The 243,793-nt window shown below is 35.2% G+C and overlaps 2 protein-coding genes across 6 annotated transcripts; one reads left to right on the forward strand and one right to left on the reverse strand.

Moving 5' to 3' along the window:
- Positions 1–9,791: 9,791 nt before the first annotated feature.
- On the reverse strand, positions 9,792–28,815 carry MED19A (mediator of RNA polymerase II transcription subunit 19a-like protein). The gene is made up of 6 exons (XM_089830220.1): positions 27,841–28,815; positions 11,368–11,654; positions 11,012–11,239; positions 10,857–10,916; positions 10,531–10,669; positions 9,792–10,240 (listed from the first exon to the last, which is right to left on the reverse strand). Exons 1-5 carry the CDS (start codon positions 27,905–27,907, stop codon positions 10,619–10,621), a joined length of 693 nt encoding a protein of 230 aa, XP_089686346.1. The 5' UTR covers positions 27,908–28,815; the 3' UTR covers positions 9,792–10,240; positions 10,531–10,618.
- A 92,769-nt stretch (positions 28,816–121,584) lies between these two features.
- LOC149556080 (uncharacterized) lies at positions 121,585–237,578 on the forward strand. Of its 5 annotated transcripts, XM_089830224.1 has the most exons (7): positions 121,586–121,771; positions 121,896–121,983; positions 153,214–153,304; positions 156,149–156,233; positions 156,325–156,481; positions 180,868–180,905; positions 181,074–181,344. In XM_089830224.1, exons 1-6 carry the CDS (start codon positions 121,721–121,723, stop codon positions 180,882–180,884), a joined length of 489 nt encoding a protein of 162 aa, XP_089686350.1. In that variant the 5' UTR covers positions 121,586–121,720; the 3' UTR covers positions 180,885–180,905; positions 181,074–181,344. The 5 variants fall into 5 exon arrangements, with proteins under 5 accessions (XP_089686349.1, XP_089686350.1, XP_089686351.1 ...); XM_089830223.1 differs by lacking the exons at positions 180,868–180,905; positions 181,074–181,344 and adding an exon at positions 237,389–237,578 and having other exon boundaries at positions 121,585–121,771; XM_089830225.1 differs by lacking the exons at positions 180,868–180,905; positions 181,074–181,344 and adding an exon at positions 229,323–229,629.
- Positions 237,579–243,793: the final 6,215 nt, after the last annotated feature.

Below are 243,793 nucleotides of genomic sequence, written 5' to 3' on the forward strand. Positions count from 1 at the left end.
TGTGTTTGAATCCAAGTGAAACCCAAAAGGAACCAAGACTTGAAATTCTACCAGTTTGAAGGGCCAAGGGGAGAACTAGGTAAAAATGATTCTAACACCTATAATAAATAATATCATTCTTAAGTCTAAATTGTTCATCATTCAATTCTTATTTTCCTCAATGATTATTCAAAAGATATAAGTTTATTATCACGTGCAAGTTTTGGACTCCAAATTTATCCTATCAATGTGTGCACAATATATCATCAATCATGCGATGACTAATTTTAATGTCATAATAATAAATAATACTAGTAATATTTTAAACCTTAACATGGTAATCTTTCCTATAAGATTGCCCCACCTTAAAAGCACATGATTAGATCTCCTTAAGCAAGGAATCATGACCATAAATGTAAAGCTCCTTTCAAGTTTTGCAGTAATCTATAATAAATAATTAGTATTTAAAATCAATAATTATGAAGAAAAAACTATATCAAAATATTCCAGTTGCTCTTTTATAATAGATTATAATTGTTTGCATGTATTGTATTACTTATCAAAAATCACTTAAAATAATAATATAAGAAAATAAAATGAAATTTCCGATTACTGTTGGAATACTTCTACTCGTATGTCCATCAAACTATTCAATAGCACATATACATGTACTAAATATTTCTTTCATTTAAAAAAGGGCATTGTTATGATCAGTAAAGCACAATTAAAAATCTAAATAACTTAAAATTAAAATGCCTGAAATAGTTTTGAATTTATTAGTTAACTCTTAATCAAAACTCTTACCTTTGAAGTCCTCCCTAATTTTGATTATTTTAAGAGAACCTTTAAATTCTATTCTAAATGAGATCAATTTCCACAACACTAAACATAGCCTTAAAGACAGATCAGTCTTTCAGGCCTTTCATTCGATATGTCATCTGGTAAAAATCCACCTTACACACATTAAGTCCAAAAATAAATATATTTTTCTTTCATTTCATTTATATTTAGCATTCCATTTGAAATATGAAAGATTTTCCAGCTTCGTAATGTGTAATAATCCATTGTGTTGAAATGGGGTGCCCCAAACACCTGCATCTCGTATAGATATATATCTTTAAAAACTTAAAACAGCATTGTCCCAGTTGCAATCATCCTCTCTGTCCAGTACTCTTAGTTTGCTTCTATCTATGATTGCTTACTTTTCTTCTAAGTCGATCAGATTTTAAAGATGACGTAAGTAGAAATTTTGCTGAAAATATAAATGGAAACGAACGCCCATATAAAGGCATTACAAATCATCCACTAATGATTATCAGATGTATTTAAACAAAAAACGCTACTACTTTCGATACCTTGAATAGGCAATATTGCACGGAGTATTCACTTCATGATGTGGTACGATCATCCATTATGACAGCACAGAAGACTTCAGAATTCAATTCTTGCTAAAAGAGTGTTTTTATGAAACAAATCGATTTTACTCGTCGATTTAGGAGCAATATAATGAGTATTATTATTTATTTTGTTTGTCACATGATAATCACTATATGGAAATCATCTAATAATAAATTTACAGGTAAAATTTTGGAAATTCATTCGATTCCTTTATAGTCCACAAAAATTATCTCACACTAGAATATATGTGAAACCGACTAAATACAAAGTACTGTTGCTATTTTATCGCCTATTCCTCTATGGTATTTCTAAACTGGGGCCCAATATACAAATAACCAATCTCAAACTCGTGCCCGGTATATCAAGCCAAAATATTCACATATATATCACGAATATAATGGCAGTGTCATCAGAATACAAGAGTTTTCAATGGACGTGACAAAAGATGCCTCACAACAGTGTAAATACAAATATTTCAAATAATGGTTGCTTGCTGTTCAAGTGTAATAAACCTCCCACGGTTTGGACATAGCTTGCTACGATTCAAATTACAATGACTGGCGACAGTCACAATTAATAGTAATACGTAGACCATCCACATAAAGAATAATGAAAAAAATCTCTTTTGCGGCAAGAAATTAATTGCAACCTTTTTCTGAGCAACAATAATCTACATTGAATATTGGAAAAACACTTGGGTGTCATTACAAAATGTCCAGTATTGCAAACAAAAATTGAAATAATGGGTACTTATAATGCCAAAATATGACACTTTATGTGTACTACTGATTTGTAAGCATAACAGAGATTTCAAGGATAGGAAGCATAAAATCGTGCATATGATCATACGTGAAGCTAAAGTGAGTTTTCATAGCAGTTTCAGTGAGGATGCTGGTTTTTCACATCCACACTGAATAGATCAAAAGCTTTTAAAAAATCTGAAGATTCACGCAATCAATAAATCCAATTCTCTTGCTCCTGCTGCTCTTCATAAACCTGCCATACATCCAACCTGATACTATACACTAGCCCATTAGCTAGTTCTTAATTACACAGAAGTATGAACCTCATATACGCAACTAATCAAAACACAATCAAATATAGGTCTATATATTTTAATATATAATTAAAGATAAATTTCATCTTTTTTATTTCATTCCTTCTTGCAAATTACATCCATTTTCCCTCGGCTATTAGTTAGCAGGGGACTTGCATCAAATACGTTCCAAAAACGAATGAATGACATTAAAAATCAGAGATCCTAGCTTGAACTTTCAACTTTCGGTATTGATCCTATATTCATCTAAGGAGAATGTTGCTTGCTAATAATGCAATGAAGGAGGATGATCATGGAGTGCGAAGCCCATTTTCATTTCAGGATATTGACTTCTAAACTAATCCTCAAAATTTCTGTCATTCCTAATTAGACTGAGAGGGAAGCAGTTAACTGCTGTTGATCTTGCCATATAATGATCAAAACTTTACTCCCAAATATTAATTGTAGTGTAATTGAAGTGTAAAATCTGTTAATAAAATGGCGGTTTCCATAAGGCCCTACAGGTCACCTACCTGTAACTGATAAAGATGTAAATGCCAAATGAAAATTTGAATATCCCACCAAAAAATATTAAATTGACAAATTTGAACTACATAAATGTAAGGAACGTATAATCTATTCTTGAAGATTAATATTATATTTTAAATTAGTTCAGAGAGCAAATAATGGCAAGAAAACAAAAGGTGAGAGTAGTAAAAAAGATAGGATTCCCCAATGCCAACCTACCCATTCCTTGCCTAGTGGAATTCCACCTCACTTTTCACGTAAGGAACTCATTAAGAGGTCGCGGAGATTAAAAATTAGGGGACACAGATACTTAATTCTTACAAAATCCTGGGCTATTTCTAATTAATATATTAATATTCCAAGACCTGTGATGTACATCAATCGAACAATATTCAAAGCAGAGAAATATATTTATGCTCCACAGGAACAAATCCCTGAAAGTTTTTAACCCAGCACCCTGGTATTTTCCTGTACCCCATGTGTTTATAACTTTATCCTTTGCATGAGAAAACCTTTCAGAAATGGCAACAGTAACATCATGTTCACATGCGGCTGCTTAAGTGCAATTTCTGTTTAAATTTAAGCAGCTGACTTGTTCCCATAGAAATTTGTAATATCAAGAAAAGGAAAAATTAGAATCCTTTCATACATTAGTGGAGCAGCTATTGTTTAGGAATTAAAAATAAGTTATAGAAGAAAAAAGGAGGGCTTAAAATAAGCATCAACTACTTATTAAAAAAAGCTAAACGTCTTCATCAAAAAAAATTACCTCCTTTTTAATTAAAATTTTGCAATTTTTTTTTTTATTTATAACAAATAATATTAAGTTTTTATTCCAAAAATATATTTGAGAGTAAACTTAAAAATAAGCTGCAATTTTTAACTTCATTGGGCCATCAGCTCCACAAATTACTCCTAAAAATATTGAGTAATGCCAAGACAATCCTAGCAGCTGCATGAGAACATGCTCTAATTCATTATTATATTTACGAGAGACCCTAATATATAATAATTTTATCTTATTCTTGGATTCGAATCTACCTTCGCTTAACATATAATAATAATTAATTCCAACAAATAATAATAATAAATCTAGGCTTCGGCCGGTAACCAATCAAAAAAAAAGTACCATAATGTTCCTACCGAAATATTAATTGTTAATTAATATCATTTAATAATTGTTACTAGTTGATTAAAACAATTATAATTTATATTGTATTTATATAAATGATAGTAATATAATTAATAACTTAATAAATTGTTGTAAATATTAAATATACTATGTATATCATTATATATATAATAATTAAAATGTCTATGAGGAATGCTTTACAAATGTTGAGATATGTGTATTTAAAATTTCTCTATAATTTTAAAAATTCCCCTATTTGTTAACAGTCATCCCCAACGATCCCCTAAAAATGGTCCAAAAGAACCCCCCATACCAGAAACACATCCTCCCATCCCCATCACTGAAACTCTGTGGAGCGCATTTGTTTCCTTATCTTTCTCATCAGAACTTGAAAGCATAATGCTTTAACCGCCGTGTCTTTCAGCATCCATGTTGAAAACCGTGCCCAACAACCTTCCATTTTCTACACCCAGATACCATATTACAAACAAGGCTTTCACTGTCCATAAGAGTTTCTGCAAAGAATGTTTTGTTTGCATCAGCATTTCAAATCACACACAGATCTATCATTAGGATGACAAAGCCAACTTTTAGATTAGACTCTTCAAAGAAACTAAACCCAATTTTACTACACATTCTACAGCCAGCATATACTAGTAAATACCAAAAACAGGAAATTAAAATTACTGGAGCATAGCAGGCCAAACATCCCATAGTCACCCGTATGATCACACATCAAACTGATCCAATCTTCAAGGACCCATAATTTCTTACTCCGTGTTAATAAAATTTGAGGGCTTCATATCTTTTATTGACATTAGAGTTATGCTCTGGTCCAAACCCAATATGCCTTCAGAGTGATAAGCATCAAATTTATCTATGGAAAGAGCTGTTTAATATTGCCCCGTGGTGAAAGACCATCATCTCTAAGAGTTTTGTGTCTGCCATCCCTGCCATGGAAACAACATTCTCACCTCATTGTATACAACACAAATTACCTATGCTCCACGGGGACGCGTCCCCTGCCTCTGTACCCTAGTACCCGTACCGGGTACGAAACGGGGACGCGGGTACGGATTTTGGCCGTACCCTGCGACGTCCCTTTTTTGAAAAATTCAGAAACATCCCCGAAACGGCCAATTTTTTTGGGCAGGAAACTTGGGGACGGCCAGCAGTATCGGGGACAGTTTTGCCGTCCCCTATCCGTCCCCGAAACTGCTGGCCGTCCCCTTTTTTCCAGTCAATCTGGAAAAGGCAAACCATCCCCAAAAAAACATTTTTTTCCTATTTTTTGTTGTTCGTGTGGCCCCTAGTCATCTTAAAGACATAATAACAATATGCAACCTATATTTGGTCCATTAAAACACTAACTCTTCTACTCATTTTTCGATTTAACATACTTGCTAAGAGGAAGGAAAAAAACATAAGAGCAATAGCAGCAATGAGCAAAGATTGTGTTTAGTGAGGCAAGACTGCTTTCGGTATTTACTATTTACTAACAATTTTAGTTGGACTTCTCTTTATTTCATTTTGATTTCAGCATGATACTTGAAGCCTTTAGGCATTTTAATTTTTGCTATATATGTATGTGATATTGTTATAATGGAAGCACTTAGTATTTGCCATTTGATAATATTCCATGTATTTATCTTCTAAAATGTCTATGGTGAATGGTTTATCAATGTTATGATATACATATTTGAATTTTGTCTCTATATTAAAAAAAATCCCTTATGTTTTTAATCGCCGTCCCCTGATGTCCCATCCCCTAAATTTTGGCTTCGACCCGTACCCGTACCGGAAACACGTCCCCGTCCCCTAAAACGTTCCCGTCCCGGAAACTCCGTGGAACATAGCAAATTACAGAATGTACACTTTCATGCAGCCAAAATCCCCAACTAATAAATTCACCACCATTTGCATTTCAAATTTAGCAAGGTTTCAGAAAAGATCATTCTGGGAGGGGAAATGGGCAGCAGGGAGAGGGGGTGAGGGCATGAGACGTAGCAATTACAAGCCATTCATAGGGGAATGTCCTGTCATACAAGAAATGTTTTAATAACTTGATCCTTGTTCAAGTATGATAATCATCCAATCACCTTCAACATTTATCTCCGGTTCCAGTTCCTTGCTCTGGTGTCTATGTCAATCCATCTACAAGTGCAATGGCCTAAACCATGTTATCTGAAGGTTTGGTAGAAATGGAAACACACATTTCACATTTCATCTTCAGAAGGCTATTTTTCCTATCTCTTTATCCACGTGACGGGTGAAAACAACTAACAACCAGTTTGCCAGGATTGACTGATTTACAACCCACATTCCTAATCAAAAAATTCATTCTCATCTGCCAGTTCCACACATTGCAATGGATCATTAAAAACAACTAACAACCAGTTTGCCAGGATTGCCTGATTTACAACCCACATTCCTAATCAAAAAATTCATTCTCATCTGCCAGTTCCACACATTGCAATGGATCATTAAAGATCATTTGGGTGCATGACTAGTAGTAGTTTATAGCCGTAGGTTGTGGCATTGTCCAATCAAACTAGAAACACAATCATCAAGAATGGTGCCTCTATGTCAATTAGAAATCAATGAGTTATGCTTCATCTATATATTGTTAACAATGAATTAGAAATCCACTTACCCAACCATGTATATCCCCAACTAATGCTTGTAGGAATTTATCATCCCAAACATTATCTCATCCAATAATATCACACATTCGTTATCAGTAGCTCTTTGACATGTTTGTAAGATACAGGTAAGTTTATGCTCGTCATCCAGAACCCATAGAACTTAACTCTTCTGATGTTTGTGGCTTGGAGTAACATAGTCCATCCACCACCTAACTGAAAAAGTTGTATTCCTTCCCTCATCTCTAAGAAGACCATATTACAATTTCTTGCACATGTTTAGCTTTTTATGCTTCTGAATCAAGATTCCAAGTAGTAGACACAGTTGATTGTGCCTGGTTTACAATAAAAAGCAAGCCCATTTGTCACCTCAGTCCTCATTTTCAACAACATTTACCTGATTTGAACCCTTTGTCGTGACAAGCTAGTCCTTCTCACAAAGTTTTTCTGGTATGCACAAACTGATTAGAGTAAAAAATTAAAAATATCACTTTCAAATTGTAAGATGCATTACCTTTTTCAAATCGACAATTTCATTGCTGTCAGTGTTTCATTTGCCCCTCATTGATCTTTGCACTAATGCAACCTCTTGTATCATCTTTGCTCATGGCTCCTTTTGTAGAACAAAGTTATAGCTTCCCAAAGTCAGTGCTTTGGGTTTGCATGATCAAATTCTAGGGCTCCACAAATGATTTGTAGCAGTAAACTTCATTAAATAAAGCTACCAAATCATCAGCATCCACTAGTTTTTTAATGGCAGGCAGCTGATATCTAAGATCCTCAAAACCAAATAAAATATCGAAGGAAAATATATGCTTCTGCAACTTACTAAAAAACCAAAAAAAAATAGATACACTGCCCATCCACCTTCTGTCAGACACTTGTTTAGATTCTCCAAAGTGTAGCCACCGGTTAATATTTCACACTTCATGTATTAATTCATCAGCAACTGACAGCCTTAAAGGAATTAAATTTTTCTTTATGTCTTCTGTAGAATTTGTAAAGTTGTCAACAAAATTCTTTTGTTCAGCATAATTTGGTTGAAATCACGGTACTCATTAATTGTAAATAATTTGCCACTCCACATGCTGTAGTTTTACTTGAACAATTTTTTTAGATTTGCATAAAATTATTGACCATATTAGGCATTGTTAAATGGAAGATTTTTGCCCACATTCTCGAAAACTCCAAACAATCCATTTTAATTTTAGAACTAAAAAGCAAAGCTCCAATCTCTTTATCAGTCGAATAAATTTGATTGAAAATTTCTAAATTTCAATTATCCAAAAATGCCTTGGGCTTCCCAAAAAATTATATCAATCCTATTCACAGATTTCAAATAAGACTTGTTGAATATACTTTATCTGGTGATAATAAAAAGAAATACTTATTTAAAAGAATAAGATTGTGATCTTTACTGGAGCAAGAGCTGGACTTGTCAAGTGTCACCACCTATTTTTCATAGTGTTGATTAGAGGCTACTCTCTGCAGACTATTTTTTCTCACACTGCCCAATGATAACTAGGCATTGAAATCAATCACAAAACATTCCAAAGGAGAGTAGAAGAATACTTCCGTCAAACCATCAGTTCTATATGATAATCGCAATGTTAATTCGATCTCAATTTGTCAAACTTCAATATTGTTGTATATATATTATATTCATTGTTCGATATTCAGATAATTGAATCAGTAATCAGCATTATATGGATCTTCGTCACAACAAACATCATCATCATAATTGATGTTAGATGCCCTTAATCGATTACAAGAAGTGCAAGCAGGCCTCCACTGCAACTCACAGTAAAAGCATGCTGGCTATAAGTCACCTCAAAAAATGAAATGGCTATAAAATCAGAGGAAATAGATGGTGTTGCTTTCTCTAGTGACTGTGAATCTTATCGTAGAACTGCTTATTTATCAAATAAAACAGAGTTCGTCTTTTCCTGTTACTCATCAAACGAATATGCAAGTGAAAATTACTAAATTTAGGGTTTAGGGGGCATCTTTGAACATCAAAAGTCAAATGAAAATCATTGAAATTGTCATCCCCAGATGCATTACCTTTTTCAAATCGACAATTTCATTGCCGTCAGTGTTTCATTTGCCCCTCATTAATCTTTGCACTAATGCACCCTTCTGGATCATCTTTGGTGCCTTTTCCATCTAATCCTCTCATAGGTCCTTTTGTAGAACAAAGTTAATAGTTTCCCAAAGTCAGTGCTTTGGGTTTGCATGATCAAATTCTAGGGCTCCACAAATGATTTGTAGCAGTAAACTTCATTAAATAGAGCTACCACATCAGCATCCACTAGTTTTTTAATGGCAGGCAGCTGATCTCTAAGATCCTCAAAACCAAGGAGCAATTTTGAACATCAAAAATCAAATGAAATTCATTGAAATTGTCATCCCCTGCTAGAATCACCTGGGTATGTTCATGAACAATCTCAGGTATAGATAAGTTTTTGGACATTCCAATAACATAGATTTTAAATTTATAAACAAATATAGGCTCAAAAGATCATAAGTTGTGACTGTAAATTATCCCCACATTCTCTCAAACGTAAAATGAGGTTTAAAAACATATAAAACATATATCAAACAGAAGTGACCTTTAATTACCTAAAGACATTTACATAATTCGCAATATCTCTTGCAATGCAAAGAGAACCATTGGTATAACTGTGAAAAATCGAGCTCCCAAACAATTGGATCTCCCTACTCAAGACCCAACAAAGGAACTACAAATTCACATAAGACTGAAGAAAGCAGCCAAGTCCTTTAAGTGACAGGTTTCCACATGAATAAAATAGCACCCAGAAACTGATACTAGAGATAAGTAACGGCAGCGTTTATTGTTAAAAGTGGTAATCTGAGAGTAAAACAGACTAAACAAGCCCAGAAACAAATTTAACAGGCTGACTCTAGCATCACACAAATCCCATCCTGCAGCCCAAAACTAGGGTTTAGAAAAAAAACAACTGAATAAGGCTTTTTAAATTTATTAAGCACTTTGAGATAGTACATGGCAAAACATCAGTTCTAGGATTTCTTAATAATGGTTAAAGCCATAGAGTTACTGAAATGGCAACTTGAATTTATCAAAATTGAATTTTAGTACATTACAAATGATTAAAAGGAATCACATTATACCTGGAGTAAAGTAAACATATGAATCGCTGACGGCAGGTATAGCAGCTTCCCTTACAGCATCACTAGCAAAGAATCATATCACTTAAACACCACTTCAGTAGAACTCGTAGAAACCACAGCAGAAAGTTCCAGGGAAAGAGAAACCAGATGATCATATGGCATTATAAATTTTAGATTAATTCAGGGTTAAAAAGAATAATGTTTTCCCAATGTCAACAGAAAAATTGGCTTGTAACTTGACAAGGGTAAACAGTTAATAAAAAGCATGACAGGATTTGGCTTCCTTCCTTTAAAATACAAGTGTCTGAGCAAGTATGGTCTCCTGAAGAAGCTGCAACGTGCTCAATTCCTTTTCTCATTTTGCAGGAGAACCTACAGGTTTAATCATTTAAAAACTTTAATAGAAAAATACAGCTTTCTGAAAATTTACCAAAGCGAAAGAACAGATAATGACATATTTAGACATAAAGCTATACCAAATATATCTTTTTCTAAGAAAACTATAATTGGAATGGACCAAGATATTATCCTTCTACAAACATGATTGCTCGGTCTTATAATTGTGATACACTGAAATATGCAAATAGCAGGCAAATAGAAAGCAACAAAAGCTTATTAAACAGGTACTAGATGAGAGTTCTTTTAATGTTAAAGAACCATACCTAGAAGGCTCTTTGTCCAATGTGTTGAGAATGTCTAATCCTCCATCAAAACTATTGACACATACTCAAAGATATTTATATTTACTGATCAATTCCCATTTTTTGTAAGGCCTGCATCTTCGCCCTTGGAGTTCTTATGCTGCAAAATTACACAAACAAAGAAATACACCCCATAAGCACCAGTCCAGAACAGACGAGAGATATTTATAAATAATAGCTTACTTGTATGTCAAGCAGATTTAACAAAGTCAACTTTGAAAAATGAAATTTGTTTTGTGTTTTTGCAAAACCACCGCATAAACATTCAGCGTCTCTTATATCTTTACCTTTCTTTTCTTATGCTTGTGAGGATCACCTTCCTCTTCATTGCCATCATGTTTTCTTTTCTGTTTGCCACAAAAAGAAGGTAATATTAATTTGTTGAACTATTAAAGTCTGGAACCATTAGCTTACTAAAATTTTAAAAATGCAAAAGATATGCCTTTTTGTGATGCTTTTTTGACTTGTCATCTCCATTTTCATGACTGCCACTTTTGTCCTTCTTTTTGTCCTTGTCTTTTTCTTTATCCTTATCCTTATTCCGGTGCTTGTGCTTCTTGTGCTCTCTATCTTTGTCCTTTTCCTTGTCCTTATGCTTCTTATGCTTCTTTTCCTTATCCTTGTGCTCAATCTTGACCTTCCCACTAATTGTCGGTACCCCTCTGTCTGCCTGAATTAAATTAAAACAGAAGTATTGCAAATTTTAATTTAAAATCAGTGGATTCATATTCAAAGTCTTAAATCACAAAATCCAAATGGCAAGACTTCCCATAAGGTTAATTATTTCACAAAACTCACCTCTGACAGTTGGATGGGTCCATTCTCTCTCAACTCCAAAGCTTGCCTTAGTGTTTCTAAATCAAAAGGCTGGATACGAAAACCAATATCCATGACTGGAGGCTCCTGAATGAGTTGTTCTAATTCCATGCCTTCCCCTTTTCTAATTTCAGTATCACCAACCACATTATTTAAATATGATGTTTCAGCAATTGAAGCTGGTAAGGGCTTCTTGCAATATGCCTCATGGTGTGCCCGTAATCCAAACTGATTTATCAAATCTATGGCACCTGTCAATTCTTTTGGCCCTGAGCAAGCAAAATTCAATATCTTTATTGGAATATGAATGCTTAAATATGCAACATATTGCGTTCAGTTCTACAAAAATCAATATAAAATTAGATTTCAATATTTGACAAGTTAAATAACGTAAATCATATCAGTAACAAAAAGTAACTGTTCAGCCAGAACAGCACATATCATCCCAAAACTTCTTGTTATCCACCTCATAATCTGATTTCCATATCAGCCAATCTCTATTTCTTGTTATGAATGTACAGCATAAGCAAGATAAGCAATTGTAAAAACAGACACACAGATCCTTACTTGACCCATTAATCAAGATGGCCAGCCAGAACTAAATGAAAAAATGATATTGCTTCAAACCCAAAATGGTACAATGCAAAAATTGCAAGTGGACCTATTCTTGTGCAGAAGATATACACAACGAAGTTAAGCATAAATCCATTACCAAAACTATTCTGTTCATATGGAACTTTCCTACCACAGAAACCTTGTACAGTATCAACACATGTGCATGGAAAGAGATAATAAAAGCAATGGTGCAACTATGAGATGAAGTCCCTGAGTAGCAATCATTTGCAATCCATCCACTCTCTCAACTGATTCTTAATCACGTAGACAAAGTAATTTCCTACCACAGAAACCATGGATGATAAAAATGAATGTTCATAGAAAGGAATAATAGAAGTGGTGGTGGAACTATAAGATGAAGTCCCTGAATTGCAATTATTTGCAATTCAACCACCCTCACAAGTAACTAATTCTCCTCTTGCAATGGAAAATGTTGCCTAGATAGTAGATAGTGACAGACAATGCATCTTCATATTTGGTAATTGGTAGACTTCTATGTCTGAGACACCAATAAGGATTGAAGAATGAAAAAGACTTTGATCTGCTTTCATGGCACTTTGCAGTAGAAACCCAAGGTAGAACAAGGATCTTTTGGCAAAATGGGACCAAATTAGAGGATGAAATAGTTCAGGTAAATGGCCTCGATGATTTAACCCCAATTCTATTGCCTGAGCCAGATGCAAAGCTAGAGAAAAATGAGCGTCAAGAGAGCATCCTAGCTGAAGAATAAGTGATCAACAACAAATCTACTACAACAAATGGCTCTGAATTCGGTGATGCTTTATATGCAAGATAAACAAATGCGAAAACAGACACAGATCCTCACTTGAACAAGTAATCAAGATGGCCAATCATAAATAATTGATAAGTGGAAAAAGGCTCCTGCTTTAAATCCAAAATGGTACAACACAAAAACACAAAAGACAAGCCCTTCCTATAATTAATCATTGTTTTATCTATGCAACTAATTGTCATTTTCCTTACCCATATCCTTAATTCTTTATGAATTTTTTATGTAAATTATTATACACCAAAATAAGAAAGTACATAGATAAGAACTACAAAATAAAGATTTAAGCTCACTTAAAGGAAAAAAAAAACCAAAGCCAATATCTCTCAAAACACCTACTTCAGTCTATTCATCATAACTCAAAAAGTTGCTTTATTTTTGAGCTCGAGATGAATATTTTAGGATTTTTTTAAGAAAATAATCGATGTGAATCAAAATATCTCAACAGGCTGTGGCCAGGAATGTTTCAACTCGCCATTTATTTCTGGAAGACATAAAACAACTCTTCCTGTAAACGCTGGGACAAAATAGAACAAAGAAACACCAGGCCTAGATCGGATTAAAATCAAATGTACCATGTAGCTTTAACAAAGGAAGGAACTGTTGCAATCCAAAATTTTAAAAAATTGATGCCCCTCCACTAATTCTGCACATATTATGTTGTGCTGTCAATGATGCCATGAGAAAATTGGGCAGAGTTTGAAGAGAAAAAATTACAAAAACCATACAAGAAACTTTAAAAGATGACACTAAAAAACCAGACTCCCTACAGCAGCTGCTTCAATCTGATCTTCTCCAAAACCAAGTCTTAAGTGGAGGCAGCAGCCAGAATTTGCCAGCACAGGAGCTATTCCCGCATGAATTAGGTGTTTCTGCTTTGCAGGGCTATGGCCTTTGTCATGGTGTCACATCCAGTTTTACTCTTTTTGCTGATGTTATTGCTGGGGGGATGGCTTTTCCTTTACTTCTTCTACAACCAGCACCTGACACTGTATAACAGACACTTCAGCGACAAAGATTTTGGCGATATTGACTGTCAGGAGTTTTGTTGTTGTCTTCTTCACTAATGTGTTGTTTGTAGTGATTTTCACAACTATGGTTGAATAGTCTATTTTTGATGCGAATGGGGTTCAGGTTGCCTGAGTATCTCTTCCTGCCTGAACACATTATTGGCAAATTGGCAAGATGCGTGCCTTTTGCTCCTAATGTCGCATCATACGTTTCAATGTGTGATTTCTGAAAAATGTTTCATTCCTTGGAGTGTGTGCAGGCTTGCTTGGTCAGTTTGGTGGCTTTGTGTCCTCTGTGTGAGCTGTGTTTCCTCGAGTCTGCATGCATGTCTTTTTTTTTGTACTTTATTTAATGCTTGGGAATTTGGTGTTTATACTTTCTCTATTTTTATTTTTGTGGTCTCCATGTGTTTAACCTTAAAGGACAGTTTCTACCCCAGCCTGGCTCACACGTGTGAGCCAGTGTTATGGAAGCCATAATGATGACAGTATTATTGCACAGAGTGCAAATGAAAACAATAAGAAGGATAAGGATATCGCTGGTAATGGCAATAATAGTTCGGCATGTCCAGTGAACAATACTGAAAAGCCTTCATATAAATCTGTAGTGGTGGAGAACTTGGTACCTGTGTGCCCTCCATGAGCAAGTTTCAATGGAACATTTGGTAGAAAAGAGCCTGCAGGAGATATAGGAGAATAGGAAGGGCTGCAGCCAATGGAGGTGGACAAGGAAATGGAGGAAATGCCACAGCTGGAGGAGGCAACGCTAGGTCTTCTTCTCCCGGTTTTTGAACTCTTTCCTTGTCATTATTAAAGCAGTTAGGGCAGAGCAAAATCATTTGAGAAGCATTGTTTTTTTTTTGTTTCCCTTGACCATGATTCTTTGCCTTCCCGAAAATTCTTTGATGAACGGTTATTTACTGTTTGGGGAAAGAAATTTGACATTCAAGTCAGTTTCTGCAAAATGATACAAAAAGGGCTACTTGAAATAATTTTTAAATGTCATTGTAGACAAGAAAGAGTGCTTAAAAGGGACTTTTCAAATGTTGGGCATTTGTTCTTTCGTGCATTTGCATGGTCCCCAAAAGTAAATAGGTCTACTCCACATTGGATAGAAATTAAAAACCTCCGAGTGGAATTTTGGCCATTTATCACTCAAATTTTAAGGTCATTTGGGTTTGTGCTACAAATTGACGAATCTAGGGCTACCTTGCCACGTATGAATGCAAGGGTTCTCATTGCCCTCTCACCTGAAATTGATTTTCCAGAAATTATCACCCTTAAAATCGACAACGAAAACTTTTCTTGGGAGCTTGACCTATTAGGTAAGTTGAATGTGTGTTTCAAGTTGTAAGAATTTGGTATAGTTCTAATACCATGTAAGAATTTGCCTTAGGGCACAATCACCCAAGATCAAGGAACTCAAGCACAAAATAGACCAATAGAGTATGATCAGAATAACAATATGAAATTCAATTGATGTATTGATTGATGTACAAGTACACTAGGAGTGCCTGAATATAAAGGCCTCTAAAATGCTTCTAGAATGTCTAGGAGTTAGCAATGTGATAAGCCTCACAACTAAGCAAATGTCCACCAAGAGTCGATTATCCTCCATTAAGCACAGAAGTTAGTGCAATGATGAGAGGATAAGCCTACAAAGGTGTGTCACGTAAAATTATGTCATAGACACCATGTGCTTAATTAAGAGTGCGAACAACAGTGTTGTCTACATGACAACTCAGTAAGTTATGCAAACTCTAGTGTTGTAGACACCATGTGCTAAAATAGAGTTGCTAACTCTTGTGTTGTCAACATGACAACTCATATGAGTACACAAACTCCTAGGTGTCTAACCTAATAAATAATAAAATAATGCATTTATCCTAAGTAAATAATAACCATTTACACTAACACCCCCCCTTAAGTGCAACTTAGGGGAATGCACTTAAGATCACAAAAGCTATGATGAAATGCATGACGGGCCCCAACTACTAGGCCATGTTAGGTACCCATGTACAAATGCAATGAAATGCAACATCTATGAAAACGGGGAAAGAGGGAAAACCTCGTGGGAAAAAACCTCCCGAAAAAGAGAGATAAGTACAGGAAAGAAGATGCATGTATGGATGGAGTAATCAAGACCCCCCCCCCCCCCCCATTATGACATACATCATGCATATACAATAGAGAATCCCTCCATGAAATCTCCCCCTTAGTGAAGGATCTCGTATTGGTGAGTGCTTGAAGACAAAAGAAAATCCAATGCCTACAAACAACATTTCTCCCTTTGGGAAGAAGATACACCAAGTATAGGTACAAGTATGCTTCCCACTATGGATAGGAATATGGAAGAGGGCTCTAGATGTAGTATGTTGTGGATGTTGCCTCTGAAGTCTGCTCATATGCTGACAAATCCTTAATGAATATAGATGCCACGAATGGTGGCAAACAAGGTAACATGTCCATGTATGAAATTGAATCAACCTCCAAAGACAATGAAGCATCATGATAGGAAGATGTAGAGAGAGAACCAATGAAGCCTCCCCTCAATGATAAATACACACCCATGATAGAAGCTCCTTGATGACAGAAGAAGTTGCACCATGAAAGTTGAATGATGTTCCTCCTTGTAGAAAGAAATGGTGCCATAGGTATAGTAGAGAATGCTCCTCAACTAATAGGAAGAATCCTCAGAAGATATGATGTCTGAGGAAACTGGAATACAATCTCCAAAGAATTGTATGAATCTCCCAAGACTAGTATGTCTCCTCTGAAGTGAAAGAGTTCTCCTCCAACTGCTGTAAAGAAATGTCCACAATCATATCAGTCTCAAAAGAAGGATCAAGTGGTTGAGAGTTAGAGTATTCTCTCGCAACAAGTGAAGAAGAAGTCTCCTTAACAAAGAGAAGACGGATGTCATCAATGATGTCTCCAACATCTTCAATGTGAGACTCCACAAACAACACTACAATGTTTGGAAGGAAGTTATTCCTTGAAGCTAAAGTAGGAAGACATTGTGTTTCCTGTTGCACTGAATCAGGAGCATCTGTGGCTAGAACTGGATCACTAGAAGCAACAGAAGCATCAGGAGGTAGGATCTCATCTAGAATTGAAGGTACCATAACTAAAGTGACTAGAGGTAGAATGTCCTTAGGGAATGGAGGGACTCGCAGATCTCCATATGCTTCCCAAAGACACATCCAAACATCATGAGGAAGACTTGCCATACTAAGACAAGCAAAAGATTCCTTACTCATACTGTTATACATAAAGCGAAGAAGATTAGAAAGATGTTCCCAATTAGGATTAGGTGGCAATATCTTCCAATAGAGATAAGGAAACACTTCCTTATGTTCTCTTAGATGATCAATGATTAAAGCACTCCATTTGTGATAATTCCTCGTTGTCAACCTCGGTCTTAAACCAAACTGACATTTGTGACAAGATTCCATGAGATCAAAGAATGTATGCAACCCCCAAAATGCAAAAAAAATCAATGAATCCCCCAAATGAATGATTTGGCACTTTATACTTAGTGTGATTACAATAGGCCACTTGCCAATTTAGGCCTTAGTGGACTTCTGATTTTGCTGTTTACAACCTCTTCTTCAAGTTCGAATCTGGAACTAAGCAATGTACAACAATTTTGAAGCAATACAATGCAAAGAAGTGACCTATTTCTACAAGTGATATTTTTGTCCACACAAACCGATAATCTGATTGCAGATCTAGAAAGTAGACGAAAAATTAAGCACTTTCAAAAAAAGCGGAACTTGAAAATGTGTCTAGATGAGCCCATATAGAGCATTTGAAGTTGCAAAATGTAGGATTGGATAGGTGCAGTCACCAAAGACTGCAGCAATTTTTGACAAATCCATGCACCAAAACTAGAAAATAACAGCACCACTGAAAAGTTCAAGAAATTCTAGCCAAAATCAAAAAAATTGCACCTGATTTGGAATCCGAATGACTGAGATATGACCTCCCAAACTTGGACTGTCAAATCAAAACTAAATGTGGAGAGGGGTTTGAGCAACAAAATATTATGTTAAATTTAGCGTCCAAACGATCATCACAACAGTGCAATTTAGCCTGCTAATGACAGTGAAACGGCCGTAATTTAATGTCATAGTCAATTGACGTCAACAACCCCCTCCCAACCTAGTGACGTGACAGGTGACATCAGCGTACGAAAATGTGAGATCGGCAGTTGTACTGACGTGGTGTGGCATATGGACATGCTGCATGGCAAACATATGTCTGCTGACGTGTCACATGAATTGGCTAGGCCCTACGGCTTGCGGTCTTGCCACGTGGGTCTATGACATGGTCGGGTTTTGCGAACGTGGTAGTGTATGTGTCCTGTCACCTAGTAGCTAACTAGAGGCTGATGCAAGTGTGCATGTGGCTCTGCAGCACCGATGTGGGAAGAAGGGCTGGCAATTTCCAGTGGCCAGCTTGTATTGCCCACAAGAGATCTGGCTACAATCGCTAGCAGGAGATGAGACAACGGCGCTGGCATGTAAGTATGCGTCAACGGTGGGATTTGTTAATCCCACATGCGCAAGGCAACAAAGTTTGAATGTGTTGATAAACACAAGCCTGTCGAAGGTTTATCAAAGTGAAGTCGTCGAATGTTGGAGGCCGGTTGAGCGTTAAGCTCACTGGAATGTACTATGGTCGTCAATATCCGGTATATTGTTGTCGGCCATTAGTGGAATAAATGCAATCGGTGATGGAATATGATGGAATATTCTACGGTTGCGGGAGCCGAGATTTGACCATCTGGTTCTTGCAAAAAAAAAAATCTCTCCAGGCCTGCTAGGCTGAAAAAAATCGAACAAAATAATCTGAAAAATACAATAACTGCAAAGAAAATACAGATCTGAAAATGAATTATACAGATCTAAAAATGACCATACCAAATACTGCAAATCGGGCCTTCGAGTGCCAAGTTGCAAAAAAAATTTGCATCAAATTTGACTATGGCCTAAGGTAGGCAAATTTATAGTCAAAATTCACCAAATCGACACTTCAGACGCAATGGTAAGGTTTGCTTTGGGTCTAGATGCTCCCAATGACTGCAATACTCCAAATCTAAGTCGAGGTCCTCCAACAGGTGAAGCAAAAAAAATGGTCTCCAATCGCTATGTGAAGAGAAATTCCCTTGGCTCTAATACCATGTAAGAATTTGGTATAGCTCTGATACCATGTAAGAATTTGCCTTAAGTAAAAATCACCCAAGATCAAAGAACTCAAGCACAAGCACAAAATAGACCAATAGAGTATGATCAGAATAACAATATGAAATTCAATTGATGTATTGATTAATGTACAAGTACATCAAGAGTGCCTAAATATAAAGGCCTCTAGAATGATTTGAGAATGTCTAGGAGTTAGCAATATGATAAGCCTCACAACTAAGCACATATCCACCAAGAGTCGATTATCCTCCATTAAGCACAAAAGTTAGTGCGATGATGAGAGGATAAGCCTACAAAGGTGTGTCACGTAAAATTATGTTGTAAACACCATGTGCTTAATTAAGAGTGAAAACAAATGTGTTGTCTACATGACAACTCAGTTAATCATGCAAACTCCAGTGTTGTAGACACCATGCGCTAAAATATAGTTGCTAACTCTTGTGTTGTCAACATGACAACTCATATGAGTATGCAAACTCCTAGATGTCTAACCTAATAAATAATAAAATAATGCATTTATCCTAAGTAAACTTAAGTAAAGCGTAAATAATAATCATTCACACTAACACAAGTAAACACAACGGTCATTAAAAAAGGAATGCCCAGCCATTAGGAAACTCGGAAAAATAATGTTAAAGTTATAGTGGAATAAAATTAAGTTAATAAAGCTAATGATGTGCAAGAAAATGCACATTCTCGATGGTACAATTAACGGGTCCTCAAATCCAACCAAACCAGAATCCATTCCCGGTTCTGTACAGCCAATGCCACCGAGTGAAACTCCTACCTCAGAGACTTAGGCACAATTTTGTCACTCTCTCTAATCCATCATTTGATAAAGACTTTGATATTATTCAAGCGGCATCTAACACTCCCAAAGCAAACAATATCTCACCCCGCCCCTAGTCGAGGATAATCCAACAAATCATTATGATAACAATAATGGCCCAATCCCCACTAGACTGAACGCTCCGTAGTTGGCCATCAAATCAACTAATGAAAAAGTAGCCAGAATTAAGAGTGTTATACAGGCCCCTAAGGAGGTACGTTTTCCCTCACCTGAGATTCCAAAAGATATGAGTATTGACTCTGAAGAGCAGTTTACTGAACTCCCCCTAGTAATGGTAAGAATAAAAAAAACATTCCAAACTGTTTTAACAGATTGTACAAAAATCAGATACCCACTTCCAAATAATTTCTGATGATGAACATACATAGTTGGAATGTGAGAGGGCTTGAAATGCCAGACAGGAAATATGCAGTAAGAAGTTGATGTAACAAACTTAGAGAGAGTTATTATTTGCTTACAAGAAATTAAAGCTGTAGAGTTTCAAGCATTCTCCATGCTACAATTCCTTTACGATAAAGCTATTGGATACCATTCCAACCTATGTCACAAGATGCTGAATTTTGGGCTACAAATTTGAAATTCGGCGAATTTAAAAAAAACAAAAAAAATTGTTAAAATTCGTATGAAGTTCGTCGGATTCTGTTGAGAAGGATTTTTTACGGCTGCACCTAGTTGAAAAGGAAATGTCTACGGCTGCGGCTAGGGCATAAGAGATTTGCGGTGGTCTGAATGTGTCCACTTAATAATGAGATATTACAGTCATGACATGTTCGTAATAACGTGTCCACATAAATTTCTAGGGCATAAGAGAATTCTGGCCCTTACATCTGCTATTACGATCTGGACATCCCCTGTCTAGAGCATTTCAATTTGGACTGCCACAATGCAGACAACCAGCATATGAAGCTTGAAACTCGCATGCCATTTGTGATATCCGTGTTTGTTTAATCCGCTTTGGAGCATGCTGCATCATTTAAAGGCAACAGTGATTTTATATATTTATATTGCAAATAGTTAAGAATCACACATTGGTTTTTAAATAGCATAAAAATTAGTATTTTATTTATTTTTTGATGTTATAATAATATTTTTATTATGTTTTTTACTAATAATATTTTAGTGTTCTTATTTCCTGTGTTGTATTTTTTTAAATGAATTTGATACATTTTTATTTTTTATCATTTAAATTTTAAAATTCTATATTATTATTTTTCAAAATAAAATTTAGTGAGCATTTATTTCAATTCAAATTTATAATGTTTTCATTGTTTTGAAGTATTACACTATTTTAAATATTATTGAATATATTATTATATTTTCTAAAAACTAAATTTAGATTAGGTGAATTTAATGTCAAATTTTTTCACTGTTTTTACCATGCCAAACTCAAACTCAAATTCGAACCTTGTGACTTATAGATTCCAACCATGATCGTGGAAAGGGAGGTACTGCTATCCTTATCATTCCAAAGTGAGCTGACCTGATTGTTGAGCATGGGTGTTCTCCATGTCAAAGGGTGTTATGGGTTGTCTTTAAGCTTTAGGAAAAACCAGTTGGGGTATGCAACATTTATGATCCTAATGACAATAGGGAGCGTGCAAGACTGTGGGATTGGTGCTGATCAGGGATACCAAAGGCTTTTTGGATATTTGTGGGTGATTTTAATATGGTAGAATACAGTATGAGCAAACAAGATGGTTTGAAACATGCATGGAAAGGCAATGAACGGTATTGTTCGCATAAGTTTAAAAGGAAATTCATATTAGCTGATCCTGTTGAGTAGAAAGGGAATGAAATTCATGGCATTTGGTTCACATGGTGCAACAATCAAAGTGGGAAGAATAGAGTGTGAAGGTGAACCCTGCCACCATTTCAGACCACTCCCCTGATTTCTAGCCTCATTTATTTTGATTCTGGTTCAGCCCCTGCCCCCAGGCCTTCTAGCAACAAAATTTTCCAGTTGAGTTCTTCCATTCTAAAGGACTCTGATACTGGAGGAGTGAATAGGATGGTGACTTGTCTTTCTAAAATGTGCTCACAGTCCCATAGACCTTGAGAGCAATGGAATTCTCTTAGTTGATACATGGAAAAACGTGTATCACATTGTTGGCAAGAAACTAGCATTTGATAGGCTCAGTGGGGAATCCTTTCTTCAAAATAAACTAAATGGTATTGAATAGGAGATGCAATGCAAAAGAGAGGATACTAACCTTAAGCAGCAGCTGATCTCAATCAAGCATCCACTATAGAACTCAATGTCAAACGATAAGAAAGGCAGGATGAACTGGCTGAAAGGTGACACTGACTATAGATACTTCTTTAATATTATCAGGGCTAAGCAAAAAAAGAGAATTTATTGAAGAAAAAGAGATTTTTTTATTTATTTTTTGGGAGGTTGGGGGATGGGGTCGGTGTTGTGGGGGAACAAAGTTACTTTACTAATAAGAGAAAAATATTTTAAATTTTACTCGAGTTATTTTCCTCTGAGCATGGTGCTGAAAATTAGGAAGCTATGAATAAATGTCTGATACCAATACCTAAGAAATTAACTGCACATGAGATTAATAGACTTGGTAGAAATACACACTAGATGAAATAAATAGTGTCATTGGCTCTATGTCTAATGGAAAATCACCTGGATTAGATGGTCTTCCAGCAGAATATTATAAAGCAAATATAGAATGGATTGTTAGTGAGCTCTTGGCCCTATATAATGATTCATATGAGCAAAGATCTTTATGGACAAATGTGAATAATGGAATCTTTAAACTTCTTCCTAAGACTAAGGAGAAATCTCTAGTTAAAAATTAAAGACCAATCACTCTCCTGAACCTGTCATATAACATTATTCCAAAGGTAAGAATTGCAGGAATTATTAAGAATTTTGTATCAGTTACTCAGGTTTTATCAAGGGCAGGTAGATTTTGGAGAACCTAATCACCAGTTGGGAGGCTTTGAACTGGGTGAAGGCTGATGGGCAAAATGTGGCTATGATACTGTTGGATTTTGAGAAAGCATATGATAGACTGGAATGGCAATTTATTATTGGCATGCTCAAGGCTTTTGGTTTTTCAAAGTACTTTTTGTAACTGGATTGAAATTCTCTTCTAGGACGTCTCCACTGTTTTGGATGTGAATGGGAATATTTCTGTGCTCATCCCTCTGCAGAGATCTATTAGGCAAGGGTTCCCCATTCCTAGAATGACTAAAAAGAATTTAAGTGTGCGGTCAATGGGGAAGGTTGCAGATGGAACAAGGTGACAAAAGATTTTTTTATTTATAAAAATCCAATTAAAGACCAGACAAAAATGTAATTAAAACTGCTCTATGAACATCTCCATAAAATATTAGGTATATAACTATAAATCTCAGAATAAATCTTTTGAATATATTAAACATAATATTATAAAACTATATAGATGGACCATATATATATATATATAAGTAGATTGTCAATATTTGTGGCGGCTACAACTTTGTACAGCTGCAAACTCCCCTAATTGTACTTCTCTGATTGGCAATGGTGGTATTAGACTAGTACTACAACTCCCTAGGCTTGCATCACTGTAATCCTACTTGGAATGTGAACTTATTGTTCTTAATGTTTCATAAGGGCATGTTCTCAGTGTTGATGATTGCTAGTTTTCCTGCACACCACTCTTCTCCTTCTTAATGTTGCGTCCTTCGTCTTTAGCATTGTATTGGCATCCAAAAGCTTGCTCTCGTAGGGGGTCATTTCTATTGTTACATCTAAAGTTTATATGCCTCCAACTTCATCTTCCAATCTCATTCATAATTGGCAATCATTCCTTAGTCAAACAATCAAGGCTTTTCCCAACAGTTGATACAATGCCCCATGGCCAAGGTGGAGGAAGAACTTCATAAAAGAAACTCTAGTGTGTCATTTTCATTATTTTTTGTCAAATTTCATAACTTTGAAAACATGTGTATCCAAAAATTGACTGCCAATAATAGACTTTGAACTTAAATTGACTCCTATGCTAAGCATTTCTTTTATGTCACATGTCACAACCCATAGGAAAGACCTATTCTACTTCACAAAAGGGTCTATAGTGTTGGAGCAACTCCATCCTGGGAATGAAAACATGGAAGCAGCAACTCAATCACTTCAAATAGACCTTCTCTACTTCCCCAATTCTGGTGCCACTACAAAACCTGCCATTACATTTTTAGGCTGCTTCATGTTTGTGCACCATAGGTCATTCCACTCGTAAGAAAGATCCTGGCCCAAAATCTTCAAAAGACCATTCAACAATTACTATTAGTTCTTTGTATACATTTACGCATTCTTATGGAAATGGACCTCTCCCAGCTACTCCTAGCTGAGGTTAAAATCAAATCTAGCTCAAAGATATAGAGCTAATGTTCGACTATAAGAGTATTGCTTTCAAATGCAGCGTTGCTATGACACTTGACACAATATAGAGAAATGCTCAAAATCTCCTTCTCCTGCAATAATTCCTATTTCAAAGAAATGGCCCACATGGTGGAAAGAGGTTAAACGCAGCAATCGGCATATTATTCCCCTTACACTATTTTGGTAAATCAATGTTGTTGTAGTTGTGTTATTAAAAAGAGATCATAAATGATCTAAATATACAACAGTACACAAGAATGTTTCTATAACAAACAAAGAGAAAGAAACTAAGATATTCTGAAGAGAGAAATAGAAAGTTTCCACATTGAATAGAATCTGGAAACGTAGAAAAAGAGTGACCATCAAAAAGATTTACGAGAGAGAGAGAGAGAGAGAGAGAGAGAGAGAGATTCAACTCTAATACCCTCCCTTAATGGTCAATCATCTAACTGATGTATTTTGGTCACAATTTCTTCAAAACATTTTGTTGCTGCTTAGACCCTCCATGGATCTGCAAAATGTAAATGACCAAGAAGCCAAAATTCACCCATAAAAGAACAGAGAAGGGTGCACTAATGTATTTTGGTCACAATTTCTTCAAAACATTTTGTTGCTACTTAGACCCTCCATGGATCTGCAAAATGTAAATGACCAAGAAGCCAAAATTCACCCATAAAAGAATAGAGAAGGGTGTCCCCTTCAGAATGCTATGCAACAAGAGACAAGAGTCTTCCACTCACTCTGCCATTGACATGAGTTTGCAACTAACACTCCTGGAATCAACAAAACATTTGACTGGAAATCGTCATAAAATATCCAACCTAGTGTTGGATAACAACCTGACTATTCCTTGGAGACAGAGACAAACACTAAGAATAGCTAGCACAATGTTGAGGAAAATTTGACAAACCCTCCAAACTTCGTAGATGAGCACAATGCCCAAAAATAGACTACAAAAAGCCATGAATTTTTAGGAGAAAAACATAAAAACCAAGCATGATTTTTTAGGTGAAGAATCGGTCAAAACCAACATGATTTTAGAGGTAAAAAATCAATCAAAACCAAACAACAAAATCCAAGAAATGGATCAAAGAATACAAAGCTTTGATTTTTTAGGAAAAACGGTAAAACCCAATAGAAACCAACAAACGAATCCCACACAACTTTATGAATTACAAAATCAGAAGTTTTACTTTTTTAAGGGAAAAAATTATAAAAACCCATAAGAAATTTTGTAAGGGAAAAAATTATGAAAACCCATCAAAAAATTTTAAGGATGTCAATACACAAGTCTTTGCATGGCAAACCAATACATACAAGTGCATGCAACAAACATGCAACCCTCAAAAGCCTGAGCCTTTTGCTTTAACCAAGAAATTGCAAGATCAAAACCCTTAACTAGGCTTGCAATTTCCAGAAAAAAAAACCCTTGAAGATGAACCACAAAAGTTTCATAAAATACCTCTAGTCATTTTTATTTCTAAAAATCAAAAAGCAAATTTCTAAAAAAAACTCCAGATCAAAACAGGCTCTAATTTTTCTTAGATGATACCATGTTATGGTAGATCAATGTTGTTGTAGTTGTGTTATTAAATAAAGATCATAAATAATCTATATATACAAATATACACAAGAATGTTTCTATAACGAACTAAGTGAGAGAAATAGAAACATTCTGAAGAGAGAAATAGAAATCTTCCATATTGAACAAAGAGAGAACGTGGAAACATAGAAGAAGGATAACCATTAGAAATAGAAGAATATACACAAAAAGATTCCAAATCTGGTTTCACTGCCTAAAATAGTGGATCATCTAGATAAAATGTAGACATTGTAAATATCTAAAGTCATGCACCCACTTCCTTAAAGTGGTAGGGTAAGATTGGAAAATTATAATATAAATAATAAATTCAAAAATATCACAATCTAGAAGGTGATCTAGGGATGTGGGTCCGATGGAGATAGCTAACAAAGAAGTTTTCTCGTGACAATGGTCCCTTTAAATTCTTGAAATAATAATAAATAAATAAAATGAATCTCCCTCACTACACATGTAAGCTATTATTTTCAACATTCAGCGTACAAGTTTGCAGCACCCAATAAGACTTGTTCTTCAAACTAAGAACATTTGTAGTGTAAATTTTGACTGGAAAGGTTAATCATAACAGTAACTCTTACATATTGTATGAAAACCTACTGAGTTGAAAAAAATGTAAGGTTACAAAGCATACTTTCCTACAAATTACATCACACCCCTCACTGCGCGTAAGCTATTATTTTCAACATGCAGCGTAGAAGTTTGCAGCACCCAATAAGACTTGTTCTTCAGAACTAAGAACATTTGTAGTGTAAATTTTGACTGGAAAGGTTAATCGTAACAGTAACTCTTACATATTGTATGAAAACCTAGTGAGTAGAAAAAAATGCAAGGTTACAAAGCATGCTTTCCTACAAATTACGTCACATGCATCTCAGTGTCACCTGCTGGGTGTTGACTGTAAATTGGATAGAAGTAATAACTTGAACAACATTGATCAATGTTTTACAATCATAATCGTTTAAAGAGACTGATATGCTACTACTGATGGACTAAAGCTTACAAGTCCGATAGTTATTGTTTTTTTTAAGTCTGGCAATTTTGTTTTAGAGCTGCTGTAGGTTTGAACTCATTGGATTCCTGTATTCAGCTTCGTATTCTTCTAAGATTTAATACCAATTTGTAGTTCACAAACACTGCCTCAAGTAATGTTACTTTACACTGCTGTGTCAATATATAGGTTACCTTAAAGAAGAAGTTTAACTTGCATTTAAACATTGAATACTTAATACAACCTTACATTTACTGGTACTGATTATTTGCATTTTTGTGAGCTACTTGCAGAAGTCCTTAGAATAATCACTAGATATATGAATTACATCTCTGAAACAAAAAACCGACAATTTTTCATCCCTTATTTAAGGTAACTAAATTTGTCATCATGTCTAAGCAGCTAAAATATCTGTACAACAATAACTCGTTAAAAAGTTCATTCTAGTATGTTCTGAATTTTCAACCCTAACAAGCCTTTATGTTGTATTCAACAAGCTTATGCATAATCACTTGAGATTCTTTCCTGACACTCCGCAATAAAGACACAGTAAGCATTTTTTCCTAAAACTATAAATAGACACCAGAATGATAGCATGTTTCTTGAACCCTGAAACATCATGAGATTCTGTCTAACAATCTAACCTACATTCATTGAAACTTTTTTCTTAAGATTTTTAATCTTAATCGAAAAGAAAACTAGAATTCTTAAAATAAAAGCATTTCCCTGAGCACTAATTGTAATAAGAGAATCTGCTTAACTAGCAGCTGCAAAATCTGTAAAATTCCACTAACCCTGAAAAAAATTAACAAAAACTAATTCGATATTTTGAAAACTAACAATCCCGCCAAAAAGAAGAGTATCCCTCTTCATATATAAATGTCCTACGGTTTTACTTCTAACAGTTATCTGCAAAATCAATTAAATTTATTTCGCCCTAAAGGCTTGCAACAGAAATAGAAAACATTATAACTTCTGAATACACAATACGCAAAGAGATCGAAGACGGGCACTAACTTGGTGCAGCAGTAATAAGCCGAAACTTGGATTCCACCTCCTCTAATCGATTACCGGAGGCAGCCATCGATACATGCAGGAAAAAAGCTTCAATAATAAATTCGCAGAGCTTCAAAAAACCTCACCAGCCCCTCTTTTTCTGTCATTTATACGTTCACGTAACCCTAAACACCCTATTCTAATCACCTGCTCTGCGACGCTCCAATCATTTCCCTGTAACCTTCTGTGTATTACCTAAATGAAGAAAAATTGCCCTCGAAACTAAAACCCTAGTATAAAACTTGCAACTTTTAATGCACAATACAGTTTTCTTTAGGTGCTGCAAATCTTCCTTTTCAATCTTGACGTATTAAAATTAGGCATGAGAATCAAAACCCTCCATTGCCATAAAATCCACGGTCCGCGGCATTTAGAACGTTGGAAATGCCTCCCGAAATTGATCAAAGCTGCTCTCAGATTTCTGTCCGATTTTGAATTACCAAAATCTACACCCACACTCCATAAAAAACCCTAATTATCTTTCACTGTGGCCACAATATCAAAAAAAATCCCAACTCACTGCTGCACAGCGAAAATATAGACATAACAGCAAACAGAACGAAGATACAATTACGCGCTCCCAATTCAAATATTGCTGACCACATTTTCAAGTTATTTTTCAGGATGATTGCATTGCATGTTGGGGCACCATTTTAAGTCGTCACCGGCAGATTTGAATTTCAAAACCCTAAAAGAAAGATACCCACAATATATTTTCCTGTGCTTTAACCGAGTCTGGTATTTTTTTTATTCTGCGTAAAGCCGATTTGTGAAGGATTTGGCGCATATCACTGCAGACGGATCAAGCCGCAAAAGAGGACCCAAGAACGAAGACCTTGTTGGGTTGATTGTAAATATAATAAATAGCAGAGGAAGAGGAAATAATGAGTTTTCGTTGTTACTTGTGCGGCCGTATTTGGATTGAACGTATGAAATAATACATCCAATTCTTCCAACCTTTGGTTATATATACAATGTGTATATTATATTTTGTTTTGTGTGCGTTTCTTTTTCCAACTAAAATGGGATTGGACAAGTGATTTTTGCTAGTGCGTGAAGGGAATTTGGAGCATGTGATGCAGGCCCCACTTTCCCATAAACGTTATGAAGATAATAAATATTTACTTTGAAATCTTACCTTTTTATTTTTAGTTCCTGCCAAAGCTAATGGAATCACCAAAGTTCCATATTAGTTCAAATAAACTAAAAATTCCATGTATATACTAATGTTTGCAAAAGGTTTATGAATTTGCATAAATTTTTTGAAATTGAAAAATACATTTTTTCCCAATTTCTATTGGTTCATGATGAAAAAGACAATGAATAAATTCAATGTTTTACAAGAAAAATACAACTATTTTTCCCATCACCTCTATTAATGCATGCATTAATTGCAACTTTTTCTTTTCCACATTTTGACAAGTGGATAAACTTTTCAAAAAAAAATTCATTTTTCTTACATCTATTAATGAATGCATTAATTTCAATTTTATCTTTTTCACATTTGTCATGGCTTATGTCATCTTTAATACAAATCTTAATATTTTTCAATATAGTTTTATTTGATTTTTAATATTTTATATTATTATGTTCAATTTTCTATTTTACTTTTTCAATTATTATTGTCAAGTACAATATTTATATAGATATTTAATTACAATAATTTAATATAAATATATTAGATTTTATGTTATTCATAATTATTTATTTATTAAAGTTTATTTAAAAACATTATAAAAAAAACTTAAAACCGAAATCAAATATGATATCTATATATAAATAAAATATCAAGAGAGTTTTTTAGACAAATCTTAATATTTTTCAATATAGTTTTATTTGATTTTTAATATTTTATATTATTATGTTCAATTTTCTATTTTACTTTTTCAATTATTCATTGTCAAGTAGAATATTTATATAAATATTTAATCACAATAATTTAATATAAATATATTATATTTTATTTTATTCATAATTATTTATTTATTAAAGTTTATTTAAGAACATTATAAAAACTTTAGGAATTAAGCTATTACATTCTAATATCTTTTATTTTATATAATTTACAACTAAGTTTTATTCTATATTATAATATTATAGATTACATTACATTACATATATTATATTTTTTATTTTTTATTTCTCGAAATGATTACTGATCCTTATAGTTTTGCATGGCTTCTCAACCTAGCTAGTTTTCTAGCATAAACAAAAGATAGCAAGATGAAGCTCAAAAAATATGTTATCTCATCTTCTTCACGATGTCATCTGATTTTAATTTAGCATGATACTATAATGTTCTCTTGTCCTGATGATGGATCATGTAGTATGATCCGAAACGTTGATGCTAAAAAAACTCACACAATCTAATCCAGAAACATTGCTCACATACTAATGGATTGTGGAAATCTGATTATGTTAATTGATACTATAATGTTTATTTATATATTATTTTACTGCTTTAATTAATATATATCATTGCAGTTATATCATTTAATAATATACTAACTATACTCTGTAATTTAATTGAGTTTAGTACTATAATATTATATTTCTCATTACTATTTATTTGTTATATTTATTAAATTAAATACATTATATTTTAACCAAAACCTACTTCAATCAACCCTAAAATCATGAAGGCAGGAACTTTGGTGCAAGCGCCCCTTGTTAGGGTTGTTTTCCAATATTTCTAATTTATGCGAGCAATATCAAAATCAAAAGTGGCATTCATAATCTATAAAACTAGGCATTCAAATTCTCACTCGCTTTCATGCTGAGACCCAAAAAAATCCCCATCAACAACACGAGAGTATAAATGAGTGAAAGGTTGAAAAGTTCATGTCTAGTACCTTATTTTTCAAGTCTCTCATTTACTTCATCACTTGCTCTTAATAATTGTAATATGGACTATTTTGATTCAATTACACGTGAATCTTTCAAATCATTTAAATATGTTCTATATATTTTAAAGTTAATATTCCTTTTTAAGTCTTAGACTCATTTGGGATATTGTTGGTGCGCCATGTTTCCTTTCTAATGGGAGTATACATGTTTACACTTTGTTTATTTAAATTTCTTTTATTTTATGTCTCACACTTTTCAATTGAGAGGAAAATCCAAAATGAGCTCTCACAACTCTTAAAGGAATTAACTTTTAAATGGAAATTGAGTAAGGTCTTTATTATTATATTTTTATTATTGTTAGATGACAATGAATCATATGTTTGTTATTTTAATCAAAGGTTTTACAATGCAAGACAAATTATATAATATTTGAGAGTTAAACTTGCACATAAATAGTAAGTTTTCAAATTATCAGTTCTGCCTATTTATAGACGGAAATTAAAGTTTTTGCCTCCTTCTTTCCAATTAATCTATGCTTAGGAAGTTGTGCCAAAAAAATTTAAACTATGGTACTCTCAAATAATTTTATTAAAACACAGTTTTCTATTTTTATTGCTATTTTATGATTGCTTCCACTTAATTATGTCTACAGTCTATGTAATTTTTTAGTTTAAAATGGGGGGAAAATAAGGAAAGTCCACCTATCTAAGGAGCATGGACAAATGGGATCATAGCAATAATTCACATGGTTGCATGCATGTTGTTATGTGACCTAATATAGGTGTCTTACAACATATTGGTGGAGCTTGGAATTTTCATGCCATTAACAACTTTGTATCTTTGCAATATGTATCACTCATCTAATGCAGCCATATGATGCAAAGTTTTGTAGTGAGAGAATATCAAGACACAAAAAACCTAAATTGGCTGAGTGGATTTATCGTGTACAGAACAGAGTGGGGTTGTGATGTTTTGTTTCTCTAACAAGCTCTCCCTTTCCATGGCTGAAGTTGTTATGTTTTTGTTATTTTCTTTCAAAAAAAAAAGGCTACCTCTCTCTACCATCTAGATTCTAGTAGGAATAGGAAAAGTGGGTTTTTAGAAAATATTGTTATCTCGCGCTACAAATTTTCACAAAATTACATATGTTGGATCTCAATAGTTGTGCACTTTCAGGTAATATTTTTTAATTCGTAATCTTTTCCTCAACTTGATTTTTTTTTCCCAACAATCTAAGGAAGGATGTTTCTTTTTTTAAAAATTGTAATCTATCATTTTTCACTTGCATGTGTCTTGTACATCTTACAGTCTCTTATAAATATGGCACCTCCATTGATTGAAAACATGAATAATTTTTCTCTCCATATTTGTTGAGCTACAAAAAAATATGCATTTTTAGGGTTGCAATAATTGTTCTTTCTTTGTCTTTTTGTTTACCTAGTGATATAGATTTCATGTTGTTGTCTGAGAAATGAATAATAAATGATGATTAATATCGTTCATTTTGTTGTTACATTTCCTCTTGGCTACTACTCTTCATCATATAGATCTTCCTTTCTTTCATTTCCACAAATGAACAACAAGAATAAGATCATTGTGGTTCGTCACAGCTAGTTTGGTAGGCAGTTTGGCTAAGACGAATTGGCAATCTTCATCTCTCCAAAAATGCACAAAAAGCATCGCTATTAACAATGGCTTTTTAAGTATTGATGCCTTGATTGTACAAGGAGATATAATCATCATTATAAAAAGCTATTCAATTCAAATTAAATTACACTGACATATTATCTTCAAAATCTCTGCAATATACTTGTCGCCCTTTTAGATTTGACTTTGAAAACAACTGAACAAAAGGGGGTATCAAAGAGCTTAATATCAACCAACAGACTTTAACAATGCAAAAGTATGGTTTCTAAATCTTCAGTCATTACAAACATCCAATTTCTAGCTCAATAGTTTTAAGTTCTGCTATATGAGATTTTATAGCACATAAACTCGTTGATGGAATCATGCATCTGTTGAATTTTTTGTTACAATTGCTTGTGTGTGCTTGAATAATTATGGGAGTGACATTTCCAATGTTGGTTCTATGTAGACATGCTATGATAATGGAGATTAAATATGAATAAGATGTGGGTGAAAACAAAACCATAATCCAAGGCCTACTGGAAAAAATAAATTGGATAACATTGACGAAGGATAAAATCCCTCTACCTAAAATAGGAAAACCAGTAGCCAGTCCTTGTTATGATAACATATGCCAAAATTGCAAAATAATATATAAAATATTAAATGAGGACAATAATCCATGTCTTACAATTGCTATGCCATAATTGCAAAGCAATAAATTGAATAATTTATTGGAGGACAATAATCTCTTTCTTATTGTGTTACAATTGCATATTTTGAATATAAGGAGGATAATAATAAAAAAATTATAATATCTCTTCTAAAATTTCATAGCATTATATCTATCCTTTTCAACTAACATTATATCTACAATTTTTAACTAATGAATATGAAATATACCTCATACCTTTTCTTCTAAAATGTACCATTTATTTACAAAAAAAGAAATCTATTGATTCACATTTAAGTTCTTTTAAGCATTCATCTTAAACCTATTAACTAGCAAGGTATAATAGTTTTATAAACTTAGTTTTCATTCATGTATCCATTCTTCCTTATTTTTCTAGGTTATAAAATAAATAATGATTGATTTCCTATCCTATTCTTATTAGTGGTTTTCTTTATTTATTTATTTTTTTGGTTTTTTTTTTTTTAATTCAAAATTCTTTCATCTAGCCAATAAAAAATGAGCACATGAAAAATATTTCTATGAATTTCTAATGTTTTTTATTTTGTTAAATTTCACTTGTTTATGTGTGAACTCTTTATTAGACTTAGTATTCAAAAATACTTAGTATTAGACTTAGTATTATATTTAATTAATATATGTGTGATTTATTTTATCAATATTTTATTGTGTAAAATATAGTTAAAATTAAGTTAGAATTACAATTAAAATTAAAATAGATACTTATTTATTTTATAACTATTTAACTGAAATATTTAATATATAAAAACTAATTTTACAAAATTGTCTATTTTGAAAAAAATAAAAATATTTTCTACCTATTTTTTCCAACCTTACCTTTCCATTTTCTGTCCTCTTTACTTATTTGGAAATTTCTCAATCTTCACCTCTACCTATCTCTTTATCTTCATGTGTTTATTGGTATAGAATAATACACCAAATTAAATATTTGTATTGAACAAACTTGCATGTTGTTGTTGCAATGCTAGAGAACACAAGATATAGGAAATATGATGCTTTTGTTTTAGAATATCAAGCTTAAATTGTAGCTATTGTTACTTGATTAAGAACGAAGAAGAAATATTGCCATAAATTATATGTCATACATATGTTTTTTAACTCTCATTTATCATATTTTAAAAATAATGGATCATTTTATCTCCAATTACATTTAGTCCATTCCATCCAATTCTTCCAACCTTTGGTTATATATACAATGTGTATGTTATATTTTATTTTTTGTGTGTGTGTTTTTTTTTCCAACTAAAATGGGATTGGACAAGTGATTTTTGCTAGTGCGTGAAGGGGATTTAGAGCATGTGATGCAGGCCCCACTTTCCCATAAACATTATGAAGATAATAAATATCTACTTTGAAATATTACCTTTTTTATTTTAGGGTTGTTTTCCAATATTTCTAATTTATGCGAGCAATATCAAAACCAAAAGTGGCATTTATAATCTATAAAACTAGGCATTCAAAAGCTCACCCGCTTTCATGCTTAGACAAAAAAATACCCCCTCAACAACACAAGACAATATAAATGAGTGAAAGGTTGAAAAGTTCATGTCTAGTACCTTCTTCTTCAAGTCTCGCATTTACTTTGTCACTTGCTCTTAATAATTGTAATTTGGACTATTTTGATTCAATTACACAAGAATCTTTTCAAATCATTTAAATATGTTCTATATATTTTAAAGTTAATATTCCTTTTTAAGTCTTAGATTCATTTGGGATATTATTAGTGTACCATGTTTTCTTTCTAATGAGAGTATACATGTTTACATTTTGTTTATTTAAATTTCTTTTATTTTATGTGTGTATAGTTGTTGTTTTGACATACTTTTCAATTGGGAGGAAAATCTAAAATGAGCTCTTACAACTCTTAAAGGAATTAATTCTCAAATGGAAACTAATTGTTTCAAGGTCTTTATTATTATATTTTTATTGTTGTTAGATGACAATGACTCATATGTTTGTTATTTTAATCAAAGGTTCTACAATGCAAGACAAACTATATAATATTTGAGAGTTGAACTTGCTCATAAATAGTAAATTTTCAAATTATTAGTTCTTCCTATTTTGTAAGAATTTGGTATAGCTTTGATACCATGTAAGAATTTTCCTAAGGCCAAAATTCACCCAGGAACTAAGAACTCAAACACAAGCACAACTATAGAGCACAAATGGATATAATCAATTAATCAAAGTATGTCCTAATACATTGCTCTGTTCAATATATGATTTGCAAACACACTAGGAGAGTCAGTATATAAAGGCCTCTCAGGAAGCACCTAGAATGTCTTTAGAAAGATCTAGGAGATAAGATAAGCATCACGACAACTAAGCACATGCCTTATCCATCATTCTAGGTGAGTGGATAAGAATGAGAAGGTTGTAGACACCATGTGCTTAATTAGTGTGCTAACTCCTGTGTTGTAAACACCATGTGCATAAAAGAGGTGCAAACTCCTATGTTGTCAACATGACAACTCACAAGAGTATGCATACTCCTAGTTGGCTAATAAATAAATAATAATAAATATGCATTAACTTAAGTAAACTTAATTAAGTGTAAATAGTTAATACATATTTACACCAACACCCACCCTTAAGTGCAACTCAGGGGAATGCCCTTAAGCTTACAAAAACTAGGATGCAATGCATGATGGGTCTCAACTACTAGGCCATGTTAGGTACCCATGTACATAATGAAATGCAATCTCTCATAAAGTGGGGAAAAAGGGAAAACCTCACAGGAAAAACCCTCCCCAAAAAGAGAGATGAAAAGGGATGCATGGATGGATGGAGTAATCAAGACTCCTCCCCCCCCCCATTATGACATACATCCAGTATATACAAGAGAAAAATGGAGAAGGACAAAACCCCCTAAGAGGAAAAAGTCCCCCCCAAAAAGGAGAACAAGGAGATGAGGTAGTCCCCCCCCCCCCGCCCCCCAAAGTAGTGTGTTGACCAGTGAGAAATGCTCCAATGAAGAAGCTGATCCATGACCTTTTAATGATGTTCCTCCCCTTTGGAAGAAACAAATGTAAGGGTACAAAGGAAATGTGTCCCCTATATGGAGAAGGAATATCTAAGATGAACAGTGTCTTTGAAACCTGTTCAAGTGTCCCCGTGTCAATGTTGATGATGGCTTCCTCCAAAACTACTGAGAAGAAGGGCAGATCGAACAAGGAGTGATGTAGAACCTATTTCAAAAAATCAACAATCTTCTCTAATGACAAAGAGACCTCCTGTAAATGTTGTACATAAGTATCCACAATCAAATCAGCCTGCAAAGACTGATCATGTAGAGAATGGAGATGAGGGTTAGAGTGAGCCCTCGCAATAACTATAGAAGGGTTGTCCTCAGCAAAGAGAAGCAGTAGATCATCAAAGAAGTCTTCCAAATCGGCTATGTGTGACTCTACAAACAAAGTTGAAATGTTAGTCAGGAAGTCATCACCTGAGGCTAGAAGACCATGTGTACCCTACTGTGTTGAAGTACATGAATCTGTCACTGTGGCAATGAATGAATTATTTGCCTCAAAGAGAAGATGAATATCATCAATAATGTCTCCCACATCTTCAATGTGAGACTCCATGAACAAGCCTGCAAGGGTGGAAAGAAAGTTGTAGCATGAAGGTAGAGTAGGAAGACATAAATGGTCCTGCTACACTAAATCTAAAGCATTTGTGACTAGAACAAGATCAGTAGGAGCAACAAGAGCTGGAGGTGTGATCTCGTCTAAAAAGGAGTCAGTTGCAACTGGAGGCAGGAGATCTTCTGGGAATGGAGGAATGGTTGGATCTCCATAGTGCTCCCAAAGATACATCCAAAAAACATATGGATCAAATGACTTAATGTTGGACATTATATCCAGAATGTCATCAACCATAAAGAGAAAGAGACTATGCCAAATGATGAGACTCTTGTTAGGATGATACTCAAGATCTGTCACATAGGGCAGTGCATTGTGCTGACTGAGATATCTAACAACAAGTTGACTCCATTCCTGATAGTTTTATGGGGTCAAGTAAATGAAATCTGCCTCTTCCATGATGGACCAATCAATGTAACCTCCAAAGAATCAAGATAAAGCAAAGAACCCCCCTTAATGAATGATTTAGGCACTTGGTAGCCACTTGCCAATTTAGGGCCTATTTCTGAAAGTAGTATTTCTATTTACAGAACCTATAATATGATTACAAATCTAGAAAGTAGATAGAAAAAATATGCACTATAAAAAAAAATGAAACCTAATTTGGAGTCCAGATGAGCGTGGCAAAAATCAAGATTTTGTGAGTTGCAAAAAAATTCAAAAGCAAATATCTCAAACCACCTACACCAATGTGTAGATTACGAAATTCTACCCCAAAACAAACAAAAAATTGCTCACAAAAAGGAGTCAGTATGAGGGAGATATCGCTATTTGAAAATCATTGCTACTGTTATTTTTTTCGAATTACTGCTGCTCCTCCAAAAATTGAATGACTCTAGATTTTGCCTCAGATGTCCGATTTGGATGAAACAATATCCGATCTAGGGGTTTTTTGACCTTATGAATATGATGCAAATATCTGATTTGCACCAATAAACTCCAATCTTCACCTGCAAAAAATCTCTCCTATGGCCCTATGGCCAAAAAAATTCTGAAAAATAATGCAAATCCGAAAAAATAGCAGAGATGTAGATGAAAAAAAATGTAGATCTAAAAATTAAATGTACAAATCTAAAATGATCACACCAATGCTGCAAATTGGTCCTTCGAGTGCCAATTTGCAAAAAAAAAATTACCTCACAATCGAATTTGGCCTAGGGTAGCCAACTTTATAGCTGATTTTCACCAAATCAATGTTCCAGTTGCAATGGCGAGGTCAGATCTGGCTCTAGATGCTCCCAATTTTTGTAGTACTCTAGATTTAGGCTGAGGTGCTAAAGCAACAAGTGATCTCGAACATCTATGTGATGAGAAAATCTCAAAGCTCTAATACCATGTAAGAATTTGGTATAGCTCTGATACCATGTAAGAATTTGCCTAAGGGCAAAATTCACCCAGGAACTAAGAACTCAAACACAAGCACAACTATAGACCAAAAATGGATATAATCAAATAATCAGAGTATGTCCTAATACATTGCTCTTTTCAGTATATGATGTGCAAACACGCTAGGAGAGCCAATATATAAAGGCCTCTCAGGAAGCACCTAGAATGTCTCTAGAAAGAACTAGGAGATAAGAAAAGCATCATGACAACTAAGTACATGCCTTATGCATCATTCTAGATGAGTGGATAAGAATGAGAAGGTTGTAGACACCATGTGCTTAATTAGTGTGCTAACTCCTATGTTGTAGACACCATGTGCATAAAAGAGGTGTGAACTCCTGTGTTGTCAACATGACAACTCACAAGAGTATGCATACTCCTAGGTGGCTAATAAATAAATAATAAAAAATATGCATTAACCTAAGTAAACATAAGTAAGTGTAAATAGTGAATGCATATTTACACCAACATATTTATAGGCGGAGACTAAAGTTTTCGCCTCCTTTCCAATTAATCTATGCTCTGGAAGTTGTGCCAAAAAAATTTAAACTATGGTACTCTCAAATAATTTTATTAAAACACAATTTTCACAATTTTCTATTTTTATTGCTATTTTATGATTGGTTTTGCTTAATTATGCTAACAGTCTATGTAATTTTTTAGTTTAAAATAGGGGGAAAATAAGGAAAGTCTACCTATCCGAGGAGCACAAACAAATGGGATCATAGCAATAGTTCACATGGTTGCATGCATGTTGTTGTTATGTGACCTAATACAGGTGTCTTACAACATATTGGTGGAGCTTGAAATTTTTATGCCATTAACAACTTTGTATCTTTGCAATATGTATCACTCATCTAATGCAGAGCCATATGATGTAGAGTTTTGTAGTGAGAGAATATCGAGGCACAAAAAACCTAAATTAACTGAGTGGATTTATCTTGTACAAAAAATAGTGGGCTATGATGTTTTATTTCTCTAACAAGCTCTCCCTTTCCATGGCTGAAAGTGCTATGTTTTTGTTCTTTCCTTTAAAAAAAAATGGCTACCTCTCTCTACCATCTAGATTCTAGAAGGAATAGGAAAAGGGGGTTTTTAGAAAATATAGCTATCTCGCACTACAAATTTTCACAAAATTGCATATGTTGGATCTCAACAATTGTGCACTTTCAGATAATATTTTTTAATTCGTAATCTTTTGCTCAACTTGATTTTTTTTCCCAACAATCTAAGGGAGGATGTTTCTTTTTCAAAAAAATTATAATCAGTCATTTTTCTCTTGCATGTGTCTTGCATATCTTGCAGTCTCTTATAAATGTGGCACCTCCATTAATTGAAAACATGAATACTTTTTCTCTCCATATTTGTTGAGCTACAAAAAAAAATGCATTTTAGGGTTAAAACAATTGTTCTTTCTTTGTCTTTTTGTTTACTTGGCGCTATAGATTTCATGTTGTTGTCTGAGAAATGAATAATAAATGATGATTAATATCGTTCATTTTGTTGTTACATTTCTTCTTGGCTACTACTCTCCATCATACAGATCTTCCTTTCCTTTATTTCCACAAATGAACAACAAGAATAAGATCACTGCAATTCGTCACAACTAGTTTGGTGGGCAATTTGGCTAAGATGAATTGCCAATCTTCATCTCTCCAAAAATGCACAAAAAGCATCGCTATTAATGATGGCTTTTAAGTATTGATGCCTTGATTATGCAAGGAGATATAATCATCATTATAAAAAGCTATTAAATTCAAATTAAATAACACTAACATATTACCTTCAAAATCTCTGCAATATACTTGTCCCCCTTTTAGATTTGACTTTGAAAACAACTAAACAAAAGGGGGTATCAAAGAGCTTAATATCAACCAATAGACTTCAACAATGCAAAAGTATGGTTTCTAAATCTTCAGTCATTGCAAACATCCAATTTCTAGCTCAATAGTTTTAAGTTTTGCTAGATGAGATTCTATAGCACATAAACTCGTTGATGGAATCATGGGTCTGTTGAATTTTTTGTTACAATTGCTTGTGCAATGTTGAATAATAATGGGAGTGAAATTTCCAATTCTAGTTCTATGTAGACATGCTATGATAATGGAGATTAAATGTGAATAAATTATGGGTAAAAACAAAACCGTAATCCAAGCCCTATTGGAAAAATAAATTTGATAACATTGATGAAGGAAAAAATCCCTCTACCTAAAATAGGAAAACTAGTAGCCAAACCTCTGTTATGATAACATATGCCAAAATTGCAAAATAATATATAAAATATTATATGAGGACAATATTCTTTGTCTTACAATTGCTATGACATAATTGCAAAGCAATAAATTGAATAATTTATTGGAGGACAATAATCTCTTTCTTATTGTGTTACAATTGCATATTTTGAATATAAGAAGGATAATAATAAAAATTTGTAATATCTCTTCTAAAATTTCATAGCATTATATCTATCATTTTCAACTAACATTATATCTACCATTTTCAACTAATGAATATGAAATATACCTTATACCTTTTCTTCTAAAATGTGTCATTTATTTACACAAAAAAATAAAAAATAAAAAATTCTATTGATTCACATTTAAGTTCTTTTAGGCATTCATCTTAAAACCTATTAACTAGCAAGGTATAATAGTTTTATAAAATTAGTTTTCATTTATGTATTAATTCTTCCTTATTTTTCTAGATTCTAAAATAAATGATGGTTGATTTCCTATCCTATTCTTATTAGTGATTTTCTTTAGTTTTTTTTTTGGTTTTTTTTTTTTTTTTTTTAAATTAAAAATTTCTTTCATCTAGCCAATAAAAAATGAGCAAACGAAAAATATTTCTATGAATTTCTAATGTTTTTTTATTTTGTTAAATTTCACTTGTTTATTTGTGAACTCTTTATTAGACTTAGTATTAGACTTAGTATTATATTTAATTAACATACATGTGATTTATTTTATCAATATTTTATTGTGTAAAATATAATTAAAATTAAGTTAGAATTACAACTAAAATTAAAATAGATACTTATTTATTTTATAACTATTTAACTAAAATATTTAATATATAAAAACTAATTTTACAAAATTGTTTATTTTCAAAAAAAAAAAATATATTCTCTACCTATTTTTTCCAACCTTACCTTTCCATTTTCTTTCCTCTTTACTTATTTGGACATTTCTCAATCTTCACCTCTACCTATCTCTTTATCTTCATGTGTTTATTGGTGTAGAATGATACACCAAATTAAATATTTGTATTAAACAAACCTACATGTTGTTGTTGCAATGGTAGAGAACACAAGATATAGGAAAATAATTTAACACAATATGATGCTTTTGTTTTAGACAAGCTTAAATTGTAGCCATCGTTACTTGATTAAGAATGAATAAGAAATATTACTATAAATTATATGTCATACATATGTTCTTTAACTCTCATTTATCATATTTTTAAAATAATGGATCATTTTATCTCCAATTACATTTAGTCCATTCCATATAGAGTTTAAATCCCAAAGCATGTAGTTGTATGTTTAGGATATTATTAGTCTCCTCCACAAAACTAAAATGTTTAGTAGAAAAACTATACATATATATAAGTTGATATTTCAACCATGCATTGAAATTAAGATAAAAATTATTTCTTTGTTAATCTTGCTTTTTTTAAAGCATTAAGTGGGACTCTAGCACTAAAGAGCTCTTGTTATAGATAGTAGAGACTTTTGGATCTCTTTCCACATAGAGGAACTTGGATTCCTCTTCCTCAAAATACTTTTCTCTCATGATATGCACCCATTATATGTTTTCCTTTATGAAAATGTATTAGATTTTGGCCACTAATGGGTGCGTGCACCAAGATAATGAACAAAAATGGGAGTATAAGTGGCTATTTTTTCCCAAAATTAGTTATACCTAATGTTAGACAAGCAATTTCAGGCTCATGCACTTCAATTTGAAGATACCAAAGAACAAGAATTGCACTACTCTAAATCTATTTTCTAAACTACTACAATTTTCAAAAGAGGGTAAAATTAAGGGGATCAAATCCAACCCACAACAAAAAAAACCAAAAAATCACATGTAGTATGGCATGTAGATAAAAATAGATATAACTTCATTTAGTATTTTGAGAAACCCTTTGGTAGAAAGATTGTTAACTAGAGTCAGTAGTAGAAGAAATGTGTATTTTTTATTTTTTGTTGGAAGTTTTTTTAGTGGATGTGTCTAAAAAATCATATGTTTATTTGTGCAAATCAAATAACTTGCACCAAACTAGTAAAATTTTCATTTATTAAAAAAATGGTAAAGAATGAAGCATAGAACAATAATATATAATTTATTTCAAATTTAAACAAGTAGGTTGAAAGTGAGAAATTTAGAGTCATTGGTAAAAGGAACTAAAATTTAATGTTAGAGTAATAAGATTTTTCTAAAAAAACTACATAAATGGTTTGTTTTTTAAACTTGTGTTTCCTTCCTAAAGTGCATGCTTTGAAGGATCAAAACATGGGCCCCATGCTTATGTTAGTAGGTGTGCAGAAAAGTACTAACGTATTGCAAGCCCGTCGCAGGCGCCAATATCAACAATTTTGGAGTTGAAATTTGATGACCATTTAACCATAATTTCTTTGATTTGTTTTGTCCTAAAGAACTATTGATGGCTTTTTTGTTGTATCTTGGGCATACAAAGGTATTTTTTGACAAATCTTAAATTGTCATAAATCTCTTTCTAAGCTTGTCATTATGGTGTAGGTTATTTGGACTTTTGATTCTATTTGATTTTCTATTTTGCTATCTAGTAGACATATCTTGAGCATCTAATCTCCAATTTGAGATTTTTTTATATAATTGGAAAGGTCTTTTAGAGCTTTTTCCAGTGATGTTGGTTATTTTCCCATATTCTGCTCCAAGCACATTCTATTCACTTTTTATACATTTTTGCATTTTGGTAGATATCTTGGTTGTTTTAAGTCCAGGGATCAATTTTGTTTCTTCAGATGATTAGTCGTGGGTTGTACTATCCACTAGTACATTTTGGAAAATATGTGACTATAACTTTTAGTTACACCACTAAAAAATTTAGTCACTTGACTAACATTGATCACATTCCACTATTTTTTTACAATTTGAATGTATATGTGACTAAATAGGTGACTAATTTGGTCACCAAGTAAAATCACAAGATCAATCAAATAGAAATGACTAAATAGACTACCAAATAGATGACTAAATAAGTGATTAGATAATTAATCACTTAAACACAATTGACTGATTAAAACACCAAGTAAATGACTAAATAAGTGATTGGATAATTAGTCATACACTCTTTTATGCACAAAATACAAGAGATTGTAGAACTATCTAGATTGATAAAAGACAAATATAATCCATACAAGACATTTAAAAGATATCTTTGCAACCTTGGAAGTGATCTAGTTATAATAGATTATAGTGACTCATTCATAAGTGCATAATCTTGATTTTAGAGACATCCATAATCTTACAAAGATACAAATGTAGAAGCTCTCTTCCATCAAATTATAAAATAAAGTTACAAAATAACATAAGATTTCAAGCTTGAATCATTCAAAAATTGTCTCGATTGAGATACATTATAAAGCCCACTAGATTTGGAATAATTGCTTCTTGAACCTAACTTATGATCAAAACTTATTCTTTTTTGCAATAGATGATAATTAAAACTATTTTAATTATATTAATAAATTAAAAAGAAAGAGAAAATAAATATAATGTCACTATCTATATAATGTGCAACACCTAAATTATATCATTTATTATAATATTTTCTAACCCACTAAAAATTAAATCAATTAATTATTAAAAAAAATTAATTAACCAAAAGTTATAGTATATTAAACCTCAATAATTTGATTAATTAAAAACAATCATACAAACTATGGTCAATGAACAAAAATCATCAAGGGCATGTTTTACACAATTTGTAATGGAAAAAAATAGCATTTTCACTTCCCACACAAAAGGAAGAAATGGGTTTCCTGATTGAGTTTAATGTTGTTCAAAAGAGCTCTCTTCTTTCTTCAATCGATCACCCCTAAGAAGAAAATATATTGTAACTCGTGAATCATAACCAATAAATCCCCTTGCGCACGTAAAGCGGGTGGAATTATGTAGAAGTGAGCAAGAAATATAGCTTTATTTTGATGATACAATATTTTTTGTTTCATTTGTTGGGGGCAAGAAGGATAGCTTCGATTTGCAAAAAAATATAATTATTTGCATGCATTTGAATCATCTCCATTCTTCTTGGATTCAATCTTCAAGCAAGTATTTTTCTCTTTTCTTTCTCAACCACTCATCTTTTGTTTTATGATACTCACTATCATGTTTAGAATGAGATTATGTCTTTTACCTCTCTTATTTATCATTGTATCATGATGGGACAATGGTGCTATTCAATAGTGGATTCAATTTCAAAGTAGACTAGGGTTCAAAATAATATGGCTAAGTGCAACATGTAAAGGGGTCACATCCAATGTAAGAAGGTCAGAAAGCAATCCTTGCTCATTAAATTTCTAGTTTTTGTAGACTTTAGATGACATTTCTGATAAGCAATAGTATCTACTAGACATGAAGCATTGTTCAATAATACATGATATATTTATCAATCTCTAATGGGCACAACTTCTTCTGATATAATACATCATGCAGCTCCCAAAACTCAATATCAGATACATATTTTGTTTCATTACAAATAACAATGTGCAATTACATAATTAATTACTAGGTAAAGTTGAAATGATAGATAAGCATGGATGGTGAAGAACTAGGAATATTAAGGTTTTTTTTCTTACTTTAACATTATCTAGCTATGTGAATTTCCTTTCATTAGGACATTAATTGAACAGTCGATAAAAATCTATGAACTTTAATTTTCTCCTAACTATTACTTTGTTAATTTCAGGGTATGAGTATCAATAGCCTTTGCATTATTTAGTATAATGTTTGTTTCTTTGTGTCGAAGTCATCATGATTTATTTTATCTACATTAATAATTTATATAGTAACTTTCATTTAGCCTTTTCAATTATTTTCTATAATGTAAAAGATCTGAATTCAGTATTATTTAGATGTTTATTTTATAAACTTCATCATTAAATCAAGTATCTTTCGTTAATGACATCACATGTATTACAGAAGTACATTAGACTAAATTTCTTTAGCAATATTTAATCTTTTAAAGCAACAATCAATCATTCTTCATCTTGTAAGCAGATGTGATCTTCTATATGCTCTGCCCACAACCACTATACTCACAGTTTTCGAGGAAACAAAGCTAAGGTAAATGGATTTCATCTCATTTACTATTTAGACTTTGAATTTAACAATAGATGCTAATTATTTTTCTTATTTTCAAGGGATTATAAGTTGGGGAAGACAAAATGCTCATACGATATTATTGCAATCTTGTACTTTTATGTGGCTCATATTGTATTCAGGCAATACAATTTTAATAGGTTTTTGGTGATTCTATTTGTTGTTTTGCAAAATTTTTTATCCATAACACAACAGTTGTAGTTTTTTAATCAATACAAATCCAAACTAACATGCACGGTAATTTTTCTATCAATAACAATCCAAACTAAGTAGAGTGGGATAGCAAAATGCTTCATCTACAATGTCCCAAGCTCTATACATCCTCAATTTCGGTGCTAGTGATTTTGTATATAACTATTGCATTAGTCCACTTCTTGTCAAGAATCCCATTGTTTCACAGTTCATAAACACTCTTATACTACCAATGGTCTCAAGATCTACTCAGGAAAGTCTTCTTTTTTCTTCCAAATTTCCATTTAATCTTCCCACATTTTCTAAATGTTCACTTTCCATAGTTCTTATCCATCAACATCACACAGTCATATATCTTTGATCACAAAATAGGGCATCACCCTTTCATACTTATACATATTTAAGCACAATACAAATTCATTATCTTTGATCAACAAATAGCTTTCTATATTTTTATTGTTCACATTGTTGTTATTCACAAAACTAACCATCTTCTATGATCCATTCATTACATATTACTAGTTTTCTTCCTGTCATAATTCCAACTTTGTTAACATCATTTATATTATTGTGTATCAACCCTTTAAGATTTTCCTACTACCCATGCTTTGGACTATCAACATATTTACTTTATGGATTAGACCAAGGATTATACACAATTATGCACCTAAAACACAACAACATTGAGCAGGCATAAGCAAATACAAACTAATGCAAAAATCCAATGAAGACCAGTGCATTCCATTAGCCCATCATGGCTGGATAGAATAAGGAAGAATCGGTTACAAAGGGGCAAAATTGAAAGAATTTTGTTTACTATGAGAAGCAGTGGCAAGCCAAAAGGTGAACATAATATGGAGATAATAACTTTCAATTAAGAGAACATGTTGATGTCATCCACGCCCTTACCCCTAGTTGTATGACATACATTCGGGTTAACAATACTATTGAGTCTTGAATAAAATTGGCATGCATGTAGAGTTGCCTTAGTAACAAAAGCCCTACCATTCTATAGGTATCTAACCCATGAGTGACATGAAGCCATATAGCAAGAACTACCACTATACTATAGAGCTATATATAACCCAATACGATGCTTAATTTGGGCACACAAATCATAGATTCCTATGAAAACTACACTTCTTAGTCAAAACTTAAACTGCTAGCTTCTTATACTCATGAATAGTTATGGGACATTCCTTGAGACATGGAAGAAGAATTACTATAAGGGGACACGAGAGGAAGGAAAGACATGAATAAAGTGCCCAAAAGAATGCTTACTCATTCTAAATAAAGAATTTTTGGATTTGCATGTCTTTGATATTCATATTCACCGACCATGATACAGATAGATGCTTGATGCACAATTTGTTTCTTGGGAAGCCTTTGCAATTGTAGATGTTGCCCTACCTTTCTAATGGGTTGAGAATAAATCTCATAGATATTTTTTATTGTTTTTTAGGTGGCCAATGGTACTGCACAAGGGGCACTTTTATGTAGAAGTAATGAATATTACTTACACCTAATGGCCATGTTGCTCTCACCTAAGGATCTAATTGGCCTTTGTATTAGCCAGATGGCAACAATATGCTCTTTGACATATGGGACTTGGATTTCCATGAATTTGCTCTAGCAACAACCGCCACATCCTCAGTTGCTTGAGTATGTTCCTCACTCGCTCATATGTTTCCCTCTTTATTGAATGGATAGGTGAATCCATATCAAATTAGTCTAGCTAATAACCTCTTAATCCCTCAAGACTCATTCTATGTATGTGGCTATCCCTTTGATTCTTTGATGCCTTTATCCAATAGACTTAAGCTAGGATTTCAATCAGTTATTCCTAGCTTCTTCTTTGTAAGTTCAATCAGGCCTTAACTAATGGGGACTACCTACCCTACAATTCTATGGGCTATGATTCCCATTTGCAAATTGTTTGGCTAAAGCATAAGGGTAGTCTAGCTGATATACCTGTTGTTGCAACTCTTTGTTTACATCATCACTTAATTGTTATCACTCAACATTCCACATATTCACAACAAGATACCTAGAATAGTCATCCTTTTATGCCCTTTGCATACATAAAGCATCTTCTAGCAATAATAGTAATCGGCCCCACTTCTTTTTAAATCCCCAAATACTAGCCACCATCCATCTTGCTTTGCCTTGGGATATCTTCGTACATCGACTAGATGTAACTCCTATCTACCTTTGAGATCTCTTTCTAGAGTAACCTCCATTGTTACATTTTCTCCATCCCTCACATCATCATTATCAACTATATCATATGTCAGATCAATGTTGGGGAAGAAGTTAGCAAAATGAGCAATGTCTAATAGTTATGAATCAATAATCTATAACAATTCATGACTTTCATCATCCTCCATCTCGACTAGATTGGAAATAGTTGCAATGCTTTTACCTAGATTTTTATGGCACTTCTTAGAAATTTCCTTGGTGAAATCTGGAAGCTATAACAATACAAAATCAGAGTCGCCGAGACATTATGTATCCATTTATCCTAGTTGCAGTTCTCACTGATCTATGGCTAGGTTGCCAACTATGGCATGCCTTGAGAAGTGATCTTGCAACAATGCATTTGTCTTTATATGTGGATCTGTATATTTTGGTTTGTCAATAGATTTTTTTTTAATGATTATCAAATTTCTTATTGTTTCTTCTTCATCTGGTCATTTGAGAAGCTACAAACACTCTAAGGTAGAAGAAATAATTTCAAGAAGGTATTTTAGCTTTGTGCTTGCAGTCAAGGATGAGCTGAATAGTTTGATGGTGGTATAGCTAATATTGATAAGATGTTATCATCCCTAGGCTTAAAGGAGAAATATGCATATCGTCTTCTATGACAACAGATTTGCTTGATGCCAAATCACTCAATGTGCTATCTACAAGCTCATAAAGGTGATCTAACAAATGCCCGTGAGTGAAACCATGAAGATTACAGTAATTTAGAATCTATGTGAATCTTTGATAGAAGAATGTCCAAGTAAGATAGTCTACAATATCATGCTTACTTTCAATAGTGCCCCAAAAACTTCAGTGTTGATATCCTCATGGAGAAAGTGATCAAGAGTACTCTCTATAGGAAATAACTTGTATAATAATTATTTTTAATATTCTTTACGAGGTGCACGTGATATAAAAATTTCACATTTTCTAGCATTACCAAGTAGAGGTCTGTTGAGACGCCCCTTCATTTGGAGAAGATCAATAATATCATATTCTATGCAAACTTTTTCTTGTCTATCATAATATTGTGTACTCATGACAACAACCAAATTCCCTAACAAAGACTACCCCCAACTCATTGAACTGCTTGCAACACACACTTGAATTGCCCCCTACATGAACTAATGGGCTACAAGTTCTCATTCTACAAAAGTGAGACCTTCATGTCAGTACTCAATTATATTAGACAATAAATGGGTCAAAGTAGGTTCTTTCACTTTGGCAATGAACAATTTCAAATCTTCTTTAGTAAATTGAAGAAATCGGGATATCTCCCCACCATTTACATTTGAATAAGTAAATAAATCAAGGGCAACAAGGTAGGAATGTTTGTTGTTGTCACAAATACTAGAGATATTTTCCTCCCTTTGCATGTTGAATCATTTATGTGTAAGTTGGCTTGGTTATTGCCTACACTTGAGCTTCAAGTTGTCTATAAAAACACCTTGAATATGAATCTCTAATGGTACAGGACAAAGACCAAGAGGAGAATTAAAAATCTCATGAATCCAAGATAATAGAAACTATGGCTTACATAAATTTGAAAATGCACGGATATCAAAAAAAATTTAAAACAAGCAAAATTCAACATTGTCTAGACTTGGATGTCCCTTGGATAGCTAACAGATACCTCAGATGTCTTTGGCTATCCATGGTATGGTAAATATTTGAGACATATTTCCTCATGTTTCATACCATTTTGAGGACATTCTTATGCTCTAGACAAAATTGGAGATTGTCAATTGATGTCCTCTGCCATCCCACCACTCAGAAAAAACTACTAGAGATGAAGACACTAATTCAAGGCTGGAGATGCATCCCCATTGTGCACAGACACAACATTATCTCGCTTTAAGCTCAAAAGCCTCTTTTACTAAATAATTAAACTCTAAAAGCCCTTGATTATGTGGATTTATCATTTAGCCAATGGATTATTCAGATTCTGGCTTGCTGCATATCGATATTCATTGTTAATAGGATTAAAATATCTTCTGACAGTTCTTTAAGGTCTTGGAATTTCTCAAGACTGATTTTAATAGTTACAACTACAACAACTTAATGGTATGTCTACATTTAATATCATCAACCAAGTTTGAATAATGCACATAAAATTTAGATTTATTTAGGCACAAAATGAGTGAACACTGCCATGGTTGACAATATTGGCTCTACTCTTGCCAATAAATCTGCAAGTGGACCAAGTGAATCCATGGCCTCGTTTGTGATCCATTGAACCATATTATCATTAAAAAAAACCTTTAAAATTCCTCAAAGCATTCTCAAGAACTTCATATTAGTTCCTTGAACCTCAATCCCATAAGGGAACATTTTGATTATAAATTTTGTTAAAAAGCTAGGTGTCTTCTGTGTGTTTCCCTATTTTGTAAGCCTGCATACTAAGAGAAAATATGAGACTGGATTAATCAGGTTAAAAATGTTTGTTGCATTTAATGGAATGGTATTGATACATCTAGATGATTCTTACACGTGGTATATGGTGGAATAGTGTCAATATATTGTAAGGAATCACATGATATTGCTACTCTTGCTTTAATATCAATTCAAGATTCATTACTTGAACGATGACTCAAAGTAATTTCAAGTTTGGTGAGAAGAAATTCTAAAGGATATTCTGAGCCAATGAAACAAGGAAAATTATTATTTTCTCCATAATTTCTTCCTATGATGCTAGAAAATTAACTTTAGAGATCAATCAAAACAGACTGAAGTGATCTAGTCATGTTTTTATGAGGAACTTAACATTAGGCATGCCTAAATGTTGCATTTAAAAAAACCAGTGAAAACTAGCCTCATGGAAACATTTAACTTGTCTCTACTTCTATACCCATTAATTTAATAATTTGTATCTATAAAAAAATTGGCTGTAGACTTGGAATCATTTTGTATTAATATCTAAAATTTTCTCTTCCACTACGACATGGCTTCAGTAAGAAGCACTTTGCTTCCAAATATGGGAGGGAGTTAAGAGATGAACTACTAAATAAATAAGGGCATACTAGACTAAAAGAAAATTTAGGGCCTGGAACTCCATTGGCAAACCTTGGTCCAGGAAATTCTCAGTTGACTATTTTTGTCCAAAGATAAATTTTGTATTCATGTCTAAAAGATGTGCTCTTTTTACATTAGTGTGGACAATCCTTTATCCTCCAGGGCAATAAATGAATGGTTTCCTCTAATGTCATATGGAAGCATTTTTGTTGTACTTTGTGGTCTATAGTTCTCGTCAATATTGAGTTTATATGTTCTATGTAATTAAGAACTGAATTTCCAAATTGGATCTACTGGTACTTAGGGCTCAAGTGCAAACCAAGCTCATCTAATTTGGGACCATCCTCTCCACCAATTTAATGATGTTTAACCACACTAAATAAGATAACTTGTTGCACCTGCTTACATTGTTTCCATTTGTAAGATAGGGCATCCCATTTCTCATGTGTTTTCAGAGGAAGATAAGGGACTTGATAGCTAGAGGACTTGAGCCAATATGTTGTATGTTCTTATGAATTGGTTTAGACATCATCCTAGTGTTTAAAAGGTAAGCTTCCAACATAAATTTTCCAATATTATTAATTAAAGAAGACTAAGAGTTTATGTCAGATGTAGTTGATGAACCACACTTTCCTCCTTGTTGAATTCTTTGCACAACACTTAGATGATTTTATGGTGAAGATTCAACTAGATAATTCTATTTTGGTAAATACCAAGATAATGGCATTCCCTTGTTGAACTAAAATACATCACCTACTAGAGATGGAAATCCTGACTACAAGCACTCTGCTTTGAAACTCAAAATCTTAAAATGCATGAGGATTAGATGTAGATTGTGAAATTAAATCTAAAACTTCTACTATCTTATTCTCTAGAGATTATCTCTTGTTGTCTAAAAGGCTCAAGTTTACCATGCCTCATTACATTGTATTTTGGACTCACTATTCTATTTCTGCTCATTGACTTATTAACATTTATCGTATGTATTATTGTTTCCCACTTACATAAAATACTTTGTTCATATTCACATCACCCAACATATTATGTTTGACAATGCCTATATGTCAATCTTTTTTTAATCACTCCTTCAGGTGCATAATTCATCATCACAATTGCAACATAGTATACACGCACAAAGTGCCCTATCTGCATGTAAGGATTTTCTTTATTCACTAACACAATATCATTCATACTTCCAAATCAATGATCTTTTCTAGATGCCATAGTGATTATAATCTCCTTGTATAATTTTCCAAGGCTCATCTCGTATCCCTATTCTAATGCGCTTCAAAATATGCATTCAAGATTTGTACTTTTATATCTTTGCACTTAATCTACCTTGAACTGTAATGAATTGATATCAATGACCCTTTCCATCATGAATCTTTTATATTACGACTCAATTGGAGGCCCTAGATTTTGAAAAAATTGGGGCTCCATTAGAAGTGAAGTTCATAAGAAAGAGCAAAGTGATGTTAGCAAAAAAAGCTTCTCGAGGAGCTAGGATGCTTGTGAAAGTGCCATGTACTAGTAGTCAAGCCTCCATACGAGCTAGTAGAAGTGCATAGTTCTAAGAAGCCAAAAGAAGTTGTGTTGCCCAATAATCCCACACAAGTGATTGGCAAGGAAATGTTGGATGGATTGCTACCAATGGACAACATATCATATTGCATGTATATGTTTCAAGGTCCAACTTGCCAAAAAAATCTTCATAATGTTTTTTTTCATAACTTTTAAAACATAGGTAATGCCTCCTATAGAGGGTTACATACCTACATTGCAAAGTTGTCCTAGGAGTAGCTCCCTATACAAGTGGTCCTTGAAAAGATAGTAGTGGGGTATTTCATCCCTATCCCACCACCCCTCATATAGTGCCCCTTTGGATTCTATCCTTTTCACATCAGGGATGCATCGCTTGGGTAAATTAAAAATAACACTCTTTACAATACAAGTTATTGTGACATTTTTGTATTTTCTCTCTTGATTTAGATCCTACCAACCATAATTTAAGGGAAAAAGTAAATATAGAAATGTCAGATAATTTGTAATACATAGATTATCCCAAATACCAAATAAAATTCCCCTAATTTCTAACAATCTATTAGCAATTTTTAAGATTTTCCCTTACTACTATTAATTGGCAAATGCATCTGAGTGCAAAAATAAAAAATGTTAAGAACTAATGGATTTTCAACAACTTATTCTTGCTATGCATCTTGGTTTTGAGATTTATAGAAAATACAATGTTAACATTATTCTGTTGCTTTAAAAATTTTGAAGCATTTATTTCCAAATAAGATTTTCATATATATAAAAAAATGTTTTATGAATCACAACATACTTTTCATTTTGACATGTAGTTGTGATTCCTATTGGAATATGAACAATGCAGACAACACTATCTATTGTGTTAACATACTAACAACCTGGGAATCCAAATCATAACATTTCAATACAAAGGTCAGAGTTGTTGATTTGGAACCTAGAAGAAGCATCTCTTAGGATAGGAATCATAGCTACAACAACAAATGAACAAGCAACAAGAGGACTCATGTTGTGGGTGTTGTCCAATCTGCAAACAAATGAGATCATTTTTTATCAAATTTATAAATATACCATTTCTATCATCTAAGCTTTCCAACCTCTACCATACTAATATATGTCAAAGTACCAATTAAAAAATTCATCCTAAAGAGTCACTTTAATTAGCTGCAAGATGGAGATTATCTTCAATGTTACTTGAAAGTCATATTCACATGTAGTTTGAGTTTCATAAAGCCAAGTAGCTTCTCTATAATTTACTAATGTTATGTAAAGCCTTCACACCTAGCCTTAGAACCCTTATTCAATCTCACTAAATGGTAATGGTCACAAGACTATAGAAGTCTTCAATGTTCCCAAAATGTGTATGCCCAAGCCTAACTCAAGGCTAAAAATGATCCTATTTGCGTCCAAATGCTCACTGTGATATACTAGGTAAGGCTAGTATTGGCTTCTTGATGCTGGAAAAGGTGAATTGGGAAAAAGATTGGACAAATGTAGATGATAGGTATAATGTCATATCCAACTTTCTTTTTCCCAAAATCCTTATGCCTATACCAATCTAGAATCTATAGACTATATATGGACACCCACAAAAGCATACTCTCCATGTGTTTTAAGAGGGAGGTTGTAGAATGGATATTGGTATATGCTAAGGCACATACATAACTGTGTTTTTTATAGTCTGATTACATCTGTCTAAAGACTTTTATCCAACTTCTAAACAAAGTTGGAGCTTTGGATATGAATAAGGTGTGATGATTTTATGTTGTTTTTGAATTGTTACCATTTCAAGAAGTTTATAAATATTTGTATTGTTTTGCATACCTTGTTTAATGAAATGCAATTTAATATTCTCAATCTCAGGTGTACCATGCAAAGTTCTTAGAGATTTGTAGAGAGAAGAAGGTTGTACATGAGGCTTTTCTATTTGTTAAACTGATTGAAAATCCAACGCTTAGTACTTTCAATGTCCTTCTCGTAGTATGTGTCGATACAAAAGATGTAGAAGGTAACTCTAAAATTTATTTTATACATTAATTTCCTCTATATGGCTATCATGTGCCTCTATGAACTGACTACTTTTCCAAAAATTTCTTTATCATGATGATATTTAGGTGCATTTCAAGTGTTACCCCTCATTAAGAAAATGGATTTGAAAGTTGACTGCAAGCTATACACTGCACTAATATCAAGTTGTGCCAAAGGCGACAAAGTTGACATCATGTTCAAGGTAAGCATAGATCCCCTTATCAATTGTCTACCTTGTAGTCAACTAGTTACATGCATTAAACTATTCAAGTGTTCTGTATTTGGTTATGAATCATTCTAATACTCAGGTATTACAAGATATTTTGTTTAGTTTGAATCTGCAATCTAAGTATTCTATCTAATTGTGTTTGGTGTAGTCCTTTGCTATCCAACTAAAAATCTTGCATAAGCCTAACATTATTTTCAATTCATAACAAAGTTTTATCCTTGAATAAATTTATGACATATAATAGTCTATTATGGGTCAATAGTAGTCCTACTCTCCTTTCAGGAACACTATTTTGTTGTGTGATGGAAGTGGTGCATTCTCTTTGAATCACATGTTGTCTGCAAAAAATCTATAAAAATTGATTATATTCCCTTTCACCTAATCTTTTGACTTCAGTATAGTGACAGCTTTGGTTTTCAACTTCTCAAAATTCAACAAATTTATCAAAAACTAATAATTTTCAATCTCACAATATATTCAAGTTTCACATGAAAAATCATCAATGACAGCAAGAAAACACTTGGATTTGTTTAGAAAAAGTGTTATCACAAGATCCCACAAATTATTATGAATGGGTTATCAAATCCATTGATAGGATGGATAAAGGCTTTAGGGATTAAAAAGCATAGAGACATGGAATTTTCAACAACAAAAAGTAAATTCCAATCAAAAGGATTCTCACCTAAGAAAGATAAGGATATGAAGATTTCCCATAGCTGTGGCCAAAAAGAATAAACTGGATGATGAGGCTCAAAATGAGTTGCATATTAAAATGTAAGGCTTTGGTTGCAAGGAGCCTTGGGAATTATGGTGCAAAGGAAAGGATTGATTCAACACACACACTTAATGAAATCACTTAAGACCAAAAGCATTAAACTCTTAAGACAAAGGGATAAATTTTCCAATTATTTTTAGGCTTGCAACCTTCCTTACAGAGTTGTGCAACATGTTTCTTTTGGGCTATTCACAGGAAAATTGTTTGAAAGAGAAACCCATGGTAAAAATGTTATATCTTACTCAAATTTTATATGTTATCATGTGCAGGTCTGTGCCAGACCATACAAATCCAAAGAAGTCATGTTTTGAAACTGCAAAGCTTGTAAAATAGTGGAAAAAAATCCTTTTCAATGTAAGGAACAAATTTTCTTCACTCCAAACTCTAAAAAACTCTTTTTTTTTAATGTTTACATCCTTTTTATATCCAACACAATGTGGTTTCATCACATAATTGATTCTTGGTCAAGATCTACACAGTTGTAACATTGTTGCACTTTTTGCAACTTTTTACTTAACTACAAAATAGTTCTAATTAAGCAACTTTTGATACTTATATTGACACCTATGAATTTACTCTTTTACCTAGAAATCTTGCATAAGCCTAACATTATTTTCAATTCATAACAAAGTTTTATCCTTGAATAAATTTATGACATATAACAGTCTATTATGGGTCAATAGTAGCCCTATTCTCCTTTCAGGAACACTATTTTGTTGTGTGATGGAAGTGGTGCATTCTCTTTGAATCACATGTTGTCTGCAAAAAATCTATAAAAATTGATTATATTCCCTTTCACCTAATCTTTTGACTTCAGTATAGTGACAACTTTGGTTTTCAACTTCTCAAAATTCAACAAATTTATCAAAAACTAATAATTTTCAATCTCACAATATATTCAAGTTTCACATGAAAAATCATCAATGAAAGCGAGAAAACACTTGGATTTGTTTAGAAAAAGTGTTATCACAAGATCCCACAAATTATTATGAATGGGTTATCAAATCCATTGATAGGATGGATAAAGGCTTTAGGGATTAAAAAGCATAGAGACATGGAATTTTCAACAACAAAAAGTAAATTCCAATCAAAAGGATTCTCACCTAAGAAAGATAAGGATATGAAGATTTCCCATATGTGTGGCCAAAAAGAATAAACTGGATGATGAGGCTCAAAATGAGTTGCACATAAAAATGTAAGGCTTTGGTTGCAAGGAGCCTTGGGAATTATGGTGCAGAGGAAAGGATTGATTCAACACACACACTTAATGAAATCACTTAAGACCAAAAGCATTAAACATTTAAGACACAAGGATAAATTTTCCAATTATTTTTAGGCTTGCAACCTTCCTTACAGAGTTGTGCAACATGTTTCTTTTGGGCTGTTCATAGGAAAATTGTTTAAAAGAGCAACCCATGGTAAAAATGTTATATCTTACTAAAAATTTTATAAAATTGAATGAAACCAATTATTTGTAAGGTTAGAGCCATATTCATCTTTTCCAATCATGTGTAGGTCTGTGCCAAACCATACAAATCCAAAGAAGTCATGTTTTGAAACTGCAGAGCTTCAAAAATAGTGGAAAAAAATCCTTTTCAATGTAAGGAACAAATTTTATTCACTCCAAACTCTAAAAAACTCTTTTTTTGAATGTTTACATCCTTTTTATATCCAACACAATGTGGTTTCATCACATAACTGATTCTTGGTCAAGATCTACACAGTTGTAACATTGTTGCACTTTTTGCAACTTTTTACTTAACTACAAAATAGTTCTAATTAAGCAACTTTTGATACTTATATTGACACCTATGCATTTACTCTTTTACCTAGAAATCTTGCATAAGCCTGACATTATTTTCAATTCATAACAAAGTTTTATCCTTGAATAAATTTATGACATAAAAGTCTATTATGGGTCAATAGTAGCCCTATTCTCCTTTCAGAAACACTATTTTGTTGTGTGATGGAAGTGGTGCATTCTCTTTGAATCACATGTTGTCCCAAAAAAATCTATAAAAATTGATTATATTCCCTTTCACCTAATCTTTTGACTTCGGTATAGTGATAGCTTTGGTTTTCAACTTCTCAAAATTCAACAAATTTATCAAAAACTAATAATTTTCAATCTCACAATATATTCAAGTTTCACATGAAAAATCATCAATGAAAGCGAGAAAACACTTGGATTTGTTTAGAAAAAGTGTTATCACAAGATCCCACAAATTATTATGAATGGGTTATCAAATCCATTGATAGGATGGATAAAGGCTTTAGGGATTAAAAAGCATAGAGACATGGAATTTTCAACAACAAAAAGTAAATTCCAATCAAAAGGATTCTCACCTAAGAAAGATAAGGATATGAAGATTTCCCATAGGTGTGGCAAAAAAGAATAAATTGGATGATGAGACTCAAAATGAGTTGCACATAAAAATGTAAGGCTTTGGTTGCAAGGAGCCTTGGGAATTATGGTGCAGAGGAAAGGATTGATTCAACACACACACTTAATGAAATAACTTAAGACCAAAAGCATTAAACTCTTAAGACACAGGGATAAATTTTCCAATTATTTTTAGGCTTGCAACCTTCCTTACAGAGTTGTGCAACATGTTTCTTTTGGGTTGTTTATAGGAAAATTGTTTAAAAGAGCAACCCATGGTAAAAATGTTATATCTTACTAAAAACTTGATAAAATTGAATGAAACCAATTATTTGTAAGGTTAGAGCCATATTCATCTTTTCCAATCATGTGCAGGTCTGTGCCAGACCATACAAATCCAAAGAAGTCATGTTTTGAAACTGCAAAGCTTGTAAAATAGTGGAAAAAAATCCTTTTCAATGTAAGGAACATATTTTCTTCACTCCAAAGTCTAAAAAACTCTTTTTTTTTAATGTTTACATCCTTTTTATATCCAACACAATGTGGTTTCATCACATAACTGATTCTTGGTCAAGATCTACACAGTTGTAACATTGTTGCACTTTTTGCAACTTTTTACTTAACTACAAAATAGTTCTAATTAAGCAACTTTTGATACTTATATTGACACCTATGCATTTACTCTTTTACCTAGGTGTAGTAGAAATCTATGTAGTCAGTTAGTAACTATTATATTGTATGGCATCAAACATAAGATACCAAATTCAGTTTAACACCTATGCATTTACTCTTTTACACATTCTTATATGGTTTGTTGTAAATGATCTCCAATTTTCAAATTATGGAACTCTATACCCTTGAATTGCACTGCTACAAGTGATACTTGTAAAAATACTATACTCTGTGAGAAGGTTTTGTGGAGCATATTTTGAACTGGATATGTTTGCTAAACATTCTATGTCAAAACCTCCATTTTGTTGGTATGACTTTCATTACCCTTTAATGGAAACCTTCATGTAATACTTGTTGTATTTCTTGACTCTCAATATATGATACCACTACCTAATAACTGTCATTCCCTTTAGCAATTGGTAGAACTTCAAGAATTTGTGAGAGTTCTTGTAGAAATTGGTAATTGCAACAAGAGACTTTTTGTTGTTACTCCACTTGGAGGGTTTCATAGTAGCTATGTGGACCTTAAAGATATTTATGAAACCTAGAGAAAGGATATCTAATGAGTGGGATAATTATGTCTAGTATGATTAGTTGTGGAGAAGGAATCACATCTGCAATACTGTAATTAATGCATTAAAAAAAATTCAAATACCAACCATCATCTTTACTAACTTGGATATCAGGGTAAGGCATGGAGTGTCAACAAGCTTTCTCATGTTGCCCGCAAGAAAGGACTTTTTGATGTCTATGTAGTTGTGCTTGACAATATGAATGGCTATGCAACCATAGGAGTTCAAGCAAGTTCTAAATGCCATATATATTATTTGTTTATCATGTTTCAAAGTGTTTTAGAGTTTTTTTCTAATCAATTTTCTAGTTCCAATATCTCCAAGATCACAGGCTTTCAAATACATTTGTAGGAAGCATTTGTGAAGCTAAGGGAGCAAGAAAAAGCCTATTGGAAATAAGAGGTGAACTAGTGAATGGTATCAACTTGATTTGCAATACCAATCTACAATATTTCCTATTCAATGTAAGGTAGAGGAATTTTGTTTTAAGGGAAATGTTTTGCAGAAATTGGGTGAGGGGAAGTGCCAATCTTGCCTATTCCAATGCAATCACTCTCTTATAGAATTTACCAATTAAATGATGGGTAAGCTGGGGCAATTATTGTCATAAGGTATGCCATTTTCCCCCTTATCCATGATCCCATTTTTAATATGACACAGAGTTTGTGAGGCTTCCTATAAAGGTATCTCAAGTGAAGTGATGTTTTGACTATGATTTTAGGTTATGCAAGAGACAAATTAAGATATCTAGCTATACTATGTAGAAATTTATTTCTTGAGGGAATTAAGCATGGTGTTTCAAGCACTATAAGTCATTTGGCTCGTGTTTTATATTTATTGCACTTTGACACATTTAATGAGCCCATGGGAAAAGCATTTGACAAGTACTTGGACCACATACCTCACTGGATTTAGCCTTCATGGATGCCCCAATTGCTCCTTTCTTTGTAGAGACTTCAGGGAGCTCATTGCAAGATTTTTTCCTAGAGAGTAGCTACAATATATCTCTATCTCTATGTGTAAATTTGGGTTTGAAGTTTTTATGCTTTGTTTTTGTAAGTGCTCTATGATAGTTTCAAAATCTATAGGACGTAATATATGTGACAACAAATATTTAGTTCATAATTATTTTAAGGATTCTCATTGCATAGAATTCTCGTATAAAGAGTGGTGAGTAGAAATAAAAAAAGATGAATTGCTAATTTTCATCTTTTTCCAATTCTTTCTATTTTCCATAGTGATCATTTACTCTTTTTATAAAATTATGAAAGAGATTGATGCTATATCTCTAGTTCAGTATTGTTATGTCTATTTAAGTCACTAAATTGATATATTTCTTTTAGTCTTTAAAAATATTGGTGCACTATTATATGCTTGAATTATAGCACCTAAATTATAATTATACAATCCTAAATTAATATGTGCCTAATTTTTAATTATACTATCCTAGTGTGACATTTTAAATAAGTTCCCAACCATTAGAACCTTTGAAGACTATAGAATCAACGCCAACTATGTTTATTGATCTGTTTTCAATCATTTCATCATGTCCAACATTGTTTACAATCATTAGATAAAAAACAAGTATTATCAAACATTGCCAAAACTTTCAAAACAAGGGTTTATTGCCAATTCTTACATTTCTTAATGGCTCTAACATACTTTATGGCTAGTTGCCAAAATAATCTTAAAAGAAAACTAATTCATCATTTTTCAAGTCCAAGTTAGTTTTAGAGATATTATTCTATTATTTTATGATGACGGGCCACACCACCCGTACCAACTCACAACCAAAAATGCAACAATATGGAGATAGAGAGATGAAAAAATTGCTTCATAAAGCATCCATTAATACTTGAAATTCATTAAAAGAGATTACATTTGAAGAGCTTACAATTTAAGAACTTCTATTTCTCCAACTTCCATTCGAAGAGCTTCCATTTCTTGAGCTTCATTACAAATGATAATAGGCCTTTCTTAAATAGGCACTTACCACCCAAGGCATGATTTATCCACAACATTCTAGAATCTCCACAACCTTCTACAATATCTACAACCTTCTAGAATTTCCACCTAAATACAACTAAGCACCACTATGTGGCCCAATTAGAAAATTACATTTCTTTTGTGGATCACAACAAATATTAAATGCATGATGCCACCTACACACCTCAATTAATGGAATAACAGCTATTTTATTATTTTTCTATGCATGATGCCACCTACACACCTCAATTAATGGAATAACAGCTATTTTTATTATATTTCTATGCATGATGCCACCTACACACCTCAATTAATAGAATAACAACTATTTTTATTATTTTTCTATTTATGCCACCCATGCACCTTGAAAATAGAGATTCCTCTTTTCTCCACTTTTCCTATTTTCTATTTTTAATTATTTTCCTTCCATTTTCGTCACTTTCTCTCTCCTCCACAAATTTTATTTTATTTATTTATTTTTTTTTTTCTCTTTTTTTTTTTTTTTTTTTTCTAATAATTTAATTTTCCCATGCAAGATGCTCTTGCATCAGACTCCCTTGGTAGATAGAAAAGTGTGTCCCACACTTTGATGTCAAAAGAGAGATATAGAACCATCTTCATCTTCACCACAAGCTTCCACCTCAATAGGGGCAAGAAAACCAACATGCAAATCTTCCACATTTTTTTTTTTTTTTTGCTGATGCATGATGCTCCTGCATCCGACTCCCATGGTAGGTAAAATTTTGTAAGTATGGAGTCACAAAATGAAGTAGCCATTGTTGACATAATTTTTTTCTCTTCCTCCAACACATAGCTGGAACAAGTATCCGATGCTGAAATTTCTCCTTTGCAATGAACTCTATCCAAGCATAAATCTCATCCTTATTCAATCTTGTTGAATTGATCACACCTGTAAGAAACCCAAGAACACCATACCAATCTTTCTTTGCATACCATACATGACTAACAAGATTCTCATGCAAACCAATATCTTTCAAAATCATCTTAAATTCAGCATCATATAATTCATAAGAATTTACCTCTTTGACATAGTCATCTTTGCTTGCCTCTTTTATGTCATCAACAATGCACATAACTACTCCACTTGCTTGATCTCCAACTAAGGCACTATACTTCTCCTCCATTGTTGCAATCTTCAAATCATCTTGATCTACTTCAGGTTCGTAAGTCTTGTCATCTTTATGCTCTTCCTCTTCTCGTTCATCTTCTTCAACTTTAGGTTCGCAAATGATTTCCTCTTCATCTGCTTGCTCTTCCACTGGATCATCTTTCTTTTCCACATCCAAAGAATTATCAACATCTCTTTTCTGGTGACATGCTCTTTGTTTCCGCAACTCAGCTTCTAATTCATTCACTTGCTTCTGCAAATCAACTAGCAATGATTGTTGATTTCTTGCTCTAAATTTCTCAAGTCGAGGAATCCTTAGAATCCATCCAATCACAAAAGTCATCTTCTTCTTTCTCTTCTCCATAATCAAGTCTTTAGAAGACAAATCTCATGCAACACAAGAACCTTATGCAAACTGCCTCACAGTCGGTGATCTATCTACACAATCAAGAACTTCTTGACAAACTTCAACCAACTCAAGGTCCTGGTGCAAACTACCTCACATTCGGAGATCTATCCGCACGCTCAGGAACTCCTGCTCTGATACCACTGATGACGGGCCACACCACCCGTACCAACTCACAACCAAAAATGCAACAATATGGAGATAGAGAGATGAAAAAATTGCTTCATAAAGCATCCATTAATACTTGAAATTCATTAAAAGAGATTACATTTGAAGAGCTTACAATTTAAGAACTTCTATTTCTCCAACTTCCATTCGAAGAGCTTCCATTTCTTGAGCTTCATTACAAATGATAATAGGCCTTTCTTAAATAGGCACTTACCACCTAAGGCATGATTTATCCACAACATTCTAGAATCTCCACAACCTTCTACAATATCTACAACCTTCTAGAATTTCCACCTAAATACAACTAAGCACCACTATGTGGCCCAATTAGAAAATTACATTTCTTTTGTGGATCACAACAAATATTAAATGCATGATGCCACCTACACACCTCAATTAATGGAATAACAACTATTTTATTATTTTTCTATGCATGATGCCACCTACACACCTCAATTAATGGAATAATAGCTATTTTTATTATATTTCTATGCATGATGCCACCTACACACCTCAATTAATAGAATAACAACTATTTTTATTATTTTTCTATTTATGCCACCCATGCACCTTGAAAATAGAGATTCCTCTTTTCTCCACTTTTCCTATTTTCTATTTTTAATTATTTTCCTTCCATTTTCGTCACTTTCTCTCTCCTCCACAATTTTTTTTTTTTCTCTTTTTTTTTTTTTCTAATAATTTAATTTTCCCATGCAAGATGCTCCTGCATCAGACTCCCTTGGTAGATAGAAAAGTGTGTCCCACACTTTGATGTCAAAAGAGAGATATAGAACCATCTTCATCTTCACCACAAGCTTCCACCTCAATAGGGGCAAGAAAACCAACATGCAAATCTTCCACATTTTTTTTTCGGATGCAGGAGCATCATGCATCATTTTATGATCACACATTGTATGATTATTCTTCAAAGGGTATTAGCTCAATGGAAGAGCATCTACTTTTAAAGTAGAAGGATGGTGGTTCGATTCCATCATGCCCTATTATAACTAAATATGCTACTAAATATGCTGCTAAATATCCTAATAATGTGACCAAATAGATCACTACATGTAACACTAAATATATGACTAAATATGTGATTAAATATACTACTAATTATATGACTAAATGTGTGACTAAATCAATGATCAAAATTAGTGACTAAAACCAGTCAAGTGACTAATAATAGTTAATATCCAATCATTTATAACACTACTAAATGTACTAATAAGCAATTTTAGTCATTGATTTTGATTTGTACTAAAATATTAACTACTATTAGTCACTTGACTAATTTTTAGTAGTATATTTTAGTCACAGGTCAAAATCAGTGACTAAACTTGCTTAGTAGTATATTTAGTAGTGTTGTAAATGAATGGACATTAACTACTACTAGTCACTTGATTGATTTTAGTCACATATATACAATTTTTAGTGGTTTTTTTAGTCACATATTATTGTTTTTGTACTAGTGATCTATTGTACGAACTTTATGTCTCTTCTAGTCTTTGTAGACATCATTTGTATGCATTCTTACAAACACATTGAGATAAAGTGTCATATTGCATCTGTATTTTCATTTCAATTATTTTGCCTTATTTTGCCTTCTAATTCAAGTAGTGACATCTGAGTACACTCGTGCAGATTATTGTATTCTTGGGATTCATTGTATCTTGTGCCTTATTGTATATGCACTACTCTGATTAAAGTGTCATTGGGGGTTATTGTTTTGCCATTGTTTGTCATCTTCCTTTGTCCACTAAGTGTTCCTTCTGTGATATTAGCCTCATGATGTGTTTAAGATTGATCACCTTAGTACACACTTATGTATTCTTTTGTGCATCTTGATTGTGGTTCCTTTACATGCAGTTATTTTGGTTCACTTTTTTAGTTTCATGTCACCTCACTCTTGTCTGCATGGTGGGGGGGGATTGGTTCTTCTATTATTTCTCATGCTCCTTGGTTCATTGGAGTGAGTTATGTATTCAGTATTTGTTCGTATGTACTGGTTGGATGCAGTGGCTGGGTACCTATGCATTTTAGTGAGATGGATTATTTACCATATAGATACTCTTCTTTTTGTTCCTACTTTGGTTACAACCTTTCATGTTTGATTAATCAACTCTTCGGGATTTGGTGTTTTCTACCATCTATATCTTTGAGTTCAGTTGTTTACCTTTGTGTGCCTCTTGATTCGATTAGTATCTTCTAAGAGCACTCATGCATATTATACTCTTCCCTACCTAGTCACATTCTATTTCAATGGAGGTTCTTCATATCAAAAATTACTTTTGATAGAGCTTTGCAACTTCTACATGCTTCAGTGGTGTTCTACATAATCATATTTTGTTCCTATCTTATAGGAGATTCTCTAATTTAGAGGCTTCTTCAGTCCTTCACTAGTTCCTTCAAAATTCTTTCCATCTCTTCTTGGAGTAGGGTTTTTCCTATGTGGTTATTTCTCCTCTTTATAGAGATTTGGTTGTGCTTGGGCACCTCATCAGGCTTGTTTGTTGGGACCCAAATCTACTTTTAGTATTAGTATCGAGGTTTTTAGCTACTCTCTTATCTTAAGGGCAGGTGTTGGAGTAATACGATATTTTCTTATTATCTTTGTTTTACTTAAGCTAAAATTTAAGCATATAATAATTAATTATTTTGTTAATTTTCATCATTCAACCTACATTTTAACTTTTAGGGTTATGATCTCCTTTATAAGGATGATCTCTCTTTGTAGTTATATGCTCATTCACCTTTGATTATAGCAATTTATCTTTTTGCTCATCAAGGATGTCTCCTCTATGGATCTAGGAATTCTAGCCTCCATAGTGTTTGCTTCTCTTTTTTTGTGATAGGTCTTTGCATGTAGGTGATTCTTGGGAGCCTTGGGGTTGATCTTTCATCAACTTCAACAACTAATATGTTAATGGTGTTCAAATCTAAAATATCCTATTGTTAGAAACCTTAAAAGTGGTGTAAAATTATTGTGGTAATTTTACCAATACTCAATTGATAACATGTAAACCTAATGACAATGAAGTTCAAAAACCAAATTGGAAGAAGAAAATATGTTAAAGGAGTAAAATGAAGCTCTCAAGCCTTGACCTTCTCCTCTAAACCTAGTTACAAACCCTAATGCATAAACAAAAAACTCCAGTATAATTTGAATTAAAAAATAATTTTTGAATTTTTATACTTAAAAAATACAATCAAGCTTTAAATTGTACACATTTATTTGACATATAGACTTGTTTATGTCTATGTCTATGTCTATGTCTATGTCTACGTCTATGTGTATGTGTACATGTGTATGTGTGTGTGTGTGCATGCACGCGTAAATTTATGTGTAAATGTATGTGTAACTATATTTGTATCTATAGTTGTATATTTATGTGTATATATTGTATACGTATATGTATAAGTATACGAGAGGAATAGGTACTAGTAAAACTCATTTCTACTAGAAAATAGGGGAAAAGTGTACAAATGACATACATGTTTTCAATTTGGTGATAGGAAATGAAATCCTTGAATGATTTTAAGTGTTCTTTAATGGTTTTGGAACCATTGTATTTATAGTTTGGGAAATTTTTCTCAAGGTTTGACAAAAGGTTGTGAATCATACTTGTGACTACTCCCATGGGAGAAAGATTATGGTCAAATTAAGATATCTTAGCATGCATGGGGATGGACTAATTTTGTAACATGGTTATTCTTTCCCTTTACCAGGATGAGGTATTACCTTGGAGAGTAGGTTTTAGACCAGAGCTTGAAGCTTGGCATTTCCTAGAAGTTCTCTTGGCTCAAACAAGAGGTCCTAGCTCTACAAAATCTCCTCTTAAGGTGTACTTAAATATTATCTTAAATTTAAGTGAAGAAAATCTACTCACATAGAATCTTATGTATGACAAAACCTTCTCAAAACCAACAACCCCCTTGAATAAATAGGCATATATCCAACTTAGCCAGTTTAACACCATCATAACTTGATAACTAGGTTCTTGAGAGAAAAGTATAATCAACTACCCTACCCTCTTCTAGGTGAAGTTGGTTGGTCAACCCATACATCTAACTCATCTCAAAAAAATTGACAACCTTGTATAAGAATTTCCTCAATAGAAGATGACGCTAGAAAGAGGGACTCAAGGCCCTGACTTACCGCACACATCTCAAACAATATTGACAATGATGTATAAGAGTTTTCTTAATAGAAGATGGTGTTATAAGGAGGAACTTAAGGCCCTATCACCCATTGACTCTTCTTATGGACAACCATAATAGCCAATAATTCAAGTCAAGGCCTTGATTCCCTCCTTTTTTGAGGCAAGTCTTGTATAGGGTTGGCAATATTGTCTAAGACACATCAGATTTGTGGGTTCACCAACCAAGTCCACCTAAAAGAGGGTAAGGTAGTTAGCAAGCACCTATTTATTAGGTCATAATGGTGTTGGATCAGCTAAGTTGGACATACGACTAATTATTCAAGTGGCCTTTTAGTTTTCAGAAGGTTCTAACATACATAAGAATTTTTGTGAGTAGATTTGAGGACAAGCTTAAAAAGAAACTTTGAAAGATAGACTGGAGTTAAAGAAGAATGAATCTACATATAATCACTTTACTATTAAATCATCACTTTTACTCAAGATAAACAATTAACTACTAACATACATGATCATCAATCAACATATGCAAGAATCGATAGATTAATTTCTGGTAAAATATGTATTGTACATTTAACATCAAAACTAACCAACATTTTTTTAGTAAAGGACAAAATAATAAAAAATAATGCATTGTTTACAGACAACCAAGGAGTGCTCAACATACTTAAGAAGTAGTTGATCTTCCTTTGAGTATCAATAATAAAGTTCACTTATCACTAATTTATTCATAAAAGGATTAATGGGAGCATGAAACTAAAATCTAAATGTTAAGAGTATGAGAGAAAAGAAAACTATCTAACCTTTATTGTTATGGTGCCTCAAAATTATTAATTATGTGAACCCTGTAAATAGTCCAAAACTAAACATTTATAGTGATTAATTCACCTTGTATAAACTATCGACTATTATTTTACAATATTTACATGTACATATAATATGTCTAATCATTTACAATTCCAAAAAGGGAGAGAAAGAAGAAGAACACGAGAGAAGAGAGAAAAGACGGGGAATATAGAACTCTAGTTCCTAAGGGATTGTCCATTGACAAGCAAGTATCTTAGTATGCTTTGTCTAAATTTGGCTCTTGCCTCATTAATAAATAACTAATAGATTATCAGATCTTTTGTATCCTACACTCTGTGATATTTGGAATAGTGGTGCCATGTGCATATAAGAGTTACCACCTATACAATATCAATCTCAGGCATCATACCTTTGCACCCTTGTCTTTGACACTGCAGATTATAGAATTTATTGCATAACTAAGTGTCTTTCATCTCTAAGTGTGTAGGCTCTAAAATAGACATCTAAAAATAATGAAATAATAAACAATAAATAATATTAAAACTATAAAATACTTAGGGCTTGGGGATCCCAGATTCCTTTAAATTTGAATAAATAAAAAAGTGAAATAATAGGGGTACGTGGGGTCTACCAGCCTAGGTCGACTATTCTTAATACTTCTCAAACATACAATCATTAATAATCTCTTTATTGAACCCCTTGTACCACTATATCCTCTTTGTTACCCTCTTTCAAGTGGAGTTGGTCAGTAAACCCATACATTTGGCTCAACTAAAACATTTTTGATTACCTTTAACAAGAATTTCCTTAGTGGTTACCTCATAGGTAGTATATCCATATTACTATCATTTAGTTCCATTTTTTCTACATTCCCATATTGTTGAACCACTTTCTTCATTTGGTTTGACTTCTTCTATGATAACCTCATCCTCATTTTGAGCATCCTCTTCCTATGTATCATTTTCACCCTCCAATTCCTTCTCATCTTATTCTTAATATTCTTCTTCACCTTGAGTCTCATCCCTAATATTATCCTCTTGGTCTTCATCTTCATCTTATTCTTCTTGTTGACATGGCACCCCAGACATCCCATATATTATTTCTTCAACTTGTGCCCCCTAGTACATTGATTATTGATTTTTATCCACCAAATCAAAATAATTATGATCACCTTTTGGTTAAAAAGGTATATCTCTCATAGATTAAACTCATTTCTTTGTCTTTTTACTTAGAGTATTCTTCAACTATCGAGAGCTCCTGATCATTTTCTTGGCAATTCTTCACTGTAAAGAAAATTGCAAGAAAAAATATAATCATTTCCACATAACCCATAACAGATCTGAAATATATACGAAATTAAAATCCACAAGAAAGATAATAGACAACATACCCACAAACATTGTAACACAAGATATACCCTAGGAAACCCTCATTGAGGGAAAAAAAACTAGCCTCCAAAAGCATCCATCACCATGTATTATTCAAAAAAACACCATTGCAATACAACTATGGAAGCCTTCAAATCCATAGCCACCACAGAGCAATCTATGTGAACAAGCATGAATCCACACATCCCATGCCATGCTTCCAACCTTCACAAATGCTCCCTTGGCTAACCTGTCAAGTGTTGTCCCACTTGACTCTTTCCCTTTTTCTTTCTCACACTAACAACTACCCTTGTGGTTGCTTATATAGTAGTAAGTCCCACAAAACCACCAAGTGGTCTTACATAAATCATGTGCTAAAACCATGTGCTACCTAACCCATTGACCCCACATTTAATATTAAAAATATAATTCTTTTCTCCAATATTAAATAATTACATGAAATATTATCACAATGTTACAATACAACCTATCAAGTATATCCCATGGAAAATTTTACATGTTGCACATCCATCTAGGTGTAACATTACATAATAAAATAAAATAATACAATATAACAATATTATGCAATGTGTGCAACACCCATTATCTCAACAATCTCCCACTTGTTGTGTACATTGCATAGGGTCAATTTGTAGGCATATAAATGAACAAGGGAACAATCCCTCCCAACACATCTACCATCATGGATCAAAGTACACGAAGTGCTCCATCTTGGTACATGCAACAAAATCAAAGTATCCAGCATCTCAAACATGAATGATCTCACCTCCTATTATGTTACTACCACCGAACATACACAAAATCCATCCAAAGAGAAAGCCACCCAAACTGTCACATTAGAAGATCATAAAATCCTATACCAACTGAAATGCCAAGCATAAAAAACCTGATCTAAAGGTAATCACATGTATTTGTAGTTGTCAAAATATCCATAGCTAAAATAGCACCCACAACAAGTGCCAAACCCATCCAATTATCCATACCTCCAAAGGTATACCAAGTGAATCTCACAAAATCAACATATCCAATCTGTAACCTGCAATCACTCCTCAAGAGCAATACCTACCACATATTTACCAAGAAGCTCCCACTGCAAAAGATAATGTCAAATCTATAACCAATCCACTCACAACATCTTAAAGAAGTGAATCCATGTAGTCTCAAAGAGATCCACAACACATATACCAATAACTTGTAAGAACAACTCTCATAACAATTCTCCAATTCTCTCCCATGTTCTTCGTGACCAACAAAGGAAAGAGATAAAGGAATAACCATGTCATCTCTTACATGACATACATGAGCACAAACCAGTAATCACAATCTCTAACCAATCTCAAATCCAATGTAAGTGAAACCAAACATCCAGGAAGATAACTAAGACCAAAGAGAAACCATGCAAATCATAACCTGTACCATGTCCTTCTACACACACTTCTAGATGTAAACCATGCAAGTATGATATCCTCCATAAAACCCCAACTAAGAAGCCTCAACAACATCCAAACTATACCATTTAACTAATCATAGATGTAAGTCTCTCACAAGAAGATCAAACTCATAAGCCATTCCTAATCCAAGGAATATGCCCAATATAAAACCATCTCTCAAATGAACCCCCTAGAACTAACTCATATACCATAGGTCAAGATTCATATCCATAAAAGATAAGCATAAATATAATGCACCTGAGAGAAACAATGGGCTATACCTCTCAAGTAGCAAAACCACTAAGTAGACCAAGAGTAGGGAATGTGAATGCTCATCAAGATATCCAAGTATTCAACCAAGACTCCTCTAAGAACAATTTCCTCTCAAGTCCATATAAGGTGAATGCCCCTTGGACTTCCTGCTGAAACCATCAACCGTTCCAACAAACACATCTCCAATCCAAGAGAAATCAACATCACCACTGCCTCTAAGTATCCATGAGGACCTGTAACCAATCAATCCATGCCAAATCCAAATGAAACATAGCAATATCATGAAGTATCCAACTTATGATCAATGTACTCAATACCAAGAAACTAAACCAAGATCAATGTCAAAGTTCCAACCATGGGCTTAAGAATATAAACATGACAACACGATCTTACCATCTCAACCAAAGAGATAGCATGCTCCATATGAACATACTTTAACATGTCAAAATGCTAAATGTGTATCAAGAGTATACCATGACATAAAAATGAAACCATTCTCACACTAAGGATAACATGCCAAATGAAAGCATAAATCACACTTTTATCAAGAACCCCATTAGTCCTCAAGATGCAACCATCTCCATACACCATGAAGAAAAAAAAAAACCCATCTCCACATACCACAAATAACCATCTCCACATACCACAAATAATCATCTCCACATAACATGAAGAATCATCTCCAAACACCATGAAGATAACCAAGAATCTCGAGCCCTTGAGATCTAACCATATTCACACACCATGAAGATAACAAGTGCACCATGCAAATATCAAAGATGATTCTCCAATAACAGGATCTAAGACAAAGCTCCAACATCTACAAACACTCAATAAATATCTCAATGCCTACAAGTCCCACTCAACCATGGTACCAAGGCATCATAAGTTCCATCTCCTACATGAAGATCCTCTAGGTCTACACTCACACAACCAAAGTATCAATACCAAGTGAAACCAACATCTTCAAACCCAAGAAGATACAAACCAAACTAGGAAATAACCCTTCATTGTCATCCCATCATTGTCACAAGCTCCCACTAAACCATGTATCCAAGCTATCCATAACATCATGATGAAAAAAACCATCCTCTAACCATGAGAATCAACCGAGGCATCTAACCATCAAAGAACTCAAAGTGCACATCATGAGCTCCTCAAAAAAAATCAAATAACCATGATTCACAACCAAGAAGGTATACCACCATAACCAAATCAAGAATCCAAACTAATGAACATCAAAGAGATACTTGTATATTCAATCATGTCATGCCAAAATTCATAGCACCATGATCACATCCATGAACCAAGCATCTAACTTTCAATATGTCCAACTTGTCAGCATAAAATAGTCAACCACAATCCTCCACCATGATTGTACCTAGTTAAAATATCTCATCCCTTCTAAATGAAGAAAAAATTAAAAAATCATGTGACTTAGGGCATAGACAACCCAAATCCAAGCTACCAATCTAAACATGCATCAATAATGAAAGATCAATGGGAAAAAACAACCCATAACCAAGCCATAAATGCAACTTGTAAGTATAGACCACTTACAACATTGCACAACTTGTAGACCCAACAAGTCATCATACATATCCAAACCAAACATTGATAAACATATCATCATTAGACCAATCTAAAATATTAACTGAGTATACAATGACATCAAGTCCAAATCTCCAAACATACAATGTCATAAACTCATAATGTTACTATAGTCAATATATACCATAAACTATTCAGATTAATATATCATCGAATAAAACATGCCAAACCTTTACCAAATCTAAACCAATGTGTAGAGCTCTCCAAGAGCTTTTTGTTGACTACTTGAAGTCCAAAATCTGACTCTATATGCCCAAGTTATGCCCTAATTTGTGCTTACAATTAACAATATCTTACTTTCAGGCTCTTAAAACTTGAAAAAATGTCAAAATCACGAAACTAAACCTATACCAAGTTGTAGTGCTCTGAATTAGCTTTCTAATGCCTATAAGAAGTCTAAAATCCGATATTTCGAGAGAAAGTTATGGCCATTTTACTGAGATAGTCTTTTTACCATTTTCACTACGATTTAAAAAAAAAATTGGCAGGATTAAATTTGACAGCCATCACGAGCTGAAACTAAAAAACTCTTTCATTTCCTCTAAACATGGCCAAACTAGGGCATATTATATATCAAAATTTATGGAAACATCATCCCAGATCCAATAGTGAGGTAATTTTTGCCTAGGAGGTCATTTTTGCAAGCTCACTCTAAAACCCTCATTTAAATGAAACATTTGAAAACCCTTTTGTCCAACAATTTCACATGCCCAAAATATACCAATATCCCATCATAACAACAAACCCAAAACCATCAGATCTATAATAAACAACTCATATATATCTTGCCCTCTCTTTTATCCTCTCATGCATTCCCATGGATTCAATCTAGGGATACAAAAATAAAACTATAGCTCTGATACAACTTGTAAGGAAATGTGTAATAAAAAATATAACCATTTCCACATAACTCATAACATATCTGAAATATATACGGAACTAAAATCCACATGCAAGTGAATAGACAACATACTCACAAAAATTGTGACACAAGATATACCTTGGGAAACCCTCATTGAGGGAAAAAAAAAAGCCCAGCCTCCAAAAGCATCCATCACCATGTATTATTCAACAAAACACTATTGCAATACAACTATGGAAGTCTTTAAAGCCATAGCCACCACCGAGCAATCTATGTGAACAAGCATGAATCCACACATCCCATGCCATGCTTCCAACCTTCACAAATGCTCCCTTGGCTAACCTGTCAAGTCTTGTCCCGCTCAACTCTTTCCCTTTTTTCTTTCTCACACCAACAACTACCCTTGTGGCTAATTATATAGTAGCAAGTCCCACAAAACCAACAAATGGTATTACATAAACCATGTGCTAAAACCATGTGTCACCTAGCCCATTGACCCCACATTTAATATTGAAAATTTAATTCTTTTCCTCAATATTAAATAATTACATGAAATATTATCACAATGTTACAATACAACTCATCAAGCATATCCCATGGGAATCTTTACATGTTTCATGTCCGTCTAGGTGCAAAAGTACATAATAAAATCAAATAATGCAATATAACAATATTATGCAATGTGTGCAATACCCATTATCTCAACATTCACAATTATGATCCCTCCTTGTAATTAGTAGTGGGTGGAATTCCTAGTTTACATAATATATGGGAGATTGATATTGGTTTTTGTACTAGATAGGTGTGGAAGTGCAATATTTAGTAGCCTTTGTGATGTCTCCTTGATGGTTATAGAAGCAGTTGGCTTTTTTTATGTAGGAGTTAGCAATAAAATTACAACATTTCTCTTTTTCCCAGTTGCAAGAGAGGTTTCTAATATATCTCACACTCTTGTTTTCTTAGGTTCCTTATTCTCTCTATGAGATATTGCTTTCACATTTTTATTATAAAGAATGAGGTATTATGCATCCTTTAGACCTTTTTCCTTGTGAGAACCTCTATTTTTATTTTCATTGGATAAGGGAGTATAAATTTCTTTAACAGGTTACTTCTTAGTATAGACATCTAAAAATGTCCCTCGATACCCTTATTAATTTAATTTAATTAATACCCCCTTTGGTGTTATATTTTATTTTATTTTATTTATTATATTGTCCCATGCATCTATATATTATCACTGCAATGATCCCTTCTGGTCATTCCTTTATTCCCCCCCCCTCTTTTTATTCGTATGCTTTTTGCAATATTTTTCTCTGATATATTTTCCCAATGCGTTGATATATTATATATATGAGTATATTCATAGATTCATGTCGTTTCATATTAATATTAATTATATTAATAAGGTATTTTATTAATTATATATTATTTTTAATGATTATATTATTATATTAACTATATAAATTATGTAAAGACTATTAGAATATTATATTATTAATTTTTAATAATATTATGTAATCTTAAATTATTATTTTTTGATCGGTAAATGACCAAGGCCTTGATTATTTTTATTAAATCAAATAAATAAGTTATAACAACTTTCTCCGTTCAAACGGGCATTGGTAGGAAAGAATAGAGAAGAAAACCTCTAGTCTCGCTTGGGATAAATGTCCTTTATTATTACAGCTTAAAAGGGGCATACCCCAGTCAAATCACATCACATTTAATTACATCTTATTTAATAACATCATAGAGGGGGCATACCCAGTCAAATTACAACATATTTGATTACATCTTATCAATACACTTGTCAGGAGCTAATATGCCTGCTTAGAATAGAGTCAAGTGTCGCCTTTGCACTGGCATTCCTCCCTAATCTGAGTAAAGCACTCATCCCTCCTTAGCTTATCAATCAACATGGTTAGTAAAAATTCTAAACAACTGAACAAATTAATGACGGCCTCGCAAAGTTATCAAAAGATTTTGTACTTCATATATTTGATAAATTATATCTACCAATATTATAAATATCATAATACTTCCACTAACTGATTAAAATGCCATATATTAATTGGATATCCCTTAAACATAATCTGCACCCAAGAACTGGAAAAATACTCTTGTCAAAAAATATGCCAATGGTCACCCGATGAGCTAATCAATATGATCATAATTATACTAGAAAATAATATTCTACAAGGAGACAGAGATCTCCATCACATAAATTACAATAGTCAAGTCTTATACTATACTAACTATCAAATCACAATTCAATTATGAATATATAAGGAGAGACCCTAGAATGTGCATACAAATTAGAATAAGCAAGAAGAGTCATACTTTGTTAGGAGACAAAGAGCTCCATTACATGCTCTCCACCAAATCAACATGTATAATTAAAATTTTAAAATTGTTACTTGATATCAAATCATTTCTTCTAAACTCAATACCACAGGCCAGTGGGCTTCTACCTTTGTTATCGGGCTAACAGAGTATATAAGTTCAAACCTAGCCCATCCTACTGGGGGCCTGAAAATAGAGTGCTTACTACAAAGTAGCTATCACTGGCGCAAGAGATATTGAGTTCAAAGAATAATAGATAAATGTTCATATCTAGTAAACTGGATACTTATATTGCAAACCTCTTTGACTAACTTAAACAGAATGATTAGCCATGGATTACTAAAGAATAAAACAATGATGCAGAATCAAACACCGATCAAGACTCACAAAAAATAATCTAACAAATGTTAGGTCAATTCCATATTCTCCTTGCTACTTTATCAAAGAAGTTCACCTTAACATCTTATATGAAGTGGTCCTTAAAATCCATATCAAATTGATATTACTCTTTCCCATATGCTGACAATACTAAAAGCATATTTGGTCAGACATCAAATCTAAAAGAGGACCTACTTATCTATATCCAGCCCATCTGAGCTCTATATCACATACAAAATTAATCCATCAAACCCTACCTTAAATGCATACAATCTCAAATCCAGCTGATCACAATTCAAGATAGCTATGAAAAAGTAAGCTAGAAGTAGAAAACAACATCATATATCCACAGCCAAACAATGCATAACAAGATACCAGTAATGATATGTCTTTAACTATATTAACTGATATACATGAAGAGATTTACAAAAGTCTATCATTATCCATAGTAAAATGCCACCTTATCTTAATAAATCTAGACCAAATATTCAAGACAACAAAAGCCTAAACCATAATGCAATATAGATTATCTTGACATACTAGATTATGAAACAATACAATATAGTCTCTAAAGAAAAAATAACCCTATCTCTAAAAACCTAGAAATAAAAAAAACTACCTAAATACAAGGACCACTGCTAAGAAAAAGAACAAAATAGAACTAACCCCATTACTCTGATAATGCATGGACTAATTGTCAAAAAGCCAACTGAAGCAAAATCCCATCCTCTCCGTGCCAACCCTTACTTCTTCCAATAAATCATAATGACCTCGACCATATCACTAGGATTTTCAGCCCTGAAGAAAGGAGGAAACTCAAAAGTAGATTTCTCTCTACTAGTTTTCTCAATGTTAGGAGTGCAAAAATCCATTTTTTCAATGTTATCCACCCATGACCCACCACACGAGCAATCTTTCTCCAGCCCATAAGAAAATGTAAACAAGATTCCATCTTGGGCCATTCCATGTTAAAAGAAACTCTATCCTTGATAATTAGGGCTGGGCATCTAGGGATATTGGCTATGATAAGACTCCCCGGGGAATGCTCCATGTACATCTTAGGAAGAGGTATACATAAATTTTCATCTAAACCCATATTGCTTCCTTAATGCCTCTACACTAGGTGGATTGAAAGATGTTTAGGCATAATCAAATCATGGCCCATTTTTTGAAACCAACTTTCACCATGCACCCTATGAAAATGCCTATAAAATCACTATTCATCCTCCATGAATGATCATACTTAAACACACCTTCACCAATCGCTCTACTAACTACAATTCTTGTCATGTCGTCCACTGCCTAAGAATATTATTCCACCTTTTTGATTTAACGTTCCCAAGGAACGCCATAGTTCACTCTTTGAAAGTGTGAAAGACATTGATGTTAGTGTCCATTTCCAAGTTCTATAAACCCCACCAAACAATGATGATGAATTGATATAAAGGACAACAAACCAATTTTGAATGATCTCGAAGATCCGAGAAGCCTAATCTGACTGATGATCTGCCCATCACCAGGTCATAATTAATGGATAGACTGTCAACACATTACTAATATTATAGTCACTTATCCCCTAGCAAGTGGTCTAGCACTAATTCATGGGGCATAGTCCACCATGAAAATTAATGATAGTGTGTCAAACCCCATGTTCAAATATATAACTATAGCGAGCCACTAATGAAACCCTAAATAATCGCCAGACTCATTTCTAATTCAAAGCACATGATAATTAGTAAGTGTTAATAACCCTACGACTAACTGACCAAATAACTAAACTAATTTCATAACTAATACGTACCTATTCCATAATACCAATAACAATAACTAAAAATAAGTGTTTTATAAAAATAAAATAAAAATAACAATGCAATTAAATCCTTTGACCTAATTTTAGAAAACTTAGCACCATATGCCCCTACATTTGCTAATGAGTCTGCCTTGGTATTACCTTCTTTATAAATATGGCATATCCTTGTATCCTCAAACTTATCAAGCAAATGGATGACTTCTTCTAATTTCAAATTAAGAATCCACTTAGGAGTTTATCTATTCCTAATTGCATTTAAAACAATTTGAGAATCACCCTCAATTATAGGTTTAGAAATACCTAATTAATGACATATTCTTAGACCTTCTTCCAAAGTTGTGAACTTAGCCAGATTGTTGGAAGTAGGATTGATGGATATAGCTTTTTTGGCTAACCACTTGCTTGAGTCATTATTGACAATACATCTGATACCTGCTACCCCTGTATTGCCTCTAGCCGCTTTGTCGAAATTAAGCTTTGCCTAGCCCTTTAAAGGGGGAGACCATTTACAATTTCTCCTTGCCTCCTTATCTTTCTTAGTATAAACAAGAGTAGGATTGATCAACTTGCTCCAAATATTTTTTATTAGACCATCCCATAATGAAAAGGATCCTTCTTCCATACAAGATTTCCTAAGATAGGAATTAACATTTTCCACTATACTTGCCTCAATTTTCAAAATCAACTCTTTAGCTTTCATCTCTCTATCACAAAAAATCCTCCTGTTTCTTTCTTTCCAAATCTCCCACATGAGAATAAAAGGACCAATATTCTAGAGTTTACTATAGATGCCCTTACAAAGGTGAGTTGGCCATCCAATGAGAAAATCCTTAAGACTTTTGGAAAACGGAGAATGCCAACCAAATTTATGAATGAGCCATTCCCAACACTTTCGAGTGTAAGGATAATTATAGAGGAGATGGTCAACGTCTTCACAATCATTCTTATAGAGAACACATCTTGATGGTCCTACCAAACCAATTTTACTAAGCCTATCCGCCATCAAAATTCTATTTTAAAAAGCTAGCCATAAGAAAAAGTCAGCTTTCGATAGACAAACAAGATCCTGACACAGATTAAGAGGGATTTCCACTTCGTCCCATCTTTTGGAGTTTATCAAAGCTTTATATCCATTTTTAACACTATATTTGTCATCATTTGAAGCTGCCCAGATCAATTTGTCCTTCCTCTCTGTCTGTTTGACTTTCATGGAAGAAATGATCTTTTTACGAGCCATAATCTCCTCAGGATCCAAATCCACTTCTTCCAAGGATTTCTAGATCCATAATGATTGATTATTCATATTGGATTTAATTTTATAGTCACTAACTTTCCTCCCCCAAAAAACGATAAGTTTTTCTTTGAGACTGACAGGGACAAGATTGTTATCTATTGGTGGATGTCCATCCCATGAGTCTTCCTAGAAAAGAGCATCTTCTCCCTTACCAACATCCCAAGTAAGAAACTTACAAGATGACAACACTTAACTATAAAATTCTAGCTTTCTAATCCCTTTGGAAGAGTCCTCATTCTGAAAATCAAACTGGGGTCTTCTACGATGAGATACTTAATGTACAAAATCCTAGCCCATTTTTGCTCTCTTTTTGAATATAGGTGCCAAATCAGTTTAGCCCCTAATGCTCTATTCTGCCATAAGAGATTCTTGATGCCTAACCCACCGAACTCCTTAGGTTTACAAATATTATCCCATTTAATGGGAACCAATTTTTTGGATTCCTCACAATCATTCCATAGGAAGTTTCTTAGCTTGACTTCAAACTTGTGGAGGAGATGTCTAGGGAGAGGAAGATAAGAGAGTGGGTAAGTTGGGATGGTAGATAAGACCGATCTTATCTTAATGCTCTTACCTACTTTCGTGAGCCATTTATCTTTCCAACTACCAATCCTAGCTTCCATTTTTTCCAAAGCGCTACTCCATACCTTACCTGATTTAGTACTCTTTTCTAACTCTATACTGAGATACTTGCACAGGAAGACACCTTTTTTATATCCCATAATTTGACAGATTTGATTTTCCACCTTTGTTTTCATGTTGATAAAAAATATTTCTAATTTGGCTTCATTTACTTTTTGCCTATAAGCTTTCATGTATCTCTTAATGATTAACTTTAAATTTACTGCCTCCTTCTAAGAACTCTCTCCTGGCAAGATCGTGTCATCTACATATTGTTGATGAGTGATATTAGGGATATTCTTGGTAACAATTACTCCTTTAATTTCTTTATTGTTATATGCTCTCGTTAGAGGTCTCCCAAAAGCTTCTGCCATGATGATGTATAAAAATGGGGATAAAGGATCCCCTTGTCTTATTCCCCTTGATATCTCAAAAAAACCTTCAAGCGACCCATTGATTAGGACAAAAAAAATAGTACTAGAAATATACTAAAAAATAAGATTAATCCATTGATGAGAGAAACCAAATGCTTCTAAGGTTTTGCAAAGAAAACACCAATTTACCATATCGTATGCTTTTTGAATGTCTAATTTCATAAACATACAAGCCTCTTTATTCTTAAGGGCCAAATGAATAGCTTCCTGAATGATTATGATGCCATCCAAAATGGATCTACCTAGCACAAAACCAATTTGTTCCTCATAAATAATTTTGGGTAGAATCAATTTAATTCTGTTAGCTAAAATTTTAGAAAAGATTTTATAAATGGTATTACATAAAGCGCTAGGGCCTAAAATCATATGGATTCTCAAGCTCTAGCTTTTTGGGAATTAAGGTAAGAAATGAATGATTAATTTTTTACAATAATGAGCCACCCCTCCTTGAGGCTTCGATCACCTCCCAAAGATATTTACCAATTATATCCCAACATTTTAATTTTAAAAAGGCCTAAAATCCATCTAGACCTGGAAATTTCTTTGGATTCATGTTAAATACTACTTTCCTTACTTCTTCTAGCGAGATCAGTTTGTTTAGAACTTTATTATCTTCTGGAGAAACCAATTTAGGTATAACTTCAAGTAGTTCATCTTGCTCTATTCTATTTGACCCTTATAAATTATTTAATATTTTTTGGAAGTGGTCCACAAAAATCTCTACAATTTTGATAGGTTTATCTGTCACTATTCCCTCATCATTTCTGATCCCAATTATAGTACTTTTAGCTCTATTGCAGAGAGTCAAATTATGAAAACATTTAGCATTTCGGTCTCCCTCCTCTAGCCATCTTTCTCAAGATTTTTGTCTCCAAAAAATTTCTTCCTTGGTCAAGATGTCTTCTTGTTTAGCCAAAAAAAACTTTTTCTAACTTATAGCTGTCATTATTCATTCTGTATTTGATGACTTCTAAATTCAATTCTTTTAATCTATCTTCAATTTCTAATTTTTCTTTGAAAATATTATTGAAATGATATTTGTTCCACCTAAGAATATTTTCTTTGAGCATCTTAATTTTAGAAATGAATATAGACATTTTTGAACCTTCAAAATCACCTTGAGACCACCATTCTTTAATATTTTCTAAGAAACTAGAGTCCAAAAACCACATCTTTTCGCATTTAAACGAGTTTCTACTTGATTTGTGGGGTTCAATTAACTCCAATTTGACAAATAAATGACCTGAGCCCACAATTGGAAGAATCGAAGACTAAATATTTAGATTATTTACTTCTAAATCTCCTTTGATAAAAAAAACCTATCTAATTTCTCCGCAATATATGCAAAATCCTTGTTAGGATAAACCACGGACAGAAATTAAAAAAACTACATGCAAATATAACCAATAAAAAAAATAATAGAACACCCAGAAATGAACACAAGGCACCAAGATTTAACGTGGTTCACCCAATCCTTGGGCTACGTCCACCAAACAGCAAGTCCGATCTTATTACAATCCAGTGATTACAACATGATTACAATCCGTAATCCCTTACAGCTCAATACCGCCGCAAGAACCAATTTCATATCACCACATATAAAAATACCCAACCCTAAGCCCTTTTTATACAAGTATTAAACCGCTTTAGGGTTATAACATGTCGGCCATATGTCGGCCATAATATGTCGGCTACCATGTCGGCTACTTCCAAAAAAATTTATGAAGTATGTACAGTACTTTCTTGATCAGTCACCACAATCTAACAATCCTTATGTTTGTTATTCCATGTATGAATCCCATTACTACAAGGAATATCAACTAAATTATGACCTTCACACCATTCTTTGAAATCCTTCATGGATTGGGAGATCTGTTGAACTCCCCCGATTTTCTCATTCAAATTTAGTATTGTGTTGAAGTCTCCTCCTAAGATTATTGGAATGTTATGAAAATTTTCCATATATTGGCTGATTTCTTTCCAAACTGTTTATTTCTCTAAATTACTTACTAGCCCATAAATATTGAAAAGAATAAACTTGATATTAGATTTCACACTATTAACTAAACCACTAAGCCAATTATTCTTAGATGTTAATAAATCTAACAAAAAATTCCTATGATTCCATATGAACCCTAAACCCCAAGATGCACCTACAAATTCATGCATGCTACAACTCCAGTTACTTAGCTTTTTACCTAAATTAATTCCTTTTGACTTATTTAACTTGGTTTCTTGTAATAATATAATATCTGATTCAAACTTATTTAAATTTTGTTTTTAAATTATTTTCTTGTTAGGGGCATTAAGACCCCTAACGTTCCATGTAGTGATCTTCATGGTTCCATGGGAAGGCTCTTCCCCTTCCCTTTATTGAACAATTGACTATTTTTTGTTATTTTCGAGCTTTACCATCTGCTTCTCTGAGTTCTCTAAGTGATTTTCTACCTCTTTTTGCTGTTGTTTTGCCACAATTAGGAAATTTGACTCCTTCAAGATTCCTTTTTATACCCAGCTGATCCAAATTTTACTGTGCACTCTTAACAATTTCATCTTTATTACTCTCCTCATTCTCCTTTTCATCTATTTCCAACTCTTGAAGTAATTGCTCTGTTAAACCCTGATGTACCCCAATCATTTTGTCTGCTTCCTCATAGATTCTCTTATCTATTGGTGTATTCTTGGTTGACTTATCTTATTCTTTAAATTATGATAGATCCCTTCTGAGATCTATAAAAGTGTAATTATTTCCTCCTAGTTGTAGAACTTTCTGAAAAAGTTATTCTTTTTGAGCCATATTATCACTATCTTCATTGTTGAAATCAAATACTTGGCTTAGTTCATCTAAAAGATTCTCTATGTAGTTTATCTCCTCCTTTTTTAGCAAATTTGTTTCTAACACTTCTTTATTATCCACTTTTTGGTTCAAAAAATCTTGAAATTCTTGAATAGAAATATCTTTTGACTTGCATGCTTCTAACACATTTGTTCTGACCTTGATTTCTTGAGTAATTTCTTTTTGGAGAGGGAGTCTGCCAAAATTTGGTTAGCCACTTTGGAGACTCTTTATTTGGAATTAACTTTGCCTAAGATGGTTTTGCCTACTGTGGCTTAGTGTTTCTATCAACTGTATCACTACCATTCTTTGTTGATTCTTCAAATAAGAGTGCTTGTTCCATATCATCCATACTACTTAGCATATTAGCTAGAGTCTTCTTGCCCTCTGATTTGGGTATTGGTATTTGCTTTGGTTCACTTTCAGCCCTTCTAACTTCTTTCTTTCTCTTATCTTTCCTTTCATTCTTTCTCTATTTTCTGTTATCAACAATAATGCTATATAATTTCAGCTTGCTACTTGCTTTAGGAGACACTTCCTTGAAACAAAGGTTATTATCCTATCTAAGCACTTTCAATAGAGACAATTCTACCTTACAGCTTTTTGTTGAGTTAATCATGTTTGACTGATAACTCCAATTTTTACTCTTTGGAGTTATATTATTTTTGTCCTGTTGTCTCCCTTTCTTTTGGCATGAATAATTATTACCCTTTTTTGCTTCTATCTTTGAAGTATCTGATGAATCTATTATGTTATATTCCTCAAATTCATATTCTTCCTGCAACATATTGAGATGCCTCATTCTGATCATAGATAGAGAGCTGTTGAGATCTGAAGTTCTGGGTAACATATTGAAGGAAGACTTCTTCTCATCATCAAGCTTGATTATTTATGAGATCTTACCCTCATATTTCTGAAAGTTTAAGTTGTACGTTGATCTATTTGTGATTATTTTTATAGGTTTAAGATTTGTATTGTTAGCTTTACATCTGATAAGAAGTTTTACTTTATTACATCTTTCGAATGACGCATCCAAACTAATCAGCATACCTAATGATCTGCTGATTTTTTTAAAAATACCTATTTGATTTAGTTTTGGAGGTATTGAATTAATCACAAACCATGTTGGAATAGTTAAATCTAGATTATCCTCTCTACAATTAGGAATCCAATCAGAGAAATTTAGAGCATGACCCTTAAACATACATTCAGAAACCCTAAGAAATTCTTTTTTCACCAACTTATCACAGCAATGAATAAAGATTAATTTGTTAGAGTAATGTGAAATACTTACCTAGAAGCCACAAAATTCCTCCACCTAATCAATCATATTTTGCATCTTTGCTTTGGGGCCATTCCAAAAGGCGAATAAACCAACCTCTTGAAATTCTTGCCAACATTCTTCACTATCTTGATTGCTGATGATGAGAACTGTGTCTTCATGATTTGTTAATGGATGATGAATATTCTCAAGGAGCATAGGATCCAACTGATAAGTGATAAGCTCCTTGCGATGTGGAAGGATGTAGATGGAGGGAGAATGCAATGGAGGAGGAACCTACAAATGAGATGGAGAATCTGCATATGGGTGGAATGCGAAACCCTTTTTCCTCAGATAGATAGGATTTAGATTCCAGCTGGCATATTTTGTGGAATTAAAAACATATATTTTCTTGTCTAAGCTGGATGCAGAATGAAACCTTGACGATGCGATTCCCCAAAATTCAGCAGTATGACAAAATGGATCCCATAAAGGACATTGATTCAGAACATTGCCGCCCTTTCCATTCTGTAAATTTGCCAAAGGGGCAAAAAAGTTGGAAGTTTTAACCGCTGATTTGCCCACATATCTGGAATCCTCCACCCTTATCTTCACATTAGGGCTTCTCAGACCTTGGATGTTTTGCCTGATTGGATGCGAATGCCTATGTTTGGTTTGTTTTGACCGTCTATTTGGATGATGTCTGGCAAAATTTGCACAATTTTCCCATTTCACATTTTTCGATTTTTTGTATCTAGTCGATATTTTTTATTGATAAATTTTAATTATTACGTAATCTTAAATATTATGATGAATTATAGCTATATCATTATTAAACATACCCTAAGATCATTATATTAAATAATGATATATTATTATACATTTTTATATATATCACATATATTTAATATTATTTATCTTATTTATTATAAATAATATTTGCATCTTAAAATAGATAATAATTATTATTATATTATTTTAGTAATCTATTATTGGTAATTAATTCTTAATTCCTATTAAAACCCATTGGGGACATCACAGTCCTCCCCTCTTGAATTTGCTTGTCCTCAAGCAATTGATTTGATCCTCATTAATTCATAGTTTGGATTCATTCTCTTTCCTGCATATGTGTTAGGCACTTGTAAAGTAGACATGTTAGCATATAATAGCATGTACAAGAACATATGAAAGAAGACACAAAATAGACACATTAATGCATGAAGACGCGATGCAGACAAGAGGTAGACACATGAATGCATGAAGACACAAAGAAAACATGAAGCAGAGATATTAATTCATGAAGACACGATGTAGACACACAATATACATATTATAATCCTACTTACAATTGGAAATAAGAAAAAGGCAAGTAAATGTTTTACCACTTTGATCGTGGATGTCGTGCTCCTTTCCTCTGTCTTGAAATAAAAAGTTAGATTGAAGATGCATATTTTCTATAGATAGTACTATAATAGGGTGTATAATTCCATAGTGGATGGTAGATTTACTGCAACTCTAAGTTTGAACATGCTCAGCTTGGGGCTCCCTTAGACCTTAGTCCATATTGGGATTCACTTTGCCCTAATTTACTCCCCCCCTTGTGCACACTCCCTATGCACTAGGAACATTTTTAATTTTGATGTGGATGGTATATTTTTATAATTTTTGCCCTTGTAGTAGGTCCCATGATGAATGGAAGATTTACTGCAGCTCTAAGTTTGGACACGCTCAGCTTGGGGCTCCCTCAAACCTCAGTCCATACTGGGATTCATTTTGCCCCAACGCGACCGATTTATTCCTCCCATGTGCACACTCCCTATCCATCACATGACTAATACAAGAGTCATCTGATCTTAGTAATATTAAATTTATAATTGTACATTTTATTTTAATATTATTAAGGGTCCCTCAAACATAATATTTCATTATCAAATATTAATCTTTGATAAAAGATTTCCTTTTCAAATCGTAAGTAACTCATATTTAGTAATCTAAATCTTTACCAATATTTAATTTATATAAAATTGATTCTAACCAATTTCCAATCTAGTAATAAAGAGATGAGTAAATACTTACATTCACAATTCTCTTATTCCATTCCTTCAACACATACCCAGCCCCGGATCTTCCTGGGTTTCCTTTTGACGCTCTATTAAAAATCGCGTCTCAAATTACTTCTTTTCGCATCTCTTGCTTTGATTTTTTCTATATCAAAACTCCCTTGAGACAAATAAACATTTGTTTCCAATCTTTAAGTACTTGACTCTCTTGTGATGTGAAAGTGGATGATAACGTTTTATCACATTGTTTTTGTAAACCACCATGTAACAAATAGATAACTCATATGTTCAAATTCTCCATAATAAAAGTAATTATTTGTTTCAGGAGGATTGGCATAAACTATTATATTGCAACATACTTAGCCGAAGGCTTCCATAGCTCATCTAGCCTATATTTCAAGCATCATGAAGCACACATATGATAATGAAATTGGTAGTTTGTTTTAAAAAGTTCAATGGATATCGTTGGTATCCTTATTTAAAGCCAAAGTTGTAGAGATAATTGATTAGTGGAGAAGGAGTAAGTACAATAGGTGCAGAGAAGAGGACTTGTTTCTAATTCAATATACTTCTGGTGCAACAGAAAACCCTAAGCCAGTCTTGATAACAGAAGGATCTGTAGCACACAATGTAAGAGTAGCAAGAAAAACATATGATCTTGATCCATCGAGTGTCATAGTATCATGATTATGATTGTATAATCGTCTGCAACAAGGAAACTCGACACTCTCCATTTTCCTTTTCGAAAGCTTTAATCATTTTTCAAACACACTCATTGAACTTATCACAAGGATATTTACAGACCTATGCATTGTTATACTTACTTCTTCTAGTACCCATAGTCACTACATTGATATTCGAGAGCTTTAAATTCTGATAATAGTCTTTTATGATCATAGATCAGGCAATCTTATGTACTAGTCTGTTGGCAACTATTTGAGTAGTAATTGCTTTTATAAATGCAGTTTGCACATATGCAATACAATTACTAAGTAATGCAAATGCCAAACTCCATAATCTCTCCAAGGAACAGATCACCTAGTCAAACAAGTGCACAAGGCCCCTAATCATGACTACAAACATAAATTGAGGAGTCCACACAGTTAGAAATATGCACCATGATTTTTAGCAGTTAGACTTGTATCGTTGGACCATTTGGTGGCTTCACAACATTAGTAGGTAGGAGCATTTCTTCTCTAGTTTTTTTTTTTTTTTTTTTTTACTTCTATTTTATTTTGATGTTATGATAAGAGGATCCTGGTTGAAGGTAGTGTTAAGTTAGGTTTGGATCTATTTTATCCTCCACAGAGATGTGCCAGCCAAGAAACATTAAGCAATCACTGTGACGTCTTTGGAACTTCTTGGATAGGTGATTTTCTTGTAGCATTCCAATATTTTATAAAATATTCTCTTGCATTTTATATATTATAAATGTTTTATGCAAAATAGATGTCATATATTGTTCGATGCTTTGTTGTTGTTCTTGAGCCCTCACATACATTTCACTGCAGAATTTGATTATCTCCACATCCAATTATAATACTTTTTGTTGGTTGTCACGATGAACCCCATTCTTAAGTTTAGTTAAATTAGGAGAATAATTCAAATGATTTATGAATAATTTTATTATGTACTTTTCTAACCTTGTAGGATGATAGGATCATGCTCTGATACCATTTGTAATGACCCCTTCTGGTCATTCCTTTATTTCCCCCCTTTTTTTTGTATGCTTTTTGCAATATTTTTCTCTACTATATTTTTCCAATGTGTTGATATATTATATATATGAGTATATTCATAGAGTTGTGTGCTTTCATATTAATATTAATTATATTAATAAGGTATTTTATTATTTTATTAATTATATATTTTAATGATTATTTATTATATTATTATATTAACTATATAAAATATGTAAATTATGTAAAGACTATTATAATATTATATTATTAATTTTAAATAATATTATGTAATCTTAAATATTACGATGGATTATAACTATATCACTATTAAACATATCCTAAGATCATTATATTAAATAATAATATATTATTATACATATTTAGATATATCCAATATATATCACGTATATTTAATATTATTTATCTTATTTATTATAAATAATATTTGTATTTTAAAATAGATAATTATTATTATAATATTATTTTAGCAATCTAATATTGGTAATTAATTCTTAATTCCTATTAAAACCCATCGGAGACATCACAATCACTACTTGAGAGAGAAAGTTCAAGAAAAATAAACTAGATTCGAGTATGTGAGGTCCAAGGAGGATATTGTAGATATATTCACAAAGCCATTGCCTAAGAATGCTTTTGAGTATATAAAGGGTACGTTGGGGGTCCTTCCCCTATCCAAAATTCATAAGGATGCATGTTGCATCAATTAATGGATGGTCAGAATATCTTTATGGAGTTGATGTAGGAGTTCACTCTTTAGGAACAATCCTAGAGTTTTGAAAAATGTTTGAAATAAAGTAGATGAAATAAATACATGTAAGGTACAAGGTATAAATATAAGGTTTTATAATTTTCTTATTGAATCTTATAGTTACCTTTGGCATTGTTGGCAAAAGGGGAGAGAGTCAATGAAATAAGGAAGATGATAACCAAAGGATAATTATTGGATGAGAGATCATTTATATGGAGACGATGTATATGAAACAAGGATGATGAAACAAAGGGGGAGAATATGCAAGGAGATAAAGGAGTTGATGTTGAATGAATAATTGTGTACACCCAATGGGGGATAGACAAGTAAAAGGAGGGTGATGTTGAAGATTTTACTGAACAGAGAAGTATATCCAAAGGCAGAGCACATGGATCTGTAGACCAAGCAAAGAAGACCTAATGTAGAACAAACAACCTGATGAAGTTAGAGAGTTAAAGATGTGTTAGTATCTGATGGTTTTTTTTTTTTTTGGTCGATAATAATAATTTTTATTTATATTATAATAAAATATCATCATTACAAAAATACTTACAAGCTTCTCTCAAGCTATTCTTTTTCCGTACTTCTTCTTATTAAGGTCCCTATTTAACTTTTTCTTTGTTGCTTGGTCCTCTTTTCATGGCCTTGGTTTGCAGATGTTTTGTTCTTCATTCTCCATCCAAATTGAATTGCCATCAACTTTTTCTGTTTCACTTTGCTGGTCATCTTCATTTCCTCGCTTCCTTGCCCTTCACAAAATTTCAAAAACCTTTGCGTATAGCCACCTCTGTCGATTCATCATCCCAAAATTTGACAAAATTGCCATGCCCTCTCTTCTACTTCCTCAATCATCCACCCTCATTATGAATTTCTCCTTTATCATCCCCCTTATCCTCCTTGCACCAACACTCCTCTTCTTAGGGTGGTTTATAAAGAAACCTTTAACCCTTTGCCCACTTTCCTCCAAGAAGCTCTCAATTTTTGTCCTCAAATTTGCCCATGCCCATCTTGCTTGCTCTTTATAAAATTCGTTGTCCACTCCTATCGGCCACCATAGGAAACCCACTCTTCCTTTTCTTAAACCTTCCTCATAGTCCTCATAGCACTCACTATAATCAAATACTTTTCCTGGCCAAGCCCACTCTAAAAGGGACTCTATCCCCCCTAGTAAATCATTAGGGAATTTTTTTTGACCACCCACTCCACTTCTTCAATCAGACATGCAATTTCCAATCCCCATGCCATTACAATGGCTACAATATCCATGTTGATCTTCCAGTGATGCATGGATTTTTGAAGAAGTTCCCCCACTATCTCTTTCATAGCCGCTATAACTCCAAGCATTGGGCACTTCACCGGTCTAAAGAGAGCTTTTTGTTGTCACTGAGTTTGAAAGGTGAATGTTGCTTCCATCTTCTATCAAATCTGTCACTGTCATTGTTACAATTTACTATTTTAGATAGGTTTTTTCCTTCAAACACAAATTTATTAAGTTTTCTGACTGCCTTTCTCTTTAAGCCACTATCCCATCATTACTCCACACACTTCAAATTGACCAATTACCATCTATTCTCATTATGATAATTGTAACTAGCAATCTGTGTAATCTTTCCTCCACCTTCATTGATAGTCCTTTATATCCTACTAACATTAGCTTTCGCTCCTTTCTAAGTCATCGCCTTCCATCTTGTCATAAAGTGGTTTACATTAATACCCTACTAATTTCATCAACCTTCATAATATCTCAATGACTACAATTTTCATAAATTGGTCTTCCATCCTCGTTTAAACTTGTTGCCCACTTTGATAAAGAATTTTCCTCCCTATTTGCTTCCCTATAAACATGACAAACTTAAAAATCCTCAAATTCCTTTAATTCTTCCATTATAGATTCTAAAAAAAATCTAAGGTGCCATGCATGAATTTCATTTTTACTAACTGCTTGCACCACCACCATTGAGTCTCTTTCCAAGATAATTTTCCTCCCTCCACATCTTTTAGTACATTTCAGAGCTAACAAAGTAGCTTGAAACTTTGCCTCATTATTTGTTCCATCTTTCAATTTTAGTGCTCCATAAGCTACTATATTCCCTGCATTATCTTTTACAATACAACCTGCACCTGAACTCCGCAGATTACCTTTAGAGGCTCCATCAAAATTTACTTTTAACCAACCTAAATTGGGGCCTTTCCAAGTTGCCTCCACCTTCTCTTGGCTCTTGAATTAGCCTTTCCCATCTTAATTCTTGACCATCGCTTCTGAATTATCATATCTGCTTTTGTGAACACACAATTTGATAGGTTTTTCCTAAAGATTGTTGCATTCATCACTTCTTCAATGGAATGGTCAACTCGCTCTAAAATTTTCTTTAAATTCTTTGATCTATCTTGAAAAATCCTCCTATTGTGTTCTTTCCAAACCTCTCATATCACAATTGATGGGCCAATTCTCCATATACACTCTAAACAATTCCTTTTACCTCCCCTTGGCCATGAAATGAAGAAGGCCTTAAGAGAGGGACTCCATGGACCTTCCAAGCCAAGTTTTTTTCTGAATGTGCCTCCAACAATTTGCTGCAACCTCACAATTAAGCAATAAATGATTGACATTTTCCTAATCTTTTTCACATATAAAACATTTTGTAGGGCCCTGAAAACCAAATTTGCGTCTTCTCTCCTCTATTAAAATTATTCCTTGAATTGCTAGCCATGCAAATGTGCCTACCTTTGGGAGAATTTCATTACTCCAACATAAATCCTCTGCCTCAAAACACTCCTCCATCCTAGAATCCAAAATTTCATATCCTACCTTAACTGAGTATTTCGCCGAGGTTGTTGCACACCAACTAATCTTGTCCTCTTTATTTAATATTCTCACCTTTCTACTCTTAAATTTTTCCTTAAGGGTGTGTTTTTATCTTTCTAACAATCCCTCCACTCTCCAATTTTTTCATTGCCAACTTTTCCCCAAAACCCCATCATACTCTACTAAATAGTTACCAACATTCCTACCCCACCTTTCACACAATTTTTTTTTTCAAATCTTGATCACCATATTCTTCATCTAATGATTTGTTCCTATTCCATGAATCCTCCCAGAATTTTGCCTTATTGCCATTTCCTATGACCCAAGAAATGTGGTCAGTAATGACATGTCTACAAGAAAGAATAAAATTCCAAATTGTTGATCCCCTTATCGAATTTTGGATAGTTAAAATCCATAAATTCTTAGTTGTATCCAAATATTTAGCCTTTAGAATCCTCTTCTATAATTTCTCATCTTCATCCCTAAGGCTACATTCATTATATTCCAATCTCTAATTCCAACCCCACCAAACTGCTTAGGCCTACATATTTTCTCCCACTCTAGTAAAGGCCACTTTTTTCTCCACCTGCCCCACTCCAGAAAAAACTCTTCATTTGCCTTTCCATTGAATTTATCACCTTCTTAGGAATTTTTTAGTACATCATTAAAAAATTGGTACTGCTGAAACCACAGATTTTAACATCAGGATTTGACCAGCTGAAGTTAGCCACTTACCTTTCTAGCCTTCCATTCTTCTAAGGCATTTCTCCACTAAACCCTTCCAAACTTCTCCCTTGTTGTGTCCTTGGACTAAAGGGATTCCTAAATATTTACTAGGGATAGCTCCCTGCCTTATACCTAAATTTCTTCCTATAGCTCTTCTCTTTGAGAGGGGGGTATTAAAGAAAAAAAAATTGGACTTCATCCAACTTATTTTTTGTCCTAACACCTTCCCATAAATTTCAAGAGTTTTTTTCATAACTCTAGCTTCCCTTTCCAAAGCTTCTCCTCTAAGAAAATTATCATCTAAAAACTATAAATGTGATATAGGGTCTACACCCCTTGCTACTTTAACCCCTTTTCATTGGCCTTTATCCCTTCTTTTTGTAGTTAGTCTTCCCAAAAATTTAGCCAAAATTATAAATAGAAAAGGGGACGATGGATCACCTTGTCTTATTCCTTTCTCTAATTCGAAAAAACTTTGGAGGCTTCCATTTACCAAAACTGAGAACCTTACTAAATTTAGACAACCTTTAACCCATCTAATCTAGTCCTCATTAAACCCAATTTTTTTTAGAACTTTAAATAAAAAAACTCTATTTACCTCATCACAGGCCCACTTTATATCCATCTTAATCATCATTTTTCTTAGCTTATTTTTTCTAACCAAGTGAATCATTTCATGTGCTATTATCACCCCTTCATAAATTGATCTTCTAGGTGCAAATCCACTCCACTCTTTTGAAATTACATTGTTTAGCACTTCTTTAAGTCTGTTAGCCACCACCTTTGATATGATTTTATACATAATATTGCATAAAGATATTGGTAAAAAACTATCAAAGGAGTTGCACTCCTCCTTTTTAAGAACCAAAGCAATAAAGGTGTTATTTAAATCCTTAAGAACAAAACCCCCTCTTTGTGATTCCTCCACCATTTCCCAAATTTCATCTTCAATACATTCCCAGATAAGTCTGAAGAAACTCCCTGTGAAACCATTAGGTCCCGGGCTCTTATCTTTACCTAAGCCCCATAGTGCTCTTTTTACTTCTTCTTTTGAAACTATAACATTTAACTTTGCATTTTGCTCATCTGTAATACACTTCTGAATACTTTCCAACACCTCCTCATCTAAATCACCCCCCCCCCCCCCCCCCACCTCCATCTGACCTCTATCCTTGAACAACTTTACTAGCTTCCTTCTTTATCAAGGCTGGATAACTTATGATCTCACTAGCATTATTTTTTATTGAGAAGATTTTATTGTGAGCCCTTTTAATTTTAACTGAATTATGAAAAAAAATTGTATTTGTATCTCCCTCTTTCAACCACATTTCCCTATATTTTTGCCTCCAAAACAATTCTTCTCTTAACAATGTCTCATCGTATTCTTTTTTAAGCCTCTTTTCCTTTTTAAAATCTTCCTCATTCATTCCTCCTTGAATTATCTTATCATTTAAGATCTTAAAGTCTACTTCCAATTCTTCTTTCCTTTTAAAAATGTTTTGAAAAGATTCCCTATTCCATACCTTCAATTTTCATTTGATGAACTTTAAAAAAATAAAAATATAAAAGCCATATTACCTTCCCTCTTTAGAGCTTCCTTCCACCAATTTTCTACCATTTCCTTAAAACCATCTGCCTTCATCCACGTTGCTTCAAATTCAAAAGCATAATGGTCTGGAGTTAGCTCTTTCTGTAATCTCGCACTAATGGGAAAGTGGTCAAATCCATGAATAGGCAAGATCTCAACATCCATCGACCAATCCATTTTGGTCCAGTCCCCTCCTAACAAAAACCTAGCCAATATTTTAGCTATATTGACATAACATTGTTTCCTATTGTTCCATGTGAAGTCACCTTGTTTAAAAGGCAAATTAATTAGCCCATTATCCATAACAAAGGAGGAAAAGTCTTCTTGTGAAGTAGACCTCCATCCCTTCCCTCCTTTTTTTCCCCTTTGGGTGTAGGATTGCATTGAAGTCCCCCATTATAATAGTTATCTCCTCTTGTAAAATTTCTAGTAGATCTATAAGTGTTTTCCATAACTCTCTTTTTTCTCTACTCTGAGTTGGACCATAAACATTAATGACATTTAAGTCATATCTCAATTGTTTTGAGGAAATCTTTAACCACTGCCAATTTTTTCCTAACTGCATTTGAACTCCCTTTATTGTTTCTTTATTCCATAGGACACCTAAGCCCCCTAAAGCACCTTCAACTGCTTCCCATACACTCTCCCATTTGTATAACTTACGACTCAATCTTCCCTCATCTTCCAACTTTATTTTCATTTCTTGCAAGAACATTATATCAGGCTTTGCTTGGTCCAGGCCTCTCCTGACCAAGCGGATTTTGTCAAGGGCATTGCATCCCTTAACATTCCATGAGAGGATCTTCATCCCTTCTGTGAGGGTTTCTTACCCCTTCCAAATTTTAGTTTACTCTAACCTCTTGCACTTCCTACTATCTAGATCAAAGCATTTATTGTTCTTCTACCTCTCTTTTGACTCTCCCCAAACGAACCTTTATGCTTTTTGCTCTCTATTCTCTTGATGGTTCTTTTTTATTTCAGGATCAGGTTATCCTCCACTCCAAAAAAATCATCATCCTCTACATCCTCCCCATTTTCCTCCATCCCATTTAGACTCTCCTCGGAGCTTAATTCCCTTGATTTCCCTTTCAGATTTCTAATTGGGGAAATTCCAATATCCTTAAACATCTCCTCGGTCCCCTCTTCCATATTTCCTTCCTGCCTGGTTAAATACCCTTCATTTTCCTCCCATTCTCTAATTGCATCCCTAGATATTTTTGTCCTCAATTCACTTTGGCACTCCCTCTCCTAAAGTTCTCAATTAACTACCTCTTCTCTGTTACTCCCATTTACATTTCTGTCTACACCCCTTCTTGACCACCTCTCTTCTCCCCCTGACCTAGTCCAACATCCCTTTCCATGTCACCATTCACCCATCCTAACCCTCCTTGCCTTGCCTTCTCAACCACCTGTCTTCCTTATTCACCATTTTTGCTTCCTTCCAAGTTTTCCATCCCCACCTCTAAAACCTAAATATCTTTTAAAGTATAATTTTCCCTCCATCCATCTTTCTAACAATTATTTGCCCTTTTTTTTGCCATCATAACATTCTTTATGTCTGCAATATCCCTCTTCCATCTACTAACATTCCCATCCTTTTGCTCCCTTAAATTTCTTACTATCTTTATTGCCCTTCTTAGAAGCTTTTCCTCTTCCTTATCTTTCTTATGTCCCTCTTGTTTGCATTCTTCAAAGTTATGTTCTTCACAAAGATAGAATTCGCATACCTTGAATCCTTCCTCTATTGACACTGGCTGTCTCCATACATCCCCATCAATAAAGATCTCAATAAATTCTGGGATTGGATGGCAGTCCATCCACATTATGCACACCCTAGGAAACATTTTCAGAGTTACATTGTCAACCATTTCTACTACTTTTGTATATGTTCCCAGTTTATTAACTATCTCTCTATAACACTACCCCTGCCAATATTCCTGGGGCAGATTCCTTAACCCTATCCATATAGGGATCTCCTTTATTACTTCCTTTGTTGGCTCAAAAAAAATTGTCCACTTCTTTAAATAGAACCCATACCCCTCCATAAAAAAAGGGCCACTATTCAGAATCCAGTCTCTATCTTATGCTATGTCCACTGTTACCATGCAGAAACCATTCTATAAAGTTTTGAAATCCTTCACTTCCCCCCATTTTTTATCACACCATTCTTTCACCTTTTCTATTTTGAAAACTAGCCCTCCCCACTTTAGAAAAAAACATTTTGTTCTAGAAAAACACATCTCTCCTTTACCACACACTTTTCTATCACTACCTTCTCCACTGTGTAGCACATCCACTGCTGATCCTACCTCCTTGTTGCTCTTGAGTTACCAATACTTGTGGTTTTCTCATTTTTGTTACTATATTTTCAAAATCCACCTTCCCGCCCAGATTCGTCGATGTAAATCTTTACATCAGGTGTCTTCTTCCTCCATATTCATGTTGTTTAGCTCGATCATTTTGCCATTTATCGCCATTATTTTGGCCCACTTTCTTCCATTGAAAACTGATACTGAGAGTTCCATGCCCACTCTTCCATCTCCCATTCCTATTAACCCGATAAGACCTTCCCTCATGTTTCCTAAATGGTTCCCAACCCATATTAGCACATGCAAACCTGTCGATATTTCTCCTATTATCTAGAAACCCTCTCTGGTTTCTTCTCTGCCATTGCTCTGCCATTTTTGGATAAAATATTGAATCTAAAAATCTAGTATCTGATGGTATATTGTTTCATAATGTTATGTTATAATTTATTTCCATTAATGGCAAAGCGGGATGTTGTTAGCCCCAATGATAATGTTGTTAATGTATGTGAAAGAGTCATATTAGTTGTTATATTGTCATTAATGTCAATCCTTAATTGGTTAGACATTATGCTAATTCAATAGAGCACCGTATCATTTGATTAATGAAGAAGATTTGAAGAAAGTATAATGATGATGTATAGTTGATAGTGTATGGTATTCAATGACACTTGAATGAGTTAGACTCTTATAGTATAATGTTGGTTTGATTGTTTTACATGATTTGATTAAGTGTTGAGATCATGTATAAAAAGTATATTTTGGTCGGTGAATGGAGAACCCTAGTATAAACCAAGCTACTATAGTTGTCACTGAGCACCTGAAGATGAAGTGAAGGATGTGGAGTATTAACCATACAAGAACATTGTTAATCATTCCTAGTACAAACTAAGTAAATGTAGTGTTAAATGAGCAAAGGAAAAGAATAATAGTTTAGAATTTTTTTTTATTTGAGGCCAATATTTGATGAAAATTAAGATTTTTTGAGAAGTTTTGAAGATACGGATGGAATTAGTTATGAGATCTACAACTAGAGAAATTCAAAGAAGATCTAATGAAGGGGATTTGATAATTTGAATTGAAGCACAAAGTTCAAGGTAAAGGGATGACACTTGAATGTCTAGATTTAATGAATCTAAGCTTGATGAAGATCAGACAATTGTGATTAAGCAACAAAAAATGGAAGAATCTGGTGAAACGACAATTTTTTTTCTATTTAAGGAATGAACACATTGTTCATTTTTACTTATCAAGTTGAAAAAGAAGATTGATAGCCAGAGGATAATCAAGCATAACTGAATTGTGAAAATCAAGCAAGAGAAGTGCTAAGTTGATGTGTGAGTGAGTGGATCAACCAGAAGGAAGCAAAAGGAAGAAAGAGGATGAACAAAGGAAAGAGATAGAGTGAAAAAGATATTTGAAAAAGCAAAGGTAGTGTGATTCTAAATAGGCCATTTCACTATTACTCTCTAATCATTACAGCATAGAATCTCTTAACTGAGTAGACTTAACAAGTCTTATTTGTAAATCCATTGTATGGTGACATTTTGTTGAATGCTTTCTAATTCCTTTAGAGCAAACCACTCTATAGATATTTATAAGTGATAAGGTCTAGATGAGGTCTAGATGATCTTTGGTGAAATTCCTCTAACAAGGTCACAATAACAATGTGTATGTAAAATTTAACAAGTTTGGTTCCTAACAAAACTCACTTCAGAAGAGTGAAATTTTTGGGTTGCCAGTCCTAGGTGGTTTTTTCCCTTAACAAGGTTTCCATGTTAAATACTTGTGTCAAATTGTGTGGATTCTTATTGTGTTCCATATTATTTTCATGTTCACTATTTATTGCTGCAACTTGGTATACATAGAAAGTTTACTCTAATACTCAGTATATGAAGTTAACAATTCGTTGGAAGATTAAGTTGGATTTTTGGTATGTCTACTGAGCTAGTGATCTAAATGTTTAAAGTGTTCAAGTATGTGGAAAAGTGTTTAAAGGCTTGTAGGATAATTGGTTAACTAATTCACCCCCCTTTCAATTGTTTAACAAATTTTATTTGGTCTCAAACTAGGGCTCAGGAGATATGTGAATTGATTGACATTCAAAGATCTAGATGGATAGGTATGCGGTTAAAAAATTGATTGATAATATTTCGTCCACCAACATTTTTTTTTTTCTGAATAGGTTTTATGGTCAAACACTTATCAATTGGAGGAATATTGTTGCACAAGACAATGGATGTCATCCAGAGCAAGCCTACAATGAATATAACTTCAGGGCACTCTATTTATCAAGTTATGTGGAGGAGTAGAAAAGAAATTTTCCAAACCCATGATGAAGATATCATGGAAATTAGGAAGGGAAAAATGATGAACATTGAAAAATGCACTTTATTTTTGTTTAAAAGTTAACCCAAAGACATCTTTTAAATGCTAATTATGTATAAATTGGTAGCATAGATAGATACTTTTACTTAGATTGATGATATTTTGGTTAATTTTGGACATCTGAATTATTACTAGTATTTAGATAATATTATGCATGTTTTCTTCGATATATTATCAATGAATCTCATAAATATGAGTTATTGTTGTGCATTTTCAATGATTTTATCATTTATGAGTAACAAACATATTTTCAACTTGGCACTTGATGAATATCTCTATAAACTTGAGTTGACTTTATGAATTTTCATGAACTACAAGTGGCCATCTTGACCAACTGAATGACCATTAAAGACTCCCGGACACATTGACAAGTTGCCATGGATCGCTAATTGTTTTATTATGGATAACAGTTATCATTTCTCTTCCACATATTTAAATTTCTCTAATTTAAATGCCAAAACATTCAATTTTGTTCTTGTAGATGTTTATTCTTGATTAGCAAAGATTTTTAGTTTTTGAATTCAAAATAAAGGACTCTCTCTCTCTCTCTCTCTCTCTCTCTCTCTCTCTCTCTCTCTCTCTCTCTCTCTCTCTCTCTACATATATATGTATAAATGTATATGTATGTATATGTATATATATGTGTATATATATAGAAGAGAGAGAGGGGGAGTGAGAGATCACAAAGCATAAAACTAACTCTAATTCCCTACTACTTGAACTACTAATTGGCTATTTCCTACTACCAAACAACTACTAACTTAAAATAGGACTAACACTAAGATATATATACATATACATACATACATATGTATGTATATGTATACATGTATGTATATATGTATATATATCCACACACACACACACATATGTATATATGTGCATATGTATGTATATACATACATATATACAAACATATATATGTGTATGTATGTATGTATATGTATGTATATATATTTGCATATATATACATATACATACTTACACATACATATACAGCATACATACATATATATATATATATACACATATACATATATATATATATATATATATATACTTACACATACATACACATATATACATATACATATACATATACACATACATACATATACATACACATACACATACACATACATACACATATACATATACACATATATACATATACATACACATACATATACATATACATTACACATATACATACATATATACATACACATACATACATACATACATATATATATATACATATATACATACATATGTATATATATACATATATACATATACATATACATATACATACACATACACATACACATACACATACATACATACATATACATACATACATAAATATATATTTATGTATCAATATGTATGTGTGTGTGTGTGTGTATACATATATATGCATACATATATACATATGTATGTATATGTATGTATATGTATATATATGTATGTATATATATGTATATATATCCTAACATAAGTCTTATTTTAAGTTAGTAGTTGTTTGGTAGTAGAAAATAGCCAATTAGTAGTTCAAGTAGTAGGGATTTAGAGTTAGTTTTATGTTTTGTGATCTATACTTGATTTTGGACTTTATTCTAAAGTCTTGGGTAATACAAAGCTGCTAGTTTATCTTCATTTTTGTGTCATGGAATTTGTCGGGAGAAATTGCAACATTTGTTTGATTAGAAAAGGTAGTTTTTATGGCTATTATTTATGAAGTTACCCATTTTCAAATGAACATTGTTAGTATCATTCGTGTATTTGTTAAGAACAAATGGGTTAAAGTAAGGATTATTATCGTTCATAGTGTTTTTCAATTTGACCAATAGTTATTCTTTATGCTAAGAATTAAACTTGAAATTGAAAAATGAGTTATTTTAATTTGGAACATAAGTAATATAGACTCATATAGATTAACAATAATTAGATTCACTATCTTATTTCAATTGTGTAGACTTGGATAGATTTCATAAATGCAAGAATAGATTAACAATCTTTTAATTTTGTATCATAGTCTAGATAGTTAGTTTACAAGCATCTTAGCTTAGAATTTTTTACATCTATCTCAAACTATTGAAATTGAAGAGAAAGTACTCAACGATCTATTCTAGGTTCAAAGTTTAAGGTTTTAAGTTCATAATCAAACTGTTTTTACTTAAGTACGAAAGGGTTAGGAGAGATCCTGATAGCTCTAGGTTTCACCTAAATTCTAAGTTAGTCATTGTTTTATGGTGAAATCCCTCCAAAACTGCTACACCTTATCAAGGATCCTTATAGCAGACCACCTTGTACACGCCCCAATCGATATTGAGTTGAAATTAAATGATGCAAGTTGACAAAGCAATGACGTTGCACATCATCTTTTCTCTTCTCTATTGGAGCACTAATTGTTACCTTCTTATCATGTCCATACGTTGTATTGTGAGCGAGGAGAGCAACCTCTTTGAAGGTATGAATGTTTGAACTTAGATTCCCTTTCCCTTATAGATATTTGTTGGAGGCTTTTCCTTTTTCTTCATTGGCTCAGGGTCCATATTAGATGGTTGTGTATCCATCTCTTTATCACTTTAATCTCATTCCTTTGCTTAAAACTATATATCATCATTCTCTAGCCTTGCCATTTCAATATTCAAGATGGCTTTGTACACTTTATCATTATTGTATGCAGTATCCAAGCCATCCCTTGAATCCTTATTCCACCTCCTTAGAGGTATATGTATGCTTATGGCATGTTGTGCCAACTCTAATGATATTTTGTAATAATCCATGATACAAACTTCACATCTAGTGGTCCTAAACACAAGTCTTATGTTTGTAAAAGTCCCCTTTATATTGTTGAAGGTCTTCACTGGACCTAACATAGGCCTAATGTGTTTGTACTCCTCTAAGGGGCACTCATCCTACTCAAAATAGATAGAATTGCATTAAAAAAAAATCTTGGACTGTATAAGCTCCAATGGATATGAGGAAGTCACAACAACACTTTAAAAAATAAAATTGTTGCGTGCATCCAATAATTGTCGGTTGATTTTCATTAGTACGATCTTTTTAGAGAGTTATTGTGGAAGCTTATTTATGTTTAAGGTGTACCTTTCCACCCTAATGTAAGTGAAAGTTCAAAACTAGATATAATAAGTTTTGAGGATCTTGATCTTAGCAATAACTTTCTCTAAGAGTTTCCTTGCATAATCACCCTCAATAAATCACATTATTGAAAACTAAAATGCATCTTTGAACATCCTATATTCTTAGCTATATTCCTAACTTACTCCTTCCTTGTTAGCTAAGGATACACTGTGTAGGGGTAAGCAATCTAATATTTTAGACTCCCCTTCTTTATAAACTTGGGTACTTTGTTCGTGTAGCTAACAAGTAAATGATTTAAAAGGTCATGTAGAATTTGCAATCGACCTCTACACTCTACAACTTTTCATTCAGGTTATCACTAATTATTGTTCCCTGATTAATATTTACTTTTCTACCCCTTATTTTCTGAATGATGAATACAACCTAGGGATCCAATGTCCAGCTTGTGATAGCCCGAAAACTCTACTAAGTGATACAATTTTATATGTCCTCTATCAAGTAACCCTTATGCATGTATGTTCTTTCTAACTTATCTTCCTTCCTTGAGTGTGTTATATAGTTATTGTTTATTAGGTCATAAATTTTTTAAGTGTTCTCAAATATCTATGACTATACTCCCTAGACATTGGGTAGTACCTATCTGAAATCAAAACATGAAAAAAAAAACCTCAATTATGTTAGGGAAGATGTCCAAGACTACATCCAAAGCTATATTATTTACTACCCTCTCATCTGGTATATTTTTATTTACCATGGTTATTATGAGGTCCAATACAATGACTAATAATAAATGTTCTGCAACATTGACCAATATAGAAAGTATCATCTTTGTGCAATCAAATGAGAAATAGTAAGGATTGATAGCTTTCTTCAAGAAGGTACTAAAGTCCATGTGCCTGTTGTTTATTTACATAATCTCACTATGGAGTATAGTCATCTTACTTAGATCATGATAACCTTTGTATTAGTACTTGATTGGGAGAATGGTAGTCATACTTTTAAATATGTATTTGAGGAGAACACTTATCAAGAAAATTAATTGAAAAAAAAAAAAATTTAAAACAACTAGCACTAATAACACGAAGGGAAATAATATAAGAAAGCTGAAAAGATAAAAATAACCAACTCTATGAAGAAAAAGGCTAAAATAACTTAGGAAAACACCCTTACAAGTTTTTTTTCAAAGATTCGAGGTGTTGTTGTCCAAAGACTTTGATTGGGGTTTTTATACAACACAATACCAAAGCCCAATGACAAAGTGTATATGTTTAGTCAAAAGATCATACCTTCAGGCTCTAAGACCTCTTTTAGTGTTTCAGAGTCTGAAGGCCCCAAAATTTCCTACAATATCATTTTAAAGACAAAAGATAATGTGGGTTGTGGTATTAAACTCCTCTTCCCCTTCTAGTGTTTTGGGATCTAACAATCCTGACATACAAAAAGACAGGCACCATTGGTTTGCTAATGAGGATATCAATTCTTTGAGCTTTGAAAGCCCAAAAATCTAGGGCATTTTTGATAATGAGAGGGAAAACATAATAATAAGAGACAATGAACTTTACTAATCTCTAGATCAAAAGACCTAAGAAAAATCCCAAAAAGTAGAACTTTACAATAGGAGAAGAAAAACTTAAAGCTAGGGCACTAAAAGAAAGTGACCAAAAGACCTACCTCAAAAGGAAAAATAAGGATAGAAATCTTCAATTAAGTGAGGGTGATGATCCACAATCAAAATTAAGGGTCACAAATGAAATGGTGTATGTAATGATCCTTAAGAACATGATGATTGACAACTTAGTGATTGTGAGCTCTAAGTAATGATAATGATAAAATGAAATAAAAACTAACTCTCTCTCCATTATATAGGCACTCAAGTAGGGTAATGTTAGCTAAGGTCACCCCAAGGATAGGTGTAATCGAGCTATCAGGTTCTAAGAACTTTGACATCTTAACACCTTCAGGTCTATGCTTTAGAATCCATAGGGGGTGGGTTGTTTGACTTTTGAAGGTGTTGGGGTTTGGAGAGTCGTGATGCTACAAAAGTGTTATAGTGACCTATGTTAGCATCCAACTACCAAGATCACGTAGACCCATAATGTGACTCACTAGGTACCTAACTAGAGGCTAACCATAAGGGTCCTATTAACGAGCAACAAACAAAAAGAGAGGGGGTCTGAATCAGGCTAAGTGACCAAATTAGGGTGTGAGTTGTAGATATATAACACTTGCCTTATTATCTCCTTGAAGATACTAGTATATAGCGAGGAATACTAATTTTCTCACTTACAAGATCTTCAAATCCTCAATTATACATGCCTCAATGCCCTAAATGACCTCTGTGTGTATCAAAATCACTTGTAACTATAGTTCAATAAGAAGATCAAACCCCATGAGTTTGATTTTGGTGATCTTGTCCTACAACACAACACAAAGAACTTATATAACCTTGAAAAGAAAAGAAATTTTGAGCCTATTTGATTGGGACCTTTTGTGGTCATACCTAAGTAAGGATCTAAAGCATATTAGTTATCATCACCAAAAGGAGATCATATCCTTGATTCTATGAATGTAATGCACTTGAAGCACTTGTATAAGTAGTGTCATAGAGTCTCATTTTATTAAATGTGAAATGCCTGCCAAAAAAAAAAAATTAAAGTAAAGGGAATTAAGTTTCCAATGGTGAAAACTTGGTAATCAAGCACCTTGGACAAATACCATTGTGAAATTTTTTCTCATGTGTCATTGTTGCAAGTTTTTATCCATCATCTATGAGTTTCACTTCATCTTTTTCTTCTTATTGAGTTACCCTTCCATTCATTTTCTTCATTATATTTATTAGTTCCTCTAGCTTATCTCATGTCTATGTGGGAATCCTACCTAGTTCCATGTCTACTATTAAGTATCCTTTAGTTTCACCCTACGCACCTTCTCACCCCTTCATTACAAGATGTTGTCCAGATCCACAATTCATTTCATGTCATCCCATCATACTGAGATTAACCTCATCATATTGAGCTTATTAAAAAATCTTTTACCACATGAGGTTTTTCAAAATCAATCCTAAGATTGAATTTATTCACTACAGTTTATTTCAAATCTATTGCCTAGAGAATTCCCATTTTACATCAATACATCTTTGCCCTTAGGATACATTCTTCCAAAGTCATTCTATCAAATCACCACTACACAATCTTATTCATGGTAAGGACTGTGCACTAAATGAGTATTGCTTGGTCATAAGGTCTTCTTATTGATTTTATCTTTTGTGTTTTAATAGGGCCTTCTCAAAATTTCCTCGATCTTTCATATCTTGGTGTATTATTTTTGGAGTGTATTGATACACATAGAATTTTGTGGTATGATATGCTTGCAGTAATTTAGTGCATTTTATTTGGTGTGTAGTTAGGGTTATGCATGCTCATTGGGGGCAAGTTATTTTGCATTTTTGCCAAGTCTCTAATCAAGACTTGGGTATACTATGACCTCCTCATCAATGTCATTTTATTAGTTCCAACATGATTGTTAAGCCACATCTATGTCCCTAAATCTACCTTGTCCATCTAAGAGTCTAGTCCACATAAGGGACTCATGTCATCCACGTTCTCTAGCTCGCAATGCATAACACCTCTTGCAAAATTAAACTAGGGGATGCTCTCCAACATCGACATGATACAATCCACCTAAATTCCCCTTTTTGTTTATTAACTTTTACTTCATTTTGTAGTTTTCATCTTGCACTATGAGGCTCCTACTTATTCACTTATCCCACCATCCCAACTAGCTATATGTCCCTCCTAGTTATGTTGACACACATTAAAATATCTTGTATCTTAGAAGTCTTAGTTTCTTTTTTACTTACATTAGATTGCATCCCATCTTTAATTGCATTAGTGATAGGGAGGTTGGATGAATCACTCACTGATTCATGCTCTTGGTCTTCTTACAAGACTCTTGAGGTGTCTCTTACCCACCACTTCTCACCTATAGGACTTTAACTACCTAAGGATCCCTTGGTCACTCTAGCTAACCCAACTACCAAGAAAAATTCCTCAATCAAGTCAAAACTTGATGCATTCTCACTTCATCCACCCTAGCCCTTAAAGAAACATAGAGGCACTCAACCTCCAAATCTTGAACTAGGGCTTGCAAAGGTGTGGAGGTATTGTCAAACACTTCAATTCAACCAATTTGGTGTGTTAGAAGTCCCATCAATTCTATCTCCCCATCCGATTTCTTCGTTTCTTCACAAATAGGCCTAAAAGGCTAGTAGCCCTAGTTAGGTCTCTTGTAACAAGAAAAAAAGGATTTTTCTCATATGCCTTCCAAAAGAACACTACAATATTTTCTAAGTTTCTTGATTCATTAGTCATTCCCTTACAATTTTCTGGGGTCTTGGGGTCATATCCTTCCATCCATTACCCTAACCCAAATTAGGTGAAAATTGGGCTTTTTAGGCTTCATGGATTGTTTTAACAAGATTTACTACTCTGGGCTTGTTCTAGGATTGGTATGAACTTCTCCACTTCATGGGATGATGGTAAGAATTCTTTCTTCCATGTCCAAAAGGAATTTGGACTCTAGCTTTGCTCCTCTGCAAGAGATGTTGATTTCTATATGGTCTTCCCTAGCCGGACTAACGACAAGCTTGCCTAGGGCAAGACCTTAAAAATAATTTCTCTACATTTGAGGGCCCTAGCTTCTGTATACATTATGTACATGGAGTCTGGTCACTATTCCCAAGAGGTCATATATAATGGACTGTAGGAAAGTGAATTAGAGCTCCATCTTCATCAACTACCTAGACATAACCAATGACAGTGTAAAACCAAAATAGTTTCACAAAAAGGCAAATAAAATGATCAAAATACCTATCTACCAATACACATAATCAATAAAACATGTCATTCAAAGGATTCATGGGTGAAAATATTAATCTTGGACTTCTAACTGCCTACTATCATAAAAAACAAAGAAATTGCTCACAAATTGCTTCAAATGTTGATTGCAGAGCCACTCAATCTGTACAACAAGAATCCAAACCCTTATCATAGGTCTCATCATGCCTCATATAAGGTGTTTCAATAGTTATTTACCCCTTAGGACTCCTCTCAAATGATTTTCAACTTTTTTGACAAAAGTTGCAAAGTTGCACAATGCAACATTTCCCCAATTTGGTTAAATAAACTTCATACCTTCCCAAACTTAACCACAATCCTTAAATAAGTAAAAACCTCACCCTAACTCCTCCTAGACTCTATTTACCTCATGGTGATGTCATCATCATGCCTTGGGCCAATCAAAGGGCTTTACAACTTGCTAGCCCTTAATTGCACCTAGTAAAAAGGCTCTAAGACCCTATGAACAAAAGCCCTATTATAATCCTACTATGGTCAACATGAACTTATGTCCAACACATCCAAAATTCCTTAAGACTCACACCCACACAAAAAAACAAGAAACATCATATTGCCTAGGCAATCCCTAGGTTCTCTTGTACCATTTAGTTGTTATGGCATGTTGCATTATGTAACATTTTATTAGTTGTATTAATTTCTTTATCAAGCCATCTTAAATAAATTTTATACTAGTCTTGTTTCATATGTTATTTCATTCATTAATTACTTGTGGTACATATATTATTGAGGTTTATTATCATTTCATTAAATGCATGAACATCAACCCACTCTTTGCATCATCATCATTTTAATAAACATCTTAATCTTATTAGGTTTCATTATTATTCTTTTTTGTCTAATCAATATGCATCTTCATTTCATTCCATTCATTATCATTTACACTTTCATTGGATTCATTAAATATTCACTTCCATTGTCATGAATTACATTTATCATTATACGATTAATTGCATATCCATTTTCCATCCATCATATATCAAATTACATTTTGTCTTATGTATCTTTCTCATTACATACATTTCATTAACATTTATGCACCCATTTCGTTACTTCTCATTCATCACATCATTTACACCATATATCTATGTCACTATCATGACACATCACTTGCATATGCATCAAATCATTCCATCAATATAATCATACATCTCATAATTATGCATCATCCATAAATCCCTGCATCATAGACATTAGGATCATAATCATGAACATATCATTAAGTACACATCATACAACACACATCCTGCATCATGAATATCGGTAGCATAAGCATATGCATCATAAAACCATTTAACCAAAAACTGCATCTATATATAATCATAAACATCATATAGAACCAAATGCATCATCTTGCATATTATAAAATAATAGAAGGCAATTGAGTCCACAATGCCCATCAAAATGTTAAATCATATAGAGGCATATAGGGTCCATAAGGTAGTACATCAATGATAAATCATAATGCATGTAGAGAGTCATTGTCTTATTGTAATAGGGTTGTATCCATCTCACCCTTCATACTCTAAATGTGCCCTCACCCTTAGAAGATCTATATGGATTTGGTCCTATCCCTTGTCAGATCATCGTACCTCCCTTGTAGGGTATCATATGTCACCTGTGTAACCATTTGGAGCTATGGCTGCACCTACGTGGTTGACTATTCACTAGCTAAGTTGTTGGTTGCACGAATAGTAGTACATGTACCTAGTGTACCATCCTTGTTCATGTATATGTACCTAAGGAGTTTGTACCTATGCTCCTCTATATCCTTGTTCTTAAATGGCAGTTGCTCTATCTCTAGGTGTTCTCTTCTGATGCACTCTCCCTTCTCTTTCTCCCCCATCTCCTCCATCCCTGTCAACTCCATTATATGAATATCCTCCATGTCCCCCTCATCCACATCCTCTCCAGGTCTAGACTACTCCTCCAACACGACACATCTTAGATATGTACGTCTAATAAGTTGATGTGAAACCCACTAAGTTGCATAATCAAGAGTTACCCATGCATCTCTGATGTACTACACTCTCTTCTATGGAATGGGATGCATTGGTCTCCAATTAGACTTAACTAGTATTAAGTTTTCTTCATAACCCCATGACCCAACCTCTCGAGTCACATGTGGGTGCAAAAATCCATCATGAATTGCATTCTAAACTAACTTGAATTGTCGCATGACTTGTAAGGGTTGATACCTTGAGATCATGTAAATAATGTTAGAGTGTGATTATAGTTGCACCAAAAGACCGATCTGTCAGTGCTTGATACAACCACTTAGCTTATAGTACATAGGAGGTGGTTAATCCCTTATCACAAATCATAAGGGGAGTGTTGAACATTTTTCCAATAATCTCCCCCTCAATGTTTTGATTAGGTAAAAGCAGGTTTGAAGGGGACTTGAAACCCAAAACAAAAAGGAACCAAAATTAGGAGCTGGTTTTACAGGGACCAACAACCCAGAAAATCAAAGTAGAATTAAAAGGTTAGTTTTACAAGGACTAGCAACCAACATAATTTAAACAAAACAACAGGGACCAAGAATTCAAAAAAAACCAAGATAAAAAAACTTAGACCAGATCTTTAATAGCACCTGTAATAGAAGTGTCGAAGATAGCAACCTCTTTGAGAGAATCTTGAATATTCTTCACAAGAAGCTGGAGGTTTGCTTTCCTAGTACTTTATCTAGTTCTTCTGCTTGGATCACAAGCCAGAAGCAGAGCATGACTAGTCAAATTAGCTTCATCCTAAGAAGCTTTCCCAACAGGAGCAACAACAACCAATATGGACAAAGTCAATTCCAACATTCCTGTCTCACTATCCTTAATCAATTTTTTAAGGGAAGCTTCATACTCCTGAAATTTGGTTGGAATGTTCCCAAACAGAGATTCCCACTCCCTCTACTTCTTACATTCCTCATCCAACTTGACCTGTAAAAATAGGGACTTTTCCTGCAAGGTAGAAATAGATAAGTGACTTTTTTTAACCTCGGTGGGGTCTGCGGGGGTGCCCTTCCCTGATTTATTTGGGTAGCTCCACCTGTCAATCAAGATAGGGCTCTCTCTCTATGCTCAAAGCCGGGGCCCCACCTTTAGAATAGTAGGGAGATTATTCTCATGTTGTTCCACTAGGATGGTAGTTGGAGAGAAGTTTATGTGGTTATTCATCCTGCCCGTTAGTTTAATAGTAGGGAATCGATCTAGGGGAACCTTTATTGTACATCCAGTTGTCTATCTCCATCCCAATATTAGCTCTATCTTTGGCTTTATTTAGAAATTCTAGAACAATATCATCACCCTTTAAATCCTAGGCATCCTTAGAATCATTAATCTATTGAGGCTTTTCCTTAAAGTCCTACGTTTGGGTCTTTGGATCATTACCTATACCAGGATTAGTATCTTCATGGCCGCATTTGGCAAGAGAGTTAGTAGCATGCACTGGATCAAGGGAAAGAGTAGTATTAGTAGGGGAGTTATAAGCACACTCCAAGACCATTGGCCGGGTAATTAGGTTGATTAACCCATCTTTGTCATTAGTACTGGTCTCCTTCCTAATTTTTTTATCAGGAAAAACCTCCTTATTCACCATCTTTCCACTATCCTCTTTCCTGATAACACCCTCTTTCTCAAGACTATAATTGTTTCTTTTTATTCTTTTATGCTTCAAGGAAGGGACATAATCCATAACTTTACCCTTATTAGAAGAGTGTAGTACTAGGGGAAGAAGGTGGAGAATCATGGGCCAAGTTATCATCCAGATCGAGAGCAAGATCCTTGTTCTCAGAAGAATGACCATCACTCACAGTCTAGGCTATGTCATCATCTAGGGGAGCTTCATCAATTGCCAAATCTTCAAAACTTTGACTAGAGTTTGTTTCCATCACCAGATCCCGCTTGCTGCTACCTTTGTTTTTCATTGAAGAGTCACCAACATTTTCCTTTCTGTTGGGCGTGCCTTCCACTTCCCTTTTCCATTTGCTACTAGAAATAGAGTGAGCATGAGTACTATCTCGACAAAACTTAGTGATAAGCAGGATGAGACCCTCATGGATGATAGGTCTATAATTCTTATGCTTATGGGATTTAAGCCTAGTTAGGAGAGAATTTTCCAAGTAGTAAGGGAAGGAGATCCTTTTCTTATAATGTAAATGATTCAAAAAAAAAAAAGTGATATTGATGAACCCTAGAAACCCTACCATCCAGAACGAAATATAGCTGCACACAGGTGAGAACCTCCTGCCAGATGTCCTTTATTTGAGCAAGATCATAGAAGTTACCAACCTTCACCAGTGTCACATCCTTTTGATCATTTTTGGGAAAGTGCTTGACTGCCTCTTTAAAAGATTTTTTCTGCTTGAAAAAATGAATACCTTCATTCAACAACCTAGTAACCTCAACAATGAAATTAGCATTAAGGGTAAACTATCTACCATAAAGTGTAATCTTGTCACCAACCCAAGCTTTGTAGAAATTGTCTGTCACATGAAGTTTGTAACCATGAAGTTTTTCAATGTAACTAGCCACCTTCCCTTTCTTGAGTTGATGCCAAACTTCCTTCTTCTTTTCCCAGTATTGACACTTATCGGGTTCCAACTTTTTCGCTTCCCCTCCCATTTTCATAGAAAAAGCACCACTCTACAAAATGAGATTGAAAAAGCTCAGAGAAAAACCCCAAGAAATGATAAGTGTATTACCTCTCGAAAGCCCAAAAAATGCCCACAATCCATGTGAAGAACTAATAAACATACATGCACAAAAACTATTCCATTTTAAACAATAAATGGAAGCATTGATGATGTGATTAGTGGAGGCTATGGGCATATCAAATATTGGTTTTCCCTTCTCAAGATATGTTTATTTCATAATTGCATTTAGCTTTTAGATTGTCATCCATGCTTAGCTGGTCAATCCATGTGACAATATCATTACTTTAAACTGCCAGGTTGGTCATCTAATTAGCCAACATGTTCTTCTCATGATAGTTATGAGAAATGAACACTTTTTGCAAAAATTTGAGGTCTTCTTTACATTTTCAAAGAAGGTTAGAAATATTCCAAGCAGGGTCATGTTTATTATTAAGTATATTTACAATATTTTTGGAGTCCCCTTCCAGTTGGAGGTTCTTAAAATTGATATTCTTAGCCAACTTGATCATATAATGTGCCCTGACCATCTCGGCTTTATGGCTAGAGGTAATTCCAAGAGGAATAGCCTGAGCCCTAATGATGTTGCAATTACAATCCTTTATAAATCCTCCATAACTAGCCTTGTCTGGGTTCCCTTTGGAAGCCCCATCAAAATTAGCCCTAACCCATTCATTGGGAGGAGATAACTAGATGACATTCTCCCTCAAATTATCCTTTTTAACTTTACAATTTTGACCAAGATGCAAAAAGTTGAGATTTGTTGAGGGGCCAAAATGTGAAATAAAATTCAACTTAATGTTTCTGATAATTCTTTTACCAATGACCTAGGAGGGGGTGTTGGTATCTCTGAATATTTTTTCATTCCTTTCTTTCCACAGGCCCCAACATATGTGAGGAAAAGAATACTGCCAGAGGATGCAAGCAAGTTCTCCTTTAAAGGGGCTACTCTAGCTTGAAAAGTTGTCAGCAAGATTCTCTTGAAAAGTCCATTGTATTTCCTAGAAATTCAAAATTTCCTTCCAAACATCCCTTACATAACAACAATGCAGAAACATATGGTTAACAGATTCCATATCCTTTCTGTAAAGGCAACAACAGTTGGTAATAATCATCCCTCCTTTTATGAGATTATCTATCATGAGAATTTTTTTTTGGAGAATAATCCAAAAGAAAATCTCAATCTTAGGGGTTAGACCTTTGGTCCAAGCTTTAACCCACGAGAGATCAATTCTCTTTTCCTCAAAAAGGGAAGAAACTTTGAAGTTACCACTTGGATGTAGAGCCTAGATAACCATGTCTTGGGAGTTGAGATTGATACAAGAAAAAGAAAAGAGAGTTGGATAGGATGAAGATTGATATCTAGAGAAGTTAGGTCCACCCATCTATTGTTAACCCAATAGTCATTGACTTTAACACCAAAGTTGGCTTTGCAATAGTCAATGATTTGGTCATTATGTAAAAAAAAGTTCATGGGAGAATCCCATAACCAGCTATCCTCCCAAAAACAAATAGTTTTACCATCACCCAACTTCCATTTACACCCTTTGGTCAGAATACTCTTCGTATCTTGGACAACTTTCCAAATGGAAGACATATTTTCTAAATTATCAACAAAGAGAGAACTATTCAAAGAGGGAGACTGTTGAAGATATTAACTCTTCTAGATTTTACTATATCCCTGTCATCATTAAAGACTCTCCAACCTTGTTTAGCCAAAAGGGCTTTATTCATTTCTATGATAGGTCTAATGCCCAACCCTCCAAGATTCTTAGGTTTGCAAATAGAGTCCCAAGAAATAAGAGGTTTTTTTTTTAAATTCTCAATCCCAGAGCACAGAAAATTCCTTTGAATTCTTTCCATAACATCAACATACTTAATCGACATTTTGAACAGACTAAGAGCATAGATGGAGAGACTTTGAAGATACGATTTAAGAAGAACAATTTTACCAACTTGACTAAGTAAAGTACCCTTCTAGCCCACAAGTTTTTTATTGTGTTTGTCAATGAGTATTTCCTAGAAGGAATCAGGTGGTTTAGAACCAAGGGGAGGCATAGGTATAAGCCAAGAAGGATAGCAATAACATAGCCCAAAATCCTAGAAATTTTACTCTGTCTCTCTAGGGAAGTATTCACAAAGAAGATATAACTATTCTCCCAATTGATGAGTTGATTAGAGGCTTTAACATAGAGATTTAAAGCATTCTTGTAACTCCTAGCTTCCTTCACTATGGCAATCCCCATAAGTATAATATCATCCACAAACTGTTCCTGAGAGCTAGCATTGGAGATAGAAGAGGGATAGAGGCTATGGATATAACCTTGAGCATTGAGGAGATTAATGTATCTTCCCAAACATTCAACCATAATAATAAATAAGATGGGGGAAATGGGATCCCCCTGCCTAAGCCCTCTAGAAGGAGAGAAGAAATTTGAAGAAGAACCATTGACCAAGACAAACATAAAAGTCATCAACACAAGCTGAGAGATGAACTGGATGCATCTTTTCCCAAAACCAAAGGACTCCGAGATCTTAAATAAGAAACTCCAATTCACTGGGTCATAGGCTTTGGATAGATCCAACTTCATTAGGAAACCTTGATTTTGAGAAGCCACCATAGAATGGATGTTTTCATGAGCAATAATAACCGAATGCAAAATTTGACAACCAAGGACAAATCCATTTTGTTTAGGGGAGATGATGGCCGAAAGAATAGTAACGATTCTCAAGGTAAGGACCTTGGAGATGATCTTATAAACAAAGTTACAAAGACTAATAGGATGGAAAGCATATAGTGTATTAGCCCTCACCTTCTTTGGAATGAGAGCCAGGAAGGTAGAATTAAGCTCCTTCAAGAGACAACTAGCTCCAAAGAACTCCTTGACAAAATCACACACATCTCTACCAACAATATGCCATTATTTTTGGAAGAAAACCATCGGGAAACCATTAGGGCTTGGCACTTTATCACCTTCAAAAGAGAAGACAACATTATGGATTTCAGACATAGAGGGGATTACAACTAATTTTTTTTTTTTTGATGGTCAGAAATGATGGAAGGAATATTTTCTAGCATTTGACTTTGGCTGAAATCACAAAGACTTGTCAAAAGAAAGTAGGGAAGAGAAAAAATCCTTCATTTTGATAGTGATATCTTCCTCGTTAGTGAACTCTTCTTGACCAATCTTGAGGTTGGGGATTCTATTAGCAACTTTGTGCTACAAGGTAGTGATATGAAAGCATCTAGAGTTATGATCCCCTTCCTTGAGCCAGATAGCCCTAGACCTTTGTCTCCAGTACAATTCTTCAAAGGAGATGACATTATGGAGTTTAGACAAAGTCTCATTCTGTTCTTTGATAAGATCTTCCAAATAACCAACAAGTTGAATTTTCTCTTGAGTTACCTAAAGTTCCTTTTGAAAAACTTCTTTATTTTTAAAGATGTCATCAAAGGAAGACTTGTTCCAACTTTAACTCTGTCTTTGAAAAATTTGAGTTTTTTGGCAATTTTGTACATGGCAATTCCATCAACTTTAGTTTGCTACAAAGTGTTACAAACATCATTGAAATCCTTGTGTTGCATCCACATTTTCTCAAATTTGAAGGAAAAATGGCTTTTCTTACCAATGGGATCAACAACAAAGACCAAAGGGAAACGATCCGAGGCAATCTTGGAAATGGATGAGAGGGAACAATTCCAATCTTGAATCCAATAATTAGAAGTCAACACTCAGTCAAGCATAGCTTGAATGCAGTTTTGACCAGTCCTTTTATCAAACCAATTATACTCAACGCCTTTTAGATCAAAATCAATAAGACCTTCATGGTTGATAAAGTCCATAAGGTCTATATTGCCATCCAGATAGGAAATATTACCACCCATTTTCTCATGGTCATATAAAGGAACATTGAAATCACCCATAAAGAGCTAGTTAGGTTCATCAAAATTATTCTTCAATTCCTTAAGATTAGACCATAAAGTCTTCCTAGCTCTAGCTATGTTAAGAGTGTAAATGTTGACTAAGATCCAGTCATAGTTCAGATTAATATGATGAAATTTAACCATAGTAAATTTTTTATTCTCCATGAGGGTAGTGTTGGCACAAAAGTTTGCACCCTTTCCTAAAGTTTTTACCTAAAGGCAACCTTGTGTAACATGGAAGCAATTTCGAAAGTGTGGGACTTTGCAACTAGAGATTGAGGCTTCGGAGAAGGTTGACTTCCTTACTATCTGGGTGCACCTAACTATTTCTCGAGAAGAAAAGGGAGAAGGAATGCATGAAAGCAAACTAACTATTATAATCCAAGAGGGGGTACACCAAATAGTATTGTTCAATCTTATCCCTACCTAAGGAAGCACAATTCATCAATATAATCCTCAAATACACAGATTCTATCTTAGCTTTGTCTCAACAATCATGCATAGATTAGAAATCAATGAAATGATATAAGGAAAGGACTTCACTCTATATCATTCAAAGACAAATAGACACAACATATAATGGAAGAATGAAAGCAATGCATGCATACATACATATGTGTGTGTGTGTGTGTGTGTGTGTGTGTGTGTGTGTGTGCAAAACATGTTGCATAATATATTAATGGAAGAAGGAGATATAATTGAGAATTATATTCATTCATAGGCAAAAGGGAAATTACAGTAACATAGCATAGAATACTATAGCTATGGAATTAGAGAAAGGACCGACCCTTGGAGGGCTTACAAAACTTGCTTTTATAGTTCCAACATAACTGAGATAACTTCCACTGGAAGCCAAAGCCAACTACTGCACCATTAAAGACACATAAAACAATTACTGCAAATCAGAAAAAAAAAATGATTAGATGCACATTCCTATACTAGAAGATTAGATCTTTTATGTGCAAATATGGTTATGAATGAGAGAGAATGATGACCATTATCATCTGATTGGGTAGATAGACAACCACAACAGTGACTGGATGAATGATGCATTGAACAGGCATGTGAAGAGTACCCAGAAAATGACTGCAAGCAATCGAGGACATACTTGCCAATTTAGACCTGTTGGTTCATATTCCTGATTATGCCAAATCAGATGTATCATTAAGTCAACCGAATTCAACTCTTGCTCTATACCTTCCACGTGGCCTAATGCCTTTCAAATATTTCTCCACCTCACCAACCTTTCTTTCCTTTTGTTTGTTGACCTAGGTCTACCTTTTTTCGTGGCTTTACAACTTACATTTTAGCTGGCATGAAATGTCTACGACCATGCAAAGCTGCCAGACCTGACTATTCGATGTCATCCCACAACACTGTAACATATTTCTTAATTACAACTTAGACCCTGTGAGTTTGTGCAAACCTTAGATTGACTGCCATGGCACCTTTGTAGCGTAAACTAGGGTTAACATTAACCTTTTGCGAGGATGCAATGACCCTTAGACTTTAACTACAGATGCTCTTCATGGCTTTGCAACTTGACCTTTGAAGCTCATTCCGATGGAGATTGTCAATTGAATCAATTTTCTTTTGTTCGATGAAAATATTTCAGCCCCTGCAAGGATGCGACCATTGAACTCAAAAGATCGGGCCCACCTGGACACATGTCGCACGCTCGTAGTCTAGCAATGGCTAAACATCATGCAACTTCAAAAAGCACAGAAATGTCGACCATTGATCTTCCTTCATCTGATAGTTGGGAAGATCATGGGCCCTTAGAGGTATGCTTAAGGCAAACTTGACCTACGACCATGCGACAAACTACTTCCGCTCCTTCGCAACTTGGGATCAAAGTTTAACTTTTAACCCTGTGACTGTGCGCACAAGGTGATTTGCAACTTCACCATCTTGACTCTAAGTTAAGCTCAACTCCTTGGGAACATGCACACCGTATGGAATTTGACTATTATGGTTGATCGCAACCTCACCACCTTCATATCCTTAAGCCCTTAGCCACCTACGAAGTTGCGCTGACTGTGGAGATAACCTTTTCATGCATTCCCAACTTCCCTGATGATTAAGCCATAACAACTTGTGATCATGTGAACAAGGATGTGATCGCAAGATTGCAATTTGAATTTAAAGATTCAAGTCTCAGGCATAAAAGGGAAAAGTCAAAGATTTTTGTATCCCTAATAACTTGCATGGTAATAAAGATTTGAACAGTCAAATTTGACTGTTGGTCATGTCTGTCACCCTAAAAATTTCAAATTTTGGCACGAGGGGGGGGGAGCAAAATGGCTAACAGGTAGTACCAGAAATATAAGCTTCATTCTAGTGAATAAGAGTCCCTCTAGAGGCTCCTTCAACACTACCAGCAACCTGACCATAGTTCTTAAAAACTTTAAATTTTTTTGCCTTATCTTTAGACATTTTGGTTTTCTAAATAAAAGAATGTCTGGTTTGTGATCTCTAGCAAGATTTATGACAACTTCCATTTTATGAGGACCATTTAGCTCCCTTACATTCTAGATGATGAACTTCATAATTTACCTAGGCTAAATTGAAGGATGGTAGTCTATTTACCATTCACAATATCCTGCAAGCTCTCTTGAGCTTTGTCAACCTTATTGCTTTTCCTACCCCTTTTCTTGGGAGAACTGGTAGTAACTTTGAAAGGAAAAAAACTAACATCAACTATTTTCCTTCTAGTTGCTCTAGTAGGAGTCAAAATTGCCACACCAGATTTCTTAGGACTAGCCTTGATAGGCTTAAACTCTTTTAGCCTTTCATCAACAAAAAATGGGGAAAGAATTAGAAATGGTTGGGTGGCCACTAACTCTAAGTCTGGCATGAGGCTATGATTCTTAATAGATGAGGGAAGATCCTCCATTTGCCAAAATTAGAGTCGTTAATAGGCACAAGTAAGAGCTCCTGCCCAAAACCCAAATCCAATTGGTCAAACCTTGCTATAGGAGAGACATCCAAAAGGAAAGTGTCAGTAGAAGGATCAACTGAAGACTTCTGGTCAGCTTCCATTTCTAATATTGATAGTAAAAATTCCTCTACAGGGGGCTCGAGGCACATCCAACAACATCATGCTTAATCACTTGCTAGGAGTTCAACTTAAGGGGCGATGAGACATCCTGTTGGGAGTTTAACTTAAGGTGCAAAGAAACACCTAATTATCCAAATCATGGGAATCTTTGCCTTCCAAAACAAAATTCCCAAGGGCCTTAGGAACCAAGATAGAGATCAAGCATTCCTCAAGAGGAGGATTGTTTGAAGAGGAAATCTCTGGTTTAGAAACCTTACGTAAAGCTTTTTTAGGTCTCCATTCCATACCATATTATTCTTTTTTTCCTTTTTCTACTTCTTATGTTGGCCTTGATGCTTCCTAGAGGTGAACTTTTGAGTAGGCTTGGGGTGAGTACTCTTAGATTTAGATTTAGGACAAGCCTTCAGCCAATGACCCACTTTTCTATAGATAAAACAAGCCTTTGACATATGTTGAAATTCTAGATCTTGAGACCATTTGCCGAGTTTGGAGACAATGTCTACATTAGACATGAGATCTTTCATTTGATTGACTTTGACACAGATATAGGCATAAACCAACCTAGCTTTGGAGGCTATTAGATGATCAATCGCTAGGAGACTCCCAAAAGTCTCTGCCAATCCCCTGAGAATATCCTCATTCTAGAATTCCAATGGGAGACCCAGGAGTCTGACCCATCTGAGGGTGGAAAGGAAAAAAGTATATGAAAGATCCATGTTGGGCTTCCACTTCTTCATAGTGAGAGTGTTGTTACCAAGTTGGCAGGGTCTCCCACATAAGATCAAATTTCTATCCTCATGGCATGTGAAAATAAAGGATAGGAAACCTCTTTAAATGACTGCAATATCGACGTGACCACGAAAATGCCATTTTTTCCTTACCAATAACTTGATGTTGTCGATAGTTGGTCTTAGACCCATGAACTTCTCCATCAGGGTTAGATTCATCAAGGAAATGAAATCGTCAACAAGGGGATCAAGGACAAAGATTTGAAATTCTCCTTTTTCCTAGCTAGAAGAGATTTTAACAGGGCGAAAAGAAGACTTACTCGATGAAATCTTAGCAAAAAATGAATCCCATTCTTTCCTTTGTTTAGCTACTTATTTCACATTGCTGACAAGATTTGTATTGGTAGGTTCCTTGGAGGATAGAGGTGGTGCTCCCCCAAGGGGAAGGGGGACTCATAGGTCTCTTGAGGAGCTCCCAAATTCCAAGCGATTCTCAAGAAAAATTGTATTTCCCAATAACCTAGGCTGCACCTTTTCCACCTCTTTCCGTTGATGTGTGAGTGGACAAAATTCCTTCTCCACTGAGCTTTCTTTCGTCTGACCATTCCTCTAATCATAGAGCAGATCCCCAGGACTGTTGTCAAGAGGCTTTTTCCCACCCAGTTCACCCAAACCGCCCGGACTACCCATTCAACAAAAAGAAGAAGATGCACACTGTTGCAATACCAAAGTAATCTCCCCCTCAATGTTACCTGAGGGCCTAAGGATTTGTACATGTGACCAAGCTCTGATACTACTTATTAGAGTGAGATCATCATTGTACTAAAAGACTGATTTGTTAGTGCTTTTTACAAACACTAAAATTATAGTACACAGGAGGCGATTAAGCCCTTGTCATGAATCTTGAGGGGAGCACTGAGCATTTTGCCAAAAATAGTCCTCCCGATTAACCATTAATTTGTTTGAATGTAAGACAAGTGATTTATGTCCTCTATACCATCCTCCCTCTAGCGATGTTCATCCTAGTACCCTAAAGCTTACAATCTTTGAAGGGTGTTCACTTAAAGACTAGGAGCTTGTCTAGCAGTCACCTCTGATACCCAATTCCTTTGACTGAAGAGTGTTGACTTGGATGATAGTATTTGCACATGTATGGCTCATACTAATGCTCGTGCTCCTAAAGTTTGATTAGTCAAGCAACTACAGAGTGCTCTTGGGTTCATACTAATAGTAGAGAAATCTTCGTCCCAAGCTTCCTACCTAAATGATACACACACATGTGCATGTCGTGGTATAGTTGTTATAGCATAGTATAACACCAAGAATAAACCACACAATCCTGGTCCAACATTTGACTAATAACATCCATTTCTTTTCAAACCTAAAAGCAATTTCTCTCTAATCAACCTTGCTAGGTAGAATGCTAATCAAGGTAAACTTGCATCCACTATCAAGTGCCATGACATCCTCATGCGATCTCACACAATGTCTATCATTTTCCATCTAAACATAGCTCCATATTGTAGTTTGAGTCGTCTAGGATGTACTATAGGATGATACCCCTAATTGGCACTTGTTATATCCCCCACACATTTAGTAGTGTGATCATTACCACTCTTATAGGTAGGTGGAAGTTCAAGGTGTTACTATACCATGGCTCCACTAGTGCAGTCATGAGTTTGTTATACACACACAACTAAGGCCACTTGTGCACACAATCTAGCCTGCATAGTGTCACCATCCTTAGATCAATCAAGCTCAACTAGTCCTATTATTCCATAGGGGCAAGCTAGTGTTCCTTGGATCCCATGGTCCTTGGATTCCAATGGCGACGATTGTGCCTACATCCATTTGAACCCATGCTAGTTAGCCTTTAACCATTCCCATTTCTTCTTAAACAAGATCTTGATTAGGGCATTATGTCCCTGGTCTATCCTAAACCCCTTTGGCAGTGTTTCGCAACACCAACTAGTCTCCCATTTCTTCCTTGGTAGAGATGTCAATTCTATAAAGTAGACGCTCATTAGAACAAGCGTCGATTTGTAGAGACACGAAGTTAGTTTCTCATCTATCTCAGTCCAAAATCATCTATTTTGCCATTTGTGTAGACAATAATTTGGCAATCAACATCACTGCTCAAAGACTGTCATCTATAAGGATGCTAATTGCGCAATCAACATCTCCATCCTGACTAAGTTACCCCACTAAATAGTCATACATGATGCAACTAGTACAACTACAAAGAAAATAAATAAAAGTACAAGGAAGAGTTTTTGATACACACAGGTGAGTCCCAGTCCATTGGCCTTTGAAGTACTCATACATGCTCTCACAACTAGTTCTTCTCTTGCTTTATGACCATTTCCCCTCAAGTGCTCTAGGTTGCTTTTTTGTTTTGGTCCCTAGTTTTCCCATTGTTTTCTCTAACCACTCCGATAGTCATGCAAAATCCCCCCTACTTCAAATTTTCTTCTTCTTATTTTATATTTTATATTTTTCTTGAAAATTTTACAAAATTCATTTTTTTCCCATTATTTTGTCATAAGGGCACAATAAAGATCTAACCACTCAATCAAAAGATCTAATGATCCTATTTTAGCATATACATGCACTCTAGCTACTCCCTAAGAAAAAACAAGAGCTGGATATATTGTCTTCATTTTTCTGCACTGTGATATGCACATAATTCTTTTCATTTTCATATTCAAATGATGACGGCTACTCCCCATAAGAAATGTATCCTGGTCACTGGGCCTCCTGTAAGTTCACGTATGGTAGATAATGTTTCACGAATTTGAAGTTGTTTATGAGCCTTCATTTTAGGGTTTGACAATTCGATACCAGCTTTCGGTAAGCGCAGTATGTATTTGTTTTATTTAACAGGGCGTTGGAAAAACAACTCTAATTATGAGAGTCATGGAAAAGCTGAGAAAGGATCATCCTCAACTGAAGGTTCAAGGCTTTTATACAAGTATGCATTCTTTTTTTTCATACTTTAACGTAAAAATTACATTGGAGGAATGAATTTTATGTTTGATTTATGTTCGTAATGGCAGTTTATTTGTCATTTCCTTTTTATACTTCCCCAAAACTTAATTTACTCGAATAAAAAAGAGGCAATGAATTTTCTCTTTCAGGTCATGGATTATGGCATTTTATGCATTTTGGGCTTGTGGAGTTTTCATTATTTCTTCTTTTCAGTTTTCCTCCATCTGTAAATAATGCATTGAAATTAATTTAGAGACAATGAATTTCATGTTTTTAATTTGTCTTTTAAGGCAGTTTATGGGCGTATTTTTGGGTTTCTTGTCTTTTTTCGTTCAGACTAATTAAATTTTTTTAATAGGTCTTTCAATTTACAAGCACTTACACCAAAAGGAGGTGCAATGGTTATGCCGATAGGGAAATATATTTTGAATAAATATAATGAAGGGCACAAAAATCTTTCTACAATGTTAGGTGGTGAATCTTCATATGAGTCATTGTAGCAATCTTCCATGTCATTCATATCCATATTGTCAAATTTATAGGCAGCTTTTGATTCATTTCCTATGGCCTTTCAATAGAATATCCGCATATACCTTGATAGCATGCTCATGTCATATATGCACACACATAAAATTAATAATTAAAATAAAACTTAAACGCTAAAACACAATCTGCATTTTAAAAATTTAATTTGGTTGTATTCCCCAAGAAGCTTCAATCTAAGGTATTGAGACATATATTCCTCCCCTTTTCTATAGAAGTTCAATTAAAATTGAGTGTCATAAAGACATATGTTGGATTTATCTATAAAGCTAATAATTGTGCTTTCTATTTATTGATTAGTACACTAATAAGGTGATATAGCTATGTCTAAATCATCATATATGCAATAATATGCCTTATATTAATGACGAGGATGGTGGAGACATTATCTAGCTTTGTGTATGATTTTGGACTTGAGTAGTTGACCATTGGTATCCTACTTTATTGCCCCAATAGTGTTTATAACCAGTGATTTGCATTGCACTGAATCCATCTAATTTTGTGAAGCAAACAGTGGTCTACGTTGCCAAGTACTCTAAACTAAATAACAGAAAGAAACTTTCAGGGAACTGAAAGTTCTTGTCTCTTCATTATTACTATGGGTGGGTGTGAAATAGTGCACAATATTATGGTGCAAGCCAATTTTCAACCTGCTTAAATTAACATCTCCAAGAATCTTTGCAAGAACATTATCCCTCTTATTGTTCTGTGGTAATTGGCACATACTCAAAATTTGTAACATATCTGATGTTTGTTATAGGGGTGTGTTCAACAAACCAAATAGGATTGCCAGCTTTGTGCTACAATGACATAGAAATAATTCTTTTCCCTTCTCTTCCACATCATTAAGTAAATGTCTTGAATTTGTAATATACCCAATTACTTTCATATTCTAAGCCAATTTCTCCAACTTTGCATATATCTCCTATATCCTATGCCCTACATGAAAAACATGTACCAGTTAATGGTTTTGAATCCAACTACACATAGGATTTTTTTTTAATTCCTCTATCTTTTATAAATCTTTTTACCATTTGAACTTCACCCACTTGCCCATTTCTACGTAGATATTTGAGAGGATCACACCTACCCATTTCTACATAGATATTATAAGTGGCAACATTTTTAGGATACAAATAAAAAAGCAGTGTTATATCTACGGGCATCAAAAACATTATCTAGCATCTTCATAATAAATTTCGGTGTCTCTTCAAGATAGTGAGCAGAGCCAAGAAGGTCAACCATGCACATTCAACAAGTCCAGTTTATGCGTGTCCTCCAATCATTGCATCTCCATGAGATGACATCTCTTTGAGGCATTCTCTCAGACATATGACCTGCCTTGTCCACACATCCACATTTTGCATACATGTCTACCAAAGCATTTCCAACTATAATATCCGAGGAAAGATCCCCTACCATTATGCTTTGAAGGATGTTTGTTCCCTGTTTCAAAGCTCCTATTTGGGCATAGGCAGGATGGGTGCTGGAAAAGGTTTTTGAATTTGGTTTTATACATGTGGATTGCACTTGAAAGTTTTTGAAGCCTTTTCAGCAAGTCCATTTTGTAAATTCCCTGCAATCATGACATTCCATGAAACCATAGTTCTCAGTGGCATTTTGCCAAATATTTTAATGGCCCTGTCTATGCTTCCACATTTTGCATACATGTGTATCAGGGCAGTTGCAACATCTAACAATATTCCTCTCTCCTTTATATTCCATAGATGATAATGTCCTGCTCCAAAGCTCCTAGATTGGTTGAACACCTGCCGATTGCATTTACTTGAAAGTTTCAAGAGCCTCTTCAAGAAATCCACTCTGTTGATATCCTACAATAATTGCATTATATGAGACCACTGTTCTCTTGGGTAGTTTATCAAACACTTCACGTGCTTTATGTATGCTTCAACATTTTGCAGACATGTCTACCAGGGGAGTTCCAATGGCAACATTTGACAAAATTCCTTTATTCATTTGTGCTTTGGTTGATATACATACCCTATTCCAGAATTCCCATTGGAATTTAGCATGGAAGAAGCCCTCTTAATCCTTTGGTTGGAGAAAGGCTAATTTAGGGGGTATTCAAAGCTTTGACACCTACAAAATTAATTAAGGCTCTAAGTTTTGACTGGTGTTTCCTGACCTCTTTTGCTTGGATGGAGATATATCAGGCAGAAAGGGATATTCCCAAAATCAACTTATTTGGCTTCTGTTTAAGAAACAAGAATTAACTTAAGAATACATTAGGAAAATAAAATTTGAGAACCCAAGCAGATGCTCCTTATGTGAATGTTTAAAACAAGTAGAGATCACCTTTTTGTGCATTTCCCTATGTCAAAGATGTTCAGAGGTTAATCCTCTCTAATGCTTACCTTGTTGTTTCTTTCGTTCTTCCATTTTGGAAGCCCCTAACAGGTTTTATCTAATTCACAGTTCACCCCCTTTTCATGGCCATTAAAGGTGAAGCAACTCATGCCCAAATATCTGTTCTGGGAGTTTGGAAAGCTAGAAATGACTTAATATTTAGGAATTTCTTCTCTCCTGCGGTCTATTGGTAGAAACATTATTGGCCTCTTAAATGGTACTGCTTGTGAAATTTATGCTAAATATATTTTTTTTCAAATCTAAATTGTAATGTCCCCAATTTTTAATAAAATATTTTAATTAGTTTAATTGATTGAATGGCCCTAAAAATTAAATAATATCACAAGGACTTATTTAATTAATTGATTTATTTAATAAAGGGGACCAAATCATATTAATTATCCGTAGGTGTTTGCTGTGTCAACACTCTTTTGTAAACCCTTAGGACTCTTCTCCGAAGGGGTATTTATGTGCAGCATGTAAGTAGTTGTTGGTATACAATTTGGATTTTTTCTTTGTATTTGCGAATTCCTATTGGAGTTCTGGATTGTTCGCCATTTCGGAAGTGGAAGATCTTCCCTACTTGGCTCTTCGGTTCGGATGGGATTCAACCCTCACCCTATTTCGTCTGTGTATTACTTTGCTTGGATTTGGCAAAATCAGAGTACCATATTTATTGCAACCATATTCCTTTTTTGGCTACAAATTGATGTCCTGTGCGTATTCAGTGTTCAATGGTATTTTCATTTGGCAACTCAAAAGTAATATCACTCTGCGTTTACTTGACTTATTTCATATTTCTTGCGTATGCCTATTGGTTATCACCCTTACTGTATGCCTATCGGTTATCATCCTAACTGTACACCATCAACACTTACCTCCATCATTACTCCCCCCAACTCTGCAAGTTACACTACCATCACCTTCTCTTACCCACCGAATGGAAAACACCACTTACCGTACAGACTAGATTGCTTCCCTCCATTTCTCTATTCCATACTGTACATCCACAATCATCCCCTACATATGTCATTCTATCGTACAACACCTCATTCCCTTACTCCACACATCATTTATGTATCGTATGGATTATCCTCTTGTACATGCCCAATATTTGCTATTGCCCACTTTACGGACCCTAAGTCATATGGGTCTCCTTTCCCATTTATACGGAGTCTACACTGTACTACCATCGCATTTTGCCTTCCGTATGACAACCATTCTTTCTGTCATCTGCCATTCACCATCCTGCCTTGATCCTCCATCCGCCATCTGCCATCCTGTCCTAATCCGCCATTTGCTTTCCACCATCCTTCTATCTGTCATTCACCACTCACATCTGACATCTGCCAGCTGTCATCCTGCTATCCACCATCCTGCCATCTGTCATCCGCCATCCACCATCATTCCATCTTCCATCGATCAATTGCCCACTTCCATCTCGTTCGCCAACCTCTCTTCCAGTCCGTACGCCAACCTCTCCTCTAGTTCCTTCCATGTACGACCAACTAGTTCCTTCCACCTACGACCATCCACTTCCTTCCCCGTACGACCATCCTTTTTCCTTCCTTGTACAACTATCCTCTTTCCACCGTACGACATCATCGTTGCCTCCATTTAATACAATTACAAGCAAATTGGTCGTCACACAAGTTTCTAGGTGTAATAGGAATAAATTGGGTTGTTGGATAGAATATGAGACATTACAGTGGTATCAGAGCTAGTGATCTTGCTAGCCCGGTGGAATGATTGAGAGATTTTAGGATTGAGATCAAACTATGGCGACTAACAACAATGGAGAGTGGCGGATCAAGGCACTACAAAAGATTGGCAAAGAGCTTAGCGAGCGTGTTGATCTTCCATTAGATATATTGGAAGTATTTTTGTGTAAGGTGGACCAATTACCTTCAAGTTTTATATAGAGGACCCTTTCACCAATTAAGGATCCCTTAAGTCAACCCAAGCTTTTGAGACACCATGACAAGGAAATAAGGTCGAGAGTTACAACATGTCTTAGTGAGATCTTGAGAATTTTGGCTCCTAGAGCACCGTATGATGATAACACCATGATAGAGATATTGCATGTGATCGTACCCCACTAGGGAACTTAAAATAAATTAACCTAAAATTTCACTAAGTTTGCCAAACATTTTTTTTTTGAAAGATAATAACTTAACAACATCAGATATAATATAGTAGTAGCAATAACATACACATAAGCACATACCATAAAACAAATTACAATTTTTAAGGGTCCCATGATGTTGAATCACATTTAAGTTTAATTAATACTAAAACCAATATATAACACATCCACATTAAAAAATAATTACGAGTACAAATCTATTTAAATAATATACAATTATCCTGAATGCCACTTGGCAATAATCAAAATGCACAATCATCTACTGTACAGGTCATAGGGTATGAAAGGCTGAAAGAATATACATCATAAAATAGATTAAAAATCATCTCTTAAGATCCATGAAATAAAATACAATACAATAGGTATAACCATCTATCATAGTACACAAGAATATAATGAAAAGAAATACAAAATAGGGAACTCCAACCACGACATCTAATTGTCAAATCTCAATGGTAAAAGTAAAAAGCACTACCACCTGACCTCATGGAACCTACATGGTCCACTCCCACCGCGCTGAGGAGATAGTCTCAAGTCCCAAACAGGATAACAATTGCAAAAGTCAAAATCAACATCTAGGTCAAGGAAAACTTGAAAGCAATCTAACTCAAGGTACCAAGATACAAATGACATCTAAACCCAGAGGCAACAATGACATGTAGGAAATCTACTATGTAAGTGGGCAAGTGTCATCGCATGAGCCAACTCTAAGGTTACCCTGGTAGCCTCACTGGACTCCGACCCCCTAGTGACTCTATGCGGCACTAGTATCCTTTCGTATTGACAAGGCATACTAATGAAGCAAGGTGGCAACCAAGCATCCTCTCTACTCCCATCCTTGCCTATACTAGAACTCGAGGCATGGGCGAGGAAAAACAATGACTCTTATTAATTTGTTTTACTCTCATTTAATGAAATGTTATCATTTATTTACATAACCTACAATGGGTTACCCAGGCAACCTCTTTAGGGCTCCGACCTCCATTGCAAGCCACTTCCCAACATAATATACAGATAACCTACCCTGAACTCAATAAAAGAAAAAGGTCTCATACGACCATAAATCACACATCAGTTCTTAAACAAGCAACTGAAAAGCACTGAAATATCACTGATTGAAAATCACAGATTTCACCAATACGATCATCCTAACAAGACTAATCCAAAATCAAGTACACATAAACAAAATCATGACATCACATGACATTACCAAAAACAAATCACATAATCACCTTAGTTGTATACAAGCCATTGGGAAGCAACCCAAAGATAACTGATCGAAGACTCAAAAGTTACACCAGAAAAGTCACACCATTCACTTCAGTTCTACACAAGAGGAACTGGGAAGCAATGACAATTAACAGATCAAACTCATCAAAGAAGACACGTGACACATAACCAAGGTTGGGTATAAAAGATCGTATACAAAACATCATCATGACATCATAGAACAAACCCCCAAGCCTCTAGTAAACATGCCGATTTGGTCAAAGAACTAAGTCAACCCCTAACCCAACACACAAGAAAACATATAACTAACAGTGTAGTTCATAGTTTCTGTTTGGTTTTGAAAACACATAGTTTGAGTTAATAGTAGGGTTCAAGTTTTTATTTCATTGTAAGCTTTCAGTTTGATAAAATTTACAATTTTCGAATTTACTTTACATATACAATTTCATAATACATTAATTCCAATTTTAATTAAATATTATTAATTTTTAATCAATAATCATTAGATTATTAAAGATAATTAATTATTCGTTTATTAATAAAATAACTTATATTAAATTATTAATAAAGTAATTATTAATCTAATAATAAAATAATAATTATTAAAAGAAAATAATAATAATATTGATAAATTTTAACATTTAATAAATATAAACATTTATTAAATTCAATCTAACATTTAATAATTAAAAACATTTATTAAATTTAACATTTAATAAAAATGTTATTAAAATAAAATAATATAATAAAATAAAAAAATTGAAATAAACTTACCACACCATTTCTTTTTAAAGCCTGCAGGCTGTAGTGCTGACGCGGGAGCTCTGCTGACGTGACTACAGAGTACTGCCTACGGCAGTACTTGCTGTCACGGCAGCAAGTCTACCATGTGGCAGCCATGATGGCCACCGATAGCACTCTCATCGCCATGCGAGAGGTGAAAGGTAAGGGGTGGGTGGGGGGTTGGTGGCCCCGCCCACTAATATATATACTTTTAAATTTTTTTGTTTATAAAAACAAACAACTCGCCCTCCCCCCTTTTATATATGTTTTTAAATAAAAATTGCAAAATTAGATTTGATAGGGAAAACCTCAATAACCATTCAAATTTTGCATTTTAAAAATCAATTTCTCTTCCCAAACCCTGCCTGATTAAAAACAATTTATTAAATTAACAAAACGAGGGTTTATAAATTCTCAATACTCATATATAGATAATTTAAGAACTAAGAACAATTAAAATATATGACAAGGGTTTCAATATAATTAATTCGTTCATAGACATGATCAAGAACAAAAAAACAGTAAATTTCAACTCAAGGGTTTCAACCAAATCTAAAATTTCGAAAATAGATTTATCCAGACATGAAGAAGATAGGAATTCAAAGAACGAAAAATTACTGTGCAAATATCCACAAGATTCTAGCTGAATCTGATGCTAATACAATAAACACACGGAACACACAAGTAATCCCTTTTCTTTTGAAACCCTTCTTCTTGGAAAATTGCTCCTCCAAAACCATGGTTTTGGAGAAATGAACACTAAATTGCTAATAAAGAGTTTTTCCCCAAATTTAGGGCTTTGATTGTTCAATCACGCAAAAAACCCTTTTCTTTTGTTCTTTAATTATATCTTAATTTTCATGCACAACCTTTTTACCACTTAATTAAAATATCTTTATTAAATTAATTTCTTTCTCTCTTTATTTAATTCTTGAGATGTTTTTGATAAAAATATATATTAAATAATAATAATATTTAGCATTTATTTAAAAATGAAATCCTACATATATTATTATTAAATTAAATAAATATTATTACGCCCAAAATTATACTTTAACTAAATCTTTAAATTTAATTCTTTTATTTAATTAATTTTTCAATTAATTAGATATCAAATTTCATAAAATTTTCATTAAATTAAATCATTAATTATTCTTTTAAATTGATTTAATTATAACAGAAAATCATCACAGGCCCACGAGACTGAATATGAAAACCCATAATAAAGTACAAAATACTAGAACAAGCTCAAGGGTTAGAATCACAAATTTATGTCACTTGACGAATTCAGAAGGGTAGACAACTCAAATACTTGTCCTATTTTCTAAGACAATTGGCTTAAGTTTAGGATATAGAGTCAAGAATTATCTCCCCTCTTTTACCATTGAGATACTGGGATAGGGTACACTCATCCTGGCAATTCAGGAAAATCGATACTCGGTACCTGCAATCTGCATGAAGTCCACGATGTACATACACATATATTCTAAACTAAATAGGCAATGGCGGGGAGTGGTGCATCGTGTAGATCTCGATTAGCAAGTGACTATGACCCCCTCCCTCAACCATATCAAAAACATCATATATAAAATAAAACATATAGGTACACCATACACATGCAAGTATGGGGTAAGTATCCATAGAAAACACATATAAATAATCCAACTATCATCATGAAATAACTGTAATCATTATATACTATCATCATCATTGAAGAACAATCATGCATACATGAAATAACTATTACCAAAGTCACTCATCGTATAATCAACTGAGTATGAAATAATATCCAACAATTTGGAAAATAATGCCACTGATCATCAAGCATAAACATAAAGCTGACTTAAAAGAGTTCGGCAATAATACAAAAGGTCAACTAGGGGTAGGCACTACAATCGTTGACAGTTTTTAAAGCCTTGATGACTTTAATGAGTGATCCATTGGGTAGGAGATTTACAATAGTGGAGAATTGCACAAATGTCCAAGTAGGTAACCTCCTCTTAGATCTAGAGTTGCAAGACTTGATCCATGATATGTTTCATCACTTCTTGGTCACAATCAAGAAGTGTCATGATACTAGGGTTTCAATTTCTATGGAAAAACTTATGATTTCATGCATTGAAGAGATGGATGGAATATCCGAACTTATAATATCTATGTTATGGGCTGTTCATAATCTAGAATGTGTCCCTTCTATGGTAGCATGTAGATTGGTCAATAATGTATTCAAGCATTGTGAAGAAAATTTGACATCTCAATTGTACAAGGTTAAGGAGGTTGGTGATAGCAATCAGAGTGATGAGGGAAATGAAGAGTCACATGAGGGTTTGCTAGAATTTGTTTCTATGCCTACAAGTGGAGGGCACTTGAAAGTTCAAAGATGATGAAAATGGTGAAGAAGATGAAAATTTGGGTCCTATCAGTGATCCTCTGAGTGAGCAAGCTCTACCTGTAGTTATTCAACTTCATGGAGATGCTATTGATGATTCCTTGTAGGAGCAACCATAGTTGGTTGAATATGGAGTTTATCCTTCAATTGTGCTTAAGTTGTGCATGACTGCAATTTTTTCATGTGAAGGACTTCCTCATAAAAATAATAGGATCTACATGGGCTGTGAAGTTCCTAAGGAGATTGATGATTACATGAAGGCTGTGGATCTGGACATCAATGTTTTTTATGATGGGCTTCTTTAGGGATCTTGGTGACTCCAGACACTTTCTCTTCACTAGTATGGTCTCAACACTGACTGGTACAATGAAAGTGTTGATCGACATAGCGCTCATAGGTACAGGTATAGTGGCAGTGTCATCCAACCTTGTGGCAATTTCATTTGGTATTGCAGAAGCGTTTGGCATGGTGCCGACTGGTACGGGTATGGTGGCAGTGTTTCTTGGCATCATGGTAGTGCAAACTAGTACGGTGGTAGTGTTGACTGGCATGATGGAAATGTTGACTGCAATGAGTATGCTGGCGGTGCCGGACTGGTATAATGGAAGTATTACATGGCATGGTAGTATGGACTAGCACAGGTTCAGTGGTGGTAGTATTGATCGACATGTTGTCGACTAGTACGGGTATGATGGAAGTGTTGCCTAACATCATGGAAACACCAATGGGCATAGTGGAAATGGCATCTGGCAAGGTGCTAATATTGATTGGTATGGGTGTTGTAGCAGTGCCAACTGGGTTGGAGTGCAATGCATCCATTGAAGGCATTGATCCGCGTTGATACACGACCATCCTCATGGACGCAGTAAGATCTATTTGAGTTATGGGATTTCACAAGAGGTTGGTTTGCATAATTTCATGAAGGTTTTGGATTGGGGCATCGATGTGTTTAACGATTGGCTCACTTGGCTCTCCAGTTTCGATGGGATTCAACCCTCATTTTGTTTGTGTATTACTTTGCTCGGATTTGGCAAATCAGAGCACCATCTTTATTGCAACTATATTCTTTGTTTGGCTACAAATTGATGTCTTGTGTGTATTAAGTGTTTAATGTTATTTTCATTTAACAACTTGAAGGTAATAACACTCTTTGCATTTATTTGACTTATTTCATATTTCTTTTATACGCCTATCGGTTATCACTCACTGTATGCCATCAACACTTCCCTCCATTACTCCCCCTAACTCTGCTAGTTACACTACCATCTCTGTCTCTTACCCATCGAATGAACAACATCACTTACAATACAAACTAGTTTGCTGCCCTCCATTTCTCCATTTTGTACCATGCATCCTTCCGTATGACCACAACAATCCCCTACGTACATCATTCTACCATACAACACCTCATTCCCTCACTCCGCACATCATTTTTGTACCGTATGAATTATCCTCCTGTACGTGCCCAACATTTGTCATTGCTCGCCACACGGACCCTAAGTTGTATGCCTCTCATTTCCATTCGTACGTAGTCTACATTGTACAACCATTGCATTCTGCCTTTCGTACAACAACCATTCTTTCTGTCATCCTCCATCTGCCATTCGCCATTTTTCCATCTACTATTCCCCTTTCGCCAGCCTGCCATCCGCTATCCTGCCCTGATCCACCATCTTGCTGTGATCTACCATCCACCATCCACCATCTGCCATCCACCATCCTTCTATTTGCCATTCACCATTTGCATTTGCCATCTGCCATCTGCCATCTGATCATCTATCATCTGCTAACTACCATCCTTCCAATTGCCATTTGCCAACTGCCCACTTCTAGCCTGTTCGCCATCCTCTCCTCCAGTCCATACGCCAACCTCTCCTCCAGTTCCTTCCACGTACGACCAGTTGGTTCCTTCTACGTACGGTCATCTACTTCGTTCCTTGTACGATCATCCTCTTCCTTCTCTGTACGGCTATCCTCTTTCCACTGTACGACATCATCCTCGCCTCCATTCAATACAGTTACAAGCAAATTGGATGTTGCACAAGTTTCTAGGTTTAATAGGAATAAATTGGGTTATCGGATAGAATACTGGACATTACATAAACTCACTTTGTTTTTGGGAAGTTTTCTGTTGGTTTGGGCATCTCATCAAACAATTATGTTGAGGCTAAAGTGTTGTACCTTGGGCTGTCCATGGCTAAAGAAATGTGTTGTGGTTTACTGAAGATCTATAAAGAGTTGAAACCAATCTAAATGTTGCCATATATAGTCATAATGAGTCGATCAATGATTCATGAAGGCAAATTATATGATGAACTGATTTGTTTTAGGCATTTCCTTGAATGTTTGCATTTTGCATTATTGTCCTCAATTTTGACATCACAAAATTGAGGCAATCCTATGCGGTTTCCTCATGAATTCGTAGGTATAGCCTCTTTGTTTTAGTGTATTGATAAGGTGTCATTGAGGCAATTCATTATCCATGAATTGTACTTTATGTAACTTTATTCATGTGTTTCTTTTGATGGTTTTCATCAAGTTTTATCCCCAAATGTTTGTAAGAAAGAGTTTTTCTTCTTTGACCGCATGTAATGTCTTCGTTATAAAATAAATAAGAAATTAAAACTTTGTTTATGGGCTGATTGATTTAGCATATCTGGGACCCATTTTATTTTAATTGTTTCCATAGGAGCTTGCTGTGTCTTTTGTTGCCACTTAGTTTCTCTCTTGATGGGGTATTTATGTCCATGAGGTTGAGTTGTTTTGGGTGATAATTTGCATACATTCTGTTTCCTTGGTGAATATCTTGTTTATATTGGGCATCCAATTATCTTTGTCTGTTAATATAAATTCCATGTTTGGTGACAATTTGCATACATTCCTTTTCTTTGTTGAAAATCTTTTTTGGTGAATATCTTGTTTATATTGGGAATCCAATTAATAGTGCACATTTGTTTTGGGCATCTCAATCTTCATTTCTTGGACCTACACCTATGGACATTTTCAAATCTCCTTCAGATTGAGATACCCTTCGGCCAAGATTGTGTTTGGACGAAGATGGCCTTCGGATTGAGGTTGCCTTGGGATAGAGATAGCCTTCACCTTTAGGCTGAGATCCCCTTCGGACCAAGATACCCTTCGGCAAAGATTGCCTTCGGACAAAGATCCCATTTGGATTGAGATTGCCTTCGAACCGAGATAGCCTTTGCCTTCAGATCAAGATCTTCTTCAGACTGAGATACACTTCAGCCAAGATTCCTTTCGGACAAAGAGCCCTTTTGGATCGAGATTGCCTTAGGACAAAGAGTCCCTTCGGATCGAGATTGCCTTCAGATCGAGATAGCCTTTGCCTTTGTATTGAGACCCCCTTCGGACCAAGATTGCCTTGGAACTGAGTACCCTTTAGACCAAGATTGCCTTCGACCAAAATTGCCTTCGGACGAAGATCCCCTTCGAATCGAGGTTGCCTTCGGACCGAGATAGCCTTCGTCTTCTAACCAAGATCCCCTTCGGATCAAGATTGCCTTCAAACCGAGATAGCCTTTGATCAAGGTTGTCCTTGGGCCGAGATTGCTTTCGTACAAAGATACCCTCGGGATAAGATCGTCTTTGGAACATTAGAGTTGTATCAGAGTGAGTGATCATGCCAGCTTGTGGACAGTGAATGAAAGTTTATAGCCGGAAAATAATGAGATCCCACTTCATTGATAGAATGACAGATTTGCGAGAACCCACTCTTGCTGAAGTCGTGACATTACCGAGGGAGCTTTCAAGGAATCAAGAACAAATCAACGACACTTAGTGACTTATGGAAGAAGTTCTACGAAAACTGGCCAAAAATAAAATCTCTGGCAAACAAAATGGTCACGATGATGATTCAGTTTTGGGAAAGGCAAATCCTTATCTGTGTAATGTTCCCGTCATAAAATAATTAATTAATCAAACCTTTGTTTATGGGTTGATTGATTTAGTATATCTTGGGCCCATTTTTATATAATTGTCTCTGTAGGTGTGGCCTTTGGCTATCTTTGTAAACCCTTGGGAAGTTCCTCCGAAAGGTATTTAAGCACAACATGTAGGTAGTAGTTAGTATGCGATTTGGATTATTTTCTTTGTACTGCGAATTCCTACTTAGAGTTCTCTATTGTTTGCCATCTCGGAAGTGAAAGATTTTCCCTACATGGCTAATCCGGTTTTGGTGGGATTCAACCCTCACCCTACTTTGTCTTTATATTACATGCTTGAATTTGGCAATTTTGTGCACCATCTTTGTTTGCAAATACATGTATCTATATATCTATGATTGGAATTCAATATTTGTACTGGCATTAATTGGCATATTTGGCGAATATATTCACTTTGCTCTAGCATATCAGAGTGCAACGCAATCCATCACCTCGATGACCCTCTGCGACTTCCATACCCGTTCGTACAACTCCCAAACTCCACCGTATGGACTACACTTTCAAAACGTATGGTTACCTCAACCATTACCGTACAGCTCCTTGTATTGCACACATACTGTATGGCCATCTTGTCTTACGATCACCTCCAACTAGCTGTACAAACATCACTCTCATCACCCTAAGGCCGTACGACCATCTTGTCTTCCTGATTGAACTGTACAGACTACCTGAGTATAACTGTACGACTAATTTCCTGCTCCGAGTTTGGGCATTAGACAAGTGATGTTAGGAATGAATCATTACAGTGGTATTAGAGCCAAAGATCCTGCCAACTTGTGAACAATGAATGAAAGTTTATAGCCAGAAGAGAAGGAGGTCCCACTCCATTGATAAAATGGTAGATCAAGAACCCACTCCCGCGGAAGTCCTGGCACTATTGAGGGATCTCTCAAGGAATTAGGCACAAATCAATGACACTTAGCGACTTATGGAAGAAACTCTTTGGAAACTGGTAGACAATAAGATATCTGGAGAACAAAATGGTCACAATTCCAACTCGGTTTCGGGAATGACTGATTGTCATCCGACACGCTCTCGACCTTCCATGCTGACTTTTCCTACATGGATGGAGGTACCACGCAGAGGAAGGCAACCAACCTTTGAGGAAATTCAAGAACAGTTGAAAGAAGACTTGAAGAATGCAAACTTGGAAGATGATATATCCTACAAAGACTACACAGAATTGAGAATGTGATATTCCAGAGGCGGACACTGAGGATATTTTAATGACGATCTCAGAAGAAAGTTGAGTAAAGTAAATCTGTCACCATTTGACAGATCTAGATCCATATCGGCCCAAGCATGGGTAATGAAGGCCGATACTTCTAGCTTATTCCAATGCCAGAAGAAGCAATTAAATTTGCAGCACTCCACTTAGAGGGAGTGGTGCATGAATGGTGGCATCGTGGCACTATCACATTGGGGCATGACCAAGTAAATATTTATGCCAAATTCACTAAAAGATTGATAGATCCGTTTGATGGTAAAGATCCAGAACTTAATTTCAAAGAGTTGGCACAATTGAGGCAAATTGGATTGGTTGACCAGTACATCACAAAATTTTAGAAACTCTCTGTTTTGGTTATGGACATTTCTGAAAGGAGATGGATAGTGCTCTTCATGGACGGACTGACAGAACCATTGAGGGGTTGGGTAGAAGGCTTCAATCATGCCCACCCTTTCAGAGGCTATAAAAAAGGCGCGAAGAATGGCATCATCATTGACATCATCCTCTTGAGGTTACTCCCACTACGAACCGCCAGTATTTCCAAGGGACAAAGATAACAAGTCTCTACCGAAGAAGCCTTCGTTGGACGAAGCTACTAGATAGGAGCCCTGAAGGAAGAAATGATGTTTCAATTGCACGTGACCATGAGAAACTAGACACAGATGCCTCTGTAAAGGGAAAATACACTACATCGAAGTCATATCTAATGATGAAGACGATTAGGAGAATCGACCCATAAAAGATGATCACCCCTACGAGGACTCCAAAATGGTTAATTTGAACTATACAGAGAGGATTGCCTCATTGGTACGGTGTGGGGGAAGCACGCCTTAGCCGAGAGCCCGAGATGTATGGTATTTTGCGTACGGGGAACTCTTCAAGGACAAAGGGTCATTATGATGCTTGATAGCAGAGCCACTCTAAACTTCATAAACTCATCTTTGGTGAAAAGAAGAGGTCTACCTACTGAGACGGACATAGGATTTCAAGTCAAGGTCGTCAGAGGAACACTTTTGCCCTATACGCACCTTGCTCCCCAACTGAGTATCACCATGGCTAACCACATTGTGACGGAGGATTTCTTTATAGTGGACCTAGATGAAATGGAGGTTATTCTAGGCATACAGTGAATGGAGACACTTGATGAATACACACATAGTTACAAGCGGATGTACTTCACTTTTGTTGTCGATGGGAAGAAGGTTGTTCTCCGTGGGATGGCCAATAAGGGACTGAAGGAAGTTTCTACACAGTGGATGGAGGCCATTTTTCAACATGATGACATTACATGGGCTACAAATTGTTTCATTTCGACAGAACCAATGAAAGGGCAACAGATACCCCACTGGGATGATGATCTTCAAAATATCTTGAGTACCCATGATAAAGTTTTTATAGACATTTCTCCTGGCATACCCCCCATTGCGGGTTTGAGCATACCATTGAGTTGGAAGCTAACACCAGACCAATTATCACCATGCTATATTGCCATCCCAAAAAATTCAAAGATGAGATCGAGAAGACGATTCAGGAGTTTCTCGAAAAAGGATAGATCCGTCCCAACTTTAGCCCTTTTGCATCATCAGTAGTATTGGTAAAAAAGAAGGATGGGACGATGTGCATTTGTGTGGACTACCGTGCGTTGAATAAGAAGATAATAAAAAATAGATACCCTATTCCCAGGATTGATGAATTATTGGATGAGCTACATGGTGCGGTTTATTTTTCTAAAATAGATCTTCGTTCCAGATACCATCAGATCCGCATAGGAGAAGAAGACGCGGAGAAAACGACTTTTCGTTGTCACTATGGGCATTATGAGTTCCTGGTTATGCTGTTTGGATTAACAAATGCACCAACTACTTCTCAGTGTTGCACGAATTGCAACTTCAACAAACAGTTGCATAAGTACTTGTTGGTATTTTTTGATGATATCCTTATTTACAACAAAACTTGGGAAGAACACTTGAGACATTTGGATGAAGTCCTAGGGATCATGAAGGCTCAGTCCTTGTTCGCCAAGCAATCCAAGTGTGAATTTGGTATGACAGAAATATTGTACCTAGGGCACGTTGTCAGTAAATATGGAGTGCAGGTCCACCAGGAGGAGATTCAAGCTATCCTAGATTGGCCCCCACCAAAACTGCTCTATGAGTTGCGAGGCTTCTTGGGACTTTGCAGTTATTACTGAAGGTTTGTAAACGGTTTCTCTTAGCTCAGTGCACCATTAACAAATCTGACTAAGAAAGGTTCCTTCTAGTGGAATGAAAGAGTGCAACACGCTTTTGATAAGTTAAAAGAAACAATGAGCACTTGCCTGGTTCTTGCCTTACTTGATTTCACGCAAACATTCATTCTATAGTGTGACGCATCCGGAGAGGACATTGGTGTGGTATTAATGCAAGATAGACACACAGTAGCCTATGAGAGTCGAAAGCTTACACAATCGGAGCCTGTATATTCCATTTATGACAAAGAGATGTTGGCTATCGTGCATGCACTGACTAAGTTCCCACAGTATCTGGTAGGTTCCAAGTTTGTTGTCCGTACCGATCATAATAGTTTGAGATATTTTCTAGAGCAACATGATCTGAATGAGAGGCAACAAAATTGGGTAAGTAAGATTCAAGCTTTTGATTTTGACATTGCATATGTGAAGGGAAAGAACAATGTGGTTGCAGATGCCTTGTCAAGAAAACCCACCATCTGCTTACTGTCTCAAATTTTAGCTAACTGGAAAATACATGTATTGGTGGAATATTCCAAACACACAATTGCATGTAAGCTAATGGACGACGACACTCAGGATGACCGATACAAGGTGGCGGATGACATCATTTACTATAAGGATTGGATATACTTAGTCTTTGAATCCAAATTGAAACAGAAATTCTGAAGGAAATTCATGCCTCACCCTTGGCTGGACACCAAGGTTTTCTCAAAACCTATAAATAGCTCAGGGAGAGGTTTTCATGGAAAAGACTTAAAGGAGATGTATTGCAGTACGTATGAGAATGTGTAGTTTGTCAATAAAACAAATCCGAACACACTTTACTTGCTAGGTTACTGCGACCCTTGCCTATACCAGAACAAAAGTGGGAAAGTATCTCTATGGACTTAATCACTTGACTTCCTAAGGTAAATGAGAAAGATTGCATCTTTGTGGTGGTTGACAGAGCGACGAAGTATGCACACTTCTTCACCATCTCCTCAAATTTCCAGGTTGCACAGGTAGTCGACTTATTTTTTAGAGAAGTTTTTCGTTTGCATGAGTTAACCCGAAATATTGTTAGTGATAGGGATGGTCGATTTCTCAGTATTTTTTGGACAAAATTGTTTCGGTTGGCAGGAACAAAATTATTGCCAAGTACTAGCTACCACCCTTAGATGGACATACGAAGATTGTAAACAAGTGGCTAGAAGACTACCTTCGGAACCACGTTTCGGCACAACAACGGGCATGGGTCAAATGGATGCATCTAGGGGAATATTGTTAAAATACCACTTATCACATGTCCATTGGGATGGCATCCTTCAAAGCACTATACGGGTATGAACCCTTTTCCTTTATCGACATGGTATTGGGTGATAGCTGCGCACCAAGGGCAAGGGATTGGCTTTAGGAAGGGCAAGACTGTAATGTTCCAACTATGTCTCAGTTGTCGTACGGTGGCCTAAGAAGTGTGGTGTACGGTCTGGGAGAAGAGTATGGTGTTTTGGAGGAGCAACTACTGTGTAGAGCTTGTGATGTTTGACCGTACAGTAGGGGCAAGTACAGTGGATGAATGCAATTGGGAAGTCTGTATGGTGATATGGAAGCCGTACGGTGTGGGGGTGAGTTGACTACTACACGGTATGAGGAGGGGCAGCCATATGGCTAAGGAGATGGCCAGGTAGTACAGTATGTGTTGTTTAAGCCATGGGATTTGCAGGGGCCGTACGGTGTGTGCAGAATGAGTTACGAACTAGATACTAGAACATATATTCGCTAAATACCTCAATTAATGCCAGTGCAAATGTTTCAATCCAATTCTAGTAATATATATATAGATGAATCTGCAACAAAGATGGTGCGCGGATTTGCTAGATCCGAGCAAGTAATACGTAGACAGAATAGGGTGAGGGATGAATCCCACTGAAATTGGAATAGCCAAGTAGGGAAGATCTTTCACTTCCGAGATGACGAACAACAGAGAATCCCAACTAGAATTCACAATACAAAGAAAATAATCCAAATCGCATACCTACTACTTCGTACATGTTGTGCTTAAATACCCTTTGGAGAAACTTCTCGACAGTTTACAAAGATAGTCGACAGCCATACCTATGGAATCAATTAAATAAAAATGGGTCCGAGATATACTAAATCAATCAGCCCATTAACAAAGGTTTGATTAAATATTTATTTTATAACGGGAACATTGCAAAGACATCCTAAGATTCTTGAAGGAGAACTTACAAAGGGCATAGAATCAACAAAAGGTCTACGCCGACAAACACGGGATGGAGAGAAGTTTCGAAATGGGAGACTTGGTCTATCTCAGACCCCAGCCGTATAGATAGTCCTCATTGAAGGCAAAAGGGGAAAAAAATTGAAACCATGTTTTTATGGTCCTTATTGTGTAGTTCTCTGCATCAGTGAAACTGCCTATGAATTGGAACTTTCAGAAGGAAGCCACATTCATAACGTCTTTCATGTCTCATGCTTGAAGAAAGTCGTGGAACAAAACATCGCAGTAACCACAAATCTTCCCTCGCTCAATGAAGAAGGGAAGTTCGTGTTGGAATTGGCCAGGATCATTGATGTACGGGAGAAGACTTTGTGAAACCGTACCTTGAGGGAATACTTGGTACGCTGGAAACACTTGCCATTGGACGACACGACTTGGGAAGGTGAACACATTCTGCAGCATCCGACATTGCATTTGCTTGAGGACAAACAAATTTTGGGATGGGAGGATTGTAATGTTCCCATCATAAAATAAATAATTAATCAAACCTTTGTTTATGGGCCGATTGATTTAGTATATCTCGGACCCATTTTTATTTAATTGTTTTCATAGGTCGTTGGGTATCTTTGTAAACCCTCGAGAAGTTCCTCCGAAAGTTATTTAAGCACAACATGTAGGTAGTAGTTGGTATGCGATTTGGATTATTTTATTTGTATTGCAAATTCCTACTTAGAGTTCTTTGTTGTTCTTTAATGCCCCCTTTCTAAAATAGGATTAAATAATCAATAATCTTATTAGTAAACTATAAAAAAAATATAAATAAAAATTATATTAAAATATAAAGAATTAAAATTAAAATTTAATTATGTTCATTGAATAGTCAAAGGCATGAAATAAAAAGACGAGACTCCAAACATGAGATTTAAAAGGTAGAAAAGAATTTCATTTGGAATGGGGGAAGAATAAAAGAAGAAGGAAGCATGGGAAGGACGGAATAGTGGAAGAAGATTGGAATGGGAAGAATTGATAAAGGGTTGTGACTCTTTCAAAAGGGGCAGTTATTAAAGGTTGTGACTCTTTCAAATCCATAAAGGATGAAGGGTTGTGACTCTTTCAAAAGTAATAGTTATCAAAGGCCGTGTGTCTCTCAAAGGGCATAAAGGGTGAATATTTGTAACTTTCTTGAAAGATTGTAATAATGAAAGGTTGTGACTCTCCCATCATGAAGATTAAATAGGAGGGAAATTCATTTGTTGAATGCATGGAAGAAGGTATCATTATTAAGTTGTGTTCTGAGATATAAGACAGCTCTGATCTGCATAAAGAGAGCATAGGAATTAAGGAAGAATTAAAGGAAGGAAGAGAAGAAATTTCCAAAGGGGCAACAATAATTATAGGGTTGCGACCCTTTTAGAAGGTGGTAATTGTGAACGGGTGTGACCATTGAAAAGAGCAAATATGGTTAAGAGGTGTGACCCTTCCTCACAAAAGATATGAAGGGGAAAGAAGGATCAATGGGGAATGAGAAACTTAACTCTTCTTTTAATCCATAAGGGTCAATGTTTAATACAAAGAGAATAAGACATTAGATCAATCAGAATATGAGATCTCTGAATATAAGCAATAGATCAAGCTGCTATAAGGAAAACAACAAACTTATATACTGATATAATGCATGATGATTGAGCTGACTATGTTTGATCTCTCATTTGTTAGGCGGTAGAATAATACACATGGCTAGTGTTATATATATAAATATATATTTATCTCATAGTTACACTGCCGTGGGGGACAGGGGGGCAAAAGGGCCTTAATTTGGGGACCGTGGGGGAATGGGGGGGACAAAGGGGGTTGTATATACTATACATATGGTACTTAAAATTCTAGTTATAAAAATATGTATTGCAATATAAGATATAAAGATGTAAAAGAGTAAATACTTAAACATTGCATTCAATTGGAACATCGAACATTGAACATAAATAGTCAAATCAACAAATAGTCAACACCAGGACGTTCGCCTTGTTGGTTCCCAAAATCGTAGATTGGAAATCCAAGAGCCTGCCACTTCTCCAATAGGATTCCACAATTAATTCTGGCCAACGAACGAGAATCACCTTGATTCCCTTGCATTTTAGGCTCTGCTACACCCAGGCGGGTAGACCTTCACCTTAAATGCTGACTGCTTAGTTCAAGGCTTTTCTATAGCGAATTTAGGCTTTGGAGTTCTTCGATTGAGAAGGTCGTTGAACTCAATTATTATGGAGTAATGTGATAGTTTGAAATGAATGTTTTGTATAAGGATTTTAACAATGAATTTGAGGTTTGTAAGAAGGAAGCTATAGATTTTTTGACTTCAAATATAAATCCAATACTTCAATGATAAAAAGACCAATGCTTTAGCTTATTCGGGCAACAGAGTCAACTGCAATGAAGATTATAACATACAACTTTATAATGTTCTATGCACATAAACTATAAACAATTTAATAATCAAGACGCGACAAATCAAATATATATACACAATTCTAAACTAGTCCAGATTGTGCTTTAACTCCTACGGTCGGGGGGACAGACTAGACACATATTTAGAAACAATAAAATATTTCACAATATTTGCAATGATCGAGTTTAAAATGTTATTGATGACCTTGTCCACTTATTTGATCAAAATTGTTCACAGAATTAAAAAATGATTATAAAGGACGAATCAATTGCAGTTTAAATCTCCATGCCTCTAATAAAAATAAAAGGCTTTTTATTTATCATTAAAATATTGTATTTGAATTTATATTATGTTGATGTGTGTTTTATGACCACCTAATAGTAGAACAAAATACCGAAGTATCTTATCCTCTCTTGAATAAAGTCTTGTGTATGCTAAGATTGTTAGAGGATCATACGATGACTCCAAGGTTCCTTTAATGTAAGGTCTTGACTGTGGATAAGCTCGGTGGTTGATGTGATTTGTTGATGATCACAAGGGGCCTTACGTGTATTTACTCAGATTCATTTCAAGTCATAGTGGTTGTGGGAGCGACTGAAAGGTTTTGCAATGAAGTACTTTTTTTGGGTTTTCACGAAATATGAAGAAATGAGATGGGATAGGGTTTTAGAGGTTCTAATCTTGTCTAAGGGAAGTGATGACAACAAATAATATTCTGGTGGACAAATTCCTTAATTTACTAAGCTCCGCTTCGCCAAGTTATACTACAACTACGCGTGAACTGGTGTAATCTTCAAGGGTTATGCAAAATATTTTCATACCACCACATACACCATCATAAAGAACAATGTATATGAAAGATAGAATTGAAATATATGCATGAAAGGGGTTCAGGCTAACTTTGCACAACGATTTAGAATCACCAAAATGTCAAAAGTATGAACCTAAAGGAATCCATCAATACACCATCATAGTCTCCATTGCAATCACAACACTTTAACTAAACTAACTTAATCTAAATGAGGGAAGTTAAAAGAACAAGCAAGCACCAAGACACATCAAGTATTCACCAAGCTTCAATGAAAACTCTATTATCTTAGTAGCTCATAGCAACAACCTTAGAAAATCCTCCCTTACAAATGAGAAGTGAGGCCTTTGTATAGGTGCTCGATTACAATAGATGGCTCGAATGATCACGATAACCAATGGCCTAGATTGTGCCACATCAACCCTAATTAGGGTTAGGGCCAAGAAAAGGAATCTACATTAATGCAACAAGGAATCCACTATTATAGTGGGTAATAAATGCCCACTATGCATGCTCATTTAGGAAGGGAGTGGGGTGCAATAAACAACCACTAAGAACACTCATTGTGCATTAAATGCATCTATCCTTGATTCCCCCACAACATTGTCCACCTCTTCTGTACAGATGCTTGGTGCCGATTCTTGCTTGAATTCTAGAACTGCAATTGTTCTTTTTGCTTTTGCCAAGCTTTCTTCCCACTATGTATCTCTACGATAACAAGGATGCAACTGTGTTGGATATCCCCTACTTGATGTCAATAATCTTCTTCCATTGAGCGGATTCCTTGGTGAAGCTCTCGAACATTTCCTTAGCTATGATTACTACACTATACCATCGAAGAAAATCATAGACACTTGCCTCGTTGATAACTTGACCATCGATCAATGCTTGCTTTGGGGTCTCCATCAGATTCTGAATGTCGGAAATCACTTCATCTTAGTAAATATGTTCATCCTCCCATGATTCCTCCATGCACTGGATCCTGGAGAGTACAACTAATGCCCTACTATGCACTTGCACTAATTCCTCTGCATGTTTGAAGGCTTCCTCCTGAATTCCTTTGACCTTTGCACCCTTAGCAGTCAGCTTGATCCTGTCAATGTCATCTACCACTTTAGTGGAAACACCTGTCGGAGGGATGAATGATGGACCTTACTCTCTTACTGGACGAGGCAAGCCATTGATGTATTGACATAAGGCTCTAATTTCTCTTTTCTGTTTCTTGTACCCTTCTTCCACCTTCTTCAGTCTATCCTTCAAAGTCTGTGAAGAGTCATCAAATTCTTTTAATATTTGCTCCCGGGAGGCATGGGCAAGATTTATTTCCATAACATGGTATTCCTCTGGAGCAATCTGATTTTTTCCTCTTGTCGACCTTAGGAGTTGCAATCTGCAAGATTTTGGATACCGATTCTCCTATGACAGCCTTAGTGAATCTTTTTGCTTTCCCCTTCTCTTCTGATTGGTTTACTTGGTCCAAAATTTCTTGTAATTCAATTGCCAAATCAACCTCCTTTTGTTGACTTTGTTGAATTTGTTGCTTCAACCATTCTGGAATGGGTATACTCTAGTCCCCTGGAATCACCAATTGCTCTTTCCTTTGGACTGCTCAAATGTCGATCTCCTCTTCACCTCCTGGACTATCCACCGTTACTTTAGGAACTACGGCTTCAACATTTGGAAGATGTATTGTTACTACAAGAGCCTCTTCCTCTAGTGAACCATCATCTCTCGCTCTAAGATTGTAGTAGACTTTCTTTTGTAGTTATATCTAGATGTCTTCCTCTTTCTTGCACGGATTTTTCGTAGGCATTTATACTTAGTCTATCATGCACTGGCCTATCCAAATTTTCTTCTTGCTCAAATCTCCTTGTGCTGGTCTCTACTTCCTGCCTTTCAAATGTTTCTATCTCTTGAACACTCGGTGTGCGACTCGGAGAAGAGGGAGCATTTCCAGATTTTTGCTTCTTCTATTGAGGCTCTTAGACATCTATCCCACTCCTACGATGTTTTTCTCGGGTTATCTCTTTCTCTTTCCTAGTTTCTACACCTTCTGATGGAGGTCCTCTTTCTTCAACATCTATTTGTCTCGACCTTTCATCCCTAAGTGGTCGGTGACCAATCAGTCTATTAGTGGATCCATTTGGTGGTGCAACTAGTTTCTCAAGCTTACGCTCAATCCACCACTTTGTAAAATCCAAGACTGGCTTTGAAAGAGCTTCTAGATGTCTAACCTCTTTCCTTTTCCAATCATATGGCTGAGTTATCATTTCTGGATTGAATCCTTTTCGCATCACATTTGGATCCTCCTCCGTTTGATCATGAACCCGAAATATGTTGCATTTTCTGATAATGTTCAACGGTAATCTTGAATGCATCTTCTTTCTAATCTCATTCTCGTCTACAACATTTGCCCAAAAATCTTCAAGATGAACTTTGTGTTGGTACTTTGATCCTGCTACTGATGTGATCTTGTTGTAGGGATCAAAATTAGGCCTTTTTGGATAAATTGGAAGACAAAAGAAGTGGAGTTTATCCAATGATCTCTCTGTAGCCTTCAAGCATGGGCACACCTCAGTTTTCCTTCTCCTATGGAAATTGGAAACTACAATCCCAACTTCTTTCCTTTTTGGATCTTTTCATAGACTATAAGTTGTCGAGTAAGCTCTAACAAGACCATCTTATCCGTTGGGTACCTAGGAAGTTTGTATGGCTCCATGGAAAATCCTTGAAGTCGGATGTATGAAAAGGTAGGAAACTGAATGAACCAAGCACCGTAATCTTCTACCAACTTCATCGCGTCAACTGACAATCTCAAATGTAGTCTCTTTTGTAGTGTCCTCACTATGCGCATGACAAAGGCATCATTAACTCTTATGCAATCATCCTTGGAATATAAATGCAACTACGGGTAGCATTCATGAACTTTTAAGTGTTGGGTTTCGCTTCCAATCAGTCTTTTGCATCGTAGTCCATCATAGTTCATCCTCCATGCTAGCATGTAGATAACATAAGAGCTCATGTAAAATTTCCTTGTAAGCTCTAGATTCATCAGTTGTTCATTCAGATTGTCACTTACGAGTCCAACCCAATCTATCTTGTCACCTTCTTCTATTACCTACTCGACAAAGTACCAAATCCAAGACTCAAATCTATAAGAATGAGGCATTTCAAATATGCAACTCAGCATCATGATCATGTCGCTATACTCCTCTGCAAGTCGAGCCATACTATTTCCTTAGGAATCTTGGAATGATGCAATCTATTCTTTTTCAACCATCTTTTGTTGATTATTTCTTCACAGAAATGGACTCCAGAGGTGTAGATTCTAAGTGCCTGCTCCTATGTTTTCGTGACCATCCTTGGGTGAGAAAGAATACCAAATGCTTCGGATATGGATGTTGGAGAAAAATCGGCGAGGATGTTTAGTTCAAAATCCCTGATAGTTTTGTCTCTGGGACTATAGTGTTTGGTACATTCCACAATCAACTCTGGATGTTGAAAAGGAGAGAAACCAGCTTCAACAACAATTCCACTTCTCACAATTCTTGTAGCTAGGTGCGTTTGATGATGGTCATTGTATCCAAACATTCTTCAATTGAATTCTTTCAAATCAAGGCCGCCGAGGCTTGTATCTCCAATTTGCCCACTTTGACATGATTTTGGATTCGGGGTAGAATCCTCTCCTTTCATTCTTTATCAACTGCCCTCGTGTTTCTCCTGTTCCTCAGGGTCTGTCAATCTTCCTTCTTGCAAACAGAAAATGCCCATATGTAAGAATATGCAGAAAAAACATAAAAAAGCAGAGACAATTTCTCCAAAGGAAGATTTTGGAACTTTGTCAAAATTTCCACATTCTTCTTGATATTCATGAAGATTTCTCCAACTCACTAAATTATTTCTCTCAAATGAAATCACAAAATCTTGCTTCGCCAATTCCAAGAATCTTCCAACGACTTAAACGTCTACGTTTTTCTAGCTTAACTAATAGTCCGTCTATTATATCTCTTAGGAAACTTAGAAAATTGATTGGTTTCACTCCAATTTCATTTATAAGGTTTCTTATAAACCTTATAAAATTGATACGTTGAGTTTTCAACTTATTTATGAGCGGGTCTATCAATTTTCTCAATTTCTTTTTAAGTAAATTTAGAAATCTTTTATATTGAAGTTTAAGTTTAGAGAAAAGTTCTCTCATCAATTTGAAACTCCTTTTCTCTCTCCTTAATATCTTGAAAATTTCTTCAAAACACCTTCCTTCTCACAAACTCTCTAAATTTTACTCCTATTCACAATTTGCTCTTCAAATTTCTTGGTGTGAGAGGGAATGAATGAAAGGGTTTCTTATATAAATCATCCTTCAAAAAAGTTGCCTTCAAAGGTGTACACTAAAATTAGGCAGCTGTTTTACTTGGCCACCAAGATTCCCACTTTTGTGCCACTTGTCGCTTTTCTCCTTGTTTTTATTGAAAGTTTCCAATTTGATGCTTTTAGCTTCAAGATGAAGCTAAGTCTTCCTTTTATCCAGTTTCTAGATTTTTTTGAAATTAATTAATTAAAAATCAATATTTAATTAATTTTCATGTTTTAATGCAAAAATCGAATTTCCTTTCATTTTGGATTATCTCTAAAAAATAAAAAATTAAATATCAATAAAATTAATATTTAATTTATCTTACGTAAATCCAAAAATATTTGCACAAAATCCCTTTTTTGAAAAAAAAACATTTTAAATTCCAATTTTTCCATCCTTGAGGAATTTTCCAATTTCAATTGATTTCTTTTCAAATTTTTCAAATTTGGGATTTCCTCTGAATTTTCCAAATATTTTGACTTTTCATGATTTTTCACACTAGTGGGATTTTTTTGCGTGACTTTCTGGATTTTTTCCAAATTTACATCCTTTAGATTTTTCACTACCATCCAGATTTTTTTGCAACCGTTTCCATTTTCTGAGATTTTTCAACCTTTTCAATTTTTTTTGGGATTTTGTATTTTCACATTTTTTGAAATTCTCGCAATGTTGTGGATTTTTAAGTTTTATAAATCTTCACGAAAACAATTCCTCAAATGTCTTCCAATGTGTCGAGAATGAGATTTGCGGGGATCAAGGAGTTTGTCCACAAGAAAAATAAATTAAAATAATTCCGAAGCATAGTGGAAAATGCGCCAAAGAAATCAAGCATAGCGGAATTTTGAGGACATTTTGGATTTGTTCATTGTGGCCGAAATCCACGATATTGGGGAATTTGTGCTCCATAAAGTGAGGAGAGTGCACTCTCGAAGGGTTGAAGGAATTTATAAGTGCCATACATATTCCGCAAGAAGGACAAAATGGCGCTCCATAATATACGGTGAGTGTGCTTTTTGGTGGGTTGTAGATTTTACATGGTTTGTCCATTTTATGCTACTATCCGCTAACTTGCACTCCAAAAAACATGGAGAGTAGGGTTTGGTAGGTGTTAAGGATAACCATCCTTTGGAGACCTTCCACAGTATGTATAAAAGTGCACTCCACAATTTATGGAGAGCACAATTTCCACCTTATCAAGGATTTTTCGATTTCACACTCATTCCGTCATCAATGCAAAACCCCGCTCCAAGGTTCTAGGAGAGCGCATTTATGAGGACACCATGGAATTGTTCTCTTCTAACCTTTCCCCCATATCCGTTGACTTGCGCTCCGCAATAAATGGATTTCTAGCGAATAGGTAAGATGAGATCCATGGTGGATTCAGTGTTTGGCATTCTCAATTTTGCTTTGGTCAAACAGGGAGGGGCCCCAGGTATGGGCAATGGGTGGCGGAAGGTCACAACATATTACAAAGCCATATTAAAGCTCCTTATCCCTCTGTATAAATGAATATATCGATATCTCTTCTTTGGAATGTCTTTTTTGAATATGTCTTGTTTGAATATCTCATTTCTCTCCTCTATTTACTTGTAATAATCCGTTTTTTCTTAATTCAATTTCGATTAAAATTCATAGCAATGTATGTTAATCATTGGGATTTGGCAGCTTCCTAATAGGGAACATTATGGAGATTAAGTAAGTTGCCATTTCCAAGCACAATACAAACCCTCTCTAGGAATTTTAAGTTAAATCAAGTAAGCTCCAATTGGGGACATTTCAGCTATTGTAGAAGTGACTTGAAAGTGGTTGGTGAAGTAAACTATGTTGTTGTTGAAGATGTACACTATTTTTCTATTAGATGAATAAAAGTAGTAGAATACCCTTACTTTTCACTTGATGTATAAAAATAAATAACAAGAATAAAAAAATCCTTACCTCACTTCGTACTGCTAATTATTGTTGAGTATCTTTTGTACTACTTTTTTCTTTTCTTTCAATTATGTTTGTCTCATACCATCTATCACATTGTATTGTCCCCTCCAAGAATTTTTTTTTAACATTCTTATAAGTTTTATCATTTTTTGAGCTTACAAGCATTTTGTCAAACAATTTTCAATCAAACGACTTGTTCAATAATTCTGAATCTTGTTGTTAAAAAATAACTAATATTGATTTTCAGTTGCATAAGCAATTATGTAGACACTTCACACTCAAAGTAAGATACATAGGAATTTCAACAAACAACTGGGAAGTTCATGAATAGCATTACAACTTCAGAAGATATTAATAACACAGTTACAATGCTTGAATAATTGGAATCTTGGATTTTGATAGATATTGCTATTTTGATCCCAAAATTATTGCTGCAAATTATAACAATTAGACTGCTTTATTCCCCTTTTGATGATACTCAGATCTCTTGCAATTGCTATAGCTGATTGTTGGAGTAAATGCAGTCTAATGAACCTTCTTTATTACTGAGAAAACTTTTGCAAAGGTACACACCTTGTCTACGACCTCCAAAAGACTTCACACACTCGTTAGCTCTGCTCACAAACTGCTGCTTTAAGAAATTAGGCATAAACAATTTTTGGTGGCTGGACTATGGTCTTCAAAATTCTTTAAATTCTGCCACAAGCTCTCAACGAACCTTGCATTGTAGCTTTCAAGGGATGAAATGCCTGATATAGGAAATAGAATGACTTGGAGATTAGGGTTAAACCCTTCCTTGACGTAAAGTGCCTTCTCTTAGTATCTTCCTAAATTGCAGAGCCTCTTCTAAAGCTTATAACCAACCAAAATGAGGTGGCCGTATATAAAATGAGCTACGGAAACTGGGAGACTGATGAGTAAACCTGTAAAAAAGCCATTGTTTGGGTGCCACACTCCAACCTTACAAGATATGCTACAATGATTTTAGAATTCTTTACAAATATTTTTCTTTTGTTCACAAATCTCAACAAATTTATCCATAGCATAATCGTGAATCCCATGTGAACCTACCTTACATTGGCTAGGGAGAAATTTCTTCACCATAATCAATCTTCACCTTAAGGTTTTTGTTCGAGGGCACTAGAAAGCTTTTCGATTCCACAATCGGGGTTTTAAGATATACCAAATGCTAAGAATATCAGAATAAGGAAATGGCTTCTCTCAACCACCTTTTACAACCCCTTGGCATTTTCTAGAAGCTATATTTTATAATCATTTAATAGCTTCTTGAAAAAAGCCATATTTTATCTCTTCATAAAGTTCTATAATATAAATTTACCTTTGAACTATATGAGTCACTTCATAATTAAAAATAATTTCAGTTAGGCGCAACCATCAAGTTAGGGAAGTACTAAAATAGGCCAATTCTGAATTTCAACTATGCCAATATAAACGTTAAAGTTTGCAAGATGTCAAACTTTATGAAGTTTGGCGCTTTCCCAATAGCAGACTTCTCCAAGAAATGTGAAATACTCCTAGAATATCTAAATTGCATTCGGAAATTTAGCATGGGACCCGACCTGTCTTGAGTATCCAAACTCACTGCAGTTGCAGTAAATCTATCCTGAAAAGCTTGGTGCTCTCCAAGGAAGTTGTAGCTTCCACAAATACTTGAAAGGCCACACAAAAGGACATTACACACACTTCACATTCAACATCATTAAATCTAGAGGCTTCTGCACCCCAACCATCCTTTTACAAAATAAAGTAGCAGCCATATCTAATATCCACAGATCTGAGGAATTCCTTCCACTCAAAAGTATTGCAGAGAGCAAGGCATGACAATTGCAAATGAATATATGTATGTTTAGCTATTGTCACTATACCTTCTCACAGTTTATTTTCTAAACTTGAAAATCAACATATTTGATCAATGCATGAACACACCTTAGGTTTTATAAACCAACTAATTTATATACATGGTCTGAATTGGTTGTCACCTGTACAATATTAGAGGGCCCAACCTTTTCTATTGCATCTTTTAAATCTGAAATTCAAAGTAAGTGTTTTTCGTCTTTCTTGAACAATAAATGGTTCTAATAAAACATGAACTAACTAAATATATGGCAATATCATTTATGCGTGGTTGATGTTAAATATTGGCCACTAATCCATGAGAACACATAACAGTCCACTTTCATCCATATTTATGCATGCCACATTTCTCATATCTTAATCTGGATATTTTTCCTAAATTGCATTTCCTGTCATTCTGCATTTTACTCCGTAGTTGCTAGAAAGAAGCTTCCATTTTCTTTAGTGAGTAAATAACACTTTCTTAAATGAATGGTAATCAAATCTAAGTCTTCACCTCTATGTTAGATTTCTCCTTATTTTTCTTTGGTATTTGTAAAAGCAATAGGAATTCCTAGAACTGCCACTAATTGCACAGTTGTATGCCTGCACTGAGTTTCATGAAATAATGAAAGACATTAAGGCTAGAAAAGTTATTGAAATATGTTATGAACTATGCCAAAAACATTAAATTATGTCTCTACCATTATTTTGTAGGGGAGATACGGCATGCAAATGAAAGAACAGGCTTTGAGGTGGTTACTGTAGATGGTCATACATCAATTCTTGCATCTTCAACACCTATGAGGTAGAAGATTCTTCCAGTCTTAATTGCAAATATTTCATTCCCGTTTTTCTTGCTCTAAGCCATTCACTACTGCATTTGTTCCTATAACTTGTCATCATCTACTGTTTCACGTTTTCTTCTATGTGAAGAAAACATATAACGATGGCTAAAAGACATGCTTTAAGGTACATAGTCATATGTAAAGTATTAGCACCCCTTGTGGGGGTCTGGGGGTGAGAGAGAGGGGATAGAGGAAGAGTGAGAGGGAGAGAGATAAGTGTAGAGTTCAAGAGAGATAAAGAGGGAGACATAGAGAGAGTGAGAGAATGCTGATAGGAACTTGCTGATTATTGAAATTTGACCAAGTCTGAAAATTTATAAGATCTTCTAGAACCTAGAACCTGCATTGTAACTCCTAGAGATTAGAAACCACTCTCAAACATCTTACTAATATATACATGAAATATAAACAAAAGAAAAGAAGCTAAATGGTCCAGTCTTAGACTTGGCAAGTCTGGACAAGTTCCTCGATTTGGCTAGTCTAGGAAAAACTCAACCAAGTCCAAGTCTAAGCCCCCCAGACTCAGTGAGCTCGATTCGGTTCAGACTAGCCCAGTTTTGATGAGTTTAAGTGAGCCTCATTACATTGGTATAGGTATAGCCCCAAGAGGAGTAGACACCTTCAGAAATACTGCTGGTTTAGATAGGAAAGTTGCAGAAATACAAATTACACCAAGAAGTCAACATGAATATGGATGAAAGTACAGGGAGATACAAGGAGCAATTTGATCTTAACAAAAGAGAACAAGAATTGCATGTCAGAGATCTTTTGTTAGCTCATCTGAGAAAGGAAAGATTTCCCCAAGCAACCTATAACAATCTGAAGTAGAAGAAGATTGGACTTGGCAAGGCCCTAATGAGGTTTGCAATGAATGCCTATGAGTAGAGCTTCTTGAATGTATAGATATTTTACAAATTTTCGGTGTTGCTGACATGTACCGTTATTATGAAAAGAAAATTGTGAAGAAGGCTTTTTTTAATTGTGTGTAATCCTATTCAAGATGCCTCTATGGAAGCCCCTTGGGTCTAGTTGAGCCTAAAATTGAAAAAGATCTTGCCTTAGTGACTTGGTCCACTGTTGCCTTGTTTGATCATAAGTTAGAGTTTTGTTGCCTTGAGTTTGACACTCCCAGTGCTTAGAGAATGGCTTGGCTTTGGGGGCTTGGGACTGAACAACAATTTATTGTAGTTAATTTGTACCACTATCCTTGTCTACATTAGATGTTAAATCTATTTTGCGAGTGTAAATATGATCTACATATGATTTTAATTAGGGGGATTGTAGTAATAGGTTTTGATTGGAAGAGTGACATGTTGTCCAGGAATGCATCATTTGATATCTAAGTAGGATTAGGTGTTTGGGAGAGAGTGGATGACATCTTCAACAAGAGAATGTTAGATAGGTGCGGAGAAGAAGAAACAACCTTCACTGACTGAATAGTAGTTATAGGTTTTTTTTAATGTTTTCATCTTCTAGCAAAGAGTATTGGTAGGTTTAGAAGAGAGAACTTTTTCATCTAGTGAATGATGGGTAGAGGGTATTTAGAATGTTCTACATCTTGTGTAGGTGGGTAGAGAAAATGGTTAGAGGGCATTTATAATGTTTTCATCTTCTAGCAAATAGTGTTGGTAGCTGTAGAAGAGAGAATATCCATTTAGTGAATGCTGCATAGAGGATATTTAGAATGTATCTTGTGTAGGTGGGTAGAGAACGAAGAGCTGAAAGAAACGTCTGTTATCAAAAGATGCTCTGTATTAGTGGCAACTAAAATGTTGAGAGTTTAGTTTGACTCAAGATACCTCCCAAAACAGCAGCAGAAGTGGAGTAGGAGTTGGTAATGTGGAAGAAGATTTGATGAAGTTTTAAAATTGCTAAGAGTTGTGCACATGAAGTTGGGTGTTGTCTATCATTGAGAGTTGGTGTTAGTAATGTAGGAAATAAAGAGTTGGAATGGGAGATCAGAACTAGTACATGAGAAATAACTAAGTGCAAGAAAACACAAGCATAAGTTACAAAAAAGAATGGGATAATGCACTGCAAAAGCCACATTCATTAAGACCAAACAGAGTGAAATAATTGGTCTGGCCTTTCAGGAAAACTTTTTGTTTCTGACTTGATTAGACCTTTTTTACAAAAGGCAATGAAAGAAAGTGCAGAATAAAGTAGAGGTATTGAATGCAAGGTCATTCGGTATGCCATCTAGGTGCTTGATGTGCAAATGCCATCACAACCATATCTGACTAAATGTAAGGAGAGGCAGCTGGACAAAAACTCAACCTTGCTAAAAAGGTACAGTAATTGTATTCAGAACAAAAGGAAATAATTTTTGCTGTCATAACAGCTATGCATATTTGATTTCTTTCTCAATTATGTATGTTTTCCTGTTGATTGTCATACCAGCAATAGTAGTTTGTCTTGGGTGCAATAATTATTTATTTTGTCCTGGATCATCAGTCCTTTGGTCCCTATGTTGTAAGCAGGAAGTTTCGCTTTCCGGGCTGAAAGTTCTGATATTAATCTTGATTGCCGACTTGTGATTTTCTTTCTCATTTTTTTTGGTTTTTTACAATCTTCCTTTGGTTTAACCTATCTGTAATTTTCTCAATAAAGAAACAAAAAATAGAACACTCATGTTGTTTGAGGATTGTTTTTCCTTAATTACAATAATTTGCAAGAGAGCCTTCAATGACTTATGGTTGAATAAAGAAAGTTTTCATTTAATATTGTTTAAAGATTTGATGTTTTCAGTTTTGATTAATTTGGCTTTTGTGATTTTCTGCTAATCCACCTTATCCGCACGAAAGTGCTGAGAGTGCTAGGTGGCCAAATGTTGGAAAATACAAGGTTGATGTAGGAGGCTTTGAATCTTTGGTGTTGCCTGAGTTACAGGTATATCATAACAGCCTTGAAAAGACAATTACTAATCTATGCTTTGATAGTTTACAGATGTTTGCATAATTGATGATTCTTGTAATCTCAGATTAATGAAGGTACCGGCCTCTTCGTTATTGATGAGGTGGGTAAGATGGAGCTATTCAGTTCATCTTTTTTTCCAGCTGTTTTATGTGTTCTCAACTCAAATATTCCGGTTTTGGCTTCTATACCAATCCCAAAGTTTGGTCGTGATATACCTGAAGGTACTCTTTATTCTTTGGCTCCATTGTGTGGCACAATAGAGCATTCTAATGCCAATGCTCAATACATATTAATAATGGCATATGAAAATTTATTTGTAAGGAATGCTCAGTATTGTTAAATTTCTACTTCGATATTTATTAGCAGCTTAAGAGATACTTTCTGTTATACCTGCCTAGGTGTAAGGGACAGGCTTCTTTCACTTAGATCACATGAGCTTACTCATTGCAAGTATGCAAGTTAGTTAAGCTGAAAAATTGTAGGTATAACTACCATGAAAACTAAACTATATTGCTCTGAAGGATATCAGAAAACAATATGAATGATAGTATTATTCATCTGGGATACCCTTACAATGTATTATGTAAATGCTTATGAAGTTTGTATCCCTATACAATTTCTCCAAACAACCTTACAGAAACTTATATTTAATTAAGGTGGCTTTAGAATAAACGTAAACTTTAATTTCCAACGCCCTCTCTCAAAATTTATATTAAAAACAGAAAAAGATGCTGACCAATCATAACATCATATTCATTAGAAGTTTCACTTTGAAAACAGTTCTTGGATCAGGTAGATCTCTGTCAGGCTTCTTCATAAAGGTGTAGCTCCCTAGCTGAATTCATATGTTCCTAAATTCCACCCTCCCCAAACTCTCGAATTATGGATTTAAATTATTGAACGAGTCTTTATGTTGAGTTGTCACTTCATCAAGTTGTCTCATGAACCACACAAGGGTATAGTTTATAAGAACCTTGAATTCCCAAACTTACTGGGCAACGATCCACATTGTGTTTTATCTACATTAGATCTCTTCCTGTCTTTCTTTATATTGAAAATAGTTTATCAAACTGAATAGTCTCATAACAAAATTAAGTCTCAGATCGTGCCCATAGGCATGTCAATCAAAATTTACCTTCTATAGAAGGTAACCCAGAAAATACTTAATTACATCACTTATACATCTCGTAAAGCCTCATCAAAAGGAGGACAAGATTTCTAAAAGAAGTTTCAAACTAGCATAGTAGACTATATAATAGCAAGTATAAAGGTTAAGAATCCCAAGGGCCAATAATGTTGTTGCTGCATTCTGCCCGATCTGTGTCAAATGCTCCTAATGGTGGATCAACTGTGTGTGGGATCTCAGCATCCCTTCTTGGGGCGTCTGGACCACGAGTCTTCTTGATCTGTTCATTTTCCACTTTAATGTCTATGCCTTTTTCTTTAACCTGTTTCCTGAGCTCCTCGAACTCTTTTTGATCTAGCATATCACTGTATGTATTGAAGTAGCGGGCTGAATGAATGTCTGCTTTATAGATGACCATTGCTCCTTGCATGAGGATCATGAATCTGCTTTTCGGGATCTCAAGCACCCTAGAAACCTGTGAAATTATGAAGTAGTGTGTGAGATTTACATCAAACTCATAAGTTACCTCTTCTTGCCTTGAAAGACATCCTCATTTCTCCTTTCCCAAATAAGCCAAATAACTTAAGCTGAAAGCACAGACCAAAATTTATTTAATTTAGCATCGAATTCATCAATAAAGACTGAAATAACATTAATCCAGGAGATCCCTGGTTTGGTGTTCCAAGTGACAGTGAACCCAGGCGGCATCGACCATGTGGTAGAGGCAAATTTGCAAGAGAAAAATGCTGAAGTTTGTAGCTGTGATAGAGATCTCTATATCTGATTTTGTTATATGTTGAAATTAAGATAATAACTATGTATTATGTTTAGAGCTGGAGAAGATATTTGAGATAATATTATATGAAGAGACATGTGTCATGCGAAGTCATACATTTGGAAATTAGAAAAGACTTGTTTTTGGAAATCGAAGAGACCTTCGGTTGTGATGTGAAGAGTCGCAATTTTTGTAATACCCCCCTCTAGTATTTAGATTTGACATAAAATCACAAATAGTTGATATCCCTATTCAAAATAATTAAGTAATCAATTAAAGAATAAAGTGATTATTTACAAAAGAAGATCCATGTATTTCATTATAGAATATATTAATTCTCTAAACTAAATAGTTAAATATTGATCATTAAAATAAAAAACTATAAATAAATGAAGAAATAAATAAATCAATATATAGAATTATCTGTATTAATATTAATGAAACAAACATCATTAATAGATAACATCAATGGTGTAAATTCTAATATCACTATCAAACCCATATCATGCCGCATTGGCATTGACTCAGCATAGGTCACGACACATGCCTCCACTTACTTGGACAAAACCCTTGATTGGTTGGAGCCATGTATTAAAGTTTGGGCCCTGTGGGTAGAAAAGCATGGAAGGAAATAGATATAAAAAGGGGCAATCAAAATATAACTACCGCACCCTCAATGCAGAAAAGTAAATTAACTGCCACGTGAAGAAAGGAAGACATAAATATGAAGACCCTGCCATGTGGGTACATGGAAAATCAATACAACTGATCGACATTAGCTAGGAATGGATGGGGAGTGGAAAGTTACCTAGAATAGCAGACCCCTATAATAGGAGTTAAGCTTAGTCACCCACCACATGGCCAACATTGACAATGGGAAAAAAAACCCTTGCAAACGCCATCCAATAATTAAGGAGCTAGGTTGTACTTGATAAGTGCTAAAGGCATAACACAGATCAAGTGGTCCCAAGAACGAGGCAATAAAATCACACTAATATATAAGGTAAAAGCACCGATCATCAACCAAATAAAGGTATGTATAAATTAGTTATATTTTCTAAGTTCTTCGTTCAAATTAATATGTAATATGTTAGTAAATAGGATGGTAAGATTAAATGTGCATGTATATAGAATATTATAAAGAATGATATATAACATTTTGATATTATTAGTATTGGAATTTATTCAAGAATGCTATTTTATTTAATTAAATATAGAAGAGTTAGTCGATATGATATAAAAGATCGATAGAATTTCTTTTGGGAGAAATAATGGATCAAGTTCCATAGTGCTAGGAACTGTGCTCATCTCTATATGAATGGCTACATACCACCGTAGAGTTTGAGGTCGTTTCTATATGAATGGCTAGATGGACTCTGATAGTGCTAGTGCGAGAGGTTTGTACAATCCTTGTATGAATGGCTATTGTGCTAGTGTGAGGGATTATTGCAACTCCATATGAATGGCTAGATGAGAAATAAATGGAAGTTCATAGTGCCAGTGCAGGAGGTTGGATCCTCGTAGTGGGGACATTACAATTCTATATATATGTATGATTACTTTGTGTGAGAAAAAACAATTGTATCAAGTTGAAAGCATTGTACTTGAACTTTTTTTTTTTCAATAAAAGATATTTTTTTGGTGTTGGCTGGGTTTTCGCCTTTAAGCTGAAGGGTTTTCCCAAGATAGATGTCTTGTCTTTTGTACTTATTTTTTTGGTCTTCTTTATTGCAGTTTATCATCATTTTTGGGCTAAACATTAACATGGTATTAGAGCTAGGTTAGATTGCAGCATATAAACAAGTTTAAAAGATCTGGTCGCTGTATTAGTGACCATTCTGAAGTGTTGAAATTTAGTAGCTGCAGGACTTAGCTTGTTACCTGCAATGTTCATTTATTTGTGATATTTTTAATCTCCATCAGCGGTGGATGTCTCATACACCCAATGTTTGAAAGTCTTCATTATATCAATCTCGTTATTTTATGGAGACCTTGTATGATTGAGTGATCAAAGAATCTTTGGCATTGTCAGTTATCTTCTGTTTACCGCATAGGTTAATTAAGAATTGCACACAGATAATGAACACGAACACGAACAGCAAAACTCTTCTTATTATTATTCGCATATGCCAGAACATTACATTAGGTTATCATGATAAGATTTGATGATTACAATGCTTCCCGAAGGGGTTATAAATACTTTCTGAAGAACTTTCCTGAAGGAGTCCGTCGGCCACATACAACATGTCGCTACATAACAAGAACCTTTCTGAAGGGACCCGTCGGCCGATACACAATTTCCTTTCCGAAGGGACCCGTCGGCCGATACACAATTTCTACCGACGACATCATCCCCCCCAAAAAGAAAAGTCGTCTCCTGACGACTACAAAACAAAACTCAAACAACCAATACAACAATATTGATCTACCACATCACTTTCACATTCATCTCGTTGCATCTATAGCCTTTGCTAACACAATACTGACTCCTCAAGCTGACCTTGATAGCCACCTGTGCTGCTTTCTCTGCTTCCAACTCCTCGGTACCCTGAGCCAAGTGTTGCTGCATTGCCTCCAACTGGATGATCAGCTCCTCCCGAGCTCTCTATGCATCCACCAAGACAGCCTCACGGCCAACACCTACTCCCAATGCCTCTGGTACACAGACACTCCATGCCTGCAGCAGCTCCAAGTCTTCTCAACTGGTTAGACTCCCACAACTGATATCCGCAACGACTGGGGGTCCAAGCAACGGCGCCAAATGTTTACCGCATAGGTTAATTAAGAATTGCACACAGATAATGAACACAAACACGAACACGAACAACATAACTCTTCTTATTATTATTCGCATATGCTAGAACATTACATTAGGTTATCATGATAAGATCTGATGATTACAATGCTTCCCGAAGGGGTTATAAATACTTTTCGAAGAACTTTCCCGAAGGAGTCTGTCGGCCACATACAACATGTCGCTATATAACAAGAACCTTTCTGAAGGGACCCGTTGGCTGATACACAATTTCCTTTCCGAAGGGACCCGTCGGCTGATACACAATTTCCTTTCCGAAGGGACCCGTCGGCCGATACACAATTTCTACCGACGACATCTTCTACGTGCATGTTTCTTAGGCATCGCAGTGACTTCTTCTTCCATGGCTTTTGGTAAGCTAAGAATATTATGATCCATTACTGTTGGTAACTAAAGAACTATGTTTCGTGGTTGTTGAGTCAGCCTTATCAAACATTGCGTCTTCTTCTATTGTAACAGTATTTGTACGTGGCTGATTTATGTATTTTATTGATCGACTCATCCATGTGGAGCATTGCGTCCTTGGTGTCGATTATTAAAAAGTTGATGAAGAGTCTAGAAAATGAAACAACAGCATTGATATTATCGTTGATTGCGTGTATCATCCTTCTGGCTGTTGAAGTGACCATTTTTCTGTGACTATTGTCTTTTCAAAGGAAGCGTCTATACTAGTGAACGGTGACTTCAAGCATGGGTGATCATTTTGTAGCATCGATTTTATTTCTTTGCTATATGTATTCTTAGAGGATGATTTTGTGTGTTGTGTTACAAACGTTGAGGCTGTAGTGTATGGTGTTGAATATTATTAACTTCCATCAGCATATCATTGTTCTATTGTTGGAGATAGTGTGAATGTTGTTCAGTATTATTTCTTTAGCAATCATTTTGAGATTTTTTTTTTCAAGCATTGTTATTGTAGGAATGTAATAAGTCTATGTGACATGATCAATTTTCTCGTATGGTTCCAGAGGAAATTATTCGCATAAGCGATCAGGTTCCATGGTAAGTTTTAGTGATCTAGATTTTGCGCTTGTAAATATTAAGATCAGCAATTGGGTTTACCTTTATAATGAGTTTTGGTTATTGAATTTGATTGATTTGCATTCCTTGGTAAGTTTTACAACTTAAGACATCAATGAATTTCAAACGTGCAAAACTCCTTATTGACAGACTAGATTCTTTTCTTTTTCGCGGATTTAAGTCTGACATGGGGTATCTATTGAGTATGTTTTATTGGTTTTCTGATTTATATATATGTAATTATTATATGTTTTGACTTGATATTATGCAAGAACCTATTATTTCTAACTAGGTTATTCCATATGGCTTCATGATTATATCGAAGATAGAACTTGGAGATTTGGTTGATATGAATTATCATTGTGTAATAATTCATAATTGTGTGCATGCTGAGATTAGAGATAAGTCTTCTATGATGATATGTCAATCAGGCATCGTCCATTGCAACTAGAGTACTGCTACCATCCAAAGAAAGGGCGGGGGCAGGGAACTTAGGGTTACTACGGTTGAAAGGGCCTTATAATAGTAGGCATTGCGATGCAGATGCAAAGGCGTGTGAATGCAATAAAATATAGGGGGCCCCGGCCCTGGAGCGACTGGATTAATAAATAACGGGCTCCGTCCCCCTGCATTGTATATTAATCATGAATTGTTGTTATATCACTAAGAATGGTATATGCTTTTAGCATTGATTTCTATGATTTTATTACTAATTTCTCTTGGTTGCAAGACACATCAAGAAATAATTAGATTTGAAAGATTATGCAAAAGTCATGAACATAGGATTAATTGCTTACAGTCATGAGACTGAATTGATGATACAAAAATGATGTTCACAGGAAGTACTTTTAGCTTCAGAGGGAGGTTACGTGATAGAGGGAAATGTGTAATTCTTTGCAAGCTTATGTGGTAGTGTAACTGCTACAGTCCACCGTTTGGTCAAATTGGAATCAACTATCTTATTGTGATGATTTGCTGACAGGGAGTCTTTGTTGAGAGAAAATCTCAACCATTCTTCTTTATGCATTCTTTTTTGTGAGAGAAGTTTGAGGTGCAATCCCTTGTTAATGAGTTCTTCTTTGTGAGAAATTTGAGGTGAAATCCCTTTTTCTACCCTCTACAACTAGGCATGGTGGATCCTCCCTTTGTGATGAGGCATGGTGGAAATGCATTCTTCTCAGGGAGAAGTTTGAGTGTAAAGCCCTCGTTCCACCTTTTGCAATGAGGCATGGTGGAAATGCATTCTCCTTAGGATAAGTCTAAAGGAGAAAGCCCTCATTCCACCCTTTGCGATGAGCCATGGTGTAAGTCATGTGTGTGACTCTATGACTTTAATATTATACCACCATGATGAATTGTGTTATGCAGAGAACATGTTTTAATGAGAATCTATATGATGAGAATTTATCAGTGACATTTTTGGTTGTACCTGTTACCTAATTTTTCGCCCTTGGCTAAATTTTGGTAGAATTATAGTTACGACAATCAAGGTGCATTTTTGTGTACAAGAGCTTCAATTTTGTGTAAACCAGAGAGGTAAAAAATTACATTTTACAAGAAGAGAGAGAGTCACATAAAACTGATTCTTTACAAGCTTATTTTGAGTGTAATTCTTTATTGATCGATATGTTCAAATGTTTCACACAAGCTGTGAAACTAGCTAAAAAGAAAATTTAGAGCTTGAATTTGAATTTGAAAACATGAACACGTGTAAAAAGAGCTAAGGCATAAGAGTCATAGGGGCTAGTCATTGCTTGAATGACTGGAGATGTTGCTGCTTGTTTTGACCATGCGTGCTCTTGATGCCTTGCTGCTCCTATTTTCTCGTATTCCAGCGCCAAGTCCTGCAATCACAAGAAATAGTGGGCTTAGATCCAATGGATCCAAGCAATGACTAGCTTATCTCATCATCATGCCCCACACATGAATCCATGTTGCCAAACCCAAACCTTGATCTGTTTTCTAATGTTTCATGTGCAGTAACAGGTGCTCTGATTAGTGAGTGGACGTAAATGTGGCTCCCACAAGGTTTTGAGCCCAACTCGCTAATAAGAGATAAAGTGATCAGCAATTAAAGTGAAATGCATGCAAGTACCATTGATAATCAACAGATAAACAGAGTATTTATGTGTGAACAACAATCATTAGACTGTTTGATCAATAAGTGGTACCTATTGTCATTCCAGGCGTTCATTCCATAAATCAACAAAGTAAGCATGATGTTTTCCATCAGTAAAAATTACCAGGATAACATAATGCAATAATTCTTTAACATGAGTCCAGAGAATGCATAGAATTCTTCAATGAAAAGATGCATAAGATACTGAAAGATTAAGAATGAAGATGCATGATAGTCAAGTGTGTGAAGAGCTTTCAGGAATATCAGCACAATGCAAGCAATTCGATGAATATCTCACATATCAAGATCTAACAAAGCAAAGAAGGAAGACAGTAATATGATGTATCAAACAGTGGCAAATATTTGAGGTTTGAATAGTCATAGGCCAGTACTTTATAGTGAAGGACCAATGTACAACAAATTGAAAGGAAGAAGCTGAAAATAAAGTCTACAACAGCAGAAGAAAATGATAACATGAAGCTTCTATAGAACATGTAAAGCACGTTACAAGAAGCATGAAGCAAAAATTAAAATAATATGAATATGCAGCTACAGTACAAGCCACAAAGCGGAACCAAAATATTATAAAATGCCTATGGAATCAAAGGAGATCAGATTACAGTAAGCCATCACACTCAGGACAAATATTCAATAACTTTTTCAGTTTTTTGTATATCAAAGATATAGAACAATGGTGATGTCATAAACAAAACTAAGAGCACTAAGAGTTCACTTTTTTAACTAATAGAAAGTTGGATTGAATATTTCAGGTGACTAAAAATGCTGATGGAAAAGAAAAATTACATTTTCTGAACATGGAGTTTTATCATAGATCACCAGGGCAAATCCAAACATATCTCTGTAGGTGGAGACGAGTAGCAAATGTATCTACAATTAATCTCTGCCTAAGAGTAGTGAAAGTTTGTAAATCATGCACTGATATTCATTAGTATAATGAGGCATATTTTTCTCTATCAGAAGTCTCATGAAATATGCCAAGAGGAAAAAGAAGAAAGAAAAGGAAGCTCAAAATCAAACCCTTCTCAAGGCAGTGACAACAGAGATCTGAAAAAAGCGACAAATATAGACAAGGTATGCTCACCAAATAGTGATTTTGCAAGAGGAAAGCACCCAGAAGATGTCTAAAAGCAACCAACAAATCGCTTGGGAGGCTACTGCATCATCCACACAATGAGTCTCAAGGAAAAAGCTTTCAGCAAGTCCAGATTTGAACAAACAAAATGGCCTCAAAAGGCTTCAACAACCCTCTTTCTTCCATGAGCAGAATATGAAGATGAAAATGCAGAAGAAGTTCAAGTTCAAGCTGTAGCAAATGGCTTCAAGAAATTGAAGTCCATTCTTTTTCCATGGCGGTACCCACCAGATCAAAAGACCATGAAAGTCGCAACAAAGAAACGCACCCAGAAAAGTCCTCATAGCAACAACAAATCAGCATTACCAAAACACACAAAAAGGCTTCAGAAATGCCTCAGCAATCCATATATTTTCTTCATGACATTGGCTAAGAGTCAGCTCCAGCAAAGAAACACAGTAGAAGAATGCCAAAGCGACCCCAAAGTGCAGAATTTCCTTCCAAACCTTCCATGGCAGCTAGGGTTTGGTTGCTACAGCAAAGCCAAAGCTTTTTCTTCCATTTGCAAATGTTAAAATGAACCACATTTTGTCTATTTACAAAGTTACAAGGACTCTAGAAGCTTCATGGGTAAGCTTTGAGTTTTTGTGGGAAATGTTTTAATATTTCCAAAGTTTTCTTTTTCCATCCCGTGGATTTTTTTTTTAACGCCAAGTGTGGTGTTTTGTTGCTAGCTTGTGGTTTATGACTTGGCAAAGTGTCATTGCTCAGACCTGTAAAGGTAAGATAAATGTTTTATGCTTAAAATAAAATTTATTATAGTATTGATTATGTTTTTTTTAATATATATTAATTTTTTAATGATATTATTAATTGACATAGGTTAAATCACTTAACTAATGTTATTAATCTATTTGGTGTCCAAATTGATATATATTAAAATAATATAATCACTATAATGAATTTATTTTTATTCTTTATCATATTAATTTTATATTTATTATTGTTACTCAATTTTCATGCATGTTCAAATCGAGTAAAGTATGCATGTTTATCACTTTCAAGTTATACTCAGAATTGCTAAAAAGAAGCATTTTTTATTCATATTGAAATAATATACAATGTCTTTGTATTATTCATCATGATGGTACAAATGATATTTACAAGCATGAATAAAGATGCTGAAAATAAATCTCTCACACAAAATGACTGCAAGAGTAGTCTCTTTGCTGATATACATTCCTACTCTATAAAAAATTGCATAACATGAAAGAAGAAGATAGAGTAGAGGAAAGGTCATGGGCACCAGTCATTGCTTGTAATGACTCGTAACACTGCATCCATTTGATTCTGCCCATTCTCTGCCTTGCACTGCGTCTTCTTCAAGCTTTCCGACCCTGTGTTGAAATGACCCTTAATAGGCTATAACTTCTTCAATCGCAAAAAAATCTTTATACTTCAGTTGTTTGACATTTCATCAAACACTTTGCAAGCAAGGGTCATCTGACTGATATAACTTTTCAGATTGCTGCAGTGATTCTTGTTTGGATTTGCCTCAAAGAGAATGCTTACAAAAGACTCCAAATTGTCTAAACAATGACCTAACATAAATATGCAACTAATTTTGGCAATAGTGAATGCATATATGAGTTCTAATCATGAAAATGATCACCTACAGCCAACTGGTATTTTAACAAACAGTTGGTATGCACGCTAACTAGCTGATAAAAAATGATATATTAACGCTCAAAGACAACTATTAATGACCAGCAATTGTATCTCCTTAATTGAGAATGAGTATCCAATACAATATACTAAGTTAGCCAAGACTCTTGGCATTTACAAAGATATCAAAATATGATGATTGCTGGTAAAGTAATATGCACCTACAGCTGCCAATGAAAACTAATGCAACACTAAATATCTAACTTCAATACTCCCCTACAGCAGTACGTTAATCACATGCATGATTAAATACAACTAAAGCCATGGATTGCTGATACCATTGGGAGGAGTGTAAAAATGAACGATATATCTATTAATGAATGATAAGTCTGATACGAAATGACAATTACAACAGCACTCTATAGTGAAAGGCAACTATGAAAATACACATCAGACCTGGCATATGAAGTCGCCTTAGAGAATAGATGTATTGCAATACCATTGAACAGAAAATAACCTCAAGTGCCCAAGTCGTGCCTCTCTAGCTGCCGCCCCTGATTGTAGATGGCTGTAATAATTTTCTTTGCTTTTTCGGATTGCTTTTTTTTTTTGGATTGCTTTTCCGGACCTGCTTTTTCGGCTTGCTTTTTCGGTTATGCTTTTTCGGCCTGCTTTTTTCGAACTGCTTTTTCGGCTTGCTTTTTTGAACTGTTTTTTTGGCTTGCTTTTTCGAATTGCTTTTTCTCAATGTAGCACAACTAGAAGACTGAAATATCTTCCTCCCAGTTGCAATAATTCAAGTGATATTTCACACTCTCAAAATCGCGTACCAATTGAGAGTTTTCATTCTCAATGGCCACAAATATTTTTTCTCAATGTAGCACAAATAGAAGACTGAAGTATCTTCCTCCCAGCTGCAATAATTCAAGTGATATTTCACACCCTCAAAATTGCGTACCAATTGAGAGTTTTCGTTCTCAATGGCCAGTTGTGACTATTGCAGAAACCCTAGGCTCCACAATGCACATCAACAAACATCAACATCAACAACAACAAATCTGGATGATTAGAATGAAGCCTGGGGTGCCTATTTATTCTTTTTCCTCCACTTTCTCCAGAAGCTTCTAGAACATTATTTTATTTTATCTATTAAGTGACTTTATAAAATATTTTATAATTCAAGTCACTTTATTAAATTAATTAAATATAAAGTTACCTTTTAATATTTATTTATTTGATAACTTTATAAATAATTAACTTAATACCACTTATTTATTTAATTAAAATAATTAATTAGTCATCCTCATAAAATATTCATTATTTTGGACAACCTAATTAATTAAATTAATTAAATCAAATTGCCTTCAAAATGGGGACATGACAGTCTGCCCTTCCTAAAATTGCTTGTCCCCAAGCAATGGCTGAACAATAAACCAATCAATCCGCCTGGATCCCAAATGTAGTCATGTACTATACTGCTATCAATCAACACAGGCTCCTGCAATATCCTCTGCAATATAACCAAGAGGAATCCATAATCAAACTGACAATTACAGCTCAACCAAACTCCAAAATCACAACTGCCATAGTCAGAAACCCACGAGACACAAACTCTTAGAAAATCAAAACCCAAGTAAAGTGGACAAATCAAACTGCCAACACAGTAAATACCATCAACGCATCCCACTGGCCTATACGGAATGTACAATCCAACTCTACAACAATGGTGAACGCTCCCAAATGAAACTGTACCAAGTATGGAGAATCCACACTCTGAACAACTCCTGCAGTCAACACAACTCTGTAGATCACCGCCCACTGTCTCATAGCCATAACTCCCATGCACTGCTGATGGTGAAAAGTCATCACAAGATAAATAGCAAGAAATGGAACCCAAACCAAAATTTCCTGCTATCAACTCTTCAGCACAAGGATCAAATGCTAATTGATGCACATACCCTGCAGTATAATGCTGATAAAAAGAACCAACCTCAGTCAACAGCTCACCATGAACAAGTGATACAACCCACTGTGACTGATCACCAGCTAAGTCAGGAGATGTCATAGCCAAAGGAGTAGAATCAATAACAACAACTGCTGAAGCATCACTCCCAAACTCCTGCTCTAAGTCGTGTATTATCAAGTTGTCAACCGCAAAACCTATCGCCATGTCATGCTCATCACAACTCTCATCCCGAGGTGTCAAACCGTCCCATAACTGATGACAAGCACTAGGAACCAAAGTACATCTCTGTATCATCATCTCATCAACATGGTCATCAAAGGTAAATTGATGAGCATACCTCACAGTGTAATGCCGATAGAATGCGCCAATCTCAGTCAGTGGCTTAGACTGCAATCCAGATGAAACTAACTGCAATTGATCACTAACCAAGTTGGAACTGACTACTACTACCTCCGAAGACATCGCCAAGGGAGTAGTATTACTAGCAGGAACCATGCCAACTGTCGGCTCACCAACATCACACATGATCTTTGATACAACATCTCTAGTCTCCGTGCTATCAGTACTAGAGGCCACCACCATGTCAGGCATACAACAATCTGCTGCAACACCCAACTCAACTGAACCCGATATGCCAATGTTAGTATCAAGGATGGATGCATCCCCATCTCCATTGTCTCTGACAATCTCGACCATAAACATCCTCGGATCACTAGACACCACAGCTTGTGACTGTACAGAATCTGGTAAAGACTGCAGTCGCTCTAACTCCACGGTCACCTTAGCCAAATGAAATTGTGACTCCTCGAAAGCCAACTGTGTATTCTCAAGAATCTCAGAAGTCACCTCGAGCTGCTGAGTAAGCTCACTCACCTCAACTTCCTTGGCCAATAATGCATCGTATGCTGTACTCCCCCACTCCATAAGATAACCTCTGTCGGCTACCAGCTGCATATAATTCTGTCTCAGAATCCGAATAGCCTCCCATAAAGAGTGGATCTCTGTCAAGGAAAAATAACGGCCTCCCTGCTCATCACTAGTAGGAGAACCCCATCCATAAACTGCTAACAACTGACGAGCAGCATCGAAATGCTGGCAAGCGATAGCAATGTCTCACTCACTAACTCTCAACTGACTAGACACATGATAGCACTAGCTAGACTGTCTCCTACAAACCTCCTCTGATGCACTGTCTAAAGGAGTATCCTCAAAGTTACTGGTCTCTAGAGTATATTACCAACCATATCCTGCGAATCAACTCCAAAGCTCATGTCAACATATGGAGTATCAAAATTTGTAGCACTGCTGTCCAACTCCTCTGTACCAAAAGGAACTGCCAAGGAAACTAAGTCTTCAAAACTACCCACTGCATCCTCCCGGATGTCATCAAGGCCAATATGATCTTGGGACTCATCTGTACACACTGCCAAATATGAAAGATCATCAACACATTCCAGCAAGAATGGTCGACTGGATATATGAACAAAGCCCAACACCGGTGTATAAAAACTAATACCAACATCGGACAAGCTGTTGGCACAAGAAAAGACAACATCGTGCAATCTGCTAATCAAATCCATGATAGCACCCAAACAATCACTGCTACCAAGAAGTGATAAAGATCTCCAGTCGACTGAATCCCAAACGCCAATATAACAATCTCGAATCCATATCCGTAAACTAGAATCAGCTAGTAACTCAAGCAAACTCCTCACTTGAGTAATATGACTAGTACCAACTAACTCCACATACTTGTCTGATATTGTCCCTGTATCCTGGATGTGAATGCAAGATGAACTCACAACACTATCAACAACCACATATGATCCGCCTACTACAGAAAGCTGAGTATCAGGTGTGCAAGATGAAACTAAACTCAACTCCATGCCATCCTTATCCCCATGTCTCTCCCAGTCCTGTAATGCCAATGGAGTATTCACCAAAGAAGCTCGAGTGTCCTCAAGCTCGCGAGAAAGCCTGTCAACTTCCTCCTCCTTTCTCCTCAAGGCATCTGAATAGTCTCCGACAAGGCTAAGAAGATGGTCACGATCTGATAGAAGATGTAAATAACTCAACTTCATCGTTCCCATTCCTTCCCTACTCACTTGTAAGTCAACACAATAAGACTTTGCCTGAACTCCCTTGTGTCTACCCTGTAATTGAATCATCCGAATGTGATCCTCTATCATATCCTGCATCTTGTCATGATGAGATAATGAAGTCACAATACTGACTTCGCTCAGTTTGAGCTGGCTGGACAAATCCTGTGAAGTACTACCAATTTCAACCTCATATGACGAAGCATCTAACTGTGCCTGGTACTCTCTCTCAGCAAAGTCATGAATGCTCAATGTCTGCTCATCTCTGCCAGGTATCTCACCATCATGTACAATAACATCCTCATAATCATCATCTGAACCCACTATGTTGTAGTCACTGCCTGTTGGAACCAAATCATCCTGAGTACCTGAGACATTACCCTTTGGCAGCCTGTATACAACTGTACCAAGTGGACAGTTACTATCCATCAACATAATATCCTTCACCACTTCTTTCTGTGGCTGAATTGAAACCTCTGACTGGTTGCAAACTTGTTTCTCGAACTCCTCATTAAGGTTCGTAGTAACATGTCTCACTGTATCAGTCAATGCTTTGCGAGAAGATTCGCCAAATAGAAATCCAGTCGACTTATCCACCTTAGCTGGGTCGGACAACCTGTCATTTATACGGTGGCGCTTAACCAACAGTTTAGACATGTTATGCCTTATTTTTCTAAGTTCATCTCGAATGTCTGAATAGCCATCCTTTCTACAATTCCGACTCTGGATACTGTGTCTATCAATTGTCCAAGATTGTGTCCTCAGAGACTTTGTACTGTACCTGTCCATTCTGGATAAAGTAGAGTGTTGATCACTCATGTAAATCGGTTCTTACCCCACAGGATGGCAAGAAAACTTGGCTTTGATACCACTGAAATGACCCTTAATAGGCTATAACTTCTTCAATCACAAAAAAATCTTTATACTTCAGTTGTTTGACATATCATCAAACACTTTGCAAGCAAGGGTCATCTGACTGATATAACTTTTCAGATTGCTGCAGTGATTCTTGTTTGGATTTGCCTCAAAGAGAATGCTTACAAAAGACTCCAAATTGTCTAAACAATGACCTAACATAAATATGCAACTAATTTTGGCAATAGTGAATGCATATATGAGTTCTAATCATGAAAATGATCACCTACAGCCAACTGGTATTTTAACAAACAGTTGGTATGCACGCTAACTAGCTGATAAAAAATGATATATTAATGCTCAAAGACAACTATTAATGATCAGCAATTGTATCTCCTTAATTGAGAATGAGTATCCAATACAATATTCATACTAAGTTAGCCAAGACTCTTGGCATTTACAAAGATATCAAAATATGATGATTGCTGGTAAAGTAATATGCACCTACAGCTGCCAATGAAAACTAATGCAACACTAAATATCTAACTTCAATACTCCCCTACAGCAGTACGCTAATCACATGCATGATTAAATACAACTAAAGCCATGGATTGCTGATACCATTGGGAGGAATGTAAAAATGAATGATATATCTATTAATGAATGATAGGTCTGATACAAAATGACAATTACAACAGCACTCTATAGTGAAAGGCAACTATGAAAATACACATCAGACCTGGCATATGAAGTCGCCTTAGAGAATAGATGTATTGTAATACCACTGAACAGAAAATAACCTCCTCAAGTGCCCAAGTCGTGCCTCTCTAGCTGCCGCCCCTGATTGTAGATGGTTGTAATAATTTTCTTTGCTTTTTCGGATTGCTTTTTTTTTTTTTTGGATTGCTTTTCCGGACCTTCTTTTTCGGCCTACTTTTTCGGTTTTGCGTTTTCGGCCTGCTTTTTTCGGACTGCTTTTTCGGCCTGCTTTTTTTGAACTGCTTTTTCGGCCTGCTTTTTTGAACTGCTTTTTCTCAATGTAGCACAAATAGAAGACTGAAGTATCTTCCTACCAGCTGCAATAATTCAAGTGATATTTCACACCCTCAAAATCGCGTACCAATTGAGAGTTTTCGTTCTCAATGGCCACAAATATTTTTTCTCAATGTAGCACAAATAGAAGACTGAAGTATCTTCCTCCCAGCTGCAATAATTCAAGTGATATTTCACACCCTCAAAATTGCGTACCAATTGAGAGTTTTCGTTCTCAATGGCCAGTTGTGACTATTGCAGAAACCCTAGGCTCCACAATGCACATGAACAAACATCAACATCAACAACAACAAATCTAGATGATTAGAATGAAGCCCGGGGTGCCTATTTATTCTTTTTCCTCCACTTTCTCCAGAAGCTTCTAGAACATTATTTTATTTTATCTATTAAGTGACTTTATAAAATATTTTATAATTCAAGTCACTTTATTAAATTAATTAAATATAAAGTTACCTTTTAATATTTATTTATTTGATAACTTTATAAATAATTAACTTAATACCACTTATTTATTTAATTAAAATAATTAATTAGTCATCCTCATAAAATATTCATTATTTTGGACAACCTAATTAATTAAATTAATTAAATCAAATTGCCTCCAAAATGGGGACATGACAGTCCGCCCTTCCTAAAATTGCTTGCCCCCAAGCAATGGCTGAACAATAAACCAATCAATCCGCCTGGATCCCAAATGTAGTCATGTACTATACTGCTATCAATCAACACAGGCTCCTGCAATATCCTCTGCAATATAACCAAGAGGAATCCATAATCAAACTGACAATTACAGCTCAACCAAACTCCAAAATCACAACTGCCATAGTCAGAAACCCACGAGACACAAACTCTTAGAAAATCAAAACCCAAGTAAAGTGGACAAATCAAACTGCCAACACAGTAAATACCATCAACGCATCCCACTGGCCTATACGGAATGTACAATCCAACTCTACAACAATGGTGAACGCTCCCAAATGAAACTGTACCAAGTATGGAGAATCCACACTCTGAACAACTCCTGCAGTCAACACAACTCTGTAGATCACCGCCCACTGTCTCATAGCCATAACTCCCATGCACTGCTGATGGTGAAAAGTCATCACAAGATAAATAGCAAGAAATGGAACCCAAACCAAAATTTCCTGCTATCAACTCTTCAGCACAAGGATCAAATGCTAATTGATGCACATACCCTGCAGTATAATGCTGATAAAAAGAACCAACCTCAGTCAACAGCTCACCATGAACAAGTGATACAACCCACTGTGACTGATCACCAGCTAAGTCAGGAGATGTCATAGCCAAAGGAGTAGAATCAATAACAACAACTGCTGAAGCATCACTCCCAAACTCCTGCTCTAAGTCGTGTATTATCAAGTTGTCAACCGCAAAACCTATCGCCATGTCATGCTCATCACAACTCTCATCCCGAGGTGTCAAACCGTCCCATAACTGATGACAAGCACTAGGAACCAAAGTACATCTCTGTATCATCATCTCATCAACATGGTCATCAAAGGTAAATTGATGAGCATACCTCACAGTGTAATGCCGATAGAATGCGCCAATCTCAGTCAGTGGCTTAGACTGCAATCCAGATGAAACTAACTGCAATTGATCACTAACCAAGTTGGAACTGACTACTACTACCTCCGAAGACATCGCCAAGGGAGTAGTATTACTAGCAGGAACCATGCCAACTGTCGGCTCACCAACATCACACATGATCTTTGATACAACATCTCTAGTCTCCGTGCTATCAGTACTAGAGGCCACCACCATGTCAGGCATACAACAATCTGCTGCAACACCCAACTCAACTGAACCCGATATGCCAATGTTAGTATCAAGGATGGATGCATCCCCATCTCCATTGTCTCTGACAATCTCGACCATAAACATCCTCGGATCACTAGACACCACAGCTTGTATTCCAATTCCACAATGTGCAACCAAATAGAGGAAATCTGTATTCTCACAATGAATTCTTGGTCAACCAAACAGTCCCAAATTGGATTCCCTAATCATAATCTGGATTCCAAGTTCCAGAATCCCAAAGCCAGCGTTCTGAATGCCAATGCTTAATTTATATTCCAGCAACCAAATGGGCCCTAAAGGGATAATTCAATTTCCGAAACCTTTTGTTTCAGGAAAATGTATGTTTCAGCCAAAGGTATTCAGAAAATACAAGACAGCAGCAAAGATAGATCCCCACAAGAGTGAACCTGGTGATGGAAAGTAAAAAACAAGCTACAGCGGATGTATGGCAGAATAGTGCAGATCGAGGAGATAAATACAGCTATAAAATCGTTGACATACTATAAAAAATGCTCATGTGCTATGAATTGAAACTATTCTTAGCTGTTTACCTGATGGTGTAAATCTTACAAATTTTGAATATGAAAAGTGATGCACCCAAACTTTCAGTAAAGGTTACATTAAGATGGTTGATATACAAAATTTTCGAAGCTGAATCTATAGAATCAAATTTTAAATGTTGCAAGTTTTAAAGCAAGGGGAACATCAAAGGAAAATAAATTTTTTTTTTCAGAACAGCAAGTTGGTTCCAATCAAGACATCAACAAATTGAGTATGAGCATGCTACATGGAGAACAGAGAAACTTTCAGATTCATAAATGATCAAGAAAATCACAGATTTTTGTTATATAATCTGCTGTAGCAGCAATCAGATCAACAAAACTATATGTTGAAGCTTCTCAAATATTGATGAGACTGGAAGAAACAAATATTTTTGAGTTCATGATAAAAGGAAATTTTCAGAGCTGTCAAAATTTCCAAGGTCAAGATAATTATTACTATAAGTGCCAAGGAGAAAATATGCAAAAAACCAAGTCATAAGCAGCAAGGAGAAAGATAAGAAGTAATGATTCATGGTATGGAGTAATCAGCTGTAGCCAGCAACAACCAGAGCACCAGCAGTCATGCTATAACCATAGAGCTGTGAAAACTCCATACAATAATGGCTGTATAGCTGGACAAGCACCCACGAAATGGAGAAGAAAGCAGTCACGATAGGTACAACAGAATGCAGCCATAGAACAAAGAACACGACAACAAGGCATTCACGGCATGGAGATGGAGAAACCCAAAGCCACGAAATGAACATAAAGAAGCTCAGTCATTACTTACCCAGCAGTCATGGCTCACGGCTATAACTAGAACCAAGTAGCTAACCATCAAATCTCAAACAATAAAAAACCCAGATCTGAAGTAATGAATGGCTCACGACAAACAACTCAGTAAACAAATGAGCCACGAAATGGAGATGGAGAGTCATGACATTCACAAGTTGGGCCATACCAGCAGAAAATACCATCCTTGACCAAACCCGCATGTAAATCACCATGACTCACGGCATCAGAGACGTCCATCCAAGACCAGTAAAGGCAAAATGGAGTCACAACACCTAATGAAGACAACACTCATGTCAACTAGCCCATCGGAAAATGAATCAAGGAACAACACAAATAGCCATGAACTGCAACAATAGACAAAAAAGCCATGAAACCGCGTGAAAGAAGACCCAAAAATCAGTAGCCAGCCAGGTATGGCGTCCAAGCAAAGAGACCTAGTAGAGAAATTCGCAGAATTTAGAATGGTGCAGCTAGGGTTTTCCCAGCTCAATCTCCCTCTTATTTCCAAGTCTATTGAATGGCAAAAGCAACCATTTTTTTTGGGTTTTATTTTGTCCTCAGTAAAATTGCATGATATTTTGGGTCCGCCCATATGAATTTAGAGGAGAATATAATATTTATTAACATAAGTTATATAACTTTACTTGTTGAGAGTTATATATTATGTTAATAAATACTTTTTCATTTTGTTCTAAATTTAGAATATGAAATTGCTATTATATTAATTGATTTATTTTTATCAATTAATTAATAATAATTTTAATTTGAACAAATATTTGATTTATTATTATTTGCATCAGAAATATGTTATTAATATTAATAAGTTGATAATAATAAATCAATTTGTTAATGTTAAGTTAATGCAATAATAATAAAAAGGAGCTTAAGTCATTAAGGGAGACGTTCAGTTGCTATTTTTGTACTCGCAGATCAGACTAATGACTTTAGAATCAACTGTGGAGCGGTTTTTGGCATTTTTAGAATCTTCTTGGACTTGTTTACATGCGTGTGTGGTCAAGGCATAGTTTGGAGTGTATGTGGCATGTTTTTGGAGCTGTTAGGCTATTTTTATAAGTAGTGTTCTCTATATTTCGACTCACTTCATGATTTTGTGGGTAGATGGTGTTGTTTCAATATTGTTATATACCCCTCTTGTTTATAGAGAAGGGGTTCAGATTTTGAGAGGAGAGAGGTGCATGTGATATTTGTCCTTGGCATCTTTTTCTCAATTTTTCTAAGCTATTATGCAAAGATATTGTTATTTGGGCCTTTGATCGTAATATAATGTTCATTGGATTCAGCTTTTGGAGTAAAGGATTTGGTTGTATGCTTTGTGGTGATTGATGTTATTTAGTTGTGTTTTATTGATAAACCTTTTGGGTAATGTCTCATTTTGCATCTTCTATGTCTGGTATCTGTTTTTCATAGGTTTTGAGTTGCGTTTTCCTTAGTGATATATTAGATTGTGATTGATTTCCTTTCATGTATTCATATTTTAACGTTCTCTTAAAATATTCATATGAATTAACAGTTCTTTCAAGCTGTGTTTTTGTGATTATTTGTTGAAATCGTTCATTGTGTTACAAGTATGATTTGCATTATTAATTCTGGTGCATCACCCTAGTTTTCATCATTTAGGTTTCCATTTTCAAGTTTACCTCTTTTACTCTTTTCCATACAAATTTCACGTCTTCATTAGCATAGGTGAGATATTAGATATATTAGATAGGAACCGGCCTAGGAAGCGGAGGTTCAATTAGGTCATAGGTTGCTCACAACCTCTAGTTGATCCAATGTTTCTCCAAAATTGCTGAGGGTTTTAGGACTTAAAGCAATTAGGGTGCAGATTTTGGAGATAACAATTATAATATTTATAGTTTATTATTTTAATAAATTTCAGTTCAATTCATAATGTTAAGTGATTTAACTTATCACTTGATAATATTACTAATACAATTAGAACTTATTAAAATATAAACTATAAATATTATATTAAATATTATTAATTTAAAGTATTGAACAATTTGTTACTTATTTATCTAATTGATATTTATAATATTGATTGAATAAAAGAATTACAAATAATTTCATATTAATGATAAAAAATAAGATATTTATTTTACCTTTAAAAAGTCTAAGGATATTTTGCAAAGTCATAACAAGAGCCATGTGCTAATAGGACTTGAAAGTCATAAGCTATTGTATTTTGAAGGCTTTTGTGATCCTTTTAGAGGACAAGACTGCATTTAAGATGGGTTTTTATGATGATATTATGGGGTGATGCCTTTTGGGCCACTATTGCACCTTTTTGAAGACTTTTTAGGGTCTCATAAAGTGCCTTATTGTTACATCCCAATTTTCGACCTAATTTAAAATGTTCATATAGCCGTCGAGGTTCACATGAAGTTAGTTGACAGTTAAATTTGTTATAATCTTGCGAAATGGTAAGATGGTTAGTCGTTATAATTTCATATGAAGATAACATGCTAGATGATTATTTATCATGAATTCATGGAATTGAAAAGACGGTTAGCCATTATGATTATTTATGATTAATAACTTGTTATAGTAATATGATTTAACTATGGAGAACTTCCTTGTAGGGAGCACGTCAAAGGGGTGGAAGCATTGTCAGAAAAGAATTGGGCATAGGAGTATTATCATCACTAAACAAATGGGTATGAATTGTGAATCACCATGGTTGAGGACCTAGTGACTGCATAACAAGATACACACATTAGACACACATGAGCTATTATAAAACATTTAAAATATTAATCATTTTAACTTAATTAATGCATACCTCAAATGGCTTTTGGTTGACTTTTCCACTACATCGTTATAATGCATATTTATGTACATACACATACATATAAATTAAAGGTGACATCGTAATATTGTTTTTATACAAGATTTTATCTATTTAATATGTACATTTAAATGCATGTACAAGAAGATAAAATAAATCTTCCAAGATGAAACATGTATTTAGATATACATATTTAAAAGGTACGACCTTGGATAAACATTTAATATGTGCCATGTTAATAAAATATATTTATGTGCAAGTAAATAAATATGTTTATATTATTCTTTTGATTTGTAGCCTTTTGATTTCTTTTTCTTATTTATTCAATTTTCTTGCTAAACTGAAATGAACATTTGGCATATTTTATTGGCAATCAAGAGCCAAGTCTCTTCTTGGTAGGTTACAGCTTCTTGGAAGCCAAAGAGACATCCGAATATCTCTTATATTATGGAGCCAAGTGAATCGGAAGACAATATATAACTCATCACCAATTTCTTTTTATTGCACTCGATTTCTTCTCCATACCATCTGACTTCCTCTTCTTCGCACCAATCTTCTTCCTATATTTCGGATACCTCTGCAGATACAGTACAATATCTTTGAAATTTGCCATTGTTATCCATTGTTAATCACACTGGAGTTTGCATTTCTTCCGCGAAGGGTGGGGCTGATTAATAGCGTCCAGCAAGACACCATTCTATTTTCAGATTTGACCAGGTTATGTGGTGTTTAGTTCCAAGCTTTACAATATATTTTATTATCAGATATCGCTGCTTCCCAATTTATTATATTAGTAAGATACAGTCTTTTATCGTGATGCAAATCATTTGCTTAAAACATCCTTTGGTAGACCATTTCTAAGATAGAGCTGTTTATGATAAATAAAAGCCAAGTATCCATGACATGATATCATATTTTATTTATACCATTGAAAGTCAAAATCAAATGATATTTATTCTACAAGTCTTGAAGATTACATTTCTCAGAATAAAAAATTGTGATGAGCTAGAAACATATAATATTCTTACATTAGTTGAGGATCAGCAAAAAGAGCTGGTTGCTTTGAGATTCAATCACTTGGGACTCACCTGATTGTATAGCCAAGGAATAGGGTGAAGAGGTGAGAGAAAGGAATCTACATTAGCATGAAAACAGAATCATATGTGACATAACAATTATTTATTATTTTAAAGGAAATCATTTGATAGCTCATGCATGTCCAATACATTCTCTGTTGTCAAGTCCAGTGGTGTGATTAAGAACCAGGTTGCGCAGTGGCTGATCAGGTGTTCCATGTAGAGAGGGCCTTTCTAGTTAGAGAAAATGTGGGGATAAGTTTGAGGTCCATGGTTGGGAGGTTAAGCCCTTGACAATGTTTCTCCTCTCCACAAGATGTCAGGACGTGCATCAGATAAAGATACGTTGAGCATTCAAATATTTATTGGTAACAAGTATTTTCACTTTTATGATATTTATACAAGTAGAAGATATGATGGATTAATTTATATCGTTGAATTCAGTTATTTCCTTGAATGAATGCAACCTTTCTTGTCAATGTAATTGGTAATAATTTAGATCGGCTGACCTTCCAACTAAATATGGAATATATCTATAGGATTGATGTTTTAGTCTTTTATTTATAAGAATAATGATTATGAGCATATCTTCTAATCTTATGTTATGGCCACAGTTAACAAGATGATAGAGTGGTATTTGATGTCCTAAATGATAGAGTGGTATCTGATGCCCTAAGTGATACAGTGGTATCTGACGTCCTAAATGATACAGTGGTATTTAATGCCCTAAATGACCAATGGTAATTGATGCCCTAATTGATACAGTGGTATGTGATGCCCTAAATGATCCAATGGTAATTGATGCCCTAATTGATATAGTGGTGTGTGATGCCCTAAATGATCCATTGGTAATCGATGCTCCAATTGATATAAGTGGTATTTAATAGTAATCGTCATTTGATTTTGATATAGTGGTATTGGATGGTAATCACCATTTGATCCTAAGTGGTATTTATGGACTAACTTGGGTGTTTGCAGAAGCATCCCTAGATTGATTTCGGTTTCGAAATTCCATGGTATGTATATTTTAATTTCCTTAGTAAATTCATTGATGGTATTTCAATTTTTAGTTATGAAATTTCGTTTAACTGATTGTAACCGTTAATCTCATTCACATGAACGTAACTGATATAGCTGTCTTCTTATGAAAATGAAGTAATAACTATATTTCTTTGATATGTTAGTTATTAGTTAAGACTCGGGAAAAGTCTATGGTACACTTGTTGATTGAACTCGCCCAAAGAGTTGGTGTTTGCATTTATGATGCAATTGGATGTAAAAATGCATAAGTATGAGCTTGAGGCTCATTGTAAAGGTTCTAGTTTTTATGTAGAGACAGTTTTGGAGAGATCTCTTTGAGTCCTCCATGATATTTTTGCAGATTACTTTGTAACTAGTTTGATGAATGTTATTTTGCTACCTTTGGAGCTTGAATAAATAATAGTTTGGAGGCCATTTTGTCATGTGTAAGTAACTGATCTAATGTTATTTCTGCGATTTGTCTTGAATCCTTGAGTTAATGTCTTAGTTTTAGCATCTCCAAGTGAATTTTGGAATACCCATATAGGTTATAAGTTGTGAAATTGTGCTTCATTTTAGGTTGTTAACTGTGAATATCTTTATTCTTGTTAGCATTTTGTTTGAAGTCTATCCTTCTTATAAAGTGATTATATATGAGTTTTCTGATATTAGTATTGTGCCAATTTTGAACTGTTTAGTAGAGCTTTATTGTGTCAAGTCAATAGTTTTCTCATCTTAATGTTTTGGTGCATCACCTTAAGTTCCAGTTAATTTTACCTTTTCAGTATCTAAATTTCATGCAACAAATCCTTCTTACCCTTTTCCAGCCAAGTATTCTATATTCCTGCATCGATATTAGGTTAAAACATCTCATTTGAACCAGCCTAAAACCTGGTGGTTTACTCCAATTTTGGGTAACCCACAGACTCAGAAGTATTTCCGTGTTTCTCAAAGTGACTGGGTTTTAGAACTCAGTTCGGGTACAATTTTTAGAGATAACAATACCTATGTTTGCCTTCTATATTAAAGATCTCTCTCCTCCTAAGAGGGAGTGTTGAAGTTTGTAGCTGCGATAGAGATCTTTATCTCTAATTTTGCTATATGTTGAAATTAAGATAATACCTATGTATTATGCTTAGACTTGGAGAAGATGTTTATGATAATATTGACATACTATTATATGAAGAGACGTGTCTCATGGGAAGAGTCATACATTTGGAACTATGAAAAGATGTTTTTTGGAAATTGAAGAGACCTTTGGTTGTAATGTGAAGAGTCTCTCATTTCTATATATATGCATGATTACTTGTGTGAATAAAAACAATTGTATCAAGTTGAATGCATTGTTCTTGAACATTATTTTATCAATAAAAGTGATATTTTTTCTGGTGTGGCTGGGTTTTTTATCCTTCAAGTTGAAGGGTTGCCTCGGATTATTGTCTTGTCTTTTGTACTTATATTTTTGGTCTTCTCTATTGCTGTTTATCATCATTTCTGGGCTAAACATTAACAAAAAAATATTAATTTAAAGGACTTAGAAACATGACGCTAAGAGAAAATTCAAGATTAATACACGTAGAAGATAAAATAGAACCAACAACAATCTTTTTGAAAAAAAAACATCTAAAGCAAGATTATTTAGGTTCAGTGGGTTGATGCCAAAGGACACCAAGGATAAAGTGCCATTTAGAGTTTGGCTAGTTTAGGCCCAATTAACATTTAATCTATTAAGAATCATAGAGTCATCTTTAAGCATGCTATAGATTTACTTAGTGGAAACACTCAAAAAGTCTGATCCATCTTCCCATTTCAAACAATCAAGAAGTTGAGAAGAGTCAATAATTTTTCTTGGGAAGTAGATTCCCACTAATTTAACAATCAAGGTATAAGGCTTCCTACGAGAAGCTGAAATGTTATATATAGATTGTATTTCTTCCCAATTTCCCAATGTATTGCTAACCAACAAGTCCTTAATGCAAGAGATACCTTTCTCATTCCATAGTTTAGCAGAGCAACTCTGTATCAGAGCTAGTGGTTTTTGGTTGAGATTGATTCCCCACCATATAGACCTGTCGAGGACTGATATACGAGGGGGCCACCCACAACACGTCTAGAGCATATAAAATTTCTAACTAGAGTCCATGCTCTCCATAGGGAACAAAACACTTTGGATCCAATTACTTTGATATCAAAGTTACCCATGACAATATCACAAAGAGATAAGTTTTTCTAGTATTTACCTTTTTAAATCAAAGATCTATAGATATTGTTTCTAAGTAGGACTTTCCAAGGTTCTTCCCCTTGTATGGCCTTGAAAATCCATTTTGGAAGCCGGAGCAACTCCATGAGATTTTAGATCTTTCAAACCAAGTCCACCAAGTCTTCTTGGCATAGTGCACCATTCCCATTTAAGAACATGCCTATTCATTAATCCTCTGCCATCAGACCATAGGAAATCCTTAAGGATTCTTTCTAGCTTATCAATCTAGTAGTTAGAAAAGAACCAAGCAGATTAGAAATAAATAGAATGAGCAACTAAAGATTTTTGAATCAATTGAATTCTACTAGCTAAGGAAAGCATATTAGTTTGCCATTTCAAGTGTTTCTTTTCTATCTTGGAATATACTCAAGCACATGTCTATAGTGTAGGGGGAGACAACAAAGGGTATTCTAAGATATCTTACAACAAAGTAGGGGCAAACCCATAACCAGCTTCTGTTCACAATTTGTTTAGGAGCATAGTCATCTCATCCAAGAATTGTAGATTTATGGGGAGCCACCTTAGGCCCCGAAGTTGGACAATAGAAACTCAATCTCATAATGACATTATAATTTTTTTGTTCTTCCAATTCCATAGATTGTTTTATCATTTGCAAATTGGGTATTAATCAACATGTCCTTGTTAGGTAGACAAATACCTCTTATTGGAGGACCAAGGCTTCGGACTTGAGAATGTAAAACATGGCATCATCAACTATGACAAAGAGTGCAAGAGCGATGGGAAAACCCTTCCTTATAGATCTCTGAAGAGATATGGGTTCTGAAATTTCACCATTGACTTCAATAATAGTGTTAGAATCTTTAAAAAGATTTGAAATTCAGTGATAGTAAGAGGGAGGGAAACCAAAAGCCTTAAGCATTCCCAGAACAAAAGACCACTCAACTCTATCATAAGCCTTCTCAAATTCTAAAGGTACCATAGTAGCCATTTGTAGATCCTTCTTAGCCTAGTGAAGGCCTTCCCAACTAGTAATTTGATTTTCCAATATATGTCTACCCTTAATGAAACTAGTTGGAGTTATAGATATCACTTTATTGCTATGTTCCCCTGAGTTTCCGAGACGGGGACAATCGAGGACGACGGGATGGGTTTCTAGGATGGCATTTTTTTTTGCCGATTTTGGGGACAGAGGGGGATGGCAAACAGAGACAACTATATAAATATGGGGAAAATATAAATATGAAGACATGGATAAACCATGCCTTTTAAACATCATAGAACCTTAACATACAACATTTCAATAATCAAACTCAATGCTCAATATTTTACAATGCATTCATAATTTGGAACTATTGTCAATGTGCATGTAATATTTGTTAGAGTAAATAATTAATTATTTATTCTATTTACTTAAGCTTACTTAGGTTAATGCATTTATTTAATATTTAGTTTTTAATGCATGTAGTGATGAGTTGTTGACAACACGGGAGTTTGTTCCCTTCTAGCATGTTCCACCTTTTTGTGGAAGTGTGCTTAGTTGTCAACTTTATCTTCTACCTCTTTCCAGCTGGTTTTACAAGCTTTCTTGAGGCCTTTATAAGCGGTCTCTCTCTCATTGTAAACACACAACGCATTCTCATTGTAAATACATTTTTATTATTTTGCAATATATTCTCTCTCATGTCCGTTTAGGGTTTTTCCAAGCTCCACCTCTTCCTTCTTGGTGTCCCTTCGACAGGTTATTTGCATGCAGGTGATCTTGGCGAGCTATGGAGTTGGATTTCATCAACTCCTACATGGTATCAGAGCCTCTTTGCTGCTGCTTCGTTGAAGGATTTTTGAAGCCGCGATTTAGAGACACAAACTTTAGTTTGTTTGTGCATTTTTCTTCAATCCGGGGGAAGAGCATTTTTTCGGAGCACTTTGGGCTCAAACGGACGCTGCTATTGGATTCAGAAGGCGTTTTTTAGCTAGGATCCATATAAAATTTTCCGATTTTGGAGACAGGGCTCTAGGAGGCAATTTTTTTTTCATTCCAAGGCTTTTCATACAGATTGTACGGACACGCAAGGCAATAAAAAATTTAAAAAATATCGTAGGGCGCACCACTGGGCAGCCACCACCGCAACACCTAGCGGCAGCCGCCGCACAGCCCGCACCTGGCTTGCAGGCCGCTATAGCCGGCAGTCACTGGCTGGGCCACCGAAGCCAGGCCACCGCCAGCAGGCCACCTCACCATCGCTTGCATTGGCGGCTCCTCCCGTTCTTGCCGCTCCGCTCTATTTTGCCGCTCTGACTGCCAGTTCCCGCCACCCTTGCACACGTGGAGTCTTAGTCAGCTACCACCTCAGTGCAATTTGGGTACAGTCAGCGCCAGTAGAAGGTACAATCAGCGCCAGTGGAGGGTACAATCAGCATTTTCTGCACAGTCTGCGTGTGACACGTGGCCGGGCTGCCACGTGGCACTTTGTCACATGGCCCCCGCCACATTAGCCTCTGCCACGTGGCCTTTTTTGCCACGATGGGCCCCAAACCGTCAAATTTTTCCCCTTGAAATGCTGACGTCATCATTGCATCAGCATGCCTCTTGCACATCTCCAAGGTTCTTTTTGACCTACTTGTGGTTTTTTGGCCATATCTTGAGCATACAGAAGTATTTTTCCGATCTAAAAGAAGCACTAGAAAGCTGGTTTCGAGACAGAGACATTGGTGCAGGTATTTTTCAGGTTTTGATGCAGTTTAGTTGCCCATTTTTCCAGTTGAAGTCCAAAGTTCTGTTTTTGACTCCGGCAAGATTTTTTTTTGCATCCCATGTCAGTTTTTTGAAAACGTTATATTTTTGGAAAGCTAGTTTTGTCACCTTTTCAAAAATGTAGTCTTTTTCTTTAGATTCTGGCCTATGCTCTTTTTATCATGTTTTTGACATTTTTGCTCTATGGTGGATATTTTGGGTATTTCAGGTCTGAGGATCATTTTCCTAGCATGGTTTTTTTTTGTTTTGGGCTGTCCTATCTTTTGTGTTAGCTTTTTTCCTTTTCTGATCATTGTAGACATCATTTGTATCGACACTGAGAGAAAGTGCCACTTTTGCATTTCGGGTTCATGAATGTTGTTTTTTGAGACAATTGTACTTGCACTATTTTTATAAAGCACCATAGGGGGATAGTTGTTTGCTGTTTTAGGTCTTCTCCCTTTGTCAAGTGAGTGTCCCTTCCACGACATTAGTGCCATGCAGCATCGGTGTGACCATGTCTTTATAGGTGTTTGTACCCCTTCCTCTCTCGTCGTTCTTGGTTCTATTTGCAGGGGATTTTGGCCCACCTTCTCAGTTGCCTATCATCTCACCTCGTCTGCATTAAAGGGGGTTATGCTATTGTTCTAATGCATCCTTGGTTTGATGGTTCGATAGTGTGAGCTATGTATTCAGTGGTTGATCCTATATACGAGGCGATTGCAGTGGCTGGCTACCTATGCATTTCGATGAGATGGATCATCTACCATATAGACATGCTCGGTTTGTGCCTTCTTCTTCTATGAAGGTTTTTCAGATCAATAGTTTCTTTCAGATGGCAGATTTTGCGGCTTCTTCATCCTTCAGTGATGCTCTTCATGATCACTCTTTGTTCCTGTTTTATGGGGACATTCCCCTAGTTGAAAGCTTCTTCAGTTCTTCACTAGGTTCTCACCTCTTTTTTTGGGGGAGGGTTTTTCTCACGTGGTTTTCTCTCTTTTCCCATTTTCAGAGGTTGCATCTCTTTGCATTGTACATGGGTACCTAACATGGCCTTGTTGCTGGGACTCATTCTGCATTTCATCTTAGTTTTGTGAGCTTAAGGCATTCCCCTAAGTTGCACTTAAGGGAGGGTGTTAGAGTAAATAATTAATTATTTATTCTATTTACTTAAGCGTACTTAGGTTAATGCATTTATTTAATATTTAGTATTTAATGCATGTAGTGATGAGTTGTTGACAACACGAGAGTTTGTTCCCTTCTAGCATGTTCCACCTTTTGGTGGAAGTGTGTTTAGTTGTCAACCTTATCTTCTATCTCTTTCCAGCTTGTTCTACAAGCTTCTTTGAGGCCTTTATAAGCGGTCTCTCTCTCATTGTAAACACAATGCATTCTCATTGTAAATACATTTTCATTATTTTGCAATATGTTCTCTCTCATGTTCGTTTAGGGTTTTTTCAAGCTCCACCTCTTTCTTCTTGGTTTCCCTTCGACAGGTTATTTGCATGCAGGTGATCTTGGCAAGCTGTGGAGTTGGATTTCATCAACTCCTACAATATTTAAATAATAACATACAAATCTGAAATATACCCAAGAACATAAGTTAGAATTCTTTTTTAATAGTAACAAGAACAATAACCCACCTTCCAAATTGAAACACACTACTATCATTTAATTTTGAAACTACTTCCAATTCATTGTAAGTGGATTGACATTAAATACACAAAGGTCCTCTATACAATTTTGATCATGATATAGGTTTGTTATAGTAAGACGATATCTTGATGCAACTTCTAATATTCATCTTATCTTTCACAAAGGACCCAGATCAACCCAAGACCAACCAAGCACTGATGTATTTCCAGAAAATGACATAAGGATGCATGTTCTAAGTCTACAATGCACTTCTCAGACTTTCCCAACACCTTGCAAACAATTTGCCATATAATTCTGAGCATGTAGCGTGACTATAAGAACAATATTAATTCCCTGATTCTTAACGTAACTTATTAGAGGGCCCCAAATAGCAAGAATTAACTACCAAACAATAATAAGCTCATTAGGGTGAACTTGGAAGGAGGGGCCCACTTTAAAATTAAAAAAGAAAATATTTTATAAAAGAAAAATAATTTATAAGTGCTGATGTTGTCTATGAAATTGGGGACGCCCATCCGTCTAGGGCATAGTTTCGAAAATCGCCATAAAATCACGTGAATCACGATACGAATCAACCAAAATGATTTCTTTTGCATTGTGAATCACAGTCAGCGATTTTTTGGCATGAATTGCTTGAATTGCCAATTCAAGCGATTCATGCCAAAAATCGCATGAATCTTCATCGTGAATCGGCCGTGGCAGCCCAATAAGTTGCAATGAATTTTTAAAAAAAAATACATATTTTATTTCTTTTCTTTTTAGCCTTTCCTCTTTGTTATAACCCTAAAGAGCCTTCTAATTGTTAAGCATGAGTAGAAGAGAGGAAAAGTGAGAGAGAAGAAGAGAAAAGAAAAACCACAGGTTTTCAACCGGCAAGAAGGAAGAGCACCAAAGAGATCAGAAGTCCATTTGGGGAGGCCATAAATTGCGTTGGGAGCATTAAGGAGTCAATATCAACACTCCTCAACTCATTTGCAAGAGGTAGACACGTTCTGGCACTGGTAGACGCATGCGCACGCACAGACAGGCCCTAGCGACATTGTTCGTGAGCCCATCTTACATGCGAGGGATATGGCTTGGCAGTCCTCTAGGACCTACCTTAGATGCCTTTTTAGTAGGTAGACTGGATACTCAGAGGCTGAGGCTGAGGCTGAGGCTACAACCGAGCTTGAGGATGATGATGAGGCTTGAGCTGGAGCCTTGTTTTTATATTTTGTTTACAGATATTGATACTGAATCATTGATAGACATACGTTTCAAACTTTCATGGATCTTCATCTTAGATTCTTACATACATTTATGATTTGATGTCTTATGGATCTTCATCTTACATACATTATATGATTTGAATCATTATGATCATTTGATTTCTATTTACTTCAGCTAGCTTACAATTTACATTTTACATAACATAGTTACGTATGTGATGGATTTTATGTTCCAAACTTCCATGTTTATGTATGTTAAGTTTTAACTTCTATTTGATGATGTTATAGTGTGTTTAAGTTATATTCAATAAAGGGTGCATGAAATAAGTTTTAAATTGTTAAAATCTCTAAAATTAAAGGGTTTTTTCAAATTTGCTGATTCATGGTCGATTCATGGCCGATTCATGGCCGATACATGATTTAATTCAGCCTTGCCGATTTCGATCTGATTCAGATTCTCGTTACTATGATTTGAGGAATTTCCAAGGCGTCCTAAAAAAAAAATCCCAAAGTCCTCAAGTTTTCAGGACATTTCTTGGGAATTTTCAAAAAAGGTGGATGAGGTGGGTTGGGACGTCCCCTAGCCATCCCCAAGTCCCCAAAACGTTTCCGATATGGGGACTTGAGTTTTTAGGTCGGGGACGTGTCCTTGTGCAACACAACTTTATCGAGTACACTAGCAATCCTTCTAGCAAGAAGTTTGGCAAGATCTTTATAAGACAAATCAGGAAGGGTAATGGGTCTTTGACTCTTAATTTAAGTTTTATCTTTAGACTTGAGAATGAGTTAAATCACACCTCTGTTGATATCCCACCCAAAGTACTTATTGCAAAAGCTTTTTTATAAAGATTTATCAGTTCAACTAAAATCCACTCATTGTTCTGTTTGTAAAATTCAATAGGTAAGCCATCAATGCCTGGAAATTTGTTATTTGGCAATTCCTTAATTGTGTCTCCAACCTCCAATGTAATTTGTTTTTCAAGAGCCTTTGCATCCTCCTTGAGCACTTTCTTAGGGATTTGTTTGAAGCACTAACTTAAAGCCTAATGATTTTTTGATTCATTCTCAAAGGAGAAGTGGTTCTTATAGAATTTAAAGAATGCCTCCATAATATCATTAGTACTAGTGATAACTCTTTCTTTACATCAAATTGTGCAATAAATTCCCCTTTTTGCCTAGCTTTTATTGGATTGTGGTTCCTATATCACCTTCATTAAGCCAAATCATCTTAGCTATGAATTTTTGCCCCTGGAATTTGAAATTTCGGATCTTTCTACAATCAGATTTAGTGATATTAATATCCTTCACCAAAATATCATCATGACATACTACTTACGGCCTCCCTTCAGTCTCATGAAGTCTGGATTGTAAGGCAGATTCTAGCATGTTTCTATCTTTAGCCTTCTTGGTGCCCACAATTTGGAACATCTTCCAAACACTAGTCAAGGTATTCCATTGCTCTCTGATGCTCAATCCACAGTTGCAGAATTTTGAAAGACAAGTAGCCATTTTGATAGCATTTGAGGTATCTTGGTCATGAAGAAGGGATACTTTCAGTTTGAAGGAGGATCTAGGGGAGTTCGTCAAGCTTTTGTAATGACCTTCATCACAAACAATCAAAGCATTGATTTGGGAATGATTAGAGATAGAGGCAGGGGCTACCACAATAGGGGATGTGCAAGTAGAAGAGATAAAGGAAAAGAAGAAAGAATCATCATAAGCTCTATCCAATCTATAGTATGCTCTTTGCCTTCCAGATTGATTATTATACCAAGTGTACTAGATATCAGAAAAAAAGACCTTTTTTGAGTTCAATAGGATCTCTCAAAATATATCTCCTCTTCTTCCTTTGCCAAAAGTAGTGCTCATTACCTTTCCAATCAAAGTTTGAACCCCCACATTTATCCTCACCATGTACAATCATGTTAAAATCTTCTGGTAGGATCCAATGAGCGTTCGGGAGTGAAAAGAAACCAACCAATTCTAGAGAGAGGCTCTCTCACAGTAGTCATTAGGGGCACAGATGTTACAAACTCCAATAGTCTTCTCCTTCCATTTAAATGTAATCCAAATAGCTCTCTTATAGGGAGAGATGTCATGTTGCAAAGTTTTGTCATACCACTCTTGACCAACAAGAATAGCTACACCCCTCTCCCTTTCTCATATTTGGATACAAAATGGATGGCTTTGTTCCAACAAATTTCAACTTAGTGAATGCATGGTAACTAGTGATTTTAACCTCTTGCAAAAAGATCAAGTCTTTATTAATTCTTTTTTTACACTAGCTTCTAAGTATAGACTTCCTATCAGGCATTTCCAAGCCTCAGACGTTCTAGCTGGATATATTCATTGTCATATTAATTGGAGGAAGGTTTTTGATTTCTATAAAGCCTGTTAAAGCAGTAAAGCATTTTAGAACATTCCATATGGGGATGGTTATTAAATAGGGCAGCCCTTTCTGAGGTCTTCCCTTTCTTTTTTTGATTCTTGCTGACAACCTCAATAAACTTAGCAACTTTCTCCTCAATAATAATGTGACCTTGTGACATTATTCCTTGTTGAGGGTCAATTGGTATTTTCCACAAGGAGTCCATAGGTTCAAGTTAGGGATTGACCTATTCTATAGGTGTTGTGGTGGAGGCCCTAGCCTTTTCTGCTCTCTCGTTAATGGTGGCCAAGGCAAGCCGTTGAGCATTCAATCTAGTACAAGTATCCTTGTTAGTATCAATCTTGCTAGGTTGGCAATAGGTTGGAGGAACTGAGGTGCAATTCTGCATACTGCTTTATGATTAGGAATAACCTCATATTCATCTTCAAACAATGGATTAGAGAGGGAAACAAATTTCTCAAAACCCTAACCATCAAGGGTTTCATTCGGCCCAGGGATATTACCATGATCTCCAGTCTTGGCTAAGTCATTTTTAGGGTTAGAGGAACCCTCATATTTAAATTGAAATTCACCTTTTTGCATCTTTTCTAAATTAGGATAATCCTTGCTGGTATGCCCATTTAATTTGCATGGAAAACAAACATTGGGATTGCCTAGTAAGGCTAAATCCCATGAATAAAAATCCTCTTCAATAGTTAAAGAACTACTCTTAGGAAATTTGATACTTGGGTCTAATGCAATTAGTGCTCTAACATTAAACGAGGCAAGGTTACTTAAGATTCTTCTACATGAAAAACTTAGCCTAAAGGCTTTAGAATTTGAGCAACAAAGGGCCAATATTTATGATGCAAGTAGAGTGGCATTTGACAAGTTAAGATCATAAACAATTATGGTATGTTCCAATGACAAGGGTTTGATCCAAGACCCTTCGAAAGGTTAAGACAATCAGGCAGTTCTTGATTCCCAATAGCTCACCAACCACAACCAACTCACTTCTTTCAGCAACCAATCCGTAAGCTTTAACAAACTCCAAAGTGACTCTTCACCTTCCAAGGCAATTACACAAGCATTTCCTAGGATCTCTCACTACAAACACCTCAAGAGCATTCTAGAGGCTTTAAATATCCCATTCCACTTAGAATCAACCAAATTTAGGGTTATAAGCAACATGGAAAATACCCACAATGAGAAAATACAAAACAAGCCTAAAAAGAGACCTAAAACAATTAGCTCTTCTAGTCGAGTTTTTGGGCAATAACTCAAAATCCTTCAAAATCACCCCTAGAACAAAATAGATATTCAAGCACCCATTTCAGAGTACTGCAAGATTCCAAAAAACCAGGTCTCCAAGCCTATTAAGTATCATTGACCCACAAAACCCTAGGTTTAAGGATTTTAGGCCTAAAAGTTGTGGAGTTCTTTGTTTCAAGACCTTTTACACACAACCCACTTATTGAATCTCTATGTCAATGGTTATTCACATATAAATGCCTAACCTATTCAAACTAAGTACAACTTGATCATGGTGGGTGGAAAAACTATTGAATGTAGAATCATATGCTACAGTGGACTACCTCCCCTCCTACTAAAGAACTCCATTTTACAAAGAGTCTAAAGTGAGAGATAGCCCATTTTGAATTATAACCCTAGCTACAGTCCAAAAGGAACAGAGAATACTATAATCTAATCACAGCACAATCTATCTACTAAGCCACTAGATAAATGTAATCAAACTAGGCTAAATGCAATACAAAATATCCTTAGTGTAACAAATGGATTTTCATAACAAAATAAAGGTAATCTAGAAAGAGTTTTCCTCAGCTAATTATTGAACAATATATGTAATTTGAAAATCTCTTTTATGAATTTATGAGCAATTTTTGGTGCTCCATCGGTTAGGTTTCCTGGTATAAAGTGAGCAACTTTTGTCAATCTATCTACTACTACTAAAATGGTGTTGTGTCTATTCCGTGTCATAGGTAACCCTTGTACAAAATCCATGGAAATTATCTGTCATTTCCATTTTGGTACCTCGTGTGGGTGCAAAAGGCCAGCTGGGTAATGATGTTCTGCTTTTAGTCTTTGGCATTCCAGGCATCCTACCACAAATTTTGTTATTTCCCTTTTCATTCATCTCCAAAAGTATAGAGGTTTTATATCTGACAACATTTTAGTCACTTCAAGGTGTCCTGAATATGAAGCTGAATGAGATTCTTCCAGAATCATTCTTCGAAGTTCAGTTTTGTTGGGTATATAAATCCTGTCATGATATTTTAACAATCCATCCTCTTCTATCCAAAATTTTGAATACCTGGGATTCTGTGGGTCTCTGATGAGAGCTTGGTTGATCTTTGCATAAAATTCATCATGCTCTAGATGTTGTAAAATCTGATTCCTTAATCTGAAATTTATAATAGCTATAGTGGATATGTGTCTTCTATTGCTTAAGGCATTTGCCACTTTGTTTTCCTTGCCCTTGATGTAATTTATGTCAAACTCATAGTCTGCTAGAAATTCGAGCCATCTTCTTTGTCTAGCATTAAGGTTAGGTTGAGTAAAAATGTATTTTAGGTTGTGGTGGTCGGATCGAAGATCAAAAGGTTTTCCAATCAAGTAATGTCTCCACATTTGAAGAGCATGTACAATAGCTGCTAATTCCAGATCATGAGGGGCGTAATTCTGCTTGTAATTCTTCAATTTCCTAGACTCGTATGCAATCAACTACTCATCTTGCATTAGCGCACCCCTTACTCCTTCCCCCGATGCATCAGTTATGACGACAAATTTCTTTTGTAGGTTAGGTACTCTTAGTATGGGTGTTGTAGTTAACTTTTCTTTGAAACATTCAAAAGCTGATTGACATTTTTTAGTCCATACAAACTTCCTTCCTTTTCTTTGAAGTGATGTGATCGGATAAGTTATCTTGGAAAAATTTCTTACAAACTTCCTATAGAACCTTGTCAATCCCATGAAACTTCCGACTTCGGTCACATTTTTAGGTATAGGCCATTCCTTAATTGCCTTGATTTTTGATGAATCTACAACTATTCCCTGAGCTAATATAATGTGTACTAAATACTGAATTTACTTTTGATAGAAAGCACATTTAGACAATTTTCTGTATAATTTATGTTCTCTTAGCCTTTGTATGACTTTTTCCAGATGCTCTTGATGTTCTTTCTCATTCTTCGAATAGATTAGGATGTCATTTATAAAGACCGGTACAAACTTATCTAGACAATCTTGGAATATGCTATTCATTAAGTTCATGAAAGCTGCTGGAGCATTTGTTAACCTGAAAGGTAACACTTTAAATTCATGGTGCCCGTACCTAGTTCTGAATGCAGTTTTATGAATATCTTAAGCCTTAAGATGAAGCTGGTGATATCCTGACCTCAAATCAATCTTTGAAAATATTGTAGCGCCTTTCATTTGATCAAAGAGGTTGTCAATTCTAGGAAGTGGGTATTGGTTCTTGATAGTAACTTTATTGAGCATTCTATAATCTATGCATAATTTCATAGTTCCGTCCTTCCTAACAAACAATACTGGGGCTCCCCATGGTGAAACACTGGGCCAAATTAGTTTCTTATTGAACATATCTTGCAATTGTATTTGCAACTCCATTAATTCTATGGTGGTCATTCGAGAAGGTGCTTGAGAGATGGGTTTTGCTCCTGGTAACAAATCTATGGTAAAATCAAAAACTCGAGATGTGTAAAAACCCTAACTGGCTTCTAGCTTGAATACTGATGCACAACTCAATGTTCTTTTTTCAATTTCCAAGTTTTCAATTCTTTTGGTATTTTTCTGAAACTAAATAAATTAACAAGAAATAAATTGCACAAGTCTACACTTTTTAGAATATCACTTGCCAATTTATTCAACTGAGAAAATGCACAAGCATACATATAGTTTCAATTTAATTCCAATTAGCAGTTGGAACCTGAACTGGAAGGCCGTCCCTCCTAATGTTCACTTGCAGCTGAATCGTAGGATCTCAATTACCTCCAGCAGCAATGTTTTCATCCTCAACCATACTCCACACAACTACCGACTTCAGTATGTAAATTCCTAGCCCCCACCCGCAGCTATGATTTGGTTATTCACGTGATTGGAATTAAATTGCAGGCCCAACAAATAGTGTGTTAGCTTCTCCTAGCTGCTACAACTCCAAACGCAAGGTATGAAGGCCGAGTAGGCTCCACAATGGTGCCGTCCACTGACTTTCAGCAATCTGCCCTTGCTTCAAACCATGTCTTCCAATATAAGATAAATTTGCAACTTCCCAGTATCCATCCGTCTAGCAATAACCAATGTAAAATCCCAGCAAAAAACATCAAATTTTTCTATCAGAATTTATCAATAACGAATTCTCCAAGCCACAGGAATATAGTAAGGAGACTCAGTAAATTGTTTACAACAACACAATTTGCAATGAAATTACCAGAGCAATCTCCCAAATACAGGAAAACACAGATAGGAGATTTAGCTAATGAAACCACTATACATCAGCAGTGACTTCACATATTAGGAACTTCAGAGACCCTTATACTTCAGCAAGGGCTCACAACTTCAGAACTCAGGAGAAAGCCAGAAAGACACAAAATTAAATATATAATCAAGCATGCTTTTTCTCGATGAAAAGAGCTCTCATTTATAAGCTTTTCGTTGGCAAAAGTTTCCATAAAATTCCATTTAAGAAAACGTGGAAGTTTCCCAAAAGAACTCAACACTAGAAACTTTCCAACTTGCTTTTTAGAAATATCATTTTAAGTCATTATTATAATAATATAAACATTATAATAATGCAACTCAATGAATAAATAAATAAATAAGAGCTCATGAAATTAATAACCATGTTTACTACAGGTGACTACCAATTGTCGAAGCCACCCACTGCACTGCCAAAAACAAACCTATTAAAAATAGTAAGTCCACAACTGGGACCCCCAAAACACCTTGTCAGCTCACGAGGGTTGCTATGATGAGCTAACTCCATCAACTATGTAGACCTGCCAAAAACGGGGACATTACAGTCCTCCCCAAGATTTGCTTGTCCTCAAGCAATCCGACATCATACAAAAACCTGCACGAGGATCCCATAAGAAGCAAGTGATGTCCCTGTGCTCATTGAACCAACAGAATGCCAATACCATCAACAAAACCAATAACATGCCTTGCAATATAACATTGAACACTTGTACCCAAGTGTCACCTGTAGTCAGATCCATAGAAGGTCCCGATATGTCTTATGCACTAACCCAATGATTTCACCAATCATCAGATGTAGGTACAAACAGTCTGGGCACAACATATGAATCCTGCACAAATCTGAAGTAGCACGGACTCCCTATAAAATAAACCTCACTAGAATCCTGATTATCTCTAGTAACCCGTGTAAAAGATGAAGCCATAGGAGAACTAGGTGCAGTATGTGGTTCTCTGTTGCTCTCAACAAATGCACTCACCTCCATTGTATCCACAATGCCCACATCCTAATCAAAATCGGCAAATATAGAAACACCACCAACTACCACTATAGGAAACTGAATTGTATTTGCAGATGGTGTAAATTGAGCCCAGCTCCACTTAGGTGAGCGATCATCAATAACATGCGTACCATCGATAACACAAACCTGAACATCTAAGGTACTGCTGCTAAGTGCCTCACTAGATGGCTCATTTATAACAGAAGTAGCTGTAGATATATCATCGCACACAGTTACCCCCATTACCACTGCATCCCTAGGTGAAGAAGTACGCCATCTGCGCGTATAATATCTACCTAGAATGAATCTTCTATCACCATCCATAATGCCAGTAACCAAATCACATAATCAATTTGAAAATCTTCAAAGTCAGAACTGAACAGAATAATAACTAAGCCCAATTCCTGCAAGTTGGTAGGAAGCCACTCTGATATCATTGTAAAAACCTTGACTGGCTTCTAGCTTGAATACTGATGCACAAATAAATGTTATTTTTTCAATTTTCAAGTTTTCAATTCTTTTGGTATTTTTTTGAAACTAAATAAATTAACAAGAAATAAATTGCACAAGTCTACACTTTTTAGAATATCACTTGCCTATTTATTCAATTGGGAAAATGCACAAGCATACACATAATTTCAATTTAATTCCAATTAGTAGTTGGAACTTGAATTGAAAGGCTATCCCTCCTAATGTTCACTTGCAGCTGAATCGTAGGATCTCAATTACCTCCAGCAGCAACATTTTCGTCCTCAATCATACTCAACACAACTGCCGAATTCAGTATGTAATTCCCAGCTCCAACCCGCAGCTATGATTTGGTTATTCACGTGACTGGAATTAAATCATAGGCCCAACAAATAGTGCGTTAGCTTCTCCCAATAGCTACAAGTCCAAATGCAAGGTATGAAGGCTGAGTAGGCTCCACAATGGTGCCATCCACTGACTTTCAGCAATCTGTCCTTGCTTCAAACTATGTTTGCCAATATAAGATAAGTTTGCAACTTATAACCAATATAAAATCCCAGCAAGAAACGTCAAAGCTTTCTATCAGAATTTATCAATAACGAATTCTCCAAGCCACAGGAATAAAGTAAGGAGACTCAACAAATTGTTTACGACAACACAATTTGCAATGAAATTACCAGAGCAATCTCCTAGATACAGGAAAACACAGATAGGAGATTTAGCTAATGAAACCACTATATATCAATAGCGACTTCAAACATTAGGAACTTTAGAGACCCTTATACTTCAGCAAGGGCTCACAATTTCAGAGCTTAGGAGAAAGCCAAAAAGGCACAAAATTAAATATATAATCAAGCATGCTTTTTCCCAATGAAAAGAGCTCTCATTTATAAGCTTTTCGTTTGCAAAAGTTTCCATAAAATTCTACTTCAGAAAATGTGGAAGTTTCCCAAAAGAACTCAACACTAGAAACTTTCCAACTTGCTTTTTAGAAATATCTTTTTAAGTCATTATTATAATAATATAAACATTATAATAATACAACTAAATGAATAAATAAATAAATAAGAGCTTATGAAATTAATAACCATGTTTACTAGTAGGTGATGACCAATTGTCGAAGCCACCTATTGCATTGCCAAAAATAACAACTTCCAAAAACAACTAAAAATAGTAAGTCCACAACTGGGACCCCCAAAACACCCTGTTAGCTCATGAGGGTTGCTATGATGAGCTAACTTCATCAACTACGTAGACCTATCAAAAAGGGGACATTACAAGATGGAGGTAAACTGGGGAGTTCTTCGAGAAACACATCCTAATTATTCTTTAGATAGGGATACTATTCTTCGAAAGATTCTTTTAATTTTTCTCTAATTTCCCCATCGTAAAAAATGTAGCCATCTCTATTTGTGGTGTTTATAGGATCTCTCATATCTTCAACTCTTACTGCAAAAATCTCGCATCCTTTTCTTCCACATTTCTTGAGTTGCATGGCAGATATTTGTTTTGATTTAATTTCATGTTTAATCCCTTTAATGCTTGCAGGTTTGCCTTGGTCATCCAAACAATCTACAATTTTAGGAAGACAATCAACCTTGGCCTTATGCTCACTGAGTCAATTGATACCTATAATAATATTGTAAGACCCAAGAGGTGCTACATACAAATTCAATTTAGTGGAGAAATTTGGAAAATCAACCCGAGCCTCAAACAGACACTGCTTTACCTTAGCCCTTCACTAGTTTACATACTCCACTATCCATGGTTTTGCCATAAAACTAGATCTCTTTGGAAGTCTACTTAATAGTTTAGGCGATATAAAAAATTTAGAAGCTCCAGTATCAATTGAAATAGAAACGAGGATCCTGCAGATCCTACCTAGAGTTTCGATCGGGCCTATCCATTGTTTTGCTTGTCTATTGTCAAGAGTTGCGTGGATCCTTTGCTGATAAACATGCAAGGGGTGGTCGGTGTGGCTGATTGGTGTTGGTCTTGACAAGGCATTTATTAGCATAATGATCTCCTCCACAACTGAAACATCTTGAAGGTGGCCCCTTCTCATTGCTCTTATTATTCTTACTTGTACTGAAATTACTTTTAAAAGCCTTGATTCCATTCCCTTTTAATTATGGTTTGCTAAATTTATAATCCTTAAATTGTTTCTTTTGAGATCCAGTATCTGTACTTTCTGTATTTCAGTTTGTTTTTCTTTTATTATCCCAGATGGAGTCATCTCTCTTGATTTTATATTTCTGTCGGACAACCTTCTCTAGAGCTTCTTCCATGGTTCGAGGAGTGAGAACATCAACTGCTCCTATTCTATTATTCAAACCCATGATGAAGTTCTCTAGAGCTTCTTCCATGGTTCGAGGAGTGAGAACATCAACTGCTCCTCCTATTCTATTAGTCAGACCCATGATGAATTTCCTCACTTTCAGATTCCTATCTTGTTGGTATGGTGGTAAATACTTCAGTAGTCGGGTAAATTTCTCCCAGTACTTGTGTACAGTCATATCTCTTTACTTAAGAATTTGGAAATCCAACAACTTTTGGTCATAGAAGGTTTGGGGTAACCAACAGTTGTTAAAAATGGTTACAATTTTTTCCCAGGTAATCTCAGTGGTTTTAATGTTTAGCTCAACTTTGGTGTTTCTCCACCATGTAGCAGCTTCTCCAGTAAAGTGGTATATTCCCCAAACTGCTTTTGAGGTTTCTGAAAAGTTCCTAATTTCGAAGTATTGTTCTATTTCGGTTAACTAGGCCTTTGCATCCTCTCCAGATTCAAAACCAGCAAATTTGGGTGGTTTGATCTTCTTAATATCCGCGGATAGATCACTCACTATTTCTTGTTTCTTTGTTTTTCGGTTTGAGTGGGTGAAGCTTGTGAGGTTTTCTTGTTGTGTTCAGAGACTTCTGTCCTCGTTCTGGGAGGAGGCGAGGATTGCATTTCCTCTTGGTTCTGCCCCATCTGGGCTGCTATCTCATTCATTATTTTTTCCATATTATCCTACTTCAGTTGTGTTTCTTGCAAAATTTGAAGTAATAAATTAGTGGATGATTGTGTGTTATTTTCACGAACCATGTCATGACTTGCAACGTTCTCATCGCTGCTCATTTTGTTTGTTTACTGGTTTACCTTGGAAATTACAATTTTTTTATATCAATTTGTTGTATGCATATTTAATTTTTTTTTAAAAAAGTATGCCTATAACAAATTAAAAGAGTTTGCGAGTGGATATAACACATTAATAAACCAATTTATTTGATCAATTTTAATACTTCTGTTGCTGCATTTATAGCAGCCTTTATTTACAAAAATTTCCTCTTCTGGGGATGTTTACATTATGGAGTCTAAATTTTGCCTCTCAGCATTCAATTATGATTTAAATTTGTATATATCCCGCATCATCCAAGATCTATGGAGGTGCATAAGAGAATTGCCTTGACGAATGTTCCAATTTTGAATTAGTTTGCTTCTATATGCTGCTTTACTAGCAGGAGTCCACCTGACTCTTTCCTTCTTCATTCATTGCAAAACTTGTTTCAAAGTTTCATTGTCTTGAGGCATGGAATAACAAGAGTAGTCAAAGTTTGGCATGTTCTTAATTAAGTACCAGAAGATAGGATGCCGTGTGCCTTGTTGTGAGGTGTTTTACGTACTTGCATCCTGTACATTTATTTTAGGAATTTTTAGGTTTATTAGAAAGTAGTGTGCCCTAGGTTCAGTGTTGAACCCAACACTCTGATACCATATGTAACAAACAAATTTTCATAACAAAATAAAGGTAATCTAGAAAGAGTTTTTTTTAACTAATTATTGAACAATATACATTGAATTCCTTTTCATGAGACATTAACTGCTTAAAACTACCAACAATTAATTGAGATAACAAAACTCAGCTGAAGTAACTTATAACAATGATCAACTGAAATAATTGTAATAATGATTAACTGAAATAACTATGATAATGATCAACTGAAATAATAGTAACAATGATCAACTGTAATAACTGTAATAATGATTAATTGAAATAACTATGATAACAATCAACTGAAATAATTGTAACAATGATCAATTGTAATAACTGTAATAATGATTAATTGAAATAACAATTTACTATCTTTCCTTACATACAAGTAAAGTAAATGCATAACATGAAATAGAAAGAACATACGAGAAGTATCTAGTGAGTCTTTAATTGGTTGTGCAAGCCTCGGCTTTTGGTAAGAGGAGAAGCATTGACTTAGGCTTAACCTTTCAACCTCAGACCATATTCATCCCCACACAATCTATTGAATAGAAAGGCCCTCCCTACCCTGGGATCAAGCTTGGGATACTTATAGTCTAGCCATTTGAGCATTTCGATGTTTAGAATGTTTGCATAGTTATAGATGGACATGTCTGAATAACTGGCACTACTGATATCAAGTGATCGTAGATGGCAAACATACCTTTAATGACCTTGGTCAAGGTTTTTTGATGGGTTCAATGACCCGATCACCACCACTCAACTTGACAACAAGGAAACAATAGTATGAACAAGCATGAGCTATTAAATGAAATTAATTTAGAATTGTTATGTTATGTTTGACTTTTATTTCCATGTTATTGCAGATTCCATCTCACCTCTTCACCTTTTCCATGGCTATACATTCGGTGAGTTCCAGGTGCTCAAATCTTAGAGCAATCAACTTTCTTTGTTGATCCTCAAGTGATATAAGAATATTATATGTTTCCAGCTTATCACAATTTGTGATTTGAGACATGTAATCTTTAAGACTTGCAGAATAAATATCATTTGATTTTGACTTTCAATGGCATAAATAAAATATGATATCATGTCATGGATACTTGACTTTTATTCACCATAAATAGCTCTGTCCTAGAGAGGGTCTAATCGATGATATTTAAGCAAAGATGATTTGCATCATAATTTGAAATTGGATCTTCTACTATAATAAATGGAATACAGTAATATCTGATAACAAAACATATTGTAGTGCTTGGGATATGGACAACCACATAACCTGGTAAAATCTGGAAATAAAATGGAGTCTTGCTGGACGCTATCAATCAGCCCCACCCTTCACAGAAGAAATCTTTAAGTGCAAATCTCAGTGTGATTATCAATCACGTCTTCAACAAAATATCAATATCAAAGGCAAATCGTAGAAGGAAAATGCAATGATTATCAAGTGGTATATTGTAGAGATATTGTGTGATATCTGTAGAGGTATCGGGTGATATGAAAAAGAAGTCGGGTGATATGTTCATGCTTTTCATCTCTCTTGGCTTCATAATATAAGAAGTTATCAGAGTCTCTTTGGCTTTCAAGAAGACGTAACTCATAAAGAAGAGACTTGGCTCTTGATCGCCAATAAAATATGCCAAATATTCATTTCGGTTTTAGCAAAAAAAAAGAGTAAATATGGAAAAAGATTTGAAGCTTATAAATCGAGGATAATTATAATTTATATCTATCTACTTGCACGTACATGTACTTATGAGGTGGCATCAATTATTTATAAAAATAATATTATGGTGTCACTTTTATTCCTATATCTATGTGCACGTACATAGGTATACATTATAATAATGTGGTGGAAAAAAATCAATAAAAAACCATTTGAGGTACGCATTATTTTAAAAATAATTAATGTTTTAAATGTTTATTTAATAGCACATGTGGGTCCATCGATTGTATCCTGATGTTCAAGTCGCTAGGTCCTTACCAAGGCAATTAAAGGTCATACCTGTCAACCCGCTAATTGGACTAAGCTAGTATCCCATTCCGTTGATCCCATTTAGCAATGCTTCTCCCCTTCATCTTCTCCTACAATCACCCGTGCAATATTTCCACAATAATAACAAGTTCCATAATAATTCCATAATAGCATTTAATATAGATAAAAAATTTAATTACTAACCATAATTCCAAAGTCAAGCAACTGCTAATCATCACATGACAAATAATGGATAACTACCATCTTCATTGAACAGTTAACATAATGAATACAATGAATATATTTAACTACTCTCTTCACGTGATTATGAAAGAAAATCCATTAAATCTAACAGCTATAAATAAATTTTAAAATTAGGTCAAAATTTCGGATGTAACACTTGGTTCATTCCCATCAACAATTAGGCAAGTAAGAATAACTATGCAAAGTAAACAGTGAACTTATAGGTAAGTACAATATGGTTTCCCGCCAAAATCACATTCTAAATCTCATTAACTTCAAATTTGTCTTCTCCCCATACATTTATGCATGGCAGATGTCCTTTCACCTTCCATGAAGGCATCTCCATGAGGAAAACCAAAGGTAGTCGTTCACCTTCAAAAATGACAAGAAATTGCAAATGTTGCATTTTGCACTTTTTGCAATTTTGCAGCATTTAGTTCATTTTTCCAACCCAACCAAGTAAAGAACCATCCAACCATGACCAAGGGGTCTCAGTGACATACATCAACCAAAAATTACATGACATGTCTAAATTTGATGATGATCTGACCTTTGACTGGCATTGACCCAGGTTGACGAAGTGGCTAACATAGCCTTATTGGGTCCAAAACTCATACAACTGACTCCAAACCAAAATGAACTGCTTCCATTACATTTCAAACATGAAGTGACATCCTAAGACCAACTATCACACCAAAATTTGAAGGAGATAATGAGGAACATGAATGGTGCTCCTACACCAGACTCCCTTGACTTCAAAACTCAAGTCCTTTGAGTTGCTAATTGTTGAAGAGTGACTCCATGCTAAAGTATGCCTCTGACGTCCAAACAACTGCTGCATCCAGGAGTCCTTGTCATTTCACTAAGTATTTTTTAACAATTGGGTGCCTAGTTTCTTCAATAAGGTCCTTCAAAAGTGACCTACAAATTTAGTGTCCTTGTTTGTTGACTATAGACAATGGGAACCCATGAATTCTAACTACCTGTTGAAGAATAGGCCTCCTATTTGTGAAGCATCATGACTTCTTTGGCATGGCACAAAGTGGGCCATTTTGCTAAATTTGTCCACTATGACAAATACACTATCCACACTATGACAAATATCTTAATAGTAATACTAATTTTCTTGGTTTGAATTCCATTTGTCGGAGATGTTTGTCATGGTAAACTTCGCTTTGCATAACTTCACTAGCCCATTGTGCTAGTATCCGTCGCTCATCCAATTTGTTCAAACAAATGGGCCATTCATTTAGGCTTTATGTGCCACCAATCTGTTTTCTATTGCTATTCACAGGCTAGGTACCATGTATTCCATGGGGACCATCGCATCTTGATCATACAGCAACTGAAAAGGGTTATGTCCTTTATTTACCTTGTGTGTTGTTCTATTGGCCATTGCACTATCAGTAGCTTGTTCTCCTGATCTGTTCCTTCAGTGCCACAATATTATCATTCACCTTATTTGTCAATTCTGATTGCTCATTCACCTATGGGTAGCAACAATTGGATAAGGTGTGGAAGATCTAGAACTCACTCATCATCAATCAGATTATATGATTCACAAAATGCCCCCCTCATTGGTTATTATGGAGTTATTTGGTACAACTCTTCTTTCCTCCTCTGTTGAAATTTTTATCTCTGAAGTTGATTTCACCTCCTTTGCTATAATTATTACTTGCGTTGAAACTTCAAGTTTGTCTCCTCTTTAGCCCTGACCTAATTCTAACTAGCTGTTAGCTCATATTGTTCCTCGGAACCAATTAGCCTTGCAAGGCACTCATTTTGAGTGGGTGCACTCGATGTGCTACCTCTTAGCTAGGTACTATTTTTATTTTATGCAATTGTGGTGCCCATTTGGGTTAGCCAGCTAATTTAAATTCAAATTTTTGAGCATTATACTTATTTGGATTTGGTAGACCATTTGAATCATCAATTGACTTTTGCATTTTCTTGTCATTGAGATTTCTTATTGGAATTCACTTGGAGATTACAGTTCTGGAGGTGAGATATCTTCCAAGTCTGCTGTCACTCCAATTAGGTGAAGGCTCTTAGAGACCTAATTGGATTGATAGGTTTGATTGTTCTTTCATTCCAGATCTGTGATTACTTCTTGCAGTTGGCTAACGAACAGCAACATCTAAGATCTCAAGGAGTGCGGCATTAATTGGATAGACAGAGCTCAGTGATCATGTCCAGCTGAGTTAGCAGCTTTCATTGAGCAGCCTAGTGACATCAGCAATATATATTCCTAGGGTGACATCAAACATCTGCAATTTTCCTATATTCTGCCACCATTGAGGATTGCGATCAGGCATCTGCATATTCATACATGCAATCACAGTATCATTGGGGGTTGTGACAGAGATTGTGAATGTCAGGCACATATATCAAAGATTGCGGGCAAATATTGTGTACATTCATCAGAGGTTGTGGGCATATATTGTGCTCATTCATCAAGGCATCTATTGTTCTCATTGATCAGATATTGTTGCTTTTATCTTGGTGATATCATCTCTGCAATATTCCCAACACTTGCTTGTCTTGGTACGATACATACATACATCTGGTTACAACATCATCAGACTGTTGGCAGCTTAGCTTCAGTCATCAAGAATTGCAGCATAAGCATTGTGAACAGTGACTGGGACTGCATCAACAACCAGCCTGATCCAAGCAACGAGACATCATAGCTGAGATCATATTGATATCAGATCTGCAAATTCATTATCGACCTCTGCTACTTCCAATGCAAAGCTATTTATAGAAGACAGGATGCAAAGTTTCCTTGAGTGCACTCTGGACTGTAATCAACATTTTCTGTCTACTGAATACATAATCTCTGAATCACTGGTCTATCATTGTGAAAATTGTCTGTTTGTTTCTTGTTTATGTGCTTGGGATATTTGAAGTTTCAGATATGATTGCTGGTTCATCTGCTTTGAGAAGCACTTCATAAGATTTCTTATTATTCTTGTCATTAATTCCCTTGTTGTTTACCGTACTGGTAAAGAAATCAACGCATACAGACAACGAACATGAACAGCAGAATTTCTTAGATTATTTGCATATGCTAGACTTACATTATGCTTCATAATATCCGTAATAGAAGATGATTGATGATTTACAATGATCCTAGACGGTATATAAATACTATCCACCGAACCTTCCTAGAGGAGTCCGTCGGCCACAAACATTATGTCCACTCCAAACTATTTACCCGTTGGCTACAAAATACAAAACACCGACGACAATCATTCCGTCGGCTACAAAATACAAAACACCGACGACAATTATTCCGTCGGCTACAAAAACACTGCCGGGACCATCCAGTCGGCTGACACCATCCCCCCCCAAAAGAAAAGTCGTCTCCGGACGACAATTACAAAATATCTGAAACAATTTAACAAACAAAATTGATGGGGACACAACCCAAGAACAAAATGGACACAACAAAAAAGGGAAATTATATTAACTAAGAAAATAAGCTAGTACAAACAGTACAGAGAAAATAAACTTCAAAACATGCCCTAAGGGCTTACAATAGCATAAATCTGGAGATAATTTCTCCTTTCAGTACCTCCTCTCAAACTCCACTTCGAACTGCCTTTTACAATGCCAGAAATTTCCTTAAATAGATCCCGGAGGGTTAAGGACTAGGAGTACATTCTAAAAAATGCTAGTAGGCATCCACCGACCAAATAGAAGGTTCCAGAAGCTGCGTTAGAAGTCGGTGGAAATCTAGAAGAATCTAGAAACGGTAACCGAACTTCCGGGAGGCATAACTTTTGAACCGTAGCTCCGATTGACGAACCGTTTACATTTTCGGAAAGCTCTCGAAGCGCTCTATAGCCCTATTGACGAGCTTAGCTCGTCCCCCATTTTTCGGCCCTTTTCGAGGTCATTTAATGCCCCTAACCTGACTTTGAAGCATTCTTAGGAGGTCTCCAAAACTCGAAAAACCGCAATAACTTTCAAACCGTGGGGCCTTTTGACCTGATTATTTTTCTGGAATGCTCTAAATCACAATTATATTCATCTGGCCAATTCACACCTTCTAGGTCACCAAAATGTTGGCCAAATTGCATGCTCCTATTTTTTCGAGATTTTCTAGCACACTGATAATTGAACTGTGAGAGTTGGAACCTTTATTTGACCCAAATGGGTGTCCAAAAATGAAAACACATGAAACAGAAACTAAGTCTAAGTACATTTTTTTTGGGTGACACAGGATTGCCCTTATACCTCTGGATGCTGCTGCATCAGACACCCAGGGTAGATTGAAAAGTGACCTTGTCACTTTACGAATGGTAGAGGAAATCCCAAATGGGAAACCTCAGCTGCTGAAATCCAAGTTGAGTCCTCGATCGGCCGTCCTTTCCACTTCACCAAATACTCTTCATACTGCCTATTTCTGGTACTCCTACCCACACGATGATCTAGAATGTCTTCTATCTCCTCCTTCTTAGAAGCAGGAATTGGGCATGGCTCTAACACCAGCTCCTCATCTGCACCATCATCATGAGACTGTTAAATTTGCAATGTTGAAAATGGGAGAAATGTGAATACCATCTGGCAGCTCCACTTCATATGCATTTCCTGAGTCATGTTTCTTCAAAATTTTGCAGGGGCCAAATTTCTTTATTTTCAGCTTGTTGTAAGTACTGGCTGGAAATCTTTCTTTTTGTAAGTGCACCATGACTAGATCCCCTACTTGGAATTCCTTATGTCTTCTCCTTTGATCAGCCCTAGCTTTATACTCTTGATTCATCTTGGTAATGTGTGCTTGAACCTCCTCATTTAAACGCTTGATATGTTCAGCAAATATCTCAGCCTCAGCACTTGTCCTCTCCCTTGTTCTATCTTCCTCAGCTCTGGTGCAGTCCTTGGGCTACTCCCATATACAATTTGGAATGGTGATTTTCCAGTACTCCTATTTATAGAGTTATTATAAGAAAACTCTGCCTGTGGTAGAATCAAATCCCATCCCTTGGGCTTATCCCCATCTAAACATCTTAGCAAATTGCCCAGACTTCTGTTTACCACTTCTGTTTGGCCGTCAGTTTGTGGGTGATGCGTGAAACTGAATTTCAAGTCGGTTCTTAACTTTTTCCACAATGTCCTCCAGAAATACCCCACAAATTTAGTATCTCTGTCAGAAACTATACTCCTTGGAAGACCATGTAGTCTTACCACCTCTTTGAAAAACAAGTTGCAATATGGACAGCATCATGAGTTTTGTGGCATGGAATGAAATGTGCCATTTTGGAGAACCTATCAACCACCACGAATACTAAGTCATTACCCCTTTGTGTCCTTGGCAATCCAAGAACAAAATCCATACTTATGTCCTTCCATGGCCTTGATGGAACAGGCAATGGCTGATATAGGCCAGTATTGTGACTAAACTCCTTGGCAACTTGACAAACCTGGCAACTCTGTACAAACTTCTTCACATCTTGTGAAATTTGAGGCCAAAAATAATATTCTCTAAGAATGGCAATGGTCTTATCTCGACCAAAATGTCCTGCCATCCCTCCACTATGTTTCTCCTTAATCAGATTTTCCCTCATGGAACTTCTTGGAATGCACAATTGACTACCTTTGAACAACATGCCATCCTGAATCAAATAGTCTAACCACTTGGTTCTATCTACAGCAACAGGTTCTTTACAAGCTTTCCATGCTTCAACAAAATCAGGATCCTCGAGGTACAAATTCTTGAGTTCATCAAACCCAACTACTTCAACCTGCATTACTGTAAGCAACAACTATCTCCTACTCAGTGCATCTGCAACCTTGTTAGATTTTCCACTTCTATGCTTCAACACAAATGTATAGCTTTGCAAGAACTCTACCCACTTCATATGCCTTTGATTCAATTTACCTTGGCTATTTAGGTACTGTAATGCCTGATGATCAGTATACAAAACAAATTCTTTTGGCAATAAATAATGCCTCCATTTCTTTAAGGCCTGAACTATTGCATAGAACTCTTGATCATAAACATAATACTTCTTCTTTGCATCATTCAATTTTTCACTAAAATATGCAATAGGCTTACCTTCTTGGCTTAATACAGCCCCAATAGCGCTGCCACTGGCATCACAATCCACTTGGAAAACCTTTCTAAAATCTGGAAGTGCCAACATAGGCTGTTCTGTCACCTTCTTCTTCAGCAATTCAAAACTCCTTGCAGCTGTTGCAGTCCATTGGAACTCTTTTCTATCCCCTCTTATTGTATCAGTTAGGGGTGCACATATGCCACTGAAATTTTTAATAAACTTCCTGTAAAAACTAACCAGACCATGAAATGATCTTACCTCAGTAGCAGACCTTGGAGTAGGCCGTTCCAAGATGGCTTTTACCTTCTCTGGATCCATTTTGAGACCTTCACGTGATATAACAAACCCCAAATAGACTAACTCCCTTTTTGCAAAGTTACACTTCTTCAGATTAATTAACAGTTTCTCTTCCCTTAGCCTTTCAAGGACACTACGAGTATGCAATAAATGTTCTTCTAAAGTCTTGCTGAAAATTAAAATATCATCCAAATAAACAATAACAAATTTTCCCAAGAACTTCTCAAGTACCTCATTCATGAGCCGCATGAAGGTGCTTGGGGCGTTCGTCAATCCAAAGGGCATGACTAACCACTCATAAAGACCCTCCTTGGTCTTGAAGGCTATTTTCCACTCATCTCCTTCTCGAATCCGTATCTGGTGATAACCACTCTTCAGATCTATCTTTGTGAAGTACTGAGCTCCACTCAAGCAGTCTATAAGATCATCCATCCTTGGCAAAGGAAACCGGTACTTGATGGTTATCCTATTTATAGCTCGAGCATCTATACACATCCTCCACTCTTCATCCTTTTTTGGTGTGAATACTGCAGGTACTGCACATGGACTCAGACTCTCTCGAATCAAGCCCTTTCTCAAGAGCTCCTGAACCTGTCTATTTAGCTCCTTTGTTTTAGTAGGAGTCATCCTGTGAGCAGCCTTGTTAGGCAAACTAGCTCCTGGAATCAGATCTATCTGATGACTGATTTGCCTTATTGGTGGCAATCCATCTGGAACATTATCAGAGATAATATCTCCAAACTCCCCTAGTAAATTTGAAACTTCAAGTGGTATTTCACTACTACCTTCTTTATCTTTTCTAGGAATCAAAGCATAGCACATATGCTGATGTTTCATGCCATCTAAAAACTTCCTTCCATCAACAAGACAAATCCTAACACTGCTACATACCTTTTCACCTTCCTTTTTCATGGGCTTCAATTTGTGGCGAACTCCATCCTTTGTCAGAGAGTATGTGTTTGCATGTCCATCATGCACTGCATGTATATCAAACTGCCATGGTCTACCCAACAATAGATGGAAAACATCCATCGAAATAACATCACAGAGAACTTTATCATGGTAACTCCCAATTTTGAATTTCACTAAACATTGTTCACTTACCAGGACCTTATAATCATCTTTTACCCAAGCAATCCGATAGGGCTGGGGATGTTTCTCCCTCTTGAGCTTCAACTTAGAGACCATCTCTTTTGATACCAAGTTATTAGTGCTACCACCATCAATAATCACGTCACAACATTTATCCTCACACTTGCATCTGGTACGGAACAAACTCCTTCGTTGTCCTGGTTCAATCTCACCACTTAGTAGGACTCTTTCATTTACCAAGGTCTCTCCTCTTTCTACATCCTTTGAATGTGATGATTGTGCATCCTCATCCACATGAGCAACCCTAGCTTGGCCCTCAGCTCTCCTATCTGTCCTTCCTTGTCGTTGAGGGCATTTAAAGGCACGATGACCTTCTTCATTGCAATGGAAACAGGTACCACGGAAGCCTCCTCTTCCTTGTCCACGTCCTCTACCTCTTCCTCTCTGATTTCCAAAGTCTTGGTCACGAGAGCGGTTGAAACCCTCATTCCTCTGGTTCCTGCTAGTACCCTCATCTTCATTTTTCTTTTGGGTTTCATTGCGGCCTCCAGATGACCTACCGCTTCCCCTTCCTCCTTGACCGCGCCCTCTTTGTCTTCCTTCAAACCTTTTATTTAGCTTCTCTTCAACTCGTAGGGCAAACTGGTATGCCTCTTCAACGCTGATCATTCTTACCAGACTTAATTCCTCCTGGATGCTAGGTCGCAACCCATTGATATAACGAGCAACCTTCTCCTTATTTGTTTCTGCATGCCCCGCTCTAATCAGGAGTCGGTAAAATTTCTCTGTATATTCTTGGACTGATCTTCCTGCTTGCTTTAAGCCATGCATCTTCTTAAACAAATCAAGCTCATAGTCCACAGGAATTAACTGCTTCTTCAATTTGTCCACCATGCGAGCCCATCTTGTGATCTTCTCCTTTCCTCTTCTGTTTCTTTCCAATTGAACCTCTTGCCACCAGATTTTGGCATGGCCTTTCAGTTTGGCCTTTGCAAACTTAACCCTATCTGGGTCCCTTATATCCTCATACTCAAAGTATTCTTCCAGTTCATTGATCCAATCGATCAACTCATCTGGTTACAGATTTCCTGAAAATACACCCACTTCAATTGTGGGTCTTTTCCCAAACTTAGTAATGGCCCTAAAAAGCCTTTTCTTTGCATAATTCAGAACTTCCCCGTCAAATTCCCCTTCTAGTTCTATTACTTCTTCATTTTCATCCTCACTGTCGTCACCTGCAGCAACATTTGCTCCTCTATGGAGCTCCTCTTGCAATGCCTGCACCTACCTTTGGAGGGCTCTAACCTCCTTAGGATTAATAGCTCTAGCCCTTCCGCCACGCTCTCTTCGTGGAGGCATCTTCTAACTCGATCCCACAACCACACAGTCCTGGTGCAAACTACCTCACAGTCGGCGCTTTGTCTACACACTCAAGAAAACCTGCTCTGATACCACTTGATGGGGACACAACCCAAGAACAAAATGGACACAACAGAAAAGGAAAATTATATTAACTAAGAAAATAAGCTAGTACAAACAGTACAGAGAAAATAAACTTCAAAACATGCCCTACGGGCTTACAATAGCATAAATCTGGAGATAATTTCTTCTTTCAGTACCTCCTCTCAAACTCCACTCCGAACTGCCTTTTACAATGCTAGAAATCTCTTTAAATAGACCCCGGAGGGTTAAGGACTAGGAGTACATTCTAAAAAATGCTAGTAGGCATCCACCGACCAAATAGAAGGTTCCAGAAGCTGCGTTAGAAGTCGGTGCAAATCTAGAAGAATCCAGAAACGGTAACCGAACTTCCGGGAGGCATAACTTTTGAACCGTAGCTCCGATTGACGAACTGTTTACATTTTCGGAAAGCTCTCAAAGCGCTCTATAGCCCTATGGATGAGCTTAGCTCGTCCCCCATTTTTCGGCCCTTTTCGAGGTCATTTAATGCCCTTAACCTGACTTTGAAGCATTCTTAGGTCTCCAAAATCCGAAAAATTGCAATAACTTTCAAACCGTGGGGCCTTTTGACCTGATTCTTTTTCTGGAATGCTCTAAATCACAATTACATTCATCTGGCTAATTCACACCTAGGTCACCAAAATGTTGGCCAAATTGCATGCTCCTATTTTTTCGGGATTTTCTAGCACACTGATAATTGAACTGTGAGAGTTGGAACCTTTATTTGACCCAAATGGGTGTCCAAAAATGAAAACACATGAAACAGAAACTAAGTCTAAGTACATTTTTTTGGGTGACACAAGATTGCCCTTATACCTCTGGACGCTCCTGCATCAAAAATTCATTAACGGACTAACTGTAGCAAGAAAAATCTGCTCCTGTCACATCACTTTCAGCTTCATCCCGTTGCATCTGTAGCCTCTGCTAACACAATACTGTCTTCTCAAGCTGACCTTGATAGCCACCCACGCTACTTTCTCTGTTTCCAACTCCTGGGTGCCCCGAGCCAAGTGTCGCTACACTGCCTCCAGCTGGACGATTGGCTCCTCCCGAGCTCTCTACGCATCCACCAAGACAGCCTCACAGCCAACACCTACTCCAAGTGCCTCTAGTACACAACACTCTATGCCTGCAGCAGCTCCAGGTCTTCATCAATTGGTCAGACTCCCACGACTGATATCCGCAACGACTAGGGGTCGAGGGGTAGCGCCCCCGGCGGGGTCGAGGGGTAGCGCCCCCGCGGGGTCCTGGGGCCGTCAAGACCAAATTAGCACTTCGAAACCCACACAAAACTATACGGAACACACCATTTTTGTCATTTTCTGCCGATTCTGCACTCTGGTAATCACTGTTGCTTCCCCTTCCGTTCGGCATCGTCTGCTACTCATTCCGAACAACTTGAATCTGTCGTTGTTTTATTTATTTATTTATTTTTATTAATAGCTCCTCACTTCTGACTGCTTCCATGGCTTCCAAGCTTACACACACCTCTTTCCCCCTCCTGTATTCCAATCCTCCAACTAAAATTTTCCAATCCTCCAACTAAAATTTTCCAGTCCGCCACACACCTTTCCCACTGTTGACTCAAACCTTCACCCAAAGCCAAAGCTGCCGCTTGCTAGATTGACAACATACACATGCTCCCTTCTAGCGTGCGTTTCGTATGCAGATCAAACCGTCGCCCAAGCCGAAAAATCTGTTGGATTAATAAATGCCAATCCTTCAACCTCCAAAAAAAACCTCCTTCCTAGAAAATACAGTTGCTTATCTCAACCCCCCATTGCAAACTGCCATCTAGCGACAAAAAAAAAAACATAAACCATAACATTGCGGGAGATTGCTTAACACTGGTGAGAGGCTGTTTTACAGGCGGCAAAAATCATTGAAAAAGAAGCCCGTAGAAATCAGAAACCCGTGGGGTCGCAGCAAGGCCGGGCACCTCCCGCGGAAGAGGTCCATGGAACACCTCCCGCGGACAGGTGCCCGCAGGGCACCTCCTGGGGAGGAGGTCCGCGGAACACCACCCGTGGGGCACCTCCCGCAGAAGAGGTCCACGAAACACCTCCTGCGGACAGGTGCCCGCAGGGCACCTCCCGGGGTGGAGGTCCGCGGAACCCGCAGGGCACCTCCCGCGGAGGCCTTTTTTTTTTTTTTCTCCAGTTTTTTTTTTTTTTTCCCCATTTTTTTTCAATTTTTTTTATTTTTCTAATTTTTTTTTTTTTTTGACAAAAATAAAATAAAATAGAAAGACAACACCTCAATTTTGCCTCCAGGCCTCACCATTCTGCAACGACGACGGAGTCAGCTGGCCATTCTGTGACAGCGACGGAGTCTTTCTGGCATCATATAGTTGCAATTTAAATCTGTTGACTATCGGAGGCACCTCTTGCTTGTCCAATGTCTCCAATTTTATCACCCGATTGTCACCGACCTCCCGGGTCTGATCTGGTCCAACCCATCTTGCCTTAAACCTTTCCTTTTTCATTTCATCCCGACCGTCATACTTGAGTACCAACTGCCCCGGCTGAAACCTACTGAGTTTGTCATGCCACGCCTCATGTCTGTTCTGTGTTACCTCCGTCGCCCACTGTGCCTGCGGTCGTCGCGCATCTAGCTTATTTCCTTGCTGTCGGTACCCTCCAAGTAATTTTATGGTGCGATGCGTTCTTTTTCTCCTGTGCGGTCCGTTCACCATGTACCGAATGGTGAGATCTTTCTTTTTTCTGGGTCTGTATTGTATGTCCTTCCCTTCTTTAGCCGTAACCTCCTTTGCGTCATCTGCTTCTCTGTATTCCTCTGGACACTCATTTTCCTTCTTTTTCTCACCTTCGTCGACCCTTAGCATATTACAACTTGGAAAGAGTTCGTAGTCTTCTATTTGCCAATGGTAAAGGCCATTCGCCGAGTCTAGGTCATCATCATTTGATCCTCCGTCTAGTCTCAATATTCCTTCTTTGTCTGGTTCCATTCTCCTCTTTCCTTCGTCGTCATTTCTTTCGTCATCACTGTCGCCTTCACCTTCTGAGTCTGATGATGCTACCTTCTCACCTACCGTTTGTGTGTGCAGGTCAATTATGAATCTTTTGCCTCCGCGCTCCATTGATAGGGTATTTCGTTTTCAATCATGTTTTACTTTTGCTTGCACCAACCAAGTCCGTCCGAAAATAGCATCATATCCTTTTCTTTTCAATGGAATGACTATGAAATCCAATAAAAATGGTTGCGTACCAATGGTTACCGGTTGTGCTTTCAAGATTCCCAACGGTTTGATTCCATGCTGGTCTGCCGTCAACAACTGGAATGTAGGTGGCCACAGCGTCATCTTTTCCAAGTATCCTCCGACAACACATTCACGCTGGACCCTCCGTCAACAATTGTCTCTGTCAGAACGCTTTCCAAAATCCCCATCTCGACGACCGTCGGATGCTGTTCGGATGTGAGTGCCAACAGCATTGGGTCTATTGTCATCACTTCCCTACTGTCCCTTCCTGTGTCCTCTGTTGCTTTCGAAAACGGTGTATGATTCAGAATGGTCGTCCGTAACTGGGGCATTGTGAGGAGGAGGTCACTTATCTTGACCGGTATCTCTGTTTGTAAGATCTGTCGTACAGTGTTTTGTTCTGCGAAGTTCCTTGCCAAGGTGCCAGTGATGTCCTTCAACTGAGATGTCCCCGTCGACGATGCCTTAGCAATTTCCGCCTGCGCCTCCCCCAATTTTCTCTTTTCCTCCGCTTGCCTCCGTGTAATTGCCAAAACCTCCTCTACATCCGTGCCGACAGTGATCAAGTTTACTCCAGACTTTGGACACTTGGAATCTTCGTGATCGTCAGGTCCGCACCATTTGCATAATAATTTTGGTGTGTTTGCCGTGGTACAATCCCGCGCAAAATGACCCCACAAATTACATGCTCGGCATTGAACGATTGGCCGTCCGTTTGCATCATACTGAGTTCGACTTCGGCTCCCATTATTATTGTAATTATTTGTATTGTTATTTTGCCTTTTGTTATTATTCCTGTACCCTCCGAATGTGGCATTGACGGTATTCGTGTTTTCGCTACTACCTGACGGGGAAGCCTCCTGTGTGAGAAGCACCTGCGGAGATCCTCTTCATGTTAAAGGGGCACTCTTTTGTCGAATGGCCCATGATCTGACAAATGTCACAAAATTGGTTCTTTGAACACGATCCTTTAGTATGACCGTTGGTCTTATACTCCGTGCACCACAGTTCACTGCCTTTTGGCTCCTTCTGCATGTTTTAAAACTCTTTCATCATGCGAACCATATCCTTCTGTAGGGCACGAACCTTCTTGCTGTTGCCTTCGTCGTCGCTGCTATCATTTTCGGCAGGCTCGTCGTCATCAGAATCAGAGGAGCTAGTTTTTTTCTTCTTTGTCTTCTATTCACTTTCAAGGTCCAGTGCTTTGTTATACGCATCTACATATGACGACGGTGGCACAATTTTCATTTTCCTCCACAATTTCGAGTGTAGGCCGTCCACGAACCATCTTTTCTGCAATCCGTTCGCCGACTTGCTTTCCATTTTGTTTATTAAGTCTTTTAATCTCCTGGTGTAGACGCAGACAGTTTCGTGCTTCCCCTGTTTGGTATTGAAAATCTCTGCTACGATTTCATTATCATCCCGCAAAAGTTTAAATTCCGCCAGGAACTCCTTTTTAATGTTATCCTAGGTATTCAGCTTTTGTGGATCTGTATCCGAAAACCAATCAATCGCCACACCCCGTAGGGTTGCCGAAAATTGCCTGACCCATTCGTTGGCATCTGTGATTCCATTTGCCCACCAGATCGTCTCACATGTCTTACAATGTCGAATGGGGTCGGCTGTACCATCGCCCTCAAATTTCGGCAGCTTTTCTTTGGGTCCTGCCATCAAAACTGAATTTGGTAGAGGCATTACTGGGTCCTGCAACACTGGCGTTGTTTACTCCAACACTGGAGGTTTGCACTCCCACACCGAAGGTTTGCACTCCCACACCGGCGGTCTGCACTCCCACACCGGAGGTCTGAACTCCTACATCGGAGGTCTACACTCCCACACCGGTGGTCTGAACTCCCACACCGGAGTTCTCAACAACTGCGAACCTTGGTGAAGAAGAAGGATCTTTTAAAGTTGTCTCCCGTGGAAGTGTATCCCGGACGAAGAGGTCACTCCACGCTTGTGCTTCCTCGGCACTTTGAGCCGTGCGAGTTGATGCTCTTCCGTATGAATTCTCTTCCCTCGGCGAACACAATTTCAAGAACACCTCCTGTGCTTCTTCCACCAACTCCACCCGCTGTCGAGTCTCCTCCAACAATTCCTCCGCGCTTCGGTTTCCGTCGGCAATCTTCTGGAATCTCCTCTGGCGCTCTGCCTGCTGTGCCAAAATTAAATTAGCTTGAGCTGCACGAATCTCATCTTTATCCTTCACCGTGTTCTTATTTTTATTCAACAGATTCGGCATTTAATTTCCATCCGCCTGCCTGCGTACTAGGTCCATCGGGCAACAGTGCCAAATGTTTACCGTACTGGTAAAGAAATCAACGCATACAGACAATGAACATGAACAGTAGAATTGTTTAGATTATTCGCATATGCCAGACTTACATTATGCTTCATAATATCCGTAATAGAAGATGATTGATGATTTACAATGATCCTAGACGGGATATAAATACTATCCGCCAAACCTTCCTAGAGGAGTCCATCGGCCACAAACATTATGTCCGCTACAAACTATTTACCCGTCGGCTACAAAATACAAAACACCGACGACAATCATTCCGTCGGCTACAGAATACAAAACACCGATGACAATCATTCCATCGGCTACAGAAACACCGCCGGGACCATCCAGTCGGCTGACACTTGTCAAGTTCAACCTGTGATTCCTGTCATTATTGCGAGCCTTGTTTGGAACTTATGGATTTTCATTTTCCATTAAACTCTCCTGTGGTCAAGCATGACATATGGGGAGAAAAAATATTGAATTAGTTGTCACATGCTTGCAGGAATGGAAGGAATGATCTCTTTCCATGAGGGCCTACAAATCATGCACCTAGCCAAGCTTCTGTAGAGGGAGAATCTGACTTACCTGCTTATTAACTTAGCAATAAATGAAGGTAGTATAACTAATATATTGCCTAGAAAAAAACCAAACAAGTTTAAATTCACATTCTTGAAACAACGTGGCAAAGGAAAGAGAAAACATATCCATATACTTCTACATGTGGTACATTGGAGAGAACAATGTGACTGTGACCACAGCAGTGCATAATACTAAGTAAATTCTAATCTCAGTAGAAGATAGAGCTCCAAGATAAGATAATAAGATAAGATAAGATAATATTGTTAATGTCCAACGGAAAACCACAAAAGCATCTATGGGATTGAGAGCTTACAACCAAGAGAGCTAACAGAAGCAAGAGCACCAAACTGTGTCTGAAAAAAACAAGCAAGAAGTAAGAAGAGAAATACCAAGGCAAGGACTAGGGGTCCTTCGTTGACAAAAAGAAATCGGTCACAGAAGGGTATAACTGTGGGTGATCAAGAGCCCTAGATTGTCTCTGAGAACCACTGGAGGGGTGTCATTTCTGAGAAAGACTGCTGCAGCGTCTCACAGATCTGGAGTGACCGGTGGTGGTACTGGATTACCTTTTCACACCCTATGGTGGAGACAAGGGTGAGAAAAAGGTAGTGATGAGCTGATTAGAGGTATGACACTAAGGAAGTAGTGATTGCAGAGTATGATCATAGAGTAGGTTGGCCTCCTGGAGGTAAAGTGCGAGGCACCACTGATCAATGTAACTGAAGAATGCTGAAAGAAAGAAATTAATCTCTGAATAGGCAATAAAATCTCCCTCTGATCTCATAATAGATAGGGCAATGGAAAATAAAGTGAGTCTTTGTCTCAATCTCCGCTAAAGTACACAACCGATAGATCCGGTCATCTCTATTCATATGTTGGTCAGTTTGGGTCCGAAGACGGTGAGAGCCAACTCTGAAGGAGCCCAAAGAGATACGTAGGGCATGACACCAATGTCGAGATAAGTAGCCAAGATGAACAATAACCCCATCACGGATCTCCAGAAAATGCTCAACATAGAGGGCCATCCTTGTACGTATTCCTCCAAGAGGGTTACTCCAAGTAGTGGTAGCATACTGTCTATAGATATCAAGTCTGACATGGTCGTTCAACTCCTAACGTGAGGGGAGGAGGTGAGCAGGGGGCATCCAACGAGAACTGATAGGGAGGGAGGCAATTAATATCAAACCAATCGAGCTCAGCGAAGAGGTGGCTTGAGTGTAGCAACAGAGAGCTTTAGTGCTAGTATTCGAGCTCGCAATTGTAACAGAGGAGCAATAGGCCAAGGAGGAGTATCTATGTAGATCAATAGTCGAGTCCGCAAAACCACGAAGGCGATGAAGAAACCACGAGCAAATGGAGGACAACTCTTCATTTTCTGTGCCAAGTTCGAAAGCTACACACTTGTCCCCAAAGGTCTTGCATTGATATTTGAAAATCATCATCATATAGAAAATTACATCAATTGGAGATGGCAGATATATATTGGAAAGGGTATTACAATTGTTTTAAGGTACATTGATGACTGATCCATGTGGATGACTATATTTTCAATCAGCTGATAAAACTTCAATGTATGTGTACATCTTTAGCCATGTTATTGTTTCTCTTTTACCATTACCTCTTTTGAATTTGATGCTAACCATGCTGCTAAAAAAATGTAGATTTTAATGCAAAAGTGAGCAATTACAAGGTTATTAGTATATTTATTTAGGTCTTTTTGTCATAACCTTATATTGTCATATAATTAATATAAATTCATTCAAAATATTTATTATTCTAAATATAAATAAATTTATTAAAATATATTAGTCAAAGGGTAAATTCTATAGAAGTCAACGTTGATACTATTGATGATCAAACATAGACAATGATAATAACCTCTATTAAGGAATATATATTGAATTCAAATAACAAATTGTTACCCAGATATTTTTGTGAGTGTTAATTAAATTAATTGCAGAGAGATAGAGAGAGAGATTATTTTCCTTCTTTTCAAAACATATTCTCTCTCCCCGTACTACCTCTCTCTACGTACTAAAACTTCTAGAGAGAAGTTCGGGTTTGGATTGCTTTTTCTTACACAAAATTTTCTCTCCCTGTACTTTTCTCTCTCCACGTACTAAACTTCTAGAGAGAAGTTCGAGTTTTGGATTGCTCTCTCTACACACATTTTTTCAAAAACTACCTCTCTACATACTAAAACTTCTTACCCTAATCTTAACCTGGAGGTTTCAAGAACCCAATCCAAACTCTTATTTCCAAAAAAATGGAATGCCATTCACAGTGCAAGAGAGGAAAATGGTTAATGAGTACATTCATAACATAAGCAGGTTGCATCATTTTGACAGGATTTCTCAAATCAATGAGCTTCCATAAGTAACATTTTTAAGATACTCATGAAGCCAAATAAATTTTATTGTTGTGTGATCCTATAGTTGGAATTCCCACGATAGAGATGATCAACAGGTTGCATTCAAGGATGCATAGAATGCCAATGAAGAAGTCACGGGTAGACTCTGGTATGTCTGCACTTTGTCTTGTCTTCTACACATGGAACGAATTGTTTGACATGGTCAAAGAAAAGAAATTATTGTGAATGAGCAGAGAATGTGTAGCAGAGGACTTGCCGTTCGGAATGAGAATAAAGTTGATCAATTATTTGAAATTATAGTGGTTTATGAATAAGAACAGATGAATTGTTTGACAACAAACATGTCACATGTTCAAAATCATGGGAAAGCCGCAAGTATAAGGCAACGCATGCAAATTGTTTGATCAAAAGTTCTCAACACATATTTGTGAATTTCATAAAGCATAGACAAAGTATGTGAGTTGTTTGAAGTAATGCCAAATGCACACCGCACATAGAGAGTGGCATAATGCATTTAGAAACATGGTGGATATGACTATAGACATGGTGTATAACTTGTTTGGAAATTATCCCTTATCTCTCCTGTTGCGACAACTAATGGAAGCGTAGACGTAGCACAAAAATTGCTTGGTGCATTGGCATATACAAGTAATATGGTGGTTGACCGCACAAGACAAGTCACGTGAGTTGTTTAATTCCAACCGCATGCAAGGAAAGTTTGAAGCAGAGGAAAGACAAACCTTTGTTCAATAGTTTCCGCAAAAACCAAGCATGACCATGTCAAAGGATTCGGCATTAAACCCGTTTAACAAAGTATCAGATACAAAACCGAGGATGCCAGAGAGGAGATAGAAAAAGCAATGAACTGTTTGATGTAATGCCTGAAGGTTGACCTGTAGTGCCTTGCTATTGGTCACACGCGTAAAGTGCCGAAGTGTTTGAGCAAGGAATCTATGTTGATTTAAGGAGTCCCAATCTCTACCAAGAAAAAGAGTAGGTCGTGATGATGTTGAAATGAAGAAAGGGGATTGGCTTTGTCTAAAGTGTGATTTCTTGAACTTCACAAAGAATAATGTTTGCTTGCAAAGTGAGGTGGAGCGTCCCAAAGGGCTATTAAATATTGGGGAATGGGAATGCCCAGAGTGCAACTTTCTAAGTTACAAAAGAAACATTACTTGTTATAATTGTGACTGAAAGTGCCCTAAGGATGAGTACACCAAACATGTTGAAAAAGTTAGAGATGATAACAATTTTCAGGAATCTAGATATCCAAATGCGAGGTTGGAATAAACTTTTAGTAAAACCAGCTCTATGAAAGCTTGGAATGACAACTTTGATGATGATGAGTCGGATGGAGCAGAAGTTGCTGCCTTTGAATATGGAGATAGTTTGAAAAGCAAAGAGGGCCCTCTTATGAATGTGAATAGTGAGAGTAGAAGGGATAGATGCAATGATGATGACTCTTTTGACTTTGATAACGTACCTATACAGGGGAGAGAAAGAGTGAAGTGACAGAAAAAGATTGAAGGTTGGAAAACAGAGAAGCATGTTAGTGATTGGAAAATGGATATGATATTGGTGTCACCCAACGAGAGGGTCAAGGCCTTTAATGACTTTGGCGACTTTGACAAAGATGATGACAAAGATGCCGATGGCTCTAGCCTAAATAGAGTACAGAGTAGGTCATATGCTAGAGAAAACACATTGTCTCCTTATTCTGGAAGAAATGAGAGGGACTATGATTGTGATGAACATTTGAAAGATAATAAAAGGAAGGACTTTGAGTTTTAGGAGACCATTACAAAGAGTAAGTACCAAAGAGACCTATGACCGTTTTGTTGAAGAAGATGATGACCCTTCTGAATCAGAATCTGATGAAGGGCCAATGAAATGGAAGAAGAGCAACAAAGGAAGATCTATGGGGAATAGAGGAACATAGAACAAAATAGGAAAGAGAGATTTTATTGGAGCAAATTCTTATGATTTTGATGACTCTGATGATGAAGATCCATATATGTCAATGAAAATTCGAAACAGAGATGAGGTTACAAAGTTAGCTGCGAGGGGTGTATCTGTTAATTCTAGGGGAAGAAAAGGATTCAAAGATGACTTTGAGCATGACGGTGGTGCAAAAAAAAAAGAGTTTCAGGAATGTTAATGGACATAATTGAGCAGAAAGAAATTGAAAGTAAGAGAGATCACCATGTTTTGATAACCATTCAAGGGAGTTCTAGAGAGTTTGAAAAGATTGCGTGACCACTTAAATCATTATTTTACAAATCAGCATGCCACAAAACATGTTGTTCCAGCTCAAGCACTCATGATGATGATTGTGGTGATAGCAATTATATTAAATTGTTCATGGGCATAGGGATTTTCGTTTTAATTCATCTCTATATAGTTGAAAAGGCTTTAAGAAAAACTTTCCGGTAAAATAGAGGTGGGGTGGGGTTCCTTCAGTTTCTCCCACTTCTTGTTCCATTAGTTATGGTTAGGCATCAAAAGTTAGAGTTGTAAAAATTAGAGTTAGTTACGAACCATCTTTAGACTAGTCAAAACTCTAGCTTTTTAAGTGGTTACGAATCTGAAAGGATAGTTATTCTAGACAAGCTATAAATTTATGAACCTCAATGTAATAAGGGACTTTTTGGATTTGGAAATAAGGGGACACTATGTTGAAGTTTTAGTAGCAAGACAATTTTTGGAAAGTGTGTATAGATCTTGTTCTTGTGATCAGAAATTTCTTGTATGTTCTTGGTGCAAGGAAATAAAAAGGAAACATATTTTGAGTCCTCTTTCTACATATCTGAAAGTTGAAATGTTAACTCTTTCTTTGTGATGGGTGTTTTCACGGTATTGTGCAAATGTTCATGAATTATCGAATCAGCATTGTGTCAGTGATAGCTCTCAAGCGTAGTTCTTGATTGTTTTCATCAACAGTTTACATTGATTTTATGGAAACAATGAAGTCGTGTGGTGCATTCACTATTAATGGTTTCCTTTTTATATTCTAAGTTCTAATCATCTTTATTGAAAAATTAAAAAAATTATCTTACGAGGGAGCTGCCCCTCTAAACGCAGAGGAAGGCCGGATATCAAGGGCCTATCCAATTGTTGGAGAAATCGATTTGCCACACACTCCATTGGGCTAAACCATGTATTTTCTAAGTGACAAATCTATTTACCAACACAAATATAGTCAGCTCATCATCAACGGTGATTGGTCTAAAAACTATTATGAGGATGCTAGGTATGAACATAGATACAATATAACTAGAATGGAGTTTTAGCAGATAAAATAAAGCAATCTGTTAAGATACCATATTTATCAATAGATTGAGATCATTATCCTAAAAAAATAATAAAGAAATAAACTAGTTAACACTCATAAAAGAACACACTTAACAAAGAGAATTAAAGCTAATGATCTGTGTATTGTTAGACATTATCAATCTGAAGAACTTATTGTTGTAGTGACATTCTTAAAATACCAAGTAACCACATTCAATATGACTCTAATCGTTTAGCTACTCATCTTATGCTACTGTAACGATATAATATATGTTGACCAAATCAAGTCAATTTATCTCCATTCAAATTAAAGATGGTCATCAATAATCAATTTGTCAATCTTGTCAACTCCTCTCATTATCGAACATCTTTCATTAATAATTTATAAATAGGCTAATCGATATTGTAAAAGATAAAGTCAAGAACAATGACCGATTATAAACTGATTAATGTCTTATGAAAGGCATGATAATAAATATTAATAAACTGACCATAACTATTATAATAAACTAAACTAAAGTGACTTGGAATTTCAAAGGGAAGCACCCTTTGACTCGTTTCCTATAAACATGGGAAATAGTGAAGATCATTGGAATATAAAAGGAGAAGGAGCCAGCAGTAAGGGCATGGAATGACCAGTCATCTATGCACACAAACACAACATATAAAGGGAGATGTAAAAGGAAGAATACAATTGAAAGTGGAAAAAACTCTTAGTAAAGGATAAGTACGATAAGAATGTGATGAAAAAATAGTATTGCAATTATTAGGACTTGTAATAACCGAGTAGGGAACAAGTGCATATATATAAATTAACTAATTAAATAGAGGATCTCTTATCCTTCTGATGATTTAAGTCGTGCAATTATTAGTAAAGAACAAGTGCATATATACAAACTAACTATATTGTTAGTGTAATATAATCTACTTAAAAACATTATAAATTGACAATACATAGTGATATACTATACTATGCTAACTTAGATATTAGACAACTTGGACTATCCTTTACTAATAGCGCCTTTGTATGATATAACACATTTTCTTTTCACTTATCCCTTGCCTTTGTATGATGTAATCTATGCATTCTACTACCTTTGAATGATGTAACATGGTCCATTCCACCAAAAGATTTATCTATCTTGAGAAGCAATAATCCAATTTAGTATATACACAGAGTATTCTACCTAAGTCACGTTCCTCTTGCAGGTTGATGAACATCAAATAAAGATATATTTCAGTTAAATATACAGAGCATGATTAAGGTGATGGTGTTTTATAGCTATATCTCTCTAATTCATAATAGTTCAACATGAATAATCTTATAATCCATGTAACATTGCAGTGTGTAATTAAAATAACAAATTATCAATGTACTGTGTACATATGCAAATTTTTATATATTTCAAGCTCATAAAGATATTTATATCGGACAATATGGAGTTGATCATCTGAATATTTATTTTAAAATTCTGCATGCGTGCACACACATAACTTACCTATGAAATCTGACCGTGTCTCAGATTAACCATTTCCCTTCTTTTCTGTTCCGTATTTCTAAAGTGTGTATTTGGTCTGTTCTTCCTTCTAAATTCTGAAAGGAAGCAAGATCGGTTCCAAATACTCTTTTCCATTCCAGTGATTTCCTTATACACTGGCCACCTAACACCTTACTTAGGGGTAATAAGAAATCGAATTAAGTCAGTGAGGTGATCAATGTAAGACTATATTGTATTCTTCTTCTGATGATGTGATGTCCCTAGAGTGGGCCCCTAACGGAAGGTGACGTAGGTCTGTCCGTGCGGTTTGTCGCTACCACGTGTCTGGGGTCCTCGCCAACGAGGCTGTCCTGGGGTTACCCCCTTAACGCGGGGAGCTGCTGTTTACTAATAGTCCGGGCTTTTGGTGCAACGGTTACTAACTTGGTATCAGAGCCGGAGGTCTCGAGGTCGAGACCCGCGGAGCGTGGTGGGTTGTGATGTCCCCAGAGTGGACCCCTAACGGAAGGTGACGTAGGTTTGTCTGTGCGGTTTGTCGCTACCACGTGTCTGGCGTCCTCGCCAGCGAGGCTGTCCTGGGGTTGCCCCCGTAATGCGGGGAAGCGCTGTTTACTAATAGTCTGGGCTTTTGATTACTCTGGGGACATCATAGCCCACCACGCTTTGCGGGTCTCGACCTCCGGCTCTGATACCAAGTTAGTAACCATTGCACCAAAAGCCCGGACTATTAGTAAACGGCACCTCCCTGCGTTAAGGGGGCAACCCCAGGACAGCCTCGCTGGCGAGGACCCCAGACACATGGTAGCGACAAACCGCACGGACAGACCTACGTCACCTTCTGTTAGGGGCCCACTCTAGGAACATCACGGATGAATACCATATATATATATATAAAACATTATATTTATATATATAACGTTTGATAGAATGCCAATATTGATATGTATATCCTTGAGAAAGAAATCGATTGTCTTTCCAAATGATCAGTACCGATTGTTTTAATATTTATTATTTTCTGATTTGTTTGCTATTAATCCTCTTTCTATATGTTCTGGTAATATGATTCCTTTCTTCCATCTGATTGGTAATCAATATATATTAATAATCTATATCTACTTATTGACTCTCCAGGGTGCCACCTTCAAATGAGATCAATTCCCATTTTATATCTTACTAACCAAATGGTTGCATTTGAATGCCATTTCTTTACTGGGTGTTTGAACACTTAATGAGAGATCTTTCCCATTCATAACAATATTGCTGTATTTTGATCCTAATGTAATCAATCCCGACTTATAATTGTATTCCCTATTAAGTGGGTTCAGACATTATCATCGATAATATGAATATATCCTTTCTATGTATTTTCACTTAGATTGCATTCGAAGCTCCCGTATCTATTATCTCCAGTGGCTGTTTTTAATAGCTGATGAATTAAGGATCACCAATAGACTTGCTTGTATACTATATTCTTTTAATGCCAAAGTGTTAATATATATTTATTGTATTATGTTACGAAATCTGGTCTTACTGATTTAATCGTATCATAGTTTATCATGTTTTTCTTTAAGTACATTGTCCTTGTTAAGGTTTGCCCAGCAAATAGCACAACTATAAAGGAAGGGCCGGGTGGGAAGGAATTATAGGGCAATCCCACCGACTATAATTGCACCCATCCCAATTAAAAGTGCCCTACTATATTCTAAACTAGAAACTATAATTACAAGTGAAAGCAAGAGGATCCCAATTTTATGGCCAAGTCAGTCACCTAAAAACTAGAGATTCGCCTCTTTGAAACTTTGACTGTCTTTTAAAAGTGGTATCTTTTGATCCAAATATATAAATGAATGGTTGAGTGTTCACAAGACTCCCAATGCAGTTACCGTTTTACCGTTTACATGCCTTTGACTATTTTCATTGAACAATGCTATGATTTTCATGTTATATCATTGACTATTAGTATATGATATTCATTTTATATTATTGATAATTAATATATGATATTCATATTAAATTTTTAATTCTAACATTATATTATTTCATTAATTACTTATATATCTATTAACACGATTGTTCATATTGTTTATTTATTCATTTATAAGTGCCAAGGGTCAGGACATATGCTTTCTGTAACTATGACATGCACACTATTCTGGCCCTCTTCCGCTATTGCTGCATTTTCAAATATGACTTAATTGTGTCAGCGTTGTCTCAAAAAACTATAGGCTGCTTTAATGCTACTCTTGCTATTCTCTCATGAAATAGCCCCTTTAATTGTTTTCTTAGTTTCATAATTTACGTCTGCCATTTTACTCTGCTGCAGATCTAGAGCATTTATAAATCTTATTTTTGGTTTGGACTTAAAAGGAAGTTTTTATCTTGTGCTTGCTGCATCTTGTATCTTTAATTTAAATCTTTCTATCTCTGGTGGCCATAGACTGCATGCTTGACAAAGATTGATGTTTTTTTAGGTTTGACTTCAATTTTGCTTCTGTTCTTTATCACCCAATGCAAAGATAAGTAATACATAGCTTGGTAAAGTCATTATTATATAACGTGTGTATATCTTTTATCTTTTCTTGTAATAATGCAACTCTGTACCCCCTCATTTGTTTACCTAGGTTTTATGGGTCCACACCTAATGCTTCATACTCGCATTCCCACGCACTTGATCAGTTATATAACCTTTGTTTAAATCTTAAGTTTCTTAGTTTGTGCAAATTCACTATAACAACACTATTGCATGTTTGGCGTGATTCATTTAGAGCAGTAGTTGAACTCCTACCGAGATTCCAACTTCTAATCGACTACTAGGGGGAAGGATCTAGTACTTGAACCCGTTCTAATAGTTGTGATAGGAGTTGTTCATTCTATATCTACACTTACTTATATAATAACTATACTTGTTATCTTAATGCCCAGCTTTTTTGACAATAGTGCACTAATTATTGTGACTTTAAAGTTATTAGTACAATAATAACTATTCATAATTGAATGAAATGTACCCTTAGTTATAAAAAACAACCAATGATGTGATGCCACATCAGCTGTGCAATTATGAGAACCCTTTTTGCACTACCACTGGTCTCACTTTTTATTGGGGCTGTTTTGGACAACTTTGCAAAAAAACAGGCTGATGTGGCATCAGCTGTACAATTATGAGAACCCTTTTTGCACTACCACTGGTCTCACTTTTTATTTGGGTTGTTTTGGGCAACTTGGTAAAAACATGCTGATGTGGCATCGTAATTGAAGATGTGGACTTCAAACCTTAGTTATAAGTAGATAAATTGTTATGCAAGTTGCTGTAAAAAATTGGGGTTGTTTTGAAATTTCCACATAAGATTTTGATAAGCACGAAATTAAGGTGCTAAAGTATTGAATCCTCTCTTCTATAACAACACTATTACATAATATTATGATCCATTTAAAACAGCAGTTGAAACATGTGATAAGTAAGACTGCCATCAAGATTCAAACCTCTATTGGCCCACTGGGTTCGCAGGTCTTGTACGTACGGTGAGATGTTGAACTCACATGTTGAATTTGTGTAGTGTTTGTCAGCTTAAAAGGCTGACAGTTACCATTAAAAACAATGTTTGGTCTATAAAATGTAGTAAAATGCATTGAAAAGAGGTTGGCTGAACTGACGTCTGTGTTGAGTTATCCGGATGCTTATATAGATATTTTATTGCTGACTGTTGCAAAAGGGATTGTGGAAGGTTTGGCTAGCCATAGAAGTCTGCATAGAACAATATTTAATCATGAAGTACCTAAGTCTTTTGTGCAAGCTTTGATGCACATTGCACAACAAAGATATAAGCTTCGAGCTTTTCTAGTCTCTAATTTTAATTTGTTTCATAAATGGATTATATTCAATTTTAGCAGTTGAACATCCTGGAGTTTGTCTTAAGACGGTGGCATATACTCACAGCAAAAATAAGCACTATAACAGACAATACTAAATGTTTTTTCTTCTTGCTACTAAGCTATTGCATTTGTTTATGCAGTTGCAAGTATTAGAAATCGCATGGATGCGGCTTTATACACACTCGACAAAAGTAATAGAGACAGAATTACAGTTCAAATATCCGCTCTTGTATCTTCTCTATGTTGCAGGTAACGAGGTGTAATTGGTGCTATTTTAATGGTGAAGAAAGCAGGGATGTAACTTTAGGATGGGGTTATGTGCATCTTGGTTGGGATTAAGGATTTCAAAAATCTCTTGTAGGTCGTCTGTTGTAGGGTGAGAAAGGCTTGTAAGAGAATTGGGAAATACTTGTCTAGACACCCTAGAAGTAATGTAGGATGATAAACGATTCGGAAAAATTGAGGAATGCAAAGATCTATATTAATACTGCTCAAGTTATGTGTTAACAATGAGTGTTATGTTTCAACAAGGACGCATTGCGTCTAGTTCTTGCCATTAGTAATTTTGATGTGTTTTGAATTGAGTAGGAAAAAGTAATATTAATATGATTTGTGAAATGACAATTAATAATTAGAAAGATGTAACATTAGAAAATAGTAAAGAAAAATGTCTATTAAAAAATAAAATATTAAATTCATTATTTGAATAGAACAAAATATAATATTAAAATAATTATTTGAATGGAAGAACATATTTTGAATTTATCAAAGCATTTCCCTATTTATAGTTCATGAAAAGAAGATGAGATGGTTAGAAAGGATTGATTTTAAATAATGTTAATTATTTAAATAAATAATAATTTAGAATGTTTAATCTAAACATTTTAATTTAGAATATATTCAAATTGAAAAATAATTATAAAAATTCAGCACATTGTCAAACTAGTTTGATTAGCTTGATTAATTAACATAGCAATAAAAATGTAAAAGTAATTCTAATGTAAAAGTAATTCTTTGTTTGGTTAGAATTAAAATATTTTGCAAATATAATTAATATAGTTTAGATGTTTTAAAATGTACATGTTTATTATGATTATGTAATTTATTATTAAAATAGATTTTTAAAATATTAACATTGAAGATACAATCAGATTAAAAATATTAATGATAATTTTTTAAAATTTCATAATTAATAATTATAATTTATAATATTATTTTAATTAATAACATATATTTTCATATACATTTGAAAAATAATTAATTGTTTATCACTTTTATAAATATTTGAACTTCACTAATAGAAGTGTTAAATTTTTAATCAAAGTTTAAAGTGTTGAAGAACATTGAGATGGTGAATATGGAATTCAAAGGGCCATTAGGACAGAGAAAATGAGAAGTTCTAGATTTTTGTTTGAATTTGATTTCTTTGGGTTTTAGAAGTTTACTTTTATATATAAATAGAATATTTTTCGTGAGCCTAGTAGACGATTTCAATAATATAGAAGTATAAAATTACGAAACTTCCCACCAGAGAAAATTAGTATAAAAAAGATTGTAAAAACAAAAGGATTAGTTTGTTTCCATTTTTCTAAAACATCTTCCTCATTTGACATGCCATCTTTTGCTTTTTTGATGAAATGTGTGTGTGTGTGTCAGTGTCTAATGCAATAGACCAAATTTAATGTTGTTAAGCATGTCATTCTTATTTTAGTATAATAGGAGCAGACACTTGTATAACATGCATTTCAATAGAGTTCACAAATGTACATTCTAATATGTTCCAAAGTTATAGTACACACAAGAGGCAATGAAAACATCTTTTGGTTATGTAGACTTCAACAAAGTTTTCATCCTAAAACTATTCAAAGTGGTTTTGTGAGCATGAATTTAATCTCTAAAATAGAACTCGGCCATGAAATGTCTCCTTTTGAGGTGTTATTTTACAGGCATTTAGTTGCTAGAATGGTCATTGCTCCTTTAACATGCATCTTGGAAAGGTGAGGAAGTAGGAAAATATTCAAATGATTTTTTTTTTTTAAAGCTTTTGAATAGTGTTCAATTATTTTTAGTTAAAATCTATCATTAATATCTTTACATGAGGATTTTTTATGAAATCTTAATCAACAATTTCTTAGGGTAAAGTTTCATAGTTTCATTTTTTTTCTTTTGAGAAATGAATTTGAAAATAGGGCATATTTCCAAGCATAACTTTAGCTTTGAAGTTGTTCATAAGAAAACATAGATTTTTTGCCATCATACGCATTAGAAAACTTGCAATATGTAATAGTTAATAAGAAAACAAAATCATTTAATTTTATAAGTCTTATTTGAAAGATTGAATAGAAGAAATGTGAAAAGATAATAATTAAAACCTAGAAAAATCTAGTTGATTTGAGCAGTGTAATAACAATTCCTTTTGGTCTCATATTATTTTTCTCCCAGCTAATATGTATTTGATATTTCTAGAACTTTCTTAGAGTGGATAAATTTTCTTTGATTGATGTCATAAAATATCTTTCGGATCCATAAGTTTCTTTCATTAAAATACCTTGAGAAACATTTTTTCCCAATTATTGATGAGTTTTTAGCATTGGCAGGACGAAAAACAGTCTAGATCTACTAATAATGGGCTGCACTTTTCTTTTACAGAAAAGGCCAATGGAACATCATAGAGAAGAATTAAGCTTCTGTTTGCTAATTTTGAAGCATCACCAGTAATCTCGACAAGAACATTATCCATCTTAGCAGCCCTGTAATCCAATTGTGGATAAAACCTATTCACACAATGCTGAGAAATGCCAAAATTAGGTAGCAGCCTAAGTTTTCCCTAAGGCCTAGAAGCAATTATGGACCACAACTACCCAATCAATGAACCGGTAGGTTGCTTGAGGGATCGAATCATGGAATACGAAAAATACCAAAATTGAAAGGAAGAGTGAAGAACAAGTCCTCAATCATCTCATAATCAAGTGCTAGGGGAATATAGATGATCACATACTTATTAATTATGGTAATATAATAGACACAGGATACGTGATCCGGGGAGCTGCCTATAAAAGTCATATAAATGACTCTTCCTCTGGCTCTATGAAAACTACAAGAACCAATATTTCTCTATAGAAATTTCCTAGCCCCCCACCCTCCAATGAGAACAAAAAATGTAGCATACTTGCAAAGCCTACAAATGGATTTTGTCTAAAACAAAATCCTGCAAAGGCTTACATGAAAATCCCAAATTTCCAGCATACCATGTATAGAAGACTCAGGAGTATTAAACAATTGGATGAGTCATGTTCACATGTATATAATATTGTTTAAAAATATACAACTCATCTCATAGAAATAATTTACCTAATTAAGTAGATTTGGGTGAAGAGTATGCCATTGATAGCCAGTGACAATGATCTTCATGGTTTCATCAATCCAACGCAGAAAAAATGGCACAAGGCTACTAAAGTCCTGATGTATGCTTTCTAGCATTATGGCAGTCACTAGAAGCCTATATTTGCAGCAAAAGATCTGTTATTGAGAGAAGCAAAAACTAAAAGCAATTTTATAATACATAAAACAACGCTAAAAAGTGAAACTAAAAACAAATCTCCATCTCCAGAGCAACTAAAATTAAAATAAAATCTCCATCTCCAGCGCCACCACTAGCACATGCATTGATCATACATACTTCCACATACACACTTCCACAACAACATGCAAAGTATAAATTGCGTACTAAATTAGTTGAGTTGAATGTTCCAGAGTATGATGGAACGGAAGAAAATATGTGTACATAATTTTTTAGGAAAGTACTAGATGTTTCCAAGAGATATGTATTAATTACAACCACCAACTAATGCTAGATTTTTTAAGAACTTTATAGAAAAGTCTAAAGTTGAGATAATTTTTTTTTATTGAGATACACTGTTCCACCCATGACTATTCATTGTTTTGGCCAATAAGAAGAGAAATAATAGATTTTTAATAAAGTTCACTAAAGAAATGAAAATTAGAAACATTATAAAAATACAAACAATTACAAAAATTCTATATTTTGATTGGTCAAAGGAAAAAATAAAATAGCATTCACTGAATGCTATAGTATCCTGCCTATGGTAGAAACTAATAAAATTCTAACACAAGAATGACAACAAGAAGCAACAATATGTTTTAGGAACTTAACGACTTTGGTAGAGCCAATCATAGAGAAAAAGGTTGCATTACAATATTTGGTTGTATGGACTTTCAAAATATTAACATATATAAAAATTATAGTATTTTCACTCTAATAATGATTGGAGATTGTTTTCAGATATTTTTTTTTCACTTGTTACATGAATAATCAGGGTTAGTCAACTTTGTTACCTTACTAGTTTAGGTACATGATTTGTCTTGGGTTTGCAACTTAGTTGAACACGTGTGAGGATGTCACAAGGGGTTTGAATTAGCATATGGAATTGTACTGTTATAGCTGTTAACAGATTTTAACATTTTTTGTAGAACATGTTGCAAAGTCTTTAAAACTTGTTAGGGGAGAGGAACCAGTAGTCGTGAGGGCTAACTTGTCAACATGTAGCCGCTACATGGGATGTCGTAAGACCTTTGCTTTTTTGTTGAAATGTAAAATGGACATTGAACTACCTACAACTAAGGTTTGAAGGTGTGACTTATCACACAACTCGTTAAAATAGTGCACATTTGTTTTAAAAATGACTTTTTGAACATTCGACCAAAGCTTAATTTAAAAATCTCTACTAATTGAATTTAAAATTATCATTTGTTGTTAATAAAATATTGTATAACTATATGAAATGTAACATATATGCAACTTAAATGGACCAAATAATTATTATTAATCATAAATATTTGTTATATATAACTTTTATAAATAACACAAAAAGACAAATACTTCAACACAAAAAATTTATTTGTTGTTATAAAAATAACACATTATTATATAAAATACAATATATATCCAACACAAAGGGACCATTAGTTGAACACTAATTTTTTTTTGACAATCTCACACATTTCATAAGAAAATATAAGGCATTTATTGGTATTCACCTTTTATATTTGTGATGATACATATTATTGATATGATTTACTTTATGCATATACATTGCTACCCCAATAGTTGTACACATAAGAATAGTATGTGTACACTAAGATATCAATGTTTATTTAAGTGAGCATATTATGTTTTGAGTGACACACATATATTAGATAGCTATGATATTTTGTTTGAGACAAAAAGTTATTTATTTCACTCATTAATGAATTTATTTATTTATTTTTCTATAACATTTATAAGTTTTCATGTGTTCAAGTATTGGTATATTTTTTTATCAACATTTGGATTTTTTTATATTTACAAATAGATCAATTAATTACGATATATAGTAAAGATGTTTGGAAGATTGGACTCTATATTCACGATAGGGTGATCAACTATTGGATCCCGCTCAACTATTGGGTCCTCTCCCCTAAAACCACTTTTGACAATACTCTTTTCACATATTTGCCTTATATTTTCACATATTTGCCTGATATACTATTGTTTGAGTTTCACATTTGCATTTTGGATTTAAATGGCATACATGAAGAATAGATCAAGTGGCTTACACAAGGCATTTGAACTTGTCTATTTATAAGGCGAAAAAGCAATTGGACCTCCAATATATATAAAAATTGTCACATGATTTTTATTTTTATTTTTATTTTTAAGGTTTTTGATGGTTTACATGAATTCAGTTGGAAATTAGATGCAAACATAGTCTAGGTATAATTTAGCCAACATACAAGTTATTAGTCTTATATTTGTTTGGGTTTGTGTTTACTATTTTGGTTTTAAACATTGAAACGTTATATTTGTGTGTGTGTGTTTGCTAAACAACAAAATTTAAAATATTATATAGCATAAAAAAAAAAAAAACAAAGTTGTTGAAATAAAAATGTTACAATACCACTTTGTAAAACTTGATTGTAATGATATAATAGAATTAAAAAGATTTTCCTGTCAACAATAACCCATCACCAATCAAACAAGAGTTGTGTGCAGCTTGAGTTTTTGTCTTAGGTAGGGGTATAGGAGAAAGTGGAGTAGAAAGGTGAAAAAAGGGGAATAGTTCTATTTATTTACATCTACTAAAGTGCATTTCCCATATTTTGAATATATGTCTATTAAAGTGCAACTACAACGTCTCGTTTGATTTATCTTTTGAAGGATGTTCATACCCTACTCCAAAGCTTCCATTCTAATACCAACGTCCAAACAAGAAGTATTAAAAACGTAGTTCAAAATCCACAAGCATACATTAAACATGGATAGAGAAATTTGCAGGATAAAACTAGTGTACAAGATTAAGGCAAGACTAATACTATCAACATGATCTGGAAAATAGTGCAATAATAACAACATAAGGTTGGGATCAAAGTTTTCCTTTCATGTTTTGAATTTTTATTAGGATCACTATGACAAAGTCTCACCTTATCACTTACTAGTGATCATTAATTCATGACCAACAGACTGGTAAACAATGTGGCAGATTTCTTGAAGAAGATATAGAGTTCTTGGGTATGTAATAAACAATAATACCTATTCTAAAACCTTATGCAAAGAAATTGAGATATGAAAATGTACAACTAAGAATACCAAAGAGAATATGTAAATTGAACTAACATTCTTTGTTCAAGAGCCTTATGAGAAGACAACTGAGTTTAGGCCTATGAGAACACCAATTTAAAAACAGAGAAGAGAAGTGCAAATATAATTGAAATTCATATCCTAAATTCATTCATTGACATAAGTTCTACCCTAACAAAAAGGTAGAGAAACATGAGGAGGGTGGGGACATGGAGGTAGTTTTATGCCCCATTGCAACAATTGAATGGTTTTAGGCATATGAAGATATCTTTTGACAAACACCTAAGTTCTGCATGGGATAGGTTAGTTCACATTATATTTTGTGTATGAATTTGAACTATTAAAATGAGTTTCTAATATGGAAATTGCTACTAATCATGTGCGTCATTTTTATTGTCTAGTGCATATACCATTGCTCTCCCAGATGCAAAGTAATTTGTCTACTTGCTTGATGTCTTGAATAATGAATCTATTAGGGTAAAAGTACAAACAAGTGTCACCTTTTATAAAGGAACGAGATATGAGAATGCAACAGTTCAACATTAATGACAAAAAAAGGGTATTTGTGTTTAGAATTTGAAGATGATGTAAATTGATGAAATGTGTAGAATTAGAAGAATTTTATGCCTATAATTTTTATAATTTTTTTGAGTTAGAATTTATTCATTTTTTTAAATTTTGAAGTCCCTTTTTTAACTGTAAAAAATATAGGGTGTAGTTCCTGTCAAACAAGTATATGCAAATCAATCTTTTTTTGTTTTGATTTAAAAATATCTTATAGATGACATGTATAGCTAGGGAAAAAAAAAAGAAATAATTATTTTTAATATATATTTTCTTTGTTACAAATACTCAAGCTCAACCTTATCAAACTCCAACAGCTTTTTCCTCCCGTCAAAACTTCCCTATCAAATCTACACTTTGAAAAAAATTACATATTTGTGAAGAGGACTCTCTCCTCTAGAGATAAATATATTTTAAATTTTTTTTGATATAATTTATTATTTTTTTTCTTTTTTGAGGGAGCATCTTTTGAAATGTTGAAATATTAGCTTATAATATTTTGAAATTATAACATATTATAACTAATCAAAACACTCAAAAATTTATATAATGATGATATTGAATTTGAAATCTATAAAAGGGTATTTTTAGTTTTGAGAAAAATTGAGTTTTGATAGAGAAATGAGATTTGACCAAAAATAGGTTTTGGTATTATAAACGGTGACACAGATTTGTACTTTTACCCATCAACTAAAATAATTCAAAACAAAATGGCAATGATGAAGAATATGCACACCGAAATACACGAGAAAATGCTAACCATCTATTTGCTAGCTGCCAAATAGTAATTTTGCCCACTTGAATTGAAGTTGTACATGACTACAATAGGGAAATAGAAAACCTCTACTAACATTGTTACATCCCAATTTTTGACCTAATTAAAAATGTTCATATAGTCGTTGAGGTTCGCATGAAGTCAGTTGACAGTTAAACTTATTATAATGCTGCGAAATGGTAAGATGGTTAGTCATTATAATTTCATATGAAGATATCATGCTAGTTGATTATTTATCATGAATTTCATGGAATTGAAAAGGCGGTTGGCCGTTATGATTATTTATGATTAATAACTTGTTATGATAATATGATATAAATGTGGAGTTTTTCCTTGTAGGGAGCATGTCAAAAGGGTGGAAGCATTGTCAGAAAAGAATTGGGCACAGGAGCATCACCATCACTAGGAAAATGGGTATGAATCGTGAATCACCATGGTCAAGGACCTAGCAACTGCATAACAGGATACACATATTAGACGCGCATGAGCTATTAAGTAAACATTTAAAATATTAATCATTTTAACTTAATTAATGCGTACCTCAAATGGCTTTTGGTTGACTTTTCCAACACATCATTATAATACATATTTATTTATGTACACATAGATATAAATTAAAGGTGATGTCCTAATATTATTTTTATATAATAGTTTATCTATTTAATATGTATATTTAAATGCATGCACAAGAAGATAAAATAAATCTTCTAAGATGAAACATGTATTTAGATGTACATATATAAAAGGTACGATCTTAAATAAACATTTACTTTTTACCATCTTAATAAAATATATTTACGTGCAAGTAAATAAATTTGATTATAATATTTTTTGATTCATGCCCTTCATATTATTTTCTTTAATTATTCAATTCTTTATTTGAAAACCAAAATGAACATTTGGCATATTTTATTGGCAATCAAGAGCCAAGTCTCTCCTTGGTAGGTTACGGCTTCTTGGAAGCCAAAGAGACTTCTGAATACTTCTTATATTATGGAGCCAAGTGAGTCAGAAGACAGTATAACTCATCACCCGACTTGTTTTTCAGTACCCAACTTCTTTTTATTGCACTTGATTTCTTTTCCATACCATCCAACTTCCTCTTTTTGGCACCTATCTTGTTCCTATATTTTGGATACCTCTACGAATACAGTAGGATATCTCTGAAATTTACTATTGTTATTCATTGTGCATTTCTTCCCAGTATTGCTATTGATTGATTTATTGAAGACATGATTGTTAATCATACTGGAGCTTGCATTTCTTCCGTGAAGGGTGAGGTTGATTAATAGCGTTGAGCAAGACACCATTCTATTTCCAAATTTAACCAGGTCATGTGGTGTTCATATTCCAAGCTTTACAATATATTTTATTATTAGAGATCACTGCATTCCAATTTACTATAGCAGTAGGATATAGTCTTGTATCATGATGCAAATCATTTGCTTGAACATCATCAGATAGACCATCTCTAAGATAAAGTTGTTTATGATAAATAAAAGCCAAGTATCCATGACATTATATCATATTTTATTTATACCATTGAAAGTCAGAATCAAATGATATTTATTCTGCAAGTCTTAAAGATTACATGTCTTGGAATCATAGATTGTGATCAGTTGGAAACATATAATATTTTAATATCAATTGAGGATCAACAGAAAGAGCTGGTTGCTCTGGGATTCAATCACCTGAGACTCACTCGACTGTATAGCCAAGGAAAAGGGTGAAGAGGTGAGAGAAAGGAATATGCATTAGCATGAAAACAGAATTCAGATGTGACATAACTATTATTTATTAATCTAAGAGGAATCATTTGATAGCTGATGCATGTTCAATTCATTCTTTGTTGTCAAGTCAAGTGCTATGTTTAAGTACCAGGATGCTTAGTGGTTGACAAGGTGTTCCATGTTTATTCTCGGTAGGGAGGGCCTTTCTAATTAGAAAAAGTGTGGGGATATGTATAAGGTTCATGGTTGGGTGGTTAAACCCCTGACAATGTTTTTGCTCTCCACAAGATGTCAAGATGTGCTTCAAATAAAGACAAGTTGAGCATTCAAACATTTATTGATAACATGTATTTTCACTTTTATGATATTTATACAAGTAGAAGATATGATGGATTAATTTATATCACTGATTTTAGTTATTTCCTTCAATGGATGCAACCTTTCTCGTCAATGTAATTGGTAACCATTTAGATCAGTTGACCTTCCAACTGAATATGGAATATATCTATAGGATTGTTGTTTCATTCTTTCATCTATAAGAATACTGATTATGAGCATATCTTCTAATCTTATTTTATTGCCATAGTTAGCAATAGGAAGAAAATGAATGAAATAGAGGTATGTGATGCCCTAAATGATACAATGGTATCTAATGTCCTAAATGATATAGTGGTATCTGATGCCCTATATGATACATCGGTATTTGACGCCCAAATGATACAGTGGTATCTAATGCCCTAAATGATCCAATGTTAATTGATGCCCTAATTAACACGGTGGTATGTGATGCCCTAAATGATCCAATGATAATAGGTGGCCTAATTGATACAATGGTATGTAATGCACTAATTGATATAGTGGTATTTGATAATAATCGTCATTTGATTTTGATATAGTGGTATTGGTCATTTGATCCTAAGTGGTATTTGTGGATTAACTTGGGTGTTTGCAGAAGCATCCCTAGATTGATTTTATTTTTGAATTTCATGGTATGTAGATTTTAATTTCCATAGTAAATTCATTGATGGTGTTTTCAATTGTTAGTTATGAAATTTCGTTTAACTGGTTGTATTCATTAATCTCATTTACATGAACATAATTGATATAATTGTCTTCCTATGAAAATGAAGTAATAATTGTATTTCTTTGATATGTTAGTTGTTAGTTAAGACCCGGGAAAAGTGGATGTTACAAACATGTAATAAAATGCAATTCATTTTTACACTTCCAATCAATTGGGGAATGATATGCAAAATAAAACATATGCATCTAATCATTAGAATGACCGAAATATCACATAATCCACATTTGGGTAGCATAGAGAAAGCATTAGAATGAGTCAAAAGCTCATCTCCAAATGCCTAGTAGATTAATATTGCAGATGGTGGTCAATGTCAACATGTAGAGAGTTTCCAATAGATAAATTGATTTGAACTTTCGAGGTTCCCATATGGCATACATTATCTCCCTACAGATCATAAGGTTAAAATCATGTTACAACACATCAATCCAACTAGTTCATCAAAATAAACAGACAACAATGAAATTAATTAATACCAATGAATTTCTGAAGTACTTCAGCAAGGCTCAATGACTACAAAAGCTATGTACATGAAGCTTGGAAGTATAACTGGTTTTATTAGGTCAACAATGATTGAGTAGAACATGTAAAAAATAAATAAATGAATTGAGAGTCAAATGCAATATCTAGGAAGCAACATAGGGCTAATAAGTGATGAAGAACTTACATTGTAATCACATGGCCCCCAAAAGTATAAAGAATATTTTTGGCTTCAGTTGACGTAAGGTTGAGGCATCTCAAGGAGGAAATCCCAAGCTACCTTTGCTAAGAGTTACACATGGGGGCTCCATCAAATACACAAAAATGAAAAAAAGCCATATACAACATTCAATATTTGTAATTATTTAACTTCACATATAAAGTCAACAACATGCTCGATTGTGAGGCCTTTCGGATAGTGACCTTATGTAGAATAAGAATCACAATTCAGAGTCCAAGCTCGTATCTTCTATCTTCTACTCCTATATGTTCCTTTCTATCACTCTCTAAATTTCCTTTCCTATATCTAACCAAGCTTTTTATATAGTCAGCTAAGCTACAAGTCGGCTAGTCAAGCATTTAATTACATTATAGGTCTAGTCTTGGAAGAGTAAACCAAAACTCAAGCAAAGGACAACATAAGATCACATGCACTTAAGGATAGGTCCACATGGGAGTTAGGAGTAGGCTCCCAACTGCGTGAGACACCACATCATCAAATGAAATTGTGCCAATAGAAATAACATGCCTTGCTGGATGAAAATTGCATGAAATAGAGACCAGGAAAAACAATACAAAACTCGAAGAATATGAAATATTAGAATGCGTGCACTTAGGACAAGGATCTAGGATAGGTCCTCGACATGATGTGAACTCTACTCAACTTGAAACCAAAAGCATCAACAACTACTTTGTGAACAATAGACTGGAACAAAAAACAAGGAATTTTTCATTGATGCAAGATTGTGTGTTAACCCAAGATGCTCCTAAATCAAACACTTGGGGTAACAAGAGAATTGATGTTCGTATCATGACTCAAGAGTGTTCTAACCTTAGTCATAAAGATCTAGTTCAACTTGTGATATCCATGAACTATCTTCAACTAGTTTTCCTTTCCACTCAACAATGTATTCCATGTAATCCTTTCCTCTGGTGTTTTCCCTTATTTTGGCGTTCAAGATTTGTTCAATGCCCTCCTCTTTCTTCTTTGGATAATCTACATTATTAGCCAACTCATTGTCAGACTCACGGTACTCAAAGATATCAGAAATGTTGAATATGGGAGAAATATCCATATCTTCTAGCAACTCAACTTCAAAAGCATTTCCACTATGAAACTTTCTTATAATTTTACAAGGCTCAAACTTCTTCGTGCTCAATTTGTTGTACGTTCCAACTGGAAATCTGTTTGTCTTCAAATGGACCATTACATGATCACCTTCATTGAAAGATTTATGTCTTCTCCTTTGATCAGCTCACTGTTTATATTCCTGAGTACTATTTTGCAAAGTATCTCTAACATTATCATGCAAATCCTTTATGAAACTCACAAAATCTTTAGCATCAACACTACTCTTTTCTTCCTTGCTCAATTTTCTTAGCTCTGTAGTTCCTCTAGGGTGCAAACTATTTATGATCTCAAAAGACGTCTTCTTAGTACTCCTTTTCAAAGAGTTGTATGCAAATCAACTTGTGTTAATACCAAGTCCCAATTTGTAGGTTTACTTCCAACCAAACATCTCAACAAGTTACCCAAACTTCTATTTACAACATCATAGACTTGCATACATCCCTCTTGAAATGATCTTCTATATATATTGGATGCATGCCACAAAATTTTCAGTTAAAATAAATTTGAGATAGGCTACACCATCTTGATAAATGCAATGATTTTTGAGCATAACAACATACCACAATGATCACTAGTACCAACGGTTATGACTAAACACATTAAGAACAACAGTTGTGACTGAAATCAAACTGCAAACATCACCAAGGATTGATCCATCAAAATAATGCAAACCATCACTAAGGCACAAAATGGTAAAATAATTAATGCGTGGTCAACGATAACACACATCACCTAATACAGACAATCAGTTAAGGACCAATACATGAAATCAATGGATACACCACATAAGTACCAAGCTACCAATATACAACTACCACCACACTAGAGGTTGAGATAGGGATGTTGACATCAATGACAACCGTCAACCTTATAATTTAACAACTAGCAACCATATTATTTATAGTTTTCAAGAAAATACCTCCATTTATAAATAGAAATTGAACCACTCAAAGTGAAGAGTTGTTTTTTACTTATTATTGTAAGAATTAAAAAATGGCCTCCACAGTAACAAATGACTTTTCCTGTAGGTAGGAAAATGATGGTTTCTTCGATTTTGTCAGCTCAGCCTATCTACTAGCTTTCTTGTTTTGACCTTCCTAGAAATAAATGCAATGACATAAATGGGTACCTAAGGACATTTTTTTTGGCAAGGTAGTGCAGATAAGAAAAAGTTATCCTTGCTTTCATGGGACCAAGTTTGTAAATCCAAGGATTTAGGTGGAAGTTAGTGGACATATTTGTCCTTCAAACATAAATACATGAAATAATTCTGAATGCCCATAATGAAGTACAAAACCACACTAATAGTTGGACAGATTATCATGAGATTGATAATCTTCCTCTAAATTATTTGGGTACAACTCCATGTGCAAGATTTGCAATGAATCAACTAAGCTATAATTGATAATGTTTTTAACCTAAAAGCAAGAAAGACTTACAAACATCTATCTATAAACATGGAGTAGATACAGAAAAAGATAAGTGGGAAAACAATCAATGACTGATACAAAGACCATTCATTCAACTGCTACATTGAAATAAAATCAAGAAGAAAAACATATCATTCTTTTTAAATACATCATTAATTGCAACCCACAAACCAAATGATAATCATGACAATGATTAGATGAAGTTGATATGTGTTAGGAGAAAACTAAGATAACTCAAAGATCAATTTTGATCAGAAAATCAACATCACAACTCAAAGTTTTGATATACTAATATTTTCCCTCTCTCAACACAACAAAACAACATAGACATAGATTCTGCTATCCCTGTGCACTAATCACAATCTAAAATAAACTAACAGTTGCATGCTTTTGTGCTTGCAATGATAAACCAGTAAGTGCTCAATAATAAAATTATTTTAAAAAATATAATCTTTTGTGAACAAATTATATTATTAATAAATTTTAATTTAAATAACATAATTCAATAAATAATTTTAAAAAATTAATAAATATTATTGATTTAAGTTCAATTTATCAAATATGAAAAAAAAATCATTTAAAAAAACCCCATAAAAAATTCTATTATGAAAAATTAAAAATTAATAAGAGAAATACAAAAAATAATAATATGAAAAAATAATGTCTCTAACA

The sequence above is a fragment of the Cupressus sempervirens genome, chromosome 5, assembly GCF_028749045.1.
Source record: "Cupressus sempervirens isolate cs-2001-9-10 chromosome 5, ASM2874904v1, whole genome shotgun sequence".
In the NCBI taxonomy this organism is placed as follows: domain Eukaryota; kingdom Viridiplantae; phylum Streptophyta; class Pinopsida; order Cupressales; family Cupressaceae; genus Cupressus; species Cupressus sempervirens.

Excerpts from the sequence above, each read along its gene's own strand:
- MED19A (XM_089830220.1), bottom strand. The coding sequence starts at position 27,907 with ATGGCTGCCTCCGGTAATCGATTAGAGGAGGTGGAATCCAAGTTTCGG. Across the intron at positions 11,240-11,367 it reads GACCCATCCAACTGTCAGAG|GCAGACAGAGGGGTACCGAC; the intron begins GTGAGTTTTGTG and ends AATTTAATTCAG. Across the intron at positions 10,917-11,011 it reads CAAAAAAGCATCACAAAAAG|AAAAGAAAACATGATGGCAA; the intron begins GCATATCTTTTG and ends TGTGGCAAACAG.
- LOC149556080 (XM_089830222.1), top strand. The coding sequence starts at position 121,721 with ATGATGACGGCTACTCCCCATAAGAAATGTATCCTGGTCACTGGGCCT. Across the intron at positions 153,305-156,148 it reads GCATCTTCAACACCTATGAG|TGCTGAGAGTGCTAGGTGGC; the intron begins GTAGAAGATTCT and ends TCCGCACGAAAG. Across the intron at positions 156,234-156,324 it reads TGGTGTTGCCTGAGTTACAG|ATTAATGAAGGTACCGGCCT; the intron begins GTATATCATAAC and ends TTGTAATCTCAG.